The 270,297-nt window shown below is 53.2% G+C and overlaps 77 protein-coding genes across 77 annotated transcripts in view; 44 read left to right on the top strand and 33 right to left on the bottom strand.

Annotated features, from left to right (window-relative positions):
* The window catches only part of CPAR01_10591 (WD repeat domain-containing protein mip1), a gene marked incomplete at both ends in the record, with an annotated part of 4,933 nt that extends 1,572 nt beyond the window's left edge, over nt 1-3,361 (bottom strand). The window contains 2 exons of the mRNA XM_060494851.1: nt 1-2,510; nt 2,807-3,361. The exon at nt 1-2,510 is cut by the window's left edge and continues 1,293 nt beyond it. Of these exons, the coding sequence (XP_060347033.1) occupies nt 1-2,510; nt 2,807-3,361 (3,065 nt within the window). The remainder of the gene's footprint in view (nt 2,511-2,806) is intronic.
* Nucleotides 3,362-9,138: 5,777 nt separating this feature from the next.
* On the top strand, nt 9,139-13,948 carry CPAR01_10590 (kelch domain-containing protein; the record flags this gene model as incomplete). The annotated part of the gene is made up of 4 exons (XM_060494850.1): nt 9,139-9,414; nt 9,479-9,890; nt 9,961-10,243; nt 10,294-13,948. 4 exons carry the CDS (start codon nt 9,139-9,141, stop codon nt 13,946-13,948), a joined length of 4,626 nt encoding a protein of 1,541 aa, XP_060347032.1.
* Nucleotides 13,949-18,029: 4,081 nt separating this feature from the next.
* CPAR01_10589 (GATA zinc finger) lies at nt 18,030-21,398 on the bottom strand (the record flags this gene model as incomplete). Its single annotated transcript, XM_060494849.1, has 3 exons — nt 18,030-20,069; nt 20,299-20,698; nt 20,872-21,398. 3 exons carry the CDS (start codon nt 21,396-21,398, stop codon nt 18,030-18,032), a joined length of 2,967 nt encoding a protein of 988 aa, XP_060347031.1.
* Nucleotides 21,399-21,915: 517 nt separating this feature from the next.
* CPAR01_10588 (uncharacterized protein) lies at nt 21,916-22,477 on the bottom strand (the record flags this gene model as incomplete). The annotated part of the gene is made up of 2 exons (XM_060494848.1): nt 21,916-21,976; nt 22,074-22,477. The coding sequence occupies 2 exons, from the start codon at nt 22,475-22,477 to the stop codon at nt 21,916-21,918; spliced, it is 465 nt and encodes a 154-aa protein (XP_060347030.1).
* A 5,387-nt stretch (nt 22,478-27,864) lies between these two features.
* CPAR01_10587 (uncharacterized protein) lies at nt 27,865-28,540 on the top strand (the record flags this gene model as incomplete). Its single annotated transcript, XM_060494847.1, has 2 exons — nt 27,865-28,191; nt 28,388-28,540. 2 exons carry the CDS (start codon nt 27,865-27,867, stop codon nt 28,538-28,540), a joined length of 480 nt encoding a protein of 159 aa, XP_060347029.1.
* A 35-nt stretch (nt 28,541-28,575) lies between these two features.
* CPAR01_10586 (uncharacterized protein) lies at nt 28,576-28,923 on the top strand (the record flags this gene model as incomplete). Its single annotated transcript, XM_060494846.1, has 1 exon — nt 28,576-28,923. A coding segment is annotated over one exon (348 nt), but the record flags the coding sequence as incomplete, so codon positions are not given.
* A 3,780-nt stretch (nt 28,924-32,703) lies between these two features.
* CPAR01_10585 (uncharacterized protein) lies at nt 32,704-33,122 on the top strand (the record flags this gene model as incomplete). The annotated part of the gene is made up of 2 exons (XM_060494845.1): nt 32,704-32,889; nt 32,949-33,122. The coding sequence occupies 2 exons, from the start codon at nt 32,704-32,706 to the stop codon at nt 33,120-33,122; spliced, it is 360 nt and encodes a 119-aa protein (XP_060347027.1).
* A 2,279-nt stretch (nt 33,123-35,401) lies between these two features.
* On the bottom strand, nt 35,402-38,980 carry CPAR01_10584 (RecF/RecN/SMC N terminal domain-containing protein; the record flags this gene model as incomplete). Its single annotated transcript, XM_060494844.1, has 5 exons — nt 35,402-35,771; nt 35,848-36,583; nt 36,634-36,706; nt 36,756-37,646; nt 37,697-38,980. The coding sequence occupies 5 exons, from the start codon at nt 38,978-38,980 to the stop codon at nt 35,402-35,404; spliced, it is 3,354 nt and encodes a 1,117-aa protein (XP_060347026.1).
* Nucleotides 38,981-40,494: 1,514 nt separating this feature from the next.
* Nucleotides 40,495-44,387, top strand: CPAR01_10583 (uncharacterized protein; the record flags this gene model as incomplete). The annotated part of the gene is made up of 5 exons (XM_060494843.1): nt 40,495-41,165; nt 41,217-41,936; nt 41,988-43,732; nt 43,793-44,101; nt 44,167-44,387. 5 exons carry the CDS (start codon nt 40,495-40,497, stop codon nt 44,385-44,387), a joined length of 3,666 nt encoding a protein of 1,221 aa, XP_060347025.1.
* A 2,389-nt stretch (nt 44,388-46,776) lies between these two features.
* On the top strand, nt 46,777-48,848 carry CPAR01_10582 (malate synthase; the record flags this gene model as incomplete). Its single annotated transcript, XM_060494842.1, has 6 exons — nt 46,777-47,137; nt 47,209-47,786; nt 47,848-48,005; nt 48,065-48,307; nt 48,404-48,634; nt 48,791-48,848. The coding sequence occupies 6 exons, from the start codon at nt 46,777-46,779 to the stop codon at nt 48,846-48,848; spliced, it is 1,629 nt and encodes a 542-aa protein (XP_060347024.1).
* Nucleotides 48,849-59,782: 10,934 nt separating this feature from the next.
* Nucleotides 59,783-60,271, top strand: CPAR01_10581 (uncharacterized protein; the record flags this gene model as incomplete). The annotated part of the gene is made up of 1 exon (XM_060494841.1): nt 59,783-60,271. The coding sequence occupies one exon, from the start codon at nt 59,783-59,785 to the stop codon at nt 60,269-60,271; it is 489 nt and encodes a 162-aa protein (XP_060347023.1).
* A 5,438-nt stretch (nt 60,272-65,709) lies between these two features.
* On the top strand, nt 65,710-67,122 carry CPAR01_10580 (uncharacterized protein; the record flags this gene model as incomplete). Its single annotated transcript, XM_060494840.1, has 2 exons — nt 65,710-66,930; nt 67,006-67,122. 2 exons carry the CDS (start codon nt 65,710-65,712, stop codon nt 67,120-67,122), a joined length of 1,338 nt encoding a protein of 445 aa, XP_060347022.1.
* A 5,823-nt stretch (nt 67,123-72,945) lies between these two features.
* CPAR01_10579 (uncharacterized protein) lies at nt 72,946-73,744 on the bottom strand (the record flags this gene model as incomplete). The annotated part of the gene is made up of 2 exons (XM_060494839.1): nt 72,946-73,149; nt 73,286-73,744. The coding sequence occupies 2 exons, from the start codon at nt 73,742-73,744 to the stop codon at nt 72,946-72,948; spliced, it is 663 nt and encodes a 220-aa protein (XP_060347021.1).
* A 1,171-nt stretch (nt 73,745-74,915) lies between these two features.
* CPAR01_10578 (ctr copper transporter) lies at nt 74,916-75,621 on the top strand (the record flags this gene model as incomplete). The annotated part of the gene is made up of 2 exons (XM_060494838.1): nt 74,916-75,457; nt 75,513-75,621. The coding sequence occupies 2 exons, from the start codon at nt 74,916-74,918 to the stop codon at nt 75,619-75,621; spliced, it is 651 nt and encodes a 216-aa protein (XP_060347020.1).
* Nucleotides 75,622-77,894: 2,273 nt separating this feature from the next.
* CPAR01_10577 (uncharacterized protein) lies at nt 77,895-78,086 on the top strand (the record flags this gene model as incomplete). The annotated part of the gene is made up of 1 exon (XM_060494837.1): nt 77,895-78,086. The coding sequence occupies one exon, from the start codon at nt 77,895-77,897 to the stop codon at nt 78,084-78,086; it is 192 nt and encodes a 63-aa protein (XP_060347019.1).
* Nucleotides 78,087-80,120: 2,034 nt separating this feature from the next.
* Nucleotides 80,121-80,255, bottom strand: CPAR01_10576 (uncharacterized protein; the record flags this gene model as incomplete). The annotated part of the gene is made up of 1 exon (XM_060494836.1): nt 80,121-80,255. One exon carries the CDS (start codon nt 80,253-80,255, stop codon nt 80,121-80,123), a length of 135 nt encoding a protein of 44 aa, XP_060347018.1.
* Nucleotides 80,256-80,947: 692 nt separating this feature from the next.
* Nucleotides 80,948-81,814, bottom strand: CPAR01_10575 (SRF-type transcription factor; the record flags this gene model as incomplete). Its single annotated transcript, XM_060494835.1, has 3 exons — nt 80,948-81,232; nt 81,307-81,441; nt 81,569-81,814. The coding sequence occupies 3 exons, from the start codon at nt 81,812-81,814 to the stop codon at nt 80,948-80,950; spliced, it is 666 nt and encodes a 221-aa protein (XP_060347017.1).
* Nucleotides 81,815-85,460: 3,646 nt separating this feature from the next.
* Nucleotides 85,461-85,887, bottom strand: CPAR01_10574 (uncharacterized protein; the record flags this gene model as incomplete). The annotated part of the gene is made up of 2 exons (XM_060494834.1): nt 85,461-85,749; nt 85,868-85,887. The coding sequence occupies 2 exons, from the start codon at nt 85,885-85,887 to the stop codon at nt 85,461-85,463; spliced, it is 309 nt and encodes a 102-aa protein (XP_060347016.1).
* Nucleotides 85,888-86,845: 958 nt separating this feature from the next.
* Nucleotides 86,846-87,133, top strand: CPAR01_10573 (uncharacterized protein; the record flags this gene model as incomplete). Its single annotated transcript, XM_060494833.1, has 1 exon — nt 86,846-87,133. One exon carries the CDS (start codon nt 86,846-86,848, stop codon nt 87,131-87,133), a length of 288 nt encoding a protein of 95 aa, XP_060347015.1.
* A 2,999-nt stretch (nt 87,134-90,132) lies between these two features.
* On the top strand, nt 90,133-90,759 carry CPAR01_10572 (uncharacterized protein; the record flags this gene model as incomplete). The annotated part of the gene is made up of 1 exon (XM_060494832.1): nt 90,133-90,759. The coding sequence occupies one exon, from the start codon at nt 90,133-90,135 to the stop codon at nt 90,757-90,759; it is 627 nt and encodes a 208-aa protein (XP_060347014.1).
* A 3,689-nt stretch (nt 90,760-94,448) lies between these two features.
* CPAR01_10571 (uncharacterized protein) lies at nt 94,449-95,193 on the bottom strand (the record flags this gene model as incomplete). Its single annotated transcript, XM_060494831.1, has 2 exons — nt 94,449-94,574; nt 94,675-95,193. The coding sequence occupies 2 exons, from the start codon at nt 95,191-95,193 to the stop codon at nt 94,449-94,451; spliced, it is 645 nt and encodes a 214-aa protein (XP_060347013.1).
* A 472-nt stretch (nt 95,194-95,665) lies between these two features.
* On the top strand, nt 95,666-97,130 carry CPAR01_10570 (alpha-galactosidase; the record flags this gene model as incomplete). Its single annotated transcript, XM_060494830.1, has 3 exons — nt 95,666-95,738; nt 95,827-96,073; nt 96,197-97,130. The coding sequence occupies 3 exons, from the start codon at nt 95,666-95,668 to the stop codon at nt 97,128-97,130; spliced, it is 1,254 nt and encodes a 417-aa protein (XP_060347012.1).
* A 1,042-nt stretch (nt 97,131-98,172) lies between these two features.
* Nucleotides 98,173-99,966, top strand: CPAR01_10569 (unsaturated glucuronyl hydrolase; the record flags this gene model as incomplete). The annotated part of the gene is made up of 5 exons (XM_060494829.1): nt 98,173-98,259; nt 98,352-98,522; nt 98,564-98,799; nt 98,857-99,121; nt 99,184-99,966. The coding sequence occupies 5 exons, from the start codon at nt 98,173-98,175 to the stop codon at nt 99,964-99,966; spliced, it is 1,542 nt and encodes a 513-aa protein (XP_060347011.1).
* Nucleotides 99,967-100,115: 149 nt separating this feature from the next.
* Nucleotides 100,116-102,856, bottom strand: CPAR01_10568 (uncharacterized protein; the record flags this gene model as incomplete). Its single annotated transcript, XM_060494828.1, has 7 exons — nt 100,116-101,073; nt 101,125-101,651; nt 101,700-101,729; nt 101,795-102,402; nt 102,459-102,539; nt 102,591-102,661; nt 102,726-102,856. The coding sequence occupies 7 exons, from the start codon at nt 102,854-102,856 to the stop codon at nt 100,116-100,118; spliced, it is 2,406 nt and encodes an 801-aa protein (XP_060347010.1).
* A 1,046-nt stretch (nt 102,857-103,902) lies between these two features.
* Nucleotides 103,903-106,015, top strand: CPAR01_10567 (allantoate permease; the record flags this gene model as incomplete). The annotated part of the gene is made up of 7 exons (XM_060494827.1): nt 103,903-103,998; nt 104,136-104,332; nt 104,407-104,628; nt 104,686-104,698; nt 104,897-105,370; nt 105,432-105,442; nt 105,502-106,015. The coding sequence occupies 7 exons, from the start codon at nt 103,903-103,905 to the stop codon at nt 106,013-106,015; spliced, it is 1,527 nt and encodes a 508-aa protein (XP_060347009.1).
* Nucleotides 106,016-110,065: 4,050 nt separating this feature from the next.
* On the top strand, nt 110,066-110,886 carry CPAR01_10566 (tetraspanin; the record flags this gene model as incomplete). The annotated part of the gene is made up of 3 exons (XM_060494826.1): nt 110,066-110,234; nt 110,322-110,554; nt 110,614-110,886. The coding sequence occupies 3 exons, from the start codon at nt 110,066-110,068 to the stop codon at nt 110,884-110,886; spliced, it is 675 nt and encodes a 224-aa protein (XP_060347008.1).
* Nucleotides 110,887-113,678: 2,792 nt separating this feature from the next.
* Nucleotides 113,679-115,220, bottom strand: CPAR01_10565 (uncharacterized protein; the record flags this gene model as incomplete). The annotated part of the gene is made up of 1 exon (XM_060494825.1): nt 113,679-115,220. The coding sequence occupies one exon, from the start codon at nt 115,218-115,220 to the stop codon at nt 113,679-113,681; it is 1,542 nt and encodes a 513-aa protein (XP_060347007.1).
* Nucleotides 115,221-117,294: 2,074 nt separating this feature from the next.
* On the top strand, nt 117,295-118,044 carry CPAR01_10564 (V-type proton ATPase subunit E; the record flags this gene model as incomplete). The annotated part of the gene is made up of 1 exon (XM_060494824.1): nt 117,295-118,044. The coding sequence occupies one exon, from the start codon at nt 117,295-117,297 to the stop codon at nt 118,042-118,044; it is 750 nt and encodes a 249-aa protein (XP_060347006.1).
* Nucleotides 118,045-118,260: 216 nt separating this feature from the next.
* On the bottom strand, nt 118,261-120,821 carry CPAR01_10563 (uncharacterized protein; the record flags this gene model as incomplete). The annotated part of the gene is made up of 2 exons (XM_060494823.1): nt 118,261-118,923; nt 118,980-120,821. The coding sequence occupies 2 exons, from the start codon at nt 120,819-120,821 to the stop codon at nt 118,261-118,263; spliced, it is 2,505 nt and encodes an 834-aa protein (XP_060347005.1).
* Nucleotides 120,822-127,913: 7,092 nt separating this feature from the next.
* CPAR01_10562 (phospholipid-translocating P-type ATPase) lies at nt 127,914-132,603 on the top strand (the record flags this gene model as incomplete). The annotated part of the gene is made up of 3 exons (XM_060494822.1): nt 127,914-128,375; nt 128,435-131,610; nt 131,661-132,603. The coding sequence occupies 3 exons, from the start codon at nt 127,914-127,916 to the stop codon at nt 132,601-132,603; spliced, it is 4,581 nt and encodes a 1,526-aa protein (XP_060347004.1).
* A 1,022-nt stretch (nt 132,604-133,625) lies between these two features.
* On the top strand, nt 133,626-135,689 carry CPAR01_10561 (aldehyde dehydrogenase; the record flags this gene model as incomplete). Its single annotated transcript, XM_060494821.1, has 3 exons — nt 133,626-133,786; nt 133,839-134,025; nt 134,103-135,689. Coding segments are annotated over 3 exons (1,935 nt in total), but the record flags the coding sequence as incomplete, so codon positions are not given.
* A 546-nt stretch (nt 135,690-136,235) lies between these two features.
* CPAR01_10560 (DEAD/DEAH box helicase) lies at nt 136,236-138,348 on the bottom strand (the record flags this gene model as incomplete). Its single annotated transcript, XM_060494820.1, has 5 exons — nt 136,236-136,645; nt 136,749-137,240; nt 137,297-137,723; nt 137,774-137,981; nt 138,029-138,348. The coding sequence occupies 5 exons, from the start codon at nt 138,346-138,348 to the stop codon at nt 136,236-136,238; spliced, it is 1,857 nt and encodes a 618-aa protein (XP_060347002.1).
* A 1,804-nt stretch (nt 138,349-140,152) lies between these two features.
* Nucleotides 140,153-141,237, bottom strand: CPAR01_10559 (pre-rRNA-processing protein IPI1; the record flags this gene model as incomplete). Its single annotated transcript, XM_060494819.1, has 2 exons — nt 140,153-141,124; nt 141,190-141,237. The coding sequence occupies 2 exons, from the start codon at nt 141,235-141,237 to the stop codon at nt 140,153-140,155; spliced, it is 1,020 nt and encodes a 339-aa protein (XP_060347001.1).
* A 477-nt stretch (nt 141,238-141,714) lies between these two features.
* On the top strand, nt 141,715-142,298 carry CPAR01_10558 (uncharacterized protein; the record flags this gene model as incomplete). Its single annotated transcript, XM_060494818.1, has 3 exons — nt 141,715-141,732; nt 141,805-142,104; nt 142,194-142,298. The coding sequence occupies 3 exons, from the start codon at nt 141,715-141,717 to the stop codon at nt 142,296-142,298; spliced, it is 423 nt and encodes a 140-aa protein (XP_060347000.1).
* Nucleotides 142,299-143,731: 1,433 nt separating this feature from the next.
* Nucleotides 143,732-144,163, top strand: CPAR01_10557 (uncharacterized protein; the record flags this gene model as incomplete). Its single annotated transcript, XM_060494817.1, has 1 exon — nt 143,732-144,163. The coding sequence occupies one exon, from the start codon at nt 143,732-143,734 to the stop codon at nt 144,161-144,163; it is 432 nt and encodes a 143-aa protein (XP_060346999.1).
* A 1,578-nt stretch (nt 144,164-145,741) lies between these two features.
* On the bottom strand, nt 145,742-146,059 carry CPAR01_10556 (uncharacterized protein; the record flags this gene model as incomplete). The annotated part of the gene is made up of 1 exon (XM_060494816.1): nt 145,742-146,059. A coding segment is annotated over one exon (318 nt), but the record flags the coding sequence as incomplete, so codon positions are not given.
* Nucleotides 146,060-146,726: 667 nt separating this feature from the next.
* On the bottom strand, nt 146,727-147,311 carry CPAR01_10555 (uncharacterized protein; the record flags this gene model as incomplete). Its single annotated transcript, XM_060494815.1, has 1 exon — nt 146,727-147,311. The coding sequence occupies one exon, from the start codon at nt 147,309-147,311 to the stop codon at nt 146,727-146,729; it is 585 nt and encodes a 194-aa protein (XP_060346997.1).
* A 648-nt stretch (nt 147,312-147,959) lies between these two features.
* Nucleotides 147,960-148,646, top strand: CPAR01_10554 (uncharacterized protein; the record flags this gene model as incomplete). The annotated part of the gene is made up of 2 exons (XM_060494814.1): nt 147,960-148,283; nt 148,515-148,646. The coding sequence occupies 2 exons, from the start codon at nt 147,960-147,962 to the stop codon at nt 148,644-148,646; spliced, it is 456 nt and encodes a 151-aa protein (XP_060346996.1).
* Nucleotides 148,647-149,974: 1,328 nt separating this feature from the next.
* On the top strand, nt 149,975-152,733 carry CPAR01_10553 (uncharacterized protein; the record flags this gene model as incomplete). Its single annotated transcript, XM_060494813.1, has 3 exons — nt 149,975-151,688; nt 151,743-152,240; nt 152,294-152,733. The coding sequence occupies 3 exons, from the start codon at nt 149,975-149,977 to the stop codon at nt 152,731-152,733; spliced, it is 2,652 nt and encodes an 883-aa protein (XP_060346995.1).
* A 683-nt stretch (nt 152,734-153,416) lies between these two features.
* Nucleotides 153,417-154,253, bottom strand: CPAR01_10552 (uncharacterized protein; the record flags this gene model as incomplete). The annotated part of the gene is made up of 1 exon (XM_060494812.1): nt 153,417-154,253. The coding sequence occupies one exon, from the start codon at nt 154,251-154,253 to the stop codon at nt 153,417-153,419; it is 837 nt and encodes a 278-aa protein (XP_060346994.1).
* A 1,637-nt stretch (nt 154,254-155,890) lies between these two features.
* On the top strand, nt 155,891-157,534 carry CPAR01_10551 (uncharacterized protein; the record flags this gene model as incomplete). The annotated part of the gene is made up of 2 exons (XM_060494811.1): nt 155,891-156,650; nt 156,705-157,534. The coding sequence occupies 2 exons, from the start codon at nt 155,891-155,893 to the stop codon at nt 157,532-157,534; spliced, it is 1,590 nt and encodes a 529-aa protein (XP_060346993.1).
* Nucleotides 157,535-158,195: 661 nt separating this feature from the next.
* On the top strand, nt 158,196-158,723 carry CPAR01_10550 (40S ribosomal protein S30; the record flags this gene model as incomplete). Its single annotated transcript, XM_060494810.1, has 3 exons — nt 158,196-158,248; nt 158,520-158,631; nt 158,700-158,723. 3 exons carry the CDS (start codon nt 158,196-158,198, stop codon nt 158,721-158,723), a joined length of 189 nt encoding a protein of 62 aa, XP_060346992.1.
* Nucleotides 158,724-161,718: 2,995 nt separating this feature from the next.
* Nucleotides 161,719-164,547, bottom strand: CPAR01_10549 (uncharacterized protein; the record flags this gene model as incomplete). The annotated part of the gene is made up of 3 exons (XM_060494809.1): nt 161,719-163,071; nt 163,134-164,063; nt 164,389-164,547. 3 exons carry the CDS (start codon nt 164,545-164,547, stop codon nt 161,719-161,721), a joined length of 2,442 nt encoding a protein of 813 aa, XP_060346991.1.
* A 1,080-nt stretch (nt 164,548-165,627) lies between these two features.
* CPAR01_10548 (uncharacterized protein) lies at nt 165,628-165,804 on the bottom strand (the record flags this gene model as incomplete). Its single annotated transcript, XM_060494808.1, has 1 exon — nt 165,628-165,804. One exon carries the CDS (start codon nt 165,802-165,804, stop codon nt 165,628-165,630), a length of 177 nt encoding a protein of 58 aa, XP_060346990.1.
* A 971-nt stretch (nt 165,805-166,775) lies between these two features.
* CPAR01_10547 (uncharacterized protein) lies at nt 166,776-167,222 on the top strand (the record flags this gene model as incomplete). Its single annotated transcript, XM_060494807.1, has 1 exon — nt 166,776-167,222. One exon carries the CDS (start codon nt 166,776-166,778, stop codon nt 167,220-167,222), a length of 447 nt encoding a protein of 148 aa, XP_060346989.1.
* Nucleotides 167,223-167,251: 29 nt separating this feature from the next.
* On the bottom strand, nt 167,252-167,983 carry CPAR01_10546 (uncharacterized protein; the record flags this gene model as incomplete). Its single annotated transcript, XM_060494806.1, has 1 exon — nt 167,252-167,983. One exon carries the CDS (start codon nt 167,981-167,983, stop codon nt 167,252-167,254), a length of 732 nt encoding a protein of 243 aa, XP_060346988.1.
* Nucleotides 167,984-168,510: 527 nt separating this feature from the next.
* Nucleotides 168,511-168,766, bottom strand: CPAR01_10545 (uncharacterized protein; the record flags this gene model as incomplete). Its single annotated transcript, XM_060494805.1, has 2 exons — nt 168,511-168,615; nt 168,677-168,766. The coding sequence occupies 2 exons, from the start codon at nt 168,764-168,766 to the stop codon at nt 168,511-168,513; spliced, it is 195 nt and encodes a 64-aa protein (XP_060346987.1).
* Nucleotides 168,767-177,752: 8,986 nt separating this feature from the next.
* Nucleotides 177,753-178,817, top strand: CPAR01_10544 (uncharacterized protein; the record flags this gene model as incomplete). Its single annotated transcript, XM_060494804.1, has 1 exon — nt 177,753-178,817. One exon carries the CDS (start codon nt 177,753-177,755, stop codon nt 178,815-178,817), a length of 1,065 nt encoding a protein of 354 aa, XP_060346986.1.
* A 663-nt stretch (nt 178,818-179,480) lies between these two features.
* Nucleotides 179,481-179,696, bottom strand: CPAR01_10543 (uncharacterized protein; the record flags this gene model as incomplete). Its single annotated transcript, XM_060494803.1, has 1 exon — nt 179,481-179,696. The coding sequence occupies one exon, from the start codon at nt 179,694-179,696 to the stop codon at nt 179,481-179,483; it is 216 nt and encodes a 71-aa protein (XP_060346985.1).
* Nucleotides 179,697-179,927: 231 nt separating this feature from the next.
* On the bottom strand, nt 179,928-183,024 carry CPAR01_10542 (phosphatidylinositol-specific phospholipase C; the record flags this gene model as incomplete). The annotated part of the gene is made up of 4 exons (XM_060494802.1): nt 179,928-180,099; nt 180,656-182,166; nt 182,231-182,851; nt 183,013-183,024. 4 exons carry the CDS (start codon nt 183,022-183,024, stop codon nt 179,928-179,930), a joined length of 2,316 nt encoding a protein of 771 aa, XP_060346984.1.
* Nucleotides 183,025-183,186: 162 nt separating this feature from the next.
* On the bottom strand, nt 183,187-183,441 carry CPAR01_10541 (uncharacterized protein; the record flags this gene model as incomplete). Its single annotated transcript, XM_060494801.1, has 1 exon — nt 183,187-183,441. The coding sequence occupies one exon, from the start codon at nt 183,439-183,441 to the stop codon at nt 183,187-183,189; it is 255 nt and encodes an 84-aa protein (XP_060346983.1).
* A 2,189-nt stretch (nt 183,442-185,630) lies between these two features.
* On the top strand, nt 185,631-186,010 carry CPAR01_10540 (uncharacterized protein; the record flags this gene model as incomplete). Its single annotated transcript, XM_060494800.1, has 2 exons — nt 185,631-185,719; nt 185,809-186,010. 2 exons carry the CDS (start codon nt 185,631-185,633, stop codon nt 186,008-186,010), a joined length of 291 nt encoding a protein of 96 aa, XP_060346982.1.
* Nucleotides 186,011-189,973: 3,963 nt separating this feature from the next.
* On the top strand, nt 189,974-190,594 carry CPAR01_10539 (uncharacterized protein; the record flags this gene model as incomplete). The annotated part of the gene is made up of 1 exon (XM_060494799.1): nt 189,974-190,594. The coding sequence occupies one exon, from the start codon at nt 189,974-189,976 to the stop codon at nt 190,592-190,594; it is 621 nt and encodes a 206-aa protein (XP_060346981.1).
* Nucleotides 190,595-190,718: 124 nt separating this feature from the next.
* CPAR01_10538 (uncharacterized protein) lies at nt 190,719-190,919 on the top strand (the record flags this gene model as incomplete). The annotated part of the gene is made up of 1 exon (XM_060494798.1): nt 190,719-190,919. One exon carries the CDS (start codon nt 190,719-190,721, stop codon nt 190,917-190,919), a length of 201 nt encoding a protein of 66 aa, XP_060346980.1.
* A 2,748-nt stretch (nt 190,920-193,667) lies between these two features.
* On the top strand, nt 193,668-197,292 carry CPAR01_10537 (uncharacterized protein; the record flags this gene model as incomplete). The annotated part of the gene is made up of 2 exons (XM_060494797.1): nt 193,668-195,043; nt 195,129-197,292. The coding sequence occupies 2 exons, from the start codon at nt 193,668-193,670 to the stop codon at nt 197,290-197,292; spliced, it is 3,540 nt and encodes a 1,179-aa protein (XP_060346979.1).
* A 1,545-nt stretch (nt 197,293-198,837) lies between these two features.
* CPAR01_10536 (2OG-Fe(II)oxygenase superfamily protein) lies at nt 198,838-202,780 on the top strand (the record flags this gene model as incomplete). The annotated part of the gene is made up of 6 exons (XM_060494796.1): nt 198,838-199,457; nt 199,535-200,396; nt 200,459-200,491; nt 200,546-200,943; nt 201,014-201,244; nt 201,322-202,780. The coding sequence occupies 6 exons, from the start codon at nt 198,838-198,840 to the stop codon at nt 202,778-202,780; spliced, it is 3,603 nt and encodes a 1,200-aa protein (XP_060346978.1).
* A 213-nt stretch (nt 202,781-202,993) lies between these two features.
* CPAR01_10535 (uncharacterized protein) lies at nt 202,994-203,359 on the bottom strand (the record flags this gene model as incomplete). Its single annotated transcript, XM_060494795.1, has 2 exons — nt 202,994-203,134; nt 203,204-203,359. The coding sequence occupies 2 exons, from the start codon at nt 203,357-203,359 to the stop codon at nt 202,994-202,996; spliced, it is 297 nt and encodes a 98-aa protein (XP_060346977.1).
* Nucleotides 203,360-205,425: 2,066 nt separating this feature from the next.
* Nucleotides 205,426-206,445, top strand: CPAR01_10534 (C6 zinc finger protein; the record flags this gene model as incomplete). The annotated part of the gene is made up of 1 exon (XM_060494794.1): nt 205,426-206,445. The coding sequence occupies one exon, from the start codon at nt 205,426-205,428 to the stop codon at nt 206,443-206,445; it is 1,020 nt and encodes a 339-aa protein (XP_060346976.1).
* A 397-nt stretch (nt 206,446-206,842) lies between these two features.
* CPAR01_10533 (uncharacterized protein) lies at nt 206,843-209,085 on the bottom strand (the record flags this gene model as incomplete). The annotated part of the gene is made up of 4 exons (XM_060494793.1): nt 206,843-207,539; nt 207,587-207,741; nt 207,829-208,702; nt 208,973-209,085. The coding sequence occupies 4 exons, from the start codon at nt 209,083-209,085 to the stop codon at nt 206,843-206,845; spliced, it is 1,839 nt and encodes a 612-aa protein (XP_060346975.1).
* Nucleotides 209,086-211,077: 1,992 nt separating this feature from the next.
* Nucleotides 211,078-212,224, top strand: CPAR01_10532 (ABC transporter; the record flags this gene model as incomplete). The annotated part of the gene is made up of 2 exons (XM_060494792.1): nt 211,078-211,676; nt 211,738-212,224. 2 exons carry the CDS (start codon nt 211,078-211,080, stop codon nt 212,222-212,224), a joined length of 1,086 nt encoding a protein of 361 aa, XP_060346974.1.
* Nucleotides 212,225-212,422: 198 nt separating this feature from the next.
* Nucleotides 212,423-215,862, bottom strand: CPAR01_10531 (glycosyl hydrolase family 35; the record flags this gene model as incomplete). The annotated part of the gene is made up of 8 exons (XM_060494791.1): nt 212,423-213,774; nt 213,823-214,414; nt 214,469-214,537; nt 214,591-214,725; nt 214,773-214,868; nt 214,933-214,965; nt 215,017-215,263; nt 215,327-215,862. 8 exons carry the CDS (start codon nt 215,860-215,862, stop codon nt 212,423-212,425), a joined length of 3,060 nt encoding a protein of 1,019 aa, XP_060346973.1.
* A 910-nt stretch (nt 215,863-216,772) lies between these two features.
* Nucleotides 216,773-218,159, bottom strand: CPAR01_10530 (amidohydrolase; the record flags this gene model as incomplete). Its single annotated transcript, XM_060494790.1, has 2 exons — nt 216,773-217,859; nt 217,912-218,159. 2 exons carry the CDS (start codon nt 218,157-218,159, stop codon nt 216,773-216,775), a joined length of 1,335 nt encoding a protein of 444 aa, XP_060346972.1.
* A 745-nt stretch (nt 218,160-218,904) lies between these two features.
* On the bottom strand, nt 218,905-219,573 carry CPAR01_10529 (uncharacterized protein; the record flags this gene model as incomplete). Its single annotated transcript, XM_060494789.1, has 2 exons — nt 218,905-219,072; nt 219,244-219,573. The coding sequence occupies 2 exons, from the start codon at nt 219,571-219,573 to the stop codon at nt 218,905-218,907; spliced, it is 498 nt and encodes a 165-aa protein (XP_060346971.1).
* A 1,911-nt stretch (nt 219,574-221,484) lies between these two features.
* CPAR01_10528 (uncharacterized protein) lies at nt 221,485-222,312 on the top strand (the record flags this gene model as incomplete). The annotated part of the gene is made up of 1 exon (XM_060494788.1): nt 221,485-222,312. The coding sequence occupies one exon, from the start codon at nt 221,485-221,487 to the stop codon at nt 222,310-222,312; it is 828 nt and encodes a 275-aa protein (XP_060346970.1).
* A 754-nt stretch (nt 222,313-223,066) lies between these two features.
* Nucleotides 223,067-223,276, top strand: CPAR01_10527 (uncharacterized protein; the record flags this gene model as incomplete). Its single annotated transcript, XM_060494787.1, has 1 exon — nt 223,067-223,276. One exon carries the CDS (start codon nt 223,067-223,069, stop codon nt 223,274-223,276), a length of 210 nt encoding a protein of 69 aa, XP_060346969.1.
* A 469-nt stretch (nt 223,277-223,745) lies between these two features.
* CPAR01_10526 (uncharacterized protein) lies at nt 223,746-224,576 on the top strand (the record flags this gene model as incomplete). The annotated part of the gene is made up of 4 exons (XM_060494786.1): nt 223,746-223,925; nt 224,125-224,178; nt 224,286-224,400; nt 224,476-224,576. The coding sequence occupies 4 exons, from the start codon at nt 223,746-223,748 to the stop codon at nt 224,574-224,576; spliced, it is 450 nt and encodes a 149-aa protein (XP_060346968.1).
* A 3,043-nt stretch (nt 224,577-227,619) lies between these two features.
* CPAR01_10525 (myosin class II heavy chain) lies at nt 227,620-235,386 on the top strand (the record flags this gene model as incomplete). Its single annotated transcript, XM_060494785.1, has 3 exons — nt 227,620-227,628; nt 228,239-229,481; nt 229,535-235,386. The coding sequence occupies 3 exons, from the start codon at nt 227,620-227,622 to the stop codon at nt 235,384-235,386; spliced, it is 7,104 nt and encodes a 2,367-aa protein (XP_060346967.1).
* Nucleotides 235,387-236,296: 910 nt separating this feature from the next.
* Nucleotides 236,297-238,729, bottom strand: CPAR01_10524 (SRP54-type protein; the record flags this gene model as incomplete). The annotated part of the gene is made up of 4 exons (XM_060494784.1): nt 236,297-236,542; nt 236,612-237,846; nt 237,908-238,193; nt 238,265-238,729. Coding segments are annotated over 4 exons (2,232 nt in total), but the record flags the coding sequence as incomplete, so codon positions are not given.
* An 856-nt stretch (nt 238,730-239,585) lies between these two features.
* On the top strand, nt 239,586-240,706 carry CPAR01_10523 (uncharacterized protein; the record flags this gene model as incomplete). The annotated part of the gene is made up of 3 exons (XM_060494783.1): nt 239,586-239,861; nt 239,961-240,488; nt 240,542-240,706. The coding sequence occupies 3 exons, from the start codon at nt 239,586-239,588 to the stop codon at nt 240,704-240,706; spliced, it is 969 nt and encodes a 322-aa protein (XP_060346965.1).
* Nucleotides 240,707-241,921: 1,215 nt separating this feature from the next.
* CPAR01_10522 (Mpv17/PMP22 family protein) lies at nt 241,922-242,820 on the top strand (the record flags this gene model as incomplete). Its single annotated transcript, XM_060494782.1, has 2 exons — nt 241,922-242,020; nt 242,125-242,820. 2 exons carry the CDS (start codon nt 241,922-241,924, stop codon nt 242,818-242,820), a joined length of 795 nt encoding a protein of 264 aa, XP_060346964.1.
* Nucleotides 242,821-244,910: 2,090 nt separating this feature from the next.
* Nucleotides 244,911-245,428, top strand: CPAR01_10521 (uncharacterized protein; the record flags this gene model as incomplete). Its single annotated transcript, XM_060494781.1, has 2 exons — nt 244,911-245,242; nt 245,308-245,428. Coding segments are annotated over 2 exons (453 nt in total), but the record flags the coding sequence as incomplete, so codon positions are not given.
* Nucleotides 245,429-247,040: 1,612 nt separating this feature from the next.
* On the top strand, nt 247,041-251,120 carry CPAR01_10520 (hsp90-like protein; the record flags this gene model as incomplete). The annotated part of the gene is made up of 1 exon (XM_060494780.1): nt 247,041-251,120. The coding sequence occupies one exon, from the start codon at nt 247,041-247,043 to the stop codon at nt 251,118-251,120; it is 4,080 nt and encodes a 1,359-aa protein (XP_060346962.1).
* Nucleotides 251,121-253,321: 2,201 nt separating this feature from the next.
* Nucleotides 253,322-254,283, top strand: CPAR01_10519 (stress responsive A/B Barrel domain-containing protein; the record flags this gene model as incomplete). Its single annotated transcript, XM_060494779.1, has 2 exons — nt 253,322-253,729; nt 254,053-254,283. 2 exons carry the CDS (start codon nt 253,322-253,324, stop codon nt 254,281-254,283), a joined length of 639 nt encoding a protein of 212 aa, XP_060346961.1.
* Nucleotides 254,284-254,765: 482 nt separating this feature from the next.
* CPAR01_10518 (uncharacterized protein) lies at nt 254,766-255,644 on the bottom strand (the record flags this gene model as incomplete). The annotated part of the gene is made up of 1 exon (XM_060494778.1): nt 254,766-255,644. The coding sequence occupies one exon, from the start codon at nt 255,642-255,644 to the stop codon at nt 254,766-254,768; it is 879 nt and encodes a 292-aa protein (XP_060346960.1).
* A 3,226-nt stretch (nt 255,645-258,870) lies between these two features.
* CPAR01_10517 (major facilitator superfamily transporter) lies at nt 258,871-260,741 on the bottom strand (the record flags this gene model as incomplete). The annotated part of the gene is made up of 2 exons (XM_060494777.1): nt 258,871-260,521; nt 260,566-260,741. The coding sequence occupies 2 exons, from the start codon at nt 260,739-260,741 to the stop codon at nt 258,871-258,873; spliced, it is 1,827 nt and encodes a 608-aa protein (XP_060346959.1).
* A 463-nt stretch (nt 260,742-261,204) lies between these two features.
* CPAR01_10516 (uncharacterized protein) lies at nt 261,205-261,390 on the bottom strand (the record flags this gene model as incomplete). Its single annotated transcript, XM_060494776.1, has 1 exon — nt 261,205-261,390. One exon carries the CDS (start codon nt 261,388-261,390, stop codon nt 261,205-261,207), a length of 186 nt encoding a protein of 61 aa, XP_060346958.1.
* Nucleotides 261,391-265,043: 3,653 nt separating this feature from the next.
* The window catches only part of CPAR01_10515 (beta-ketoacyl synthase domain-containing protein), a gene marked incomplete at both ends in the record, with an annotated part of 7,503 nt that continues 2,249 nt past the window's right edge, over nt 265,044-270,297 (top strand). Inside the window, 9 exons of the mRNA XM_060494775.1 lie at nt 265,044-265,214; nt 265,281-265,337; nt 265,396-265,483; nt 265,533-265,598; nt 265,650-265,852; nt 265,905-266,145; nt 266,202-266,551; nt 266,608-268,106; nt 268,161-270,297. The exon at nt 268,161-270,297 is cut by the window's right edge and continues 766 nt beyond it. Coding sequence (XP_060346957.1) covers nt 265,044-265,214; nt 265,281-265,337; nt 265,396-265,483; nt 265,533-265,598; nt 265,650-265,852; nt 265,905-266,145; nt 266,202-266,551; nt 266,608-268,106; nt 268,161-270,297 — 4,812 coding nt within the window. The remainder of the gene's footprint in view (nt 265,215-265,280; nt 265,338-265,395; nt 265,484-265,532; nt 265,599-265,649; nt 265,853-265,904; nt 266,146-266,201; nt 266,552-266,607; nt 268,107-268,160) is intronic.

The following is a 270,297-nucleotide window of genomic DNA, read 5'->3' as shown; positions in this document are numbered from 1 at the left end:
CTTTGGCTCAAGTGCAAGTGATTCTTTGTCGACGCACGCTTTGCCCTCTTTCGGATGTCATCGATGAGGCTCTGCGCATGCTCACCAACAGCTGAAGCCATCACAGCTTGGTGGACATGGTCCACAATTACTGTAGCGTCACGCTGAACCTCAGGATGAGGATCAACATTGAGCATTAGAGCGTGCTTCCAGCAGGCTGAGAAGACGGTATTGTGAGCAAAACCGTGAACATTGGGCTTGATGGTGCCGTCTGCATTTCTGTTCTCTTTCCGTGCATAATGCAGGCCCATCTTGTGGTCCATGCCATCCTGGCCAGGAGGGAACAGGAGATATTCCCTTTCTTCTTGAAGCTGTTCATAAGCAGCGACAATGAACTTGCTCTCAAAGCGAAGAATAAACCTTGACAGGAAGACAAGGAACTCGCGACGGACCATTGGACTTCCGTCGTTGGCCATGTCTAGAAGTGTCCAAGCGATGGATTCTTCGATCCGAGCGACCTCATCCGTCAGGTCGATGATGCCAAGGAAAGTAGTCATGGAATACACCATGGCAGCTCGGACTTCAGGAACAGGATCCTTTGTCAGAAATGACAACTTGGCTGGCGCATTCTCTCGAATGCCACGCCATTTAGCCTCTGGGAGTTCCTGCCACAGCTGACTGATGCACAGACACGACCACTGACGCAGGAGCGGATTCTCTTGATTCTGCAGGTGCATTAAGCAGTAGGTCATTATGTCGGTTTGGTTGCACACATGCTGCCCTGGCTTATAATCCTTGCAGAGCATCGATAGAATGAAAGCGCACATCGCCTTATGCTCAGCTTCGTTAACGACTGGCAAGCCCTCGGATGGCTTCAATATCTGGGCAAAGTAGTTGTATCCGCTGTCCTTGATAAGGTCTTGCTGGCATGAGATATCCACAGCCAGAATGCGGGTCCAAATGAAGATCATGACCGGCTTCAGCTCTGCGGCAGCGGACTGCAACAACTTGAGGACATATGGGAAGATGCCTATGCTCAGGGCAAGCTGGACTGCCCAGGGGCCTAAGTCGAGGAATCTTCCGAGCAAGATGAGCGCTCTGACTCTGTGCTGTTGGCTCAGCAGAACTTGCAGCACCACTGGAAGCTGCTCAGGGGGCCTCTGAGAAAGTGCATCGCCACGAGTCAGGTAAACGTCGAATGCTGTCAGTTGTTCGGTGAAAAAGGTTGAGTTCTGGTACTCGTACTCGAGACCTTCGTTCTCCTTTCTCTCCAGCATAGGCAGTTGGGCTAGTGCCATATCCACGGCCAAGTCCCAGCTTGCCCACAATGGGTGCTGCCGGGTCTCAGGGAGCTCGGGGAAAGACTGCGGATGGCACCCATAGACAGACATGATTCTTTGGGCTAGGAGAAAGTTGCGAAAGAGAGCGGCCACCATGAGATCCTGCCTGAAAAACTTCCGGAATAGGTGTCGGGGCAGTGTAGTCCAAGCGATAGTATCCGTGATGGCTGTGAAGATCCAGTTCAACTCGCCGAGTGGCGTTCTTCTCTCCTGTAGCCTACCGGGCAGCTTCTTGGCGCGCTCTGGGGTAAGATTCGTCTTGAGGGGGTTTTGAAGAACGAAGAACCAAAGAGCCATTTCGATAGGGGTAGTGAGACATGCCGTGAATAGATCGGCTGGGAGGAGAGGGTTGGTAGGGAGATTCTCCTTGACGCCGCAGGCAGCTAAGTGGATATAGGGCTGAAACACGGTCTTCTCGTAGTTGGGATCTCTCGCGGCAGCTTCGTCCTCTTCTTGTTCGTGCTTCTCGACAAATCTGTGGTAGTTGTTGAGGATGTTGCCGGCTTCGGAACAGTCCCAGACGTAAATCGTAGGGGCGTGAAGCCACTGTTGAAGATCGTATAGCGATACTGGGATGTACTGAGTGTAATTCTTATTAAAAACCCAGATCTCTCCACTGGCAGTGGGCTTCGGCACGCCGTGGCCATTGTAATGAAGAAGAACCCGCTCATCCTTGGCGTTTCTACGCAGGGACTGGCAGAACTTTTTCGTCTCTTCCACCGACGGATCGAGGTACTGCTTATATCTTGTGCGTATAGCCAGTGTCTCGTACTGCGCCTGGAGGGCTTTGCCGATGTTCTCGAGGGCCTTCTGAGGTGGCGGCGTTGTAGGGTCTGTCCATGCTTCCAGTTTGGCGCCCGGGTTCGTCTTAAGCTGGTCGGGAGGCTCGACTGAAATATTAAGGCAGACGGCCAGCGCAGCAGATACTGTCTTAAGTCTATCTCGCATGCGCCAATCCTGCAGCTTGTGTAATGTCGCCTTGGGCTTGCCGGTTGTCTCGTGTCGCTTGTCGGTCCAATACATGTACCAATTCTGGAGAAAGGAGTCAGCACGGCTCAAGATGCGAGTTGAAACCAACGAGTCCCAATGGCGCAAAGAAGCGATGTTGTCGCACTCGGGCTCGTCTGGATCCAAGACTGCCAATACGGTTGTCGGCCCCATCCACCCGGGAGACTGCATCGTCTGAAATGTCTAGATGGGAGTGGAATGTAGATTCGCGCCCTGGATACGGTCATGCCCCGCGTTGCCCCTCGGGACTGGATTCTGGGCAACAGCGTCCCAGCATGTCGTACGAGCAAGCCAAAAGAGCAGAGCACCAAGTCTCCTTTCTTTGCGCGACGCGCGCCGATAGGAGACTATGGTTAGACCAGTCCGGCTGGACAGCGCCGCCACAAGGCCGCCAAGTGGGGAGGCGCAGAGCTTGGGGTGGGAAAAAGGAAGAAGGGCACAAAGTGTAGATGGAGAAGGCGAGAGAAGTTGTAACTCACATTTGCTATTTGGGCCAGGATTTCCGGCGACTCGTGATATTCATCGAAGCCATGTCTGGCGCCCCAATGAGGGATATCTTCTTCAGAGTGATCAACCTCCTCGGGGCGGCTGACTCCAAATTCGCTCTTGGATCGCATAAGCAGCGGTTTCACGGATGGCCGCTTCGGTCGATCCGAATCCGATTGTTCGCCGGTAGAGAAGCCGGCGGCCAGATTCTGTTTGTTACCAGGGGCACTTGAAGGGCGTCTTGCATTGCTATCATCGTGGCTCGTGGATCGTTGAAGTGCTAGAGGGGGAGCAGCACCGCCGAATGGTGAGGGTTGAGTTGTCGCATCGGGGAAGGCGGAGGATCCGTTAGGACCCTGAGTTTGCGGCATGTTGTTGGGACTTCCATTAACTCCGAGCAGCGCAGTGCTGTTTGTCCTCCGCGATATGCTGGCGTAATGTCGGGGTTGAGAAGTTGAGGGTGTGGGTTTGGAGGAGCTCGACTGTCGAAGGTGACTGGCGGGCGAGGGGCGAGAATGGGTCTGATCTTGCGCAGCGGCAGCCGTCATCTTGACGGTGACACTGTCGTCGAAATTCGAATTTGGCGCGCAAACCAGCTATAAATCGATTACCGCGACGACATGTCGGTCGTGAGGTGTCGGGTAGGATGAGGTGGATGAAGATATTGGATAGGCGATTGCGTCGGTGACGCGAATTTGGAGTTTTTGGAGAGGTTGACGGGAGTGACAGGTCAGGTCGGGTCAGGTTGGCAGCGCAGCGCAGCGGCTAACACCCGACTTCAGCTCAGCGTGGCAGGCAGTGGAGGTACCTTACACAAGGTGAGGTGCGGCAGAGGTGCACCAGCCAAAATTTAGGAATGGTACCTTGGGCTGAGGTCAGCTTCGACCGTCAGCCTATCAGGTGCCGGGAACAATCACCTGCCTTCTGCTTCGCTCGCTCCGACAGCTTCTTCCGATGTTCCGATAGAAGTATTCCTAATATTCACCTGTTTCCATCCTTTATGTCTTTTGATATAATCACTTGATGCTTCTAGCCAAGAGACAAGTGATGATGAGCATTTCTTAGGTACTTAGGATCAATGGTTCATCTTATGTCCAAATTGTACTTGGGTCACATGGAGATACCTTAAGGCATGTTACCTTACCTTATGTACTATAAATGTATGGAAATGGCAAAACGAATCAGAAATGATGGACGGGAGGCAATTGATGACCCGACTCTGACCGCCTTTCAGCTCCACATCTCCGCATTTCGTCCAGTCTCCCGCGTCCACTCTGGCGAAGCGCAGAAGACAGGAACAGATCCAAATCGGGGGGAGATGAGGTAAGAAGGCCTCGGCCGGATGCACGGTCCAGGCCCGGCTCAGAGAGCCAAAGGCGCTAGTCCATAATGAGCAACCCGAGTTCCAATTCAATGCACCTTCCTCCGCAGGTTCTTGAATCTTCACATGGCTCTTTCTTGTGGCCTCCCTCGTGCGACCAGCATTTAGCAGGACCAAAGTTCAATCAGTCTCATTCTGTCAAATGCTAGGGTGGCATGAACGAACGCACCGGGCTCCGCGTTTGTCCTGGGAAAGTATTCGTGGGCCGGTCCTTGCTCAAGATTGTACTTGCGAACGCTGAACTGGTTTTAGGCGGCAGGTCTGTTGGATCACCGCAATTGCCCTCTGTAAATGAACACATGGGGATACTTCGTAGGTGGTGGTGGATTCCCAAGGAATGGAAGTGTGCCTGGCAATCAATTGGATGTTATCAATCTTGCGACATACGCTATCTACGCGGCTATACCATATCGCAGGCTTATTCACAGCGCGAGCAAATCGGAGAAAACATTCCTCGCAACATCACTCAAGCACGGTGGGGAATGGGCTGGCGGGAGGCGGGCGTGTCAGAAACAATGTCTTGCCCCAAACGGCCGGCTCGCTCTCTGTTTATCCTTCCTCTCCTTTTTGTTTCCCTTCTTTCCGTATCTTTTGCGGGGGTGTCGTTTTCCTTTTTCTTCCCTTCTTTTTTTTTCTTCCCTCTCTTCTTTTTTTTATGGATCGTCGCATCCCTCTCCGTTGGCCTTGCGCACGTCATACCCGCCGTGGTGCGTATCCATGACCCATTTACCTCTGTCCTGACTCCTGTGTTTCATTGGCCTTGGTAGCTGCCATGATACGAGGTGGGATTCGCTTCAAGTTGCAAGCTGCAAGTGGACTATGGAAATCCATCGCTTGTGTTTCTTCTGAATTGCGGCTTGGCCGTTTCTGCCTTTATGCTGACGACGACGATCACGACGATGAGGGGGGCGCCCGCTGTGCTTGTAGTTCACCGCATGGCCTGCTTCAGGGTCATTCGTTGTTGAGACGGTTTATGCTTGGAGACCTGCCCGATCGCCGAATGCGGCTGCGTTTTTAAGACTCTCGACGTTATAAGATGGACTGGTCGGTTCGTCGTCGGCCGGTGCGTCCATGCGCCATCAGAGGTCATCGCGAGGGTCCATCCTGTTTGCTCACCCAACTCGAACCTGGACCGACCCTGCCCCCAACACGAGCCTCAATTCACATCGCCCTCGCTCACGCCGTCGACGATCAAAGTTGGACGCCAGCCGCCGCCGCCGCCGCCGCGTGGCCAGCTTTCCGTCTCCCGCCTGCTTCAGGCCAACGCTAATGCTCGCTCACCAGAATGAACGTTCACATCTTGCTCTCAGACGCGCCATCTCAGTACAACATTCTTGCGCCGAATTTAGCAGGCAGGCTAAGCCGATAGGTTAATTTCCCAGAATTCCATGCCTTTTTCCATCAAAGTCTATCTCTGCGCCACCACCACCCTTCCATTGCACATGCGCCAGGAGTCTTCAGGCAAGGCTCACGCCCAATATGGCATGGTGAGATGTTTTCAACGTCTGTGGTGTGGAGCACGCTCCCTGTCCTGTCCTGAGCCGTGGTTTGCACAGTGTACCTACTCGGACATGACAGACATCGCGACAAGTGCCGGTATCTATTTACATGCTTTGAAAGGAGACCAACAACGTCCGTTTTCTCCCCCGTCACTCATGGGACCTTCGTCCTCGGAAGTCTTTCCCGTCTCCTTGCTCTTACGCCGTCCAATTCTTTGCGGCCGCTGCCGAATTTCGAAGCTTCAACGAGTCCGTGTGCCATGAGGGCTGCCGAATGGCGTTGAAGCTTTGGGAGACTTGAAACGCACCACCTCATGGCAGATGGACCCCCTGAAGGGAAATTATCCTCAACGTATCAATGGAACCGCCGCCCTCTTTGACTGCTACGGAGGAGATGACCCCCTGAAGCCACGAGTTTTGTGGGCTACCGTTAACCATTAACAGCGTCTGTTATGCCCCAGAGTAGCATGGGAAGAATCTTCTCATTGCCACGAGCCTCATCGTCTTTTCCCTCTTTGGTCGTCTCTGTTCCTTGGCGGCTGGCCCGGGGCCCGGAACGAGGGCGGGAACAAGATGAGGATGTTCATGAATTCCTGTGGCATGGATGCGCCGCCTCGGCCGCTTGTCAGACATGTACGTACGATGAGTACATGCGTCAAGGACATTTGTTTGAACAGGCCGGGATGAGATCCTTTGATACGCTGTTTCTTGCTCAGCATGCCCAGACTGGCGGCAGGGTGTTGGGGGCCGGAATGCCAGTGACTGGACGTCATGTGCTTCCATGTCTCATCCCGAGACCTCATGTTTGTCAAAGAAGAAATACACGATGAATATCCTAAGTGTACTGTACTTGTCGCCCGTCCAGTCCACGGGCATCACATTGACTTTTAGGACCAGCTCGTGCCTCGGGTAGGTGGCACAGAATACGACATTTACGGGTGCGCGGACGTTCAGGCTTCAGCAACAAGAAGGCTGACAATTTTGACTGCAGAAGATGTTCGTACTAGAACGGACGTCGCCCGACTCGAGCCTCAGGATGTGTGCTACCTTTCATAGTATCGTAATGGGGGCAGCAGTTGGAGTAGTTGGAGCCTTTGATGGGGCCCGATGTCACGTTGATGATGTGAGCGGGTTGTTGTTGAGGTTTCCTGTCCTAAATGGGCAAGATTCCACAGTCTCTTGACTGATGGCCATGGGTACGCATACCGGGGCCAAAGACTGGCAGAGAACCCAGAAGGTATGTGTGTCCCTTGAAAGGAGATGGAACAGCTGGCTCTAATTACTCCGTACAACTCGTTTCTGGAGGGTCGGGAAGATCAGCGCCAGGAAGGCTGATTTGACTCTGACTCAAAGTCGCACATGGCACTTGGCGCGCATCAGCTTTTGTCGAGAGTGCAGAGGCAACGAGACGTCGAGGGTGCGAAGCTTTCCACTCGCCTGCCTCGCTTTGGAGTTGAAAGAGGAGGTTGAGAGAGAAGTGTTCGATTAATAGGTGGGCGGAAAAGTGGGAGCTAAGCAACCAAGGTAAGTAAGGTACAGACTCGGTCAGCAGTCAGCAACCAGTCGAAGGGACGGCCGCCTCAGGTCGTGCTGGAGAAGCCCTTGGTAGTAATAATAGAACAGAGAACCTTTAATCCTCATCGAGATGTTTAGATGTTAGTGTAGATACATGGGATACCAAGCCAAGGCAAGCCAAAGTCAAGTACCTGTTTCGCACTTGAGCCAACACCTAGCTAAGCAGCATCGGTCCCCTTTGTCGCTCCGGTGGCAGCCTGTCAGGTAGGTACCTACGTAGTACGCTCTTACGGCATGCTTAATGATACGGTGCAATTCGCAAGGCCTCGTCGTGTCTCCAGCTAAGGTACCTAGCCCGCCCCTTTTGAAGGAAACGGGAAGCAGGCCACCGTGCATAGCGATATACCGAAGAGTGACACAGTTTGAAAGGTCGTGGTCCACGTGGCGTCGAGTACTCTCAATGTCCCGCCTGATGTCCGAGAATCCTAGGTGCCTTCCATTCTCTCCTTTCCCCCACCCACCGTCGCGAAGAAAGCGCCTGCAGCCTCCCCGTGCTCCTCTGAAAAAGTTTCCCCTTCTGCTTGGATGCTGGGCTCTCCCCTACTCAGCCCTTGCACCCCCATCCATAAGCGAGCGGAAACTCAAGCTGCACGACATCCCATTGGCCCAACATCAGCTAAGAACAGGCCCCTAGACGCAAGTGCAGAGTGCAGATGTGCAGGGCAGGTTGCAGGGCGGGCTAAAGCAGTCAAGTTGGTGGGCGGAGAACAGGCCAGCGCAGCGACCCAGCGGAGCCAGTCAGTGCAGGAACAGGAGCCCCCCGAAACGATGGAGAGAGAGACTACGAGTGCCCAGGTAGGCTGTAGCCCAATGACAGAAGGTACTTCGTAGCTAGCACTGGGCTGCAACATTTTTAGGTGCACTTTACCAGGTTCCGCCGTTACTCCTGCATTTTGGAGGTGAATTCCATCAGCCCAGCAGCATTGGTCCAATGTCTTTTTTCCCCTTCCGCCCCCTTCCCCATCGCTTCCCAATCCCAAGAGTGGCATTTCTCCCAAAACCTCCTTTCTACAACGGCGGAGAGAGAGAGGTAACGAAGTGACCGACACACTCTCGGAAAGACCACTCTGGCCAGGCATTCTTTTCTTTCGCTGCATCACCAGCTTCCTGTCCAACTTCGACCCTCCTTCGCTTTGCGATCGCCGTACCTATCAGCAGACACCTGACTGCGTCTTCCTGGCCCGAGAGCCTAAAGTAATAATAAACCGACCACGGACAGAAAAGATACGGCAATCCGAAGGGGAAAACGCCTAAGAAGGACCAAAAAAAAAAAAAAAAGAGTAATCAAACCCCTAAAAATCCGACGAGCCAACCCCCGTCAGCAACAGCTCTGCGTACGCGCGGAGTCAACATCGTCCCGTCTCGCCCAACACCCAGCCTCCTTTCGTTTCTCACCCCTCGCTCCCTTACCACCTTACTCGCTTCACTGCGCCGACGAGGAGGACCGCAATAAAAAAAAAAAAAGACGAGGTCGAACATCGCAGGACGCTCCTCGCCTCAGCAACGCGCGCTACCCCGGGCACACTCCACCGATGCGAACCCAGCCATCCGCACACTCGAGCGTCGACTCCCTTTCCCGTTCCTGCGTATCTGCTGCGTTCCTGCATCCGCTGCATCTCCATCGCGCCTCACCCGACTCGGCTTCACAGCGAACTGGCGATAGCACCCACTACCCGCATCATCGACTCCACGACTAACGTGCGACTTGAGCGACTTTTTCCATTATCCTGACGCCCCTAAACAACTTGTTCAACCAACGACCGAAACGATTTAATTGATACCCTCCAAAATTCCGGGCGCTCTGGATACAACTTACGAGCAAGTCTCTTTGCAACTGCCGCTCAGCGTGCAGGCCTCGATTTGATTCGCCATGGCTTTTCTTTTCAAGTCCAAGAAGAATCAGGATCGAGCTCTTGCAAGCCGCGATGGAAACTCTGGCGGCTCGCAGGGTTCAATCCAGAGTCAGCGAGAGAGAATCGCGAGAGAGGAGAAGAACGGCACTCAGCGCTCAACACCAACCGGTAGTTTGAACTCAATCGATCGCGATGGCAGCGCCGGTGCTGGAAGCCCTGACCAGGGCTACACTCGCCAGCGAGGACCCAGCGTGGACCAAATACCGACACAAGCGCCTTCAAATGATTTGCCTGTAAGTTTCTCCAGCTCACTTTGATGAGCTGGCATTGCTGGGACACTGCTGACCTGTTTCCCAGCTTCGCAACGCTCCGCCCGTATCCTCGCAAAACCAGATGCCTCCCCAACAACAAATGATGAATCCTAATGCGTCACTATACCCCTGGTCGCAACGACGACTGACATATACCTCTTCACACCCGAGCCCTTTTCCCCGTTATGGAGCGGCTGTCAATTCGGTGTCGTCCAAGGAGGGCGACATATACGTGATGGGAGGTTTAATCAATAGCTCTACCGTCAAGGGCGATTTGTGGATGATCGAGGCCGGGCAGAATATGGCCTGCTACCCTCTGGCGACGACAGCCGAGGGACCAGGACCGAGAGTTGGGCACGCAAGTTTGCTCGTTGGCAACGCCTTCATCGTCTACGGCGGTGACACCAAAGTCGATGAGATGGACGTCCTGGACGAGACACTCTATCTTCTCAACACCTGTGAGTTCTATACTAGTCATTCCCCGTGCGCCCCCTTGCGAGAAGTTGGGCAATCGCTAATCAATACCAGCTACGAGACAATGGTCGAGAGCATTGCCCGCTGGCACCAGGCCTTCCGGCCGCTACGGCCACTCTCTCAACATACTTGGATCCAAGATTTACATCTTTGGCGGTCAAATCGAGGGCTATTTCATGAACGATCTCGCTGCTTTTGACCTTAACCAGCTCCAAATGCCCAATAATCGCTGGGAGATGTTGATCCAGAATACTGAGAGTGGCGGACCGCCCGTCGGCAAAATTCCAGCTGCCCGAACCAACCACTCTGTGGTTACTTACAATGACAAGATGTATCTGTATGTAATGCGTCAAGTCTTGCGCTGGTATCACTGCTGACGTACTCTAGTTTCGGTGGTACAAACGGTTATCAATGGTTCAACGATGTTTGGAGCTACGATCCCGCCACGAACGAATGGACGCAACATGACTGCATCGGCTACATCCCAGTCCCTCGAGAGGGTCACGCTGCATCAATTGTCGACGATGTCATGTACATTTTCGGAGGACGAACGGAAGAGGGTGTCGACCTCGGAGATCTCGCCGCCTTCAGAATTACCTCGCGCCGCTGGTACACTTTCCAGAACATGGGCCCTTCACCCTCTCCCCGATCCGGTCACAGCATGACTACCGTTGGCAAGGCCGTGGTTGTTGTCGGAGGCGAACCCTCTTCGTCCCCCGCCAGCGTCGGCGACCTTGGAATAGTCTACATGCTCGATACAACAAAGATCCGATACCCGAACGATGCGGCGGCAGCACAACAACCTAATGGACCGCAGGCGAATGGCCAGCAACGCCCACAACAGGCGAGGCGGCCCAGTGCTGCAGCTGAGACAAGGAATATCTTATCACGAGACGGTTCCCAGGGCCCTCCTGATCAAAAACGACTAGTAGGTGCCCCTGGCGCACCTCGCGATGCCTCCGCCGTCAACAGCCCCACCAACGTCGTGCGAGGATCTCCCAACGGAACGGACGCGAACCCGGCGGCAGTCAACAACATGTCGAAACTCCCCAGATCTGCAGTGACATCGCCCCCGGCTGGGCCCCCGCCCCAGGGACCAACACCTGCAAAGCCTTCAGTTCAGACTGGAAACTTAGGAAGAGTTAGGGGACAGTCATCGGAGAGAGATGGATCTGTTGGTGGCTCACCGCAGATTGCTGCAGGCCAGTCTCCCGTAATACGTGAGGTTAAAGAGCCAGCCGCCAAGGACGCAGAGAGCCCAGTCACCAATGGCCGACGTACCCCTCAACAAGTCACAAGATCTGGCTCCAAGTCTGAATCTGGTCCTTCTGAGCCTTCCAAGACCAGGTCTAGGCAAGGCAGCAGGTCTCAGACCTCCGTGGATAGTACAACTGAGCCAGCTTTGAAGGCAATGCAGATTCAACAGCAAGCTCAAGTTCAACCACCACCTCAGACGCAAGCACCACCGCCTGCTCCAGTTCAACCTCCTTCTCAGGCACAGCCGCCGCCGCCAACCCAGAAGCAGTCGCCGATACAAGTGCAGCAACCTATCCGCCCGGCCTCGCCACCGGCTCCCACCCGTCAAGCCAGCAATCCATTGTCCCGACGATCCTCTGGCCGCACCTCACAGACTGTCGCTATACTGAAGGAGTTGGATACAGCTAGGAACCGCAACGCTTGGTATGCGTCTGAGCTTGAGTTGGCCCGTAAGGCTGGCTATGTTCCCAACGCAAGCCTCAGCCCTGTCCTTGACAGCAGAGCCGCAGAGACTTTTGATGACGAGGACAAACCCCTTATCGAGGCTCTTTTGGCCATGAGAACCGAGCTCGCCAATGTTCAGGCATCCGTTGACAAGCAAGCCATTCTCGCTGCGAAACAAATCGCCGAAGCAGAGAAGCAGCGAGACGCTGCAATTCAAGAGGCGGTATATACTAAGGCAAGACTCGCAGCCCAGATGGGCGGGAGCGTTGCAAGCACTCCCCAGCTGGATGGCGAACGCGACGTAGATGACCGTTCCACCGAGATCAGCCGCAAGTTGGCTTCTGCCCTGAACTATCAAAAGGACCTCCAAGCCCAGCTTGAGATGATGAAATCCGAGCTTGAAGCTGAGAAACGCGCCCGCCTCTTGGCCGACGATACCACCAATGCTTCCCAGAAGCGGATGAGCGAACTCGAGTCTTACAAGACCATGACTTCTACCGAGCTCGAGCAACTCAAGGCCGAGCTGCACATGGTGCAGAAAGAAGCTAGGGAGCAGGCTGTTCAATACACAGAGGCCATGGCTGCGATTCAGCTCATGACCGTAGAGAAGGACGACTTTGAGAAGAAGTACAACGATTCCATCGGCAGCTCCAAGGAGCAGAACGATACCTTCGACTCTCTCCGTACCGCCATGGCTGCTTCCGCAGAGATGAAGGCGCTTTTGGAGGGCAAGCTGGAGGAGGAGCGCTCTCAAAGGGAGCAACTCGAGTCCAAGTTCAACAAGCTCAAGGCTGAACACGAAGCACGCACCACAGAGCTCGTAGCTGCAACTCAGCGACTGCGTGACGCTGAGGAGATCGCCGAGAAGCACGCCAACGAAGCCAAACTCCATCAGCAAGCTGTGCTGGCCGGATTCGACAAAGTCACCGCGAGGAACATCGGAGCTGACGGCAAAGCTGACGAGGGACGCGCCAAGGCATTGCAGGCCCAGCTCGTCGCTGCGAACGCGCTTGTTAAGAAATACCAGCAAGAGGCCGATGCTGCGGCTGATAAGCTTCGCACTGCGGAAGAGCGCATTGCTGGATTGGAGGTCTACCAGGAGCAGTCCAGTCGCGAAGGTGTGGCAATCAGGAGACAGCTCCAAGCGGCTCTCAGGGACACTCAATCTCTGCAGGCTAAGAATTCAGACCTGAAGCACCAACTTCAGAACCAACAGCTGGAGACCAACGCGATGACCGTGCAACACAACACCCTCAAGGACATCCTCGTAGAGCGCGGCATCAGCCCCACGGGCATGTCACGGACCCGGAGCATTGGCAGCCCGCGAGTGAACACTCCCGAGGCGGCCCGCATTCGCGATCTCGAGGATCAGCTCAACGCCGCGTTGACCGCCCACGAAGAGAATGCACAGCGCAGCACAGCTCAGCAGGAGGCCAGCGAAGCTGCGTACCGTGAAAAGCTCAGCCAATTGGAAAACGACTATCAGTCTGCTGTGCACTACGTCAAGGGTACGGAGAAGATGTTGAAGCAACTCAAGGAGCAGCTCGCCAGGTACAAGACCGAGAATGCCAAGCTCAAGAACGAGGTTATCGAGCTTGAGGATCGCGTGGAGGCATCCGCCGGCAACGACGGAAATGCTCCTGCCAGCTGGGAAAGCGAACGCCACATTCTACAGGAGAAGATTGAGGCCCTTGAAGAAGACTTGCAGGCGTCCACGGAGCAGCTTGAATCTCAGCTCACTGCGGTCAGAAAGGAACTGGAAGATAGCAAGAAGCAACGCGAGGGCGCTCTCAAGGACGCTGAAGAAGCTTCCCGCAAACTCGCCGCCAACCGCCGGGACTTGGAGAGCCTCCAGCAGGAGAACCTCCTCCTCGAGCGTCGCGCCCAGGATGCCGAAGGCAAGGTCTCGCTGCTTCTTGACCAGGTCGAGAACTCAGTCGATAGCTACCGCCGGCAAAGTAGGCAGGCACCGAGCATGACCTCCGACCTGACCGAGAGGGGTACCAACGGCAACAGCGTGGGACACCGACGACAGGACAGCTCTGACGCGGACAGCACCTACGGTGCAGTCGCTGGCGGAGTCGACGGACGCAATAGCACTGCGTTGGACAATCTGGCCGATGAGCTCGAGACTCTGCGCACCCACTGGGAAGCCACCAACAAGAACTACCGTCTCAGCAACACTTTTGACTTTGAGGGCGCCGCAACCCCTACTCGTAAGGACGAAGAAGTCGGACTTGGCCTCAGCGAAAGCCTGGCCGACTGGCGCAAGCGACTCGACGTAGACGAACAAGCCGAGAACGACCGAGCGAAGACGAAAAGCCGACCTGACCGGCCTTAGTCTGGCGTTCTGCGACGCATGAATTCTCGCTTCTCTACGTGACAACCTCCGGCGCTCATCACTACACTTTCTGTACATTCTTTGACTGCACACGGTCCGCCGCGGTTTGCAGTCCGCAGTTGGAAGGAGTTTTCGGATTTTGGGGATTTGGTTTCGACGCGTGGGCTCTGTTCTCCGTTTCGCAATGATTCAACGCACTCACGACGAAACAACCTTCGCTTAATTCCCCCGCCCTTTTTTTTCATCGCGTTTCCTTTTCTTTTCTTTCTGAGTTCATGGATTTCTCACTTTTTTGATGATACACTACACACAACCATGACCTCTGCTTGCTTGTTCGCCGTGGACGTACGAGAGCAGGCCAGGCGCATAAGGGTCACTTCTATTCTTTGAGATGGGTGGATGACACTATCAGAAAGATTGAGCACGCGTGCCCAGTTGCCTTTTTTTCTTTTCTTTTACCATAATGTACAATACTGTTGTTTTTTTCCTGAGAAGCCTCATCCTGATGCTGAAGGGTTCCATCCCCTTCACGTCAAGAATATGGGGGAGGCAAAAAAATGAAGAGGAAGCGCGCGCGCAGGACGTTTGATGACTGGTCAACGAGTGGAGCGGGGCTGGCTCAGAGGGGCAAAAGATAACGACAATAAGCGACCGTCGAGGATTCTCCCGTACGGTTTTGATAACAAATTCTTTTTTCCACAATGCGTTCATACATACTGAAGATGGGGCTGGTGATTCCTGATGGCTTGTGATGATGGTTGGGGTTTAGCAGCGTGACGATATCTACCTAGGGCTTGGTCAAACGATGAGACGATTGTTACCAATGGATGCGTCTAATATTGTGATGTGATGTACCCACGTTTGTGTGTATAGGCGTGTGTTTTCCAAACCAAGTCGATGCCCGCATAAGGAGCTTGCTCCCTATTATCGTCAACAGCAGTTCTCACTATTGGGCAGGCGGGTAAGAGCCATTGTTGAGCTCCTCAGGGTGATAGATACTCTAAAGAGATAGTTGAGATTGGTTCTTGGCTAGACGGTCTCCCCTTTTCCATCACAGAGGTCGCGGTACCATGCTCAGCAAAGCACGGATCTGGTTACTGTAGTCTTTTTCTTGACGTACTGTCTGTCTTCTAAAGACGGTTGGTGTTGGGGAGTATATCTCATCGTTACCCGGCGTTTAGGCGTTAAGGCGTCAAGGGGAACGGGGTATATAATGTGCGCCTTGATTTTACTCTTTTGCGGGCAGGCCAATTTTGCGGGAGCCTGTTGGAGCCGTGATGCCAAGTGGACAAAGTTGACTGACGTGACGGGAACTTCCTGACACGTCGAGGTAGGCTTTGATGTTGTAATCCTGTGACTGATCCTCGTACAGGGAGACTTCTTGAGCGTTGAATCTTGCTCGAGCACACTATCCCTTGTGTATTCGCGTTGTTATACTCTCACGAAGCGGCTGGCTACTAGGCGATACGCAGCTTTATTTTTTTCTAGGGTAGACGTTGAAATGAAACAGACTCAGCGAGTTAGCTTTTTGCCAACTCTGTACAGCGTGCCCGGCCCCTCGGGAGGGAGAGGACGCCTTCCTTCTCAGCCTGTCAGCAACAGGACGCTAACATGCTGGTCTCGGTGTCGAATAGACTACACAGCATCTGGAGCTCGAGGTGTACATTATATAGTACTACAACAGATGAGGCTTGCCCCCTGTGGGTTTCCCTTGGATAGCTTAGGTGTACATATAGGATATCCATCCTGATCTTGAGGGTAAAGAGTGCAGAAGAGATCCAAGATTTCGGGCGAGGAAACTTCATTGGTGAATTGCTCCCATGCTTGACGTCGTTCGAAATGTTTCCGTCTTATAGTTCAACATCCAACCCATCAAGGCTAGAGATTTCCTCATCGCAAGGCTGTATCTTCGTATACACATATTCGCGGCGGACCATAATTGAGATAGTAAAGGCTTATCAAGGCTACCTACCTGGGAATGCTCTTTGCTATCTTACCACCTGGAGATCCTGTACATTCAACAGTATCAACGTCAAAGTGCACTCCAACGTAGCGCAGTTGACCTGGACAGGGTCTAGTAGTCATGTACTTCAACCCATATCGGATTGGCGGTGCCCGGGAAGACAAACGTTCCGGAGTCCCTTCCCTCCTTAAATATGATATCCAGCCAAGGGCTGCAGCAGTGTTTCTCGATAGTACTTCCCACTGAAGATGGGATCTCTAGCCCCAGAAAACATGAAGTGGCTTAATCCGAGTGAACACTCCTTTGCATCGACAGATTTGGATACGTCGGCTTCCTCAAACGTAAGAGGCCACAAGGTATAGTGAAAGAGGTAGGTACTTTTCTAGAATAGTAACGCCAGTTTGTCCTCTCTCGAAGCCAACCCAAGATCTCTCTTGATCACCGCGGCAGGGGGGCGGTAATCAGTGTTTGCTCTAGGGTTGCATGGGACACTTTTGATCAGGTTACCCGATCTCCTTTGCGGATCATGTTAAGCTTCCCGGCTATAGCACGAGTTGCGCCGAGGAGAAGCAACTTTAATATACCAATGAGAAAATTCCATCAATATCACAAAACGCCTACAAGACAAGAACACATCTATCCTCATTACTTCACCAGCATCCCTACCTCCGAAAGCGTACACTAGGTTTTACTTTACCTCACTATGACTAAAAGTAATCCTCCCTCTCACCCCACAAACCACACCTCGGAACCTCATTCCACCGCACCACCGAATAAGACCCCTAACGCGGGGGTGGAAAGTGTGACGTGGAGTCACGCGTGGAGTCGGGCGGTTCAAAATCCCATAGCCAGGGTTTTGAAGACATCGGGGTCGGGGGTCCTAGCAGATCAAACAGGGAAGTCGCCCGGAGCAGCGGCGGACGGACTGGGACCCACCTACCCTTTCGGCTCCGCAGCTTCTCCGGCAAGGCGGTTGAGTCGGTACCCCACCCCATGCCACCTCAAGTCAGGTAGTCCGTGCTCTCACCGACGGATAACGGCCTTTTGAGTCTTTGACCCCCCCCCCCCCCTCGTGCCCTTGAATCTCGATGCTTGGATCATTCCAAGGCAGACGCGGCACGAACCCCGCCATCTCGCCCGTTTTCCCCGCACCCCCCCCCCTTTCCCCCCTCTCTGTACTACAGTCTTCTCCTGTCGCTCATTCACTGCCTTTGTGTAGCCTCAGATGGTCAGCTGGAATTAGACAGGCACCTATCACAGCTCACATCACAGCTCGCATCACAGCTCGCATCACAGTACGTCCTAATCAGATGAAATCATGTTCAAGCATAAAAGAGGTATCTCAGTTTATATCATCCGGTTGCAGAGCTCTAGGTATAACAAGATCCAAAGTGATAAACCCTCTGAATTCCCCAGTCCCATGTCCTCCCGCAAAAAGAAATCATGTGTCGCCGGCGCTTGTCCAGGTCTCTCAAAGACGCCCTTCTAGAACGCTTGGAAAATGGAATCCTTATCCCGCCCACAAAGTCTGAAGACGCCCAGATACGTAACCGTACGCTCATTGTAAGCAAGAAAGGTCCCAGTCATGCTCGTAAAATAAGATCCGCCTCTTCGCGTCAAAGCAGCTTCGTGATATCCTTCGACTTTGGTCGGACTCCTTCAAAGTCTCCTTCATTACTCGGCGCATTAGGTCATGTATCCGTACTGACGAGCGCTCTAGTAGTCCTCGGTTCATTCGAGATTCGATTCGAGTGGGAATCCATCTTGGATGCACCGTAGGTATCGCCGGCCTCGCATGCAGGATATCGAGTAAGCAAAGCATACAGCCCAAATTATCTTTCTTCGTGTAGGCGGACCAAAAACAGAAGACCGCCGCGCGGTGACCAGTAATCGTGGCCATGGTGGTATCAAACAAAATTCGTGAAAATAACAGCCAATAAATTCATGATGCGCCGTGACCATATCAAAAGTCAGATAGACCTTGGAACAGAAAATTAGCGTGCCACGACCCCACCGCCCCTATCGGGGAGTAGGTTAGAGAGAGCCTTCGTACAAGAAGCAAATACTGCCACTCGCTACTATCGTCTGGACGTTGCGTGAGGGAGATTCGCATCTCCTTTACAGACTCATCGTAAGCCATTCCCACTCCTGCGGACCGGAAGCAGGGCCTCCTGGGTTCATCATCTGGCCATTCTGGCCCCCAGGCATTCCCATCATGCCAGTCCCCATCATGGGGCGTTGAGTCATTCCGAAGCCATTGGCCAAGCCCAGCGAGCCCGCCGTCGGCATGCTCGCAAGACCAGTGGCGGATCCAAGTGACTTTGCAGCCTCGTTGGGAGATCCGGTCGAGGTCTCGGGGCTGTCCACGTCCATGCCTGCGAGGCCTTCGCTGCCAGCACTCTTGCTGTGACGACGCTGGCGCTTGGACGAGCCTGAAGAAGAGGATGTTCCGGCATTGCGTGACAGGGCTGCAGCACCGGGCCCAGGGGTGTTCTTGGGTGGTGCAGCAGCAATCGGCACGACGCCCTTTCCTCCAGCAGCAGCGCCGGTAGAGGAGCCTGTGCCATAGCTTGTCGGCGTGCTACCCGCCGTGTTTCCGCCCGATGCGGCACCGCTAGCAGGGCTCTCCCCCTCGTTCGCACTACCGGCTCGAGCGGCAGCAGGTGGTGTAGTGACGTTGTTCGCCGGAGTAGAGACCGCAAGCGTTGAGTTCTTGCGGGAGCCCGGGCCCGAGGCGCTCGCTGCGTTCTTCTTCGATCTCGTGCTTGTCCCCCCTACAGGCAAACTGGCTCCAGAACCGCGGTTCCTCTTCTTAATCACGTCCGTCTTCAAACTCAGAGGACGAACAACCCCGTGCAACTTGAGAAACAAACCGCAGGCGTTGCAGAGGGGTTGACCCTCGGGATTGCGTCGCCATAGTGGCGTGGTCTGAGTGAAGCAGTTGGTGCAAGTTGTCGGAGCGTTGCCTTCGCCTTGAGCACCAGCAGCGGCCTGTAGGTTGGTTGTGGAGCCCGACTTAGAACCGGGAGGAGAAGACGGCCGGCTGGGAGCGACGGAGGAGAAGCCAGACACCGTGCCATTATTCTCCGGTGGGGAGTTGGGCGTAGATTGTGCCATGCGGTCAAAGGGGTTTCCGTTGCGGCCGAGATGACCGGCGGGCGTGGACGCCGTGCGCGGGACCTTGCCGCCCCTCCTGTCGGATCCTTGCCTGAAGGACTGCGACTGAGACCTCGGCAGGTTACCGCCTTCCCAATCGTTGTCAACGTAGTCCGTTGTGGTACCGCCGATCGTAACCTGCTTTCGCGGGGGACCGCCGGGATAGCGCGCCGCTTGTGTGCTGTACTGACCGGGCAGAGAAGGATCCCAGCCCAATGAGTTGCTCTCGTCCATCGGTCCCGGGGAGAAGTCCTGAGACGACATGACCAGGTTGCGATCAGCAAAGGCGCCGCCATCCTCCTCGTCCGAGTCGGCGCCAAAGGTGAACATGCCCTCGTTAGGGAGCGACATGCCAGGAGAGCGCACTGGATGGTCAGACTGGAAGACTTGTGTCGGGTCGATGTGCCCAAATGGGCTCGGTGCGCTGCTGGAGGCGAAGACAGACTCCGTGGTAGGCGCGGAGGCAGGGAACATGGGGTTGCCGTTGGTGTTGTTGTTGTACATGAATTGCTGGTTCATTTGGTTTCCCATGCTCTGACCGCCTTGTCGGAATTGTTGTGACCTTTGGCCACGGATATCCATGGAGCCAAAGTAGAAGCCGTCGTTATCAGTCATGGCGTGCGGTGTGGTGACGGTGGAATGATAAGCCGATCCTGGGGGCGAATAGAAATCTGAGGGGTTCAGAGAAGAGGATTGAACCGAAGATCCGTTGTAAACACTGGAAAACGGGCCGTGGGGTATCATGGGTGAGGTGGATGGTGAGAAAGAGAAGTTCTGTTGGAAGGGGCCGGCGGAGGTGATGATAGGGTCATTTTCGATGTTGTAGGTATCTAGTGGGAAAGGAACACCGTTCTGATGCGGTTCCTGCGACATATTGTTCTGGTTGGCGTTATCGAGAGAATATTCGTGAAGTTCTGAATCCGCATCCAAGTCATTGGTTGTTGTCGTGGTGCTGTTGACTGCGGGCACATGGGGAGAGAAATCGGCCGGACGTTTACGGGTCTAAGTGCGAACGGGGTCAGCTCAGCGAAGACGAAAATGGCACTAACATGATATCGGGGGCGTGTCTCAATGTAGCACCCCGAAGGGGGGTGCGCAAGATAGAAAGATAAAAAAGCGCCCAAAACAGTCGAGCAAGCGCCCAGAGGAAAAAAGGGTGCATTCAAACGCATGGTTTACAGCAAGAGGGAAGAAGGGTATTTCCAAGGATGCAATGAAATTTTGGACTTACCCGTCGCTCGTCAATGCTCGTTTTCCGGTGATGGCGAGTAATGTAGTTGAACTCGTCATGGGTCTTTTGGTGGTGAGGCGGGAAGGGGACGGATTGTGGGACAAAGTGCTGCTGGGCAGCCGAATCTTTGCGCGATTTGATGGGGATGGCGGATGCGAAAGAGGGATGCATCTGATTCTTCTCTTCGTGGTGTTTTGTTGTTGGTTGAGGCGAGGGGTTTGTGACTGGCGTTGCGATATTCTCGGAGAAAATGAAGTCATCGAGGTTCATGGGTTCTGGGTGGTTCACGTTCTGTTCTGACGACTTGCGCAACTGGGCGATGCCGCTGGGTGGGTTGACATTGAATGTCGCAGCGGGCGTAGCAGCTGGTGGTGCAGGTGCCGGCGCAGATCGAGCGAGCCTGCATCATCCCACAATGGTTAGCCAGGTCCGTCAGCGGCATGGCCGTCGGTAAAACGACGCCAGAGCCGGGACAAGTGTAACTTTTTTTCTGTGAAATCGACGAGGGTGAAAAAAAGAGAGAAAGAGAGAGAGAAGCAAAACAAGGCTACGGGATTAGAGGTTATTGCTGACCTTGCTCTCTCCTCCTCCTGCTGCTTCTTGCGCAGGTTCAAAGCCATCATCCTCCAAGTCAGATTTTCCATGCGCTGCTGGTTGGGCAACATGTGCTTCGTTTTGCTGAAGAACTTCCACACCTGGGTGGCTAAAGGATCATCCTTTTGCATCTCCTCGGGGCTCTGGCTAGAGTTCATAGTTGCCTTTTGGAAGGGTGGAAATTCTGAGGATTTCAAGAAATCGTCTTGCGCGTTCGGGTAGAGGGCAGCAGAGAGGTCGAGACGTAGGTCCCGAAGACCGGCGGGCAGTTCGCTGGGGCTGGCCTTGGAATGCGCCCGCGTTTGCGTCTGGGTGTGCGCCTGGGCCTGGGCCTGCTGATGTGCGTGGGACTGGGACTGGGAGTGCGACTGCGACTGCGACTGTGAGTTGCTGGCGTAGTGGTCGTCAGGCCTCCGCGGGAAGCGAAAGTCGTGTTCTGTTGTTGTGGGATTCATCGAGGTGAATGGACTTGAAGTCGCAATGGGTGACTGAATGGTGGCAGCCATGTGAAGAGGAGCAACGGGGGTGAAGAGAGAAGTGGTTGAAGAGTGGTAGGTTCAGGAAAAGAGGAAGGAGAAGAAAAAAAAAGGTTCCCAAGGTAGTGTAGAGATGGAAGTCAAGGTTTCGGTTTCGGCGAGTCGAGTCGAGGGTCACAGGAAGGAATTTCCCCACGTTCGCTTGGCTGCAACTCTCTACCTACCTCACTTCGTTTTCTCTGACTGGGTGGCTTGAAGGGCAGCGACAGCAGCAGCAGCAGCAGTTTGTCTCCGACTCGGACAGGCCCAGGTTGGTCGGTACGTAGTAGCGTGGGTATGCGTGCGGTACGAACAGGTAAGGTCGGTAAGGTAGGTAGGTACCTTGTATTCGTAGTACCTAGCGCCGCAACAGGAGAGACAGGCACACACTTTTAGTACCCACGCTTGTGACGAAGGAATCCGTATTCTGAATTCTGGACGTAGTTTGTATGCGCCGGGAGTTGGAGCGGACGGGTGTCTGGAATGTCCAAAGAGGTTTAGAAAGTGTTTAGATGAAGAAGAAAGTTTCGATGGCTGGGCTTTGGACTCGATGTCGCGGCGTCGCTCGCCTGGATTTTCCGGGTACTAGCGCAAGATGTAAAGAAAAAAAAAAGAGGCAGCGTCCGTCCCAAGGCACGGGGAGGGGGGGAGAGAGAACTACCTTACGTAGTAAGGTAGACTAAGGTAGACGAGACGGGTAACAAGTCGTCACGCAGGTTCGGCGGCGGGAAGGGATCTCTTGACGCAGCAGTAGCCGGCGGAACAGTGGGCATTATTGCGTAGGGAATCGACCGGCTGTTGCTGTCGCCCTTAGGCCCAATAGACGTCTGCGCCTCTGGACGACGGCCGTGGACGGACGAGGGAGTACGTAGTTGTGCCGTGCCTTCGTGCAGGGGCAGGCCACGCAGGAGGAAGAGGGGGGGAGCGTGAAGGTGAAGGTGAAGGTGAGGGGGAGGGAGGGGAGACCGTGGGAGGAAGAGGGGACCGTCGACGTGTGGTGGCCCTGGTGGGTGCGTGGGAGTTGGAGTTGGAGTGGGAGTGGAAGTGGGCGGAGGGTGTGGGACATCCATGGATCAGGGACCCGACCTAGTCCCTACGGAGCACTTCTCCTCCTCTTCCTCCTTCTTCGACTAGAGTCTGACCTATTCCTAGACACCTAGACTCGGAGAGAGCTCCTTCATACAATACCTCACCACCATACCCAGTATTGAGTACGGAGTAGGTATTCCTCTCCCACTCTCTTTCACGTCCCAGTCCAAGCAGTCGAAGCCGCGCGCTGTACACATATGAAATGCGGCAGGTGGGTGTAGAGTTTGCCCAGAAACTACGCCGTATCCAGTCCCTTCACTCATCCCGTCACTTTCATGATGATGCTCGTGAGAATCACCACTCATCTTTTTCTTCTCCTGCTAGAGCTCGAGATCCAACCACCAGACCTGACTGCCCAAGTACTCACTGTCACCCTCACTGCCTGGTCATGACCGTAATGTAATCTTCCGTCTCTGGACTGAGATGCACCGAAACTTGTGGCCGATCTGTCCCAGAATTATTAAGTTCCTGGTGCTGCTGTTCTTGCTTCCGCTGCTGCAATTGCTAGTGGGGGGAACAATTTGAACGGGAGAAGATCGGGACACTAACGAGACGCCCTCCCTTCTTCATCCGCCAACATGCACGCAGGAGGCGCGCCTGCTGCTGCTGCTGCTGCTGGGAACCTGGCGCCTCGGCCTGTCTTCGTTCTCTAGAGGCGGGCAACAGGAAGGGCCCCTCTTCAGGGACCACTGGGACCGCTACCTCGCAGGGAAGTGAAAGTCCATCGTCCTTGGAAAGGCCACAGGCCGATCCTAGCCTGCGGTGACAGCAACCGACTGCTCTTCCCGGCACCCAAGGACCAAGGGCCTGTCCACTGCCCAAATGGAAGATTACTTAGCCTCACGAATCGTTGGAGAAACTGGGCCTTCGTCCCCGACTCCCCGTACCATACTGCCGCACTGGCTTGTTCCAAGCTGGGAGTATCCCTCTTTTGACCAAATATCCAATACCGCTTCTTTGTAACCCCGATACCTATCGGGCGGTTCGACCGAGACGAGACGTTGAGTTGAGCCCAGTCATTCGAGTCTCGACTGCTCCAGCTCTCTGCTGCTCTGCGCCGTATCTGTATCTCTGAGTCCCTCGTGAACTTTGTGTGAACCAACGTTGAGGTGGCTATAGAAGCTGATGCTCCGCCTATTCCCCGAGACTACTTCAGCCACAGCGGGTGCGAACCTGTAAGCAACCAGTTCAGGAGACATTTGTCAGGCTGACAATGAGACGGCCGTGGACTGACCAGAACGAACAGGCAAAAAATACCGCTCGACCGTACGATGCCGCACTGCCTTTGCTGTGAAGGTTGCACCGAACCGGACTGGTCTGCGTACCAGCGTGCCGGACAGCGGACGTTGAACTGGATTAGAAGAGGTGGAGGCCACTAAAATCGAGAGGCGGCAAGCCCCCAGACGAATGAGAGCCTCGGTGCCGGGTTTGAATGTACCGTCTAGGCTCCGTTCTGCGCTTCGGATTGTGGCCGGTCGGCATTCCTAGCTTGCCTATACGTTGTGACTTTTCGTTTCCTCTCCCTCTGGTAGGCTGGTCCCCAAGACAGACAAGCGCAGACAAGTGCCTGGCTGCAAAACGCTTGCCCAGGAGCTGAAGAAGCGAAAATAGTAGGTATCGTATGCCTGGCTCTGGTCGGCCCATCCGCCTGCCCCCATCTGTCTCTCGGACTTGGAATGGGAAGGCCTGTTCATGAATATACCGAACTCATGGGATTCCCCGCCCGCTCTGTCATTTCTCTTAGACTTCAGTTCAAAGGCCAATCAACCGTCGACGGCGCCATGATCCAGGAATCCGTAGCTTACACGATCCCGCCGTCATGTTAGATTTCAGGGTCCTGTCGGGAAACATGGGAGGGAACTTGCAACAAGCAAGGCACTGTCAGAAGCCCGCCCGCCCCTTCGAGTCCCATCTCGGCGGAACTCCACCCAAGACGACTTCACCTCGCGCTAAGGAAGCAAGAGAGAGGAGCAAATCGAGGCACCGCTGCACCAGCCGCGCCGGGCGGCGGTCCCTGACCATGCGTACCATGGTAATGGCATGGCAGCGCCAACACGCGTGCCCAACGACGTCGCCTGTGGGACCTTTTTCTGACTCCAGAGCCACAGTGACTCTGCTGCAGCGTCTTGGCCGTCTTTGACTTCCAGAATCCAGTTCCGGGCTTGGATACCTCGGATTGATCATTTGTTAGTTGGGTTATTTGGTGGATAGTGAACGGGATCTCAAGTTGCTCCTGACAATGGAACGCGGCCCCAGCAGCTGAATCCGTCGTCTGTTCATCAGATCTTTCCCCATCCGTTTGCCTCCCCAAACCCCTCCAAATCGTGACCCGCATCCACCATCCACCGCACCACTTTGTTCTCGGGAATACGTTGGCAATTCTTTGGCTTGTGCATGGTGAACACGCATTTCAAAACACTGGGTTAATTTCAGTTCATTACGAATAGAGATCTGCTGTCCTTGAATGATCGCAGGCTGCGGTACCCGCACATGCTAATTGGAACCCCATGGAGACGGAGGAGCCACACATTGGTGATTTGGTCCAGGGTCCAGCGCCTTTGACTGGCGGGATCACTTCCCAGGGACAGCTTGGAGTTTCTTCGGTACGTTTGGTGTTGTTAATTAGAGGCTCAAGTGCTGTCCGATACTTCGTCCTTGTCGCAGTATAATGCGCTTCGGGCTGCCATCGGATCGGAGATGGGTGGCTAATGGTTCTTGAAGGAGTGAGCGTTCGTAGCCAGTTTAGGACAAGCTCATGCTAGGGGGCTGGTGGTGATTAATGATTGGTGCGCTCGCTGCGGCTTAGTGGTGAGGTTGGTATGGCTATAGCGTTATTGAGTGCATTGACAAGCTCGCAAGGAACTGCAAGTTGGAGGCTTCATCCAATGCTCATCACAGATCTGTTGCTTGATTGATCCTTGGGGCACCCACCGAGAAGCGAGCGAGAATTCGGGCGCATTGGACCGTGGCAAGCGTGGCTTGCGACCGGTTCGAACCCCACCAGCTGCCCTTCACCTGCTTTCTTCCCTGCCGATGCGTTTGGATCGATGCCGCCAATGAGAGACGTCGGCATGCAATGGTCTTGAACAGGTCGGGAGTCCAAGGTCTCGTACCGCGGCACTAATTTGCCCACGGCCTCGTTGAAGCTGTCGAACGTCTAGAACCAGGCTTCTAGCCGTCGAAAGGTACCGGTATTGGCGACAAAGGCCCCCCCCCCCCCTTGACACTTCATCCCACGCTGCATGTCTGTGTCTGAGCCAGTCGAACGTGCTCGGCCATTGTATGGAACGATGCCGCCCACCGTGAAATCGCTGCGACTTAGGCAAAACCGACCACCCGTGCCATCTTATTGCGGCAGTAGATGAGGCTGGGTCGTTCTAGTGCATACACCCGCTGGTGGCTGCATCTTCGCCCGTTCCATGACGAAGCTTGAGTGGAGTTCACACGTGCGGTGGACAGACCAAGATGGCAGTGGCCAGCCTCTCGCTGAAGTCCCTTGGCGGCGGATACGTTATTGCGTAGATGCGTGGGTAGTCATCGGTACGGAGTACCCATCCTCGCTTCTTTGTGATGATGGGTCTTGTCAGCCTTAGGCTTGGAGAAGACGGGAATTATTTTAAATGTGCCGCTGGACTCGCTGTGTTCCATGTTGAACATAGGGGATGGGGGCAGGACAACGGTGGCACGGCTGCGACCTGGCCTGTCGACCTGGATTCGCGTCCACCTCTGGTCCCCCACGCGGCAGGCAACGTCTGAGCAATTGATGGTCATCCGATGGCAGGTCGATGGAGATGGAGAGTTTGGAGGGAAGCACGGACTCCAGCAGGGAGTCAACTCTGCTCGAAAGACGTTGTAACTTGCTACCCACAGGGCCGAGCATGACTTTAGGCTAATGAGAGCCGCGTGTTTTGTTCGATATCCGTAGATCGTTCGTCCATGCTAATGGAGGCAATCTCGCGGCAGGCCGCAGGAGTGCAAGGTGGTAGGCCCAGGCCACGAACCAGGATTGGTGGCCATCTCAGAGCAGACTTGACTTGGTGGCCGGTCGAGTTTAATATGATATGCCAGCGACTGTAAGAGGAAACGAGAGGGGAGCAAAAAGGCAACGGAAGAATACCGAGCTCTATTTCGGGGCCATGCCGATTCGGATGCAGAGGGTGAGGAGATGTCGAGGCAGAAGAAAGTGCCTCATAGCTAGTCGTTGTGGTTGATGGATGATGCACTATGGGGGTGGGATACTCGAGACTTGAGAGTCGAGAGTTGCCTTCGCTTGTATTCCGATGCTCCGATGCAAGTGTGCTGCAGCTCGCGAGACTAGGCCGGCATTGAGGGTTTGGGAGAAACAAAGGGCGTCAGCGTGCAGGAGAGGACGGCAGGAGATGCAGGAAGATGATACCTTGGGTAGGGAGAATAGCTAGCAAGCATCGAACCCGGCTGCAGACCCTCTCGGATGGACGTTGAGTATTCGTACGGATAGAGGTAGAGTTGACAGGTGAGGTGAGCGTGGGATCCGCAAGGTGAGGAAGGAAGACGGCTGGAAGGGGATGGGGGACAATGCAACAAACCTCGAGGTGTGATTCTGGATGAATGTACGGGATACCACCTCTTTTGCGGTTGCTGCATGTGCCGGGGAGGTATCCGGGACCGTTGAGGCAAGGACTCTTGAACACTTGCAGAGAAGGTGCAGGGAGGCCATGTTGGAGGACCCCCACATGAGACTGGAAATGGCAGCAACATCCAGTTCTACCCAAGGAACCTTACCTTATGGTCTACCTGAAGAAAGTACGGAGCAACATTGGATAAATCCGGAATCAGGTCATACCTATTGCCTACCTAACTCAAATACAGACCTTTAATTCTCAGTGTGGAACCGTTCCTGCCTCCCCGTCACGGACTGGGAAGGAAGGTACAATGGTAAGGCTGGAATGAGAAGGATATAGAAAGAAGGAAGGAGAGCCTAGAAGCACAAGACGAGGAAGGCGTGAGATGTCCGTATATCCGAGGAAAGAGCCATGGGGCCAAGTTTTACAACCTACCGTAGGTGCCTAGCCCATTCGTAAATACCTACCTAGGTTGAGAGGCAGGTAGGCAGTTGCTCGCTCCTTCATTCCGTACCAGTGTTTCTTCGTAACACTCTACGAGTCTGTGGTCTCTTCTTAACATGGCAAAGTGAAGGGAATAAGAAACGAAGAAAGATGACTCCATCCACAGACGCATTTCCCGCCAGACTTCTCCATTCTCTGCCCCATGTGCTCCATTCCCTGGTCCCATAACTTGTAATATATCCCTACCGAGTACTCGTACTCTGCACGGAACCAATGCTACTGCTACTGCTACCCCTACTGCGACTCCTCACTTCCTCCTTCCCATGCTCCATTCTCACGCGTCCAAAGCGGCCTCCTCAATCCGACCTACAGTCCTCCAACCTGACATCTGGGCTTGTTGCTCCCGCCAGCAACGCTTATTCACGAACCTCCCTGTCTCTCTTACCGAAATCTTTCCTGTCATTCAACATCACTCGTCTCCCCTTGGTCACTTTCGTATCTCGATACTGACTGACTGTCCATGTCATACACGCACCTCGGATAACTCACCTTCAACTTCTGCCTACTCCTCTTCACCCGCTCAAAACCCGCCCGGAGCTGCTCCGCGACTCCTTACCCTCGTTGCCATCGACCTGGATCATCAAGGAGGCGTCTCAAGAATAGCTCCGCTTACAACTCGCCAATCCCTGCTGTAGTCGGTGAGCCAAAGACCCAACCCTCGATATAACATTGCAGAAAACAGATACACGTTACGCATACGCATCGCCCACCCGGCCCTTCTCTGCTCTTACGAGTCATTTTGGAACCACCCATGGCACACTTCACAGACCAACATGGGCCTTATAGACCGAAATCACCCATTACCTCGTGGCAGAAGGGTCCCATACGGGCATCTTCCTGGCCGTCACTTCGAGCCTGGCGGGCGCTCCTCACAAGGGTGCTTCTCGGAGAATTGCCATTGTACGATTCAAGTTACTGGGCAGTTGCGAACCCAAATAAACTCAACATGACAGCATTGTATAGCATTGCAGCAAGCTGCTTGTTTTTCCGGATGCTCTTTGCAGTATTCGTACGGGGACTCCGACCGTACGGCACCGCTGACATTCTTTCTAATACGAACGCGTCCTCGATCCAAGGATGTGCCAACGAAGTTGGCAAGATGTGGAGACATGACGCCCGCAGTGTTATTCGTCTTTCCTCGAGCAGGCCTGCCCGGTTCCGCCAGGCTTATTGTTGCCGTTCAACATGTCCTGCGTAAACTGAAGCTCAACGGCGAAGTCTGCTCCGTACTTGATGACATGGTTTCTTTGGACGCTAAGATGCCAAGAGGATACGGGGGGCAGACTGTCACCAGCAATATCATGGGGGCCGCATCGACTTGAAGCAGACCTCCGTGGTAGGCTCGGATGTCGACAAAACACAACTTCTGATATGCACACTCCTCTGCTCTACCAGCCGCAGAGTGCGTGAAAAACAAAGTCCTTCTAGGACACCTTCTAGGAGAGCTTCTTCAATCGACTGTCACCTTTACGATAGAGATACTGTGGCCTAGCAAAGACATGACGAAATTCTGTTTGTCTATCTGTCAACACTAGATGGTCAACGTCGCTGCCGAGCCATTCAGGGCTCTCGGTTCTATGCAGGGTGCACTATGCAGTCTCGCCCCCAATAGACCGATCTCCTACGACGACAGCGGCGCGCAGGGGTATATGCATCCGACCGCGCAGTTCTATCCTCAACTCGGTTCAACTCGCATCAACTGTGGACCATACGGTCCTATGCAGAGCTGCCGAGGGTCTGCGAATATCAATACACCTCAGTAGCAGCAATAAGATATCCATACGGTGGGTTGAACCGCTGAGATCAAGTTGGTTCCCCATGCCGACTCCCGACTCCTGTTGCGGCTTGCCCCGTCTGCACAGCTGTGGTCCTGTGGATGTTCGAATGTTAAGCCGCAGCGGCCGACGCGTTGCGTTAGTCCTCAGACACCTTAGGGTTCGACGAAAATGGAGCGGAAGGCAATGTGGCTTCCCAGCCTCCATTATCGGAGCATGCAAGACATGCCTCGATGCCCAGCACCAGGCTAGAAATTGTACCTTAATGACTTGCGGAGCTACAAGGCCGTTCCGGAAACACTTCTTGACACACAGAACAGCATCCACATCGGGGCTCTTGCTGGGCCTGACAGATCCAACACACGCTTTGGAAGGGGTCCAGCAAGCTTTGTCCACCGCTAATCTCACTACGTCGCACTTTGACTTCAGTGGGAACCAACTTGACATGTGATCCTATAGAAGGAGGCCCAAGTCTGTGATGGAGGTTTTTGGTATTGTGGCACAGGTTGTCGCAAGTGACGTCGTGTTCTAGAACGTCCAGCGCGTGCGATGATATTGCATGGTGGTATTTGTGCCGCCCGCTGTGTGGCAGAGGAGAAAGTTTGGGACCGATGATGTGCATGAACGATCTTTACGTCTGGGAGCGGACAACAGGCCCGCGATCCCAAGGCATCGCCAGCATCCATACGTTTACCTTGAGACAATAAGCAAGCGGTTTGCTACTGGGAGGCTGAGAGCGATGAGAGTAAGCTTCGTTCCGTGTACGTTGCCTCAATTTTCGCTTGAGTTCTTAGACAATGACACGAACAGGAAACACGCCGAGGGAAGCTCAAAAAGCTCATTGTTATAACCTGGGATGGCCGGTATCGCAAATGTATTTCACCGCACAAGCACCGCGGCGGCGGTTTCAACCTACCAAACAGGTGTGGCAGCCACATAATACGCAGCAGCTCTTTACGCGAGAACGAGTCTTGACAGGCTGACACTGCCCGTCAGCCTTCTCGAAGAATTATCGGACCTGAGCCGATGGCTCTCTGCTAACACCGGCGCGATGTGCTCCGTAGTTTGAAAGTTAATGTGGATGGCGGTGAGTCGGAAGGAGGTGGACCTCAAAGTCCCCGGCAACGCCACCACAAAGTTGCCAAAAGACAACTGGGTCAGCATGGAGAAAGCGGCACGACTCACGAGCCTACTGCATTAGAATGGGCAACGGCTCCCTGACTTGGTTCCCTGCTGGCATGCATCTGCTAATCGACAGAGAAGCGAGCGTTTAGAGCAAGGACCGGTCAGCCATCGCCTATTGGTCTGACTGATGTCTCTTATCGAGTCTACCCCCACATGGATATTTTAGGGCCCGGCAATCTCGGTCAAATTGCGTGCCCCCCACCGTCACCAACCTGCGGGTTTTTGTCGTGTGCCTCTCCTCGCTCGTTGCTGATCAACGAAGCCAACCAAACCACTCTCAATTGTCATCCAGAGGAATCGCAGAGCTCTCGGCCGAGGATCGGTGCCTATGTTCGTCACAAGTTGTGGAACAATCTTGTTGCGTCGCTCCTGGGTGCCGTGCCGGATCCATCGTGGTTCCAAGGGTCCATCGGGCAAAGTCGGCCGACCTGCGAGCTTCAGGCTTCAGTTGATTGCCGGTTCTCAAAAGTGTCGGATATTAACGACCATGGTTTTTCGGAGGAGCGAAGAGCGACAAGCGCATGGTCGATCAAGTCTGAAAAGGGTTGCGTCCGCCGTGAAACCCTCGACTGCACCGGTCAGGCATGAAGGAGCCCCGCGTGGGGGTCTGATTCAATTCCGTCCTCACTCTCGCGACCCAAACAGGGCAGGGAGCATGCCAGCTGCAACCTCGATTCCTGTGGCGTGCGGCGGGTAGGGTGATCAACACCAGATCACCAGTTCGACTTCGCTCTACGGAAACTGAGGCGAAGTCACGGCCTCCATGCTTCAGGGGCGCATGTCCTCCACCATGACGCCTACCACGGTTCCTAGGCGGTAAGAAAGACGGCAGTTGTCTTGTGACGTTCAAACAGGTTCGACTTCGGGCCAATTAACCCTTCTTGGGGTTGTGGTGATTTGATGGTCGAATTCTCTTGTCCTCTCCACTACCTGTCTATCACGGCGAACCTCTCTGAAGCGGTTCCTAGCCCAAGAGATTCGCATAGGTGAAATGAGAGGTTGCGTCGGCTTGGTCGAAGTGGTCGTTGCTGTATACCGGTAGTCGCACGTCTGGTTCGAAAGAAGGATATTGGGGGAATGAAGACGACTTATAAGTTGCCCTCTTATCTGGTGCCAAATCTATCAAGGTGTAGGTTTGGCCAACAACGACCTGCCCCAAATAGGGCAGCTGACTCCTTTGCACCATTTTTCTAACAAATTAGCAATGCGATGCCGCCAGAGATCGGCTCGCGTGCGCAATCGTCTCCCTGTCGCGGTATCACTGACTTATCTGCCTTGTCTATCTCTCCTCTATCTTCTCCTCGGACCTGCCCTATCTGCCAAAAGATCAGGGCGTGCTGTGTAAGAACCAGAAACACTGCCCACGCTTCATTGGCCTCGCCGTCCCTTCAATGTCGAGGCGTATCTGCGAGGCATTCCCCTCTTATCTCCAGACTCTTTGGTTGCTGCTCGCGTGCCCACCCTTGCCGCAGTCTGTTGCCCGTAGCGGGAAGGCATTGGAGATGGCTTCCCCTTTGAAGATTCGCCCTGCAGCGCGCACATGTACGATGTTATGCATGTTTGGCGGCGGGAGGGGAGTGGATGGAGGCATTTTTCTTCTTTTCCAAGTGTGCGCCCTTCGTCGTGTCTGTTCTTTATCTATGCTCTGCGTGGGATTGTTTCAAGCGCACCTTCTTATCTGGAAGATGGGCGGTCTGGGCGGGAACGAGGGGCCCCTTATCTTTTCTCCAGGTTTTCATTTCCCCGGATATCGCTTGCCGGTGGGCTGTGTGTTGTCTTGTTCAGATATAGATGCGAACTGCTGCTGCTTCTGCTGCCACTGCCGACCTGGATTGTTTCCTGGCCTTTTTGGAGCTTGTTTCTCCCGCTAGTTGACGGTTTTTGCCGATCCGACGCTCCTCGAACTGCCTAGTGACCTACGAAACGACTATTTGAAACTTCTTCACACCGAACATGTGAGCACCTTTCCGTATGAGGGTTGGATGGATGATGGTGGTCAATTCGAATGGGACGCGAGGTCGATATACCAGTCAACAACAGCTTGAGTTAGGGGTATCGAACATGGTGGAAGGAATACTCTAGCGGTCTACCGGAATAACACTCTACTATCATGAAGTGGTGCTCCTCAGACGGGAGGTTCCTATGGTTCCTTTCGATGTCGAGGACGACTTCGAATGCGCTGGCTCCATCCTGCTACTACGTGGTCGGCCCGGACAGGCCGAAGGGGTGAAGGTGCTGATAGACGACGACCGGTCCGGCCAGTCTGTCGGGGCGCGGTGTCTGGGATTACAAACATGGGATGATGCTGTTGTCCTCGCACACATCCAGGTTTGCTGTTGCCTCTCTCTCGGGTTGACGAGATCCTGGGCGAACGAAGTATGTCGCAGGTTATTCGGACTGTCCTAGCTGATTACCGCCTTGGAGAGGTCTTGAGGAGTGGTCTCTGTTGTATCGCGACTCGTGGTACACATCGTCACCTTCACTTTGCTATACAATACTCGACGAGCACTACTTACCTAGGAACACACAGTCCCAGAAACGATGTCGACGTGAGGGGATAGAAGAGACAACGCCTCCAACTCGAAATCCCGATCGATGTACGAAGCCCTATATCCCTACCTACGATTCGAGACCGATGCGTCACCGTAAACGAGACACATTTCTTCAATGCCCACAACTCTCCTTCCTGGCTTGGATAAATGTCGACTTCTTGACTAGCGGGTCGTGGGGGGCAGATGCCTTTGTACACGTACCGCCCCTCTCGGACACATGAAGTTGGACTACGGCTCGACAGTCAGCCAGTGGACAGGATGGGCTTGACATCCCGTGTTGAAGCGACAGATCACTGAAGAGAGGAGCAGGCCAGGATCCTCAGGTGCCTGGGAGAAACTAGCACGCGGACAGCAGATCGTTATTCAGTAGACCTGTCGCGACGGGGCATGTGAGGGTATGACCTAGATCTGTGCATATGCCGACACCGAAAGAGGTGAGGGATTGCTGTAGGAGTCTCTAGAGGTAAGAAAGGGTTGACTTGCCCTTGTACTTGTCTATTTATACGAGGCCAAAGAGAATGAGGATAGGAGTCGTAGATAATGATACTATCCTGCCAACTCCATGGCGAATACTGATGCATCATGTGGGCATGTGCAATTGCATCGTGGACGCAAACACCAGTTGCCAGTCTTAGCGTTTGACTTCTCCTTCGCAAATAATGCTCGAGGAGGATGTAACAATGGACGAGAAGGGTTTAATGCTCAGCCAGCCGGAGCAATAGCAGGATTATCACGAGCAGAGCATAAGTTCCATCGCGAGACATCTGTCTCTCGGACCTTCACGGCCATTTTCTCAAATATTGCAAAAACCTTGACGATGGACCGACTAGACAAAAAAGTCTGACACAGAGGGGCCTAAAAGGCATCAGGGTAGCAGAAAGGAGGCCGAGTGAGGCATCACGGTCTTGGGCCTGTAAACATCATTCCAAAGAATTCTTGCAACACTAGATTCAGGTCTTCCAGGTCGCGAACCACAGAATATCTCGAGGATGACACGAATTCGAGTGGCGGTGGCTGCGGAAAACAGCAAGATGGAATACGATACTGGAGTACCTGCGGTGATTATGAACCAGTCCATCCTTTCCCCTTGCCCAGGCGGTCATGATTAAACCAGACAGACTGACTATTTTATTGACATCGTCGATGCGTCGTAAGCCGTGATCAACCTAGGTCCTAGATGTGATTTCAGAGTACTGACAGAAACACTACGCTTTGAGATACTGCTATAGCCGCATCCGTATCTGGATATGTCATAGATGAAACGCAGCGTTGTGGCGTGAATAAGAGCATCGTTGTGTTCACCGTACGGCACTTGTTCCGGGTTGAGTGCGTGGCCCTCTCAGTACTTCCCAATGTAAGCGCCGGAGAGATGCATCATCCCCTACACATAATCCGAGGGGAAACCAGATCAGTCAGATACGAGAAGATATATGTGTGCAGGACGATTTGGTATCAAACCATTGCTACTAAACTCGGAGGGGGAAAAAACCATGTTTCAACCAGCGAGGTATGCTTCGAGCCTTGCGTGTCCAATCTTAACACTTGTAGAAAAAGCTCGGGAACATATTCATCGGGTTTCAACACATGCGTACTGATATCCTGTGCTCTTCCAAGATACCCCAGATTGACGAACGTCCTCGTCTACGTGATACCTAGATTCAGAGGGCGTGGATACCCATGCAGTAACCACTTTACCATGTCTCAGTGATGTGCTTTTATTTCAGATGGTTAGATGCAAGGGGAAATAATCAAAGTCCGCCTCGGGTCGGGCCTGATTCTGACTGCTCAGATCGAGGAGAAGGCGAGTTCTGGTCACAGCCACAGAGACAACCAACCCAGTCGTATTCCGATAGTGCTGTTGTCAATGTTGAAGAGCTCTAAGTTTGTAAACGCCATGAAGCTATCCCGAGGATATCCTTAAGTCGGAGTAATGATAGAGTACTTTGCACCACTGAGCTTGACCATGTCTTCGCTACCCAGTCGAGGCTCCCCACTCGACATGTCTTGCGCTTGTGCAAATGGTGTAGGTTGTCTTCGGTATAGATGCTACCAGAATAACTTCTGTGGGCTCGGAATAAGCCCTGAGCTGTCTGTCTACCAATCCACCCTTCTGGACCCATCCCTGTGCTTCCGAGCTTGGGATCTTCGCGACCCTTTTGTACATGTCAATCCCATCATCTAGATCAATTCGAGGGTATCTTGCTTGACTGATACCTGTCCCCCGAAACGCCGATAACGCCACATAGATACTGACTAAACCCTTTCGTACATTGCCGGCAGTGAACCCCTTATGCGCCAGCCGTGAGTTGCTTATGTCTTTTCAGACAGCGAGCAAAGTCGAGCTTCTTGCCCTCCTTGGGCATGTGAGTGCCGCTCGCAATGCAGAGCACGCGCATTCGAGGGTCATATCGGAGACCCGTGAGGAGCTTGGGCGTAATGAGGAAATACTGCGACGTATGCTCACGGCAGGCAATTTCCACCATACGCTCATGCACCATGCGCTCGTTACGAGGATCCATACCTTGGTTGATCTCATCAACCACCCGGAAGGGCGACTGCGCCATTGATTGTAAAGCCATCAGGTAAAAGATGGTCGAAACAGCACGCTCACCGCCGGACTGGCGATGCTGGTTGAGCTGCTGAAGAGTCTCGTTTTCTCTGTGTCATCGTCAGCAACTGCAATCTTGGCACAAACAAAGACAGCAAGACTCCTCAAGGAGGGATGTATGCGTACCTGAACTTGACCATGATATCCAGGGCCCACTGGTCAAAGTCTTCGTCCTTGTGGACCCGGATCTCGCCAGCGCAATTGATCTGCTCGAAATTGTAGCTGAAGGCGTCATTGATTTTACTAATTAGTTCGTCGAGCTGCGGCTCCCACTTCTCGCGAATCTTTGTGATTTGGCGGTTGAGATGGTCGAGTTTGGCCGTGGTCGCTTCCATTTTGGAGCGCAGCTTCTCGATCTCCCGGGCCCGCGTCTCGAATTCGCGCAGGGCTCCTGGGTTCGCAACATGGATTTGTTCGATCGTGTGCTGCTCGGCTGCGATCTCGTTTTCGACGTCTTCGACGCTCTTGTCCTTGGCTAGAGATTCAAGAAGGTCTTTCCTAGTCTCATCCTGGGCAAAAATCTCAATGACTTTGCCCTGGGCTTCCTCAGCTCGCTGCCTGGTACGCTGAGAGTCCTGGGTCAAGGCAGCAATATTGCGCTTCTCGTCCTCCAACATCTGTACAAGCTCATTGTTCCTAGCTTTGAGACCCTGCACGTCAGACTTAGCCTCGATTTCGCGGATCTGAGCCTCTAGCAGCGCCTCTTGTGCTGCGCGAACCCCCGCAATAGCCGCGTGATGCTGCAAGGTGGTCTTGGCCTTGCGTATCGTGGCTTTGTCAATATCAAAGCCCAACTGTTGAATGGCCGATCGGGCCTCCTCGACCTCCGCCTTCTTCTGGTCCAAAGCTCTCTTCTCACTTTCTGTGTCAAGATTAGCATCTTCGTCGATAGTATTGTGGTAAGTTGCTTACCAAGCTTGACTGGAATCGCTTGATAAGCGTTGTGGGCTCTCTGGAGTTCATTCTTTCTTTCCTTAAGTGTTTTCTGGGACCGGATTAGTATCACGGTCTCGAGTGCTTGTGATGTGACTTACAAGGTCATCAAGGATCTCATTTCTCCTGTCGTTGAAACCAGCTATCTGGCCTCGCACTTCGGTGTTCTGAGCTTTCAAAGCGTCAAACTCTGCCTCAACCTCGCTGATCTTGCGTTTGATTTCGCTCTTTTCCGCTTCATCGACTGGTTGATCGGTCCAGAACATGCCTTGCTGAATGCCCCTGGTCATCGTCGAAACGGCTCCAGGACCAAGATCTTTGCGACGAGACACTCTGTAGAGCTGCCGGCCCGTCGACCAGTTGTTGATCACCTCCCCTTGAACGATTTGATCATATTGGGCGTCGTTGATGTCTTTGAGTGCGATACCCGAAGCATCGATTTTCTTTTCATTGCAAAGCATCGCGAGCACTGGTTCTGGCCCAGTGATCATGTCCAGTGCAAATGCGTCTAGTCCAAGGGCGTTCGCCTCGTCCCGACTCATCTTAGGGCGGAACTCATGCAACGGCTTGAGGATTGACCGAACATTAACAGAAAGACTCATGACCTTGTATAGGTAATGACTGAGCTTCTTATGATCTTCGCGAGTCTGCGCCGTGAAACACAGAAAATCGTCGTTGTGTAGCAGCGCTTGGATCTGATCCGAATACCGTTCGTCCTTGACTGAGCAGCAGAGAGCGGGTGGCCCAAAGACCTCTTTCTCGAACTTGTCCGTGTTCTCCTGAAGCCAAGCATAGCCTTTGGCCACATCGGGCCATTTCTTCTGGATGAAGCTAAGCATCTGACCCTGTTGAGAATGAAGGCCTTCAAGCTCCCGGTTCAGCGCCTGCTTCATATGTGTCTTGGCATGCCCTTGTTCTTTGATATCCCGAAGCTTGCCTTCAGCTTGACGGGATTCGGCCTCAAGCTCTCGAAGTTGATGCTCCTTCTCTCGCTAAGGGCCATGTCAGTTTGCACTGCCAAACATTAGGCTATGTGACCTACAATTTGGGTGTTGTGTTCTGTGGCATTGAATTCTGCCGGCTTGTTCTTTTTTTGATTTTCCAAAAGCCCTATCTTGCTTCGAATCTTGCCTAGCTCTTGCTTTTTGGATTCGAATCCCTTCTTGCTACTCTCGATGTTGCCCTCTATTGTCTTTACCTGTTCGTCAACATCCTCAATCTTGTTGAGCGCTGCATCGGCCGCAGCCTCTGTGCGCCGTATAGCTTCTTTCCGACTGCGAACCACAGCCGACACCTTTTCGTGATACACTTGCTTCTGATTAACAGCTTGCAGGGACGGTGCAGCCTCTTGCTCAAGCTTTCGCAAGTTTTTCTGGGCAAGCTTTTCCTGCTGCCTCTTCTCCTTGTAGAGGGCCTTAGACTCGAGATAATCCGCTACCGCTCTGGCATCGGTGAGGTCCAGAATCTTTTGCAGGGCCTCCTCTCGCTCGCGAAGTCTATCAACATCGTGCTGCATATAGTTCTGTCGATCCTCGAGTTGCTTTAAATGGTCGCTAGCGGAGTCGGTCCCACGCTGAAGCTCCTTTCTGTCCTTATGAAGATCCTGCAGGCTCTTTTGCCAGTCCAGCATCTGCTGCGGCGCTGCAGCACGCAAAGTTTCGTGAAGTAGGTCTATTGGTGTAGCGGAAGCAAACTCAACGACGCGGTCTTGTGGTAAAAACTGGCACAGGTTGTCGACCTGAATCTTCAGATCCCTCATCAACCCTTGTATAGCTTTGTGTGACGAATCCTTTCCATTCAACCACCATTTCTGACTGTTTCTTTCGCGGTCGATTTGAACCCGGATGACGTGATGTGATCTGTCCTCTGGTCGGCGCTGCAGTTCAATCTCGATAATAGCGGAAGGCTTCCCGTGCTTGACAAACTCCTTGACATTGCCTGCGCGCCCTAAATGTTTCGGACTGAAGCCAAGACCGAGGCAGATGGCACAGACGAGCGAACTCTTTCCCGTTCCGTTGGGCCCAATCACCATATTCAGATTGGGACCAGGGAAAAATTCGGCAAGTTCGTATGTGACAAAATTCTCGACTTTCACCCGGCGGATTGCGCCAGGCGAAAAGCCATCTTGGTCGCCTCGGCTCGATGTGCTCTTAGATCCGTTTGTACGAGATCCGTTCGGTAATTCGTCGTCATCGTCGTCCTCGGAGTCATTGGCGTGTCGGCTCAGGCGGGGACGCTTGGTACTTTCAGAGCCATCGGAACGCGGTTCTGAATCGTCGTCCTCGATGTCGCGTCGTCTGCGACGACTTGAGGGATGGGAGGGCATTTCCGGTCGATGTGGTGTTCTAGAAGCAGAGGTGTGTGTGTGTGTGGTAAAAAAAAACCGGTAAAGTCGGTAAAGGGCGATGCCGACCTGAGGGAGGCTACCTTACCTCGTTGGCGTTGGTGGACGTCGAGTGCGACGCGAAGTAATTAATTTAGACGCGTCGGATTTCACCCCGCGCGCCACACTCCCTGTAGGCTCCCTTCATCGTTGAGGAAAGAGCTACCTGAGGAGCGTCCGATTACATAAGAATCGAGGAAGGCGCTTAGCTAAGACTCAGATATGTAGCTGCCCGGCGCAAGGTGGTAACAGTGGTGGGGTTGGCGGGGCTCTCAGCTGCCGTGCGCTCCAGCGTAGGTAGGTCCCGTCCGGTGCATCCCAGTGGGTCTGAGGTCCGCACGGATTCCAGTGCCGCGAGTGGCTGCCAACTTCATCCCTTAACATCAGCCGGCTGTTGATCCGTCGTCCGATGCGGCCAACGTCGTCTATCGCGCCCCGATGGCCCACTTCTCAGGAATGTTCGCTGACACCTGATGAAACCCTTCGTCAGTTTTCTTCGCAAGGTGTGGTGACACCTGTCGAGGATGCTTCGTAAGTGAGGTTATGGGTGTGACTCCACTCATCCATAGGATTGTCCACAATGTGATTGTAGGTACGCCAGAAGAAAGAGGCAGCTGTCACCCACAACAATGGAACGCACGTATGTAAGTACTCTGAATGATGCCTCGATCGCAGACAAAGTAGAGCAAAAATTTCCTTAGCAAGAGCAACGTTCGTAAGCGAGATAGCCACGATAATCAACGATGATAAGAATGACCAGAAACCAAAAATGACGTCCGAGGGAGGCAAGTGTGGTGGGTGACAGACTCAGAAAAGAGCGCCATGAGCGCCTTGAGTTTTTGTTTCCTTCGCTTGGTTTCTTCTCCAACATCAGGTGAGATGTCTGGTGGCCGAATTCTAGAGCTCCGCCTTCATTCCAGTCGCCCTTGGCTACTTCGGAGCGTGAACCCCAGTGAGACCTGACCGCTGCTGTATTCGTCCTTTCAACGGGCCTCGAGGTCGCTCCTTGGAAGGGGGCAACGTCTGTCTGCTGTCTCCCTTCGAACCTTCTATTTTCTGCCGATTGCCTCACCTGCCCCAGCACCCTGGCTCCCACTTGCATTCCCTTCTCCCACCACAACACCTCTGCCTTGACTCTGCGCGTCTTGGGCTTTTCCCCCGTCACCACTCGGATATCCGCGCAGCCTTTCTTTCTAACACCTCCAAACACCATCACACACCACCCTCTCGGTATCGTCTGGCTTTTTTTGGCAATCAGTCTATCAAAAATTCCATCCATTCGTTCAGATCCTGGCCTTCATCACCCTCTCTTCTTTCTCACTCACTTAGTCCATCCAGGATCCTTATCTCCTTTCCCAAACATCTCCCCTTTCAACGCCTTACACACGGTAGACATCACCACTTGCCGTACTCGAAACCGATCATGTTCTGACTGCGACCCCGGAACTACCGCTGCAATGTCCGAGACTGGTCGGACGAGGGCTTCGGCTGCTCAAGCCCGGGCTCCTCTTGCGGATGCGACTCAACGCATCAATAATGCTTCATCCAAAATCCCCATCAAATCATCAAAGTCACGCGACAAGAACACCGGTCATTCCCAAAATGCTGCGGCTTCGGATCGCCAACGCTACACCAGCGACTATGACCCGCCGGTCTCTGGAGCGAGAGCCGCAGCTGCTTCGGCTGGTCCACCTACCGCTCGCAACCCTGCTGTTGCAAGAGCGCGAGCATCCCATGACGTCGATCCGTCGAAGCGCATGTCCCAGGCATCTCAGGCCTCCACGACCACATCGAGCAAGAGAAGCAGCGGCTATGCTTACAAGACACACATTGGTCCCTGGTTGTTGGGCAGAACCCTCGGAAAGGGCTCATCGGCTCGCGTGAGACTCTGCAAGCATCGTTTGTCTGGTGAATTGGCAGCCGTCAAAATTGTGCCCAAGAAGACAGCCTACTTGATCCAAGCCGGCAGTCTCGCTGAACTTCACGACTACGACGACAGTTTGCCCGAGAAGATCAATGGCGAGATGCGTGTGCCTCTTTCGATCGAGCGAGAAGTGGCCATCTTGAAGCTGGTCGATCACCCAAACGTTATGAAGGTGTATGATATTTGGGAGAATCGATCAGAGATGTTGGTTGTCACTATCGCATGGAGACGAGTCCCGAGCTAATTTTCGAACAGTTATCTGGTACTTGAGTATGTTGAACAAGGCGACTTATTCGACTACATCAATACCAACGGTCGGTTCACTGAGGAAGGCGCCATGTTTCTCTTTCGACAGATGATGAGCGCCCTTCAATATTGTCATTCCTTCAACATCTGCCACCGAGACCTCAAGCCCGAAAATATCCTGTTGACGCCCGACAACAAGGTTAAAATTGCCGATTTTGGCATGGCCGCTTTGCATCAATCTTCGGAGCACCGACTTGTCACGGCTTGCGGCAGTCCTCACTACGCTGCCCCTGAGCTCTTGAAGCACAAGCACTATCGAGGAGATAAAGCCGACATATGGTCTTTGGGCGTCATTCTCTATGCCCTTCTAGCCGCGTGCTTGCCCTTCGATGACCCCGACATTGGTGCACTGCTACAGAAAACCAAGAGGGGTATATACGAGATCCCAGATTTCTTGAGCCCTGAAGCCAAAGATCTCATCCGTCGCATGCTTGTGGCCAATCCTGACACAAGAATCAGCATCAAGGAGATGTGGCAGCATCCACTCATTCGGAAGTACGACTATCTCGACGACCTTGGCAACAACCATCAGCTCAACGATCTTCGCAAGGGCTTTCACTACACTCCGCTGAAGCCCCATGAAGTTGACCCTCACCTGGTTAGGCAGCTTCGGTCACTATGGCACATGCTCACCGAACATCAGATCAAGTTGAAGCTCATGGACTCTGCGTATGTAGATTTACTGGCCCGCTGATTTGGCAAAAAGCTGACTTGACCCAGGAAAAACGACCAGAAGCTGTTCTACTGGCTTCTTCACAGCTACCGCCAGAAGCAGCTAGAGAATTTCCTCCCCGAGTTGTCTCAGTCTCCTAGTGACTACCATCATCTCCACGAACCTGTTTGGAAGAAGAGGGTATCCACTGTCGAGTTCAATCAGCCCAGAGCAGACGGAACGGGCAGAAGTGTGTCGCGCTTCACAGTCATCTCCCATGTTGCGGAGACAGATGATGGAACAATTCAGAGCTACGATCCTTACAACTCAAGCCGGCCTATGCGAGGGCATTCTCAGGCAAGCCATGCAAAGATTGTCGTTCATCGCAATCGTCGCGGCTCCCTGAAGCGGGACAATACACAGACATCGCAACTGTCACGCATCAAGACAGGCTCGACGTTGCGTCACTCACGCGTCAACTCTCAGCGAACAACACACTCTGGCCGCTTCCAGTCCCCCCGCAGCTCAATGAATTCGCTCCATAGCAGCAGACCAGGAACCTCTTATAGCAGACCGGCTTCCCGTCACAAGCGAGGTATCGACTTTTCTCACATAAGAAAGAAGTCTACCGATAGCCACGCCGACAAGCGTCGTCGAGGTGCCCCGAGCGTCATTGGAGAGGAAACTTACCTGAAGAGACCGCAATCTCCCACGAGTCCGCCAAAGCGCATTTCTATGATGGACAGACCTAGACCAAAGCTGAAGATTGTGAAGCCTCAGGATCCAGCTGTCATTGTGAACGAGGAAGTTCGGCACTTCAGCAACAGTATCGCAAAGGACTGCGATGAAGCCTTCAACAGCTTCCTATCTGTCGATGAGACAACAGAGCTGGTTTTGGAAGACAAGAGTAGTGGTATCAAGAGAGAGTCTACGGGTCTGTCTTTGGGCCCAGTAACACCCTCTCCCGAGACTTTGACGAATCCTTACCATCCATGGGACACTCGACCCTTGCCGCCTTTACCGCCTCCTAAATCGACGCCATCCTCGATTTCGGAATCTGAGGGGCCTAGCAAGAATTACGACCATCCGAAGAATGCACAGCATTCTGGCCGGGTCGGAAAGTTTGTTGATCAAGTCAATCGTCTAGGCTTTCCTACTCTGCTTCCTAAGCAAGATCGCCGTACTGTATCCGCACCTACACATAGTCAAAGCAAGGTGACCGGTCGCTTGCCGGCAATCAACGAGAACGGGCGAGACTCAGAGTCTTCGTCCCACTGGGGAGATGCTGACCGAAACAGGATTGTATCTGCCCCGCCCAAGACCCCTGGCGGATACGCTGAAAATGATGGTCTTGACTATCTGGTCCAAGCAGGAGATACCATCCGTGTTGTCAACTCCCCCAGTGCAACGAGTCCGATCCCGAAACCTCTGAACGTGCGAAAGAAGACTGCCGAGCGACCAGCTTACGTGGACCAGGTCGAGGAGCGCTACGTCTACATGCATGGTGCGTCGGGTACAGATGAACCATCGACTCCATCTGCTACTACTTATGGAAGTGGCACAACGAAGCAGAAAAAGTCCTCGTGGTTCAAGCGATACTCAAAGGATAGCACTTCTAGAGAGGGTAGTATCAATACCGAGGCAACTCAAGAAACCCAGGCATACAGCATGACAACACAGTCTACAGCCCCAAGCCGCTCGGAGACAAAGATCCACGAGCATCCTCCCCCGGTTGCAACCAAGAAGAAGGGCTTCGGCTTGCTTTTCTGGAAGAGCAGTAAGGCTAAGTCAGAGGGAAAGATGGCGATTGCGGGTGAGCTACGAACTACGAATATTGTACCCATTGAAAATGCCTCACTAAAATGTGTCACAGGTCCAGATTACGATGACTCTTCCTCTCCCGACAACCAAAAAGTTATCGGACATGAAGCGAGCCGGAAATCAGTTAAGAGCTGGAACGGCTCTGAGAAGGGAGCTCGGACAATTGCGGTTCATCAAAACTGGCTGGCTCGCCTGTTCGGGGTCAAGCCCGCGACGAGCTACGTGTGCTTGTTCATGTCACGCAAGCGAGCTCGGCAGGAAATGGTAATCCTCCTCAAAGACTGGCGACGTTATGGTATGAGAGATATCCAGGTCGAGAAGGAGAGAAACATTGTGTTTGCCCGAGTTGGGGCGCAGAATTGTAAGTCATTTTCCACCCTCCCATGGGAAAGCCATATTTTATCTCCCTACTAACTTCCTCCGTAGACTTAGACATGAAGGAAGTTGCATTTGCCGCGGAGATTATGACAGTGATCGAGCACGGGAAGAAGGGTCCCCTCTGCATTGTACGATTTACACAAGAGCGCGGGGCGGCCAGTAGTTTCCACAAGGTTGTGGACACGGTTCGAATGATGCTCGGATTGCGAGGGCTGGTTGTCGCCGACAAGTCCAAGGAGAAGATGATGATCAAAACGCTCAATTCCTGAGGATGGACGAGATTGCATTTGGCGTCAGAACGTGGGCGGCGACATTCTTTTTTGGGGCACCGGCTCGGGAGGTTGCTTGACTGAGGATCGACGGGTTCCCCTACGATTCTGCTTTTTCTTTTCTCACTTTTTCTTGCCAGTCACATACCTGGGATCAAGCATAGGCTGGGCATTTTCATTTCGGAGGATAAGGATGGATTCAATGTGAGCATGGACTGCGGATGCAGCTCGACATCACAGGCCTTGGAGAGCATTGGAGGAACTGGAGGATGGATAATTACTGTGGTTGGATGGCTTTCCCAGCACTACAGCTGAGGTTTATATCCATATCACGGTGGATTGGTGGTTTGGAGATTCCGTCCGATGATTGAGATTATTCTTCAGCCATCAACAGTTTCTTTGTATGGCTGAGAGGCAAGGAGGCTATTGTTCATAGAGTCGAGCTGCATAGGTACCCAAAAAGTTGATTGCTGTTACATTACAAAGGAGGGCTATTATATTCTCAATACCTTACTCAATATGCGTCGTTCTAGGTGACGGCAAGGGCCGGAAACTGTCGGCATGCACGAGGGCGCTGATTGGAGTACGCGGAGCTGGGGTAGCACGCCTGCCAGACCTCGGCAGCTCGGTGAATCGGATCTAGAGGTGAGCTCGAGCCACGGGTAAGGATCCATGTGTCCCGCGTCATAATAGCTCGGCAAGTGGAGAGAGCATTGGTTTTTTAAGCATGTCAAGGTAGAGTCGAGTGCCGATTTGGTGATACCTTCAGGTTGCTTGTTGCTCACTCTCAACCATGCTCCCATTCGAGTCTTGGGGGAGTTGATACGCAACAAATTCACCGTCCCAATTTTGAGAATGCATCCGTATGTGGATCTGCGGCAGACCCTTATTCTTTTCTTACCTACCCCAGAGACGGAGACGAGCTTCAATTGCGGGCCTCGCCCCATCAAGCATGGCTTTCGCCGGCGGCGACAGTGCATTTTTTTCTTATCGCGGACGGATCCGACTTCGGCTTGGGAAACTGGGGTTTTTGGGCGATTACGGTGGGATACGGGGTTGTGAAAGCACGCAAGGCCATGACTTGGGGCAGAAAGAATTTGCATATAGTTGCTCGATTGTATCGAGTAAGAGATTCAATTGAGTGAGTTGGTTGAAGTAGTCTTGTAGTAATCAAGGTCGATGGCAGAGATGGCCATTGTTGCTGCCGATTTTCTCTGCAAGTCTTATCGCATTCTGACCCCACCATGCGATGCCCATGTCACTGTCAGCCCAATAAGACTGGCCAGAGGTATTGCAATGAGGTCACTGCTGCTGGGGCTCACTTCTCACTCGGATCAGAACCCGAGCTCGACTACCATAGAATGAAGCGCATGGAAGGCAAGGGCCATAGTGCGATACATGCCATGAAGCAAGCTGGAGGAGCACATGCAAAGTCACTTTCCTGGCCGTACTGTAGGTAGGTAGACTTGGAGGTTCCCGTCGGCTTCTTTTGGAGGTCTAGTTTCAACTCTTTCCCCACACTTTCACAAGCGTCTAGCGACTGCTTCTCCTTGATGAACCCAAGGAACCTCCCTTTGTAACCCGATCTCCAACATCAACCACAACGCATGGACGCCTCTCTCAAATCTTTTTCTTCCCCTCTTCTCCCCGCGGCCCGGCTGTGAAGCTCTCCATCCACCCGAATCAGCCCGATCACTGCCGACCCAGGTATGGTCACTAGCTGTTTCTGGGTCCCTGACTAAAGTGTCATGATGCTATCCCGGTACAAAAGATGGCCAGCCAGTGGACTTTGCCCTTCGGCTACCATTCCGCCAATTTGCATGTACCTCGGGTGGATCCCGAGAGGTTCCCCAGGTCCCTCTTTTTACCTCTTCCTCTCTTGGTCTACACAATGGAAGTCTGCGCATGCATCATTCCTGCCCTTGTCATGGATGATGGGCGCCGGCCAACCCCTCGCTCGACTCGTCTGTGCCGAGCTTGCGACGGCACTCGCCCAGGTCCAACGCGCCAAACCCCCCGTCGGGAGCTGTCTTCTTCAATAATTACATGGTGCCTTGCATTCTTCGTCCGTTAGCCAGCAAGCCTACTTATTCCGTCTATTTCTTCCAGAACACCCAGCCTCATCTCTCCTTTATATTTCTTCCATCCCAATCCAATTGCTCTTGTTCTCCTTGAAAAACTAAAGATACCCCGTGTACTACGCTTACCATAACCGTCCTGTCTCACGACGAAGCTTGTGCACATTCCTCTTACACGTGAAATCCTTCCTACGACTACCAGCCAGTACAGTCGCCGACCGGGAGATCCTACTATTTTGCGTACTACCCAACACTAAACACCATCACGAAGTGTAGAGACACACATATTCGCACACTCACATACACACACAATGGCTACCACCGAAGCAATCCTTCAAGGCGTCAACGTCTTGGGCAACGTCACGGATGCCCAGCGCAAGATCCTTACCCCCGATGCCCTCGCTTTCCTTGCCCTATTGCACCGCTCTTTCAATGCCACACGCAAGTCACTGCTCGAGCGCCGCAAGCTCCGCCAGGCGGAGCTCGACCGTGGCGTTCTGCCCGACTTCCTCCCCGAGACGAAGCACATCAGAGAGAACTCCACATGGAAGGGTGCTCCGCCGGCTCCCGGCCTGGTCGACCGTAGAGTTGAGATCACCGGCCCCACCGATCGCAAGATGGTCGTCAATGCTCTGAACTCGAATGTTTGGACTTACATGGCTGATTTCGAGGGTGAGTTTGCGCCACACCGGAATACGCACTCGACCTCAATGGTATACTGTACTAACAATCGTCTGCCACAGATTCGAGCGCGCCAACCTGGGATAACATGGTCAACGGCCAAGTGAACCTGTACGATGCCAACCGCCGCAAGGTCGACTTTAAGCAGGGATCCAAGGAATACAAGCTCCGCACCGATCGTACCCTGCCTACTCTGATTGTTCGACCCCGTGGCTGGCACTTGGAGGAGAAGCACGTTACCGTTGACGGCGAGCCCATCTCTGGTTCTCTCTTCGACTTTGGCCTCTACTTCTACCACAATGCCCGTCAGACCATTGATATTGGCATTGGCCCATACTTCTACCTACCCAAGATGGAGTCCCACCTCGAGGCCCGCCTGTGGAACGACGCTTTCAACCTCGCCCAGGACTACGTCGGTGTTCCCCGTGGCACCATTCGTGGAACCGTTCTGATCGAGACTATCCTGGCTGCGTTTGAGATGGATGAGATCATCTACGAGTTGAGAGACCACAGCTCCGGCCTCAACTGCGGTCGCTGGGACTACATTTTCAGCACCATTAAGAAGTTCAGAAACAACTCCAACTTCGTTCTGCCCGACCGCAGCGCCGTCACCATGACGAGCCCGTTCATGGATGCCTATGTGAGTTACCTCGCGCCCTCTCGCATGCCTTATATAGAGGAGATACTAACCCTCGCCGTAGGTCAAACTCCTCATCCAGACCTGCCACAAGAGAGGCGTTCACGCCATGGGCGGCATGGCCGCCCAGATTCCCATCAAGGACGACAAGGCCGCCAACGACAAGGCGATGGAAGGCGTCCGCGCCGATAAGCTGCGCGAGGTGCGCGCTGGTCACGACGGGTGAGTCGGCTGTATTCTTGCCTCATGACACTGAGTTAGCTACTAACATAATATCAAAGCACATGGGTCGCTCACCCTGCTCTGGCTTCGATTGCCTCTGAGATCTTCAACAAGAACATGCCCACGCCCAACCAGCTCTTTGTCCGCCGTGAGGACGTCAAGATTGGCCAGAACGATTTGTTGAACATGAACGTGCCGGGCAAGATCACTGAGGAGGGTATCAAGAAGAACCTCAACATCGGCCTTGGCTACATGGAGGCCTGGATCCGTGGCGTTGGCTGCGTTCCCATTAACTTCCTCATGTAAGTGCCACAAACTGCCTGTCCCCCCCCCCCTCCCTGGCACCCTTCATCAATCACATCATCAAGAGAAAAAAAGCTCACATGTCGCGCGTATAGGGAGGACGCCGCTACCGCCGAGGTCTCTCGCTCTCAGCTCTGGCAATGGGTCAAGCACGGCGTGTCCACCGCCGAGGGCAAGAAGGTCGACAAGGCCTACGCTCTCAAGCTCCTCAAGGAGTCCGCCGACGAGCTCGCCAGCAAGGCGCCCAAGGGTAACAAGTATCACCTCGCCGCGCAGTACTTTGCCGGCCAGGTCACCGGTGAAGATTATGCCGATTTCCTGACCACGTAAGTCTACATCATACCACCTTTCGTTCCCACAATGCTGCCGCCACCACCACCGGCGCTATCTTGTCCTTCTTCGGGGCTTTCTCTTTGCGCTCCGTGGCTTTGACCCGCTTGTGTTGGTTTATCATGGAACAACGTTTCTGACTTGACCAATAGTCTTCTTTACGATGAGATCACCGTCGTCGGTAGCGCACGCCCTGCTTCCAAGTTGTAAACCGGGAGGGCTAGTTGATAGCTCGCTTCCGAAGCGAAGGAGGTCACGCGCGAGATGTCGTGCGTAATCGATCTTCTGGTTGGTGCCTCTTGACGGGATGAATACCAGGGACATTTGAAGTGTTGTTTCACCGAACGGGTTGGGTCTGGGGGCAAAGGCAGGATCTGGGTCGAAAATTCGCCGGCCAGAATTTGGAAATCTGCTTGATGTATTGGGTCTACGAATGTAAGAATGAATGAGATTGAAAATTGATTCTTATTTCATGAGTCACACACCCCCTCCATACCACTAATAGTCACGCCGCGTCGTGGCTTTCGGTTGAGTTTGTCCAGAGGGGGTCCGGAATTCTCCAGAGTCTACACGTCAACGAAGACGATAAGTTGAGGTGTTGGGCTTGGTCATGGATGAGAAGCACTATTCGGTGTGAGTGAACCCGGACCTAGATCCGTGGCTTGACTTGCTCAAGTTGGAGCCAGGTTTGAGGCGAACAGCTGCAGCCGAGATTTTCGAAAGTCATTGGTCCCGGGGTGTGCTTGTGGATCTCATGGTTCATAGCCACTGTCTTCCGTGGTTGAACGTACTCCACGGTTTGGCGAGACACGAGGCTGATAATGGAGTCTGTAGTGGACCCCGCCACTCGGTTTCTTCTTTTGCCTTGGCCCCTTCTCAAGCCGTTGCTCGTCACGTATGAATACTTCCTGATGGATCGACATACCTGGAGAACTGTTGGGCTGTGCGTTTGTGAGGGGCGTGTAAGTTCTGAGTTGTGTGGACGACGGTTCGCTTGTCGAAGATGAGGGAAGAAGAAATACGGTGCACCTATACAGATAATCAGGTGGAGGCGGACCCTTCATGCAGGCTACTTTTGAGACCCCGGTTCGCTTTCAAGGTCCAGTCAGGTGTGAAGGAAGGCCGTATTGTTGTTATCAATGACGTCTTATACATTACAGTTGTTGTTCTTGTGATTGAAGTAATGAGCTAGGGAGTTTGAAATACCCCCCAAACCTCGGTGAGATTGGGGATACTTGACATGTTAACAGAGGTATAGGAAAGGAAAGGTGAAGGGAATAAGAAAGCTTCGAAGAGGCGCGGATGGCCGCCAAGGTTCGAAATCTCCCGAGGAGTTCTCTAGTTGCGGGCCGCGATGGGGCGGCGCTGTGAAGGATGAAGGGATGGGAGAAGGGGGTATAGTGCGGTTGCTGGATGGTTTGAACGCGGCCATGGTATAGGACGCCCCTTTGAAGGCAAGAAGACGGGATTCTCACTAGACTCCGGAGTCCGGCGTCGTCTATCATATCGACATGTCATAATTGGGCGTTTTAGCGGCGTGTAGATGGTCGAGCAGATGTGCTGCCCACAAGTAGATGCCGCGGTGTCGTTGGGGCGGAGCGGGCCGTCTTTGATGAGTGCGTAAACTCAAAGACAACCTCGTCCTATCGCATCGTCAGTTGAGAAATAAAGAGGGGAAGGTAGATAGATCATATTCGACAGGGCGATGGCCTCTATCGCCACCAACAGAGGTCATCGCTACCAGGTCCCGGAGATACGGGTTAGTCGCTACAGCAGGTTCCTTTTCCCAACGCCCGAGATGATTCGGCTGATCCACCTCCGCCATCTTCAATTGCAAAAGAAGTCTGGATCTCGGGGTGGAGGGAGTCTAGGCCAGTTCGGACTGGAGCGGACGCGCGATATCGGATCGCCGGTGTAGGTGTGGCAGTAATGGGCTTCCTGTTGGAAGTCTGCTTTCGCATCATGTACCCGAATTTGGGAATATGGTGAGCTGTTTCTTTGGTTGAAGAGTTTCTTATGCTTGGATCGGCCGCCGAGATTCGGGTGTCTGGGCTCATCGAGAAGATTGTGATCAGTCGTTTTCTTCGATGGTAAGATGACGAACGAGTAGGCTTGTGTAGAGTGATGATTCAACGATGGTTGGTCTCCCTCTGAAACCCGCATCGGACGCTACTTGACGCCTACCTATACGTGATATCCTGCTGGTTCTAGGGAAGGAGAGAATGTGTCTTGAGACATGGTCGTTTGGGCGTTGGTGAGATATGGGAGGTTTCTTTTACCTCGGCAACGCCCCTTCCTCCTTTTGGTCATTTATGATATGGATGAGGGAAGTCACGAGACGGCATAGCGGGAGGGAATGGGACGTCGGCGCCGGGCAACAGGATGATCGGGAAAAAGTTTCACGTTGGCCGATGGGAATCTATCTCCCAGAAAGAAAGCGGACGGTGTCTTGAGCGTACTTCAATCTCACTTTCCTGTCTCGGATCTGAACGCCACGATGTTCGCTAAGCAAGAAGACGGGAGAGGGACGTTGAATGTAGGCCTCCACTGAGATCGACTACAACATACCCACAAGACGATTTACGTCTTTGAGAAGAAACCCTGCAGTTGCTGTCTTGATCTGTTTGCCCCTCGTATGGGAAGATATCCACCTCCGCCACGTTGATTAAATTAATGAGAACAGACATCGAGCGACCAGACAAGTCCCTTTTTTTTTAAGCCTCTTCACTTCCCTGCCCGGGCGACTGCTTGGTGGAAACGTCTTGTCTTTCCTACCGAGGGATATGTTTTACGGCGCGAGGATGATCTAACGCATACTTGTTCTCGATATTCACAATAGGCGATACCTAGGACGTCATGTCGGGAGTAACGGCCGAGACATGTTGAACAAATTTACCGTAAATCGGATGACACCCCCAAAAAAGGGTGTTCATCTTCGTATATGCCGATTGTCTTACAGGACAATTAGTAAGCGGCCGGCGTACATGCAGCAAGGAGATACATCGATGCCAACTTCCTCCGTGATCGCTCGTTGATAGTGACCCTTTGCCTTTACGAGCATGAACAAGTCATCAAACGTCCTTCATTGGCGGCGGTCAGTCTCCTCCTGATCAGCTAGCCAATCCGATCGTTGGAAGACCTTGCAGCCGGTGAGCGGAAGAAGAAATATGGATTCTCAGTCGGTGTCCAGTCAACTGAATCAAACATGCATTGCTTTTCGACGGGAGGCGAAGAATCCGCGAAGCTGGGTAATGCAAGGAACAGGGCCTCAATCGAGAGTTGAAGTGAGACGAAAGGCTGCGCCTCAGAAATCCATGGCTCAAACCACAGATTTAAAGCCGTATCGTGGGTTTCTTCTTATGACTTGCTCAATGTATATTCAGTAGACAGCGGGTCGAAGACCTTCAATTTGAATAATACCTCTCTCTGCCCCCCAATACCTTTGTGTGTTACTGACCGCTACTGACGCGGCCCTTTCTGAGATGTCGAAATATGATAGATTGAGTGGATTTGAGACCAGCAGTCGACCTCTTGCAGTCGATACTGCCGTGTTGGTTTGTCTTTAAGTCTTCCCAAAAGCAATGCTGCGTCTCAGGCATTATCTTGGCCGATGCCGGTATCAAGAGGAGCGTCATGATGCGAGAGTACACATGATGGCACATACGACAACAAACTCGGCACTATTCAATGGAGCACAGTCGTTGAGACATGCAATCCATGTGTTCAAAGGTGTTCGTTGGTACAGTGGATGTGGTTCCTGAGACAGCAGACGTAGTCGTCAACATTCACAGCAAGATGGGTTCTGCCGGTCGACCTCATGGGGTCAGTGGTGCCATGGTATAGTTGTAGCAGAGACATAGGTGGCACCAGAAATCAATACAACAAGTCATCGGTAATGTGAGATGAGAAGCCGAACTTTGTCATTCTGTTCTGGCCTTTGCTCAGCAGGGCATAGTTTCGAAAAACACATAGTTGCGAGTCGACGGATATTCAGGTCTCGATATACAACAAGTAGCTGAAGAAAATTTGTGGCGTTGATAATTGAAATCTCGGGCATTCAAGAAAAGACCAAAGACCAAAGACCAGAGGCTAGAGATCACAGTCCAAAGTATGATTATATAATTAGAGTAAGTATCTGGCTGAGCTGGGGACATGATACAAAGCCTCGAGGCTGTGATGCGCATGCTGTGACAGTAAAGTCAAAAGCCATCTCGTATGGCAGAGGTATCAGAACGCATTAGATAGGAAATGTATGCCGACTTATCGACGATGTAAGCTTCAAATGGGTGAGCTTTCCTGAAATTGGGTCATTTTTGAGAAACTCAAGAAGCTCAGGTGCCTTGGCTTGTTGGGACCCAGGTTTATCTATCACAGAAAGTTATTTCAGCCCAAGTCAAGTAAATCTTTTGGAGGACAATGTGGCCCACTTCTTTCATCTCATTTTGATGATGAGATATCGTGTACGACACAGTAAAGGAGCCAGAGAATTGCGTGTCGAGGATGAAACGCAAGAAGTAATTAGCCAACTTGGTAGAGAATCGAGTTTTCATGGCGAAACTTCTTAACGCCGTTGACTCGTGTCTTTGCGAGTGCGTGGCCCGATGAACATCTATGGACAATGACACTGACAGACCTAAAGAGACATCTCTCCAAGAAGACAGAAATTGGGGGCTTTAAACGAGAACAAGGGTCAGGCCAGAAGAATCGCGTCACAGATGGCAATGTATTCGTTCCTTCAGCTACTTGCAAGGCCATGGATGTAATGAATCATCCTGGATGGAGTCTAGGTAACTGTAGCAGTGTAGGATCCCCAGCCAAGACCGAACGGTTGATATATTTCTTCTCTTTTGACCAGACGATAACAAGCAGAGGGAGCACTTTGACCATTCGGTCATAAAATCATCCTATAGAGTCAATGTGAGAGGCTGCTGCCATGTCACAGACAAAGCACTTCAAGCTCAGTTCTGCTCATTCGCGTCGATCCCGCTACGTGCAAAACTGACGATGCAGCTAGTACGGTGTTCATACTCCTCAGCCCTATTCGCCTCATATCTATTCTGTTGAGTTCATTGCCAAGGACCTCAGCCATGGCTTTTTAATCCAGACAAGTTACCAAACGCAACGACTGCCTCGTTTACTCATAGCGTTACCTTAATGGAACAAGAATGGCTTAAAACCATAGATCTTGTCTCAACTATTATCTATCATCAAAGTTTTTGGGCGCATTAATAGGTAGGTAATCGCCAGATTTGCGGCGCAATAAAGTAGTGGGTTTGAGGTCTGACGGCGGCCACGATTGCGGCGGCAGCGCCGTTGAGTTGGTGGCGCTCATGCGAGCTTGCGGTCTATATTGTCTCTCATTTTCCTGTGTGGATGCAGACCACTTGGGATTCAACAAGGACTTCTCGCTCTCAGAGACCGAGAGGCATGGCATTTAGTATTGTCGACGTATGTGGCAAAGTTGACTATGCCATGGTCAACTGCGTGACTGGCACGAATGGATATGATGGTGTTGGATAGCTTCATGAGAGAGGCGATTGTGATCAGGGCAAGGGGGGAGAGGTGTGAGCAGTTGAAAACCGCATTGGGTAATTCTCCGATAGACAGGCACGGGAAGGTAGAGTGGATGGTCTTTGATGGGACGAACAATCAGGGCAAAGCAAGGGAGGGTAGCTTGTTGGTGCTAAGGGGATTGAATGAGGTCGAAACATGTACGGGCGGCCTGAGTGTGCTGGAATGGGCGATGGCAGACGGGATGGGGTGGATCGAGGCGAAGCTGACCGAGCGGCTTAGGTCGTCTGGTGGAGTGTAAAAGGCAAAAGCCGTTTCTGCGTTGGGCCAAGTTTGATGAAAGCAAACGCTTCACGGATAGTTCCTGTAACCTGCAAGGTAAGGTTGTTTTTACTTGTTAGTCGTTGGTCATGGTAGGCGATTTTGTGATCCATTCATTGCGTGACCTTCAGCCTGAGGCGCCGTGCTCACTCAACCCGACAGCTGGGTCACTAGCGGAGTTGGCCTGGGAAAGGTGCAACCTCAAGATGAGATGGCAGGCGGCCGCCGCAGCACGGGGCGTCAGGAGGCGTCGGATCCTCGAGGGGTCCAATGGCTCGGGTCGAGTGGCTTGCTTCAGCGTCTGCCCTCCGGAAAGTGACAGTCTAATGTCAGAACCAGCTCTTTTCTATCTAAGGCAAGAAGACCCATTTAGTCCGGTCCAACGGTAGCCTCTCTTGGAAAGGTATGGCGAGGAGCGAGAAGCGGGGAGGGGGGGGGGGCGCCTCGGGCAATGAGCTATTCACTCCTGGTGCGGGCGTCTCCTTGGATGGTCAGAAAGGAGAGGATGAAAAAAACGGTACTAGACTATGGATCAGCAGGCAAAACGCAACAAGTACGGGTAGGCATTGGCTGATGTAGGCGTAGGATTCGCGTTGGGCGGGACCGGACCCTGAGATGATGGCGGGCTGGCAGTTTTGCCATGTATCCGTAAAAGGTGTCGATGAGTGGCCGCCCGCAAATGCCAAATTGGCCTGCGTCAGTGCGGCCTACCGGGTCATGGAAGCCGGAGGTTTGTGCAGTGCATTTCAGGAGGTTAGGTTGGGCCTCCTTTCTGGCTCAATGAGACAATTACGGGCGCTTGTGGTCAGTATGAGTGAATTGGGACTGGAAGGGGGGGAGTAAGTGAAAGAGTGAAAGAGGAAACGCAAACAAACGTGATGGAAGCCAAGGTGAAGAGCCATCGATGATTGAGGAGGGTTTTGCCTGCCCCAGACATGGCGCCCAGATGAATGGTCAAAGAAAGGACCTCCTGTCACAGGTGATGCTGGACGGGGAGTGGGCCGGGGTTTCCCATGCTCGGATTTAGAGTTGAAGCCATGACTCCTGGTTCGTCTGGACTGCCCCACAAGCACGCCCTTCCTTGCCTTGGGCAGTGGGCGCTGAGTGGTGCCTTCCGTGCTTGCTTCCATCCGTTGGGTACGAACTTACCTTGAGATACCTGAGGTACGTCCTCCGGATTGCCTTATGTAAGAAGTCGTGATCTGATACGAACCCTTCCAATGGGATGGGTTGAGGATGTTTGAGGGCAATGGAAGGTTCCCGCCTCACGGAGTACCTTACTCAAATGCCTCCTTACCTACCTATGCTGCAGGTGCACGCTTCCATTCCGGGTGCGGCTTGCCTGGGCCACTGAGCCAGTACCTTATTGATCTTCAGGTTGACCTCGACCTTCTTCAAACACTTGCTTGAGGCGCGACCTGTTCTGTTTCTTTTCCACCTCCCTGCCCGTGCCTCATCGGCGGAGAAACCGCCTCTTGGGTTGAACCGCCTCCAACATGATGGCACATTTGCATCGATGGCTTGTTGACCGTTGCAGCCTCGACCAAACTCTCGGATCTCGATTCCATTCGCCTGGATAGTGTACCCTGGCAAGTCTGCCTTTCAATCGCCCCCAACTCAACTCTATCAAGCCTCCGACCACCATTCTTGAGCTTGTTCTGCCCTCCACATTGTGACACGCATCGACTGGCCACCACATCCATGCGACACGACACCCTTCACGGAGTACTGATCAGGAACCTCGTTGTTAAAGATTCCCCTCGTCTACCTGAGGAGACAGCATTACCTAGGTACTCCTGTCCACGCCATGGTTCCCGGGAGGGATTAGTCAGCCCTCTGTTCTGAATGAGCATCAACTCATAGTAGCAGTCAGGTCGTCTGTTAACTTACGCCATGCCAAGATCCCACACGTTCGATATGACAAAATCGTTCCCGATCTCGTCCGTCCCGCGTCTGGTCAAGCGTCACGACTTGCTGTAGCTGAAAGAAGTCTGCCGCCCAACCAGTAATCACCTGCCACTACCCGACGGCCCTGATCTGTCGCACTCGCCGATAACTCGCAGCAAATATTGCAGCTGCTATTCCAAGCTACCAGGTGTACCACGTACGAAGTACACACCACCTTGACACTTAACTATCGTCTTTGCCAGCCCGGTCGAGACCCCCCGGCTTTCCGGTAACGCAGGCTACGTCCTATCACACCTCGCGTGTCGGCCTGGTTTGCATCCTGCTTCCGATACCAACCCACTCGCTTCTGCCATCCGGCCACGGCTTTGCCTTTCCACTGGTCATTATTCAGAGGAATGCCGCTCAGCCAGGGTGTCACGGAGCTAGCCCAGAAGCCATCCCGTTTGACCCCTGGAAAACGCCATCCTTGAGCACGGTCTATCGGGCGTCCTTGGTGGCGTTGATCCTCCACCCGCGAAGCCGAACCGCCTCCCAGGCGCCGCATCTTATTCTGCATCTGTGGCCTGCGACTTTGCAGCCTACATGCTCCGCTATCCAACACTCAGTCTTTGTTGCGGCCGAAAACAGCTTGAACGGCTCTCTGTCATACCAGGAAACATTTCCAGTTGTCGCCAACCGCCTACATCACCCAGCAGTCAGTCTTCTATGCACATCGACACGCAGGGGGCACAAAACGTCCGATACACAGTGTTCGTATGTACAAGGTCAAGAGCAAAACAAGAATGATTCAATGGGTGCCCGAAAGGTCGGGAACCCTCTCATGGCATCCCCTGCCTGTGGCAGCTCGGAACCGCCATACGCCCGTATCCCTGATGGGTGGTTGCCTACAGGTCAATGGCACCTCCCGCCAGGGTCTACCCCTTCAACTGGATACGCCCACGCCCGACTTGAACCGTCTAATTCTCGCCCGCTTGGGTGCCCTCGTTTCTATAATGTAGCATCTGTTGTACAGGCGTCTCTCAGCAGCAGTCGTGAACACACAAAGGATCGAGATCATGAAACTGGTTTCGTAGCCGTCACGAAGTTTACCAATCTTCAGAACATGTGGACCACAGCCTTGGTCTACCTAGAGCTCTGCGCCTTGGACGACCAACAGCCAGCGCCTGAAAGATCCATGGCATATCACAACGCCCGTTCTAGATTAGTCGGATGAGCGACGCGAGTCTCAATCTCCCGCTTCATTCCCCGAATACGCCGTCTGTTCGAGGTTGCCGGCTGACAAGTCGATCCGAGAGACTGGTCCGAGCAATCATCACTCGAATTTTCAGATGCTGTCCCGCAGACCTGCACATCATCCCAAACCACTTTGCCTTCTTTCAGAAAAAGAAGAATTCGACAGCTTCGAAGGCTTCGGGCTGCTCAGTTGCTCTTTCGAAAGCGATTGCCACAAGTCTCACATTTTCTTTTCGCCTCTCAACCTCGGAGCGGTGAAGTTCGCTAGAAGACACTCCCATGCCGCTCTTGGAGGCTCAGCCAAAGTAAACTCTTGCAGGATAAGGGGTTGGCTTCTCGACCCGGTACACTAGGTATTGCTCCAAGCAAGGAAGCAGACCTCTTGGACGTGGCGCCCATCGCGGAGCGGCTGGTGGCGGATGGATTCCGCAGACTAGGACGCCGCGAAAGTGATAGGGATCATTAGCCTCACGCTCATGACGATCAGCTTGGTCTCAGAGTTGGTGTGGCTCTCTTTTGAGAATCGAAACCCTGCCTCTCGAGCCATGACGGCCAGGAAGCTGTCAGTACTGATTTGCAGCCTTGTCGATCTGCATAGAATCCACCAAATGCATTGTTTCAGGCTCAACGCGTTGGCGCCAGATCATGGCACCAGATGATGGAACTCCGCCTTCCGGAGTTCTTGATGCGACAACAGGCATTGCGGGAATCGCAGGTGCAAGCTGGCCAGACAGCAAGTTTCCCTCGTGACTAACCTTCAGCTTTGCACAGAACAGAATTTTGCGGGCTTGAGTGACCTATCGACGATAATGTGCGGAAGATGAAGCGCGGCTTTGACCTCATTCGTCATCTCGCCCGTCCATCCCGTTCAGCATGCTGTCCAACTGGCATCCGAGCCTGGGTTACACAAGACGGGGCACCAGACCAAAGTAACAAGATGGTTTGCTGCTGGTAGGTAGAAGGATTCCCAGGATCAGTCTACATCAGCATTACGCTAAAATTGGAAACAACACCGATATATCGACTGCAATATCGGCTTTGAAGGTGCTATCAAATGAAGCTCAACCAGTGCCGGCTTTTGCGGTGATCTTCGCATGTTCGGATACACAACCTAACATGAGAATGCCTAGCAGGCAATTCTTATGGCTCGTCAAAAATTCCCGAATAAAGTCAAGGCCATAGTCCGGCTCGAGACTAAGTACGATTTGGGACTAGGCTTCGAATACGCGACTTGCAATGGTTGATAATCTACTAGCTTGACGAGACGTGTGGAGTTGAGCATGGAGAGGAGGAAAAAGCGTGAAAAGCACGCGGCGCCGTGGCAGCCCCAGTGCGGAACTGACACCCTGCACATGCAACCCCCGTCTCCCTCCCGTCTGGGAGAGCAGTGCGACTGGGAAGCTGGTCCAGGGATGATGCATGAGCCTGCCTTGCACAACCCACTGGCGCCACGCCGCGCGCGTGAAAAGCTAGGGACGAGTGAGAATCCCGATGACAGTGAGATGTTGACGCCTCCCGCTTTGGATCTGCGGTAACATCGACGAGGTTTTATAGCTTCAAATAGGGCATGCGAGATGATGGCATACAGCGCGCTTGGTGATGCTCAAGCACAAGGAAAGACTTGGAAAGTATTAGCAACGGCGTTTTCGAGTAAATTGTCTCGGAAGAGCGACTTCTGCTTCAGAGAATCACAACGACCTGAGGAGCAACCCCTGCATACTGGGCAACGGGCTGCAGGCATAATCTGAGCCTCGAGTACTGGCTGATGACTGGTCAACTCGCTTTTAGACCGACCACGGCACAGTTAAGGTATGGACTGTCGGTTGGTGCAGGCCCGAAGCATGCATTCAATGGACCGCTTACGCAACCTCCTTTGTTCTCGAGACGCTTCCTGATGGAGGGCGTGATACATCGTAAGTATGTTCCAAACAAGATCATCACACAGGTCCCCCTCGGAACGGAAGCATATCGATAGAATCCCATTCCCGGCTGGCACGACAAGGTGAGGTCTCGCCCTGGCATGCCCTACACAGCAGTCACAGACACGCAGACGCTGTTCCCCCTTCCGCTGGCATCGTGGCACCATGGCTCATCCTTTAAAATGCTAAGCTGTATGCGTTCCCATGCAGCCGGACCATGCAGTAGTGGCGTACTTAGGTATCGGCTAGTGGATGCACCTGGAAGAGAGGCTAGCGGAGCGAGACACGGCTGGACCCAGTGCAAGGAGATCCCTGGACGCTGCCAATGGAGCGCAGCACTCGCATCTTCGAAAGAGTTGCAGTGAAATGGTTGATGGTTCAGCTGAGGGGTATGGCGGTCTGGGACGCAATGGGCGGTCACCCTCTGGCACGGCTGGGCTTCAGAGAAATCGACGAATTGACCTAACCGAGTCGAAAGGAAGAAGAACAAGAAATTCTAACAGACAAGCGACGACCACGTTTTGGGAGGGAAGCTCAATGCAACCCAGGTCCAAGGGCAGAGAGGGAGATAACAGCTTGGCCCAACACAGCACAGCACAGCACATCAAACAATATCCAGCAGATGACATCGGTTGGGTCTGGACGGCAGCAGAACAAGCACGAGCAAGTTTGGCGGCAGGTAACAAATGTCGGGGAGGAAATTCGTCGAGGGCAAATAATAAGGAAGTGGTGAGGTTGTAAGGATTGCAACCGAAAGTCTAGACCGACAATCCCACAGCTCAGTCTTCCTCTAGTATCCGAACTCTTTCTTTTTCCGATTTTGGCAAATGAAGCCAGCGTCTGTGCCAATCGGCAGTCGTTGAAGAGGTGTTTACAGATACCTAGTTGCTCAACTGGGTGCGAATGCAGACACCAAGCAGCACAGGAGAGACTACTGCGTAACTTGGGCCCTATATCACACGCGACGGTGCATGGAGCACATTGCGCGTCGTGCCATTGCGGTGGAAAGAGTGAAAAAGCTGCAGCTCGCAGCAGGTGAACGGGCTTGACAACCTGTCATGGACACATGTACATGGCCACGAGCCATTGCGCGCCCAGATCAGATGGCACCGGACTGGGGGTTCGTAAGAATTGTCCGAGCTCTCGATCAGGAACGGAACTGTGGGCCATCTTCGACCCTTGGGAACGGCGAACTTGGGTCACTGGGGACTGGGTGAGCAACCCATAAGAAACTAAACAGACCAGAGATCCGACTCTAGGTGTTCCTACGCGGCACAACGGATGGGCACTGGGCAGGTAGCATGGGCAAACAAGCCTGGTACCCTGGCGCGAGCGCCCTGGAAGATTCTTAGATGTTTGGTACGCAGCATTCGTACGGATACAGAGCCGGGGGTTCGAGGCAAGGATGCTCTTGCACAATGCACAGGATTGCTGCTAGACCTCGTCCCCGGCACGTTGGCGGGGAATTTGATTAACCACGGCTTCAATGGAGGTACGGATACGGACTCACAGATGCGGAGTCTCTGACAGGACCCGTATCACTTCCGTGCCGGTCTGCTCGGTGCTCGTCAATAGCCAAGTGCGTGAACGGATACACTCTCCCCATTCATTGGTAAGTCAGGTCAGTTAGGCTGGTGCTGGGATTGCCTGCATAGAGATGATGTATGGGGGTTTGTCACACGGCACGAACACATTAGACCAGTCGGAATGTCATGCTACTGACAACTGTGTGCACAAGCTTCCTTCTTCACGAAGACTGGCTCCCAGCAGCGATGAGCCTGTCCGAGATACTCGTTGAAGCCCAGCAGTATACCTACCTAGATCATCAGGTACGACACCCTTCATGCTCTCCTCCCCCCTCACCTCTCTACAGATAGATGAAAGGGAGATTTCCCCCTCACGTCACGCGCCCTGAAAACCTATCATGAACAAGCAAGCCATTGGACTGCGATGTCCAAATTGGAGGGACGCTGGACCACAAGCAAGCAGAGCACATCCGTACACCCATGCACCAGTGTTTGGATGATCATTTTATGTTGGTCCCAGCCGCACGGACGATCTTCAGCGTCACAGACTCCATAGCCGCGTCTCAACGGCGTCCTTCCCCGAGGGCCCTTTCGTGGCCATCTGCAAGAAGCACAGATGGCATTTTGAAGACGTGCCTGGGCGTTCGCCATGCCAAGTGCAGCAAGGTTCATCGTCCGTCGTGTCAATTCATACCGTCTCTTCTGGTGGTGGGGGCTCACGGGGGGCTCGCATATGGGACTGTTGCCCATTGACAAGTACACGAGATCGTGGCGGACAGCATCTAGAGTCTCGACTTGCCGCCAAGATGGCCCTCATCGGGTAGCACGCTACTACGCTCGGAATGTGCACACACACACACACACACACACACACACACACACACAAAGAAAAGCTCATTCACTCAGTCGGGAACCAGTAAGCATTGCATGAATTTCTGGGGGTGGGAGGGGGGGGAAAGCAGTGGGATGCTAACGGGAGAGCAACGCCGCAGTACAGATAGGCATCTGTTGGAGGCAAGCATCAACCACTAATCTCAAGTGGTAGGTATTCTGGTGGAGGGAATAAAAGGGTTGAGCTGATGCAGGACCAGGGTTTGAGCTAGCCCCGAGAAAGATGAGAGCGAGCACACAGTTTCGAGTATTCGATCCACACCCCCCTAGCCATGTCCGAGCTCTTTCATACTGCAGTAGAGAGAGAGAGAGGAAGACAGACGCACGCTATTCGTACACACCCGAACAGACCCAACACTGGGCTGGGCTGACTCTATCCTTGTTCGAAGCAGAAAAGCACATACGTACCGTACTATATGCACTGGCGAACCCGCGCAGACACGACACCACGCTCCTCTTGGATGGTCGCGCGCCCGGAGACAATAGCTCAGGGTGGAGCCCTGCCATACCATGAGCCCAAAGTGCGAATAAGCTGGAGGGGGCCCGCCGGAACAGCAACAACAGGGTTGTGCTGAGTCCTGACCGTAGCTGACGGGGTTTCCCTCCCAGCTCTCGCCAACCCACAGTTCGGCACGAGGGTACAGCTACCGCTCACTTATTGCTTATGCATAAGCTGCGCAAAGGGGACAGCTCACCTAGAAGAGCGAGGGAAGGAAGGTCTCGGCACCGGGATCAAGGAACCCTCTGGCGAGCGACAAAACATTTGGATGAGAATTGCGAGTCCTAACCAAACGAACGCGACGTCGTCGCGATTCTGCGAACCGTGGATCCGTCCCGCAAGGCCGACGTCAGTGCCAATCTCCAGCAGATCATCCCAAGTCTAGCGGTTCCCGGGGGAGAGGGTAAGAACCAGAAAGGTTCGGCTGAAGCACTTCGTCCTGAAAGGATAGGTCCAAGCATTACGTCGCTTGGACAGGAGAGACTAACCTCACTATCCTTAATCTGGCCCGCCGCGGGATGGGGTGTGGGTGAGCAGGACCAGAAGCAGATGGCAGCAGGCAAGCCAAATCTTCCAAGCAAAGCAGGCAGGGCAACGAAAAGCACATGCGACTCGTTGTTGCTCGACTTGGGAAGAAGCCAATCTCAGGGGACAAGGAACACGGGACCCAAGTGTCTGGTGCTGGTGCAAGGATGGAGATGGGATAGGATGGGATGGAGTGCGGTTTGGGGACTCTCACCTGTGCAGCAACGGAGGAAGAACCAGACAGAGAGACGGGCCAGACAGGGTTCCAGCCTCTAGCCAAGTAGCCTCCCCGTTTCTGTATCTCTCATCCTCTTTCAGTTTCTCGCTCTCACAGTTCTCACTCACTTTAGTCTTCCAGTGTCTCTCTGAGTTCTGTCTCTCCGTCTCGGGGCTCTGTCTCTCAATTCACTGCCTCACCCGCCCTGACTACTTGGTACCTGGAACTGTCTCCAAGGCATACCTACCATACCTACATCATCCGTCGTCTCTCTTTCGCCCACGCCACCAATTGCTTCTTTCATCGTTTCTTTTCCGGCTGGCAGGTTGGCCCCTCCTCTCTGTCCTCCTGTCCTTTCCACCCCCTAAGCTGGTTGAAAAATGGCCGACTGAACGATGACAGACCTGGCTGGAACACCAGACGACTTCTCACCCCCAATCGCCATTCCCAATCCAGCTCGGGCTTCTACGCTTATGACCACACCCACGCCCCTGGATCGAGGATTTCTCTGTTTCTCTGCCCACTCATCTTCCCTCACACCCTCACCCCCTTCTTGTCCTCACACCTCCTCGTCTGTGTGTTTCCCCAAAGCAAGGAGCCTCGCGCGCTCCTGATACCTACTTGATCCACGCCGGCAAGAGAGGCTGCTGTCTTCAGTCTGGCTCATCCATCAATGAAGTAGGTATTAACTTTTAATCTCCAGAGAGGAGAGAGCGAGTGAGCCAGCCAGCGGCTACCTTTGAGCACCCGCACCCCCTTCTTCAGGAGCCCCAAGCTCACCCGTCCCGGCAGCCTGCTTGTGTTCCTTGGACCTTTAACGCCCAGACCTCGTTGTCCCAAGCCCCAGGAGGGACAGTCAAAAGACGCCACTGTTGCCTTTCTCCCAGGCAGGGTAAGACCCTAAAGTACATGCTTGGGGTACCTCAACTATCTCACTGCCTTACAGACAAACCAAGTGAGCGAGCGAGCGAGTGACTACTGCTCTCCTCTTCTGCATCTTGACTCTTCTTCCGGCTGGGACTTGACGAAAGTCGGGCGGGTACGGACTGGCACAGAGACAACATAGAGAAGACAGAGACAGGCTCTCAGGAGAGACACTGGAAGCACGAGTTTCTGTCACATCTCCCATCCTGCTTCTTTCTCTCACACTCACACACTATCTCGAGACCGACCGTCTCTACTCCCTTTTGGCTCATCAGACATTCCAAGAGAGTCACTCTTGTTGCAACTAGCAGCATAGCAGAGCAAAGAGGAGCAGCAGACCAGCCAGGACAGGACAGGACGGGGACGGTTCAACCTGAGCATCTATCTGTCCATTCTCGCCGTGTCGTAGGGCAGGCGCTACTCCGTACTTCATAGAACATCTCTTCTCCTGGATTGTCAGACACACAACCCACCCCCGGTACTTGGAGCTGAGGCGCCCAGGGTCCTCCGGTAGCATTTGGTGTTGGACTTTACCCATTCACAAGCCCCCTTCAGCCCTCCCGAGCTAGAGGGCTGGCTGGCCTTGACCTAAGCGCACCTGGTCTAGTGTCCCAAGTCCAAGTCCCGCACCATCAACGAGCTACATATATTCGACAGCCGCCTCTCCACACTGGCAAGGTAGACGGGACTGGACTGGCAACTAAGGCGATCGACGCACGATAACTCCTTTCGACATCTCGCTCGAAGGATAGCTTAAAACCTGCACACAAAGCCTCCTTTCGACCCCGTCCGCCGGGCCTGCCATCTATTTACTCCGAACCCAATCCACCTTTTCCATCAAGCCTTACTCCCAGGGCAGCGTTCCTCTCCTCATCTCAGGGCCCGACAATCCGTACAATACTTGTATACCTGACACTACCTTTCCTGGTTACCTACCTATCCACCTTACCTACCTACCTTGGCTACCTGAGCCGTCCTTCTCACTCTCGTCAGCTTTGTCTAGTCTTGTCTTGTCTTGCCTTCTTCTCTCATTCCTGCCCCCAAGCCCAAGGTCACGACATTCCATCACCCACCAAATTCAGACATCTGATTGCGCCGTGTTGGACTGTCACCGGTCATCATCGTTGTCGAATCCAGTAGCGGCGGAAGCCTCTCATCTGTGGCATTCCTAAACACCGCGTTGAAGTTCCAGCTTTTTTCAGCTCCGACGCCGCATCCCTAGAACGGGACCCGCCAACAGCAGCTGTTTCCGAGCTGTCTTGAGAAGGACAGAAAGAGAGAGAGAAGAGAAAAAGAGACCCGGGTGCCTCACTTTGCTTGACATCCGCCGCGCCCCATTACCGTCAAGGTTGGTAGCTCAGTCACGTCACTTCAGACTCTGTGCTCCCGCTTCTCCTGCTCCTGCCGCTCCTGCTCCACCAATCTTCCGGTCAGGCACAAGTACCGACAGGTCCAGTGTGCCTGCTGGATTAGTCCGCCCGGCAGCAACTATCCAAAAACAACCAGTCAAAAAAGCAAGAGCTCGCCCGTGGCAGGAAAGAACGAGGAGGATTCGAAAAATCACCAAAACCTCAAACACCGCGACCCCCTACCCAAAATGGCAATGGAGACTTCTTCGAGCTTCACGGCTCGAAGACAAGCAACACAGGCTTTGCCCCCATTCCATCTTCCGTCGACAAACCAAGATATACCGAGTATGAGTAGACATTCTCATCAGTACCCTTTCAGTTTTCACAATCAGCCTCTGCAGTCGCCATCATCGTGGCAAGCCCCCGCGATGGCTACGCCGTCGGCACCCTCCTCCTCCTCCGCTGCCTCAAATACTCAACATTCTCCTGTAACCGCCAGCTCTGGTCTAACATCGCCTTCAGGAGTGCCAGGTGAAGGGCTTAGCCCGCTCTCTTCCGGTGTCAACACCACGAGTTCCCAGAGCTCCTACTATCCTGGAGGTAACGGCCACGGATCATGGCCCACGCCCTCGAGTTCCTACCAGCTCAGCTCTGGGACGCCCCAGGGGCTCGTTCAGACCTCTCAGTATGCCTCCCGCGGGAGCACCTACGATCAGCAATCTCCAATGTCCTACTCTCGCACTTCGCAATCACCCGCAACTGGCGAGGGTCTTCCTCCACCGCCCTATGGGCAAACGCACCAGTCCTTCCAGGCTTATTCTCATGGAGGAGCGGGATCTACACCAGTCAGTTTGCCATCTCAGGGCCCACCAACACCTCAGGGTGGTATTCTTGGATCTCATGGTGCTGTCTCGACGCAACCTCCAACGCCTGGCGGTCTACACTCCCATCTTGATTCCTACACCCAGTCACGACCACCAGCGACACCCGGCTACTACTCCACATCATCGGCCCCCCAGCAATCGTTCAACAACTACCAACAATCCCACACATCGCCCACCGCTCCTTCTCCGACGACTTCGGCGGGTCCAGGGAGAGGACTTGCTGCGCTCCAGCACCCTTCCGCGATGGCACCCCCTGGCTCTTACCGCTACCCTGGTTATCATGTTCCATCGATGGGAGGACCGATCATGTCCAACCTTACTTCCCCTGGGCACCAGATGTCACTCGTGACTGGTATGGGTGTCCCCAGCGGTTATGGAGCACACCATCTTGCACCGTCAATGTACGGCCACACCCACGGGGGGCAGCCCAACCCGCAGGCCGAACGGCCGTTCAAGTGTGATCAGTGCCCACAGTCATTCAACCGAAACCACGACCTGAAGAGACATAAGAGAATTCATCTTGCAGTCAAGCCCTTCCCTTGCAACTTCTGCGATAAGAGTTTCTCTCGCAAGGACGCGTTGAAGGTCGGTTCCTAACACCCCGAGACATTTGCACGGCAGATCTTTTAGGAGATGAACAATAGCTGACGAACATCACAGAGGCACCGACTAGTCAAGGGTTGTGGTTCAAAGGAGGGTGATGGCCAGAACGAGAACGGACGACGCTCCTCGCAAGATCACTCTGACGACGGAACTCCTCCACTCAAGCGAGAGTAGATGGTTACAGATTGCCGCTCACGACCTTCAATATTCGACTCGCTTTATCGAATATACGGCTAAGATCATCTGCGGTCTCTTGGACATCCCAAGGGTGGTCATCATCAACTTAGGTAGCCAGGCGTCAACGTGGCTTACGACCGCGATGACCAAACCTCTGTACATGAAACCGTAAAAACCACAACATGGGGGATCCACGGACGTAACGAAAATTCGAAAGACACGGTTGGCATTCGACGAAGAATGCCTAGCAACAGACGATTCGGAGAAAACCTTTCTTGAAAACTTATTTTTAATTCGATCACCGGCCGTACATCGTATCATTTCTTTTCTACACGCACGGTTATACACGAAAACCCCGGCGTTATACTGACACCACGGAACATTAATGGAAAGAGACTACCAGGGTCATAGAGGGGGCCAGTTGGGACTGTGGTCACTTTCGTTCCCAAAGCTTTCTTTCGCTACATGCTTTTTCGGGAAAATCACTCGTGGGCACGAGGACCAGTTGGACAGGGCACACGGGGTCGGGTTTGTTTTTACGGCGAATGGTTGCGGCATCGTCCTCGCTACACACGGATGCGGGATAGGGCGATGCCAAATTGGGTACGGCTCCACGGAACACCTATATATCGGGAAAATGGAAACTGGCGCAGGCACTCACGAATCGGATGGGTCACGATGACGGAGGATGGCCTAAAACGACAGTCAAGGTTGAGTCATTGATTCTGTCAAAGTTTGGACGGGCATCTGGAACGGTCGGGTTTTGTACGCAAGAGGTCGCAGGTTATCAAGGTGGTATAGTGGAGTTGGGCATCAGGGACTGCTTTGGGAGATACCAAGATTATCAAAGAGACAGGTGACTGTACATTATTACAAACGCAAGAGAGCGTTCCCTGGGTAATCGACCCGATATGAAAATTTCGAGAGAAATGAGTAATGCTCTACACATATATCGAAGTCTCGCGAACGGTAATGGGCCCGTTGCTTCACAGAGTGTCATAACGGTACTCCAGAGCTACGAGAGAAGCACAATAATGACAATTGATTGGCATGTGAAGGACAATGAATCTTCGCCCCTATTCTCAAAGATCTAAGCTCGATCGATAATATTGACCGTAGTGGTGATTAGGATGGTTCACGGAGGAACATCCTAGAATATTAGACATCCGCACAGCAAGGCATCTCTACACTCTCGACCGGAGAATTCCAGAGACTGAACCGGCAAGAAACCACCATTTGAGACAGAGCTGTATGAATCCATCGAAACAGAAGTCTATAGATGCTCGAAACTGGTCGAATCACTTTCTCATCCTTTTCCTCCTCCTCATCATCTGAACCAAAGGCAGATTAGAGCCAGAGCCTAGTGATGATTACGTGCAGAGACTAGCGGATAGGAAAGGATGGCGTGAACGGAACGGACAAGGCTGGCGGGCAGGGCGTATGGGGGTGTACATTATAGTTTTTGGCTTTTTTTGGGCTGGTTCTCCTCCTCACCTCTCGTTTTGCTCTTGGGGAGCTTGGGGCTTTGGGCGTAAGGGAACGTGCTGGCGTGCGTGAACGGCCGCATGAGATCAGTGCGAGGGGGGGGGGGGGAAGGATGGGATAGCAGGTGTCCGTCTGTCGGTCTTCTCGCTCTCTGCAGGAAATAAAATAAAAAAAACAGATGAAAAAGAGGCGCTGGGCGCCGCCGCCGCGCGCCATACTCAAAACATCAGATGGCATTGGGGGGAGGAACATAACACGCAGTAAATCAGACTTGCCCACCCTCCCCCCCCCTTCCATGCTATTTTGGGCCAAGTTTGCTCTTCGGGAGTCTCCTCCTTCAAAGGGGATTGAGAAAGATGGGATGCTTCTGACGAAAGAAGGACGTTGCTTGTGTGACCGCGTTGGGGATTCCTTAGTCGATCGCCGGGGAAGCAAACCACATGTTCGTCAGCCAGCTCTCTGCTTCTGTATTAACCTCGTTCCGGCAAGAGAAAAAAAAAACTGTCCGAGGAGAGGCTGTTAAGTTGGAATGGATGGGGGAAACACGGTGCAGTTGTGATACGAGCAGCCTCTGCAACTTTTTTCTTCCTTTCGTATGTCATGTCGCACATGAGTCGCCCACCGTATTCCAAGACTGCAGTCACGAAGCTTAAGTCAGTATCTTGATAACAGTGGGTATAGGTGTACAGTGATCAGAGCGTCGTAGACGATGATCATTTCACTGACCCGATGAGCGGAGAGTCCGTGAGAGTTCGCTACGCGTTATCCCGCTGCTGGATAGCACGCTGGGGATTCGTCAAAGATACGCGAAGTTGATCAAGAAGCGATATGCGATCAATACGGAAGAGTCTAGACTCCCTTGCATGTCGGTTATCTGCGGAGAGTGTGCAGCTTGATGGGCTCGGCCCCATCGCGCAAACGAAGATTCGATGTACCAGAGAGGTCGCCCCAGTCCGGAGCTGGTAAGGTCTTCGTCTGGTCATACACAGCCGTGATGGCCAGTTCGAAATGCTCCGGTCTGATGGAGAACAAAGCCAAGCCAGCGGGGGGGGAGGATAGAGTAGCGGGGCAAGTGAAAGCGATCCGGCTGCGGAGCTGAATCGAGAACCTGACGTGAGCTGAGACACACACACACGCGAGAGGGTGGAATGAGAAGGGGGGGGAGAGGGAAAAGCTAGAGTAAGGTAGGTGGTAGGGCGGAGACCAACCCATGGACAAGCATTCCTGTCACTCCCACGCGATGGGCTGGCGAAGGTGTGCGAGGCGCCCTCTTCCCGGGGAACCTCTAGCCCTTCCCCTTTTCCCCCTTTCTCTCAGAGCCGGCGGCACCACTAGTGTATGGGTCTGAGAAGCCATGCCATTTTGAGCGTGCGGACTCGACAAGAGTTGGTCGTCGAGCTGCAGCTGGGTAACACACCTGAGAGCACTGGTTACCCTCATGGAGTGCACAGATTGTCTGACAATGCCTGGCATCAACGCTACTGAAGATAGACCATCAATTCATTTGACGCTTTGGAGAGGGTGGGAAACACCCCTCAACGGAAACTGTTGGATCGGAAGTGGCAAAGACTCTCGCCGACCAACCGCATTGACTCCTTCTACCTTGTTTTGTCGTACTCACCAAGAAACGTGAGGGTGGGTGTACGGGAAGACATAAGCATCATCTTGCCCAGCTTCCAGTGATCTGACCATATGACTGGCCCAGCTTGTTATCCCATATGTGCATTTTCCTTGGCAATTGAGTCACTTGCTTCATTGCACCAAAGACGCAAGCATCATTCAGCCGTAGATAATTTCTCCACTCGGATAGAGATAGAGGGGAAGAGAGTCGGTAAGTCAAAGCCGTTCAGCATGTCGGTAGGATGGCGCACGTTGATGGCGTAATTTCTTCGTGCTTTCTTCTATCGTTCTTTCGCCCATCAATGTAGAAGAATAAAAGGCTTGTCTTCGTCGGCTGCAACGAAATTCGACACAATGGGATGAACCAGGGCGTTGTCAGCCTTCTTGGTAAAGAGGGCATGTCTAGCCGCGCCACGTAAGCAATGCTCATGTGGTAGGATGTAAATAGGAGGAGGTATCAGCGGGCTGAGGTGTAATCTCGTTTCCAATGGTCCCAAGATGGTTGTTCTTTTGAATGCTCCTGTGCAGATCAGCGCCCGAGTAGGAAGCCTCAAGGCTAGTCCTCCGGTTCCTCTTCGAGCCTAGCGGCAGCCTCGAAGCGGCAGCGGCTGAACGTCTGGACGCAAACTAACGAATCCCACGACGACAATCTTACATACCGGTTTGCAGACACAATATGTCGCTTTCTTAATCTTGCCAATGGTTGGTCAGAAGAAGTTGATCTGGGGTCATTGGAATGATGAGAAAATATCGTTGTGGAGTCTTTTAAACGAGGGTTCGGGGTGAAAAGGTTGTGCAATAAGTCTTGATCTGACACTTCGAGATCGTTTGATGTTGACGTCCCTACCATAAGTGGCATCCATCGTAAAGGCGGAAGGCGACATCTACTGTGCCTCTGGTCCAAAATTCGACTCTTGAACTATGGTTTGACTTGTAGGTTGATCATGCGAAAAACTATACTGAGGTAAAGACCCATATACCTGGGCTCGTGCTGATTCGCGGAAGAGAACGCAGTTGCTGCAAGAACGTTGCCGTTAATGTTACGCGACATTGAGTACATATGTATCATTGCCAGGCCCCTGGATCCAAAAGTAGGATAAAGGCTCGGCGTCTATGCTGCGCAGACAACAGACACAGTGTCGAAGTAGCCTCACTGATCAAAGCTTGCGCCGGTGCTTTTGCCATCGGCAATGGTCAAGGTCGTCTAGAATCTTGTACTAGATGGTCGAGCTCCGTGCGAACTCATGCGACCGAAGGCAACCATGCTCAAGCAGGTGAGCCAGACACAACATGAGCTATATTTGTTCTTCAGTTCAAATATCTCGAATTGCTGCAGGCGCAGGTAGATTAGCGGTTGCCATTGCTGGACGTTTCTGACGTCACCTGTTTTTGCTAAACGTTTCCACGGTGAAGCGTGATTACGAGTGTAGAATGCCGTGGGTCAGAGGTCAGCTCCTGATTGCTAGGTTGCGATTGATAACAAGGCAGACGCGTACTTTGGATGAGTTAGCAAGGGCGTTCGTTGCAAGTCGTCGAATTAGGCTCGGCAAGATGCGAAGTCGCCCCTTGATCCCGGTCCGGCCCCGCGATTTGGGTTGGATGCAGCTTAGGGAATGCCCTGTGTTCTGTCCCGGACCAACCTTGCCATCAACCATTCAATTCCCGTGGATGGTTCTGCGGCTTGTTGCAGATCATTTCCCCTTGGCCAGGGGCAGATAGCCACGGAAGCGCCCAACCGAAGCATACCAGCCAGTCCGCATGTCGGCCAGGCCTCGAAATCAACTTAGGCCGTAAACTTGGCGAGACATATCTCAGCGTTTGCTGAAATCGTCAGACGCTCACGGGCAGCTGCATGCTATCGGGGGACATGAACGCATATCATCGAAGGAGAAATAGGCGCAATTCAAAGTAATCAGTGCTGGCGAGCGAGAACCATGGCAAGACTTCAACTAATCTCAGTGTCGCTAGGGTTGCATCAGACTCGGGTCACTGATCACCGGTGATCCCTGCCTGTGAAGTTGCGGTCTCCACGCGTCCCCGCAGTTCTCATGTTCGGGCAAGCGTTCAAAGAATCAAGGATAGAACTGAGCGAAGCCTCTCTCTCTCTCCGCGATTCTGTCTCCAGGGAGTACAGGCTGGTATTCAGGGCTTGCTCGAAAACTAGCCTGGACCCAAGCGCTCGAAGGCAAGCATGTGCGATTTCTTCTATCATCATCCGAGACTCGGGCTGCGACCATGCCGACATCATCAAATAGACAAGACTTGAGGCGTAAGCAATTGCTCTTGCGCTGGTAGCAAATCAGCTGGACAGAGTGTCTGTATATATCAGAAGCTTCCTTGGTCCAGGGAAAGCAATCTCTGTGGTAAAGTCGAAGCTTCATGAACGTGCTAATTGCCACCATTTGAACTAAAAAAACTCGAACATTTCCGAGAACCTTGGCTGCATTTAAACCCCAATATAGCAGATTGGAACAATGCAGACAGTTGCGTAGTGCGAAAACCTGGCAATTCCCGTTATCACGTAGTGGCGCGGTCTACCTTGAAGTGACAGCGGGAGGCGGTTGAGTTGTGTTCAGACTTTTCACACACCCTCTCCTCTGAGACGCAACTCTCGGATCTCCAGGCTCGAAAGCATTGACATCCTGACAGACGTCGTCCATGCCAAGGATCATTGCAGATCAACCCGTGAGTCGCCGCCTAGATTTGTGCCTGACATCAATGGCAATGTATAGAAGCAGGCTGCCCCCAGGAGAAAGCCTTTGCGGGAAACCGCAATCCCCTAACATCCATTGTGTGCTGGCGATGCCGTGTTTCATGGCGTCGTGAGTTTCTGTTCCGTTTGTCAAACACTCGACGAATCATTTCATTGAGGATGGAATAATCTGTGAACGAACCCTCGGGTTCGTAAGCGTTACTGAGCTGATTCGCCAGTCAATCAAGTTTTCAAAACGTCGGACCATGCTAATTTTTGGCCTCTAGGAATTTCTTGGTTCCTCACAAATCAGTCAATGCAGCATCTACACGGGGGCATCGATGTTTGACGGGGCTGGCTTACTGAAGATGACTCAAGGCTCCTGGAACTCGGCCGAATAGTGGTGGACTCGGAAGAATCGTCGGTCATCGTGCTCAGGGAGCGGCAGGGACATAATCGCACGCGAGAAGTGGGGCGTGACGATGTGTCGGGGCGATGATGCGTAGGTTGAGCGCCAAACGTGCTCGCCCATCGGTGGATCAACCACATTCTAGGAGACGGAAGAGCAGAGATCGAAAGGCTGTGATTGCGATTGGCGGGCTTAGGGCGAGATTGTGGGACGAGCTCCCCTGGTGGTGCTTTGGGATGGCCGAGAATAGGGTGGCCCGAGACTTCGGATGAATGTGATGAAATACCAAACTCTGGGCTCGGCAGCGACATTTGAGACAGCGTATCAGCTCTTGTGAACAACGTAGGCCGTATGAGTCGTTTCGAACAGTCTTGGAGGCGTATGGGGCCGAAGTCTTTTCTACCAAGCACCATAGTTGAAGTGGTCGGCAAGGAGCTCCAGACCGTCGAACCATCAACCCCTGTTCAGGAACTGCGATTGATAGCAGAGCCATGGCTGGCCTGGAACTTTCTCCCTAAGTGGCCCATGCTGCTGTCTCCAAATAATTACAGATATTTTGTCGTAGAGCTATATTTGGAAACAGAGGCGTGAGGCTGTCATAGGATATCGTGCTGGTATGGCTGGAGGTTCGATTGACGGACATAACGTCCAGATAAGGTAGGCGATTGCATTGGGCACAGGGTAGCCAATAAACAACGTTCAACTCAACAACATCATTTCTTCTTTCGTCTCGTGATTCATTCGAAGTTTTGTGGGAGACCGATGAAAAAAAAGGCGAGCAACGGGGGAGAAAATGGCCGATGTCGAGACACGCCGTGAGCAGTTTGTTTGAGAGCAGAATGGATGGAGGTTGAGTTTGGGTGTGACGGTGTCACTAGAGAAAAGAATTGTTAGCAGGAGAAGGTATCGGTACTTCTTGCTCTTTTAGGCTACCGAAGCTAAGAAGGCCCACAAGCCAATGAGAACGAACATAGTGGAGAAGACCCCGCCTTGGCATCGTCGCAAACTCCACCCATGCGCAAGTTGCCGAAGGGGCGTTCCCTGAAATTCCGTATCAGCTCCTTCTCCTGGCCTTAGCAGAATGTCTCGCGTGATACCGCAACCTTCTGCTAACGCAGTCTTAGGCCAGAATGTGGCCGGTTGCCCGTCTCACCAGGGTGTAACCAGGCTTTCAGGCCCTCCGGAAGGCGCAACAAAAAGTCACGGCCGTCCGCCTCCTACATCTTGGCACGAGCCAAGTCTACTTCCCATTCATGCACAACATGCTCTCGTTTCGCCGCAGTATCGCGAAGACTTATTCGTAACACCCTCCCTGCTTGAAGCGTCTGAAGATCCCACGCAAACCTTCTCGCTGCCAGTCTATAACATTGCCCGTGCCGCCTTGATCCCCTCATCTTGGCAAATCCATCTGAAGGACCAGGACGCTCTATCTCTCACTTCCCATCTTAAATAATAACTGACTCCACGGCCGGGACTGGAGCCTGGTAAAACCGTACATAATACACACCGTCACTCTCTTAATATTCGATTGTTTACCAGTTCTCGTACGCCAGCGTCGACCGCTTCGCCACGATATTCGCAAAAATGGACAGCTTTCTCATGGCAAGACACGGTGGCGATGACCACGGAGCGACAGGAACAGCAACTGCTTCGGATGCTATGCCGGGAATGGATATGGGATCCGGCACGATGAACGATACCCACGGCTCGACTGGCTCAAGCATGAGCATGATGATGATGACCATCTTCCAGACCAGTCTGAAGACTCCTCTCTACACCGAGGCCTGGACCCCGAACAGCGTTGGCACTTACGCCGCCACGTGCATCTTCCTCATCTTCTTGGCCTTCGGTCTTCGCAGCATGCTCGCTCTCAAGTCTATTCAGGAGAAGCGATGGTTGGACAAGGACTTCAAGCGCCGCTACGTGAGCGTTAACGGCAAGCTCGGCATGGCAGGAAAGATGTCAACGGACAGCATGGCAAAGCAAATGGTACTTTCCGAGAACGGCCTCGAGGAGAACGTCACTGTCGTTCAGAAGGGACATGGCATTTGGAGGCCCTGGAGATTCTCCGTTGATCCTGTTCGTGCTGTGATTGACACTGCCATTGCCGGAGTTGGGTATCTTCTGTACGTATTCTTCTTCTCGCTGCTTACTTTTGAAACATCTACTAACAATTCATAGGATGTTGGCTGTCATGACAATGAACGTCGGTTACTTGCTGTCAGTTCTCGGCGGCGTCTTCCTGGGCAGTCTCGCTGTTGGCCGTTTTGCCACTATGGGCGAGCACTAGTGAATTATCAGCAGCAGTTATGGAGACAATACCGACTAGAACGATCTCCTCAATTCACTTGCTGTTGTATGATGCGGTGACTCTAGTGATGGACGGATGCTGGATCATGGCAAATAGACACGAGGAATGCGACCACGAAGGAATGGACACCGCGACAATCAACAAACTTTTTTTTTCTGTCCTTTTTTTTTCTTCTTTTTTTGGAACCGCATGCGAAGGAAACTACCAGGCTACTTCCGGCTGGAGATTACGCTCGCTGTGTTGTGTGCTGCACGAAGCAACGTTTGTACACCCAGTGGCAGCCCGCGGTTGTCAAAATTCAAGCAGCTACGATCGAAAGTAGTGAAGCTGTGTGTACAGATTCGGTACTCAATATGGGGTTCCCTCCTTCTCGTCTCTTGTAGTCTTGTGGTGATAGCGCGGCAAGTACATGTACAAGGGTGCCTAGTGCCATTCCTGGCTCGTGCAGAAACCTTCTCAAACTCCCTCAGCCCGTCGCCTCCGTCCCCCGCTTCCTGCGAGGTTCAAGTGAGACAAACCAAGCCACCAAGCAAGTCTTCCTTACCGTCGCTGCCTTCGTTGCTGTGCCACATCACCTAAGCCGTCTACTCGACCTCTTCCCCTTTCGTCCAAGTCAAGCCTTCGAATACCAAATGAGTCGAGCCCAAAAGGAGCCGCATGTCGACCTGTCCGCCACGCTCGGCCAGAGATGCAACTGGAGGTGGCTATAACCTATCAGCCCTCAGATTCTGCCCCTACGAAAGTGTATCACTAAGCAGCCAGACAGGCTCACATGCTGGCAGGGTCCAATTCGAGGGGATGCAACCCAGGACGAACGATAAGATCAGCAACCCGACCATGTTTTCTGGGACTGCACCAATAGTCGACTGTACACCCAATCACATGTTTTGCGAGTACGGATACGTTCTTATTGTTGATCAACAGGCATCCTCCCTTCGCGCCCTGGCGTCTCGAGTCGCGGTGCCAGATGCGACGTCACCCAGCGTGGCATGGCAGCCCTAAGCATGTGGAGTGTTTCCCCCGGTTCCGCACTCTTCGAAGAACCCGTCCTTCCACGAAGCTTGTTTCTGCCCGTTTCATCTGAACAGCTCCCCTCCAGACTGACCTCGAAGTTTCACTGCTCCGATGCTCCGTTCCAGTCAAATTTGGCTCCTGGCCATCTTGCAGAGGGGTACGGCAACTTCCACATGGGACGGACAAAATGAATCGATGCTCTACCTCGACGAACTCTTCTCTACAGCAGAGCTTTGAATGGCCAAGACAATGACGAGGTTGCCGCATGTCTACCGGCGTTACTAGCACCAGTGTCAGAAACCGAGAGACAAGCAAGATATATTTGCACCACCAACTCCGACTGAAGGCTGTGTTTGGATGTCACAACACAAACTTGAATAGTCCGATACAACATAAGTCAGTTGAACCCTGCCATCCGTTGCATCTTAACCACCACGCTCCAATCGGGTCATGATTCACTACAAAGACGACAACAGACGACGGGAGCGCCGTGGCTGTGCGGGGCTTTCGCTTTACCCGGAGTCCACGATATCTGTGCCTGAACCCGGAGATGGGGAATCATTAGCAAGGAGACGCGGCTCAACTCCGAGCACTGTGCAATACAAAGCGACCATCCTCGAGCCTCGGGACTTTGTGGGTGTCACTTCTTTCTGAACGTCTCGAAGAGGAGTAGTTAGGACGATGTAAAGTTCTTGATTGTCCGGACTAACGAGAGCTCAGCCTAGGCTCACTACCAGAGGACGAGTACTATCAAGAACGGGACTCCGAGTAGAGGAGGGCGCGGAGACAATCCTGGACACCATTTTCTCAAACGCCAGCAGAATCAGTCCATCATGTGCAGTGTCCGACGATACCACAGAGCCCTAGACCACCAGGAAACGAACGTGGCGAGTCCATATATCAGCCGGAAGCTTGCCACACCTCTTACTGGCCCAACCGCCGGCGAAGTCTCCCGTAATCCTGGAAATGACCTCGGGACCGGCATCCAGTCCAGTCGAGGTAACGGGCCCTTGGGACTCGGCATTCAACCCTGTATGCAGCGTCCTAGAGGTCGCCGACCCTGTCAATTCAAAATCAATCTCTTCCTCGTCCATCCTTGTCGACGGACTACAGAGACAGAGGGCTGGGCTGATATCCAAGTTTGACCCATGTACAGCCTTATGTGCCGTTGCCGAAATTACGGAGACGATTAAAGCAGTTGCATAGCTGCTCGCCCAAGGTCGGAAGAGCTTCAGAAAATGGTCTACCTAAATCTAGATCCGATCACGTCTGACCACATTGAAACCGCAGCGGACCGGTTCGCCGCAAATCCCGTTAAGGTCGCCAGGCCCAAAAAGGCAACGAGCTGTCCCTGCTCACGTCCAAATCTAGACAGGACCTTCTCCACCAAAAACAACAGAGATACATTTGCCGGAAAACCTCACAGCTAGGTACGCGTCTTTCCAAATATGTCAACTTTACCCCGCTGTAAAAAGGTCAAAAGAAAAGAGTTGAAGCACACAGATGCGCATGTGACACATCAAAGACTTGATCAGTCTCACTCTCCCGGTCAGTCGAATACAACTCCTCCGATCGACCCCGCTAGTTGCACACTGTATCCCCAGAAACGATTCAAGTCAAGTTTGCCAGATGAGAGAGACCGACAACGACGATGAGATAGCTGTGAACCTCATTTTCATCAACAGTCCAGCCAAGAGGGTTGTGCATCGTCCTTCGCGCCAAGTCTACGGGCTGCTCTCCTCTTCGACTCTCCGCTGGACCCCCGCTACTGGCGCTGTCGCCAAAGCCGCGCTGAGGACGTGCACCACCTCATTAGTAACAACGAGCGGAACATGAGGGCGGGCAATGCAGGCAGTATCCGTAGGTCCACAACCACTGTCAGTCCGCGCCCAGCAGTTAGGTTGCGCCGGCCGTGCCACGGGCGGGTCTATCGTTCACCGAATCACAACACGCGAGAAGGCCAAAAGCAGCATACGAATCTCTCACTCTGCCCCTTGCATCCCGAGTTCCCGCCATCCATGAGTCTGCAGTGAGTTTAGTCGCCCGTGAATGGAACCAGAGATCCGCTGTTCGACCTAATCAGGCAAAAGTTGTCGGCGGGCTATTTCAACCGCATACCAATGCGACGACAACATCCACAGTTTTGTAATGACAAGAACAAGAATAAGAGAGTGCATGTCGACAAATTAACCTCTGTCAATCAAGTGCGGTCTGGAACCTACTACCCTAGATCTTCCACCCCTCCCCTCGGACGTCAAACTGTCAACAAGTTTACCAAGCAAGCAAGCAACCGGACGGTAGGGGTTGGCTCGTTCGTACTCGATGCCCGCCCGAGCTTGAATTAATTAGGAAATTCCAAGGAGAAATGACACAACCATTTGTATGGGCAGGACAGAAGCCAAAATCTGTTGCGAAAACCTTGCCCACCGCTTGACAACCAAGCTTCGCGCGACCTTATGCTGTCGGGCAGCTGTCAAAAAACGACCCGGGCTTTCTTCCTTTCTTCCTTCACCCCTCCTCCTCACCACCACCATCGTGGTAGGTAATGTAGCTTGTTTGCCAGCACCTCTTTGTGCCTGTCTTTTTTTTTTTTTTTTTTTTTTTTGTCTTTCCCCTTCTTTCGTGTGTCTCGCATTCCAGCTTTAGAGTTCAGTCACTTGTCATGTCACCATGACGGCACACCACACACTTTTACGTATGCCGCCACGGACAACTGCGCACTGCCGAACCAAACCAAACCAAAGCCGAGTCTAAATTTTTGTTTGCTTGTTCGAGTCCGCAAACGGAATTGTTCGAGGACGGACGGACGGACGCGGGGAACGGAGGAAGGAAAAGTCGAAAGATCTGAAAATGTGTAAGCAACGGACAGAAAAAGTCTCTCCTTGTCTCGACGGAAACAACCCACCACCTTTCACTTCGGATCAATCCTCGCATGATTGGTCAATAGTACGACGACCTATCTGCGCCTTCTCCTTCGACTACCTAGGATTCGATGCTCTAGGAGTATAGTGCATAGATATTGTAGACCTTTCAGACAAGCATCACTTCACAGAACTCGGCGCGTAAATTACAATTCTTCGTATAACGTTTTCACAACATTAACAACTCGTCAGGTCCTGTCTCTCTAGTCGTGGTGATTTCTGGTACGAAGACGGGGGGAAAGGAGGAGGAATAATAATCGCAAAAGGGGGGCGCGCACGCGGATATAACTATCATACAAGGTGTATAGAGACATTCCATCCTCTCCATATTCTTAAAACTCATCTTGCGTTCTTCATCACTTCCTTTTCCCCATGAATCGGTGCATCCCCGGGCTCTCGGTGCCTGCTTATTCCCCTGTATCCCAGACTGAGACCGCGCCTGACAACAACGACAACGATGACAGCGAACAGGAACGGAAAGTGTACGGTGTGAATGTAGCTTTTTGTTGATTTGCCCAGGGCCGGGGGGTATCGTGCCGAGTCCTACGGAGAAACAGAGCCCAAAAGACATTTCCTCGCAGAGCAGCGTAGTGAGAGATTACGGGTTCTGGAGCGGACCGAGTTGGTCGCGCGACGTCTCTCTGTTCCCTCGTTGATCCTCGACTTTAATGAAATCATCACAGTCCATTCCAAAAAAAAGATGTGCCTGCCCCAGCCGTGAGAATGTCGTGCTCTCGTGCTGAAAAAGGACCTTCCCCCTCCCGCGCCGGAAATTCCCCCACCCTGCTTCCGCAAGACATAGCTTTCTCCAACCACACAACTCTCCCCTACCGCCACTGGAGAAGAAGGAAAAAAGAACGAAAACGATAAATGGCCAACGATGCCATACAAACTCGCGTCCACAGACGGCAAGCCGCCTGTCGCGAGGCACAGACGTGCCGCGCTCAATGAGACCGCCGCCGTCGTAATGCCACCCATACCCCATGTCTCCTGATCGCATGCTCCTCAGTGTCTCCATGTCTCTCGTTATGTTCCCCCGTGTTTTCCCCAGCTAGACAGCATTAAAATCCGCTCCGCGATAACGGTATCGCACAATAACTGTTTTCCTTGAAAATTAAATTCCAAGGACGGCCAAGTTGTGAGATGCCGGCGGAGTCGTAATAGCAAAAGGGAAATTGGGATCAAGAGAAATAAAAAGAAAACGTAGTGGAACGAGATGCAGCAATTATTCACACCGAACTGTAACGCCAAACTACCAGAGCCTCATCGCCGGGTGAAGAAATGACGAATGCCGGCGACTGAGGTCTGGGAGATGCAGGATGTGTGTCTGGTATCAACGGGAAATGCAAAAGTCACGATGAACTTGGCGATCATGACTGATGCGACGTGTGCTGGGGAAGACCAGACTGCGGCGGCATAGCGTAGCCACCACCCCGTTGTTGTTGCTGGACGTAACTCTGGTAGGCGAGCGCCTGAGAAGGGTCCATGCCGACGTTGGACATGTAGTTAGGAGGCATGTGAGGTTGAGGCATACCCTGGCGTCCAGCCTGAGGGGGCAGGTGCTGTTGAGGAGGCTCTTCGGGCGAGTCAACCTGGTTCGAGTCGTCGACGCCGTTCTCGCCGCCTTGGGATGGCTCGGGTGCATTCAGGCATGCCTGTATCGAGAGTCAGAATTGTCTTTTTTCTTTTCCTTTGTAATTTTGCGTTGGTTCAAGCAGAAAGCGCATACCTGAATCAAGTTCTTGCCCTCAGCCTTAGTGACAAGAGGTTGCAACTTTGGTGTCGTGAAGGTGTAGACGAGACCTGTCTCGGAAACAACGAGGAGGAGCACTTGGGTGCCAGTGAGGACAGAAAGCTCATAAGCCTAGTGAACATTCTGGTCAGCATTTTGAACAAGTAAGAATCGGGCTGGTGCAGGCAGCAGCAAGTTTCCGTGGAGGATTGCTTCGACTCGGTTGGAGATAGAGGAACGATTGGAATTGTCAACGTACCTTCTTCATGATACCAGCCTTGCGCTTGGAAAATGTAATGTGACGACGAGACTTGTCGTTGATGAACTTAATCTCAATCTTGCGACGCTCGCGGCCGCCCTTCTCGTCATCATCATCGTCGTCGTCGGCGGTGCTGGGACGTTGGCGCTTGACGCCTCTGTTCTCGGCAACGCTGCCGTTGCCAACCTGCGACTCGTCGAGGTCGGTAGGCGAGGTCTGGTCGTGTTGATCGGTGATGTCGGCCATTGTGGACAAGTGCGCGGGTGTTGGATGGTATCACAAGGCAGTAAAAGGTAAAAAACGGTGGAGAAACTGCTTTGAGCGTGGTGCCGATTGATCTATACTTGATCAGGGTGGATGAGCTCTTGCTGTGTGTAGCTTGAATGTTGTCGCAGAAGGAGGCAGGTCGGAACGGGAGGTAACCTGTATTGAGTCTGGTGCGGAGCGGATGCGGTGCCTTGCGTGTGGTGGAGGTGGGAAGGCAGGTAAGGTTGACTGATTGAGAAAGATGGCAGGTAGGAGAGTTGAGTTGGTAGGGTAGGTGGTAGGTAGGTGGGTAGGTTACGCGGGCGACTGATAGCGCGGTTGCGTGTGTAGTAGTACCTTTTTTGTTTTTTTTCCCCTGCCGACCAACGGAAGCGAGGAATTTGCTGATTTAATTTTTTATTTGCTTTGTTTGACTTTTGGAGCTTCCGTGTCTGACATGCACTTGTTGCTTGTCGGTAGCCACAGCGGATAGCGGACAGGCTGGATGAAGATTTGTCCCAAATAGTCAATAGTCGACGGCGACTATTTTTCTGACAGGCGGCGCGGGCGCGGTGGATGGATGGTTTGGTGGTGGAAGGAAGCTGGTCTTTTTTGGAGACAAGCACAAGGTAGCGTAGCGGCAGCAGGTGGGTGGTGGTGGTGGTTGTGGTTTGTTCGCAGCGGAAAGCGGGAAGGCTTGGCCTGGCGAAACGAACTGGCTGCGGTGCGGGTTATGAGCCGAGCGGATTTGTGTAGGTATTTCTGCGGAGATGCGTGGTGCGATGGGGTGGCCGCGCAGAAAAAGGAAAAAACGCGACTCGAGTGAGAAACTTGGGTCGGGGGTAGTGGGAGAAAGAGTCGAGGTCACTCGGCGGTTTTTGGGGGGATCCCTTTTTTGACGGGGGGAGAAGGCCGAGAAGAGAGACTGGGGGTAACCTGAGAGGGGGGGCAGGAGGGAAAGGTAAGGCCGAGAGTCCAGAGCCAGAGAGAGACGTTGGACCAAGGGTCAGTTGTCAGGCAAGACCGGGTCAGGTCAGGTACCGAGTGGATGAGGGTGAGGGTGAAGGGTGAGATGGTTGGGATGTCGTATCTCTCTCGTCCGGATTTCAATGGAATCCACGGAGCCGAAGAACGGGTTCTTGGACGCCCCCCAGAAAAGAACAGAAGAAGAAAAAAAGGGGATAAGAGGAGACGGGTATGGGTATGGATACAGATAGGTTCTCGATGAGGTATCGGGGCTTGACGTACGTCGTTGGTGGTTCAAGCGATTTCCCCTGCTCTCGAAAACAAGCAACAAGTGTCAGTTGGGGAAAAGCAGCTCGATTGAGGATAAGGTGAAAGGGAACTGCGGAGTGAATGAAAAGAGGATAGCGAGGTGGTAGCACGGGCTGCGGCCATAACCAGACAGTTTAAGGAAAAACGAAAGGCGGGGGGTGGCGGTCTTGGGCTGCCTGGGCCCTCTTCTACTCGAGTACATAGTACGGACTTCTCAGAGACGCGACGGGGGCCCTTGGGGGTGCGACCAGGGTGTCAAGTGCTAGCTGGGTTGTAGAGTACAGTGCGCGCTACAAAGATACAAAGATACCTTTCCATCTTTTCTAACCTCGACTTCCATGCCCGGGGCATGCCGCTATGGAGTGAAGGGGGGAGGAAGAGGGAGAAGAAGAAGAAGACGAAGAAGGATGACCGGGGTGTAGAGGTACCTTTGAGGGGGTGTGTGCGTGGTTGGCGGGTGGGAGTGCCAATGTCGCGGTGCGCGTACGGAGTATGGTAGGTACGGATTACCAAAGGTGCCTACGGATACCTCAATTGTTTGGAGCTCTGAAATGTGAGGTGTTCCATGGATGGATGCCGACGGAGACTCCCTCAGGTGGAGCGGAGAGAGAAAGGGCAGATATGTGGGCTATTCTCTTGGGATTCTACTCTGAACGGAACATCAATTGATGATATCTGGTTGTGCGGGTACCTTAGTAAATTAATACGCGCTCTCTTTTTCTCCCTCTCCCAATGGAAGGCAGGATGCAAGTGCTGATGCCTTTCTTACATTTCGATGAGAAAATTTGACCAAGTGGAATAAAGGGTGTGGATGTATGCCAAGGTACTTCATTACATCTTACATAGTATGTGCGTGTGTGTGAGAGAGAGTTGTCGAGAGGAAAGAGCACAAAAGTTAAACGGGCGGGTGAAGAATAGACAGGCAGCGGGAAGACTGGACGGAAACTGTGTTGACGGAAGTCAAGCATGAGGCGACAACCAACGACACCGGTTTGTACCTTAGACGCCTCAGGAAGAGAAGTCCCACCAAGGTACCTTATCTTACATCTCTCGGAAACCCGAGTTACATTGCAAGAACGATGGTCCACGGGGACAGAAAGAAACAATCACACTCCAGAGGAAGTCCATAGGAAGGAACGAGGAACAACGAGGTTAGCAATCACAGGCAGGCACAGGCTTCCGCAACTACCTTGCTCTTTCCATCGGCGGTGTTGATCCACTGACTTCTGGTTTCCTTCCTGCTCAAAATGTGAGCCTGGTGGTGACTGCTAAAGTGAGGTGGTGGGTGGTGCCTGTTCGAAGAGGAGGAAAGTGGAGCCGTCCAAAGTGACTTCCACCCTCTCCTTCTGTTTCCCTTCCTCCTCGTTCTTGGTCCTGCCCCAAAACCTCATTTCTATCTTTCCCTCTCTCTCTTCCTCTCTCCATCTTATTACCTCATGTAACTTACCTGACCTTCCCATTCAATACTCCCAAGGTCACGTAAGCGCAATTGAACCCGGGCAACATGCTCGCCCCTTCCTTCGTTCTTCTCTCTTCTTGCTTCATATCACCCTCCTTCGGAACTTGTACCATGATGCTCGAAAAAGGCGCAGAGTGACGACAATTAGAGGATCCAATCCCCTTTCCATGTACTCCTAGGCCCCCCAGTAGATAACTAAGGCACACGAGATGAGAAAGATATACTAGCACACACCCACCTGCAGCCGACCAGGGAAGAAGGTTTGGCTTCCAGCAGCACAAGCGCAACTACGGATACACTACGACGCTTGCACCATCCTCGACCTCCGCCATACCATTGGGAGATGAGAGGTACATATCCCGATACCTTGCCTACCTTACCTTGAGGTACCCAAGTATTACCGACTGCATCAACCCTCCCCGCCCATCTACTCAATGACCTTGACAGGCTTCCCCCTCTCTCAGCAACATGCCATCGTTCATCGCCATCGTCCACCCTCTAGCTCCTCTATCTGTACATGTGAATAGGAGACTTGGATATCGTCCACTAGGACAATGCTAGCGACAGATATCCTTCTACGCCAAGAGATAGCCCTGCTTGCAAGCCATACTGCTAGGTTGCGTCCCGCCCACAGCCATGGGTCCTGTCGGTCAGGACGCGGCCGACCGGACCAGTCCAGTCCAGTCCAGTCCAGTGAAAACCTGGACTGCCATGCCTCGAGAGCTACAGTATGTGAGCCTGTAAGGTCTGCGGCGGCGCGGCCTGCCAGCTCTTCCAATCCCATGGTTAGTTTCTGCACCTCGTGACTTGACTTTGCCAGTATCTCCATGTCTCTCCTCAAGCCCTCTTCCCTCGGTACGTACACTCGACAAATGTCGGGCTACGGCGGCTTTGCATCGTTGTGATGACTACCTAGCATGCGACACTGCAGAAGTGCAGATTGACATCTCTCTTCTTGGGTCCTGGCTTGCCTGTGTAATAACGGGTAGGCGATCCAGAACCAGGGCCAACATCGACGCCGTTGTCGTAGCCATTGCCGCAATAACCAACCGCCTGGTTCAATTGCTGAACCTGCTGGCGATCCCTTCTCTCTTCAATCTCGCGCCAAAACGTCTGCAGCTCATGTACCTGACTTGTCCGGTTTGGGATACGCTGCTGTTCCCTACCGACGGCTCGTTGGATTGTTCTTTCGAGGGCCGAGCTAACGCATAGCAGAGCCTAGGCGTCGCCGTGGACGTCCTGTCAGAACTTAGAACCTTCGCACCGACGCTGTCAAAGCCTTCTTCGCTGCCTTCGATCGCTTGCGGCTTGGTTCTCACTGCTTTGGAGCTTGAGCCATTGCGTTCCTCCTCCTAATGCCTCGAGAGCACACACTGCTGCCTTCATCTGGCGACTATCAGCCTTTCTGGGCCAGTCCCTGCAGAATGAAGAATCATGTCAGCAAACACCAGCCATTTCTTTGGACCCTCGATTGCTAACGCCTTTCCTTTTCTCACTGCACTGTGCCCCTCAATTTTAGCTCCCTCATCCTAGGTCCGGGCTGCCAGTGGAATCCATGGGAAATAAGCGATCCAGGTATTCCACATTGTAGCACAGTCGGCGGCGCCATGGCTGTCTAAACGGTGGTCAAAGCATCGTGGTTTGCGGCTTTCGGCTGCATTGCGAGATAGGGCGGGAGGAGAAGCAGGGGAAAAGGGGCGAAATGTTGCTTACAACGTGCCAAACGACGGGACTCAGGGAGAGCCTAGGAAAGACCCGCTTTCGAAATGAACTCCCGCCCTCGATTGTCAAGACACGAGAAAGCACCACGCGTGCTGCGTGCAGCGTGCAATATTGAATGAGCGCGCCAACGAAAAATAATTAATGATTCTTGGGTCCTGTGGGGTGGCTCCTGCCTTGATGATTGGGACCCGTGGAGAATTGAGGGATCGGGAAAAGCGCCCAGTGCGACGAGTGTGCAGGGTACAAGATCGAATCCCTGCTGCTTACCGCGACTAGCGGTATCGAGGACCTCGGCTGGTCTTGGTTCTGTCTCCCGTCGCTTTTTGGCATCTTCGATCGGCCCGCCTGTTGTTTAGCTGCGTTCAGCTGGTGAAGATACCTACGGTGCCGGCTCATCGATGAGAATGAATGCCAACGTCGAGTTGTCATGCCCCCAGTCAGCCGGCCTGTCGAACCACAACCTGCGCGTAAGGCTTCCGAGCGGCCCTTGGTGCAGCTGGCAACGACGCTGGAGTCGTTGAAATACGCAGTACACAACGCTTGCGCTGCACTGCACTCGGTTTGCAGGCGGGAGCATGTGGAACATTGCGACGCGGTTCGGCTTAGCGTCTTCCTGCTGCGCTCGGTGTAGGGGTGTTCCTAGATGGCCGCTGGAAGCTGATTTCCTGGTTTGGAGAGCTGCAAGCCTGCGAATCGACCGAGCTCATCTACGCCCATTCTTGAGCAGCGCTCTAGAAGCCTGCCTCAATCAGCACTGGCATGCCGTCCATAAAAGGAAAGTAGCTCATAGTTCTTTGACCTCAAGACAGACCGTCACGCGCGCGCCCGAGAGAGGTTGCTGCTCAGCGGCGACGGCACCGTGAAGCGCAGCATAGTACATTAGCCGAGTGAGAGATGACAACTCAAGCAACCGTGAAGTCTCGCAGGATCTCAATAGACTATTGACATCGATTGCTACCCCCCAAGGCTGGCCTCCTGTGAGTACTGGCCACAAAGACATCCGATGCGCGCCATGAGACGACTTTCATCATCTACCTAAGTTAGCAGTGCAAGGCCAACCTGACCAATCAGTGATTGGCGGAAATTGGCAATGGACTGGTATTGTGTGCGTGTATTACTCGACGGTGGGCTTCCATTCTCCTGGAAATCGATAGTGCTGGCCAGACCCAGCCGCGACTGGGACTTGGGGACTTCGATGTGGTTGTCCTGTCTCTCTTTCTCTCTGGACAGGTGGGTGTTCGTTCGTTCGCTTGCTCGGTCCAGGTGGATGCCCCACGCCGTCGCCGACCGAAATCAAACGACACGACACGGCGCGGGCATGGTAGTTGGGACAAGGGTCTGGTTGGTGGTTTGCTGGGAGGTGGATGGCAAAAAGACGCCGTCGCGCTGCGGCACAGCATACAGTGCTTCAGGCGCAGGCGTTCAATATGGGACGTGCTGTTGAGAACGTGGCCCCAGAGCGGAGACACACAGGGCAAGCTAAGGATGGATAGCGTGTGATTGCAGCGGCCACGGGTACGGAGCAAATGTCGTGAGCGTGGAGTCGAGGGTACTTTGTAGACTGTATCCGTCCATACTGCGGAGGATAGAAAGTACGAGCAGATATGTTACAGTCCCTGTCTGCTTGTTGATGGCTGCAACTCGAGACAAGAAAACACTGGGTCGATGCTGGTAGAGATTTCGGGGCTTCGGAGCGGATCTTGGAGGAGCACATGTTTGATGGGCAGACCGGGTTGTCAGGGCAGGCAAATGACAGGTCGAAGATGCGATTCTTTGCTCTGCTGCCGCGGCTATTGTACGGGTCCAAAGTGTTTCTTTGTACGAAGTCTAGTGGCACTGGAGCTTTGTGCCCGCCTCAAGTTGGAGAGCGGCGATTCCGTTGTGTATGTCTCGGAGTCGGAGAAGAGCGTATTAAGGTATTCGTGAGGTTGCACTGCGTTGCGCTGGGTCACGGACCTGAAGGCGGCAGCCGAGACAGGCGTGAGAACGAAAGCCGCGATTCTTTCCTGGAAGATGGATGGATCAACTGCCGTCGCAGACGTACGAGACAACGCGTGCTTATTCACACGTGGAGAGTATTCGGTAGGCATTCAGCTCGAGTTGGTTGACGACAAAGAGATCTCAAAGCAACGCCCCAAGATGGCCAAGAGTCGAGCGATGGGAAGAAAAGAAACGATGGCAGACAGGTTGAATCTTGATATGCGAGCTTTGACAAGGGCCGTCGTTCACCGGTCTGGCTCCCTGCTTGGGGCCTGGGGCAGGCCGCAGGGTGGTGGGATACGGCTGCTGGACATGGTCTCGTAATACATTGCTGTCCGTCGTCGTTCTTGACGAAAGGCGAAGTACGCGGCCATTGTTGAGTCTAGAATGCCGAGGTGCGAAGTCAAATCTCGGTACTAATCAAGCCTTTTTTCGACGTTGGATTGGAGTTGAAGAGGCTGACACGGGAAAGAAATCCAAGGAGGTCAAGACCAAGAACAAGGTGGGATGTCAGGCCTGACAAGGAAAGGCGTGCTGAAATTGACTTTTGTGCTCCCGAAGGAGAGATCTGGACGTTGCTCGATTCGTCCTGACAGCTTTGATGACAGCCTTTGGAGGACCAAGGACCTGGGGCAGATGGCTGGGCTTGCAAGGCTCGGCGGCGCGTGCTATGCTGGACGCGGCTTGGGCTGGGCTGAGCTGGGTCGGATTTACCGGTTTGCCGGGGGCCCATGACAAATGGAAGGTGATGGGGGATTGGGACGCGGAGGGCCGGTGCGTCGTGGTCGAAGCCGTCCATTCAGATTCAAGCCTGCCACGCTTTGGTCCATGACTTGAGAAGTTGTAACCTTGGACTCTTCGAGTGTCAAGACTCCAAAAGTCGATGTAAAAAAGAGTGCAGCTGCAGGCTGCAGCAGCGGGCGAGCCCCTCCCCTTCCCCTCCGCTCTCCCATGTTCCAATGTGCCCCCATGAAGTGTGGGACTGTGGAACGAAGCGGGGAGCAAGGGGGCCGAGATTGGTCCAAACCCATCCAACAGAGCAGAGAAATCGATACGGACGGGGACATGGAGACACAAGCGTGGTCCGGAACAGGGGATATACGTATCTTTACCTACCTGACTGGGCAGGCAGGAGCTGCGGGTTTGCACGAAGAAAGGCAAGTGTCCACGGGAGGAGCAAGGCAGTGGCAGGGTACGTATCCGCCACCTCGCAGTCAAGGTATGGTTCATCGTGCAACTCCGGGCTCACTCTCACTCATGGCGACATCAGGTCGGATACAAGGTACATTTTAACCCCCATGAGGTCGATGGCGTTTGAACACGCGATGAGAAGCTGGGCAACACGACAATCGGCCATGGGTCTACACTACGGGCTACGGATAATGTGGCTACCCAGTTGGCTGTCATTACCTTTTCCCAGGACTCGACTGATACTACATAGTCAGTAATTGCTCATGAGCATTTGCTGGAGGATCGAGAGTACCTCAGGTAGAGCGAGGCAAGAGTGGACGCTATTCCCTATAAGGAAGTTAACTCTAGATGTCTCCACACAGTGTACAGTGTCTCAGAGGGTACTTCGTCAGCTACCCGTACGGGTACCCGAGCGAGACGAGGAAAAAATGCAGGGTAAATGAGAGAATCAATGTTCAATGTATTGTGTGCCGGGCTGCAGTCTGCATGTAAGGTATCGCTCGCTCTGCCTACAGATGCATGCGGGCTAAGCTACTGGATTGATTCGCCTTTGCGACTTACCATGGAACTTACCGTCATAGCCCATCAGTAAGGTGAGAGCAGAGGCCACCAACATGTTTGGGAAAATGACATTCAAAGGGATGCCTCAAGACATGGCCAGATTATTTCCTTCACTAACAGCAGAGTCTCTATGAACACAATCTGCCAGGATCACGAGCAGGAGCTGCTTGCTCTTCCTGTTGCTTTCTTCTACCCCTGGCACATCACACGCGAGCATGCTGACTTGGTCCACTGGATCGGTTTCTTTGATCAAACGAACTCGGACTCCGGAGCGAGCAACAGAAGATGCGTGTTTGGTGTCAAGTCAGGGGGGACTTGGTCTGCTCCGTGGCCCGTTCATCATCGGGCCCGTTTCTTATCGAAAGTTGTTGTTCTGCAGCATCTCGCGGCAGTACGACTTCACACAAGACAAGCAAGCCCTAGGTACGCTGGGAAGCCACACAAGATGAAGAGGAGCGGTGGTGGCGGCGGCGGCGGCGGCAACACAGCATCGTGCAGAAAACGAATAATGTACTTCTCGGTCGTTGTCAACGATTTCCCTTCTCTTTCACGAAGCATCGCGACAGCAGACACCAGAACATGCGCACGGAGTAGCATGCAGCTTAGATGCCTCACGCCCAGCATCGGCGTCAGTCAGCAATGGAAATGCCAGAGTGAGAGTCAGATCCAGGTCCCGGAGAGAACTGGCGAGCGGTTGCCGATCGAAGAACGCCTCCCCTTACCCTACCGCTCCTTCCCTGCAATTCCCCAGTCATAGTAAGTCTGTGTCTCTATGTCGCACCCAGTTGAGCCCAGTTCAACCGGATCTTTTCCGTGCACGTGACGATCCGATCCTCCACCCCGGTCTAACACTTGTCAGAGAAAACGGTGGCTCTAGCTTCGCCTGATTCACTCACCACTTGCCTGCGGCCTGCCTGCTTTCCAGACTCCAGACTCCAGACTCCAGTATCCTCTTTCCCTTCCTGCACCGTGTATGTTCGTGGTTTCCGAGGCTTCGACCGACCTTGCCTGCTCCACACCACCAAACCGCTCTGCCCGATGCACTCGGGGAGTCGGGGCTGCAACTGACACGGCGTTTCGTTTCGTTCGACAAATTATCTGACCTCAACCGTCTTTCCTACCGACCTGTTGGCGCTTGTCGCTCAAGTCCGGCTCTACCCTCTTCTTTGTACTCTCGCAAGCGGATAACCCGTACGTACTCGTTCGCATCCCGCCAGACTTGTCCGCAGGACGTTAGAGACCGTGCGTGTGTGATGAGTTCGTGGCGCCTCGAACCGCGGTTCACACCCTCAACAACCTGGGGCACATGGGATCACTGCCGCTTTCGGTCTCCGCGCAATACGACGGGATGGTTCGCAAGAGTCGCGTTCAACGGGGCAAGCGATACAGTCCAGCCTTGCGCTCGGTCGATGCTCTGAGCCCAAGTCAAGTTCGTTTCCGAATCCAGTGTACCTAAATGGGCGCGACTTTTATTGGTGTCGCTCGGAAGTCAACGGCTTGACGTAAATTGTATTTTGAGGGGTCGCACTCAAGTCTTTCAAGCCTGTTAGTCTGCGTAGACCAGATCTCGCAGCATTCCTCGGCCAAGGAATGGCTCTTGGTCTCTAGACTATCAAGCGCCAAATTCGGGAGGTAGCAGGCGGCTTCCATGGCGGATTCTCGTTTTCCCGCCTGGCAGTCGATGCAAGAGGAAGTCGTCCAGAAGCAGAAGCTATTCGACGGCATGCCATCTCGCCGGTACCCCGGCCATAGATGGGACGGTAGCTTCGTAACGGCATGCTGACCATGTTGTGCCTAGGCTCCTACGATTCGCCGTTCCATGTACAAAACGGCTTGAGCCAACAGTTCCCGGTTGAAGCAAATGCAATGGGAATTGGATTCCCATGTGATATTTCCAAGCAGTCAAGTGAATTGGAAAATGAAGGGGACTAAACTGATAGCACTGAAGAAAAGTGCCAGTGCAGTTTCCGGAGGCTTCACCGTTGTTGTTTCCCATCTAGAAGGACAACATCCTTTCTACTTCGTTTCCAGAGTATTCCTCCATGATTGCAACGCAAACACGGCTGAGAGCTCCACGGGGGTAGTGAAAACGATAATGCCTATAATGCATATCTTATCCAGCCGCAATACGACATCGTCAGAATTTCATGGGCGTGCTAGACGTGTTGGGCTGCCAAAGCTAGGCGACAAGAGTTTCGAGGGCATTTACTACTAGACCGGATACTAGGCATGGGTTCCGTATTGCTCTCGAATTCGACTCTGGAGCTCGACAAATCCAAGCGGCCGATGAGCCCCGCGAAGCATCGCCATCCACTGACCATTGGATGATTTCTGCCCAGCAATGACGCTCTCGATGTCGTTGATTGCACAGCGTCCAATTCCAAAATGGTTAGTGGCCGATCTCACGAGCCCGGAATTCAGCGTTTATCGGCCGAACCACGTTCTTCGGCTCTAGCAAGTTCAAGCTTGGTATTCTGCCCTGTCCAACGTCTTTTGACTCCAAGGCTAGACGTCTTTGGGAAGTAGAGGGGAAGAGCTAGTAAAGTGTGTGCACTGTCGTCCTCGAGAGCTTGCTACTAGCGAGGATGCCCCAAAATAGGGATGTCAGCAAGGATATGCTATTTTTCTTTCTTTTCAAGAATGCCATGCTGCTTGTAAGGAACAACCGACTCGGACAGTCCTCCTCATTACAGTCCATGGGTATGAACGACTGTTCGGCGAAATTACCGCGGTATCTAGACCAACCTTCGCAGGAACGACGAAGTGGGATTGCAATTCTGGGCATCTAGATCGCTGCCACCATCATACATAGCCCACATCACGAAGCACGTCCTGTCACCCCGGCTGTCTAGGGACGAACAGCGCCCGCTCCACAAAGCTTCCTTCCTGCTCCAGCCTCCGAGCTTCAGCAGCCCCTCTCTCCTCTGAGTTCCCGCCCGCCCCGGTGTGATAAGAGAGATCCTGCTCAAGCTGCACCATATCACAAAGCCTTGGCTCGGCCTTCGCCTTCCGGCTTGCGGAGGTAAAATTGCCGCGAAGAAGTGAAAAGGCCGGCTGGTTCCACGTCCACGTCCATGTTCTACGTGCTGACAAACGTGGTTTTCCTGGTTGGAAGGGGAGCTTTTTTGGCTTTCAGGGGAGAGGGGCCGGCCCACGGTTGGTGCTGGGACTAGAGGAAGACGCGTTTCTTTCGTGAAGTTGCTTAAACGCGCTTCGCGTCGCGCCGGGATTTTTTACAGCAAAGCCCAAGCCGATCTGAGGATAGTCTGTCTGAACGTGGATTATCTACTAGATGAAGCCGTTGTAGAAGTAATGGTAAGAACTTGCGAGGCAGAAGAGGCATTGAATTTGGGGAGTCGCTTTATTGGTCTTGTCTTGCGGCCACTTTGGGGGGAAATATCGAGTCAATCATTTCGGAATTGCCATTTTGCTCAGACACATAAATGCCTTTGAGCTACCCTCTCTTGTTGTCATTACAGTCAGTCACCTTAGCTCTCACCAGTCTTGCCAAACTCATCCTACTTGCAGTGACAGTCTACTTCGGATTCGAGACCAGGCAGACTGTGATGAAGATTTGACTCGGGGCAGCAACACACCCTCCCCTCCCAATTGCCCCAGAATGCTACAATGTCATCGGTGTCTCTCAGAAACCCATGAGAAGTGCGATCCAGACTCCAGGGGGGGCGACATGGTATTCTCGAGCCAGATCTCCCCGGACTGACGCCCCTCGTTCCCGGCGTCGGTCTTTGAGTTTGACCTAGTTCCGCCTCGGATCCAACGTCAAATCCGAGGAACACCGCGGATCGCGTGTGCCGGGGACAGGAGAGACTTCGCCACGCGGTATGCTGTTTGACTTTTCCATGGTGTGATGTCGCTGGATGTATGTTGTCGACTATCATTTTTCTTTGTCTTTGTTGCCCTTTTTCTCTGGTTGAGAGAGGTGCCCTCTGGCGGACTCGATATAGTTCAATCTCGCTCGGGACGAACCGTTCGTACATGTATGCATTCAGCTGTCGGCCTTACACACATCCTTGACTGGAGCCAAGTCGGGTGGGATAACCCGCAGTCTAGGGATTTGAAACAAGTGCGCGTGGGAAGACTTAGTAATACTACGATACGACTTGTGGTATTTGGCGCTCCAATGAGAATTTCCCTTTCATCTACCGGAAGATCCTGAGTTTACATATTCAAGTGGGAATAAAGTCAAATCTCGAACCTTCTTGGTAACCTTATTTGAGTGCCATCGACCTATCCCCCATATGTGGTGCGAAGAACAAGGTAATCCTAAGCGGCGAGTGATTCCGATTACAGCTCATGAGAGTTGAGCATTATGATTTATACGAAAACTGTTTACTCAAAGGCTGTGGGTGATGTGTCGATTTGCTTGGCCAATATTCTGAGGGCTGCCAGCCTTCGGATTCTCTCGTGTACAGTCTCTCGTCGAGTCTAACAGTATGGCAGAGACGTGTCAGAGCAGCTCCCAGCAATGAACTTCTGGTCGACCTTGGGCTTATCTGCTTCAAAGAGTTGCGCCGATGGATCAAGAACACGATTGATGATATGAACGACGCCCTAGGACCCAAACTCCCATTAGCACGATTGGTTCCGAACAGTTCGAATCGACATAAGTTGGAGATCTTGTTTCTTTTTGCAAAAAAAAAACAGAACGCACATTGGTAACCCTCAAATCTCCCTCCGTCACCGCCGCAACATCGTTCAACCACACCTGTCCATCCTTGACCTGCATGCCAACGTACAAGTACGACCCCGTCTGGATCCTAGTCGCAGTCTCGTTGAAGACACTCGTGAGAAGCTGCGAATTGGGCACGTAGTGGTGCTGCACCAGATTGCCGAGCCACCACTTACCCTTTGGCGTCGGCAAAAAGGTGTTGAAATACTGTCCCGTGTTTTTCTCAAAGGCGGCGTTCGAGGGCGCGAAGAAGGTGAAGTTCCAGGTGGGGACGGTGTCGAACGCTTCCGTGAAGCCCGCGGATCCGTCGAGAACCTCGGCGAGCGTTGTCAGGTCGCTCCTAGATTTGACAAAGTCTAGGAGCGTTGTCGTGTCGGAGGTCTTTGGGGGCACGTAGGTACCCGCCGGTTTGGATATGTAAGAGAGCGGTTTCCTCTCTGCGGCGGTCACCGCTGATATCGTTCCGAGAGTGAAGATTCTCAACAAATTGATAAGCTTCATGTTTTATGTGAATAACAAGGTTTGTCAAAGTAGTGTCGGGAGGAAAAGAAGTAAGATTCAACGACATGAGAAGTGGCAGTCTTTTACCGGCAGATTCACATGGACCAATATACCATGCTAAGTGGACCACAACACTCGTTGTATTCAATTCATTCCAAGTTCACCGCGACTAACCAATGGTCACCGGGTCAGTCTCCCGGGCCGGATCCATGCCCCGATAGTTGTCCCGGAATGCGGGGAACACGATGGAAAGATGATCCCCCGCAGATCGGGTCTTTCCCGGACGGGAAAGCTGCAGCGGAAATATCCTCCGGATGAAGTCGTATCTCTCTAGATGACAAGAGTTCATCATTTTCTCGAAAGGCCCCTGAGCTGAGTGTAGACCTTGGTTTAAAAGGGAGACATAGCTTCCATGGCGTCTTGATTCAGTCAACGTGCATGGATCCCATACTTCCCTACGAGAGTCCACACCATGCGATTTTTGACGTTCCTCGCTATCTTTACCGCAGTTCCCTCTACCCTAGGGGCCAGCAAGCCACAAATGGGTGAGAAAATCACCCGTCTCATAGAACTTGCAATCCAAAACTCAAAGTCAATGTCCTACTCACTTACATGTCCTTCGTTCCGAATTAGGTTGGAACTCGTGGAACACGTTCAAGCAGAATATCAACCAAACCCTGATTGAGGACACAGCAACAGCAATGGTAGAAAAGGGCCTAGCAAAGGCGGGATACAGCTACGTCGTCATGGATGAGGGCTGGCAGGCTCTCGAACGAGACGTCGAGGGCCGGCAGCAGCATAATGCTACCCGCTTCCCGTCTGGTATCTCGACACTCGCGGAGCACGTTCATACCCTAGGCCTCAAGATTGGTCTCTACAGGTACTGTTCTTACTTCCATGGATGCTTCTCATTCTGCCTCCCTCTTCTGCTTCTTTCCACTGGAAGAGGTCGAGCTGAAGAGCAGAAGGCGACTCGCGAAAACGAATGCTAACGAAAACCTAGTGACTCGGGAATCTTTGGCTGCGGCTTTACACCCGGCTCCTGGGGCTACGAAGAGCTCGATGCCCAAACCTACGCCGCCTGGGGCATAGACTATCTAAAGTACGACAACTGCGGCGGCTTCCACGCGGGTACGCACACCCAGCAGGAACGCTTCCAGACAATGTCGTCCGCCCTCCAAGCAACCGGTCACAAAATACTCTACAGTCTATGCCAGTGGGGCCACCAGTTCCCCTGGTACTGGGCGGACCAGGTCGGCGCTGCCTCATACCGTATGTCTGGCGACATTCACGCGCGGTTCGCGGAGGACAAGGCCAATATCTGCAAGACGGCGTACTGTCTTAACACCGGGTACGCCGGGGTGAGCGTGCTGACTATGATCCGGAAGATGAGAGAGATCTCGCCGTTCCAGGCAAAGGAGAGGGGTAGTTGGGCGGACATGGATATGTTGGAAGTAGGAGTCGGGTATAATCTCAGCGGAAAGATCGTGTACATGTCCGAGGTGGAGGAGCAGACGCACTTTTCGTTTTGGGCGGCGCTCAAGTCACCTCTCATCATCGGTGCCGACATCACGAAGATTCGGGATTCATCGTTAAGGATTCTACTCAATGAGGACATCATCGCCATCTCTCAGGATGAGAGGGGCGAAGCTGTGAAGTACTTGCCTAGGTTGTCGAGGGAGAACGAGGTGCAGGTATGGGGAGGCGCCATCGAGACGGGAGCGTACCGATACGTTGTCCTCGCCTTGAACTATGGGAGGAACAAGACGAGCATCGAGGTGCCGTGGAAGGAGGTTGAAGGGTTGGAGGAGTGTCCCGGTGGAGGTTTGAAAGTGAAGGATGTATGGGCTGATGGTGATTCGGGGATCGTCAAGGAGAAGATCACTTTGGAAGGGGTGGCGGTTGGGCAGACCAAGGTTCTCTTGCTATCTTGCTAGATATGCAGGAGGGTATCCTGGTAATTACATATCCGGCAGAGCTGCAACCAGTCCAAAATGAGCATCTGTGAGCCAACTCGTAGTTTAAACAATTAGATGGAGGTCTTCGGATGGGGCTTCATAGAAAAGAACAGAGTGTAAGTTTCTCATGTGTGTCTAGCCTTATTGATGCTTGTTTCATCTCTATATCTCGCTTGGACCGGATTGTCTTGAACTTGATAAAATCTAAGGCTTACAAGAAACAAACCAATCTCGAAGGTTGATGGAAAGAGGCGTGATCACAGACGGGTGAAAAAAAATCAGATTGAACTTGGTGACTGTATTAATCTCATGGTAGTAAGTCCCAGCCATGATCTTTGGTCTCCATGGAGAAAGCCTCAGTGATCGGCTTCCAACATGTTTGGGGAGCTAGAGGCCGAGGAAACGGCTATAGGACTGGCATCAGCGGCAAGCCTCAGTGTCTATTTCGTGGAACATTACACTAGTCTTTGTGTAATCCAATAGATTGATCCTTCCAAGCGAGGTCCTCGTTCATCCTTGCATCCCGGGTGGCTCGGCACTCTCAACTCTCCTATACCGGAGTGCGGAGCAAGTTCCGGACAATCCTCCGGCATCATCAACACAACGCAGAACATCCCACCAAGCACAACAAACCGCTTTTCATCAATAGGTTATGCGGCCCGAAAGCTCCACCGGCGGGAGCCGATGGGTGGTCTGTCAACTTGCGAGCCCATATTTCTATTGGGAAGGTTTGTCCGCGGGGACGTATCCCATGACTAAGGCGTTGTGTCTCTTGGCCGTAATTCCCATGGAGCCAGAGGTCTGGGAGGCGAATAGGATGAATAGGAAATTGATTACTTGAATGCGGTGCCCCAAAAGATGAGTTCCTAGTGAGTACGTTCCATCAGTCTCTTATGTCCTTTGAGAAAGCGGGCACTACAACTTGCTATCGATTACTCCAAGCCTGCCCACTTCGAAAGGAATCACAGGACAGAGAAACTTCAACCAAGTCAGAACTAGCAACATGACTCCTGAAGCCATCATGACAGAGAAAGTTCCAGTCACGAACAGCCTCAATAAGAGGTTAGTTGACGATGGCACGGACTTCAAGATGGGCGGCAACGCTTGTGTAAGTAAAATCGTGCTCTTAACGCCCTCATCACTATCGTCACCACCGCGGCCCCTCCATGCTAACGCAAAGTGTTTTCACCTCAACAACAGAAGCGCAGCAAACACGGCCAGGAGAATATAGAAACAGTAGCCGGTCTCACGACTCCTCCGTTCTCTTCAGCAGAGATCATCAAGCAGGGAGAAAAGTCTCTGACGGCCTCGCTCTTCTCCCCCAAGGTCACAGCCAAGATCTGGGGCGTGGCAAAACAAAGCTTCTCATCGGTATGAGCAACTCCCCTATGAGCTGCCGTAAGAATAGAAAGCTCCTTCATCTGCTAACAAATATTTTTTTCGGTGCGAAGTCTTCGCCACCAACCCTTTTCCCAGAGTACACCAAACCAGGCGGCACAAAGTACGTCTACCGCGAACTGGACTTTTGGACCTCGGGCTTCTTCCCCGGGTGTCTCTATCTCCTCCTCGAGCGAAGGCGTAGGCATCCCCATCTCTTGAAACGGCTAGGCTGGTCAGCAGAGGATGAGCCCAACTTACTACATCTCGAGTAACTCCCCCAGATGCCAATATTCCAAAACTTCAATCGACTGACCCGTGCACCAAGGTTCGCCTGTAAGTGGTGGACAGAAACCCTCCACCCCAACGCAGAGCTCAAGACGACGCATGACCTGGGCTTCATGATCTTTCCCTGGGCACGACCCGCGTGGGAGCTTTCGGGTGACCGCAGATCCTTCGAGACGGCTTTAACGGCAGCTAGGTCGCTGTATAGCCGATTTGACGCCACCGTGGGATCCATCCGGTCGTGGGACATCTGTGTAACGAAGCGATACAAGTTCCTGGACCCGAGTAAAGACTTTCTCGTGATCATTGTAAGCACCACCTCGCGACTACAGCCAACACTCTGTGAATTGTATTATTAAACGGAAGCCAGGACAACATGATGAACCTCGATGTGATCTTCTGGGCTGCTTCCCAGCTTGGAGACGATGACATGTGGAACGCGGCTGTCAAGCACGCCGAAACGACGAGGGAGCACCACATTCGCCCGGACTCTTCCACCTTCCACGTTGTCAACTTTGACCAGGCGACCGGCGTGCCAAAGGAAAAGATTACAAATCAGGGACATTCTGACACATCCTCATGGTCGAGGGGACAGGCGTGGGCTGTCGCCGGATTCGCGCAGACTTATGGCTGGACACGGGACAAATCTTTCCTCGATACAGCCATCTCGTGTGCGGACTATTTCCTTGAGCAGCTCCCTTCGAGCGGGATCCCGCCGTGGGACTTTGCTGCGCCCAAAGACATGGCACAACCTCCGGATATCAGTGCCTCCATGATTGCGGCGTATGGCATGTTGCTCATTCACGAGGCTCTGACGGCGCTTGGAAGGCCATCAACGTATCTGAAAAGCGCCATCGGTCTCACTCGCGCTACCTGTAACAACCACATCAATAGTGGCGGATTCTATGTGAAGTCTCAAAGGTCGATCGATACGGTCGAGCACGGCACGGTGGTTGAAGAAGTAGGTTGGGATGTGGAAATGGGGGATGAGCCGGAGACCATATTGAATGGGGCAACCATCAACAACTACGAATTTGCGCCGCGAAGGTGGGCAAACCACGGACTGGTGTATGCTGACTACTTCTTTCTGCTGGTGGGGAACAAGCTTCTGGAAATGGGCGTCCCAGAGTTGTTTGACGAGAACCGGTCTTGAGCATTTGAATGCGGAGAATGACTGAAGTGTATTTAGAGAGTCTTGTCTGATAAATTATTCGTAAATGATGTAAATATGCATCTTTAAGTCTGAGCTTATAGAGCCAATGGATTGTGTTTATCGCCATCATTCGCCTGCAGATGCGTTAACTACTCTTTGTCCGAGAACATACTAATTCGCTGGTTCGGCAAGAAGGAGTAGTCCAAGTAAGCGTTGAGATCCTCAAAATCTCCAACTGGGTGGTGTATGTTGTCATGGTTATTTACAACGCCGACGTCGAAGTGATCGTATTCATTCGCGTGGCTTGGCATTATCGCACCGCCAGGCACTGGTGACGGCATGGCCGTCGGGCCTCTGCTCGCACTTTGCGCATGGAACGCTATCGGAAGCGGAGGAAATGCCAGAGATATACTGTCAGGGGATGCCTCTTGTTCAAAGTCCATGGTAGAAGTTCCAAGGCCGCCGACAAAGGACTCTTGGCCGGTGCCTTGACTCGGCGAGAATGCAATATTTCGATGATTCGATCTAACACGAGACACCCTAGGAGTCCTTGGGTTATCTCTAGTCGGCAGGGAGATTGCGTCTGGACGGGCATCATCCGAGTAGACTGCCTGCCGTATGTCGAGCATTCCCCTGCCCTGATGCCGCGCTTGAACCAGCCGGCCAGCGAATTTGGATGCTAGGTTGTCGGACACATCGCCAAGACCGTTCCATCTTTGAGCTATAACGTTAAGACTGTTTACTAGTGAATCAAAGCCATCCGGAAGAGCAACGTTGTAGTAGGATGAATGGGCCAGAAACATTCGTCCACAGATGAAGAGGCAAAACGCGAATTGTGGGCTGATGACTTGCCGCGAATCTTGTAGAAATTTCTCGGCAATGATAGCCACCTCTGTTGCGGCAGCCATGCACGTTTCGGCACTAGATGCTGAAGGTAGTCGTATTCCAGTAGCTTGCCATTCGGGCAACGGATAGGCGACGCCCTGATGAAGCAGCACTACGCTCGAATTGTGCGTCAGGTGAGCGAGAGTGAGATTGGGGTCCATGATGCCGTCCACGTTGAGAACGCATGCCTCCCGCCACTGTTCGGGAAGGAATATTTTCCACCTGTAGGGTGTCAGTGTCTCTCTCGAAATCAATGATTACTGGAAGACTCACTGTACGAGACGCAAGTCAAGTTGTTTGAACTTCATCAACCAGACTTGTATCTCGTGTGACTTGGAGACATCAATAGCTTGCTGAAGAAAGAAGGACGTCACCAGACTAAGACTCTCGGTGGCTTCGATGCAATACGCAAAACCTCCGAGTGAATCCTGAGCTGCCTCTTCTAAACGCGCGGTAGGAAGGGTTCCACTGGAACCGCTGGACTGATCAGCTACACCGAAATATGGTGTTGGGGTTTGGAGCGGTTCTCCATTCTCCCAAAGCGCCCCTTCGCAGGGTAGACGTCGTTTCACGTCCGCGCTGGTGAGAGAAAAGTTCCAACCTGTTGCGACACTGCAGAACCTGTCCATCAGAAAGATATTCCAGAAAACTCGACGCCTCTCTTCTTGTTCGCTCCAGCTTCGACATAGCGGCAGGAATGCCATACGCTTCACGAGATGATTCGCAGCCGGTGGTTGGTCTTCGTCTTCGACACTGAGCTGTAGCTGCTCAACTGTTCGGGTCATGCTACCAACGATAGACTAGAAACACGTAAGTATGGACCAAATCTGAGGCGACGTGCCACTAACCCAAGCGGATGGACCTCTGCCACTGCCGATCTGTGTTCATTGATCAGCTAAGTTATTTGAACTTAACTTGAATACATATTCGGGACTATACTCACGGTGTCAAAAGCAATTATTGTCAGAGCTTGAAGATTCTCCACTGAGAAGGACTCCATGCTGTTCAGTATCGCAAATTGCCGACATCTTCGTGCCCTGCGTGTCTTTTCCTCATGCAGTCCTAGGCGGGGATCTTGGGAGAACCTTGCGCACAAAGAAACTATGGCATGAAAGATGGTGTTGAGATGGGGACGTTGGGCTGGGTCCTGCATCCTCTCCCGAAATTGGCGCACGTGAAGCATAGGAATCCAGGGGTGAATATTGGAAAAGTAAATATCGACAAGAGCGTCCATGAGGTCCAGCTCTGGCAGTAGGTCTGCTTCGGTCATGGGATCGAAATTGAGACTTGTTCGCGCTGGCTTTTCCGTCGCCTTTCCCGGAGTGGCAGTGTCTTTCGTCGGAATGGTTGCAAGTGTTGTCAACGCAGGCTCTCCACCTTCGGCCAGGGTTGCGAGAGTGTTTTTGAGCGCAGTCGTTCTCTCGTTGAGCGACACATTCGAAGAGTCGTCTTGGCTCGGACTGGGGGCATTACGGCTGGCTGCCGAATTCAAGCAGTTGAAGACCTGTTGCCACAGGACTCCTTGACCTAGGAACATGTTTTCGAGCGTGGCTTTAAGCAGATATCAGCTTCATGATAACATTTTCAAAGACTCGCCAGACGCATACCGACTCTCTGGCTGAGGTTCTCAACGGCACCAGTGCGCAGTCCCGGTTTTGATCTTCTGTCATCGTATACACATTCTACATCTGGATATGGAATTAGGTAAGCTCCTCATTGGCGTCAGAGCAGAGACTGACTGTATCGTACACATGCCGAGCAAGGCTGCCGCCTTGAGCATCTAGCCTTCTTCTTTCGACAGGATTGACAGCTTAAGACGTCGTATCAGCAAGAATTGGTCGATTGCGCCGTGGTCAATTCGGGAAGTATCTCACGCGGGGCCTTCAGTATCCACGCCATTCGCTTGCGCACTTGAGTTTGTCCGCCTCTTCTTGGGTCGGGGCTGGCTGTCTTCCTCGCCGCCTGAGCGACCGGACAGCACCTCGTCGTCGTCTTCGAAGACCATCGCGCATACAGGAACTGCAGAAGGAAAAAAGAGTCAAGAATGAGGAGGGAAATTGAAGGATGCAACGACGGGAATTTCCTTCCCTCACATTCTTTTCCAGATCATGGCAGGAGCTATCTAATTGATTCGTCCATCTCCCGTCACTATCCAAACCAAGCGAAGACGCCGCTGTCGCAAGCCACTTTTGGGGATCATGTCGGGGTAAGACCTGAATGTGGAGAAGGTGCATGCGGGGAAGAACTAGGCATCCCTCACAATAACATGCCACTGGACCGCTAAAAGAAGCCACTATGGAGGGGATCCTTGACTTACGAGCCTGTTGATCGTCGCTGTAACCGTTACTTTTCCTCGTCTGAACGCTTCTGAGACTGTAATACTACAGCCGTAGAGGCCGGATGAACGACTTGACCATGAGCATTTGAGGGTTTGAAAGAGACATCATATCCTTAGATCTTGACTCTAGCTTCACATGGCATGAATTGTCCTTATTCAGATCAAATTTTCTCACTTGATGCTCATGGTAGTAACAGCAATTGGCCGGGAGTTAACATAGGCGCGAGGTACGGAAGATGCCTCCTTAAAAAGACGGATAAGCAAGTAATCTCGACAACCTCGGATAGTCAAAATGACAAGAGGAGGCCGGGGAGCTTAGCGTAACCCCGAATCTTGATCTGTCTAGTCTCAACCAGAGCCTTCTGCCGTTACACTAATGCATAGCAACGCCCCCGGTCTCTGAACTGACGATCTGCCCACCAACCCCAGCTCCGGGCGCGGGCGAGGTCCCGGAGACTGCCCCGAGCAGACATTCCGCCCGCAACATTTGCCCCGGATCACCATCAGTCCACGTTTTTGTTCCCTAGGAGCGTCTCTGACTCCGTCGTTCCGGGCTCGTGAAAGCTGGGGTCCCCAGAGTTTCAATATTGGTTGCATATAGAGGCTTACGATCCAGGGAAATCCGGGGTAAGCCAATATCAAGCAGCCTCAGTTACAATAGGTCTGAAGAAGAACAACTCCATTGCACTGCAGCAACCTGAGCGCCGTACATCATGAAGCAGGGTCATACCGACAAGGAAACTGGCGACAATGCCATCGCGCCGGCACCTTCTCATGTGGCTTATGAGCACCAGGAGGGAGACAAGTCGGTGAGTTTACTCCTTCAGTATCGCAGAACCATGGCTCAGTCGTAGAAGAGGAGGGTTGAAGGTGACGTAGGGGTTGGGGAGCTTTCGACTACCATGCATTTCATATGGAGATAGCATTCGGCTAATACACCCCACAGGCCAACGGATATGCTGATGCTCAAGCGATCTATGTTGACGACAAGACAAGCAAGGAGCTTTTCTGGACAGTTAACAGACGAATCCTGGCTTGTATGCTGGGCACATACTTCTGCCAGTCCCTCGACAAAGGCACCCTTGGCTTTGCCTCCATCATGAACATCAAACAAGATGCCAACCTCGTGGGCCAACAGTTCAGGTAAAACAATACCTTCTATCCGTAACCGGGAAGAGAAGGTTTCGAAGAGCAACAGCTTACTTTCTGTTAACTAGCTGGCTCGGAACCATTCTGTATATGGGTGTTCTCGTTGGAGAGTACCCGACCAATTTGCTTCTGCAGAAACTCCCCGTCGCAAAATATCTCGCCGCCAATGTTTTCTGCTGGGGCATTGTAATTGCATGCTCGGCTGCCGCCAAGAACTTCACAGCCTTGATGATTGTCAGATTCCTGCTCGGAGTATTTGAGTCTTGCGTTCAGCCGGCTTTCATCATCATGTTTGTCAACCCTAGCCGCCTGAATGGTAGACAATCCTGCTGACACAAAACTTATAGGACTTCAATGTGGGTATGTAGTTACCCTGTCTCTAGCTCCAGTATTCCTCCTGTCTTGCTAACAAAGAAACTGCAATTTAGTACACAAAAAGAGAACAGTCAATTCTGACTTCCCTGTGGTACTGTATGAGCGGAGTCCAACTAATGGCACGTCTACATCCTTCCAAAGGCCTGAAGCCTCCACAACACTCGACTAACACAAGCAACGTAGATCGGTGGCATCATCGCCTGGGGGGCCTCTCACTACAATGGTCATGAGATCAAGTCATGGCAGCTTTTGTTCCTCGTTCTTGGCGTGGCGACCTGCGCCTGGGGCCTCTTCATCGGCTGGTGGCTGCCCGACTCGCCCATGGCGGCCAAGTGCTTCAACGAGGACCAGAAGCGCCTCATGGTTGAGCGTGTGCGGGCCAACGAGACGGGCATTCAGAACAAGACGTACAAGCGCTACCAGATGATCGAGACCGTCACCGACCCCGTCGTGTGGTGCTACGTCATGCTTCAGGTCACTTCCACCCTCATCATTGGCGGGCTTGGCGTCTTCTCCAACCTCATCATCTCCTCGTTCGGATTCACGTACCTGCAGACGCAGCTCTTGAACATTGCACAGGGTGCCGTCACCATCATTGTCATGGTTGGCAGCGCGACCTTGGCTACTTGGTCGAGGCAGACTGCCTGGGTCATGCATGTGAGTAAAAGCCAAGAATTGCTCACTGTAAAGAGCCGAAGCTAATCCTTCTCTCATGCAGGGATGCACAATGTTAGTAAACAACCGTTCGAAAGGAAATACGACGCAATATGCTAACATCTAGAATAAAGTCCCGCCATTATCGGCACAGCCATCATCTACAGCATCCCACCCAGCACTAGTAATCGCATCGGTCTCCTCATCGCCTTCTACTGCACCCAATTCTACCTGGCCGAGGGCAACCTCATCTTCTCCCTCATCTCGCGCAACGTCGCGGGCCAGACCAAGAAGTCGACGACGCTGGCCATGACCTTCATCGGCTGGGCCGCGGGTAACATGACGGCGCCCCAAATCTTCCAGGCCGCCGACGCCCCCCGCTACCGCAAGGGCTTCACGGCTCATTTCTGCCTCTACGTCCTCTTCAACCTCTTCCTCGTCCTCCTGCGCTTCCTCCTCGTCCGTCGCAATATGGCCAAGCGCAGGGCCGCTGCTGCCGCGGACCCGGCGAACATGGCGGCCGAGGAAGTTGAACAGGACGTCGGCAAGGCCGGGGCTGTCGGGGCTAATGACGAGAAAATTGAGCACTCGAACGCGTTTGCTGATATGACGGATAAGGAGAACCCTGACTTCAGATATGACTTCTGAGCAGTGTATCTAGGCTTGAGTGATCTGGCCTTACATCGGCCTTATCTCCGGATGGCATGGTGCAGTTGCGGAGAATACCGTAAAGTGCGTGGTTCGAGACGCAAAAGCGTGTGGAGGTGTGGTGGATTGCACAATGATTTGCCATTTAATATATAACTCTCATTTCTACTACTGCTACCATAGCCATGTTGGTTTTCTCATTAGCTTGAGGTATTTCGCTCTCTATCTTTCCTCAAATACCATACTTTGAGAGGTTTTGTGATGGGACAACTGATGTAGTAATTATAAGGACGACGATTGTGTGTTGACCGACAACCTATTCTTCCAGCTTAGCTGGTCAAGATGTATTGACACGGGGCAGACAACGCTGGCATTGCGGACTTGATGCTCAGTGTTCAATGTTAGTCACCCAGTTAGATAAATTACAAAATAGTCATATCTATCTACATCCAATGCAACTCGTAGTTGAAGCGCCACAAGCCGTTGAAATGTCTCACCATCGGTTCCCGCTTTTTGCGCCTCATCACACCCCTGTCTCGTGTCAGTTGCCCTTAGTCGAGAAAATATCGCGGCCCTCCACACCTCATCCACGAACTTGAGCACAATTTGCGCCACCGCTCACATCCAAGGACATCCACTTGGAATACGATCTGCCCTGATGGTCTAGCGGTATGATTCTCCCTTAGGGTCTTCACGACACGTCTGGGAGAGGTCCCAGGTTCGAATCCTGGTTAGGGCCCAATCCTTTTGCCGATTTGAGAACGACACTTTTTGTAGTGACGGAAATCGAAGAGAGGGCATTTGGGACAATTTTGGCAACGTTGTGGTTGTCGGTGTGTGACCGGAAGTGGTACGTGCGCATGCAGTTGTTGACTTTTGAACTCCTTTCCCCCTGGATTTCTTCAGATTATCGGATTACATCTGAGTCTTGTTTGCTTATCATCTAAGCACAACGTATCGAAGTGCCGGGCTGCGCCGCTGAAGAACATGAAGATTTCCCAGTTTCAGGGCGCGGTGATAACCTGAGGTGTTGGTTGTATAGATCGGCATTCTCAGCTCGCTGCACAACTTGCGTCTCATCTATCCATGCTGCCTCAAGCACCACGGGAAATATGATCGCCTGGTAGCGAACCGTGACATCGAAACACTCCGGAACAATCAACAAACAAAGACCACAAACACGAGAATTAGAGGCATTTCAATTGACGAATGCAAGTACCGGCTCAGAAGTTGCCGGATAATGAAAGTGGAAATGGAACTGCACGCTGTTTCCAGGCTCGTCGTGCGCACGTTTCCTGTTGATTGCACCATGAATCGATAATGAAATACCAGACGACGCAAAAACGGAACGGAATGGCATCGCACCGCAGGATGGACGAAACGACAGGCATCGAACATCCACGGTAATGGTTTCCACTCGGATAGCACGCCTTCTCAGTGGGTGGAACTCGGGCTCTTTTGTTGAAAGGCCAACAAGACCAGACTGTCTGAGGTTTGCACTGTCCCTCGTTCAAAGGGTTGGGGAGTTCTCTCTTGACAGGTCTGGGCGTCCAAACCAGCGGGAACTCTGAAGAAGAAAAGTCTGAGAGTTCTTCCATGCAATCCAGAGGTGCATTGCGGGTATATGTTGATATGTTAGGGATGCATATGCAGTCTCTATACTATGTACGCATACAGAAATGCGTAAAGAGACAGAGCCTCATTACGGATGCTCTAGGCAATCGTTCATGTGAAAATGGTAATTCGACACTGATTATGGTTATCAAACTCTGATGAAAGACAGGAAAGAAAATAAAGGGAGGGTCCGAGTCGCTAGCGCCCCAAGATCCCTGGCGTCGTTCCCGAGGAACCACAACTGTCTGTTCACAAGGCATCGGCGACCACCAGTCTTTTTAGTCGCACATCTCCGGATTACCTTATCACGGAAAGCGTTGGTGGGGAAGCGTTGAAGCGCCAGACATGGTTCGGCAGGTGAGCCAAGAGGTTGGAAATTGGGCGGTAATGTGGTGCCACCGTACCACCGCAGTCTTGAGTCTATGAAAAAGGCGAGACCATCGGGCTGAAATCTAACAGGATCGTGCCACGACGAGGGGAGGGGGGGCTCCTGTCAAATTCGAATTTCGCTGGCAGGGAGGGCTCATGGCCTCGGGCGGCGGGCCTGAAAGTGAAGTGTACACGGTAAGGGAAGGATTCTGAATCGGTAGAGTGCTCCGCGGTGCCCGGAGCTTACCTTGAGCAGCACGCTTTCGTACGAGTGCCAAGTGGGAGCCGGCCGACCTATCCTTTGAACAGGACATCTATCCGTAGTATACTCCGTACTCCGAAAGATAATTATCACTACGTAGTAGTAACGACTGTATTCGAACTCTGTACGGAGTAAGTTGTCGGGCTAGCCGGCACAGATTGTGGACACAAGAGGCCGTCGACGCGTGTTATAGTGGTATTCGCTATCGAGGGTTGTGACATGTCTCGCGTTGCCGCGTCCACTTGGTGAGCATTTGAGCCCTTGGGGTGGTTCCTGGATTCGTCCCCTGTTTGATGATGTAAGTCGAGGAGGCTTGAGTGTCTCGAGGTCTTGGGAGGACAAACTGTTCGGCCGCTGAAGTAAGCGTAACAATAAGGTGCTTTTTCCGCGAGGTACCTGGGTGTGGCAGGTATGAGCCATGCTTCACCACGTGAAGATGGAAGGGAAGAAAATGCTACGTAATGTAGCGTTCCAGCGTATGGTTGGTGGGTGGTGACTTCTCTCAGCGTTCCAACCTGCAAGTTCTCTGGGTGTCTGGCAAGGGCCAAGCAAGGGCCAAGCCAGGTACCGAAAAGTGACCAAGCCTCCAAGGAAGGTACGCGCAGCCCTAAGCCATTGGCTCAAACGGACGACCACCCCAATCTGGCGACTCTTGGACGATTCTGGTGATGTGATTGGCCACGATCCCAGTCATCAGCGCCTGCACGGCTTCTCGATTGGTGCGTGCCACAGCCGCCTGCATGAGGACGCCCCTCGATCCTGAAACGCAGTCCGTCAGGGAGTCAGATTCATCGCGACCTCCCTCAGCCCTCTTCTCCCCCCTTCACAGTTTATTCTCTGCTGTTGTCTCGATCTCTTCACACGGCTCCCTCCTGCTGGCTCACTGGGGGCAACAAGGCCCCCAAGGCACAGTGTGGACGAGCAATGGGCTGGTCCCAAGGTGTTTCTGGTGCGTTTCTCATCCTCGCGTCTGCTGTTCGAGCCTTCCAAGACGGACGAGGGGCCCTGACCGCCCGCCAATAAGGTACCTGAGGTAAGACTAATGTACGGATACGTAACCAAGTAACCGCTCTCTCTCGAGTAGTCTCGAGTCTCGATACAGCGCCCCCTCGCCTGACTGATTGAATCTGGCGATTCTCCTCTGGGGTCTCCCTTGCCTGCGCAGGTCTCGTCCGAGACAGTATTGTGGACCCCCCTTACCGGCTGCTCTCCCGCTCCACCGCCCACGTCCCATTCTCCCATGGGCCCAGTGGAGAGAGAGACTCAGACCTCGTCTCTGTTGCACTACGAGGCATCTCTTTTCCTCTCCTCCCACTCCTCCGTGCTATAGTCGGGTTTTTTCATCTGGAGGGTGATTTTCGGTCCATCTTCACGTTCTTCTGTACAATCGTTCACTCCAACCTTATTCCCTTCTTCGCGACGGCTTCGTCGACTTCTCTCTTTTCAAAAACCCTTCCTTCTCGTGTGCTCGTCCCCGCTGGGTGGTGGAGGTTCCGTTACATTTTTGCTGGTCGAAGACAGTCCTTACCCACCGACACCAGCGATACCGACGACACCGACGAACGCATACCCGCCGATTTTTTCCCTATCGATCACCAAATTCTAGACAGAAAGAGACGCCGGACGTCAAAATCAAACATCAATCTCTAAATCGCAAAATCTAAAAACTATTTCCAACAAGGAGGAGGATTCTTCGGAAGAAAAAAGAGGAGGAATTGCAGCACGAAGGAGCAGCCAAGTCTCTCCGAGCGACATCTTGGTTCTCGGGTCTCTAGGCTGCTCGGTTTCATCGAAAAGCTTCAGCCATGGCGAACAAAGTGCTCATGACCTTCGTGGTCGCCGACATCGTCTTCGTCATCACCGGTGCTCTGCTTCTGGGTTTCACCCTCATCAACCAGAACCTCATCAAGGAGGCGCCCACGGAAGGAACCGAGGCTGTTATGCGCTTGCTCACAGCTCAATTCCCACTGACAGGTACGACGACGATCCAAGAGGATGTCACTTACGTGACGGAAGTGAGCAAGGGAACATATCGAACATCGTGACTGACTTGACTTACAGCCGGTATTGCCAATGCCGTTTTCATCTTCGTCACCTTCCTCTCCACCATCCCTGGCATGATCACGCCGACTCGTGGCTGGCTCAAGATCTCGGGCTACCTGACCACCTTCTGCGGTCTCTTCAGTCTGATTCTTGGTGTTTACCTCTGGGTTCTCACTCTCACCACCAAGAACGACTTTGGCAAGACGTGGAACGTCCAGGACCCTCGTGTTCAAGAGCTCATGCAGACTGCTGTAAGTGACCTTTCTTCTACTCTCAAGTATCGTCACCGATGATTGACGCTTGACATCAGTTCAAATGCTGTGGATACTTCAACAGCACTTCGCCCGCCTTCGTCACCGACGCCCAGTGCCCGAGTCCCGCCGCCGCCGCCCTGCAACGCGGCTGCGCAACCCCGATTACGAGTTTCGCCAACATCTTCGTCGACAATATCTTCACTGCCGTCTTCGGTATGGTCGGTATCGACGCCATGCTCATTGTCACTATCGCCATGCTGCTCAAGGATCGCAAGGAGCGCGAACGTTACCGTCACATTGACGAGAAGGCTGGTTACCGCGGTTTCTAAGCCGGCGGCCCAGCTTTGGTTGTTCAGGGCAAAAAAAAAGCCGCTGGCTCGAGTTGGCGCCCATTTTTGTCGTCTCTCTCTCTCGCTCGGGAAGCCAGCCTCTTCTCGAGAACTCCTTTTCTCTTGTGCGTGTGGCAAATCTGGAGCGAGAACTGTTCGTGGTCTCCTTTCTCCTGGACCGGGGAAACGACTGAATCGCCTCACCCCCGCCGCGGCCATTGATTGGTCTTAATCTTGTTCCGATTTTCTTTAGACAAAGTGGACAGGCAGAATCAATAACTTGACCCCCCCCCCCCTTTTTTTTTCTGCGTTCCGCAGAAGCCTCTCGGTCTTCTTCTTCTCTGTTACGAGGAGACACCGGGGTGGTGTACGAATCTTAACGCATGGAAAACGAATTTTCGGACGGAGATAGTCGAAGCGACAGGTCTTTTTTTGTGTGACGGCCAACATCTCTCTTACCTCTCTCTCGCTCAAAGCCTTCCTTGCCGACGAACCCCCTTATTTCTTGTTTGTGCGGACACCATATATAGATTTTTAGTGTTGATTATCTCTGTTCTGTAAAAAAGGGGGGAACTTGCCCTGAAAGCAGTACCTGTTTTTTCAAACTCTCTCTCCTCTCGTTCGATGATTAGTGACTGGTGACTGAACATGTGGATTCGAGTGAAGTCGATGGGAGGGCGTGAGGTGTGTAAGAATGGGGGGAGGCTCAGCTGTGGTTATATTCCAGGACGGAGGGAGATGCGTGTGTGCATATATATAACAAGTTCGGGAGTTCATTCTAGTGTGAGTACGCCACTACGCGCCGGATCTATTTGTGACATGAACGACCTTGTATATTGAGATGGGCCAGGGCCCCAATCTATTTGTTTGCAGCCCCCACGGATTCAAATAAACAAGATTGCCGATCATGGTTGGTGAACCACAGATGGCATGTGCCAGATTGACTAGCCTACGGACAGAGTTTCGTACGGAGACGGGGGATTGGAGGAGCTGGAAATAGAAGAACTCTTGAGATGTATAGTGTAAACACGCCAAGCGAAATCCTGTTGAGAGATGATTGGGAGGCAACCGGAGCTCGTATGGCGGAGGAAGGGAAAGAGGCCGGTTGAAGATTTTCGGGAGGTAGGTTTGAATGGGATTAATCACCTGGCCAAGGTTGACGAACGAGAGACACTATGATGGACGGGAGGGAGGGCAGAGAAGGGCGGACGTAATGCGCTGGGTGACCCCACAATGTAGATGGAACGAGATAAACGAGCTGGATCATCTACCCGGATCAACGGCGGGTAGGGGGGGGGGGGACGACGGCCACGACCTTCAACGACACCAGTTTACAACTCTGACTCAGCATGGAGTACCGCGTCACCCGTCAACATCTATCTCGATGACACGCGGCTTGGGGTGACGTTTTTGTCTGTCTATTGCTGTGAAGCCGAGTATCCGAGTTTTGTATTCGTATGAATGAGAGAATCGGCGCGGCGACTACTTGTGATGCATGATGTCTATGGAAATGTCGTGTCAAGTAGAGCCGATCCGGTCTACTCCTCTTTCTCTCTCTCTCGCGCGCGCTCGCGCTGAGTGAACTCCTCATCTCGTTTGACGCTGGAGCAGCAAGCAGACAGATCGGTCCACGGCGTGGACTTCAACTGTAATTCGCGTACAAGGAAGAATAAAAGAGGTCCCGTTTTTGAATAGGTGTGGCACTTGAACGAAACCTCGCCGGATGCTGGAGACCTACCTCGGTCTTTTTCTTCTTCTTTTTCTTCTTCTTCTTTTTCCTTTTTTTCTTTCTTTACATATGTTCATCGGAATCAAGTAGAGTATTCATCTCAACAACTTTTATTGAATCGCCTCCTGTCGCCTGTTCTCACACAAAGTGGCGACGATAGTTATCTGATATCTCCGTACAGACAGGTTGAGACCCCCCCCCCCCAAATGACGTTAAAAGTCTCCGAGTCAGGATGGGATGGTCCAAGAGTACTATACAACAAGCCGCTAGAAAGAAAAGAAAGTTTACCTGCACCGTCGCTCTCCCGTCAATTAAGTGCGATAAATATAGTGGCTCTCTGACTCGGACAATACATAGACGAGAATGAGCCCATGTTCTGTCTCCGTTCAGACCAGATCGAGAAAGGCCGATGACAGGCTCGCGGATGTTGCGTTATGGCACGTTCGTTAGTCCTGAAATCTATGTGGTGTTGACACGAATGACGCCTACGGCCCACTACCATAATGATCCCATGTCTAACTGTCCAAGAAGAAAGAGAGAACGAACAAAGGTTCAGTTTTGTAACACCACTTACATTGACCGTGCACCTAAAACATGACAGCTGTCTTTTGTTGTCCTTCATCCACTTCTCTACATTCTTAGAGATAATCTCAACACTCTGGACAGGACGCTCATCAGACAAAGACAGAAAGACAAAAGCGAATGGAAAACAATAACCAAAACAAAGTGTCTGCTCGTAGTAGACAGCTGACCTCCAAAAAAAAAAGCATGTTTTGACCAAAGTCGGCTTCGACCATCCGATGAACCTGTCTCTATGACCTCTCTATGACCTCTCTGTGCTGAACGAGGTCATTGATCAAGACACTTTGACGACAGGTGCTCCCGTCAACTATATCAGACAAGCAGATCATTCAAGAATCAGATATAACTCGTACTGCTGGCAATTGTCACATGTCTAAGTAATCGCTATTATGCTCACATAAAGAAGCAACGGGGTCTCTTGATAGAAAAAGTAAAGAAGATGTTTAAAAAGGGAATAATGACGTGGCAAGTGTTCCAATACTCATACAGGCGAATCATCATTCGGCTGCCGGTCCCGCCCCCTATCCTGGGACCCGTCGCGTCCGTCATTGCCTCCACTACCACCAATATCCCTCTCCCCTTCCCCTTGCCCCGTCGTCGGCGGAGGCTCGTCTCGGAATGCAGGCCACACACTGCCGCTCCCGCTGCTACCCGGTGGATTGCTCGCGCCGTCGTCTCCTCTGTCAGGTCGCCACCACTTGAGCTTCCATATGCCGCCCAACGCCTCTTGTAGTGTGGGCTGACTGCTGCTCTGACTCTTGCGCCGACGGCGGGCTGTGAAGCCCGGAAATCCCGTGGATTTACGTCGCCTCCTACCCGGGCCGGGCCGGCGTGACGAAAGGGACTCGGAGCTGGGTCCCGCTTCTGAGGACGAAAAGAGAGGATTACCGCTACCGCTACTTACGCCACGGCGGTGCGGTAATAGAGAGGTAGATTCGGTGAGCTCGCCAGGCATAGTGCTGGAGCGCCGGCGCGAGATGGGCGGGCTGGACGTGTCGCGGTCTTCGAGCTCGCCCCAAATTTCGGCGCGCTCTTGCCATCTCCTGCCCGTCTTCTTCCGCTTCGGTGTCGGTGTCAGCGGCGTTGTCTCGCCACTGGCCACGTTAAATGTTGAGTAGGTTGTAGCTGGTAATGGGTCATCTTCTTCGTGGAGGCTGTAAAGATCATCGCCGCCCAGAAGGGACTCTTCTTCATCTTCTGTGTCCTCCACGAGGCCAAGTCCTGGTGCCAAGGATGACTGGCCCACGCCCGGCGTGTGCTGTTCGTCGCTGAGTCGCCATGACAATGCTAGCACACCGGCAAGTAGGATGACTGTCCCCAGTGCAATGAGACATGCTCGTAAGGGGTTGATCTGGTCCGTCTGCTTAAAGTATATCAAACCGTCCAGGATCGCAATGATGTTGTAGATGCAGAAAACCATGGGGTATAAAACCGAGGTCGAGACGAGCTTCAGGCCACGGTGTAGGTAGTATAATTGACTCAAAGCCAGGGTGACCAGCGCCAGCACGAGGACCCACGCCTGCCAGTGAATAAACTGGTTATTGCCGTCCGCGATCGTCTTAATGATCAGCTCAACAGCCGATTTGGCAACCAACAGCGAATGCGCCGAGAGGATACCACTTATGGCTCCGTAGGCGAGGCCGCGGACGAAGCGGAATCTCGAGTTGAGTGACAGGCTCGTGAAGTGGTCGAGGCAGTCCACACTGATGGCTATTGATAGGACGAGGAAGGCCTGCATGATCATCCATACCACGAAAGGCTTCCGACCGAGGAGCTCGAGCAGCTCCTGGAGGTTGTGTGCAGGCGCGGGAATGGCACCAAAGATGGCGATCAGCACGGCGCCCGTGCAGACGAGCAGTGTGCCCCATAGCGACCACCTCGTGAAGGGTTCGTTAAGTATAAGGGTAGCGCATATCGAGTTGAAGACGAGGCCAGAGGCCTGCAGGGTTGAGAGTACAGGGAGAGGAAGGGTCGAGATCTGGACGGAGCTACCGAGCAGGTTTGCGGCGATGAACATTCCCATCCCCAGCTGCCATTTCCCTCTCCGATACGGTGGCCGACGTATTTCGTGTGGACCCTTTTCGTCTTCGAGAATGTGTGATTTTCGTTGGAGCGTGAGACCCAGGCTCTGGACGCTCGTGGACAAGAGACCAACGATGATTCCTATCTGCGCGAGGGGCAAAATACAACGTTAGCGACGGCTTTTTGGTCGTTCAGCGAGCGACAGAGGCGCAAAAGGGAGGCAGATGCGTACGGCGATTGTCCCCCCAGGGGAGATGCCGCCGAGGGACCCCATTGCACGCGCAAGGAGCTAGCCGTCGGTCATCTGGCGGCGGTCGAAGTTGAAGCAGCGGCGGTCGGTCTCATGGATTTATTGTCGTCCGTTGTTTTCTGTATCCGCGCAGCCGTGTGTGTCGTCCCGCCGGTATCCTAGCGGCACGTTCGTTAGATGCGCAGCGTCTCTTTTCGCAATAAGGACCAGATGAAATCGACTCCGGCGGCGGGACGGAGGGAGGGGGAATCGAACGCTTCGGCAGGATGGAGAGGGCGGGACAGGTACCGGTGCAAACGAGGCGTCTGCGATTTGCTTCAACGTTGAAGATTGGAGATGGTGTGGTTAGGTAAAGTTGTCCGACGGGTTGTGTCTCGCCACGCTTGCGAAAATGGTGACTTTGGTGTCGCTTCCCTCCAATAGCCGCCAAGAGAGAGCTTGCAGATGGGTTTCAAGTTCGGATGCGCGTCTAAATGGAAGCGACAAAGTCGGAACGTCAGAAGGTAGGTGCTCCGTCTTCCAGGCCGGCTATCCTCTCCGAGAAATTGCTGGTTGCGTAAACCTGACCAATACAGCGTTATAAAATACCGAGTTTCCACATGGCCGGAGTCGGTGAACAGGTCTCTGGTGTTAGATGATGGCTCAGCTCGAAACACCAGACAGACGTACGTTCGCTATGCACCGACGCAATGGCCGCTCTCTGTTCCCATCGGTGTAGGAGAGGGTCGGGGTGGTCTGGCCAGGACGGAACTAGGAAGGGGGAGATGCCGACTGCACCAAGCAACCCAATCACCAAGCACAAGGTACGGTCAAGCACAATAGTGCAGCAGCAGCAACCCACATCACACATCCCAGTGATCTCAAGGTAGGTACCTCGCCCGCAGCAACCAAGCAGCAAGGGACTCCCGCCGCTCTCCACCTCTCCAGGTGCCGCCTGCATTGCATTATTCAGTTCAGGTACTCCGCGTCTAGCCCCTTTGCACCTTTGCCATGCGCTATTTTGGTAGGCGGTGAGGTAGCTCAGCTGGGTGCATGACTGTGGTGGGTGAGGCGGCTGTTCCTCGGGCAATCATCACCTGACGTGACCGGATTATCTTATCGCTCCTTTCCCTTCACCTGCCCGATTCCATGGCGGAAGGTGAGGTCTGGTGGGCCTTGGGACTCCTAGGCCTCGCCAGCCTCCGTGATGTCACAGCTTGAGAAGGAAACGTGGCTGGAGGAGTGGACAAATGCCACCAGTACCTTAGCAGCCGCACAGACCAGATGTGGCACAGGTGCAATCTGAGCCCCTTCCCGTATCGCACCCACCCACCCAGCCAAGCAAGCAATCTGTGGCTGATGGGACGAATGGATACCTGCTATGTGGTTCCTGAAGCTGGGGGGCCGAACGCCCAGTGATGCGCTTGCTACGCGGCTCAGAGCACCTTAGGTAGTCGTAGTAGGCCTCGTCAAACAACAGCTTCATTCAACCACCGCAATCCGATCCCGATTCTCCCCCTCCCCCCATCGCGAGACTTCCTCCCGACGGGCTCCCCACCAGCTGCTCTCTACATCCCACGCGATATCATCATCGCCCGTCGTCCTCTCGTCTCCGATAAACCTAATTGATTCAACAAAAGTCGCTCACGCAGCCGCCCCCCCCCAAAACCGCCCATCATGTCTCACCAACCGTTGACGGACGACCAAGTAAGCCCCTTCCCCGTCCACGCCTCACATCGCAAACATCGTAGGGGCTCAAACCGAATATCCCGATGTACACGAACGCACACGAGAATGAGGGGGAGATGGAGATAAAGATGGACAGACGCAGCCCGGCTAACCAGACATGGCGTGCACCAAACAGGTCGGTCAGGAGCTCCGCAAGATGACCGCTTTCATAAAGCAAGAAGCAATGGAAAAGGCCCGCGAGATCGAAATCAAGGCCAACGAAGAGTTCGCAATCGAAAAGTCCAAGCTCGTCCGGCAGGAGACGGACTCCATCGACGGCCAGTACGAGAAGAAGTTCAAGCAGGCACAAATGTCCCAACAAATCACCCGCTCCACCGTCTCCAACAAGACGCGGCTCAAGGTCCTCGGTGCCCGCCAGGAGCTCCTCGACAACATCTTTGAGGACGCCCGCAAGAAGCTCGCCAACGCCACCAAGGACAAGGGCAAGTACCAGGCCACTCTCAAGAACCTGATCCTCGAGGGCCTCTACGCTCTCTCCGAGCCCGAGGTCGTCGTCCGCGCACGGAAAGCCGACTTTGATGCCGTCAAGAAGGCCATCGACGAGGCCACCAAGGAGTACAAGAAGGAGGTTGGCAAGGACACCACGGCCAAGCTCGACGAGTCGGACCCCCTGTCCGCAGAGAGGTACGTGATATTCAAACGAGGATCGGGCAGACATATCACGATGACGTATCATGGTGCTAACAAACGAGGTAGCGCTGGAGGTGTTTTCGTCATCGGTGGAAAGGGCAAGATTGAAATCAACAACACATTCGAGGAGCGTCTAAACCTCCTCCAGGAGACCGGTCTGCCGGCCGTCCGAGAGACTCTGTTTGGCAAGAACCCCAACCGCAGATTCACTGACTAAACCACCACCCTTTTCCCATAAGTGCGCCTTGCAAAAACCCTGTATAGCCCTTTTTATCTCCCTTGGGGCTGGACACACTAAACGCTGCATGAAGGATTCCCCGGCGCCTACCCTGTTTCAAACTCCTTCCTGTGGTGTATCTTAGATGCTGTATGATGGTGGCCAACCCTTGGCGTATTAGGTAGTTATCGTTGCAACTACGAGTTCGTTATCATCTTAACCTATTGCCGTAACGAAAGTCTCATCCTCGCTTGAAGCTGGCTCGACGTTGGTATCTATCTCGGACGGCTTGTTCTTCCGAGAATGCACGAATCTTTGCAGAAACTCTTGTTGGCGCCTCTTCTTGGCCGACGACGGACCCTGATCTCCGAATATGCTCTGTGTCGGCGGGCGTTTGGTTCTGACCGAGTATGTCAGACGCTCTCCAACCCATTCGAGCACGCTCTTGGCCTCTGTGCGGGCCAAGTTCGCAGCTCCTGTGTCGTTGATGCCTCGCCAGATGGCCTTGAGACGTTTCGCCAGATCGTCAATGTTACTGTTGAACTCCTTTTCGTAGTCCGAGTCCTCGTTATCATGCGCGAAAGCCCCATCATCCACTGCCATGTCGAGGAGCTGGACCAGAGCCTTCAAGTTCACATAGTCAGTCTTGTTGTTGATCTTGAAGTCACTGTCCTTGACCCGGGCAATGACGAGGCGAAGGCTAATGACATCGTCGGGGTGCTCATTTGCTAGAGCAGCGTCTCGAAGGAAGAAGGCGACTGCTAGGCGTCTGCGCAGCTCGTGCAGCTTCCGCGAAGTGACAGGCATGCAGATGAGCGGCAACATTCGCAGCGAGGTCTTGTCGAATCCATGATAAAGAGACGAGCAGGTCTCGGCGCACTATGACAGGCCATATTAGCAACAGCATCAACTTGACACCCGGGGGATATACTTACAAACTCATCCCAGGCACTATCCTCGACAGTATCGACCAAGGCTGCCAAGGCATCCTGATGGCGCGTGAGAACATCCACATTCTCGACGATCACCTTGTCAGCTGCCATGCGCAAGAGCATCTTGACAGCGTACGCAACTGTTGCATAACTAAGATGATGTGCCACATAGGAAACCCATTCCAAAAACGACTGAAGAGGTTCCCATTCGTAATCGGCGTAGATATCTCGGCTTTCTCGCACCGGTCGTAGTACCTCGTCTCCTACATGGTCCGCTGCGCCCAATCTCTTCAAGCACTCTTCGAACTTCTGAGACGTGATCAGACGCTTGACCTGTTTGCCATTGGCAGTGACGATCTTGCTGTATTCCTCCCGAAGAACACCAACTCTCTCAACAGCAACCATATCCAAGATCCAGAGATATAATTCGTCCGGAAACCTGACATTAATGGCAAGATTGCTCGGCATCCCCGACATGATGTGTCGGTCTCTGGTACCAGGTTTATCGAGAAAAGACCAGGGACCCTTCGCAAATTTCTTCGGGAACGGAGGAGGTTCATCTAGGCCGTGAATGTCCTTTTTGAAAAAGTACCATCTGGTCCTCGAGGCACCGGCATCCGTTCGTTCCATGGCCCGGAGAGCCTTGTCCGCATCTTCCTCAGTCTTGACACCAGCAATCTCGATCAGCTTCTGGCGAGCTTTGCTGGGACTTTCTTCAACATCCACCATGATCTCATCCTTAGGTGCAGGCTCAGCCGGTCGTCGCGGGCTGTCGAACAGCACATCGTGCCTCCTCGAATGGGCGTCCAGCGTCTTGAAGTCGAATTTGTGCTTCGGCTGGATGGTGAGAGGTGACTTGTGAACCATCCTGGCCCGTCTCTTGGCCTTTGGCGTGCCATCAGGCCTGGGTTTGGTGGGGCCAAGCATGTCGAGATCCGGAAAGGAGTCATCGGACAAAGAACCGTCGTCGTCGTCGTCATCGGACCCTTTGATAACTGCATCCCTCGTGAGAGTCGGACGCTTGTTCGCAGTCGGCGGAGAAGATGGAAGGGCCGGGGAGCTGGGTAGACTTGGAAGTGACGGCAAGCTGTTGGGGGTTCCATCGACTTTCGGATCCCCTGATATATCGCGCTTCGGCGTGCGTTGCAGCTTACCTTTCTGCAATGAGGGTAGCTCGGGCAGATCACCGGCTGGAGGGGAACCTGTTGGGCTCTCGCTGGCTGTCTTCCTGCCTGGACTCTGACCAAAGAGCAGCCTTCGTGGGGTTGTTGGCTCCTCAGGCTCAAGAGAGACCCGAGGAGACGATGGTAGCGATGAGAAGCGGACCTTACGCGGCGAGCCGGTACTTCGACCTGACCGTAGTATTTTGGGAGTTGAAACCCCCTTCGGCGTGCCAGATCGTGACCGCTGTGATCTTTGCCGTAGTGGCGTTAGGCGAATGACACGCCGCATGGCTGGAGACAGAACTGGGGTATCTTGAAGTTCGGATAAGGATGACATGGAGGCATTGAGATCTGATGCCGTGAGGGCAGGCCGTTGGCCGGCTGATGAGTTTGCACCTTTGCCAGGAGAAATTTTGGCGATCTTGAGATTCTTGTTCTCATCGAGGTCTCTGTTTGGCGGGTGATTCTTGCTCATGACCGTTTTCACATCTCGGGCAGGAGCGCGGGTGGGCAGGAGCTCCTGGGTTGCTGCCGAGGATTGAGATGCAGAATTTTGAGAGGCCTGTGAGGAGGAAACGGCAGGTGCGGCCTTCGTAACAGCGCGGCCGGCACCAAAAAAGCTTCTGATATCGCGATTCTTGTTCACATCTGCCTGGGCGGTGTTGGCCGATTTGCGAGCCATGGCGGATGAGAGCAGGCGCCTGCAGCCTTGTGCACAAATCTGACCACGCAAGTGTCTGTTAACCCAGGCTACTAAGAAACCAGCGGGCTAAAGACAAACGTGCCTTTCAGGATGTGTGGAGAGTCGTGATAGAATATTGGTTTACATAATTCACTGAGGTCGGATACAGCTGTAGTTGGGAGGCTCGGGAGTCCGACGCGTGGGTGACGCTTTTCGCGTTGGGCGTGGTTCGAGGAGCATTTAGTGGAGACCACTTTAGGTGTCGTCTTATCTTATCAACCCTTATGTCATCAGAGCACCCCTTTGGAGAGAGGCTCTCTAGAACAATGGAACGTGTGCGGCCATTCTCGACTCGGAACATGGATTTCAGTAGGTACAAAGCATCAGTTTGGTAATGAGAAAGAAACTCGATGATTCATTCCCCCCCCTCATACTCTCGTTAGGACGGGATCATTCCCTTTTAACTACTGCGTTCATACACATGGTAGAGGGGTTGGCGTCTCAAACCGCTCGCACTTGGGCAAGCGATGTATGTAGCTGCGACGTTGCTTGTTGATTTTGGTGAGATATTGAACGAACAGTCAACAGTTGACACCTACCAGCAAGCATCCGGGTACCAAAGTGGCAGTCCACGTTTTATTGCTTCTTTTCTCTGCCAAAGCTCACCTTGGCTGCGGCACATGTGAGGCCCGGCGATGACTCGACTCGGGTTAGTGTCGGACGAACAGAGGTTCGGCAACCGTGGGGCGGCGGAGATGATTGCGACGGCGGAAGCTACGGATAACGGGAGTAAAAGGATTTCGGAGGTGCATCAAAAACGGATTTGATCATTCATCACCGCGCAGGAACGCGGGCAGCGGACTGCTCAGCAGTCCACAACCCCGGGCTGTCAATGAAGAGCGGCCAAGAGGACGACCCCGACGATCCCCAGCGCGAACCGTTGGAGACCGCATCCATCCCTCGAGATTTTTTTCGCGGTTTCAGGGGCCGAAAAGGACTCCGGAATAGGGGCCATTGTGGTCCTGGGATATCGTTGCGGTACATGACTGCTTAGTTTAGGAGTTCCTGGGCGACGTGAACAGGTAGTCGTTTGCCGTGTCCCGTCCCTCATTCCCCCTCTTTTTCTCGCACATCCACGATAGCCAGTAAAGGTCCTGGCCCTGCAGACAGTCCTTGGCCACGCTGCCCAGACGCTTGGAGCACACTCGAAAACTTGCTGAGTTTGTCATCAGACCAAAAGTTGCTCAGGGAACCCATCTGTAAAGGTAGTGGTCCGGGTCAAAGGTGCATCGTTGAACCTGTTCCAGGACCTTGGGCCGCGATCAAAGCGATCATCCTAGAAGGTTAAATCAGCCTGCGTCCCGTGTAAGCCGTCTGGCCTCCGCTTGTACGTTTGAGAAGGGCTTGCATCAGAGGGGGCGTGGGGATTCCAGCGCGAAGCCACATTCTGTCTCCCGCCTCCCATCTACTGTCCTCCGTCCGTTTCCTTGCGGCAAAAGACTGAATCCCAGAGAGGTCCTGGATTGGATGAGAACAACCTTGTGTTAATCGACGTAGGTACGAAATCTGGGTGTTGGCTTCAGCGGGTTCCGCATCTGATTTTGAGTCGCACAGAATTCTCGAGGCAGAATCTGCGCGACAAACGCGGCTTAGAAGAGAAGATCCTCAGTAGCCACAGCTGCTTACAACTGTTCTGCCCTTTGATGCCCAAGCAAAAGCCCACCTATCGAGCTGCTCATGGTGTGGTGCTTGGCGCGTTTTCTTGGGGTACATTGTGATACTTTCTACTCGTGCCATTCAAGGGCGGCGTCCGCTTGTGAGAACGGCGCGCGAGAGTCTCACTCGTCCCACTCTCGTCGTCCTCGGCGTCAAAATGGGCTCCGTCCGCGCCGTGAATGCGTGGCTATTTAGTGCGTCCTGCAAATCCCGCGCCCCCCGGTCCTACCTCCGAATGGACATATCGCAAGCCCCGAAGGCCCGACTCTGCATACGTCCCTCCACTTTCTGATTATATCCCAATTGAGATGTATGCGGTAGTAGTACGCTCATTGCTAGTAAATGCGGCAGTATGCCCCCTTGGAATGAACCCCTTCAAGTGGAGTCTCACTCGGAGATAGAACTGCTTGATGCAAATGGCTGGACTGATCAATGGTGCTGACGAGGAGGAGCCTAGAAGGTGAGGCTAGCTGACTGATGTGACGGCTACCTAATGCTCGCCGGCCTGGGTTTAACGACTCTGTTGGCTTGGAATCAGCGTCGACAACGTCGATGTTCCTTGGTGAGCGCTGAGTAGTTCATTCTAGCATTATCTTCCCTGCATCGCAATAGAAGAACACGGACAGATCTGTGAGCAGAGGCGATCCCAGAAGAGGCTGCCAAGGTCTGGAGCAAAGAAGGTTGCCCCTGCCAAAGGTATCAAAGGGGCGCTGAGTGAATGATTGCGTGCCTTCGCAGCGGCTGTAGATTTGTTTCAAGATGCCATTCCCGTGTGGCTAGGACGGTTTGGTCGAGCGGTGCGATCGAGACGGGATCGCCTCCTCGAGGATCTCCTCTCAATGGGTGTTCAGCCTCATGCTTGCCCCCGAACGGTTGATCTTGATGTGTGTTTGTATGTGACTTTTTGCTTCTTCCATGCCATTGATGTACCGCTGTCTTGCGCCGCTGTAGTGGTGGTCTGCTACGAATCCTGCGCGAAGGAATTGAGCTCGGCTGGCGAGTTGTTTTCTGTAACTTGACACGACATAGGTACTGAAAAAGCTTGGCTCAGGTGAGGAGCACTAGCAGGCCTGCCCGAGCGCGCATCTCAATCCCGCATGCCTAACAGGCCCTAGTGCCACAGGCGCAAAGATTCGCGATCCGTCCGGGCGCCGTGGGTACGATGCAACCCTGAGACCCGTCGACCTCCCACTTCCATCACGGGGGGCCTGGCCGATGGAGTATCGTCGCTTGCTATTTGAGGTGTAAATGAGATGGGATATGGAGCACACGGCGACCCGGAGCCAGTGAGCCCGGGATGGCATCGGTGGCTCGTAAATGAGGCGTCAGTTCTGGTGCTCCGCCAGTCATCAAGACAAGACTTGAACTGCCCCTCTGGGGGCCATCTGCGTGCTCCCCCCTGGCTGGCACATTCTTGGCCAATTTCTCTTTCGGTGGGCAGTTGACAGCCAAGTATGGGTCATTGTCAGAACCAGCATCTCTAATTTCTGGCGAGAAGCGATACCTGCGCCTGGAACGGGTCCATCTTTCAAGTCCCTGTTAATACGCAGGAGAACGGGCAGTGGGTGGGCCAGGGTGACGACGATTGCTTCCCGTAATAAACGCGCCAACTGCTCAGCCTCAGAGCAATTGGAGGTAACAGGGCAATTCTGTGACGCAGCAAATTGGCTTTGGTTGATCCCGGGCCGCTGGCTGGGAAGTGGCCCAGAGGAATCGTCCTGTATGTGTAGGTGACCGCCTCAAGGTCGGGATTGGCCTGGTTGCGAGGAAGGAATGCTGACTGGAGCTCATCCGAGTGAACCAGTAGCCGCCGTGGTTGCTCTTGAGATCTGCCTGTGGTCAGTGTGTAGCGTTGCCAGCACACAGTTGACGGCCGGATCGATGTCAACGAGCAGTAGCAGTGGCTGGGCTGTGCAACAAGACATCCATGCCTTTTCTTCCTTTGGTGCTTCTCTCTTCCCAATTGCCCACCACATATTACCCATGTTCTTCCATCAAATTTCGGCGAAAGCGGTAGACGATAAGGGAGAAGAAGCCTGGCGGGGGAAGAAACGAAAGTTGTGCTATGCAGACACGGGAAGCCGGTAGTCAGTACACGTGAGCGCTAATACGCAGAGCACAGACGGGCGTGACGCATCCGGAAGCAGAATAGACGGCGGATAATGGGTGCTGAGTGTTCCGTGTTAGTTGACGCATGAGAAGAATGGCAAGCAGACTCTGGAGTGCTTGAAGACGAAGTGAATTGGGTTGGGTCGGATCCGGGTCGATTGGACGACTATATGTGGTCGCAAACCTTGAAGGAGAGTGTATTTTGCTTCATTAGGTTGTTGATGCAGCATTGCAGACAGAGAAAGAAGAGACAACCGTTCGCTGGGAAGGGCGAGTACAAGGATGACCATGGCATTCGTTGTCGTTCTTTACCAGATATTGCCGATCAGGTAAGCATCTTCATTCGGCATGATTAGACAGGAAGGAGCTGTGGCTGGCGGGAGGCAGAAATGGCGAGGTACGTATTCCGTATAGGTACCTAGGAACCCGCTAGCTGGAAGCTGCTGACATGATCAACATGAACCATGTTCCTCTCCAGCATATTGACACGGACGGGTACTTCTGGTCCGCGCCCAGGGCTTAGGTATGTATCATCGTGACGAAGGAACTAGAATTACCAGACGGGAATAACCAGACTTGGGCTCACTGGTTTGACAGTAGGGCGTTGCATTACAAGCCCAAGGCCCTATGGCCACGGCCCGTTCTGTGCCCGTTTGGCCTGGTCTCGTTGTGTTCGTGCTTGTTGGTCATGAACCCCAACCATCATCAAATGGCCAATTGATTAAGCTATGCGTACCTAGGTAGACGTAAAATGGGGGGCAATGTGTCGTGACGAGTGAGGTCAGATAGGTATGTAGACACTGCAGTTCTCATCTCCTCACTGGCTGGCTGTGTTTGGACGACGACTATGGAAGCATGGGGTGAAGAGGTCCCGGACGACTGCTTGCTTTCCTTTTTCTCTTTCTCATGCACGTCTCGCAGTTGCAGGCACATCAACTAGGAGTCTTACGACGAAGTTACGAGGTAAGGTACGTTGTACTGCGGTGGTTGTCAAGTTGTCCACATGGCCTTGTATACGTACGGATACTTTGTACGGATACCTGATAGCGGTCGGGTATTATATCAAAAACGGGGTGGGAAAAAGAGGGCGAGGCCTGGCACTCAGTGGGCACATTGCAGGGTAGGTTGCATGGGAAATGGAAATCTCTAGAGCCGATGCTAATGCATAGGAGAAAACATGGACAGAGTGTCAATGTCCATGGCGGGTTCCATGCTTCAAGTCTTCTCGAATCTCCTGTCGCCGTGGTAGCGAGAGTGAGGGAGGCAGGACAGTACTGGGCCATTGGCCAGGCTGGCGGGTGATTACCAATTGCACGCACCCATCAACCTCCATCGTCCGCCGAGCAGCCGACTAGCGTCAAGGTCGCGACTTGTATTTGTAGCCTGTAGGGTATCCATAGGTGGTTCATGATTGCTCATCGACTGTACAAAGTACATGGCCATGCCTACAGAGACAGAAGCGCGGCTTTGATCTGTCGTACAAGGCAGACTAAGCGGGAATCGTCCTCTTCGCCGTGCTTGCTTAAGCACGGAAAGATAGTAATTGTCGCCCTACGCTTCCCTTGAGCAGTTTCTGCTACCAACGTTAGCCCAGTCGTCTGCAGGAGCACTGGAGCAGAGACGGACGTGGAGTCTTGCTAGTCCCCGGGCCATCCGGGCGGGCGGCCACTTGACGCGCCCATCCCTTGGTACTCTGCCATGTACCTGCGGCGCCACAACTCTGTGGGAGGGTGGTGTGCATCGGTGACGCGAGTGACCACTTGACGGGCAGAAAGGGACTTGAGGGACCCGACGGGGCCGTCTGGGTTTTACGGAGGAGTCGTGATCATGGTGGTACATTCTTGCTTGTCGCTTGTTGGTTGTGGTGGTGGTGGTGGTGGTGCCGCCATTCTGAGGTGCATCTACAACACTCCATCTGCGGGAAGGGAAAGAAAAAGAGGTGTGAGTGAAGTGGGGGGGGGGGATGGATGGAAGCTGGGAGCTGGCCCGGCCGACACGGCACCCGCACCACGGGCTCGCGCGTTCGGTTGCTTGGTTGCTGCTTGCTTGGTTGGATGGATTGCTCCTCTCTCCAATTCCTCTCTCTCCTCCGTCTTGCTCTCCTTCCTCTCCGCCCTTTCCCACTGTTCTCGAGCGTCCAACTCCGTCTGTCTCCCTTCCTTTCTCCGCCTTTCCGCTTCTACCTTATTCGTGCATCCCTCTCTGTGCCTTTCTCCCTCCGACTTATCTCCAGTGGTGCAGCGTGCCCTGAGAAATTTGTTAGAAACGTGGAACTCGACCCTTTGCACATATCTGAGCCATCAAGCCTTTTAGGGGGACGGGAGTCAGAAGAAAAAGCACGATACAAGGGCAATTACAGACAGTACCTGTTCTGGTCTGGTCAAGGTCCGTACCTAGTTAGGCTGTTTCTGCTACAGTCCCCCACTCTAACGGTAGGGCGAGATACTTCCACCGCCGTGCTCCCTCCAAGTACCTCCGATACGTACACTTGCTTACCCCTGCGCCATTGCACAGAGTGAGAGTGGGAGTGAGATCCATAAGGTGAGGTGAGGTACTTTATCCAAGCGTGGATAACTTCCATGTCTTGTCTCTCCTCTCCCCCCTCTCAGTCTTCTCCGAGTCCTCCCCCCGTGCCTCACAAACCCGTCCTGGCCGTCTAAATGGCCGAAGCACTGGCCAATTCATCTGCTGCTATGCCGCCTGCATTCTGCACAAACTGACTGCGCGCACCGCTGCTCCCAGACACACTGAAGGGGGTGACTCGAGGTACCTTACCTTCGCCTACCTACCCACCCCCGTCTGCCCCGGTACCCAGCTGCACTCTGCACTCTGCACTCCCCCCCCTTCACAGCGGGTTTATGGACAACGCTGTCATCAAACACCGCGACAGCGCCTCCCGGCCCCTTCAGCCAAAATAATTCTTGCCCCCTTCCGACCACTCCCTTTCAATTCTGCTACTCCCTCGCACGAACCACACATCTCGCCCAAGTTCCAACCAACACCACCACAACACAACCTCGGACGGACATCGACGACAACGACGACGACGTTACGCTGAACACTCACGGTCGCTCGTTTTCCCTCTCACAATTCATTCGACAACAACCTGCTTTATTTCGACTTTCGCAATCGATTACCCCGTCCTGGAATACCACGCAACACATCGTCTCCCTTCCCCGTCTGGGACCAACGTTGCGGCCGGACGTGGCCATACTGGAGGACCACTCGGGTTGATCGGGCTGCTCGCCCGTACACCAAGAGACCACGATGGCGCCCACGAACGAAGAAGGGCCCAACGCGGCCCTTGATCCTGCTAACGATCCCGCCAACGATCCCGAGGGTCCCGCGCTGACAACTTTGAGGACGAGATGGGCTACCCGCAAGATGACGATAAAGAGCAGCAACAAGAAGAGGCTTTCCATCATGCACCGCGCCGGCCACAAGAAACATAACAGCGAGAAGAGTCGTAACTCCGGCGGCACTGAATCTTTACAAACCGAGGCCAACACGGCCACTGATCCCGAGGAAGGAAATGGTGGCAGGAAAATGTTCTTCAACCTCCCTTTGCCCGCGGAGCTTCTAGACGAGGAAGGTCACCCAAGTCAGCATTTTCCGAGAAACAAGATCCGCACAGCAAAGTATACGCCCATAAGTTTCGTTCCCAAGAATTTGTGGTTTCAATTCCAGAATATCGCAAACATCTTTTTCCTTTTCCTCGTCATCCTGGTGGTAAGTCGGACTCGAGGTCTTCCCCAATACATGTTTGAACTAGTTCCAACCCTTTGTAGTTCTTCCCCATTTTCGGCGGTACGAATCCAGGTCTCAACTCGGTACCTTTGATTTTCATCGTCACTGTCACGGCAATCAAGGATGCCATCGAAGATTACCGTCGCACCATTCTGGATATCGAGCTCAACAACGCCCCCGTTCATCGCCTGCGCGGCTGGAACAACGTCAACGTCGAGGATGATAACATTTCTCTGTGGAGGCGCATTAAGAAGGCCAACAGTCGCTTCTTTGGCCTTGTCTGGCACACAATCGAAAGCATTTGGTCCAAGAAGGCTAGGAAGGAATTGGCAGTGCGCAAGAACCCAGAAGCGTACGCCGATGCGCCGCGACCCTCGGTTGAGACCCACATCCCCCGAGACTCTTTCAACCAACCCCGATCCAATCGAGACTCGTTTGTATCCGCCCGAGAGGATATCCAGATGACACCGGTTCCCTCTCCACTTCCCCGTCAGACTCTCGAGGTCCCGCAAGAAGATGACCACAAGCGCGTCAGAGAGTTGATGCAACGAAAGGGAGACGTGGTGAATCGCAGTGTACCGGTCAAAGGTGACGCCCGATTTCACAAGGATCACTGGAAAGACTTGAGAGTTGGCGACTTCGTGCGAATTTACAACGACGACGAACTGCCAGCTGACATCATCGTACTGTCCACGTCTGACCCAGATGGCGCCTGCTACGTCGAAACCAAAAACTTGGACGGCGAGACGAACTTGAAGGTCCGACAAGCACTGAGGTGTGGTAGGTCACTGAAGCATGCCAGGGACTGCGAACGAGCCCAGTTCTGGATCGAGAGTGAACCGCCGCAGCCCAATCTCTACAAGTATAACGGTGCCATTCGTTGGCACCAAACCTTCGAAGACTCATCCGAGCCCGACTTGATGACTGAGCCCATTACGATCGACAACTTGCTTCTCCGTGGTTGCAATCTGAGAAACACGGAATGGGCCCTTGGAGTCGTCGCCTTCACGGGACATGACACCAAAATCATGATCAACTCTGGTATCACGCCCAGTAAGCGTCCCAGAATCGCCAGGGAAATGAACTTCAATGTCATTTACAACTTCGGCATTCTCTTTATTCTCTGCGTCTTGACCGGCATCGTCAACGGTGTCGCATGGGCGAAAACGGACGCATCTTTACACTTCTTTGACTTTGGATCCATCGGAGGAACGGCACCCATGTCCGGCTTCATCACATTCTGGGCCGCTCTTATTGTGTTCCAGAACTTGATTCCCATTGCTCTCTACATCACTCTTGAAATTGTCCGCCTATTGCAGGCAATTTTCATCTACAGCGACGTTGAGATGTACTACGAACCCCTGGACCAACCCTGTATCCCAAAGTCGTGGAATATTTCCGACGACCTTGGCCAGATCGAGTATATCTTCTCCGACAAGACCGGTACATTGACACAAAACGTCATGGAGTTCAAGAAAGCAACTATCAACGGACAGCCGTATGGCGAAGCATACACGGAAGCTCAAGCTGGCATGCAGAAACGCCTCGGTGTCGACGTGGAGAAGGAGGCAGCCGAAGCCAGAGCCGAAATTGCGGATGCCAAAATACGTGCGATCGACGGTCTCAGGAATATTCACGACAACCCTTACTTGCATGACTCCGACCTGACTTTCATTGCGCCTGACTATGTCTCTGACTTGGCGGGTGACTCTGGTGATGAACAGCAAGTGGCGAATGAGCACTTCATGCTCTGCCTCGCCCTGTGCCATACTGTCATCGCCGAGAAGATACCCGGATCACCGCCAAAGATGCTGTTCAAGGCACAATCACCTGACGAGGCGGCTCTTGTCGCAACAGCCCGCGACATGGGTTTCACGGTGCTTGGCAGCTCTCAGGAGGGCATCAACCTGAATGTCATGGGCGAGGATCGATTCTACCCGATATTGAACACAATCGAGTTCAACTCGAGCAGGAAGCGTATGAGCGCAATTGTGCGGATGCCTGACAACCGCATTCTGCTCATCTGCAAGGGAGCGGACAGTATCATCTATTCGCGTCTGAAGCGGGGCGAGCAGCAAGAGCTTCGCAAACTCACGGCCGAGCACTTGGAAATGTTTGCCCGCGAAGGTTTGAGAACGCTCTGTATTGCGCAGCGAGAACTCACCGAGGACCAATACGCCACCTGGCGCAAGGAGTACGACGCGGCTGCAGCGGCTCTTGAACATCGAGAAGAGAAGATGGAGGAGGTCGCAGATCACCTCGAGCGCGAATTGACACTACTTGGAGGCACCGCTATTGAAGACAGACTGCAAGATGGCGTTCCCGATACCATCGCTCTGCTGGGCGACGCTGGCATAAAGCTTTGGGTTCTCACTGGCGACAAGGTCGAGACTGCTATCAACATTGGTTTCTCCTGCAACCTTCTGAACAACGACATGGAGCTTATCCACCTGAAAGTTGACGAAGACGAAACTGGCGAGACACCCGATGAACATTTCCTCAATATCTTGGAGCAGGAGCTTGACAAGTACTTACAGGACTTCGGTCTGAAGGGCGACAACGACGACTTGGCCAAGGCCAGGAAGAACCACGAACCACCTGGCCCAACCCACGGCCTGGTTATTGACGGTTTCTCTCTGAAGTGGGTTCTTCACGATGCGTTGAAGCAGAAGTTCCTGCTTCTCTGCAAGCAGTGCAAGTCGGTTCTTTGCTGCCGAGTCAGTCCTGCTCAGAAGGCCGCCGTAGTCAACATGGTTAAGAACGGTCTGGATGTCATGACTCTCGCCATTGGAGACGGCGCCAACGATGTTGCCATGATTCAAGAGGCAGATGTCGGCGTTGGTATCGCTGGTGAGGAGGGTCGACAGGCGGTCATGTCTTCTGACTACGCGATCGCCCAGTTCCGCTTCCTATCGCGGCTAGTGCTCGTACACGGTCGGTGGTCGTACCGTCGTCTCGCCGAGACGGTGGCCAACTTCTTCTACAAAAACGTTGTATGGGTGTTTGGTATCTTCTGGTACCAAATCTACTGCGACTTCGACGTCACGTATATCTACGAGTACACGTACATCTTGTTGTTCAACCTCCTTTTCACTTCGGTTCCGGTCGTCGTTATGGGTGTTCTTGACCAGGATGTTTCGGACAAGGTCTCTCTGGCTGTACCGCAGCTTTATCGCCGTGGTATCGAACGGTTGGAATGGACACAGACCAAATTCTGGTACGTATGGTCACAGCAGTGGCCCTGATGCGATGCTAACTAGGTTCCAGGCTTTACATGCTTGACGGCGTCTACCAATCGGTCATGGTCTTCTACATTCCGTACTTGGCAGTGAGCAGCACGAGCTTCGTGACGAAGAACGGTCTGAATATCGAAGACCGAACGCGACTTGGCGCTTACATTGCACACCCCGCTGTCTTCGTCATCAACGCGTATATCCTCATCAACACGTACCGATGGGACTGGATCATGATCTTGATTGTAGTCCTCAGCGACCTTATGATTTTCATCGTTACCGGCATCTACACAGCCACCGAAGGGTCAGTGTTTTTCTATCAAGCCGCCCCGCAGGTATACGCCCAAGCATCTTTTTGGGCGGTCTTCTTCATTGTACCGGTCATCAGTCTCTTTCCCCGGTTCGCGATCAAGGCGATTCAGAAGGTCTACTTTCCATACGACGTCGACATCATCCGCGAGCAAGAGCGGCAAGGAAAATTCTCTCGTCTCACGCAGGGCGACGACGCGACGGTTATTGGGGAGCAGACGGCGAGTAAGACCCCGTCGAACTCGTCGGTCAGCTCGCGCAAGGGTAAGCATATACACTATGCCAGTGTGGATGAGGACAGAAGGCCAATCTATCCACCTTCAGTTGCAACACACACGACGCACAACCCGCGCAGCCAAAATGGCAGCGATGGCACCAACTACACGGGCCACCGGCAATCGATGGACATGATGCAAACGCAGTCCCTCGACATGACCCCTCCGATGCGATCCTCCTTCGAACGACCCCGTCCCTCCTACGATCGAGCCCGACCATCCTACGATCGAATGCGAGCTTCGATGGACCGCACACGGGCCAGTTTCGAGGCCAGTAACGACTTTACCTCGGCCGCTCGCCTCTCTCGGATAGAGTCTAGCCAGTCTTACAGCGACCGTTTCCATCCCAGACGACTACGGGGTCTGTCATTGACGAAGAGCGCCAACATGTAGCGGCTGTTCCAGACCCTCGACCGAATCGAATCGAATTCTCCTTGTACTATATCCGGCCTGGCCCTCCCGACGGGGCCTTACTGTTTCTTTTTGCTGTTTTGTTGATATCCCCCGATGCATCACGATCTGCATGAGCGATCTACGACATTCCACCTCTCGCACGCCAGCGACTCGATGCTTTGTCACCCACATACACACACACACACACGCTCCGTCACTACTTTTTTCTGTTTGGTTCCGAATTCATTATGTTATGTTGGTAGTTTTATCGTATAGGGATTCCTACTGCGACGGCGTTTTAGGAGGACAAAGGAATGGAAGTCTCGGAAGGCATTTTTGTGCAAGCTTTGGTGTGCATCCTAGAATTGAGAGGGGGGCGCCAGGAACCAGTCCATGCTGAGGGTGCTGGATGTTCTTCGTCAGACCCTAGGGCGTTGTGAGTCTGGGCGGACCAAACAATGTGATGGCGCACAGCTCTCGCGCTGTTGACGCTTTTTGTACATACGCGCGAGCATGAGAAGGGAAAAGATGCAAAAAAAAACAAAACATAATAGGGGGAAAGCTTGAAGATGAGCCACAGAGACAGAAGCCAAGTGGTATTTGAATTGTTAACAAGACCCATTTTAACTTTGAGTTCCTTGGGTGTTAAACTTATGATTCCCCTTAATCAATTGACAGGATGAAGACGAGAAGATTGCGGTGATAATATTTTTAGATAGTAAAGTTATCAGGCAACACGCCTTGCTCGGGGCCTGACATTGTTCTCCATGAGTCCAGTAGGAACTTGACTGGGACACTGGGAAAGTTCAGGTACCGAATGTGTTGCGCCCTACCTGCTGTGCCTGTCACCCCTGCAGCTACCCCCTGCCCAATGCCAGGTGCAAGTCCCACCACAGCGAGGGCCCTGGCAAGGAACCAGACCGGGGCAAGCTCCCCCGAGCTCTGCTGATTTTTGACCAAGAACATCCGATGCGCCGCGACCTCATAGATGGATCCGCTTGGAGGGGGCTCGGTGTTTGAACATAGCATCTTCATGGTCTCAGTGCCCACGACGGCAATTGCAGAATCTCTCCATAACAAGCACTCTGGAGATACACAATTTGACCCGGGTAAAATTCATCATGGACGCACAGCTCTTGGATGAGGTCGCCGACAAGTTCAACGCGTATCTCGACGCCGTTCCGTAAGCTACTGCCACCCGAAAGTGGCATCACAGTTGTGCTCAAGACCTAAAGACTAACTCGACATGCTCGCAATAGGGCCGGAATCCCTCAGTATGTTCTGGCTGCGGCTGCTATTGTGATCAGTATTTTTATCTTGCGGCTGGCACAGAGCTGTAACGAGGACAAGGCCGTCCCATACACCGTCCCGCCGCCGAAGATTCCCGACGAGCACTCCATTGTCGAAGAGACGAGTGTGAAGGTATGGCATACTACGTTGGCTAGATCTCACCCCTTTCTCAAGCTTGAATCAATGGCTGACTGGGCTGTACAATCCAGATCTCCGGCACAACCGCAGTCCAATGCTACGCCCCGGCCACGGGGCAGTTTCTCGGCTTCATCAACCCCTCCACCCCGGCCTCCATTGACCGCGCCGTCGACGCTGCCCATGCGGCGCAGGCGAAATGGAAGAATACTAGCTTTCGCGATCGCCGTCAAGTGCTTCGAACAATGCTACAACACGTCCTCGATAACCAGGAAGCCATCTGCCGCGCCGCCTGTCTCGACTCGGGCAAGACGATGGTAGACGCACAGCTTGGCGAGATTCTCGTGACCGTCGAAAAGCTCACATGGACGCTGAACCATGGCGAGAAGGCCCTCCGCCCCAGCCCGCGACCTACGAATCTCCTCATGGCATACAAACGAAACGAAGTGCGGTACGAACCACTCGGTGTTGTCGGTGCCCTGGTCAGTTGGAATTACCCGTTCCACAACCTTATCGGACCCATCATTTCGAGTATCTTCGCCGGTAATGGTGTGCTAGTCAAGGTCTCTGAACAGACGGCCTGGAGTTCCCAATACTTTACGAGTATCGCGAGAGGGGCTCTCATCGCCCACGGCTACGATCCCGCCCTGATTCAGACGGTTGTGTGTTGGCCGCAGACGGCGAACCATATCACCTCTCACCCCAAGATCTCCCACTTGACTTTCATTGGCTCGCGCCCTGTATGCCTGAAGGTCGCTGCCTCAGCTGCCAAGTCTCTCACACCTCTGATCGCGGAATTGGGTGGCAAGGATCCCTCTATCGTCCTCGACTCCGCCGCCAGGGATTTGAAGCGCATCGTCGAAATCCTCATGCGAGGTACGTTCCAAGCTTCTGGACAAAATTGCATTGGAATTGAGCGCATCATTGCTACGCCGAAGCTTTACGACCAGCTCGTGGTAACTCTAGCGCCAAAGGTCCAGGGTCTTCGCCTGGGACCGACTGCAGACGTGGGCGCCATGATCTCAGATGCCGCGTTTGACCGTCTTGAATCCCTCGTTGAGAAGGCAGTCAAGCAAGGAGCCCGCTTGTTGGCAGGTGGCAAACGATACATCCACCCAGAGCACCCCAAGGGCCACTACTTCGTCCCGACTCTCCTTGTCGATGTTACCCCTGAAATGGAAATCGCTAACGAAGAGTGCTTCGGCCCCGTCATGACCATCATGCGCGCTCCTGGACCCGACGCAGACTCAGTTCTGTCAGTAGCCAACGCGCCAGAATTCGGACTCGGCGCTTCCATCTTCGGCGGCGACAACGACCCCGTTCTCCGCGCCGTCGTCGATGGCCTCAACACCGGCATGGTAGCCGTCAATGACTTTGGCGCAACCTACGCCGTCCAGCTCCCCTTTGGTGGCGTCGGCGGCTCAGGCTACGGCCGGTTCGCCGGCGAGGAAGGACTCAGGGGTCTCTGTAATATCAAGAGCATCTGCGTCGACCGCTTTGGCTGGTTGGGCGTTCGCACCGCCATCCCCCCGCCCGTAAAATATCCCGTTCCGGATCAGGAGCGGAGCTGGCGGTTTACTAGAGGTGTTGTTGGCGTGGGTTATGCGCAGAGTCTGGCAGGCAAATTCAGGGGCATTCTCGACATAATGAAGAATGCCTAGTTCACCTTTAATAGCCCTTACGAATATAGAAATGAAAATGGAGGAGCTTAATTGCTCTGGCTTGCTAGATCTTGCATCATAGTAATAATGGGAGAGGGAAAAGTGTGAGGTTAGAGGCATATATATCAACTTAATCAAAAGTATCATGAAGTTTTCATTCATGCCCAGCTTCATTCCTATCTATTTTTATCACTCCGTAAGCCTAAATATCTGCTATACATGTGTCACAGAATCAGGGAACCATATGAACAAGGCCGGCTGTCCTGCTTTCTTTCTCCTGATGGATGTTGTCAGCCAAGGACTTGATTCTGGAGCATCGGACACTTCAAAGTCGGACTCCCAAGCGCATTAACAGTCTGGAGGCGCGAGATTTGGTATCAAGAGATAAAATGATTCATTAGCTGCGATCCTATTCCATTCTGGCAAACTCCATCAAAGCATTCCGAATAGACCGCCCCAACTTCTCTCATCTATCCCATCTTATGGTCGACATACCCCGCAAAGAACCCAAACTTTGCCTCTGGAAATGCAGAAGGTATTATCTAATTACCAAGAACCACCACCGCCAGAAGAAGCGCCCCAAGCGGGAGCGGCCTCGGGCTCCTCCTGCTTGGTATCGTTACCAGCAGAATCGCCGCCACCACCCCAGCCAGAATCGCCTCCAGTAGCGCCCCAGGAGCCATCGCCTCCAGCATCGCCACCGCCGCCTTCGTTGGACCAGCCGCCGCCCTCGCCGCCAAGGTGAGCAATGCCGGCCTCCTCGGGGTCGAAGTCGCTCTCAGTCTCGAACTTGAGGTTCTCAAGGCCCTTGCCAGTGGGCTTGAAAGGCTCGAGGAAGTCAGGAATCTTCTGCTTAGTCTCCAAGAGGGTGCGAACGAGAACGCTAGCCATGGGCTCATCGCGGTCAGTGTAGAAAGAAGTCGCAATGCCACGCTGACCCATACGACCGGTGCGGCCTGATAATTAGTTACGTTAGTAACGGTTCAAAATCGCGAGAGAAAAGGCGCAATGCCATTTTTGATGCGTAGATGAAAACATGCAAGAAAGAGCTCTGCTTACCGATTCTATGGGTGTACTCCTCAATGCCACCATGATCCAAGCTAGGCAGGTCGAAGTTGATGACGTGGTTGACATTCTTCACGTCAATGCCGCGAGCGCTGATGCCAGTGGCAATAAGGATGGGAGACTTTCCAGCACGGAAAGCGCGCATAGAAGCCTCACGCTCAAGCTGAGTGCGATCAGCATGCATCGAAGTGCAAGGGAAGCCAAGGTTGAATAAGAAATCGTCCAAGTCATCGCAAGTACGCTTCTGGTTGACGAAGATGATGGTGCGGCAGGCAGGAAGAGAGTTGATCTGATCCTTGAGAGCCTCCTTCTTCTCGAAGGCGTCGAACTTGAAGACGCGCTGGAGAATGTTGGTGTGGGTGCTCCCAATGCGACCGATATTGATGCGGACGCTGGAGGAAGACAGGTTCTCCTTCGCGAGATCGCGGAGCGGCTTGGGGAAGGTAGCCGAGAACAGCATGTACTTGATATTTCCCTCCTGCTGTTCTTGAAAAAGGTTTAGTGGAGGTTCGAGACAAGAACAGTGAACGGATAGAGCTTACCACCGCCAGTCATGATGACATCCATCTCCTCGCGCCAGTCATCATGAAGCATCTCATCGGCCTCGTCGAAGACCATGTATCTCAAGCGCTTGAGCGAGAGAGTGTCTGGCCGCTGGATGAAGTCGACAAGACGACCAGGGGAAGCGATGAGAACATCACAGCCCTTTCCAAGCTGCTGAATCTGGTCCCTCAAGGGACCACCGCCATAGGCGACACACGGGCGAAGCATAGTTCTGTAACAGAACTTGCGGGCCTCATTGAAGATTTGAATAGCCAGCTCGCGAGTTGGACAAACGATGACCACCAGAGGCTCTGCACGAACCCACTGCTGTCCAAGAGCAATCTCGGCAGGGTTGGGGCGAGGTGCAGCGAGCTTCTTGGCCTTGCCCATGAGCTTGTTCAAGATGGGAATAAGGTAAGCCGCGGTCTTGCCGGAACCTTTTTGAATACATTAGAAATAGTAAACAAGATGCAAACAGAGGGAAACTTGCCGGTCTGAGCAATAGCCACAACATCGAGACCCTTGTGAATGGCGGGAAGGGTGTACTTCTGGATGGGTGTCGGGGCCTCATAGCCGCAAAGATCGATGTTCTCCAGCATGACAGGGTGCAAGCCGGCGTCCTTGTAGGAGTGGACAGGCTCAACACGGATCTCACCCTCCTGGGTAACCTCGACAGAAGAGATGCTATAAGCCATCAGTCTTATTCAATTCATTGCCAAAAGGGAACCTACACAGAGAAGTCGAGGCCAGAGTTAGAGGCAATGCGGGAGTTGGAATCACCGAAGAGAGCGAGCTCGAGGTCGGGGAACTTCGGGCCAACGTCGCCAAACTCCTCATCCCACTCGTAAACGGCACCGTTGCCAGCCCACTCAGTCGCAACCTCGGGACCCTGCTGGGCAAGCTCGTCGTAGTTGTAGGGCAGAGGCTCAGCCCATTTTGTACCATCGCTGTTGACAGCAGCGGCAGGGGCCTTCTTGCCATCGGCAGGAAGAGCCGACTGCATATCGGCAGTGTCGAAGGCAGACATCTCGGCGGGAGGAAGTCTGCTCATGTTGATTAGGTTTTGGGTTTTTTGGTTAGTCGGGGTAATGCGGCTCGTGGTACTTACCTTGGTTTGCTTGATCGAAGGATGCTGCGAAAATTGCAAGGAAGACTACACGGGGCGAGAGCCTTGGTGCTGGATAGTTTGTCGATGAGTTAGCACAGCGCAAAAAAAGAAGAAGGAAGCCAGATTTGTGTGAGAGAAAACAATGGAAGCCACTGAAACCCGAAAACGGTTGGTGTGGTTACAACGAGGAAGGAAAGATCGGAAGACTGTCAATTTCCGAGGTGGAAACTGGCAGGAGCCTTGAAGAAGGGATGTTCTCGAGAAACTGCAGTTTCCGATGGAGCAAACAAGTCGGGATCAAGGGCTGGGAAAATCAATGTGAAGTTGATTGCAAAGTGAAAACAATTTGTGAGATTGAAGCCAAGAATTTGGCGCTCGTCAACACCTTCCACGATCGAAGTTGAAGACGGCAGAATCCGTCGATGAATGATGACGGGGATTGATGGAAAAATAAATGTGAATAATGAATTCGCTGATCAAACAATGTGGAAAGTACTTACCTGTCAGACGAAGAATGAAGTCAAAAACTGATCTCCTGCTGGTGATCCTTTCTTGACGATCTGTGATGGGTGGGGAGGAAAAGAGGGAAGAGGAAGAAGTTGGGCAGCAGCAGATGAGATATAAATCTCCGTGGTGAGAGGACTTCGGAAGGCTGGAAGGCGGTAGGTCGGTCCGTAGAGGGCAAAAGGGCTGGAGGCCGAGGGCAGGCACCGCCCTTAGAGGAAGGAAGACACAATGAACGAAGTAGGTGGGTAGGACGACTAAGCGGGCATGAATGTTGAAGTGTGACTGCCTCGTGAGGCATTACAATCGGGCGGGAGAGCACCATCCAGGACTTGACCTTCTGCCTCATTTCTGAAGGCTCCATCGGAACTTGAAAACACTGGACGAAATCACATCGCAGCTTCGGATGAGAGGAAAGGCCAGACGAATTCAAGACCTCTCCTTGGACAGCGCTCATTTGACATGACACTGGCTTCTTGTCTCGACGAGGTCCTTCGACTTAGCTGCCTACAGCAAGGCAGAACATGAAAAGAGAGAGAAGTACCCCGGGTAGAGGTTCAATAATATACGAGTGATCCCGTAAAGACAAAGGCAGCTGAAAGGCCTTGAAGATACAAAGTATTCTGCGTATCTCACCTTTGTGTCTGAAGTTGAGTCAACTTGAATAGTTCCCTATGGAGCATCTGACCAACAAATCAGGCATGTAAGATGCTGCCTGATGGCAGCTTCGTGTCAAGAGTAAAGCTAAAAGAAGACAATTGAGGAGCTTCCAATCTAATCGGCTCACCACATGACACTAAAGGACAGTCATTCACCTGAGAGATGTCTCTTCGTCTCTAATTTCGGAGTAACTACATTTTTTAGACAACAGGAATCTCACCGAGGTGAGATGGGTATCATTGATATATCCATCTATGAATGCTACATGATGAGGTAGCGGATGGCGTCGCTCTTGGGACTTATTGAGCGGCTTGAACAGCACTTCGCCCCGTCCGCCAATTCCAATAAACCAAACGTCTATCGCGATAAAGCCTAGAGTCATTCTATCTCGCAAGAAACCCTCCGGCGCTTTACTTTGCCCCAACAGGCAGGACGTAGCTGCTCGGGCACTGACCTTCAGCGGCAGTGACTGGAACCTCCAATACTGCGGGGGAGAGGTTGATACGAGCAGGAAATCTTGTCGGGCAGGTTCCTGAGACCGCCAAAGATTGTAGATCATTGTAGATTTGCGGGGCCACATACTTCACCACAGATCAAGGAGATCTTGAGGCTCAACAGCAGACGTCGCCTCGTACCCGCTCATACCTTCGGTCAAGGCCTGATCCAATGCAACGGCCGAACGACCGATGGTACCGCCCTCTTTCTTAGACTGCTCCACGCCTCGCTGGAACGAATCCATGAACCTCCTGTGGAAAACCCGTTGCCGTGACTCGCGGTCATTATACATCTCCGCTTCCTCGTCCCGGCGGGTCCCAAAAAGGTTGAGGTACGCAAAAGGATTTGGCGTCCGGGGCACCCGGTACATATTGTCCACATAGGCGTTGGGGTTACTCGGCCCCGCAACCTCGGGCTTGAGTCCGGCCTGCATAAACCTAGCCAGCACGGCGACCTGCCTCGCGTGCGACTGTGCGTCCTTTGTGCGGAGACCCGTCTTGGGGGCGGTCGACCACCCCGAGCTCGTCTTCACGGTCCAGCCCATCAGCGCGCAGAAGCTGTTGAGAGTCTTGACCCAACCGCCGGGGCAGCTGACGGTCTCGTCTTCCGCGACATCCAGAAGCCACTCGAGAACGGATAGCGAGTCGTTGCTGATGTCGGCAGAGAGGTGAGTCATTCCTGCGCGGGTGTACATGATGCACTTTTCGGCGTGATGCTTGACCTCTGCCTCGGGCAGGGCCCGGAACAGCTTCAGCAGCTGGCTGCGAACAGGACCTGAGGCGTCTGAGATCAGGGGCAGGAGTTTGCTTAGCACTGTTGCGGTTCCGACAGGGTTGTTGTCTACCAGCACCTGGCTTGTCAGATGGGCCAGAGATTCTTTGCGCTGCTTATCTGCTCTTGATGTAGAGGCTAATGAGAGGTTGTGCTTGAATTGAGTAGCGTTATCGGGGGCTTCAGTTGAGAGCTTCTGGTGGCCCATAGCAATGGACTTTGCCTTGAAACTTGTGTCTGTGAAGTTGGTAGGCTTGGCCTTGGCCTTTCCGACCTTGAACTTTGGTTTCTGTAGGAGCATGTCAGTATTGATGCGAGGTCTCATGAGAGGCAGCGTCACTGAGATGTTCATACCGCAAAGTCCTTGGCCTTTTCCTTCTTCTTTCTCGTGCTAGAACCCATGATGTCTTATTTATCGGATATTCTCTCCTGAGTTGACTTGGTTTATTTGTGAATCTTATGGCTGTGAGACTGAATTTTTGTAGAATTTTCCGAGTGTTGAGCAATGAAGTCTTGGTCACTTTTCACATGAGATGGCTGGCTCATTGAAGGTTAGGACCCCTGCAAAGTCTGGAGCCAGAACTTTTCGGCGGTCAGGTGCGGCAGAATTTGGTCAAGCTCCTGGTCCCCTCGCAACTCAGCCCCACCACAACGTTGAGACGCTGTTACCCGGTGCATCCTAGCTCCAATTATTGGGCACTTTAGCTTCCAACCCAGCCTTACAGACGAGACCCAACCCAGCTTTCGGGGGCATTCATTTGTTTCCACGATTCAACGACACTCGATTCTTTTGCGAAGTTTCGGTACAATTTGAGACGCTCTCAGAAGCAGCGTCGCCCGTACCTGTCTCTCGTTTGTTCAACTCTCAGTCTATCAAATATGGCCGACGCAACACCCGTGAGCGACCTCGACCCCTCCTGCTCTTCAGCAATGGCGTCATAGCTAAACAAAGAATGTGTCCCCTCGCAGACCAACGGACCAGACGCGCTGGACGAGACCCTCAAGCGCCTCTCGAATAAACCCGGCGTCAAAGCCACCGTCATCCTCGACCGAGTCACCGGCGCGATACTACGAACGAGCGGTCAGCTGTCGTCCTTCAACGCAGCAACGCTACAGACATCCGGAGGAGGCTCCTTCTCGGGCGAGGGCGCCGCGGCGCAGCAGCAGCAGAACGGCGAGGAGCAACCGCAAGGCTTGGAGGACTTTGCCGCAAAGGTTTGGAACTGGGTGAATGCGTCGGGCACCCTGGTGTTGGACCTGGATACCGAGGTAAGAGGAGTGACACGTCTGTCCCTAGAGCGACTGCGGAACGAATCTTCACCCCTGGAGGGAGGGCCGAGGCTAATCATTTGGAACAGGATGAGCTGAAGCTACTGAGGCTACGAACGAAAAAACAGGAGCTGGTCATTGTACCAGATCCGAAGTACCTCCTCATCGTAGTACATGACACACCGCCGGCTTGAAGAGTCTAGAGGCCTGACTCACGATGTTGGCATCGATCGGCGTTTCACGGACTTATCGCTATTGGCTTCACCGAGCGGACGTCCTTCAGGAGGATTTGCGTTCGCCAAGCTGGAAGGGCAAAGGGTCAGGATTGACATGCTCATTGGTCGACTCCAAGACCATCGTATTTACAAATACGCAGGAAAGGGAAACCGGGAAACCCTCCTTCAAGCTGCCAAGCTGCAAGCTCTACGCACATACACACACGTGGAAAACAAACAAGGGGGGAAAGAGAGATAGATAGCTGCTCTCGGCATGGACGGTCGAGGCGGGCGCGATTACGAATGATACCCTGATATTACCATCCGCCACGACCCTCCAGCATATACGTCCGGAATGAAGCCGGGGCGGGTGTTACGCGGGCGATCGCGGCCAGGGCCGCGGCCCTGCCGGATAGCTCGAGATGAATGCAAGAAATGATGGACAAGTGCAAACTCAAAATGATGTTCGAAGCCATCATCGTTTCGTGATATAGGACAAGGCGGACAGCCTAGCCAGCCCAGCCCAGGCCCCCCGCGGAAGCCATACCCGTCAGCTCCGGAAGCTGGGCATTTCCCTGCCTTCCGCGACAACCCGTCCGAGCCGAGACGTCCGCTTCTCCCTTGCCTGGTTTAAAAAAAAAAAAAATAACATTAGCATTCTGACACTTCCAGCTCTGAAGCTAAAATAGCTAGCCTCGCGAACCAGGTGTAGCACCACGGACATGAGCTCTATATCATCCGGGAAGCTCAGTGGCTCGCAAACATATTGGTAAGCTCCCCCCCAGAGCTTGGTTGGGGCTTTGGGTGCGCCTAGAAACGTGGCGCGACACCGAGTGAACGGGAAGTGGGCTGGAACTAGGCCGGGATGAGGCGCCGGTTCGGATTTGGGAAAGTCGAAGTTCAAAACGTTGACGGGCAGAGGTTGCAACCACACACCCCTTGCCCCCCCCCCCCCAAACACCTGGGAATTAAATTAAAGGCCCTTCCCCTTGAGGAAACCACCAGTTTACCACCACCACCCACGTCGCTTTCTCGCTTCAGTGTCGCTTCGGGCTTGTCGACCAGTCGGCGGTCGAGGATTTGCTACGTTGGCGACAATCCCAGTGGATGCCGGCGAGGAATTTGGCCCGGCCATACTCCGAACTTTTTTCTCTCTCTCTTTGCTAGCGCACTTTTATGTATGAGCCTTGCCTGTTGTTTTGGAAATCTTTCCTCCTCTCGTTTCAGTAACTTGTGGCGAGGTCCTGCCGAGACGCCGGGGGGCTTACTAGGCTCGCTTGCTCACGCCCTCGTCCTCTTCCGTTCTGGCCCTTCTCGTGTAAACTTGTCGTAAAGGGGAGATTGGGGCTCCTTTAGAGTTTCCTTTAACCTTTTTCTTGCGTCCTTCTGGACGTTCTCGCTTCTATAGTAGCATGTCAATGTCAATATGTCTACGGCGTACGCAACGCACCAGGGCCAGCTCTGTTGCAACTCGTTGGTGTAACCCGTTCCGTTTGGAAGTCACCTCGGCGGTGGGCTTTTATTTGAACTCTGTTAGGGATGCGAACTGGTGTTATAGTCAGGGTTCAGAATTAGTCCGCGGGACGCAGCTCTCTACTTCCCGAACTTGTCAACTTTGTCAAGAGACCTTTCTGATGATATGCCTTTCTTCCCCTTTCCGGCTTGCTGGAGGAACCGGACCTTCGGCTGAGAATAATACAACCTCCTTTCTTATCCGTTCTCTTCCTCCTGCCTCCTGTCCCCCTTGCTCCAGTGGTACGAGACGAAGATGTTCGAGAACAATGGAGAGAAGCCCAGCACTGCTCCCTTCGTTGTTCACGTCGCGCCCACACTCACCCCCGTGACATGTCGTCTCATGTCCACAGTCCAGGTAGATCCAGGCCCACCAGCTGCCCAGTGCTCATGCTCTCCGGCGGAGACCTTCTCCCAAGCCACGACGACGGAGGCCCCCCTTGTCAAAGAAAGTATGTCCCATGTTCCGTTCGGTCCTGGCGGGAAGGGTAGAGCAGAGCTTGTCGGTTTGCCGCGTGAGGCAAGCTTCCCGTTGTCTTCGTTTCGGAAATCGTGCTTGAAATAGTTCCATGAATGTTCTCAATACTAGACCCTCTCTATCTATGTAGATTTCAGAATGGTCACGAGGGGGAGGCAAATTGGGCTGTAAAGTTCAAGCTAGAGCTTCACAGCCAGAAGTTCAAGGTCATCCTTGCGTTCAGGGACTCGGTTCCAATTAAATCCCACCATTTCATGGTCGGCTCGGCGGCATTCGAAATGCTGGTTCCTTTGCTAGACGTTCGAGAAGAACAGCCGAAGGGAAGATCTTTAATGCCAAGGGGAGGCGGGCGGGAAGAAGTTCAAGGTCTTCAAGGTCTCCAAGCCACACGCAAATAAGACGCGACACGGTACCTCCGTAATACGCTATTTCTCTGCCGTTCGGCCCTAAAACCCATTGGTGGCACAATGCGTGCTTCGGCTTGCAAAGGAAAGTGATGTGCGACGACTGGGCCCGGCAAATGGGTTTTGGTTTACTGACGATGGTGGCGTTCAAGTTCTGCAAGAAATGTCAAATTGCACCATCTTTGCCGCACAAGCGTGGTCCTTGCTAATTCGAACCTGGCCCTGCCTAGAATTCTTTTGCACTGCCTGTACGGAGTACGGAGTACTCGATTTTTGACCTTTTAGCGGCATATACGAATTTCGTGGTATTCTTGCTTTTTGGCCCTTCTCTTTAATGATGCGGTATGTGCATTCTTTTTCTTTTCTTCCGGTATTGCCCAACCGTATCCGGCATGAGTGAGGGTGTTTCGGGGTCAGAATCCCACGATTCCGGTGAGTATTGAAATCAAGGCTTTCCGAGAAGAGCAGACAACGCAACATCAACCAGAGAAGAAGCCCACCGCAGCTGCAACATGAAATCCAATGAGACAGACACCTTGATCCATCGTCAATCCTCCCCTCCTCCCCTCTCTGGTTTCCCACTGCCCAAAGGAGGTGGAGAGGAGCGATGTTGTGTGGGCTTGCGGATCCCCGAAACTACCTAATCAGAGATCTTCCCCAAAAAGACGAACGAGACCCTGTCTCGGAGGGCCGCGAGCTGGCGAGCATCGTAGCGGCTTAAGGCAAGTTGGGTGGATTTCACATGCACTTTTCGATGAGCGAGAAGGCTAGACCTAGGCCAGCTGGTTTTACGGATACCTGCAGTGTAGTGTGATTTTCAGCTTTCTGAATCTGGCCTGTTGCAGATGTTTTTGCGTTTCGTAACTTCCTTCGTCTCTTTTTCCTCATCCCCATTACTTCCCACGAAATGACTTTTCTTCATGATTTCTTATTCTTTCTTCATCACCAAGCCCATCTAGAAGAAACTCCACCTGTTTGTCGATGACGAGAGAGGGGGCCCCTAAAATGGTGTTTTGTTGCGGCCGTGATCATGGATCTCCTTTCCCTTTACCCGCTGCGGCTGTCTGATGTGTGAGAGAGAGAGAGTGTGTGTGTGTCTGCGAATCTTTTTCTCTTGCCTCATGTACCCCTGTCGAGTCCTCAGTGGACATCTCTCGTTGTCGATGGACCTGCCGGAGACAATGCAAGACCGAAAAAGATGAGCGGCGGGCAGAACGCACGCTATCATGCAATCTGACATTAGCACCACTGCAATGACGAGGTGAGGGAGGGTATAATTCGGTTGGCGTTATACGGGATAAGATGAAGAGAAAAAAAGCACAAGCCGCCAATTTCAAAATCTGACATGCCTCTCCTCAGTCCGCGCCGTGCGACATTTTAGAATTGCCATTCGAGCTGGTCGTCATCTTGTTGATCTCTTCTTTTTTTTCTGCCTCGCTGCTTTATCATCATTACACCATGGCAATTCCAAGGCCACGGCAACGCGAGAATGGCGAAGCCGGCCGCCACGCGGGAGTCCGGGTGGAGCCCCTAAGATATCCTAGAGGTTTACATGGAACTGGGCTCCTGGTTTTCTTGCTGGGCTGAGCACTCCCCGATGAAGTCACAACGCAGCAAGTTACACAACGAGGGATGGGAGACAGAAAGAGTGCAAAAACACACACACACACACACACACACATACATAAAGTCCATGCCATGCCTGCCAGACGCGGAACGCCCACTCTGGCACTCACACCCCTCCCCCCCTGGTCCATCTGGATTATGGGGTGGGAGAATGACGAACGAACGGGAAGCTGAAGCTCGCTCTGCTTCCATAGGGCGTTCTTTTTTCGTCTCTTCCCTAATCTTGTAATCTTGCTGATCTCCCTTTCGGTGCTTTTTCCTCTCTGCTCGTCCCTGTCTCTCTACCTTTTTTTCTCACTCGACATGGGAGCATTGAAGATCTGAGACTGCCGTTCGTTCTGCCCACCCTTTTCTTCTCTTAGCCCGGGGTGGGAGGGGGAGGGGGGCTCATCTTCCTCGCTTCCCTCCACCCCCAGAGCTCTCTATCCCAGGGTATGCAGCTATATTCAGATACGTGAAAAGTAATAGGCACGAGGACGCCTTTTCCTCTCTCTGTTTTTCTCGCTGTCCTTGCCGTAGCGGACTAGACAGCCAGATCCCCTCCCCCCGGTGCCTTGTTGCATGTCGCCTGCGGCTAGGACGAGGGGTACACCAACAAAGTGGATATGGCTTCTTCTGCGGCCCCCCTCGTCGTGTCCTAACCCGTGGATGTCTTATCCCGTTACTGTCCACTGGTCCAGTCAGAAGGGGACCCCCTTCGTCGAAAGAGTCGAGCCCAAAGGGCCCCAGGCCCAGCCCAACAAATGGACTGAGTGAGTGGGAGGCAGAGAGCGTGTCCAGCAGCGCAAAGAGGGGAGTGAGGAAAGCAAAAGAAAGAGAGAGAGAGAGAAATAGTGGATGATAACAGATAGAGAGAGATACGGATACAGAAAGTGTTGTTCTTGTTGTCACTCCCCTCCAAGTCCAAGTCCACCCCTGCCTTGGCAGACCATCGGCCGTGTGTGTCTGTCTGTCTCTGTTATTGATTCGCATTCATTTCTTGTTTTAACATCCTGCCGCCTTGCCTCTCATTTGCTGTAAGACTGCATCTCCCACTTCTTTACTTCTGATTCTCATCTTACAAGACTTGCCCCCCATCCCCCTCCTCCTCTACTTCGTCTCGATTTTTTTCCCCCTGTTTATTATTTTACCTGTCTACGGCCTTTCGACGCTTGCCTGCCTATCGTTTACTCGGGCCTGCGTCCACTTACATTGCTTGCAACAAGACTTGGACTCAACACCGCAACTCGGGGTTTCACTGCGACATTTGAAAGGTTACCTTGCAGAAACCTGAACTTGCATCATTCCGGTCGGCGATAAGACGTCGGGGCTTTTCCTCCACCACCATCGCCATCACCACCAGCTCCTCACACGACGCCACTTTGGATCAGCCACCTTGGAGGATCAGGATTACGCGGTTGAAAGCTTGTCGAAAGAGCAGAAGAACTACAAGTTGCAAGAGAGTGGGAAAGATTCTGAGAAAACAAAGACGAGAAAGAGACTGGAGACTTTACTTTACCTTAGGGGAAGAACAGGGACGAAATCGAGACGAATGAGACGAACACGACGGCAAACTTCATCCCAACCCACGACTAACACAATCCGCGACTGGTATCTGTAGCAGAAGCAGCAGCAGCAAATATGCCGTCGTTATCACTCCTCAGACGAGGATCCAAGGCACACGACCAGCGGCCGTTATCCCCTTCGAAGCGCCAGCCACGACAACAACAAGAAGCCCGACCACCGCTTTCGCCGCCACAGGAGAATGGAAGGGAGGCGCCGGCGGGCGGCTTGGGGATCGGAACGGGCGAGGCGGAGCGGGAGCGCAAGTTCTCCAAACGGGATCTTTTTGGAGGGCTGTTGAGTCGCAGCAAAGGCCGGAGTGTCAGCAGCAGCGCATCGACGCCGGCTTCGTCAACAAAGTCTGGACGGGGTCCCGGTGCCGAGTCACCGACGAAGTTGCCCGTAAGTTTGCCTTTCTTCGTATCTATATGCGTTGTTGTCTGTAATTCCTTTCTACACCAAACAGTCGGCTCCCTTCAGAAAGTCTTAGCTTCCCACATTTCGATCGATACTTCGATCTCGTCAGATCGCCAGCGTCTTCGTCGTTCTATTTTCCACCTTTTTTATGGTCCCGTACCCCAGTCTATCTTCTCAGGCAAGGTCCCTGAGATGAGGTGCTTCGAGTCCACCTAGTCCGACGTCCCCGATGTCCCCGGTACCGAAATTTGGAAGATGAGGAAGTTCCTCAGAATAGCAGCAAGGCCGTACCGGGAAGATGCACGCAACGCAGCAATGCTGCTTGGACACAAACTTGCTTGCGCATAGCTTACATGCTTTACCCATATCACACGCACCTTTCCCTCACTACCACCCACCATAATCCCCCCCCCCCTTTCCCTCCGTGCTGTCTCCCCCGCACTCTCAGACCAGGTCCGGTTCCCGCGTCGGTGTCGGTGGGTTTGTCTTGGCCAAGGCTGGACATTCCGTGCGCCGCAGACGGAGATGAAAACACAGACAGTGGAAGAGGAGCATCTGCACAAAAGTGAAAAAGGCAGTGGCAGGTCCCTGCCTGTGCTTCTCGGGTACTCTACTGTGTATACTCGGTAGCTTCCTTAGGTAGTTCCAAGCTCCCTCTCTGTCCCCACCTCACCAGGCTGCGGCTGCATCTTGAGTTCTTAGGTGAGGATACCTTGTTCTAGGTACCTTACGTAAGGCTCGGAAACGGTGGCAGTGACGGTACTGCGTAAGGTGAGGCAGGCGGCGCCACAGTCTGCAGCACGACGCACCACAACTGCACCACGACCTCATTCCCCTCTCCACCGTGTCACTCCCCCGCCATCGTCCTATGCAATCCATCAAATGGGAGCTGCATCAGGCCACTTCTGGTCTGCCCTGTCTTGCAATCTCTGCTTTGCCCATCCATCATCTCATTGCTCATCAGTCTGCTTGCTTGGCCATCAGCTTAGGTTGCTTGCAGTGACGTCCTTCGAGATGTTCATCCGCTGTTCCAGTGTTCCTTTAATTCTTACTTAATACCTTCTTCCCAAGTTTCCAAGCCTCCATACCTACCCCGTTGCTCAGACTCTGACGATCTATACCTCCGTTGCTCCCTTGCATAACCCGTCCCTTCTCTGCCGCGTGATCAGCTTCCGAGACTCCAATTCCTGTCCCCTCTTTACTTTAGTCAATGTTACTTGTATAACACACCCCTTTCTGTCTTTCTCTTCGTCGACAGTCTTTCTTTCTCCAAGTCTACAGTTTCTTTTGCAGTCCATTGCTGCCATCATCAGCCACGTCTTTCCAACGGTTGAAGACAAAGACGTCGTCTCTCGTTTACCCGCAGAGAAAGCAGACCATCATACCAACCCAACCAACCATCTTGTCCTTTCCAGTGTCAAAACCTAACACCAGCTCTTCTGATTACCCCAATTGGGCCGCGTCTCTTTGTTCAATCGTTGTAAAAGCCGTTGTGTCTCACCAGCAAACCCCAGGTTTCCCCTCCGCAAAGCAGTGCCGAGTCCCGTTCCTCTCGATCGCCGCCCCCTCTCAACCCCAATAAGCCACTGCCTTCCCCGCCTCCCTTCGTCTTCGACAGCGCCGACCAGAAAGCCAATGGCCCTTCCGCCAAACCAGTTCTGAAACTGACGAAAATCATGGCAACTCTCAGCGACGACGACGTTGAGAAGCTCTTCTCTGGAGCTCCTCAGTACTTTGCTCGCTCCGAGGGCCATTACACCGGCGCTCCCCACCCATCTGTCGCCTTTCCCTGGGACGAGTCGCTTGAGATCCGCGACCTGACCGACCATGTCCAGATCGAGGACGCCGCCTGGAGCTGCATCACAGCCTGGCCTCATATCACAAGAGACATGAACTCCAATCCTGCTGCTATACGGTGCGCCAAGGAAAGGAAGCGAGCCCATTTCTACCCCCGATGCCGAGAACGGCCTAATATGCTGAGTATGCAAGGCTTGGAGAAGGGCACAATGGGGTACCAGGCGGCTCTGGAGATGCCTGTTGGTGATGCGCTTCAGGAAGAGCAGTTCGGCTTCGACAGCATTGGGTCCAAGGCCAAAGCTATCGTCGAACAGCGCCAGAGAATGTTGGCTTCCAAAGACGGACTTCGCCGTTTGGAGGAATCGTCCATTTTGGATCAGCTCATTAAGAATGGCGCCAGGTACAAGGAGAACAAGGTCCACAGAAAGATCCACAACACCCTGTACAACGAGCTATTCCTGGGCATCCTGCATCCGCCAACCCGCGTCATCGACCACCATGACCCCTACAGCCTGTCTGTACAGATCTCGGCGCTTGTCAAAGTCCTTGCTGCACCCAATGTTTGGATCGACTTCTCCCACGTGGAATGGAGAATCAGACTGGGTCAGATCCTCTGGGGTTCCTTCGAAGGCGACGAGCTCGAAACGGACGTCGAGATCGACGACGCTGACAGCAACGAGGAGCGCAAAGAGGAGAGATACTGGTTGTTGCTTCAGATTCTCCTGGCGTGCGAGCTGCTCATTAGGCTAGATGCCATTACAGAAGGCGAAGAGCTCGGTATCGAGAGCATTAGACCCACCGAGATTAAGCGCTTTGAAAAGGATGCAAACTCAACAGTCAAGTGGTCATTGCACTTGGCACGCGCCTGGCTGGAGAACATTGAAATCATTGAGCGAAAGGTCGATCCAGCGAATACTCAAAAGCGCAACTCTGGCGGATGGCTGGCATCTTTGACTGGGAAGATGAGCCTTCATCCAAATAGCCATGCTCATTCTCACGGCGACGTCTCCGTGTACACCATTCAGGGACGGTACAGCGAGAGACAAGTCAATGGCTTGACGAATTTTGCAAGAAAGCTTCGCTGGCCCGATATCGAATCAGACACATACGCCGAGCAGATTTCCGAGACAGTCAACAAGGTATCAGAAGCAACGCCGATTCACACGCCTGCGGAGACACCAATGAGCATCGACACAAAGAGATCATCTTATTTCGGTGGCGGTCGGACAGAAGCGAGCGTTACTCGACACCCGTCCGGGAAGCACAAGATCTCGGCAGCTTTACACCCGTCGGGATGGTTATCCAAGTCTTACGTGTCCGGCCTCATGCTTCCAGGCGAAGGACTGTACCACTTGATCATGACCACTCTCTTGGAGAACGACAAGGAGGCAATGTCCAAATTAGGCCCGATGGCAAACTTATGCGGTGGTTTCGTGTATCGCGGAAAGAGTTTCTGGAGCACGGCTTGCATCATTGGCCGCGTTCTTGCTGCTGGCGCTGGCTCTGCTCAATGTATGGGATGGATCTCGAGCGATATCACTCCCCAAGGACATGGTGACGGCTGGGTCAATATTGATGTTGCCGAAGTCTGTGGTAAGTGACTCTCTAATCAGCTCTCCATTGACGTAGACTAAACATCGTTGGCAGATGACATGAAAAAGACAGGCAAGCAAGCCCGGTTGTGGGGTAAGACTCACGTCGAGCGCGAGTCTTGTGTTCTGGGTGATGCGGATCCTAGCTCGGTACTCCCCGCGGATTTCATCATCCCTTATGAGAATAACTATTCGGAGCCGCCTCCGAGCCTGAGCATTTCCTTGACATCGCTCAATCTATCTGCGCCCGTGGACTCAACCCGCACCACTCCGACTGAGGAGATGGTGATGACCCCATTCTCGGACGTGACCCGAGCTCACGAACTCTACACATATCCGGCCTCCATCTCCTTTTCTGTCGGTCCCAATGGCGGCGAAGCAAAGGAGCACCAATTTTCACTGATGAAGGACATCCATTTTGTTACGGCTCATCCTTGCCACCCGTCCTCCCACGTCAGGGTCTTAAGGTCCCCTTCAAGCCCCACTATCCAGCAGATCGACGTGGACGGCAGCGGCATCGGCGGTGTGAGCTCAAAGCCGGCCACCATCACGGGTAAGAAGAAGCAACTCCTCCTGAGATAGCCACACAAACTGACCATCATCTAGGACATCCCCTGCACAAATTCTTCACATATACCGTTATCCACCTTTCAGAGCTTCTTGAGAAGCCAGACGCCTCCCTGGATACTTTACTCCTCAACACGTCATCCGTCCGGCGTCCATCTCTCACTCCCACCATGAACACCACACCTCGTGTTCTGGTCATTGACTGTATCACCGGCTTCAAGCGTCAGGCCCCGACGCAAGAGACTCCCACGTCTCCCATTCTCGAACGTACCGCCAACGGTGCCAGCCTTGCGACGACCAATATGCACCTTGAGTCCCGGCGCCGCCAGTTTGGAAGTGACATGGAGGTCCTGGTGAGAGCCTTCTGCGCAGAGAAGGGCTGGAATGCCATCATCTCGAGACGCCGGCGGGGTTGCCTTGCATGCGCCATCAGAGAGGCCGGCGCTCTGGCTTGGAAGGTCATCATCCGCGTTGACTAGACGCTTTTCTTTCTTTCTACTTTGTCTTGAGACCGTATAACCCTTTCTTGTGTGTACATAGTTGTGGACGATCGACGGAGATCAAGTCATCATTTCTGGCGTCGGGGTTATTTTTCGATAAGGAATACCAGGGGTACACACGCACACGTGCACATACGAGAGGCATGCATAGCGTTTGATTTTGTTCGCGGGAACGACTGAAAAGGGGGAAAGGCGAAAGAGATGGACTACCTAGGGTGCCTGCATTATTACGTCTGCGAGCTGTAGTGCTAGATACCCCCAAACCCTGATATAATACGCTGTAATGATGCATCCGCCCCTCCACAGCCCGTTTGCTATTATGTGACTTGGTTCTCAAGGTTCGCAGTCTTTAAGTGCGCACATATAGTGTGCATGCATGATGATTTAGCTTGAGCAGTCTGCGTATCTCGCGTAGCTACCGTAAGTACTTCAAAGAACCAAATTCTCGTCTAAATGACATTGCCGATTTGGGCAAAACTGGCATGTAACTAGTCATCAAGTAACCGACCCGAAAATGCATGACAAACTAGCAAGCCCCTTTGAGGCCTTTGGGGTCTGGCCTTGTAAATGGTATCATACCAAAAGAAAAAGGATTGGATCCCTCCCGTACGCAAAACATCAACTACCTGATGACTGCAGGCGTCATCCTACTCAACACACATTTAAAGGTCCTTGCCGTCAAACCAGCTGTTGACGCTCCATTCCTTCCAGCCGCGCTTCTCACCGGGGAGCTCGATGGACTCGTACTCCTCCTTAGTGACCTTTTGCCACTCCTCGAGGGGGATCCAGCCAATGTAGGCGCGGTCACCGAAGCCGCCGATCCAGTAGACGGACGTGACGACGAAGCGAACCCACTCTGACTCGTGGACGGGGCTGCCGGGAAGCCAGTACTTGGAGTCCGGGTGCTTGTTGACGAAGCAGTGGGCGAGCTTGAGGGACGAGACGGGGTCGGCGGGGATCTTCTCGAGGTAGCCGAGGAGAGAGAAGCGGGGGAGGTTGGCGGCGGAGTAGGGGACCGTGTCGGGGAGGGCGGTGGCCGCGGCGTCGGCGTCGGAGGAGGAGCCAAAGATTCTGTTCTTGAGCGAGGAGAAGAGGGAGATGCGCTTCGCGGGCGGGAAGGGCGGAACCCAGTGCATGGAGAGGGAGATGTTGGAGCCGGCGCGGACGTTCTTGAAGGACGTGGCGATGGTGATGGCCAGGATGGTGGGGTTGCCCTCGTCCTCGCAGTCGGCGACGTAGTCCATGAGACCGATGGGCATGCCGGAGAGGTCACCGCCCGAAGCGGAGTGGGCGCCTGCTGGGAAGACGGTCGCGAGCTCGGCCAGCTTGGTCACGGCGAGAATGCGGCGGCCCATGACTGCGGACTCATATGAGGTCGGAATGCGGTTTGCGTCGGCACCGCCCTCGGGGTTGGAGAGGAGGTGCTGCGGCATGCCTGGCTCGAGGACAGCGGTGGCAGCGGAGGCAGCTAGGCCGGCGAGGATGGCGGATGTCTTCATCTTGTTCTCAAGTTGGACAAGGCCGAGAAGAGGAGATCTGGGACTGGTTTAACGGTAGGCGGGAGAGAGGGTGCAGTAGGAGGAGGATCTGTCGGGAAACGGGCGTGTGCGAGGTTTTGTAGCAAAGTCCTCACTTGAGGTGCGTGTGTGTGTGATCGGTCGGTCGGTCGGTCGGAAAGGGTGGGATGGATCGGATCGTACGAGCTGCTCGTGGTGTGAGGCGGTCTCGGAAGGGTTAGGACGTAGGGCCAAGATATTTGGGAGGGAACTATTGAGCGCGAGTACGGCGGGGACGGTGTCTTCTTTGGGGAGGATTCTTCGGCGTTGGGGGATGGATTGAAGAACAAAGAGGATGGAATGGATCCGCCTGGGCAAACACGAGTACCAACACAACGTTGGTAACAGTCAGAAGAACGAGTCGGGTTTCGTAACGGGCGAGGACGGGGAGGTCGGTCTGCAACGGTGGTGGGCTGGGGTCAGTCAGAAGGTTAGGTTACCTCAAGTTGGGTTTAGCTGGGCAACTCCGCAAGAGAGGAGATGGGCGCATGTGATGTCTGGGATGAGACGCTTGGAAAGTGGCCCGGGGTTAGATCTGATAAGCCAAACGGCGTTTAGCGCGACAACGACCCAAGCCTGACTCTATCCACTCCGAGCCATGCGAGCATGGGGCAGGGCTGCTGGCGGCTGTGCGCAGTACGGATACGCAAGGTGAAATTTCTAGGTCTTTTTCCCGAAATTGTGGGCTGGCGAAAAGCTGTCTTGCCCGTCTGCCTGCAGGTATCTGGGTTGCATGATCATCTCCGGCGTCTAGATGAGCAAATGCTGTTGGTGTACCTTATGTATCTGCAATCCCAAGACCGGGCAGAAGGCGAAGGCACGGGATGAACAGCCGCCAGTGTCTTCGGTTCCATTCGGTCCAGTGTTCCATGGCTATCAGCTTATCAGGAGGAGGGGGAAACAGTGCATAAATTAGTTTTTGAATGATTTAAGCCACCAAATACACACTGTACTGGCTTTTCTGAGGTGGGGGGAAGGAGCGGAGAGCCAGAGGGGTTTTGGGTGAGGAAGGCACTGACGGTACACGATTAGATGGCAGAAGGCGCCCACTTATGCTAGGAATTTTCCAGGAAGGAAGTACTGGTCACTCCAAAAGGGTCTTCTCATTGCCAAGTGCTGATTGGTGCGCGCAACTTGTCCGTTCGCACCTCAAGTCAAGTCTTTTCAGGGAAAGGCGTAGGTCACCTCACAAAGACCACCAAAGACAACAACTGAGGTACCTGACCTACAACACCAGTCAAGAAAGACTCAAGCCCTTCGACTGACAGGTAGCAGCAGAAGAAAAAAAAGAAGGCGCGCCTTTTTGCACACAAATTTAGCACATACTTAGGGCCCTTCACCCAAGACAAGGCATTTCATTTGCCCCTCAGTCACTCGATTATCCAGTGTCGGCTTGAACAAGGGTATATGGTGAGCCCAGTCTCCATTCTTGCCCCGCTGAAAATTCACTCTCAACTTCCTTAGCATTGAGGGACTTGGGCGTCCACAGGTGAGACTGATCAGCTAGGGTCCTTCAACACCAACGTGCTTACAGTACCTGTCTAACGCCGACTTCACACTAGGCCTCACAGCTGATTGCCATGGAAGAGGAGACCAACATGGCAACTTGGAATGGTTTGCCTGTCGAGCTCAAGGGCCTCATTCTCGAGCACCTCGCCTACGGAGCCGTCGCCGAGAGACGCTCAAAAACATCAAAGTCAAAGAGCAAGCGTCATGACATGGGCAGCTATGCAGTCGTCTGTCAACAATGGCAGAGATTCATAGAAAAGATCAACTTCAACAATCTCGAGATCAACTCCGCCAAGGATCTCTCCCGCTTCGACGAGATTCTCCAGGACCCCATCCGTCGCTCTTATCTGCGCCGTATCTCACTTCGCATTGAGCTGCCTCGCTATAACAGCAAGCTGGCCAAGGTTCCCGAGACAGACACTGAGCAGAATGAAAATGAGATCAAATTCACTCAGGGAATCTGGAATCTTTTCGACATCCTCAGTAAATGGACTCCTTCGGGCCAGAGTGTCGAGTTGGAGCTCAGCGCCGCTTCGCCCAGTGATAAAAACAAGCTGTTTGGTGAGCTGGGCTTGGATCAGGACGGCAACTCACGCTTCTTCGACCACGACCTAGACTTCTGCTTCATCACTGCCGGCTGCGAGCAGGTCGGACGACATGGTCTCCCTGAGGTCTCAATCATCAACAGCTGCCAGATTCTTCGACGCAACCATCGCAACATCTCATCTCGAGCATTGCTTAGCATCATCTCGAGTCTGCCTAAGCTCGAGGAAGTCCGATTCGAGCCTTGGCATCAAGTCGACTTGGAAGCACAGCTCGAAGTCGACTCTGGTATGCCCCTTTTGTCTCACCACCCACAGACCTAATACTGACTGACATTCTCAGATTATGCCCGTACTTTCCCTTTCTGGCCTTCCCACATTAAGCGAATTAGCATTTTTGAGCATTTCGATGCTTTCAACGATGGCCCGGAAGCCGAATGGGAGGATGCTGAGTCTGTCGACGACAATGACGCCGACCCAACCGGCGGAGACATCGCTCTCCCCATACCCCCCGACGGTGCGGAAGAAGGAGGCGACGTTGCCCGAACCTCATGTCCCAGCCTTGGTCACAATTTGGGCTTCCTCAGCTTGCAGGCTGAGGAGATGGCCGTCTCGAATGTCTCTGACGCGACCGCCTTCTTTCAAGGCCTCCTCGCACGCAAGCCCGTCTGGAACAACCTCCGTCGACTTGCGCTTACCTCCCACACGATGATTGACGGTATCGACCACGAAACCGTTAATGGCATTCTGCGTTCGATCGCCAGTGCCGCGAAGCACATGCCGGCATTGCAGGTGCTGGAAATTTACAAGACCGACCAATTTGGAGGTGCCGTCTTCCGCTACTCCGTCGAGATATTGTCGACAACGGCATCGTGGGAGAGCACCTGGGACTTTCACATTGGAGCCGATGTGAAGGCTGCGTGGGCTGAGGTCGCTAAGAAGAACACTCCTCACAATATTACCTTCCTTCCCGAGATTCGCCAGAGCGACTACCGAGGCCCCTACGTATTCTTGGACGAGAACCTGAAGACGAAGGATCTGATCATCCACCCGGCATCGTTGGAAGATATGCTGTCCAAGAAGTTGGATAAGTGCTTGGCCTGCAATGGATACTGCGCCGACCCCAAGAGCGAAGAACAGATGTGGGGTTCTTCGGGACTCAACAATGCTTGAGCAATTGAGAAAGATCCGATGTATACACACGAGAACATGTCTAGATACCCTGTAGAGTACGAATGTTGGACGGCTGCGAAGATGGATAACGGAAAAGTTGGCGTAAGGGGAAAGCGAACATCATCAAACATTGGTTGATTAGCACAATAGATCCTTCTATCAGTCATAGCGGAAACACAACTGGCATCCTGAGTCACCGTGGTCAGTCATGTCTCCTAGCTACTCGTGTCCACCAGTGTTACCTACAGGCTACGACGAACGTTGTTCAGCTGGCGTTGCTCGCCGATGATTCATCTCGCCAGCGCCACTGCAAGAGCTCAGACCACCGAGTGCTGAGCGTGGCTCATGTTGTTGTGTTGATAACCCCTAAGGCCGAATTTTCCGCCCGGACCACCTCTTCCGGATTGGGGCGGAGGCAAATGAAGGAAGGTGACTGGCTGAGTACAAAAAAGAAGGCAAGCCCCCTCGCCCGCCCTGTTCCTTCTCCACTCACCACACGTGACGCACAGAATTACGAACCGAACCCCCAAAATTGTCCAGGCCCGCAACCCTCCCACGCAATCCGACGCCCATTGCCCGCGCAGAAGACGACAAGCCCGCTTCTCGATTGCATCGACAACCAACTCACCGAAACACCACAGCAGCAACTCAAACCGCCACAATGGGAAAGGTTCACGGATCGTTGGCGCGTGCCGGAAAGGTCAAGTCTCAGACGTAAGTCTTTTTTCTTATCCGCGAGAACAGAAAATACCCCCCGTGCATCTGGGAATCGAGGGTGGCAAACCGACGAAAACTTTGGTCACCACGGACGACGATGAGGGGGAATGCCGGTCGGGAAAGAGAAGGGACAACAACACTACTCATTCGACGATCTACGACGGGGGGGGGGGGTTTGATCTCCATCGAAACGACGACCGACCGGGAGACAGACTGTGTTATTTTTAATGATGAAATATCGAACCGTGATCGCTGACCACTGCAATAGCCCCAAGGTTGAGCCTCAGGAGAAGAAGAAGACCCCCAAGGGCCGCGCGAAGAAGAGACTCACATACACCCGCCGTTTCGTCAACGTCACCCTCACCGGAGGCAAGCGCAAGGTACGATTTTGATAACGAATCCCATCTCTCTCGATGACCCCAGATGACTAACTATGGCTGCTTTGTAGATGAACCCCAACCCTACCTCCTAAGCGCCTTCCTCTTCCCACATGCATTCGATACGACTCTAGGAACGTCTGGGCCACTGGCATGAGGGTGGAATCGACGGGACAATCAAGTTCAAGGGTGGTTGGCGAAAATGGTGAAATTTGGGACAAAATGCCGTCGTGGTTTCGGAAATCTTATCACGCCTCTCATATCCCTCCGGTTTCCCTCCGCCTGACGACGGCTTGAGGAATCCCCTACCGGTGTGGCTTACTTGAGTCCGTCTGTGTGTAGATTGATCTCTCCCGACCCGACGAAAGCATAAGAGACAAACGAATGCGTATTGCAGAATTCGTAAAAACTATTTGGTTTTTTTCTGGCATTCATATCGGAAATGGGGAATACTCGCTTTATCTTTGAACTTGTCTTTTGTCAAACTTTGATGAGCGCTCGCCCATGCTTGGGGAGAAATACACGGATTTCTTCTGCCAACTCTATGACTTGTGCTCAAGAACTGCTGTGATGACATGCTGCACAACATTTCTCCCCAGCAATTTCCACGAGCGGAATGTTTTGCCCATATGCTGAGAGACAATATAGCACCGGACCGGAGGTATTAGCTTGGCTGCTATCCAAATTTACTGCACTCGATTGGGTTATCTGTATCGCGATATCATCCGCGGCCTATCTGTAGAGGACCTACCTGTCATGATTGACTCGCGCCAGAGGCATGACAGCGTGGTGACCTTCGCCAATTGTATGATATGCCAGGATGGAACGGAGTGCTAGCCATGCATGCATACTTGACGAGGCAAAGCTCGGGGCGCCAACCCGAATTCCAGGTCGCTACAGATTGTCCGTATCACTCATACATGGGAAACATCCGCACCTGAATAGTGCTAGTCCGGCAAGCCCCTCTTGCTGGGCAGATACCTTTACTCAGACCTATCTTTGGAACACGGCATTAGAAGCAGACGAAACCGTAGAGAGCTATGACTATCCGCCAAACTCTGGCTTATAAGAGCCAGACATTCCAGGCTGTTCCGGACAGGGTGACCATGACCTGCTCGGCTTTTGATGGGAAACGGAGGCATTTCTCTTCGCTGTATGGGCCTCAGGACGGTAGTTTTATTGTTTCTACATCATGACGTGCATTGTGTGAGGTCCCCTTGTGTGTCCCCTTCTTGACGGCCGATGGTGGAGAGTGCGGATTCGACTGAGGACTTGGGAGGCACGAGCATCCTGGCGTGTAGGCATGAGAGGATGCCGATAAGCGATGAGTTTGCGTCTCAAGCGGTGTTTGTGAGGTATAGTATAGCATGCCGATGTTGAGTCGGCGAGAGAACCGGGGGTTGGAAGGGGCAGTGCTGAACTTTGATGTATCTATCCCATCTCAGTAAAGCATGACAGTCAAGCCTACGAGATAATCTTCAGCCAAGGACACTTCCATACCGGAACTTCTGTGCAGTGTCCTCATAGAGTTCATCTAACATAAACTCTTTGCGGATTTCCCTTCTTCTGTGCGAGATGACGAGGCGGATTTCGTCGAGCATTTATACGCAGTTCATGCCAGGACTAGGCCAGGGAGGCATGTGTTCAACAGGTGAAAATCAAGCGGGGACGGCACCTCGGGAAATGTTTTCGATGCGTTGGAAATCGAATGATAGACCTTGAGCTTGTTCGTTGCGCAGTCTGGGTCAGTTCGTATGACTTCAGCTTCGATTTTCGGGGATGAAGATACCGTGGCGAGAAGCTAACGAGCGGGACTTGAAGTGTTCGTATCGCATGTCCTGCGAATTGACATAGCCTCAAGACCCTTGGGATATCTGTGACTGTAATACGGAATTCTGAACCTTGTCCTGTGCAAATAAAGTATGGGCTACCCTCGGTGTCAGATGCTGTGATAGATGCCTCCCGCGTTAGTTATGGGAGCGCCAACTTCAAGACTATAGACGTCTTTCAATCCATGTTCATGATAAGTTGTTCCTCATAATGTATTATTTACGGAATCAGGACTGCGTTGTAGCTACCTTCCCACGTTGGCGGTGTCATGTCAAACTTCCGTCCGTCTCTCCAGCATGTGGCTATTCACGAAACTTGACACTCGTCCGGCTTCACTTTTTATGGATACTCAGACCTTCCCGTACCAGGAGAGAAGATATAGTGAGTCTTATTTGAAATAATATTCACTGCCGAATACTACAGATGCCTTGATTGGGCTTGCAGATTACGAAGCTCTCTAAGCAGGACAACCATATCTTCCAGCATCGTGGCTATGAGACAGACTCATTCAGCCGAAAGGTCATTTTACAAGGTGAACACGCCGCCGTTGATTCAATCAACAATGTCCTCGAATCCGTCAATATAGTCACACCAATCCACGTCGTAGTATATCTCGCAACGCTACTCTCTTTGAATAACAGCCGGAAGCCAGCTGATACGTACAATAGGCTAAGACAAGTTACCCCGCGAGCCAAACGATGGAATCTTTGCCACGGAGTAGGTCGAACCATACTCGAGGAACTCGCCCACATTCAGGCCACCAAACTCAGCCAACGTACTTAAACGTTTCCTCCGCCCATCGAGGTGCCCGTTCAAGTGTCGTCAACCCGCCCGGAACGACGCACGTGCCCCCACCCGGCCCCCAAGTCGTCCCCGGGGCCGTGGAATGCGGGGCCACAATAGACGCCTACCGCACCATCACCTGTGAGCCTGGGCGAAGGACACACCCCGAGTTGCTGTAGAGAAAGTACTTCTGTCACTTGTGAGCTCATGAAGTCAGATACATTTTCTAGAGGCACATAGGATGTTTCTCAGATCATTCGTCACATACAATGAGGTTACTATAATCAATCGGTGAAATACATGTGGCTGCTACCGCTATGCCTGCTCCATAAACACCATCCCATGCCATTGATCATCCGTTCGAGTTAAACTTGCGTCACTCACTATTTTAGCAACACCGCCGTGTTGCCAGAAAACTTCCAATATTCCAAAAGATATACAAGCCCAGTAATGTCGAGATAAGTACATTGCAGAAAGTTATGACAAATCCGAGCTCCCAGCCCGCGAAGGTCGCCCTGCTGCCCCCGAGCCAAGGTCATGCAACAGGCTCCGTAAACTCTCGACCAAGGGCGGTAAAGGCTCCGAAACCACAGGGAAATTGTTCCGGAAAATGTCTCTCGCGATAGAGAGAACCACGCTCGGATTTGAAAGCGATTCCACGCCATCGGCAGGGTTTCCGTTGATGGTGATGCCAGGTACTCCGCGGTCAAGCTGGAGAAAAGCTCTGGTGTCCCGGTTTTCGTCCGAATCCATCAGCGTGTATCCCGACGTAGACCTGCTAGTGCTCATGCCGTTGCCAATTTCTTGGTCGGAACCATGTCTAGATGCCGAACATGATAGCAACCCATATGCCCATAGCGTGAGACATGCGTAGTACACGGCGATGGCGTTGAATTCACGTAGCGACGCAGGTGGAAGCTGGCGAGCATGGTGAAAAATCTGACCAGCATGCCATATCGCGTAACGTGCCTCGGACGTCCTTACCCAGCTGTCTTCCAGGCTGGTATACGTCCTACGGGCCTCGTCCTCTCCCGATTTGCCAGCAAACGTCTGCAAGATGTCGGGAGAGACGTGTAGGAGCATCATGAGAAGCTCTGACATGACTGCAAGTTGAGCTGTGGGCCGCTTTGATGTGAGGATCATGGTTGAAAAGTCGTTCAAATCTCGGTAGAGCTCCTGATACTGTGTTTTGAGCCACAGGCGGTGGGTGGCATTCCTCTTGCTCGAGAGACCATCGGCATAGAACTTGATGGCTTCACGATATGCCGCTATTTGACCCCAGTAGCCATGCAGCAAGGCCATGTAACACAATTCTGTATCGACCAGTTGGTCGAATTCGTCCAGAATTTCAGTGCAGTGCATCACTTCTGATACACGTGGGATGATGCGGTCTGGGGCTGCGTTTGTTTTGGCGACATACACGTTCCTCCATTGCTCAGCGGATCGTGCTCTCCATAGATCTCGAGAAGCAGGAAGGCTGAAGTTGAGTTCGGTGTAAGACATTAGTGGGTTTTTGCAGAACCCGATAGAAGTTTGAATATCGTGAAAGAACATATGCAAAACAAGGCGTTTGTAGGATTCACGCTTCGCAAATTTGCGCCACTTCGAGTCCAGGACCTCGGGGGAGTCTGTCATCATCGGGATCATAGCCGAAGAGTCTGGCGGGGCCGAGAAGTTTCCTGCACGTCTGAGCATGGTCATCGGGGGCTGCAGGAAGCTCTCCGCAATTTCCATCTTCCGCTTGAAGCCACTCCAGATGCCAATATCTAGGTTGAGCATGAATGCTTGGAGAGCCGCCAGTTCTCGCGTGAATGAGTTTGAGCTTTCGAACTAGGCAATATTAACAAGATAATTTGCTGCAAGGCGGATGGTCAAAGGGGCTATCGACTTACCAAATCTGCCAGCCCAAGCCGGAGCACTTCATGTAGCGAGAACCCGAACTGCCACACAGCAGGAATGGAAATATATGTAGCACCGCTGGACAGAATACCAGCAAGTAGTTCTGGAATAGCAGCAGCAGCATCAAACGTCGCCAGATGAATCCAACTGTCGCTCTGGTGCTCATCGTGGATGAAATGGGCTTGCACGAGGTAATTCAGGAGATCCAAAGAAGGGAAAGATGGTGTACGTGTGCGACCGCCTTTCGAGACTGTGCTAGCTACCACCATGGCCAGAAGACTGTCTCTTGAGAGGGAGGTCATCTTTAGCTTCGTGCCCGGAGTATTGATGAGCTTATCGAAAGCGGGGGAATTAGCAAAGGTGCCGTTGTCAAGAATGAGCTGCTCCTTGTCCTGCGGTGACGCGTGATGCAGCGCGTAATCCTTTGGCCCCGGCTCCCACAGCCAAGGCGACCGTTTGAAGGCCGCGTGTGCCTTTGACGCATTTCTTGTGTTTGATTTTGACCGGCTGGTTGTAGTGGACTCGGGGGTTTGGTTGATCTCAGGTTGTGGGATGGTTATGGCGTCAAAGTTCAGGTCCCATGAGGAAAAGTCCATGTCCTGGAAGTACGTGTGTACTGGATTGAAGTTGACAATATCGTCCATCACCATGTCCATGACAGGGTTCGAAAAGCCATCGTCCATGTAAGAGGACGCGTCCAGATCATGGCTCATATCGGGGTTTGGTGGCATCATGACCAGTTTGGAGGCCGTATAAACGGAACCTGTGTCCATGCTGCCGTTCATGTCGACGCTCATATGCAGTGTTGATGTCTCGGAAGGGCTGGAGGCGCCATCGATTGACGTCCGGTGAGGATGCGTGCGCTTCGAGGGGACTTCGCATGGTAAATTCTTGGATCGGCAGCGAGAGCATGGCTTGGCATCCTACAAGTGTATCAGCCTACTGGTGCTTTTGGGCAGGACTATAGTTTTTCCCGGAGGAAAGGGGGGGGGGGGTTACCTCGCATTTTGACTTGGAAGCGGCACAATTCAGGCACGCCTCGGCAGCCCGATCGCTCCTCCGTATGAAGGTTCTACCCTTGCCTGTATTATCTCGGTCGTGGGTTGTCTCATGACGGGTGAGGAGGTCGGCTCTATTGAATCGCTTGGGACAGCGGGAGCACTGGTAGGGACGAGCATTCTCATGAGAGCGTAGATGTCTCGTCAGATGATCGGCCCGCTCGTAGACACGCTTGCATATATGACATACATGTGTCGAAGAGGGAGAGGTGTCGGATGTGCTCAGTTTGCGTTTCCCGGGCTGTTGGGGTAAAGGTTGGGCCGATTGTTTCGGCAGTTCCGGCGGGGAATAGAGGGGGTTCAGCATGTCAGAGCCGGCGGCATCGCAAAGGATGTCGATGCCGTTCATGATATGTTTCGCGAACGGTGGGCGGGAGGGAGGAGGAAGATGTAGATGGGGCCGGAGGTTAGATTGAGTTAGGTAGAATTGATGATGAGCTGCAGAGGCTCTTCGCGCAAGTCTTGCGACGGCAGCGGCATCAGGGAATTGGGCACCGGGAAGTGGCGGGGAAGTTTACCTCAGGACGGCAGCAAAGTGGAGCAGTCGAGCTCATATTCTGGGGGAAGGCCCGCGGTGGGCAGGGCAAGAAACACTGAGCGGGCATGGCCGCACTGCGGGCACGGTAATTGGCATGTCACGGCGGCCGGGGAAAGGTAACTCCACGCACATATTTGTATGGAAGGGTACTTTGCCCAATCTCGACGCTCATCTGTACCTTTTTGCGGGGTTTTAGGCCCAAACCTAAGACAGCCTGGATAGTGGAAGGGGGGAAATACATGAATACCCAGCACCAATGGGGACCAAAGCCGTTGGATTTTGCCTTGCCGTGGTTGGCTGCGGAACCGGAGCAGATGGTCAGGCTGGAGGACGACAAGACGGGACGGGAGCGTAATGTCGATGCTCGATTCGCTCACACGTTGTCGAGAGTCTAAATCTGACTGACGGTTCGTTGCAACTCGTTGCACTTGAGGACCTTGCACACCATTTCGTGTCGAGTCGGCCCATGGCTGTTTCTTCCTTGTGGGGTCGACAAGCCTTGTTCATGAATACGAGGCGGTTGAGACAGGAATAAGGAACAATTCGAGAACAAATACCTGGGACTCTCCGAGAATAATGGAACTGAAAGCGCTCCGATTGACGTCTCTGCTGCATTGCTGGGCATCGAAGACTAAATGTCATCATGGCGGACCAAATTCAAGAAGAAACAATTCCTTTGATAGGGACAAACTCAACCAAAACGAGTCGCAATGACAACCTTTAGGGAGCGACGACATCCTGAGCACTAGGATAGGTCAAGTACTAGCTCCACAACGGTCTATTGACGACTCCCATCCTCGCTACACTTTAGTAAGAGTAGACCGGTAGTGATGATGATGACATTTACGTGAGATTGGTGGCCCGGATTGATGACTTGCTCCTGCTGGTCATCTATCCTCTATTGCTTTTCTTCGGGTCAAGAACTTTCCATGACTGAAACCCATTTTGAGTCTTGGGTTCTCCTGTTTGACAGTGAGTGCTAAGATTATCACAGAGAGGACCCATAGATCCACAGGTACTGTCCCGTCCAGAGTGTCCGGTTGCGGACCGGAACGATAAGGTTTGCATATCTGATTAAGATACAGCAGGACCCTGGAGGAGATGCACTCCGTTGCCATAAATAAAGGTGATTTGGGGGGGGGGGGGGTAAATGAGATATTTGTCAGGGTCCTGGGTCCTGGGTCCTGGGTCCTGGGTCACATCTAAGGGCGAATTGTCATTGTTCCTTGAGGTATTCTGACTTCAAATTGTGTCGGGGCTCTCTGTCGTGCGTGATTTCCCCATGGCCCGCTGGCAGGCAATTTGATTCTCAGGTACGGATAGAAGGAGCGGATTCCCGTACTCCGTACTTCGTATCCACCCAGTTTCGACAACTCACGTGAATGAATCCTGCTCACAATTCACAACTCACTTGAAGAATGAATGAAGAAGTTGCGATTGAGAGTGAGGCAGGCAGGTGGGGACCAGTGCTTCAGATCGGAAAGTGAGGGAGGAGCGCATTCGAGACGCGAGCCAATCAGGCAGTTGACACAACAGACAGCAGGTGCCATCGAGGAAGTTGTCAATTCTCAACTTCTCAACCCAACGTAGCCTCAATCCATCCTTGCTTTTTCTTCCCTTTCTTTCACCAGCTCTGGCCGCCATTTCTTCTGTCACTTTTCCACTCCTTCATCCTCTTTGCAATGGAACTTCACAGTGCTGAAGCTTGACGTCCCTCCGAAACTAACGGTGAACACTGCCAAGCATCGTCTCTTCACACCGGTGTAGTAGCTACCCTTCCTTTCCTCCTTTTCCTTGTCCAACTCAGCTTGCCGACCCCTGAACAAATCACCAGCGCTTGCAGACATACCCTGTCTCGTCATATGATGCGTCCAACCAATACCTTACTTTACTCATCGCTGCGATTCAGTATACCGATTCGATCTTCGCACAGCCTGGCGCTATCCAACCTGGAGGGAATCCTCACCGCGCGGCAAATCCATGACATCTGGGCCAGGACCACCCGTGCTGTCACTTATGACGGTTTTGCATGTCTTACGATGAGAGACATGACCGCCCATACAATTCTCATCTTTCCCTTGCCAACCCGGGCACTGGCATCTCCCGCAAGGCGGCTTCTCAGGACCCCGTCACGATCCGTCACGATCTGTCAGAGACCCGGCAACCCACACTCTCTGACTCTTGCCATGTCGCCCAAAGTCATTCCTGAGAGCAAGACGTGCTGGGACGCTACGAAGCTAGGGACATGGACCTGGATCTCAGCTGGAATGCACCTTCCTGGATGCCGGCCCTGCTTTTGGACAGGCCTCTGGACTCCCTGTCGAGTATTGCAGGACGTCCACTCGTGCGTCCTGCACGCCGTTTGGTGTAACGAGTCTGACCCAGCTGGCAACTCCAAGCTACCTTACAGCTGTGTGTGTCAGTGGAACCGTGGGATCGGGACCGATTGGGCTGATAGGGGACCTGATCGCAACACAACCACCTGAACCCACGCAAGCCCGAGGTCCGCCATGCATCACCGCTGTTTCCGTCCTCCACGCCGACCTCCCATCCCCGTTATAGCCCGTCGGTCCGCAGCTACAGACACAGCTACGAAGCCCCGCGCCGCAATCCAGAAACGACTTGTCATCACTCCAAGGCCTGCACAAGATGCAGCTCGCAACCTTATGCTGAATATGGTCATTAGAATCGCCATCACCTGCCAGGTTTCCATCCAACGCGATACTCTCTTCAGAGAGACTGCTACCTTAATCCGCACTTGATATCCAGTGCCAAAGTACCTCTTTGCTTTTCGACTCATCGTCTCTTTCCCCTTTCCAACTGCGATACCACCTCGATCTTGAGCGATACACACATCAGGGGATCGGGTTTTCCCCCATGCAACGACAGGCATTGCTGTGCCCATTCGTCGCAAAAACGGGCTCAGCACCAGCCAATACCACACCCCCGGTGTTATCTCCGAGCAAGCCACAACCCGCGTCCCGTCCGGCACTGTCGCGATCGGGGCCATGCGATGTGCTCCGGTCCATACAGGTGTCGTCTGCCTGCATCTGAATACTCCGTTCTTGGTCCCAAGATCGAGGGTGGAACCTGCACAAAGGTACACACCACACGAGTCCCGTCGCCGTATCCATACCTCTGACATCAATTCCGATTCGAAACACTCAAGGTTCAAACAAGTTGCGAAAACGAATAAAGAACCTGTATGGTGTCTGATTGAAGCAAGTATGCCGAAAGCGGCTACCATTACATTTCCAAACTCCCCCTCCAGGCCCAAGCCCAAGCGCCAGTTGGTTTGCCCATGTTGTTCTTACCCCTCTGCTCACCCATCTCCCGCCCATTCTACCCCTCCGACTGTACATTCCGATCTGAAAATCGGACAGACATGGCTCGTTAACATTACAGGGCCAGTACCCAGATTGGCCCACCCATCGATTTTGATCTGCCCCCTTTTTTCCCATTCCCTCCAATGAACCCAAAAAATGACGGAAGAAAAAAAAGAGGATGAAAAGAATTCCTCGTACTCGAACAAGCACAACCCCCTTTGGTCATCTCATTCTTGCTCGCACACAACCCCTCAATCTATAGCCCTTGTGTGTCGCCGTTCGCCGTTGTCCCGGGGTATCGTAATTGTTTTAGTGGTTCCCAATATCGCATCGCAGTCCCAGCTATATGACTCTTGATCGGGGGATTTCAGCGCTGTACAAGAGTCAGCCTCACCGCCACATCTTTGCAATGACGCGGGAAGAAGTTGGAGAACTCACATGAGCTGTCTTAGCCGCAGGGGGTGCCGCAGTAGCCGCACTCTTTTCCGGGTAGTACCCACACCTCTTTACCTGAGGCATGGCACGTAGGGCAGCGAATGCCTGGGAGAAGGTGCTGAGAAAAGAGAGTTAGTTCGGGCCCTGTGTGGACGTGGGGTGCAGCCATGCACACTCACCTGTTTCGAGCCGCTCTTGGAGGACGACGATGGCTTCTGTTGGTTTCGGAAAGCGGTCTTGTCGACCTGGCAGTGGTTTGAGCAGACCATGTTGGCGAGATGTGATGGCGAACTTGGTTGGTTGACTGTGGTTCTGGTTCGTGGGATTTGGATTCGAAAAGGTGTGGTGGGGGTTTGGTTGGTTGGGGTTGGACTCGAAGTCGATGTGTTGTTGATGGAGGTTGAAGTTTGGCTGCGTCAAGCTGATGTTCCTTTGAACCTGTAAAATGTCCGATGATGGTGATCTGGACAAGGCGAGAGAACTCCAGGCGGCAATCGTCGATACTTATAGTTTGGCAGATTCCTTTGAAATCGCACGACAAGGACAAAGCACTCGCTAGCTGGGCCGTCGAGACGGGCAAGGACCAGGTCGGCACAGCGAGGGAGACTTCGCTCCAGGCGGGAGCGGGTGTTCCAAGTCCCTGTTCTGGTTACTAGTGCAAGAAGAAAATATGGCAGTGCCATCTGATAATAATCAAATCGGCGAGCAACCGGCGGAAGGCCGCCAGCAGAAAAGTAGCAAGCAGCAAAAGAAACCAAACAGGCCGGTAGACCGGTACAGTGCAGAACATGGCACATATCACATTCTGGTGCGGGACTAGCAGAGACCCCCCCAGAGGCGTAGGTATCAGTGGCAGTTCAGCGATGAACGACGGTGGCGCGAACCAGGTTGCCAGGATAGGCATGGGTACAAGGATCTGAACGATGGGGGATGTGGATGGATACCTTGGGATCACTCTACTTTGTTCGAGGGGGGGAGCAAGGTGGGGTGGAACCAGGCCCCATGGTGATGGCTGAAGAATTGTTCATCGGGAACGACCGTAAGGTACGGTACATACACGCTTCGTTCGTTTGTGTGTGTGTGTGTGTGTGTGCGTGCGTGGTGTGCCGTGGGCGTGGGCTGCGTGTGTGAGCGTAGGTAGTTGCGTGTACATGCATCCTGGTGTGTCTCTTGTTTCCTTCTTGCTTTTGGCCTGTCTGTCTGTATGTATGTTTCCTTGGCTTGGCACGACTAGGTCGAGCTAGCTCTTGGGTTTCTTGTCTATGGGGAGGGGTGGAGGGGGTAAGTAGAAGAAGAAGGCGAAGGCGAAGACGAAGAAGAAGATGAAGAAGTGATTGGGAGTTTGTGCGAGGATGGTACTTTGGTCTACGGGAAAACCAAGAAGTCCATTCTTTTACTTGTATTTTCATTCTTTCCTTTGTGGGTATCGTAGACTCGTGGGTAAGACAAGACAGACAGACGCCGAACCAGCTCAAGCCGTGAAAGCCATGAGGTGCCCTCTCTGAGTCTCCAAACGGGAGACACGGCTCGGCTGGCGGCGGCTCCTCTGGGGCCTGGCCTGAGGGATGGACGGAGGTTGGTTGACTGGTTTTTTTTCTCTTGTTTTGTTTTACCGTTTTTTTTTCTTCGTTTTTTTATATCCCCGAATCCTCCTTGTTTGGGATTAGATACCATCATACCAGGGCATCACCACGCGGTAAGAAGTATTAGAAAGCAAAGGTGAGGGCAGAAGCGCTAGCTGCCTAGGTAGTACTCATTATTCTCTACCACACACCTCTCTCTCTCTCTCTCTCTCTCTCTCTCTTTCCCTCATTCTCTTTCTGTCTTTTTTCTTTCTTAAACCATGTAAATCCGGATGCTCCCCCCTTCCCCCCAATCCCAATCCCCCCATGCCCATGCGGCCATGGCCCCCCGGGGTTGCTCATTGGCCCCTGGCGGGCAGTCGATCGCGAGGCTAGTGCAGGCAGGGGTATATTCGAACAGGGAGCGAGCAGAAGAATAACCCAGATGAGTGGATGTTCCAGAGCTCTGTTCGATCTGCCCCGGGATTCCGCGCCGGGGAATTCCTTTCTCTGTGACTGTGTGACTTTGCAGCAAAGAAAAGAGAGGGGGAAGTCCATTACTGTGTATGTAGTTCAAGTACTGCGTAGTCATTGAATCATGGCAAGGTTAAGGTATCTTTCGCGAAAGAACCCCCCCGGTACGCCCCCCTCCCCTCCCCATATCTAGGTATTCTCTCGCTGTTTACTCCGTACTTCTCCCAGTAACGCACGTATGAACGGAGAAAGAAAAGACTTTGGGAAACTCTGTAATAGTGTATCCGTACTACACTTCATACAATGACCCATGTTGTCCCATGTTGTCCCATGGAGCAGACCCTCCCCGTGGATTCCTCTACTCTGAACTGCATGTATCCGGTAGCCAACAGGAAAAACCCTGCAGAATCGTCGCAACCACCCCCCTAGAGCCGACGTGGAGGCTCAAACGGCTCTCTGTCCCCCCCCTCTCTTCCCATGGTTCTTCTTCTTACCCTAGCGCTTCCTTTTTGGGGGGTGGTTTAGAGGGGGGAAGATCGGTTTATAGACTCCACATCGCGGATGGGTATGACGAAACATCAACGAAAGCGACAACACGATACTTTTTGGCTGGCACTAAGATAGCTCGGACAATATTTCAAATTGGCTTATTTTTTCGCCTTTGGTAGAGTAGAGGAAAACATGGCAAGTGTAGGTAAGGGAGGGGGTGGCGGCGGAAAAGGAAAAAAAAAAAAAGGGCTTGTTAAGTGCCTTTGGGTCCATCGCAAATACTATCGCGTGCCCGTTTGCTTTGGTAAACGCCCCTAACGGGGACTAGCTTACTAGAGTGAGAGAGGGAGGAGGGGGAACGGGATGTGGCTGGAATAATTCAACCACGACGAAAGGGGGCCTCGTAATCCTCTGCAACAAGAGCCACGGAAGTTGCAGTCGCAATGCAGATTGCCAACGAAGGCACAATAAAGTTTGAAGAATGTCTGGATTGGACGTTGTTAGGATAATCTGATGGGCATGGCGAAATGCACGTAATAAGTCCAACCTACCTAGTTCCTGTGTTTAGCGGGTGCGAACTACTGCGTAGAGATGAATAAGGTAATGGAGATCCAATAAGAGAGGACATATAGGTAGTTTCTGTTGTTTGCGTGTGTCAGTGAGTGAACGAGTGTGTGCGTGTGTGTGTAAGTAAGCCTGTAAGGCGAAAAAGGCCGAACGGTAGTGTCAAACGTCCACGAGGGAAGATGCTTGCCGGGGAAGGGTTTGTATGGCTACCCGTTCGGAGCACTGACTCCTAAGGACTCCTCTTCATGGGCACCAGGTGATGACAAGCCCGGGAGGAAGCTGTACCGTAAACTCTGTTTGCTCAGGCTTCAGCCTAAAAAAAGAGGTGACGGCAGAAGTGTGTGTGTGTGTGATAGAACCTCGTTCATCTCTCCTCCGAGAACGAGGGGGGCGCGCAAAATGCAAAACGAAAGAGAATTTAGTTGTTGCTTTCCAAGTCCCAACAAAGTCGATTATGTTCCTTTTCTGCAAGCCGGGATATTTGGATTCCTGGGATGGGGTTTGTGAGCAGTCGTAAAAACAAATAATGATTAGTATGGATAGCCTGTCGCAGAATAAAAAAAGATAGCCCAGACATTTACCTACCTACCCTGGAGAGAGGTTCCAAGGTACAGATACTCCGTAGAGACACACAGAGAGTGTGAGAGAGTTTGGGATAGCAGCAAAGCAATGAACGAATGACAGCGACCCTGGTCCTGTCTTGTTCGGATGACCCTATTGGTTTATTCCGGGGGGCTGAGTGGCGCTCCTCTTCCTCTCGTCTCGGGGGCCCGGGTGGGAGATTGTGGGAGGGGAGGGGTTATCGCGGCTGGTGAAGCTCACCTTACCTTGACTGCATACTCCGTACCTACCGTGATTGTGGCCGGCGGTTGTCCGATTGGTGGCTTGCCCATGGGTTTGTGCGTGCGAGCACACATACACACACAGGTTACAAGTTACAACCATTCACACCACCACAATGACACCTTTGGCTGCATCCATGGATCTCACTCAACATCTCCGACATCTCCAACATCTCCTCACATATCGCACTTTGTTCTTTCCAATCATGTACGTTCTGCTTCAGCTGACACGCACGCACACACACACACACATACACACATATATATATGCCGGGATCTTTTTCTATTTGATCCAGGCTGCATGCCGATGGATCTTGCAACCGCTGCGGTTGTCGATGTGCTCCGTAGATAGAGGTTACCTTACCACAGTAGTTGTGCGACCTCGGCACACTCCTGGTGGTCACTCGTCAGGAAGTAGTGGTGATGGTGGAGGCAGAAGCCATTGCCCCTGCTTCCCTAGATGCCAGGGCTAAGATGCTACCAGATCCGATACCCACCTTTTTCTTCGCACTCCGATAATGTACCGCTTTGATCGATGGCCTTCCTTTTTGCCTACGAGGTACCTACCTACCTTACCCTCCGTCACTCTCGCGCAATTCACCTTCTGACTAATAACTGCCCCGAACTTGTAGTTGTTATTTCCCATATTCTTTTTCGGGGATAGCCCTTGATTCGAGCTGAATCTCGAACCTCAGGTCGACCGTATCTCACCAGTGTCCATACCTTAGCCTACTGCGTCTGAATCTCAGCCCAGCCCATTACCCACCCCCAGGTTCGAATTTCCCAGCCCTGTCTAGCCTTTCCTAATTTTGTTGATCATCATTCATTCCCGTCACATGGTGAAATCTGGACCGTCGTCTAAAAGCGCCTGAGGCCCAACTACTAGGCGCCAGGGCTGAAAGCTCCGATGCAGCGCGCAAGCTCTCTCTCTCTCTCTCGTCTCGCTCTGGCTCAGCTCAGCTCCTTCCGATATGAGAACCTGCGAAGTATCCGTACACTAATCAAACTAGGAACGTCGTCGTTGAAGCCCCCCAGTTCCTGCCTAGCCCTGCCCAGAATGCACTCAAGCGGGGCTAACACGTGTGTAACAAAGCGTAAAGGGAGAGGCCACAAGAGAACCCAAGGGACCCCCGTGTCAAATCTCCAAGAAAGCACAGGAGGAGCCTGGAGGGGTTTCTTCTCTGCGCTTCTCACCCCTACGAGGGGAAGGGGGAAGAGAAAGGGAAGGCATACAGATATGCCGAGTCGTTCTCTTGCATGTGGGTACTTACATCCGTCAACCTCGATGGGCACATATCTGTACATGAGATTGAGAAAGAAGGAAAATACGACCTGCCTCTTTTCTGCGTCACAGCATAGAGCTCTTGCCTCCACGTCGCTTCTGTCAAGTATCTTGTATCTCCACTTGCAATGACCAGCTTGGAAGGGAAAGTGTGTACGAGTGTGGGTGTACTATACGTACCGCGAGCGCGAGGTTCAAACTTCCAAGAATGTAAACCACGACCCGGGGTCGATCATCGACATCAAACCTCTTTTTCTTAGTTTTACCGAGATTTCAAAGCGTGGAATGTGGTTCCTTGCGTCAGCTGCTGCTTCTTTTCTTTACCTTGCGCTCCCTCCCCCTTCCCCCCTTCCTCCTATCTCTGATTGCATGCCCTGAGAAAACTGGGCTCGCAAACCACAGTGGAACCAATTACCTACGGCAAGAGAATGAGACTTCCACCTTAGCAAACATCAGGTCCCCATTTCCCCTACACTACATCATTCCTTACCTTTCAATGTCAATGATACCAAGACTTCTTTTGCGTTTGGTTTCTTTCCTTCCCTTACCTTGCTATCCCTTCATTTCTTCTTACCTAGAAACGTACGACCGTGGAAATGCCCTCTGTGGCCCACCCTCCGAGTTTTCCGCAACGTCCACTGCTGCAAACACCCGGCCGCGGCAACGCTTTGCTCTCTTTTCGCCAAATCCCACTTACTTTTCTATTCTCTTTTTCTGATGGAATAATCCGTTCCATTCTTTCTTTTCCCATGGGACCCAAGGTTCACGTTTGGTTCAAATCCCACTCAAATGTCTCCACTCGACGCAAAAGTCCGCTTTCTTCTTTTAGTCCCTGCTCCACGGACTTACGGGCTCCCTTGCCCATAATTGCTTTTCTCTTTCCCTTCTCCTCATCCCAGGCTCCTTAGCGTCCTGTTCTGCAACAACTCGCCTACGCATCGATCGAAAGTGGCCATGGACTCTCTCGTTGGACTGAGAGGTCAACGGTGTCCTCAACGTTCCTTCCGCACCGTGCCCGCACCCACAAACTACCTACCTAGCTATCGCGAGCAGGGGCAAAGAGCAGCTCGGCTCGACGGAAACGACGAGAGTCCCCCAAGTGGAGGTCTGTTGGGAATGTGAACATCTGGCGCCGCCTCTGCTCGTCAAACGGGAGTTTAATTCCAAGTCAGCGGGATCTCGCTCATCGTTCGCGATATCGCTGCTCCAGTGGATGGACTTACACCTCGAAACGTGGACAATCCTAACACACCCTCTCCAAAGTCGACCACAATACCTATCGGCCTGGCGCTGCTGTTTGTTGCACAGCTCACCGACTACTGCAGAAGGTAGGAGCCTAGCCTCATCCCAGCAAGCTGGTTCGCAGGTGGTCGCACCGTAATCGGCCGCGTAGACTTTGACGTTCAGCCGTAGCCGCCATCACATCCCGCGATCTACGGTGCGCACACCCTACTTGTTGTTACCGCGGTGTGACGAGGCCGCAATACGAGGCCGCAAAAAAAAAGTGAATGTGTAATACCACAGCCCGCCCTTGGTCCAAGCGACGCCAACGAGGTTTGACACATGTGCCAAGGTTTGGACACAATGTGGCGTCGTAGTGGCCTTTTCCAACGTCTTTGCATCTCACCCCATAACACCAGCCCTGCCGAAAAACACGAGATCATACGTTTTCGGGCCTCCGGCTGTCGTCCCGGCCGTTCTCGCAGACGTGCCGCCGTGTGTTGGAGGCATTGCCAACAAAACCTCCATCAGACGAGGAAGGTGTGCAACTACTTTGTGCTTGGGGCAAAGTCGTTGTTGATCGGTGAGTATGGTGCCGCGGCTCGCCCTGGCTCAGGTGTAGCTCAATCCACACCGACCCATTCAATGGCAGGCCATCTTCCAAATGCATGTGGGCAGACTCACCGATAATCATCGAAGGGTCTGGATTCAAAAATCCCGATTCCATCGTCACCGAAATGTGAATCGACAATGTTAGCCGGCGCCGACCCAGGAGCCCCATAAGACAATCTCATGTCTCACACATCTTGGTTTCAAATGCCCAACAGGCGAATCGACGTGTCAATTGTTCTCGGCGAAATATCATTATTGTCATTTGTGACCACCACTAGCGGAACACACAACACGCACGCTCTGAGCCTCCAACCAGTGTCAACGACTGGTCAGTAGTCACTACCTCTAGCCGATGTACCAACACACGTCCCTTGGCCTTCATCTAGCAGTCGATGCCTCCAACATTCGACCTGCATACTCTTGCAGACAGCTTTGTGCGTAACACCACTGATATTCAGTGTCAGATTCGGGGGCCATTTGAGAGCCTCAATGCCCACCTCCTGCGCGGGCCTCAAGCATACTAAGAGGCCGATGTGACCTGTCATCTCGTAGACGAGATGCGCGGTCGATCAGTCAGTCTCTCATCGAAAATCGGTACATGCCCGGCATTGTCCCAGCCTCCGCTTCCAATTTCATGGAGGCGCAATCGAACGGAAGAAAGTGATCTGTCACATTGACTACATCTCCGGCTGCAGAGCTTCACTGCCCGCCCATTCAAAGACATTTCCTCCGTCGCGATCACTATTCAACAATTCCACGATCTGGTCGCGCTCGAAATATGGTGGAACCATGGAAAACAGCGACAATATTCTTCTTGCAAGGATGTGGCAGCAACGATGTGCGAAACTCCGAGAGGCTCTGCTGTTGGGAAGTCCGACCAGCATATCGCATTAAACCAATAGTGTCTAGGTCAAGCACAGCTGAGCTACTCAATCTACCGCCCTTGCTTCGGGAAACTTGGCTGCACCAGTATCGCCTGTCAAAACATTCCATTGACTGCTCCGGAGCTGGCCCCAAGCACGAGAACAAACAGGTTTTCAGCAATTATTTCGCGTATTCCATGACTACATATCACCAACAACGAGTCCCTTGCGGTGAGGGTACTTGCATTACATCTGCAAGCAACCGGAGAGACGTGTTGTTTTGGCAGCCTCAGTTTCGATGGACTTACGTCTCATCAAAACGCCAAACGATAGTCGCCAGGATCCTCAACAAGGACTACAACTATTCCGTCTCCTCGTTTTGCTATTTTGATTCATGGCCTAGTTGATGGCTTGCCGCTCCAAGTCTCGAACTCGAGGTTCCTGACACATGGTAATAACCGCTTTTTGGGCAAGGCTAAGAGGTAATGATTGACGCAAGACCAGGATCCAAGTCTCAAGTCAGCCCCATTTTGAAGCTCAATCGGATCTACGAACAATCCCTCCCTCAATCTCCTGATCATCTCCATAGAAAACACCAAAACCTCGGTGACATGCTCATGGACGACAGGCATACCTAGCTAGTCGACCAGACTGTCGGAACCGCCCGCAGCAGCCCGACCAGTGTACCACATGGCCAGTCACAAAACCGAGAGGCAATGGTGGGTTGTTACATCTTCATCACTATTCAATAACCAGAGGCTCAATTCCCAACGGTACTTTTAGATTGAGAGAGATCTCGATGATGCCCCCGCCAAACGACTTTCACAATTGACAGAACAAACGCATGTCTCACTTCCCGAACCCTTGCGCTTTGCATACGTACTTTAGGTACTTTGGACACCTTTGCCATGACCAACTCCTGTTGTTACTCGAGGGCTAGGCGCTTGGTGATAGCCTTGTTACACCGCCCTAGTTCCCGCAACGCCAGGTAACCACCAATCGCCTGTCTCAATATCAAGCCATAGTACCGTCAACTTTAATTTGGCGACATTTGTACTCGTTGCGGACAGGAAGACGGCCAACTTCTGATGGCTACGAGTTGCATAAACTGGCCCTGGCTTCTCCGCGACGGCTCGAGGGGATGGACTGTCGAAATGCCTACTCAAAACCTGCAGCCAAGGCTGCTTATTCCACGACGAACCCCTTGGTCGGATCAGTCGCACCGGCAAATCTATCCCCGGTGATAACTGACAAGTTGCCTACTGTCGGGCCGCGCCAGATACCATCTAGTCCGGCGCTATGATTGCACATGACGGCCATTGTTCCTTTTTTGTCTTACAGACATGCAAGATGAAATGGCTTCATTGGATAACTTTGGAACAATCTTTCTTATTCTACGTTATGACTTGTCTCACGACCAACGGCCACACTGGGAACCTCGCCTTTTGGCTATACCATCACGCCCGCCACAGCGGGTTGAGACTTCCTGGGGATCGACGCACTCCCGCTTAGCTTCATCTGTTCTTTTCGGTGGCTTGCTCTCTTATGCCGAGCCTGCAGCCCACGACTGGTGCCACCGGGTTAGGTATATCCAGGCAGGAAGGGTTGCCAATCGTGCATCTTTCGGTGCCAAGCCGCAAGAGCCGGGCAGGGCTGCAGCGTCGTCTGCTGAGCCCTCACCAGGGTTGAGATTGGTACTGGTGGGGTTCATGAGAGCCTTCATTTGTCGCAGGCAACCATCGCATGATGGCGGACAGAAGCAGTCTAGAACCTTGCCTTTACGAGCAGTAAGTCCAGCTGCAGTCAGTCCTCTTGGCACGGAAACGGGTGGTGGATTCACAACCGGAGTCATTACACGGCGGCTCAACGAGGACCGACTCCCGTCGAAGAAGCGGCAACAGAGCGGCAGGAGGAAGATGTCTTTTTTTTTCTCATCTGTTGTTGACAGCAGGGAATGGAGTCTACCGGTGGCTGTGTATGATTCCCCCGTCAACTCGGAACTCGTGGCCGTCATCAAACATTTTTCAAAGGTTACACAGTCTCGAGAGTCATATCGTTCAACCTCGACGAGAGAATTCCCTTGGTCCGCGAGTCTATTGTCTTCCTTCCCGGCGTCGTACAACCAAGAAGTACGTCTGCCCAGGTGTGACGTGAGGCAGAAAAGAAGAATCCCGTTCGTGGTCCCACGACATGCTACCATGGGAACCGACAGCTACCCTGATGGTCATGACCGTTGCAGAGAGACAATACGCCAGAAAGAGAGAGAGAAAGAAAAAAAAAAGAGGTTGGTATGGGATACGGCCGACATGCCATTGATGAGATTCGTTGTTCGTCCTGCATGTCCCGATACAGGGTTTGGCAGGTATCCGCTTTCCGTCTACATTGCAGTGACAACCCGTCGTATTTGACTGCTACACAGCAATACAGGAGGACATCCTCACAAGTTCGCGTTGGTCAATACTCGAATATGACAGATCTTTCATGGCGGGCGGCGGTCAAGCTTCGGGATGGCCGGCAACAGGGTGCCCCCCCCCCAGATCCGGTCACGTTGGACAACACATGAGACCGTTTAGGGAGGGAGTCGTTGACAGAAGAGACAGGAATGGTCACACGGAAGCAACGACATGTCACGGATTGGGGTCTTGAATGGGCCTCCCAAAAACAGAGTCTACATGTGTAGGTGAATTACCTTGGAATTATTCATTTCCTCTCTCCACTACGTACGGTACGGTATTCGGTTTCCATCCCGCCTCGCGCTTCTCTGCGTCAAGATCGGCGCCCCACAGGTTTGTAGGTTTGTATGTGTGCTGTTCGTCCTTTTGCGCCCTGTCTTGTCTCTCATGTGTGTGTGTTTGTGTGTCTTATCTCAGTGACCTTGAGACAATCCTTTCCCACCAGCGTATAATCCTGTCTCTTGATCTTCTGACCTCGTCAAGAGAAAGGGTTTTCCTTCTCTCAAACCACCACCGCCGCCCACCCCCAAAATAAGGAAATGACCTCTCATGACTCTGAGATGACCTGCTTTGTCTCTCCCGTTGTTTTTCATCCAATTCTCAATTTTCGCCTCTCGATCAAAACAGGAGAAAAACTCCCCGAGACACGCGAAGGAACCTCTCCGAATGTGCCGCGTACAGTGTATGCTCAGAAGAAAAGGAAATTATAGAAGAAAAGAAAAAGGTGGCTGGCTTGATAGGGAATAAAAAACCTGAAACTCTAGGTTGCAGCAGGGGGAAATAGGTATCGCTCGCCTCGAGAAAGGAAAGAAGAAGAATACGAATGAACGCCATGTCAACGCCTAAGTCACCAACTGTGTTATGCGAAAAAAAAAAAAAAAAAGGTATCAGAGCCTCCCATAGGAACCCGCAGAGCCAGAGAAAGAAAAAGGGAACAAAACGAAAAAAAAAGGGCTTTCCCTGCTAGTATGTCTGCCACATCGCGCGTTACAGCATTTTCGCCTCTGCCCCTAGGCCGGGTACGGTATACGATATCACGGACAGACGGACGGGACGCGCGGGTCTCTACCGCACCACCTTATCGATCTTGACGAGCAGCTTACCACCTTCAATCGGCCTGTTCTTGGTGTCCATGAGCTTGATGAAGCGATAACCGGGACGTAGACGGTCGAGGCGGATACATGCCCACGAGAGAAGCTCGTCGCCACCGAGGAGTGGATCATCCTCAATCTTGAATCTGCGCGGTTCAAACACAAGTCAGTAAAAACCATCCTCATTTATTTTTTGGTCGTGGCTATTCGCAGGATGCAGAGAAGCGGGAGAAAAAAGAACAACGTTGCGGTGTGCTGCGGTCCGGGCTGTCAACGCGGCGGCCCGCGTGGCAGGTGAGTATTGACGGATCAACGGTTCGTGGACGGGAAGGGGACGGTGACACGGCATGGAAGGGGGCACAACTCGACGACCGACTTCGTTCCACGAGCGTTCCCGTCTCGTGCCTATGACGTAGAGCGGCAACGGGTCCCGGCATGGCATCCGAGGATGAATCAGGCCATTCCCGGGGGTCGGGGAGCTGTCACCACTTCGGACAACGTTACACCGCCGGAGCTGTTCTGGTCTTACAAGTCGGACACGCCAGCGCGCGGGAGGGTAGGCACGGAGCCGCGCACATCTTTCTCGCCGTCTTCTCGAGTCATATTCTCAAAAGATCGTCAAGGCCCGTAGGCCCAGACATGCCGCTGTCGGAGGAAGAAAGAAAGCAAAAAAAAAAAAAAGGAAACCGTGACTTTTCTTACCTGAGGAAACTCAACTCCTCCACCACCCTCGAGATCTTGGGGAACTTGAGCCGTGCTCCATTCTCCCACTCGGGGTGGTCAGTCTTTCTCGACCCCGTCTTGAGCTTGAAGTCATCTTCGTCCGCAGCCTTTCCGTTCTGCGCTCCAATCTCGACGTGAAGCTCGCACTTGACAAATGGCCGGAGGTGCTTGCCGCGGCTGCTGTCGCTGGCAGAATCGTCGTCGACAAAGATGTGCTGGCCGGCGATGATGGTGACGGTGAGCTCCAGGTCGCCCTGCGGCGCGGCGTCGACCTCTGTCAGCGTGTCCTTGTCAGTGCTGCGGTATCCAATAGGCTTGAGGACCCATCCCAGCTCGTCCGCGAACATGCCCTCGTTGAGCATCATTCCTTCGTCAAGATATTGCCAGTTCAGAGCAACCATTTGCACGCCCTTGCGCCAGAAGAGACTGGGGTCCGGGTTGGAGCTGTCGACACGCGAGCCGTTGGGGAATGCCCGCATGAAGAAGTTTTTATTGTGCGTGAACATCTCGCGGGCCTTGGTCGTGTGCAGTTCTAGGATCCTGTTCTCACTTATCGAAAAGATATGACTCGGCTTCTTAGCCGCCGGTGTCTCAAAGCTCTTAAAGTGCTCGCTATGAGTGTAGATGGCCAGACTGCTGAGTGCCTGGCAAATGGCCACCTTTGTGCTCTTGGCCGGCTCGTTTCCACTATGGACCTTGGCCGGGGCATCGAACTTGGGTGTCATGGGCGGTTTCGGTGTCTCTTGCTTAGGTGCCTCCTTGTTGCGTTCATCGTCGGAACCCGAAGCGTCCTCGTCGTTGGCAAATACTTGAGAGAGGGCTGTCGTGCTGGGAGGCACCTCAATCTTATTAGGCGCCTTCTTAACCTTGACCAGGATCTTGCGCTTGAGCTCCTCGAGCTTGGGGAGGCGGAACCGGGGATCAATGCCCTCCCAAGACTTGTCGATCAATATGCCTTCCCACTCCTCCTTCATGATCCTGACCATGACCTCCTGCTGCTCCTTGTCGGCATGGACCTCAAGACTGACAATCAAGGGCAATTCGTTCGTCTCGAAGGCGGACTCGCGAACGGCCTTGCAGACCTCTCTGAAGCCACAAGGAGTTGTCAAAGTCCAGCCATGTGTGACAATGGGCTCATCCTTGGGATACGGCAGGCGATTCTTCATTGAGGGGGTCGGCGATGAGGGCCGTAGGGTTTTGCCGAGGGAGTCGGTGGACTCGCTCGGTCCCAGTAGAGTGGCACTATCGCGAGGATTCAGAGATTTGCTGGCAGTGCTGGTGTTTCTGTTGTGGCCATTGCCGTTCGTGCTGCGTTCGATCAGGAGATCTTCCACCGTCTCCTTGACGCTTGCAGCCACGTTGGGAAGGGAGGAGCCAGACAGATTCCTCGAGTGATCAGGTTTGGGGGAGCGGCTGCCCTCTTGTGTTGCGATGGGTGTGTCTCCGTTCCAGATATCGATTTCGATACACCGACATCCACGGCGAAGGACCTGCAGTTCATGTGTTAGAAGTTATGTTTCTTTGCTGAGCGAATGCGAGCATTGGACAACATACAGTTTTGTAAGCCTCGGGCGAACTCCTGGAGGCAAGCTGGTTGCCCTCTAAGTATGTGTTGTGGCTGCTGCTGATGAAGTAGTTCGTAATGGGCCGGCTTAAGTCCTTGTCCTCCTCCTTTATTGGGCGGGTGGCATCCCAGCCGTAGTTTCTCCACCACAATTCGAGGAACTCGCCATAGTTGTATCGTTGCTGACCCTCAGGCAATACAGCCTCGACATCGGTCTCGCCTTGAGTATTCTCGAGGAATACGAGTAGTTGGTCGCGGGTCACAAAAGGTTCGCGGGATAGTGAAGAGCGGCGGGAGCGTAGGTCGTTGAATATCTTCTCGAAACGTTCGCGAATGGCCTGGCTGAGCAGGATCTCATCGGGACTGGGCGAAACTACTGCCTCCTTGGGGTCCGTAGCGCCGTCGACGTTTGTGATATTGATGAGGGGCATCGGCCGGGGAGCGGGTGGGAAGTGGAAGCCGTCTCGTGTAGGCGCCAGGATCGTGGTGAGGCCGACCATCTTCTTGAGGGTGTTGGCGGAGGTCTTGTTGGAGGAGGACCATAGCGGCATCGTGAGGGTTCGTTTCTTTTGTGTCTTTTCGTTGCTCGGGGCGGTCTTGCGGCGCCAGAACTGTCAAGATGTGTAAGTCTATGTGCGATGATTGACCACGAGCTCGAGGCCAGTGTCAAAGGCTTTGGGAAAGTGCAGGAGAGGCATCATATGCGGGCGTTGCCAATGCCGGAGCCTTGCATTGAGCGCACAACCCCTACGGGATAGGGTAAGAGACGTACAGAGAGACACATGGCGGGCGAGCTGCAGCGGCTTGATAGCCTGCCTCCGGATCAAGTCCTCTTTTCTTTCCTCTATATGTGTGTGTTGGTTGGCCAAATCGATCGTGCGTATGGCTGACGGATTGTCGTCGCGGGAGGGAGGTAATTCTTTGCTCAGTCAAGCCTACTCTGGTTTTAGGGGTCAGAGGGGTACGGCTTCGGAGAGCGTATGGGTATGATCATTAGCCCATTGGAGGGACAGGATAACAAATGGCAACGGAGACGAAGGAACGGAGTTGTAAGAATACAAGTTGTCGTTGAACGAGAGTTTAGGATTATTTTCGAGAATTCGAAGAAATTCGAGGGACGAAGGCATTCGAGAGACAGTAAAAGGGTAATTTCAACGAGAGTGGGAAGCGTGGATATGCATGTCAGCATAGCTGAGGACATGGGTGGGTAGGGAAGTGCCTACCTTACTGTGGTGTAAAGTCTGATCCAGCGTGATGGGGTTCCCGTTCCGTAGCACTTGGAGCCCTTTGGAGAGCACTTGCAGGGCACTTGGAGGGGGACAGCCTCGTCTGATGGGTGTGCTGAACGATGCAAGTAGCCAATGGGAAGGGGCCAGCACTGCCCCCGATGGTTTGGATCCCTGCTGTAGGTGGTCCCGAGGGCCCTGTCGATGGTGCCCTCTAGCGTGGTGTTCCTTACCTCTACTGCCTGTTGAGATGGAAACTGGAGTGAGACTCTTCTCAATCTCGACCAGAATTGAGACATTGAGGGACGGCCTCCTCGGGATCCACGTCCTTGGTTCTCGAGCTGGCCTCTGCATCTCGACTTGTTTCGTTTTGTTGTTGATCACGTCGGAGCCCGCGTCTCTTCTCCATTCCCCCTCGACTCAGAAATGTCGGCTATTGGACGAGAGTGACGCGTATCGCATAGTTTCTGTCATAACTGTCTGTTTTGAGTATCTGATATGCATGATGATTGTTAGACTGAAGAGTGCCAGGCCCAAAGCACATTTCCCGACGTCCATGATCTTCTTCGAATACTGAAAAAAGAAAAAGAAAAAAAAACTCTAGCAAAAGTAAGTGGTGATGCCTTGTTTTCAGAGGGGCGGAGTCTGCGCGTATGTGTGTGACTCTCTCTGGTCTTTTCCCTGCATCGTGAAGCGGAGCGTCACACTAAATCCATCTGCAGATGGCTAGTCTTGGCCCCCAATCGCAGTCTGCCCTGTCTGTCTTACGGGGTGCCTCTTTCGGAACCATTGGACGTGAGCCTCGATTTACCACTGACAGATTGGTGTCGCTTCGTAGGGCACACTGAGAGGCTCAATGCCCGACGTACTTTGGCTACTACATAGAAGAGTGCTCAGCCCATTTTCGCCTGCTACAGGATGCAGACTACAGCAGCACCTTAGCATACAACTCACCATGCATCGTTTGCTGTGCTGCGCTATGCTGTCCACGCAAGATCGGAAACTTTCATGCTATACCTACTGTCACCGGGCCCGGCAAAACGGCAGTACGGCTGATGCTTCGAGACAGTTGTCGCCTACTAGCTAGCCTCGCCCCTATTCAATATTGACGTCTCGCAGTCCCCCGTTCGAGATGCGCTAAACATAGCATCCGTACGGATACAGCGGGTGGAAACCATCAGTGTACGGATAGGCCCTAGGCAAGCTAGGGTATTTCGTACGGATACCTTATGTCGTAATTAGTGGAGGCGTTGCCGCTTCGTATGGAGGGAGGGATGATCCCCATACAAAGTGATATCATGGGCATGCTAAGGTCGAGGGAGTAGCTCTCTAGGCAGCCATTAAACACGGTGACACGCCAAAAAAATGTGGAATGAGCTGAACAAGAGTGACACAGTATGTGACAGAGTCTCCAGGGCTCAGAAGTCTAGAAACCCAAGCATTCTCAAGTGGTTTCCACTTGGCCTGACAGAGCCTTGGGGCGGTTTTCTTCCGTCGAGCCGTTGTTATGTTCCACTTCAGTGCATAAGTCCAGCTGGGAGGGGCGTCAAGTCTGTCACCCGCACGCCAAGGAATGAGGGAGCGTGGTGGCATGACGGGGCCTTTGCCGGTGCTCCGAGTTTGTCTGCTTGCTGTTGCTGCTGCTGGCCACCAAGCCACGCATTTCCCACCGGCGCCTATGCATCTCTTTTGCTCGGCTGCCGCTGCTGCGCCTCCCGGAAACCACCGTCCTTTCAGTCGCCACACGGCATCGGGGCACTCGGGGCATAAGTGGGGGACGAGCACCCAAAAGTCGGCTTCCCCCACACTGCAGCCGACTCTCGAGACCTGAGTACGCGGACCACCACCACCTCTGCGCACCCGACCCGGCGTTTCTAAACATTGACTCTGGTAATGAACTATCTCAATGAGGTTCCTCTCAACTCGACTCAGCCCAGCCTCCAGAAAAGAACATACCTGTCAGCTGCGGAACCGCCGACGAACAGCTCTCGGACCCGGTCGACTGCACGGAGCTCGACATCGGATCTTCTCTGACGTAATCGCAAGCTGTCTTCAGTCTACCTCCGTCGCCGCCGCCGCCGCCGCGCCACGAGCGAACTTCTCAACTTTGCCTTGCGCACATTACCCCTCAGCTTCAAGCCAGCAATCGCCCAATATTGCAGCCATGCCTTCCAAGCCCAATTCCCAGCGTGATAGCGAGTCCGAGGTTAGATCTTGGGGGTTTCCTCATGTCTTCACTTGGACCGACGGACCGTACGTGATGCCCACTGCCTTTTTGCCTTTCCTTCTGGCCTGGCCCTAAGTGCAAGCCAAGTATGCACGAACTGACGACCAAAGCTCAGAAACGCGCACTACTCCCCGCATTCGCATCGGGGTCTGACGACCCATCTGATCCTGCGTGGGAACCTTACCATCACTTATCCCAAGGACAAGAACCCCGACAAGGTTACTTATGGCGTCGGCGATCGTATCGACGTGGACGCCGGCCGCGTGCATGAAGTATGGATTGGCGATGAGGGTTGTACCTATGTCATTGGAGAATGAGGCGGAAATCTTTGGTGACCGTTTCTTGCTTCTGCAATGTTTCTAGACAATGGCTGTTCTGCGAATTCAACGTGGTGCGTTATAGTCAAACACGACAAGCTCTTCCCTGGCATGCAGAGTCTGAGCAGGCTCACATCCCTCCCCCATTCTCTATTGTTGGAGGGAAAGAGATGGGCCGACGAGGCCGTTGAACTTGTGGTGGGATAGATGGAGCTTCCCACCAAAGTCCAGATACCCAAGTATCGACATCAAACGTAAACTTAGCCGATTTGACTTTGAAAAACCCCTCAGGTGAGATTCATGCCCGACTTGGACCTCCGAACACCCGGTCAGAGCTTTGGTCCCCTTATTTGACGGTCTGGTGCCCTAAGGGACGCCTTCATAGATCTTCTTTTTGGTAATGAAGCAGCAAGGTGCCCTTGGCGTAAGAGATCTCGACTATATCGGCGATGGTCAGCCTTCGTTGTTCAACAGTCAAGTCTGGAAGAAAATGCGTCCTCAAGCGTATACAATGCGCTCCCCAGCCGAATTGCCCGAACCCCATCGAACAGGACCAGAAGGCCAGCTCCGTGAAAGAGCTAACCTCAACCAGCAGTGGAACTGGTGCTTGTGTTTGGGACCAGGCCAGAATAATAGAATTTGTGCTCTCGCCGTGAGGGAAACGACTTTGAAACATGGAGAAATCCTTTGCCCGTGCGCCATGGCCTTGAGGACCGCCCCGACTCGTTCAGGAGTATGGCGATCAAAACGTTCCGGAAGGCCATGGAACCTGCCCAACCACCTTGGCCACGAGGCAGCTTCGTCTGTTCAATGCAACAGCTGACTCGGGTTCTTGGTAGGTATATCTGCATGCTTGTAAAAATGGTTCATACTGTCGAGCTTCAGTATCGGCGTCCTCAATGCGTCCTCCGAAAGAGGCCATGATTTCTGAAGCAAGATACGTGACCAGGGGACTCGGCAATAATACTATCGATTACACGCCGCTTGAGAACACTTGGCTGGTGTCGATGGAAGCGTGCTTGTTCTTTGCTAGATCTCCCGCTTCACTGATAGATGACAAGCTCAAACCAATCGAGGCTATCTCGTAAGTGTGTTCCCGCTTGGATAGTAGGCGAGCGATCAAAGCTCTGCAGCCCAGCAGTCCGCATCTTCAGGCTTTCTGCGAGCGCTTGGCTGCTCGAAATTCGTCCGTCTACCTTCATCTCATGGTCTCCTTCCCGGCGGTTGGCAGCAGTGTTTGCGACAGCAACTGTCTGGCTCCAGGCATGGGTTTGGACGATGGCTCCTGGTCCCAGAGGCCCCCCAAAAGCTTCGAATCATTACCAACCTCCTGCATGGCTTGACTCGAGACCAGACGACCGTGGTGTATTAGTCTGCGAGGTCTTGCTTGAATTCGCTCACTCGCTGGCGGAAGGGGGGAGAACCATGGAAAGGTCCAATCCTTTGGTCATGTCTGGGTCGTGAAGGAGTGCGTGCGATGAGTCGCGTACTCTGTGACGTGGACCACGCTTGTGCAAGTTTCGCATGAAGTTGAGTTTGGTAAAATAGCCATGCTTTCTTTTTTCCCGAGTAGCCGACATATGTCGTGCGTAGGTCAACCTTGAGGTGCCTACTTCGTAAATCAATCTCTTGGAGGGGATAAAGAGGCGCGGGGATCAATCTCGCCCAAACAGCGACGGCTCGCGGCGCGGGCATTTTACAGGTTGCATGATCATCGGGCCTTATTTTATGGAGCTTGCCGTGCCGACATCTGCAGTCTGTTCCGAAGCTGCTCCGAAGAGGAACACACTCCGTCGGTGCTGCTTGATCATCATAGTGGCTCCGACTCCTTGTGATTCGACAGGCAACAATCGAGTGTTTGAAGAAACTGCATTAGTTGGGTCCAACGGGGAGGAGTCCCTAGCGTGAGTGGGCAGTATCAGACGGTGAATGGCATTTGACCATGTACTCCGTGAGCTCGTCCACACGAGAACTCATTCTTACATAACATCCTCCACCAGAAGGAAAAATAGACAGTCCAGAGACAAGGATGTTGCCGATAAACGTCGTCGGGAAGAATCCGTAGTCCAATCTAGAAGTCTCAGTGGTGCTGCGGGCAGGTGGAGTTCGGGTCGATAGCAGACGTGATAAGTTTGAACGGCGGAAACACCGCCCATCGCTTAAGCCAGGTGAGCTGGCGAGGTAGTCGATACTTTGCTGGTGGGCATCGATCGCTCCCTCGCGAACTGGTATGGTCCTTGGAGTGTAAGAGATCCTAGGGAACACCCGTCTGCTGCTTCGGCCGAACGAGAAAGAATCGGTGGCGTGTCTCGGTGAGTATGTGCTGTTGACGTTTGATACCAAATCAACAACGAGTCGAGCGGCACAATTACCGGCCCATGCTGGTACGGACGATGGACTGCGAGCGGGGGAGTTGCAGTGCATAGCAGCAACGTGTGTCTCGTTTCCTTCCATGTCCGAGGCTGGTACGGATACTACTGGCTAAGCAGGCCAGGCATGCTAGGATACAATTACGGCGCCTAGATAGAAAAATAAAAATGCGCGCACTTTTGGCGATTACAACCGTGCAACGCCACTAGGATTTTGTCCGCGAAGACGTGACCCGTCACCCTTGCTGTCAACCCGGCCATTCGGAAAATAGTTGATGGGAGCATTCGTACTCCGAACTCTTGTGCAGCCATTGCAGAACGAGAACGACCAATCTCGATCATGACCGTTTCCCGTGTCAGCTAGCGGGCCGCTTCGCAATTCAGCGTGGGTAGCCGAGCCCGAAAACAGGTCCTCTGTGTCTACATGACGTTCCCAACACGTGGTTTGCAAAATGAGCCGGAGCATCCTTCGTTGACCATCTCCGTATGGTGTGGTGGACCGGTAACACTGGAAACCGGCGAGGCATATTGCAGCTTCGGAAAATGAGCTCTGTATGATGAAAGATTGATGAGTCGTCTTTTCTCTTTTGTCTCTCGGTCTTTGGTGCTCTAAATGAGGAAGCAGCCGGAGTAGGAAGGGCAATTTCGCAGGCCCCTGAACCTTGTTTGTAAGGGCGACAGAGCTAATTCAAAGTGGGGGAGATTGCCCGCCCTTGGTGTCTGGTGAGGCTATCTTGGGCGGGGAGTCAATTGTCCATACCAGAGCATTCGTCCCACGGGCCGTGTGGCAGGGCGACCGATGATGTATCTTATCTCGGTGTTTTGGGAGTTGCCGAAAATGAAAGACAAAGTGCGAATGTCTCGGTCATCTGAGCAGAACAGCAGGATAATGGCGTGCCAAATAGAGTGCTTCGATGCAGGAAACGAATACGCTGCTTGACCCTCGTCTGAATGTCGACACCTAATTCCTCAAGTTTTGAGTGCTATCGCAGCAAGCGACACTAGAGCGAGAGTGACGACTCTGACGAGCCGGTTTCGGGGAGTGGATGGTCTCAGATAGGGTTGTCCGACGTTGAAAGAGTGGCTGTTGGCAGCCGATGATCGACGACGGGCATCCCTTCGCATGCACGAACTGCATCGGGGATGTTGGGGACTGGTGCTGGCCTGACCAAGCATGTTGCCTGAGTTGCGGGCAAGCCGGGGATCATTGATGAGGATATGCTGGTCTTTACAACTTCCGATTGACCCATCAAGTCAAGTGGCACAATCTGAAACGGGCACACTTTCTGAGAAGATCTGAGCCTCAGACGAGGTTTGTGGCACACCGCACGGCGGAGAGGTGACGGAAACTGCCACACTACTGCTTACACTAGTGCTGCGTAAGGAATTCGTCAAGTTTGGTTTGGGCTCGATTGTGGTTGAGAGGGAGATGCATGCCGCGCAACAGAGACAACCTGGACTGCGGCCGAGATGGGACAAGCAGAGATGAACGGTTGACACGTCGTGCTAGTCCACGCGCACGCAAAGGTCGTCAAGAGGAGTAAGTATGTATCCGTAGCAGCGGCTGCGTCTTCCTTTCGGTCTCTGCCTCTCCATGGGAGAGGGGAAACATCCTTGTTGGCACCTGGCCATTGTAAGAGGTTGGCGTCGCAACCCCCGTACCCCGTACGAAAACGAGGCCACGGAGAGATGGCAAGTGACCGGACCAGCCAACGCAAGATCTGGTATTGGTATGCTGGATCAAGGCAGAGAGACCGTGGTGTCCCGATTCAGGCAGTTCTCATGTAATGTGATGATGAAGGACAGAACTTGGAAGCGAGTCGGCATCGGAGGAATAACTGAGGTGCCTCGCCTTACTGAAATACGATGGATGCAATGGATTAAAGTAGGCTGGGCATCATGTTTGGCCTTGGAAGGAGATCGTGAGGGCATGAGGTGCCTGCCTGTCTGGATAAGCGAACCAGAATCAACAGCAATCTGGGCGAGGCAGGGACTTGATGGTAGGCAAGAAAGGAGGAGTAGGAGGTTGAGGTTACGTTCAGAAGCACCTGCCTCAGCAACGTGGACATGGCACGCCGCACGAAGCGCCGGCAAGAGGAAGGCGGCACGCAAAAAACCAGGAACAGGAAGGAGCAGGAACAAGATACCTCACGAGGGAGGCAGGGGCGTCGCAACGTGGTGGCTTGATCTGGAATCTGCGAATCTGCCTATGTGAGCGGGGGAAAGAGCTTCTCTCCGCATTCAACTTGCGTGCTTGCCTGCCTACCAACCCTTTCGACTTTCTTGACTTTCTTGTTCTATTGCTCCATGTCCGTACTTTGCTCTAGGTACTTGCTCAGATGCGTCTTCCTCATGGGAACATTGACCGAAGATTGAAAAGACAAATCCCAGAATGGTGGCATGGCTGCAGGGCCACCCAGTATGGCGGAGGTACATATCCGGCACTTGGGCCTTGTTTTGCGCCCTCTCCAAGTAACAAGGCCCATCTAGAACACCAGCCGGCATATACCTCAGCTCAGATAACGACGCAGATAGCCTAGCTCGCGCCTTCACAGCTTGCCTACTGGACAAAATTAGGACACGGCCACGAGAGATCACCACCTATATTGCTGCCGGCTGGACCGCCACTGCGTGACAAGACGCCCTTCCGGGTCCCTAGCGGGCGGGAATCCACGAGAGACAGCTTTGGAGCCTGAGCGATTGGCTTCCCGCTAAAACAAGTTCAAGACGCCGTTCAGAGCGAGTCTGACGCCCCCAAATTCCCCCATCCAAGCGGATCAAGACCTTGAGATTGGGACACTGAGAGAATGAGAACCTTGGACCTCATGGCGTGCGAAGCGGGCAAGCGGGGTCGACCCGGTTCTGGGATCCCGAGTTGCTTGACGACGCCAAAGACGGGCAAGTGCAAGCCACCATGCATTTCAAGTGCTAGTTTCCTGCCTTCCATCGTCTCAAACGTACAGCTCATCAGCAACCGCCAAGCTGAACTGAAATGATGATGACGACCAAGAGATGCCAACTCCGAAGAATCAGGGTCTCTGCAGCAATGGCTAAAGCTTACGGTGCAAACTACATCACCTCCATTCTAGAGCTCTATTGACGACAACCTTGACGGCTTGGGTACGGAGTACATCACGGATATACGGATAGTCATCGGTGAACCAAGACAGAACCCCGATCCAGGCGTCGCGTCGTCGATTAAACTCCAATCAACTCTGCCGGATGCATCATCCACATGCGTCCGAGCCACAAGTGCCACACTCTCTCTTGCCGTGTTGGTTCTCCGTTTCTCTCTCTCTCCCTCTCCCATCGTCCTCTCTCGGTTCACTTACACTGACACTCCCTCCAGCTGAGCTTTTGCTTCTTGAATTACCTACCCGCCCTAGCGCATCAAAGACATGGAATGACGCCTTGCCAGTCCCCTCGCATCATTCTCACCTCATATCCCGTTTGCACTCTGCCCGTCTGCCCGTCTGCCCGTCCGCCTGCTACATCTCGGACGCTTCTAATCAAACCCCACCCTGGCTTCGCTTGGTCAACCCGATTGTGTCAGATCATTTCAGTAGACCATGATTGCAGCTTTTGTCCGGAGCCGAGGGGCTAGAGAGGGGCAATGAGTGTCCGTAATCCGTATTTGCCAATACTGCGTCTGCGCACAGCCAGCGGCGCAGAAGCCTTTCAGCAGCCACACAAAGACAACATCTCCATGGACCGGACTGGACGGACGGCCGTGGCTGACCCCAGTTAACAGGTACGGAATACGGATACCTTCTGCATTTGAGTCTGCAAGGCGCCGGACTGGTAAACGTTTTGCTGGTTGCACAAACCACCATTCAAAAGATTGGGGGCTTGTGGTTAGAGGCTGGACGCCCGTCGTGGAGTCTTTTCAACCGCAGGACAAGGGCAATCTTTAGTCTCGTCTCCGCCAAGGTTGTAATACCCAGGCCCCGGCCAGACCGCAAAATGGCATCAATCAGACGAAATACCATACCTAATCATCATCCATCCCGTCTGGATGTCCATCCACCATGGGCCATCCACCATCTTGAACCGGGCCGCGCCCACAACAAGAACTGTCGCCGGTACACGGTACCTTTGGACTTGTTTTGCTGGGCTTGTCCTCACCTTAACCTTCACCTTACCTCAGCCATCCAACATCGCCAATCACCGTCTCGTCCTCTTGGTCTCTTGTGTCTCGCCTCCGCCTTTGCTGGGTCCTCGATGCAACTTGATGCCGCTACACCCTTGCGGATAGCCGTCCGACACTACTTGGCACTCTTTCTCCCTCCCTACCCTACCACACCAACGCACCTCTTCATCCACGTTCCGCCGGCCAAGACGCATGCCACTACAGCCCTGCATGGGCCAACAACGAGCCCGTCTTGGAACTTGGAACAGCCCTGCCCATTCGCTGCCGCAGGCGGTACTCTACCCTTTTCCGCCGTGCCCCAACCCACCTTGCGCGTCTCAAACCATGTACGTCGTCACCGTCAGTTCCACCTCCTGGTTTCCTGTCGGTGTCCATGTCCATCTCTCAGATGCCATCTGAGGCCCATTCCTGCTGCACTCGCACCGGCCCTTGACCGTCGCTGTCCGTCCAATACTCCCCAGACAGAGACACCTGTTCCCGCATATGAATGCCTGCCGCTGCTGTATAATCCTGCACAACTCGCCACTGACCCTGGCGACTGACTCTGTTAACAGACCAGGCATTCCCTTATGTGGAGTTGGCAAAATCGATAGACACTTCGCTCGGTCTGGTCCGGTGGTAAATGCTCAGACCCATGCCACCTCTTCTTTAATTGCGCCTATCCCACCTTCTACCACCGCCTTTCTCTCTTCGTGCTGGTCTCCGGCGGTGATCAACTAGACTCCTCGAGCCTCCCTCCCCCTTTCCTTCTTCCTTTCACTGGTTGCGCCTGTCCCCGTTGTCGCCTCACAGTGTATCTACTTGGAAAGGAACACCATTCAGGGCGCAGCTCACAAAGCGTCGACAAATATCAGACCATCTCCCCTTTCTCACTACCGCAGATAGTACTCGAGGGTCGCTCAACCTACAACCCAACACCCACGAAGTAACGTCGATAATTCCACAGCAATTTGAGCGGCATGGCAGTTTCAACAGTGTCATCGTAACCAAATTTTATCGGCTGGCCGTTTTCGAGCACTGCCATCCGCAACCCGTACCACCTCGAGGCGATTTTCTATACTTTTACCAGAGTGCAGACTTTTGTCATCTGGTTGAGGACTAGGGAACCATCTCAAAATTTCTGCTTTTAAACGTCAAGATGGGCAATGCACAGTCTACCGAGACGCTTCATGATTCACATGTGCAAGGTGGAAGCAGCAGCAAAAAGTCACCTCACAAATTATCAAAACCTAGAGTCGGCAATCATGCCTCTCCAGCACCCCAATTACCGGCGGCCAGCCAACTAAGCATACAACGTGCTGCATCCGCCAGTCTGCCACCCTCTCGATCGAATTCGCGACTTCTGCCTGGGCAAAATTCGCCTGCACCGTCACCTATTTCTGCAACCGCCGGATCTCAGCTTGGTGCAGCCGCCCGAGCACCCAGCATCGCTTCTATGGCGGACCCAGAAGTGAAACCTGCGAGGGATTGGAAGCGCAGGGCAAGCTTGTTTAGGTCAAAGAGCTCTCAAGAGCCCAGGAAGCAAAAACGTAGGGAAAGCATGGTGCTGAGCCCGCCTGTTCCAGACAGAATGTCGAGGGCAAATTCAATGACCTGGGAGAGTCAGCAGGAAATGGACATTTCCAGGCAGTTGCAAGTTGAGAGGTGTGTCCGACTCCCCAGCATTTCGTCGCAAATACTGACTACCGGCGGCTTTAGCTGGCATGTTCCCGGGAATCGTCAGTCCATCAACTACAATCTCATGTCATACGAATCGAGAAGGCTCCTGAACCTCAACGAAGATCTCACCGCATGCGAAGAGAACTCGATGGTGTCTGAAAGCAAGTTCGAGGTGTCACCGAATACTTGGAAAAGTTCGCATCCGCACCAGCCAGTCCTTGCACAATCAGTCAGCGCTCAGCTGCCTCTGCCCCGAGCCAACTCAGATTTGGCACTGTATGCACCCGTACGGCGACGTTCCATGATCCAAACTCCAGGTCTTGCGACCCGAATGCCGTCAGAATATGCTTCATCTAGACGGTCGAGTGTGCGACACAGCATGCCCACAACCCCAGCAGGAGGGCGTTCGCGAATGAACTCATTATCGGTTGACTCGAGCGCATATCCGATCCCGACGTTGGAAGAATACGTCGCTGAGCGATTCGCCTCGGAGCCCGAATATCTGTGTGAGCCAGTGGTTGAACCTGTCGAAAGAGCCTTGACCCCTTCTGATATGGATTACCGGCCGCTAGGTGCCATGAAGTTTGGCTCGCTGCGGATCACGAATGGAGAGGCCAGCCCGCTTCCAAGTCCGGACTTTGAGCCAGCAGTTCAGGTCAGCATAGCAGAAAAGTCGCAAATGGTTGCAATTGAGGAATATTTCAGTCACGAGAACGGATCGGGTGGGACGGGCTTTGAGAGCAAGGACATCAAGATCACGGTCTCGACAGTGCAAGCCAGTGCTACTTCGCAGACACTCAGTCCGATCAAGACTTCGGTTTCAAAGGCGGAATCGCAGAGGCGGCGGTCAACTTCGTTAGTAGTCTCCCTTGCCAATTCGTGCAGACGGCGCCATGTTGTGTAAGGCACCATGAGACGGCTCACGCTGACTCAAATATAGGCCACTCAGTCCAGAGTTGAAAATATCATCCAAGCACACAGCAATGGAAGACGACCTTTTTGCGGAAGAAGATGAAGATGTGCAAATGGAGTACTCTGCCGAGGTCCTGACAGTCAGAAATGACCCGAACGCAAAACCAAGTCTTGAGCAACTGAAAGCGGACCAGTCTCAGAAACATTCCCGAGCAATTGCACGCGCCGACAGTGGAGTCGTTGCTAGCCCGACCACCGAGCACCAGCCCAAACCGCTCTCCAAGGCCGATTCCGGCTACAGTTCTAATGTCTCGCTGAGGTCGTTCCATGCCAAGCAACCTTCTGCAGGCAGCCGTCCAGCTGGCCGTGCCGCATCGGAGGATTCGGGCGATGAACTGTCAGACTCAGCCGCATCCCCAACTGTAGCCTTCAGCGGCAACAGGCTGCAAGTTAGTGTTCTTAAGGCCGACATCCGCCCTGCTGATCCTTCACAATCTGGCGCCTCAGTTCCTTCGTCTCTGCCCCCGAAGGACGATTTTCTTGTCTCTCCGACTAACAACACAATGACGGTCACATCGCCCAAGTTCTTCTTCAACCTCAGCGCCGGCCATTCCTTCCGCAAGGACCGAAAATCCCCGGCTCCAGCGTTAATTGACAGCACTCAATCGGCCGAACAAGGCCCCGCTTCTCCGGCCGCCATTCGTTCTCCCGGAGCTGCTTCCGAAAAGTCAAATTCCTCCTTGAGCATTGGCAACGGCTTGCAAAAACCTGGCAAGTTGCAAAGACTTCTCAGTGGCTCTGGAATGCGAGGACCCCCGACCGTTCACGCAACGCATCCGTCTGACGAAGAGATTCCCTCGGTACCCCAGGATGTTCAGTCAAAGCTTGAGGAGCACTCTGGTCGGTTTCCCATCACAACCAAGCGATTGACCCTTCGTGCGCAGGCCAGTAAAGAGACTCTCAAGACCATTTTCAGTGTCGGAAGCTTCGATGCCGGCCACGCCGACGACAAGCGCAGCTCTGCGCTCCTGGTCGATGCGACTCAGGTTGTGAGCGAGGCGATAGCAGAGACGTCTGGACCCTCTGAGAAGCCAAAGTCACCCTTCCGCCGTTCTTTCCAGTCCATGCCAGCCTCGTTCGCTCAAGCTGCCGCTTCTGTCATGCCGCGGCGCTCTATCCACCGCAAGCCAGTGCCTTCTGGTGTTGTGAGCAAGGCCGAGTTTATCGGCGAAGCCAGAGCCGACGAGATTCAGGTCGGCTTCGAGTCAAACATCACGGCCATCGACCATGTCGGCGAGAGCGTCGGCAAGAGTGCTTTCGACCAAGCTTTCATGGCGCTCCCTCGCGAGCAGCCTGTTCAGGCCCAACACAGTCGTACTCTGACAATGCCGGCGCATATGGAACGTGAGATTGGGCTGCGATTTCGTCCTACCGAGCCTCTGCCTCCGACAAGCCGCCACTCCGAATTTGCGTCTCAGAATCTGCAGGTTCCCGAGGCGTCAGTGAAGAGGAAAACTTCTCCGCCCGTCAGTCTGCACACCCGCAGTAGCACTAAGAGTCCCCGAAAGCCAGTGCCAGTGCGCCCTCAGTCATCCTCATCCGACGAGGCGAGTCGAAGACAGACCTTGTCGAGGCAGAACAGCCGCGAGACCATCCACAGCTATCCGTCGGCGTTGATGGGAGCCTCACTCGATGACGCTCTTGCTGTGCCGCCCATTCCGCCAATGAGCCCTCGCAGGGGCATGACGATGCTCGAGAAGCAATACGCCAGGCGTCGCTTGACGACTGAGGACAAGTGGCGCCCTACCAATGGTTCTTTTCCTGAGTTTGGCCAGCCAGTCGCACGCAGCGCCTCCACCAACCCAATGGGACATCAGCAGCAGCAGCAGCGACAACTCCGTCATCGATCAAGCTACGACAGTTACTCGCAGTACAGGGGACCTGTTGCACGCGGACATTCAGTTGCCAACCAGAGCCCGAGCCAAAGCGGCAGCTACTACCAGCAGCAACTCTTAAACATCCAACAGCAGCAATGGGAACAGCAGCAGTACTACTCCCCCGACGCCGTTCAGCCGGGCCTTTCCAGAAGCCGCAGCCGGAGTCGTAGTGTTCACGCAAACGGTGACCAGCCCTACAGAGTCCTACACAGTTACAACTCGCCGGCGTACCGCAACGCACCAATCTGGGGTTGAGTCTTTTTTGGTCGCGTACCAAATGTAGTAGCTAACCCATCATTTCACTTCTCGAGGTGGCCAGTTCCATCATACATAATTGCTCTTTTTGAGCGTCCGATACGACATCAACCGATTCTCACCAACTTGCGCAAGCTGGCGCTGGTTTTGTTTACAAAGTTCTCTATGTACAGTCTTGCAGCATACGCATTCCACGATCAAGCTAGCAACACCGATCCTCTCGGCATGAACTTCGCGATTTACGGATTTTACCAAGATGCGAATTATTCCGGTCGTTTTTCTTTGACACGAACACATACACAACCTCGGATATACCCAGTGGTAAAAAAACAACACGGCCTGATGAAACACGGATAAACCGGCCAATGATATTTCTTATACCCGATATCGAAACAAGAAGGGGGGGTTCTTTTTTTTCGATGCTTTGTTCATTTCCCAATTCTTGGAACGGGCGGTAACACAGTATACGTCATTCTTGGGGAAACATCTGCTTGAAACTTGGTTTTGATTTTGTGCAGAACGGAGTCTGGAATACCCACTTGAAATTGTCCATGATTGGGAATCATTTGGGGAAAGCTGTAGTTCTGGTACACAGCTGAATGGGATAGGATCATCGGGAACAGGAGCGATGCAATAGGTTCATTAGGTTTTTGGTTAGACTAGGTAGGGATAGCAAGCAGAACCTGTCTGAACAGTATCGATGAATACGGACATGTGTGTTTCCAAAAACTGGCCATCGCTCCGTGTTTCAGTGGCGCAGGTCGACCGGACATGAGGTCCATACCACCACCACTGAGTTGAGTAGAAGAAGTCATGTTGCACACGAAAACGACGACGCCGATGTAAACGCATGCGATTGACCAAAAAACAGTGAAATACTTGGAACCCCAGATTCTAGAATGTTCCGCAGCGTATTTTTGGTGAGGCATGTGTACTCCATTCTCTGTCAATGGCGGCTTTAGGGCAGGTTGAAGGGTAGTCATCAAACGTTGGACACCTTCCTGCCACGCCTGCCTCACCGAGAGCTGACGCCACACTTTCACCGAGGGATGTCCCGCACAGACCAAGGGGAACACGAGAAAACGTGGGAGCCGGTCCACTGGGTACATTGGCTGCGGGAAACAGTGGGGATAGGTCGATGCACCGAGAGGAGAGGTAGAAGTATCTCTCTACGACCGTTGGAGATGGCATCCCTCAACAGACAAGTTCGTTTCCCCTTTTTCACAAATATGACAGGATGATGAGATCTTCATTCGACGGATGCATTGATTCATCTCGATAGATACACTTCAATTTCAGATCGATTGATGATCAATTCTCCATTCAGTGACCTAGAAGTCTCCGAGTTGAGACAACTCTGGGAGACTCGACGTTGTACCTACCCCCATCATGTGTACTTGCTCAACAGGGATAGTACAAGGTTTCCCCACTATTTGCGACCTCCCCTTAACGCGTCGCGTCTTGGTGCAATTAAGTGAATGGTATGAAGATTGATGCTGGGAGCCCTTTCTATGTGACGGAACCTTTGCTATATCAGACACTGTGATGGATTCCCGAGCTCCCACGGTTGACTCAGTATCTAAGACTGAAAAGGAACCCGAGGCGAGTGAAGCTATCGCAGCTCAGACGGCTACCACTGAGCCCAACACCAACGACAACGAGGTCCCCGCCGGGCCCAGTCGAACCGGGGACGCCGCAGCCAGCCACGGGCATGATGATGACACAGCATCTGTAGCCAGTAGCGCACTCGCAGAGGACTGGAAGCGCTCCTTTGAAGATGACCTCACCGAGGCGCTTGCCGGCATCCAGACACAGGGCACCTTTGCCTCGTTCCACCCTCTGAAGCACGTAGACCCGGACCTCTCCGTCCGTGATGTCGGACCTGTTGCCCAGCCGCTGCCGGAGCCGACGGTGCGGCAACTGATCGAAAAAGCCACTCGTGCTCCGTTGGGTAAGGGGAGTGAGACCATTGTGGACACTGCTGCGCCCAACACGTGGGAGCTGGACCCCTCGCAATTCGAGCTCCGAAGTCCGCGCTGGCCGGCGGACTTGCAAAAGATATGTGCTGTTGTAGCGAAGGATTTGGGCGTCACGTCGCCTGTGATGGTGGAGCTGTATAAGCTTTTGATTTACGAAAAGGGGGCCGTGTCCAAGGCTTATACCGAGTAAGTCTGTCTTTAGTGTGTTGTCATTTATGGTGCGTGAAGATGGATTAGATGGCTGAGACTACACGGGTCATCAGCACCGAGAAATGCCCCGGCATGTTCGGCACTCTCGTCATCTGCCTTCCCTGCGGCCACAAGGGGGGCGACGTAGTCGTCAAGCACTGCGGCGAGACGAAGATGTTCAAGACTTCAGGGGCAGACCAGTCCTTTGCGTGCTGGTACTCGGACGTCCACCACGAGGTCCTGCCCGTCACGGAGGGCTACCGCGTGGTGCTCACGTACAACCTGACTATCGACCCGACGGCGATGGCGTCACAGCAGCGGCCCTCTGCGACGCTGCGGAGGCAAGAGACCCGCGCGCTGCGGCACACGCTCCGGCGGTGGCTGGAGCGCTCCGAGAACGCCGGGGTCGACCACGTCTACTACGGCCTGGACCACGAGTACGCCGAGGACAACATCTCAAATAAGGCGCTCAAGGGACGCGACGCGGCCGTCGTGCAGACGCTGCAGGAGCTTTCGGCTGGGCTCGAGTTTGATGTTCTTCTAGCGCTGACAGAGAAGATGGAGATGGGGCCGGCAGTGTACGAGGGCAATTCGCGGTATTCAAAAAAGAAACGGAGCCGGCGTGGGGAGCGGAAGCGGCTGATTGATCATTTTGGAGATTTTAATGGAATGGATGGATACGATTCGTGTGGTGTGCCTTATGAGGATTATACAGCCAGCTCGGACGGGGTCGAGGAAGATCCAAATGAGGCGGGCATGTCTCGTGACATTGTGGATATGACGGACGAGTCGTTGTCTGTCAAGGTGCTTGTGGACTTGAGCGGGCGCCCGATACTCCGTGACATCGCGTTGGATTGGAAAAATGTGCTTGATGCTAGCGGGTTCTTTGAAGGCGTTGAACGGAAGGAAGAGTATGAGGGATATCAGGGCAGCTGGGTAGGTTTTCGATCCAAGGGAGTGGCAGGTACGTTCGTCATGTTAACAAAGACGAACTATAGGGACCAACAGCTACCCACCGGTACTGCGTAACAGTGAGCTTTCTGTTCCCCTTTTCCCTCGCGGCTTCTAGCTAATATTGGACTCAGGCCGCGCTCATCATCCGCCGAGACAAGATCCCTTCGTACCTCAAAGCTAGTACGAGGTCGGGATGGGATCACTACCATGACAGCGCTGTACTGGTCGATTACCTCACAGATTCGATCCTCAAGGCCTCGTCGAACAGCAAGTCATCGTTCGAGACACTCAAAGACGTATGGGATACGTCGGTCCCTCGTCCAGGCAGGCGTACCAAAAAGGCTGAAGACGAGATCCTGTGCAAAGTGTTGCGATCTGCTTTGGCTATGAAGGATTGGGACTTTTTCGAGAAGGTCAGCAAGAAAAAAGTCGAAAAGGGGCTGGACGGACCACTGCCCGCGGGCTACTATCAATTACTTTACGCAGAGGTCTCGCAGGGCAAGGCGGACTTTTCTCAGATCAAAAACGGGTGCGTTCTCTCCCCGATATCCAGCCCATTCTTTCAGGTTCGCGTCCTAACCGCGTTATCGATGTTCCAGCTTGACTTCCACAGTATTCAGGGGTCGATATTTCTTCGAGATCTTCGAGGCGGTCAAGGCCTTTGCCCCTACCGATCAGCCCCTGTCTGACGAGATTCGGGAGTGGGCACAAGCAACGCTCACCACAGGCCTCAAGGACATTGCCGATACCGCAATCTTCGTCCGACAAGATGGACTGGCTTTAGTGACGGGCGCTGAGAAGTATGCCGATTTTGGTTGGCTTTCCTCTGTGTAAGTATCTCTCAATAAACCCTAATCACCGCCAGACGTACATGCCAGACGTACATATGACTGACTCTCTTTCCCAGGACGATGCCATTGGTCGAGCAGCTACTTGTACGGACGCCAGCGTTTGCACTGGAGTTCCTGTCAGCGCTGCTCTCATGCGCTAGACGAAAGGCTTTCCCGGTCACTCTGGCCGTCAACTTGTACAAAAAGCTCGCAAAAGACCTCATCTCTATGCTCGATCTCGAAAGGGTTCACGGGCCCAGGGAAGACGACCCAGCCCACAAGGCGGCGAGATTCACATACGGCCAGAAGGCGCCGTCTCCCCCCGACCACCTCCTCGCCTTGAATCACATCGCCCTAGCAGACCTCTTCTCCGGCCTCATCAAGCTCGCATCCTTCCCTCCACAAGAGGACCTAGTCCTGCCACTGGCCCTCAAAATCGTCAGCCACGCCCCAAAAATGCACGCCCTCGACTTCCCCGTCCTCTGGATTCCGCTTCTACGCGAGCTCCTCGCCATCCTCGAAGCCACCAAGACGCCACTCGACACCCCGCGCTACCAGCAACTCTTCGCCGCAGCCCTCGAAGCCTACCGCGATAACTACGTCGGCTCGAGATCCGTCCGTCCGCCGTCTGGCCAGCTGGGGAGCGGCATGTACCTCGTGCAGTTCTGCACCTGCGGCGATTGCAGGAAACTGGACAATTTCCTCGCGGACCCGGCGCAGACGTCACTCCGCCTGATCATTGGCGCCAAGAAGCAGCGACATCACGTGCACAGGGTGATCGAGGAGCACGGCATCCGGGTCACACATGAGACTGAGCGATTTGCGCCTGAAGGGCCCACGATGGTCATTAACAAGGTGGGGCAGACGGATGTTGCGAAGCAGCAGGTGAGGGCCAAGGAGGCAGAGGAAGTCTTCAAGGCTTTTGACCAGACCAAGTTAGGAGTATTGCTGGGTGAGGATTATCCTGCTATTGCGACAGCATTGTGGCAGCGGCCGGTGAATCTGGTGCCAGGGCGGGGTGGTATCACGTACCCGCCGGCACCAATTCCCGCTCCGGCTCCGGCTCCGGCTGCGGCTTATTTTCCCGCTCCTGTTCCTGCTCCAGGACCTGCTGCGGCAGGTTATGCACCGCCCGAGCACACTGTTATGCCAGCAGTCGGGCCTGCGTGGGTTCCACCACCCACGAACAGACATCAGCCGATGACCAGGTCTGCCCGCCGCCCGCCGCCGTCACATTACAACAGGCCAGCAACCGGATCCTCGTCCGCTCCGCGGCCTATGAGCGGTGCTCGATCGATGAATGGCTTAATAAATGGTCTCCAACCGATAAACGGGCCGGCACAAGTCCCTATAGGAATGTCAGCAGGACAAAGAGCTTTCGCGCCGACAACGGGCAATGCGGGATGGCCGTCGCGATCCCCGCCCTCAGGCCTGGACGGTATGGGTGCAGCTGCGACTCTTGGGCCAAGTCGGCCTCCGCCACCTGTTGCTGGGGCGAAACGAAAAGCTGAGCCAGAGATTATTGATTTGACTTAGGTGGCTAGTCACTGGATTGGATCATGCTCTTTCAGCGTGCTGTTGAGGTGTTCTTTCAGAAACTGCACCGCATGCACCTCGGTGAGCCGTCATGGGCTGAACTCGTCGGTCTTCACAACATCACGAATGAGTTGCGAGTCATGGCAACGTAACATGACCAACATCAAGTAGATTTCATCTTCAGTCCTTCTATTCCATTACTTTAAATCGCGACTAGTTCTTGGGACAAACCTTGTCCACCGCGCTGTTCGCACAAGGAAACGTGTCGGGACAAGTGTTGAAGACGTAGAAACCAGTACCACAGCACGTGCTGATGCCACCGCAGGAGTCCGCAGGGATGTTACATATGCCAGACTATTCATCCCCCCCACGTTAGCATTTGCATTCTCAGGTTTGGTTTGTTCCGGTCATTGTAAAACTTACCTCAGAAAAGCGGAAGTCGAACTGCGAGTCGCAGCAGAACCTCGTCTTTCCGATGTCCCCGCCGTCACCTGCTAAGTTTTGGCAGTAGCCCATGGACCTAGCTGCGATAGCTCCAGTCGCGAAGGACGCAGCCGCGAAAACAAGTGTGGCACGCATATTGAGAGAGTTCTATACCGAAAGGATCGTGGGTAGTTGGTGGCAAAGTGTGACGAGAAGGACTGCGGTCAATTCACTTTCTCAGGGACTTGAACCTCATGTTTATATCGGTCCAGCAGACTTTATCCCCGTTAATGAGTAACGAATTCAACGAACTATCCCACGGGCACATAATATGCCTTCGAGTCAGGCAAATCGGTAACGGACAGCTCCGTAGTCCGCCTACTCCGTGCTGTGAACGCGCTGGAAGATCTGCGTTGACGAGAAGAGAGTTTGGGTCAGTGCACTTAGCCAGTCGTGCTTCACTCGGTATGGGTTAATATAAATGAAATTAGCACTATAGCCCTTCACAATAACTTTCTGCTCTTGCCGATCTTTGAAAATATGTTTCTACGGAGTTTTCATACGACTACTTCGGGATTCCTCTGTCTCCCAAACTCCGTCTTTTGTGGACGTACGTGGTGTCGGTGTATGTGGTTTTTGGCAAGTCCGGCCTACAAGCCTAGTGCCTTTAGATAGTCAATATAGTACCTTAATTATCTTCGAGTCAATTGATATATCATGAACTTGCGAACGAGTAACGAATTGCTCTTTCTGGCAGAAACAAAGAAACTACCCATGCACAGCATTCCCTGAAGCTTGGGTCCATGCTACAAAACTTGCGGACTAAGGCAACGGGCCTTCCGTAAGTGCTTAGCTTCTTGAGGCAATTGTCATTTCGAGTCTTATAACGACTATTCTGGAACTAGTAGTAGGACATCTAGGGAATAAGGCTTGCTTTGGCTTTTATGATGCCGTTATCGCATCCTGTGAACCCGCTCTACTTGTAATGTCTGATTCTCAAGACAAGAAACATTAGAATTAGTAAGCGAAGAGATTCCAACTTTGGGAATGATGATGACATGATTAGGGAAGTACGTATGGATGATCAGTCACTTGCCGAACTCTGTTGTAAGTAAGACCGTCCTCTAGGTCACTTATATTTCACTTACCCTGTTACTATTTACAACTTTACTTACCAGAAAACTCGATGATCCGTCCGCTCTCATGTAAATCCCACTGATGGTAAGAGTTTGACCAGCGGCAATGATGACTTGTTGTGAAACACTTTCAGAACGCGTTCACCTCACTTTCATTCCCAAACGCAGTCAGCGAATCAGGCATCGTCAAACTTTTCGGGAGTGTGGGATGAGAACGAGAAGTGGGACTCTCAGCTTGGGCCAAGACAAAATCGTGATGGCCCTCGCTCAGTTGGAAACCTGCAAGTTTCAGCCTAGTCTTCGCATATGTGATCGCCTGCGCGCTCTCAGAGTTATGCTCATCTGCACCCAACTGAAGCTACGAGATCTCAGTTAAAAGCTTTTTGACTGGAATCTTACCAATTGCAACCTAGCAGGCCGCATCGCACCGCGAGCCTGAGTCGCCTACCACGGAAGATGTTGGAGGTGTCGGAAAAGACAGGGGAGGTCCACCCTAAAGCCATCTCAAAGCATCAGCCACAGTATGTTCTCATCTCACCCTCACTATATCCGATGATCGAACTAAGCTATCATGTAGCAAGTAAGCTTATTCCGCTACATTCTCCAATCCTGCAGTGATTGACATCATGGAGATGCTGTGTCGATGGACAGTCAGCTTGTCGAAGACGCAGATGTCTCCAGCTTAGGTTGCGTCGGCAACCATCCGCGATCCCGCCGCCAGTCAACTGGGACATCTCAGGAACACCAACAGAAAGGGCCATGTTCCATCATGTACGCAAATGCACAGTTGCGGGCTTCGGGGCTATCTCTTTCCTAGAGAAGCTATGGCACAGTTACATCATCCCACTAGGATACTATTCCGACTCAGTTAAACACGGCCTGATAGCGTTGGGATGTGCACATCGAGGCTTCATAAGCGACTACAGAGAAGAAGACCAGGCTGCGGGCGCGCAAACATACGATGTGCTAGCAACCCAACAATTCTCTAAGGCCATGAAGTTCACGACTCAGGATATGGAAAGGCTTTCGTCTATCACTCTCAGGACATCGCTCGTTTCTTGTTTGATATTCATCTGCTTTGAAATCATGCAGGGAAGTTACGACAAAGCTCTGCAACACCTTAGATCCGGCTCTAGCATTATGGTTGCCCTGTCCAAAGCGGCAACGGATGCTCAGGCAGGATTACCTCTTTCAGTGCACCAGAGATGCCTGGCTGAGACTGTCAAGGACTATTATGATCAGTTATGCGATCTTGCTGACATGTTCACCTGCTTGGGCTGCGATGCTGCCTACTTACTGGAAGAAGGGGAAGTCATTCCGGACCTGTCTTATTTCTTCCGGGGCAGTAGCAACAAAGATGCTTCCAAGCCGTACTCCTCGACCACCGAGGCTCGGTACGATCTCCACCTTGTAGACCGAGCTTTTGGGAAGGCTTTACGTTACAATGTCCGAGGTAGCATTCCGATGAATCCGATATCTTGGACCTCATTCTTGGATTTGCCAGAGAGCATGTCACCACTAAGAGATGACGACCTGCGGCTCGGGGAATGGCTTACAGCTCGCCATCTCTTTGATGTCTTTAGTAGTCGGCTTGCAACTTATACTGAGCATCTCAAGTCAAGCTCATCAACAACCAGGCAGCAGTTATGGGAGGCGCGGCTAATGTCAGTCATGCAAAAGGACTGGTCGGTCATCATCAAATGCTTGGAGGCCCCGAGCTCACAACCTCTGGATCGACAATTTTTCCAGGATCTTTTAGAAGATGCTGAATCGCTCATATATGCCGAGGCCGAGCCGATGCAGTATCCAGTTTTTACCCTGGGTGCGGATGTGATCCCGCGAATGAGCCTCATTGCCGGGTTCTCTGGTGAGCTAGACCTGCAGCAAAGGGCCATTTCGCTGCTGTATGCCATGCGAAGGAAAGAAGGTATGTGGGATAGTCGGGAGATTGCCAGTTTGCTAGAGTCTATCTTGTTGGCTAGGGAAAGCAGCATCTGGAACATGGAGTATGAGAGGATCTCTCTTCCGCGAATAGCAGGGATGCTGTTATCGCTGAAGCTGTATGATGGTAGCAGTTCGTTACCTCTGGCTACGCTGGTAGACTAATGCTCTAATTCACTGAGACACAATGGTTGTCTTTGTAACGTGGAAGAGCAGCCTGAAACTTTTCGCGAAATTTGCAGATAGCAGAGAACGCTCACTACTATATATAGCATGACCTTGTTTTGCCTGTGTAAACCTATTGAAGCTCAAATGTAGCTTAGTAGCGGCAATAAGGCTAATCTGGCTTCCCGTGCCTCACATTCCCGCGTGTAGCCACCCTTATCCATCAGTGCTGCACGCAGAATTGGTAGGGAACGAGATGGGAACGAAAGGAATATGATTACTGCAGAGCACATCATGACATGCTATAGCTCTCTCCACTAGATTGCTGTTAGAACGATGACTCCCAGGTTCTCCCCGTCCTCTTCTCTAACTCCCACACGCTACGAGAGTGTTATCCCTATTCCCACCACGCTACGTCCGTCTCCCTGAAAGTGTTGCTTCCACAATGCACCTCGCCAAAGGTGTGGTGATGCGACATGAAATCGTCCACAAACCCGACCTCCATGCCAGCCTTTGCATATACCTCCCGGATGGCAAACTCCAAGAGGTCTCGTCCCTCAACCACGGGGCCCCAAGTCTTGGGACTCACGTAGTAGTTGCCCAACACGACGCCGTTGATAGCCGCCGGGCTGAAGCTCACTAACAAATACTCGCCCTCCATTACCGTTTCAGTTAACGAGGAGAGCGAAGACACTTTGGGAGCCTTGAAAAGCGAGGGGATGCGAATCACATGATCCCGAAGAATAGGTATCTCAGCGAGCAGGATTCCCAGATCAGCATCAATATGTCTCTGCGCATAAGCGTTGACCTCGTGAAATGTCTCGTTTGCAAGAAGCTCATCGACTGTCATGGCCAGCTCCTCTTTCGTGATAGAAAAGGAGCCTTCAACAGACCCATTGAAAGAAATCGCCCGCACACCACCATGCGCCGCTGCTGAGGTGTTTCTGAGCAAGTCGAGGGCGGAAGTGGTGTCAGCGATACCAATAGTGAAGCCAAGGCCCGTCTCGTTGGAAGGTAGAAACTGGACGAACTCATCAACGTGACTGATGAGTAGCCATCCAGACTCAAGGAAAGAGGGTTCTGAAGCTCTTGGCCTTCCAAGCAGGCAATCGTGGCTTCCGCTGGCATCTTGTCATATTACTTGCCATGAATAATCCGGCCGGCAGGATATTTGACTCCACTCTTGGACGTGTAAGGTGGGATCGTTTCGAGGTTGCCGTATGCGTTGATTTCTCGGGCGCCATAGCCGCCGCGTCCCCCCTCAGGCTGGAAACCACCAACGCCTTTCCCGCGAAGCTACTCAAAGACCTGTCTTTCAGCAGTACGAACTGACTGTGCCGACCTCAACATAATTCTGAGCGAGATCGGTTGGCCGTTAGGTACAGGCATGCTAGCATATGCTGGTTCAACAAAATCCTGGGCCCAAATATCGTCACTCTGATTGAACAGATATAATGGCTCCTTTATCCCTGCCGCCTTCCGCGCTTCATCAAGTCGGCTGAGAAAATCGAGCTGTACAGGATCAGACTCTTTGCCGCAGTACTGACAAAGGCGCTGACACGTTGGAGATGGTGATGGGTCAGAACTGGAGCCACCTTGAGCCTGAACATCAAAATGCACCCTTACTTTGCCGTCCCATTTTGTCAAATCCTTCACAAACTCACGCCCGTCAATCCCGAGAGTGATACCGGCTTGGACATGGCTTGCATTGAAGGTAAATTCAGGATCCACAAAGCTCCAAGAGGCAGTCTCGTCCGGGTTGGCGGACGAATCATTCAGGTAAAAGAGACGAACCCTTTCAGATGCGGCGTCAGGCGTGGCGTATATGTGGGCAATAGCGTCGTCTGAAACTTCCAATGGGATCGCCTTCAGGGGAGCAACCAGGCTTGGCTCAAGGAGTAGGTGGCCAGAAGCATTGTGGCAAGATGCTAGCTCGTGATTACTGAGAGGGTTGCCCTGAAGATCCTGATTAGGACAGCGTTTGAGAGAGTCGCCGACGTTTGGTAGGAAGATGGCGCCGCAAGAAGGGTTCCAGAATGCTCTGTCCGTGGCGTCGCTGTCATCCACGATACCGTCACGGTTGGTATCTGCGAGAATCATAGGCTTAGGTTGCTGGCCATGAACTGCTCCGAATTGCAGCGTGACCAAGATAATGGCCACAGCCTTGGCTGATAGATACATCTCAAGATAAGTCTGCTTAGGAGAATAGTCGAAGAGCTCATGTAAGAAGACGCCGCTGGTAGTATCATTCCATACACTATCTAGTTGGGTTGTATGATTACTCTTTATATCAAAGAAGGACACGCTCACAATTAATGCGATCATCGAAAAGCATTCGATGGTAATTCCAGCCTTCCTCTCGAGAGTTTCCCTTCAAGATACCGGCATCCAGTATTGAGACCGTAGATAGTAGCAATCACGGTTAAGATAATCATTTCCACAATGAATCGCGTCGCTACGCCGTATCAGGAAAAAATTGCACATGAGATGCGCTCACGATATGTAAAAGTCGGTGCCACTATCTTACGAAGCAACATTGACTAACACATGCAACTGGGGTCGGGGGCCGTGATCACCGGCTCCAGATCCAAGGCCCAAAGGACCATAAACCCTCCCATATGCTGGCGGAGCGTACGTCATGGCATTCACTGCTGCCCCGTTGCCGGCTATACTATACTTGTTGAATTCCCCGAAAGTTTGGCCATGTCCGTAACTGCAACTCTTACCTCTCAAAAAGTTTGTTGCCAAGATCAATTGCCCCGACTTCGAGCCTAATCTCAGGAGAAATTGGACCCTTCCCTTGCATCACACATCAACTGCAGCGGAATAATCGGAACCCGAATACGTATGGAGAATGCGTCAGGTGCCTAGCTCGGTACGTTTTCTTCTGCTATGAATCTTTTGATCTCAACTAGCTACCCAATAGATGTGCAATGAATGAACGTAAGAAAGTAACAGTCGATGTTATGGAAGACAAGAAAACATTGCCCTCATAGACGTAAAGATACATTGATGCCATGGCCGAGGCGGCATGTCTCTAATTACTGCACTTCTAGAAGCATTCGTCCTGTTTGTAGCTATCCTCAATTATCTGATAAACACGCAGCGACCAACAAAGAATAGGCTTGAGCAACAAAGTCGTAGGCAACGGCTATGTTGCGATAGAAGATGAAGTTGCCCAGAAGAAGTCACGGAAGACGCGCGCGTTGCTGACTGTTGACGGACCAGATGTTAACTTTGGATCCTCAACCCCATGCATTCCTCGATCCCGATACTATACCTAACAATACAGGCTCGGCCTTCTTTCATCACTTTCGAGCATCCAACGTCCCCAATTTTGCGTTGCCGCCCTACGGCGCTTGTTTCCGGGATCGACACGTTCTGCCATTGAGCAATGCCATCCCAACTGTCAGATGTGCCGCAGCAGCTCCCGGCGCGGGGTTGCTCATCGAGCTTTCTTACTTGACCTTCCTGAACCTTCATCGTATGACGCAAATAGATGTCTAGAAACTATTGCTGTTCAGCATTTTCGTTCTTTTAGCTTTACAGCGATGATAGGAGACACCGGAGACGTACGTTGAGTATTCTCCGCTTAGCACATATGCGCGGGGTAGATTGATACAGTTACAGTCTGGCCAGGCTAATTGAGCCACGATTTGAGATACCGGACGAGAAGTTGGGAGTTCTAGCATGTTTCGACACTTACCATGTAGCCGAGCTGCCATGAGGTGGCTGGGGTGTTCGCCGCCAAGCCTTCCGTCTACCTCAAGCACAGTCAAGATATTACGACTGTTTTGCTTCGCTGTAACCGTACATATTATAAGTCCGATGTTGGAATCGGTTTCCGTGAGAAAGGTGCTATGCATTCGGCCGAGCCGACCGAGAGGTTCAACGTCCGGTAGATATCATAGCCGTTACCAAACCTTGTTGTAACGACTTGCTCAGTAAGCCGCCTCACAATGTAAGAATGTAGCGAGCATCGTCCTTGGGGAATTAGCCTATTTGAGAATGAATAGACCCTCTCATTGGTCGACGGTATACTAGCCGTGATTAGAGACGCCCGATGACTATGTCAACGGAGGCAGTGCTCAAGGGGCTTGCAAACTCTGATTTACGGCGAGTTGTTACCGTTTTCGGGTTCTATGCAACTGTTCCCAACCTGAGTCAAGACCCGCGCGCCGTTACAGTTGTGAGGGACCAGATGTAGGTATTCTAGTGATTAAGCTTAATTAATCGGATGATCTACTACAGGCGTAGTTGTTTATGCTACAGTCGATTTCCGGCCATAAGCTTAAAACCGTTATTAGTGTCAGCAACTTTATCCGAGTAGTCGAGTAGCCTCTAGCCGATCATGGAAACGTAGAGGAACAAAGTCGACGTCAACCTTGTCAATGGCCTGATGAGATCCAAGGACGAACGACAGCTTCACTATATTTACATTCGCCAAGCCATAGCCTTCGTGTGCTAAGCTCGACCATTACGCATTCGCCAAGTACTCAGCCTTTAGTCCATCATGTGTATTGATAACGATCATCGTCTCGTGAGTATAAGTTTACTGACATCGGACGAACATCAAGTCACAATGCACCATCTCATCAACTGCTCTCACATCAATCACCCCTCCATTTCAAGATGCGTCTTTCACTCCCTTTGCTGTGTGCTCTCCTGGCCCAGCAAGTCTCCGCGGCTGACATCTCTCTCGGCTTCAACACCCCACAAGTCAACGAAAACCGCACCATCGACGAAATCTACCAAGCCGCCCTAGCCGAAGGCGGCATCGTAACATGCTGGCACGGCGGCGACGAAGTCACCCAACAAGACGGCCTCAAGCGCGCCTTCGAGACCCGGTTCCCGGGCATGACGCTTAACATCACGGTTAACCGCTCCAAGTACCACAGCGTCAACGTCGACAGACAGCTCGCCTCGGGCAGGCCGCTCGAGGTGGATACCATCATCCTCCAGGCCCTGCAGGACTACCCCCGTTGGGAGCAGCAGGGATCGCTCCTGCATTATGCTCCGAATAACTATCTCAAGGTGCTGGCGCCGTTTCGTCATGTGCGCGCGGCTTACTACGGCTTTGCGATGAATGCGTGGTCGACTGTCTGGAACACACAGAAGCTTGCGAACCCGCCGCGGGAGTGGCCGGATTTCTTGAAGCCTGAGTATAGGGGCAAGATTGTCCTGACGCACCCCAGTGACGACGATGCCATTGCGTACATCTTTGACCTCGTGTAAGATACTCTCAGACGCTCCTTTTCTTCGAAATGGCAGAGTGCTCACTTCTTCTTCCAGAATGCACCAGTATGGTCCCGAGTGGTTCGACGGCCTACTCGCCAACGAGCCCCGCTGGGTCCGCGGCACGGGATCGCCCCTGGCTGTCCTGCGCCAGCCCAACAGCACACAGTCCGTCACGTTCACCGCCAGCATCGGTCTTCGGTCCTCGGGCAGCCTCAACGCCTCGTTTCCGACGGAGGGGCTCTTTGTCAGCTGGCCGAGGTCTGTCGCTATCTTCAAAGACGCGCCGCACCCCGAGGCTTCGAAGCTGTTTGCCAACTTCCTCCTCGATGATGGGTTCCAGCGCAATTCTTCTCAGTGGAGTGCTCGGAAGGATATCACGGCGCCTGGCGGCTACCCCGGGATCCTTGACATGGATACAACCAACTCTGCCGAGTATCTCCGATTCATGTCGGATCGCGGTAGGGTGGAGGCTCTGAGGATGATGTTTGAGGATAAGATTGGGATGCCGCAGGGACCTAGTCCTCTCGTTGATGACCTCTAAGACGCCAGATGACTGAGAGTGTATTTTCTTTCGTCTTGTATCGAATAGACAGAAATACAGTTCCTGCCGAGAACGCCTACGCACTCTCACGATCATAATAGGAATAGAAGCTTGATCTGCAAACACCTTGATTGCTTAAACCACAGGGCTGTATGTACTGCGAATGTACAAGAAAGAAAAAGTGTCCACCAAATAGTCCTAATATGCACCCGTCCGCTGACTCCAAGCCGGCGCCTCAACAACCTTGACCTCTTCGCGACCAGTCGCCACCACCTCGCCGACATCGAGTCGGAAGTTCTGCACGCGAGCTCCAACGTTGCCGAGTGCCCAGACGGCCAGACCAATGTAGTTGGTCCCCTGGTACCGGAGTATGCCCTCGGGCACGGGGAACCTGGTCTGCGGACCGATGTTGCTCACGTACCGCCCGTACTGGAACCCGTTCACGTACAGAATGGCGCGGTACGCACCCGTTCCGTTTGACGCTGCGATGTCGTCAAAGACGAAGGAGAGGGGCACGTCGAGGTCCGTAGCGGGGATTTGCAGATCCAGTTTCGCGGCGTAGAATGCCACACCGGGCACATCTGTCCCTTTGAATGGCGAGCGTTGTGTGTTGAGCGCCGATTCGGGTGGAGACGGGAGGTGATAGCCCTGGCGCTCAATAAAGAGCCCGCCCTCATTCAACGGGCCGCGAGCCCTATCGGCGTAGCCCTCGCCGCCGAGATTCCCCGTAATTTTCCACGTCGTGACGTTCGTTTGGGCGCCGGATGGGGACGTGATGCTGTAGTCCATGATCCCGCGCGGGGTTTTCATCACGTCCGCAGGGATGACAAAGTTCTCCTCCAGGCCAGTGGTGTCGACGAGGACGGTCAAGACATACGTTGCGCCCGCGGTGAGGTTGGCCAGGGTGTAATTGGAGGCATTATCGCCCGCGGCGTCAGGTCCGTTGGCGAAGGAGCCGATAAAGGTGTCGTTGAGCCAGACGGAGCTCGCAAAGGCGGAGCCGCCCTGGGTTGTGATGTCAAGCTTGTCTTCTGTGCCAGTTGAGGTGAAGTAGCCCCGGAAGACGAGCGTGCCGGCGTGGAAGCCGTAGTCTGAGGCGAAGAGGGAGACGGGGGTTGTGAGGTTGGCGATTGTGTTGTTTGTGGTTTTGTGGTCGGCGAGAGGCCACGCGGAGTCATCGTAGCCTGCGCGAATCTCAGGGAGAGAGTCGATGAAGGTCCAGTTGAGTGATTTGAGGTCCGGTACGGTGGGTGCGGCACCCGCGAAGGCTGGATTCGCGATCCAGTTGGTTAGATTGTTCGTTGTGTGGTCCAGTTGCTTGCCGTTGACTTCCAGCTTGGTGACTTCCGGCTCGACGCCAATGATCTCTATCTCAGTGGTACGGTTGAAATCCGCCTGGACTCTAAGAGTGCCATCCTGTATCGAGATCGATCTTACCAAGTACCCGCCATTGACGATGAGAGAGTCTGGATTCATAATGGACGTGCCGTACGCCGATTGGCTTCCGCTGGGCTTATTTGGCACCCAGTAGTTGTATGCCGAGTTGCGGTCTTCTCTGTGTTAGTCGCAAGGTGGTGCAAAGTAGCTGGTGTACTTACCCAAAATGTATATGACCAGGTTGTCAACCTTCACTACCCGTCGAGTGCTTGATGTTTCCCATGCCAAAAGCAGAGTGTTGTTCACATAATTGTGATCAACGCTGGTGCCCTCAACGAGGACAGGCGTCGTAGTCGATTTGATCGCTATCTCGTGCGTTTCGCCAGGTCCACTGTAAACGACAAGAACCGTCTGGTTCTTGTACTGTTTCCAGGTAAAGATCTCCGCTGTCGAATACAACAGAGTCGTGTTCCCAACCGGGTAATCCGTGACAACGATCTTCGAGTCACGGCGGGTAAGTTGCAGCAGATCGCGGGACTGCGGGATCGTGATGGTTCCTTGCGACGTGGGCAGACGAAGCGTGTAATCGGTCGTTGCAAGACTGTTGTAGTTGCTGTGCCGGACCACGAAGAACGAGCCGTTCCCGTTACCTAGCAGAGGTGTTACCGTGATGTCTGGAGTTGCGCTGTATACACCGACGGTCAAGTTTCCGGGCGTTGCAGTCAGGTATGCGGGCGAAACTTTTAAGAACTGCGCCTCGAGCTTCAGCTCAGAGTACTTTTCCCTCGAGACAGTTCTCTCTTCCGTGATTGCCTTGAAAAGCGTCAGTGAGTCTAACAGAAACAAATCAATCTGCCTTATACTCACGGAGCCGTAATCGTACGACGTGTATCCTCCCGGATGCCCCAAGTTACCCCAATTGGTGCCTCCGAAGATCTAGTTATTCGTCAGTCTCGGTCTCTCATTCCCCCTACCTCGAAGTAACTTACCATATAAATATTATATATAGTGACACCAGCCCCAAAGTTGTTCTTGTAAAATACGCGCTCAAACTCGTGATTAACCAACGCCGCACACTTTTCGAACCCAGGCCCAGCGTAGGGGTCAAAGGAACCTCCTTGAAACTGCAACGAGTAAGCTAAGGTCTCTCTATTGCTCCTTGCATGCCTACCTCTGGAATCGTGAAAGGCGTGCTTGGACTTGTTTGCAAGTGTAGTGCGTGGTAGGTGGTTGGGAGAGCATTATCCGGCCACGTATTCGGGTTTGCCTACACCTCGGCGGTCAGTTACATTTGCTAGACTTTTGAGGAAGGGTTTCAGGATGCTACGCACACAGTTAAATCCAAGCGGGTACGCATCAAAGCCCTTTAGAACGTATTAGTCTTAAGTCTCTGTGACAACTTCAGAGTGACTTACATAAATATCAACGGCGCCTATACCCGTTCCCGGTGCATTGTGGCCCGCTGCTTTGGCGTCGTTGCTGATAAGGGGAACGACAATCCCAGCTTTGCGAGCCTGGTCGATGACATACTGGAAGTACGGCCCATCGGCACTACTGCCGTCTTCGAAGTTGGTGTACTCGTTCTCTGGCTGGAAGAGTATGACTGGGCCACCGTTGGTGATTTGGGCCTTGGCGATGATGCCGCAAATATTTGCCATGTAGCTGGTTACCATCATCAGTTACTGATTTTACCAACGAACTCCTTCAAGTTACAAAAGGACTTACTTGTCCGTAGCAGAAAGGAACTCGGGGTCCGAAGTCCTCAGCTTCGCCTTCAACCTCGCCAACCAACCCGGAAACCCACCGCCAGAGGCCTCTGCGTTGATATACGGGCCGGGCCTCGCAATGAGGTAGATGCCCGCCTTGGTCGCGGCGTCGAAAAAGGGCTGGAGATCAAACACGCCCTCGGCGGTGAAGTCACCGGCCTTGCCCTCGAGCAGCGCCCAGTCGACGTAGAAGGAGACCGTGTTGAGGCCAAGGGCTTTCACCTTTTGAAAGACGTCGAGGTACAGCGACGGGACGGGCAGGCGGAAAGGGTGGATCTCGCCCGAGAAGATCATGACCCGCTCGCCGCGGACGAAGAGCGAGCGCTCGTCCCATGTCACGATGTCCTGGAGCTGGTCTCTCTTTTCGTCCAGGACTCTTACTACGGGAGCGAGGGCGAGAGACGAACGAACTCCTGCGTCGAGGCTGCTCGCCACGGATGCGGCGGAGCATAGCCCGAGGCCTAGCGAGGCGATGGAGAATAGAGACGGCCTCATGTTTGACGGGTTACCCGGGTGGCGGCTGTCAAATGGGGGAGAGAAGGGTGAAAGGACGGGACTTAGAGATCACCCGGGTACCGTCCGTACATGATATAATTGTTAAAGTCACAGCCTCGGACATTTGCAGCTGCGCGAACCCTGAGAGTCATCCGGAGACCAATATCCTTCTAGGTGCTCTAGCGCCGTTCGATCATGCGCAGATGATGCGAATAGTTGAGGTGTGCGTAGTATTGCCCATCGTTCGTCCCTTTCCCCTCTCCTCCATTGCCGGGAACATGCAGTAGCAGCACTGGAAGCATGATATGGGCATATCCGGAAGAACAGGTGTGATTAGCTTCGCATACGAAACGATCGTCCGATGCCCGGTTGCTGAGGAAAGCTTGGTCCACGATATGCAAGCCAATTTCTGCAGCCTCGAAGTACGACGGAACCTGAAAAGAGGTTGGCTGGGGATTAAGCTTCGCCGGCTTAGCCCGCGCGAGCCGTGCGGAGACGTGGTAGCGATCGTTGGAGCATGTGGAGGAAGCGGTTCCAACAACCCCTCCTTTGACGTCCTTGACTTGCTTTACCAGGAATAATCTCGGCCGATTGTGTGCGGAGGCAGATCCGACTGTAAAATGCGACGGAAAATAGGCGTATGAGCCAGTGATGATCGTCTCCGGTGACCTATCTCGAGATCAATTAACGCGATGCCCGTTTATTGTCCGCAGAGCCGGGCTTCCCGATATACCAAGTGCCGAAGGCCGGAATTTATTTGATTACGACTGTCTGGTCGCATTCAAGCTCGTATCCGTCGCCTGTTGGTGATGATCCGGCCAGCGCAATGTAACCTTGCTGCTCATCACGGCCAGTTGGAGCGGGCAAGCGATTGACTAATCGAATTCAATGAAGCTCATATGACGCCATGTCAAACAAAAGTCCAATCCGACTCCTCATCGGTGCTGGGGTTCGAATCAACCGTCTGCTCATCGAAGAAGCCGACTGCTCGCCCGTCCTTCTTCCAGACCTTGCCGTCCTTCATGACAAAGCTGACCTTCCTCAAGGCTCCCTCGTCTTCTCTCGGGTCCGCGTCCAAGGCAATGATATCGGCTCGGTAGCCCTTCTCGATGGAACCAAAGTAGAAACCGCTCTTCTCCTTACCGCAGCTTTCCCACCCTCCCATCACACATGCTTCCAGCACATCCACGACGGGAACCCCGGCCTGGATCATGAGTTCCATTTCAAAAGCACCTTCCCCGTGAGGAAATGTTCCGGTATCGCCCCCGGCAGCAAGACGCACACCGAGGTCGTGTGCCCTTTTGGTCTTCTTCGCGATGCTGCTGAAATCAGGCGAAGTCTTCATGATCCCGAGCGTCGGGACGAAGATGGTACTACGGCGCGCCATTTCTCGAAAGACCTCATCGGTGGCCTCTTGGCAGTGCTCAACGGTGTCGACGCCGGCCTTGATAGCCATGAGTGCGCCCTTGGCTGACCCTGCGTGGCACGCCACGGGTAGCCCGCCTAGCTTGGCTTCCTTGACGATGGCGTCCATCTCCTCTTGATTAAACATCACCACAGTCGGGTTGGGCTCCGAGGGAAGAAACGAGATCGGTTCCTTTGAATTTGGGAATCGCATCACCTTGCGCCGATAGTCCGCGTAGAACTTGATGATGTCCGCCCCATCGGCCGCACGACGCCGGACAGCCTGTGTCACGCCTACCGGACCGTCGCACGGGTCCGAAATGCGCGGTAGTTTCGCCCACGAGTTCTCGTGACGGACCTCGTAGGACCCAGTGCTGGCGAGACACTCGGTGGCCACGAAGAGTCGCGGGCCGGGTACCAGACCTCGGTTAACACAGTCTCTCAGGTTTGCGTCGTATGAGCGCAGCCCTTCGGTGCCCAAATCTCTGTATGTGGTGTAACCGGACAGAAGGGCAACACGGAGATGATTTGTAGCACGAACGATTCTCTCGACGACACTTTCGTCGCGCATCTGGACCGTCGATGAAGCCTCACTAGCCAAGGTTAGATGAATCAAGGACCTTGTGCCACGATGATGAGGCTCACTCGTATGGATGAAGAAACACGTGTGTATGCGCGTCGACAAATCCTGGCATCACAACCTTCCCTCGCAGATCTATATCATGACTTGTCAACTCGACATGTTTGGATCGCTGCCGGTCATACACATCTGCAATGGCGCCGTTCGTTGGATCGATGACAATCGAGATATTCTTGTCAAAGGTCTTTTTCCTTGGATTGAACAGCAATGACGTGTGTATTGTAAATGGTCCATCGCCCTGTCTGCTACACATTTTTGCGGCGTTGCAAGGTCTTTTGATAATACAAGCGAGTTCTGGCTCAGGTAGTGTTTTCGGGTTGCGAGACTCGTCAGTAATATAGCAAAGTCAACAAAGAGTGCTAAAGTAGACTGCAAAATGAAACACCTAAACGATTACCGTCTGATGATGTATTCACCTGCGGGCGAGATCCTAAGCTAGCTGTCATAGGCAGCTCGACTATTATAAACTCCCCGCCGAAACATGCAAAAAGTTCAAGGAGAGACACGCAAAGGGACTTTGGTAAATAAAGCAATCTCGTCTCCAGATATTCACCGCTGTATGGTTGGTTAATCGTATCACTGTATCGAGAGGCGACGCACACTTCTAGTGTACGATTAAGGGTTCAATGCATGGGTTGACACCGGGAGGCTGTAAGCTGGAATGCAATGCTTCACATCACCGTTGCACTATGCGGGTGTCCGTGAGTAGGCGGGTCCTCCGACGCCGAGATCCGCGGAAGGGCAGACCTGGATCCGAAATGATGCTTGCTGCGGACGGATTATCGTTCTACCATCGGTTGCCTCTTGTGCTCTGTATCCGTACGCAAGGGTCTCCAGTCTCCTCCATGGACGGAGTGTAGACACTGTGCCGGGATGTGGGAAGAAGGGGAACCCATGACAAGGGCGCTAGGAAACAGAGCTTCGAATAAAGGGTACCCTGAACTGTATAAGCTAGGCGAAACGCACTCGTTGAGTTCTCAGTTTCCTTCAAACAGCTGCTAGCTGAGTGGTTCATCTGGAGGTTGGCCATTGGGTGGGAAAATGACGCATGACGGGGCATCAGCTGCATGCCAACAAAAGGTTTGAACAGAGCTGTCGCTGACAGTTCGAGATGCTTCGGGCGCAGTCTGAACGGTATTCTTAACATCGTCATCCTGCAGGCCGTACTGTAACAGTAGTCCTGTTGATTGTTGTTGCAGGGGCCCTCGGTGAATTGCGAAGACCCTCGAGCGCGGAAGTGACGTCGGCCGCCGCGGAAGGCAAATCTTATGGCCCAGTGAGGCGATGCCCATCGTCCGAGAAATTCTTGACCCCTTCCCCATTGACCCCTCACATACTCTAGGGTTGTTGTCGGCGTCCATATTAGCATACTGCGTACGGTAGGGCATGCGTGGTGCGACGACGAATGCCGAGTTCTGGAAAAAGTTGTGGAATCCGGATTCTTGGACGGGGCCGGGAAGAATGACGAATGCTGGGAGGGGCCCGGGGGACGGTGGAGACGTGCTTGGAAGACCCTGAAGGAGAATTGGCCGGGTTTGGCACGCCAGGCTGGCAGAAGCGGAGGCGGTTAGAGCAAAGAGCGACGGGTCGATGCTGAAAATAGAGACAAGATCGGCCCTGGGCAGGCATGTTGCATTGCCGTGGATGGGGACAACCAGTGGCTTCATTGCTTCAATATTGCCCTGGTATTTTTTTTTTTTGCCATCGTTCCATTGGTGCCGGCTGGCAATGCATGTGTGCGTTTGTATGCTTTGCTTTTGCTGATGCTTGGTTTTAAGCATCTATGAAGGGTTTGACCCGACGGCACATGCCATATGATTGTCGCTCCTTTCCATCCTGGATTAGACAGACCAGCACAAAGCCTGATGCCTATCCCATCGTCATCGTCATGGTTGTCTGCGACTGCAACGGCAGTTCATGGTGTCCTGCATTATGTCAGTGGTGTATTCAACGGTTCTTTGCTGTCGACAGAAGTTTTTGTTGAACAATAGACAGACGGACCATGGTTATTTTTGGGATGTTCATTGTCTGCTGATGAAAGGAAAAGCGCGCCATGCAAAATCGGATTGCTGCATTCAAACGTTTGGGGCTTGCGGCTTGCAGAGAAAAGCTCCTGATGGCAAACACCTCAGTTCGGCGCCAACCGCTACGAGGAATGCGGCAGAGTCAGCGGTCGCAGCGGGCTGGACCAGTCTCTCAAAGTCTGGAGCCATCTGACGGGCTAGAAGGGGCCGTTCAAGCCGTTTTTCATGGGCACCAACCATTCGGCCGCTAAAGACTGCTGACAGCTGGGCTGCTTCCTTGGGGTGTTCCAACAACTCCCACTGACCTAAGAGGCTCGGCGGTATTCTCGGTTATGCCGTGGACTGTTGGAGGCGGCGAATAGACGATTTGACTGAGCGTTTGAGCAAAGGGTCGTGAGCAGTGAGCTGGAGGCTGAGCCGTGTAAATTTCGAGAGGTGAGGCCGTGAGGGTGAGGGAGACTTCAGGAGGGCAACGAAGGGTCTGAGGGTGAAGCCATTTCTGATTCGCCGAGAGACGAAGGAAACGAGAGAGACGTACTGTGTACGTACCTTTTAGCATTGATCGTCGTGTGCCACAGTGCCCCGTGTCGGGCCCAGGGTTCAAGCCGTCTGGCCAATCAAAAGTTCTCATCGCGCGAGAAGCGGACAAATCTGAGATGGGTAACCTGATGTCTTAGGCCGTCAGACCGCCACCACGTTGTCCCTTGCACCTGAATCTGGCAAGCATCCACAGCCACTCACCCCGGTCGCTACCGGCTCGCCCTCCCACCTCTAAGTTCTGTCCCCCCCTGCGCAACGTTGCTGGGCAGTTTTCTGCTTGGAGACTTGAGGTTCCCTTTTCTGACGCTTGTTAGCCCAGGAAGAAGCCAAGAACAGCCACCACACGGGTCACGGACAGTGCGACGGAGGAAAGAAGAAGTGGCCCGGCCCTGTATCCCTGGTACCTGCCTGGACCCGTGGACCTGTCCCCAGCGCTCTACTGCGTACACAGTAACCCACCAGTGACTGCCCACTTGGCAACCGCACCTGCCTTTTCACACTGACCACCCTCTTACGCCGCTCCAGCTCGAATACGAGTCTTGTTTTTCTGACCTCCCGCTCGTTCCACTCCAACGACCACCCCCCTCAAAACCTATCCCAACTCATCCCTCACTTCATAAAAACCATTCACTCGCTTTTCCCTATCATCACCTTTGATTCCTTCCTCTCGTTTTACTCCGAGTGATTTCCGCGTCACACTCAACACAAAATCGCCTTTTTACCTTTTTTCAACCTACCGGTCGCTTCCGCCCTCCCACCCTGACCCGTGCCGTCCTCCTATTTTCGTACCCACCCGGCACGTAAGAACTTTCCGAGAATTCCAGACGAACCGACTCGACTCATCTCAGAACCTTGTGTCTTTGACACCACCACCAAATTATTTGGTTGTCGGCACACAAACGAATGATTCTTCAATTTATCTGACCGACCGGGAGAACTATTCCTACGGCTGACTTGATCTATCCATTCTTGAAGCACCACCTACCGGGAATCTCGTCATCCACCACAGTCACGATGCATCCCCAACGCGCCATTCAGGTCCTCGCCCTCGCCTCGGTCGCTCAGGCGTCATGGTTCAACTTCAACAAAGCCGAGCCTCGCGATGGCCTCCTTAAGAGACAATCAGGAACAGCCAGCGGTGCCGAGACCACATCGACTGCCGCTGCTCAAACCACCACATCTGCTGCTGCCGTAACTACAACAACGACTGCTGCTCCGGTCACCAGCACCACCGTCGCTGTTGTCACTACCACATCTCCCGCTGCCGACCCGACCACATCCGCCAATGCGCCTGCATCAAGCACAACACCAGGAGCCACGGCTGCTCCTACAACCCTGAAGACCAGCACCACATCTGCTGGCAGCAACAACGACGGGACCACCAGCGCAAGTGCCGCTTCTTCCACCCACTCCACCACTGCCGAGCCCGTTACCTCTACCATCAAGACCGTCATCACCACCACCAACTCCGCTGGTGTCGCAACTTCCTTCACCTCTGAGGCCACCGTCACGAGCACGCCCGGTCTTAATGAGGCAAACTCTGGAGACTCATCCTCTGGCATGTCGTCCGAGACTCGCAAGACCGTCATTGGTGTCGTTGTTGGTGTCGGCGGTGCCATTGTTCTCGGTGCCCTGGGCTTTGTTGCCTGGAGAATTTGGGGCAAGAAGAAGCAGGCTGAGGAGAACGATGGCCTCATGGAGTACAACAACCAGTACGGCAACGAGCCCAAGAACGAGATCGGGAGTGCCCAGGGATCTGGCTCCGGCCGTACTCCCTTCCAGTCGACTCTCGAAAGCTACCACGCGCCGAACCAACAAGTCAATGCATCGTCCAACTTTTGAAGATGTTTGTTGTTGCGACTTCCAATGATTGTTTCTTGCGACAGAAAGCGTTGATTCCCCAGTCCTTTCCACACGGATACCACACTCCTTGATTTCTCTTTTTACTCATTTGTTACGCTGGCCTTTCCACCAGTCACGCGGAGTTTAGGGCCGCCAGATCATCATGGCAGGCACGGTTGCATATCGCAAGGTCTCCGGACTAATGGATAGAAATATGTACACAGAAGGCTGAAAATTACTCTTCTTTGTCGGCTGGGCCTAGGTGATCACTTCTCTGGACTAGTGTGGGGCTTCAAACGAGTCGCGCATCAGGACAGGGCATCGATACCAGCAAAGACACATGGCAGAGACCGCAACAAGCAAGTCTGATGGGCGGCCTTCTAGGCCCGTCGGCTTGTACGTACGTTAAGATACAACTTTAATATCAGGACCACCAACTTTCATACAATTCAAGCAAACATTGAAAGGCAAAGATGAAGCACATACCACATTCAAGAATGACGCAAGTGAAGCCTGTTGGCTGATGTAGCCGGGGGTTGAGGGAGAGAACTAAGTTCAACCGACTGATTGCAGCCCCTCCTCCCTCTGAACTCTATTCCATTCTATCTTTCCCGATATGATCGGCCGTCATCTGAGGGGGCCAACTGCCATCTGATGAACTCCATGTCTCCAAGCCAGCATGATCGTCCTTTTTCGGTTGCCGTCCCGTCTGGGCAATATCACGTGGACACAGCAAAGCTAGGCCATCCGTAATATGATTTCCCCGTCTCAGTGGTGTTTCGGGTGTGCTTTGTGGTGGTGTTGCGGTGGTGTTGCATCCCAGCTTTTTGTGGGCAGCCGTGGTTGGATCTCTTTCCGCGTTTCAGGTTCCCTTTGCTGCTTGCTGCAAGGCCCCAGTTCCAATACCTACCTTCCCCCTCCCGTGCCGTGCATGTGTCGCGGCGCAGCCGCGGGCGCCTGTTAATCGGAAAAAAGTGCTGCTAAGGTTTAAGGGACGGACGTTGGGTTGTTCCTTTTTACTTTTCTACTCCTCCAACGTCTTTTCGGTGTTACGATTTTCTACGTTCGAGCGCTGCGCGTCGCCAATCCACACTACAACTCCTACTGCGCTTCGTTGACGACGCTATATACTACGATTCGACGAGGTTGAGCCTCGGAGTTACCATTACAACGACATATTTCTAATATTTCAATCCGACGAGCTGGTGAAAGGACGGAGCTAGGAGACTTTATCTACGACACGAGAGGGAGAGATATCAATTGGGTTACGATTACAATTACAGAGCAACGATACTCGACGAAAGCAACCAACGCGATCAATTAATCAACCCGAAGGAGAGCAAACCCGATAATCACATCCGATAGGACATCATAAAAGCGAGCGAGAAACGCCAAACTACTGTCGGTCCACGACAAAGATCAGAGAGAAAGCAATGAGAACGTCAACTCTCTTCAACGCCCTATCGGGGGCCGCCGTGGTGGCGGCGGGTGTGCTGGCGATGGACCTCGGCGACGAGATGCGCATGGGATGGAAGTATGGCCTACTGCCGCGGCAGACGACGCAGAACCTGCAGACTTTCGAGGGGAATTTGGGCGGTGTACAAGCGTCAGCGGTATGTGATTACATCTCTATCTCTCGGGATGCTCTTCTCCTCAACACTCGAGCGAGAATCGAGATCCTCAAGGGGGGCGCAAACACTTAGCTCCGGGGAGAGGTTCGGATGGCGTTCAATGGGTGGCGCTGTTTCAGGAGTAGGATGAGGGAATCGTAGGACGGAACGTTGTATGCTGACTATTGTGGCTTGGCTACAGATTACCAAGTCAAATGACCCTAGTAGACCGTTCGAGGTCGACGGTGATACTTTTGTGAGTTTCTTCCGCGTGATCCCCGACGTTCTCTACCGGAGACAGAGGGGAAAAAGGGAGTGCGTTTCCTATGGGAAGCAAGCGTGCTAATGCGTGCTCGGTTATAGCCCGACTTCAACACCGCCGCGGGCCGATCTTGCGACAACCAGAAGAACAAGTGCTCACAAGCAGCCAACAACGGGCCGCAAAAGTTTGAGGTGACCAAGTGTGACGAGCAAGCTGGTGAGTTTATGTTACTCTCTTGGAGTTGAAGGTCCCTTCACACGTGAGGACCACGATACTAACACCAGGCGGCAGAGCAATGCAAAAATACAATCGACACAATCACAAAACAGAGCTTTAGCGACCCCGTGTTTTCGGGTACGGTGGGAGATTTTGACATCTTTTGTGATCCTTGAGAGTCTCATCTGAGTTGGTCGAGCGACATGTTGGTTGTCGGCGGTGGCAGTGACGATGGTATTGCTGTCTTAAGAGGCTATGTGAATGGAGTTACGTCGGCATGTGTATACTGAGAGATGGGTAAAGGGAACGAGCGAATTAGGGAGTGAGGACAGCAAGCCAAAGGGGTTGGCAGAGGTGTTGATGGGGATTTTGAGCTGTACATGTTAAAGATTAGTTTGGTGTTATAGGTTCCTCGAAGCAAAGATCGAGGATGATGTCCGGCGGGCATGACGCTCGGCTGTTGATGAGGTTGTGGAGGTTATTCTTCTTCTTCATATTCCATGAATAATAAATCATGACGAAATTTCAATTGTGCTAAACATCCTAGGATGATATTGAGAAGCGACAATCCAGAATCGTTTGTTGCGAGATGTGATCGTGATTATGATGTCTCGGAATGCCTTCACTTTTGATAGCAAACAATCAAAAGAAAAATAGTTTGGATGCAGCCGTTTCCAAGCCATACCTGCCTTTTGATAATGACTAGGAAGTGGTGCCTCTTCCTGGTGACATCAACCCAGGCTGTAGGTAGGATTCACTTCTTTCTTGGCGTCCCAACTCCTAGTAAACCCAAACCCCCCTCCCCCCAACCTATACGTAGTTCTCCAAATATGGAGAATATCCAAAAGAACGAGGAAAAAGTCGTTTCGATCGAATTCTTCTCCTAAAAAGGTAGCAGCTGTAGGAACAAGTGAGATTCCGACCCGACGGCCGACAGGGGCTCTCTTTCTCGAAATAAACCACATGGGCACTAAGATCCGTTTGTCTAATTAAACACGTCCCCCAGGTTCAACGCTGTTCCGGGGAATTTACCAACCTGCCTTTGTTTTTGCCCCGAGCTTTTTTTCGGTTTTCGCGTTTTGTGGCCAGCTTCCAAGGGAGCAAGACAATATGGAGTATTGTCTTGGGTCAATGAATCGCAACCTCACAATCGAAAAGGCGATTTTCTTGTGCCTGGCTGGGGCGGGGAAGGGGGAGAGTGCAAGAGGTTGAGGCAAAACTAGGCTCATTAGACTATGCAGACCTTTACCTGCCACCTGATGACATGCAGGAGAGCTTCTCACGGATAATCTAGTAGGAAGGGATAGAAACCGAGGATGAGACGAGACGAATTAACTTTCTTCGATAACAAGGTACTTAGAATCGACGACATTCAGCTCCGATGAATGTCTGGAGATCTGTACCTGCATATTTTCGAGTTTGGACCGAAACTGCAGTAGTGTCGTGGGAGAGAAACGTGCGTTCAGGGGGGATAATGGATGATGGACGGACGGATGACAGCAGTAATTTGACAAGTTGGGCCTCCCGTCATGCAGGTTTGCTTTGGTGGTACTTTGATGTTAAGCTGTTGAGTTAGTGGACGCTACTACTAGATAGGACAAGGAATCATAATATGGCTTGTTATACCTTCCACGTTTATTCTAGAAGTTCGAGTCTGCGATATTGGATATTGGCGGCATGGCGTTGTTTGACGAAGTAATAAGTATGCCAACGCCAACTTTGACGCTGAATTTAGTAATGGTAGCTATGTAAACACAGTGTTCCTTTGGATCCAGGAAGCTGCTTGCAGCCGAACAGAATTGTCCTTTCAATGTAGACAGACATAATGTAAGCAATCTGGCAATCTGAGCACGAGCGTGACGGGCCGGACATTCGAGCCATTGGCAAATACGATGTCGTCTAGGAATCCAAGCGGCGGGGCCTCTCATCCGGCGGGAAATCACCCATAGCTCCAGATGCGATGCAGTAGTAGGGGAGGCGATTTCCGGGGGTAATTGGTCGATGATAATAGAGTACATTCCTTCTAGTGTACAATCATGGGGGTGTTGGATGTATTGGAGTATCAGCCAAACAAGGCGAGATTGGGCTGGTCATAGCTCGGTCCCGTGGACTCTCATTAAAACAAAGCTGGGCCGCTGAGTGGCCCATCGTGCCGTCGTCGTTCCTCTTCGCCCCGTGCGTGGTGAGTGGAATCGTGTGGATTGGACAGCCTGTCCCTGGCGACTCGCACTCCCCCGGTCCATCTCATTGGAAAGCGGGCAGGGGAGGCCCCATCTCTTCCAAGCTTGTCACTCTTGTCTGCCCCGTTTTCCCAATGACATTCGTTCATGTGCTCGCAAGTTGGCTGGATCAGTGGAAAAGAAGGGCCCCAAAGTTGAAAGTCAGAGGCAGAAAATGCCAGCTGTCTTTCGTGGAGTGCCCAGTTGAAGCCGGCCAATCTCATCGTGCCACTGGTGACGGACCACCGAACCAAAGTCTCCACGTTTACTCGAACCCGAAAGCCTGAGGCGGAGGTATCCCTTCCTTTCTCTTCTCGAGTCTCCACGAATTCGCGCCGGTGCAGATGAACTATACTGTCGTGGTTGTCACTGTATTGAGGGACCTGACGGTGTCTGTTCAACAAATGTGTCGAACGTTTAGGTAACAGAACCAAGAAAGTCTGCCAAGTTGCCTAAATACCTAGGTAGTACTCCTAAAGGTAAGGTACGGCTATGTACTGTGTAGGTACTAAGTTACCTATGTAGCGAGACTAAGGCAGCATTTTGTGAGCTGTCTTCGGCTGGCGGTCGTGCCTTAGCTCTGCTGTACCTGCTCCTTCCCGTGCGCGTACCTGTACCTTGCCATTCCTGTCAAAACCGCGTTTCCAGTCTTGTGTATGTACATCGAGTCCCTTCATTTTCTTGGCCTTCCAATGAACCGTCCGGAGAGTACACTTAACCTAAGTCTTGACCACCTAACCGGCCGGCTCCATCTCTAACAAGAACTTTGGAAAGAAAACTAGGCAATAACTCTTACCTTAGCTTCCCATGTGTCCTTCCGGGTTGCCTTTAACCTCGCCATCCCGTCCAGTCCTCACTGACTTACCACCTTGCTCCTGACACATCACGTACCTTATCGACATTTCCATCCTCTCCTCTCATCTGTCTCTCCACCAAAACCGGCAGCATCGTGCTATATCGACGGAATCGCCATCACACGTGTAGCTCAACCTGTAATCCGATGCGTCCGGTAACCGCGTGCTGCCACTGTCTGCCTTCTCTTCTCATGTCGCTCCTTAGTCAATAATTTCCCTCTCTCAGTTCCTTTCTGCAACGGCCCCCCCGTCCCTCTAATCCCTGCACTGGGTCACCACCTGCAAAATAATACCTTATTTCTGCTGGCTATCCTTTTTTTGTGTCCAGGCCCCCTTCCCTGTCCGCCTAACAAAAAATACCTGGGCTACCTGCGGATACGCGTCGCGACCAAAAAAACCACCCATCGGCCCCAAATATACTCACTCATCCATCCCCAATCACACGGGCCGCCTCTCCTCCACCCCCTTATTCCTGTCAACAACCTCGACAGCGCCCGTCCGTTCCCTTCGTTTTTTCTCTCGCGGCCTGCTTCGTTGTGTGTGCATGCCGATTTTTGAGGGCTGTTGAAGAAAGGGTCCTCGACGCGAATACACAGAGACTTGGCTGCAGACGATTCCCATCGTCTGCGCTGATCTCACCGTGGTAAGCTACACCTCACCGCATCCTCACCTAACCTTACTTTACATTCCCGGCGTGGTACGGATACCTTGAACGTCCACTCACCACGCCACGTCTTTTCTTGGGCCCATTCCTGATTGAAACAGAGTCCCACGAAGACGTCTTCTTCCCAGCAATCCCATTCTCCTCCTGCTGCATCCGCACAGGACGGCACAGGACCTAATCGTTCATCCTTCAATTCGCCGCCAACGTCTCCCGCCCTCTCATCGACGTCCACAGCTGCCGACGGCGAGGACCTTGGGTCCTCCCCAATTTTGCCTTCGCTACCCGCGCCCAGACTCCCCGACCGAGCTCGGGAAATTCTCAGAAGTCAAAACCAATCCAATCCCGAAGAAGACGAGAGATACGTGACAGCCAGCTGGGGCTCGCCCTACTCAACTGAAGAGACGAACCTCATTCGCCGCGAAAGCATTGGCAGCGATCAATCCGAAGGCTCGCCTATCCATCACATTGCTATCAGCACTCCCTTTCTTCGACCTCCACCAGCGCTTTCGCTCGGACAGGACGAATCGCACGAGCCCTACCTCAGCGCAGCTCAAGTTCTCGCTAATCGCGCTCGGAGACCTGCGCGACGATTGACTGAAGATTGGATTCGCCAGCACACGGCGGGTGATCATACTGAGGGCCGACATTGGTTCAGCGACGGAAGCGAGCACTCTTCACTGAGCGGCTCAGGATCTGGCGACGAAGCTGTTTGGCACGATAAGGAATCTCTGCGAACCCCTAGAGCCCGACCACGCCTAACGCGCGCATCGCTCACGGAACCTCGCTATCCTCGAACCCGATCCAGCGTTGAGACCCTCAAGCAAGAAGACGTGAAGCCTCGAGACGAGACAACCAACGCGAAGATGGAGAGTCCAGATCTCTCCAAGGCTGACTTGGCCCGCGACCTGCCAGAGCTCCCACCAATTCCCACAACCCCCAGACGGAGCGCTAGTGCCGCTGTCGGCAACACGGCGAGGACGCCAACTACACCAATGAGGAGTGCATCGGCCAGAGTGACAATCAAAGAGCCCAGCATGACGCCTCGGGTGAAGAAGAAGATCCCGTGGAAGGGCAAGAATATTATGGTTCTTCTTCCCAAAGACGAGGAACGCGGACGCCCTGGCCATGCGCCCAAGCCGTTGAACCAGAACGAAATCGAGGGCATGTTTAGATCGTGGGAAGAGCTTGGATACGATATCAGTGGCTTCGATTTAGATCTTGCAGAGGGCACGTACCAGGTCCCTACTGGATACTCACAGAGTCGAGACGCTTGGCCTAGCCCCGAGGACCTTGTTCGAGAGCGTGCGCAACATACATACAAAGTCACATTGCCTGATTTGAATGGTAAGTCTACATCGCGCAGAGGGAAGGCAACAGGAATGCTAACTGTTATGCAGCTTGGAGAGACTATGTCAATGAGCTTAACGAAGCCAAGTTGCGAGCTCTTGGAGTGTCATTCGGCGACGACGATCCCCCGGCACCTTCAATATCGCCTGCAGTATCACAGCCCAGCCGACAGGCCTCTGCGCAATATCCGCCTTTACCATTCTCTCCACCATTGCCTACATCCTCAGCGTCGAGCAATCATGTGCAAGGCTATCCGTTCCCCCCACAGTTCATACCCGGTGGGCGTTCTTCTGCAGGCCACAGTCACAGCCCGAGCATGGCTTCGCCCATTGGCTTCGGCAGTCACCCTGCCAAGTACAATAATCGACAGTCAATTTCGGTTCCCATGGGCCACTCGCCTTTCCAGATGCCAGGTCAACCATCGCCTCTAGGCTGGCCAGGTCCGCATAGAACAGAGTCGCCTAATCTGCTGAACGGAATCCTCTCTCCAGTCTCCCCCTTTATGCCCGAAGGATTTGCGCCGACTGGCAGCCCTGCTTTCAATGCGCACCAGCGTCACCAATCTTTGCAGTACCCCATGATGCCTCATCAGCAGTTCATGCAGCATCAGCAGCAACCCGCGCGCGCATCACCTCGTCTGCAAGAGGTGCGAGAAGACGAAGAGGAAGAGGAGGAGGCACACGAGGAGACGTCCATGAAGCCCGCAGAGCCTGCACAAATCAACGACGATGACCTCCAGGCAGAGATTGACGAGGCCGAGTACCACCTCGAGGAGCAGATGCGCAACGAGTTGGAGCACGAGGACTACAGCCCCCATAACGAGGAAGCTGCGGCTGAGCAGCTGGCCAATTTCTCGCAACAGCAGCCTCTTGCGCATGCCAGAGAAGCATCGGTCCAGTTCCAGGCACCCCAGCAGCTTCCCAAGCAGTTCGGTCCTCAAGGCGGCGATGGCCCTGTCCTTCACCACCCGCGCCCTCACAGCCGTGGCCACTCTTTGTCCCAGAACTTCTTCTCTCACCATGACGAGACCCGACCCCGCGGCGACAGTTTGGCCGGATGGCACGAGGTTGACGCACAGCGGATCGATGAGGCGGCGGAGATCGAGACCAACCCTAGCAATCTTGGCACACCCGTACAAGATTTCAGCCTCACGACTCTCTTGCAGCAGCACCAGCGATCGTTCTCGACAACGAGCAATCCTTGGAACGATGTTTCGTCAATGTCAAGCAACTCTGGCATGCCGAGGAGACCCAGCCATGCCAGCAAGCCCTCGCTATCCAAGCTCAACGTCAAGGCACCCGAGTTCAAGTTTAACCCAGGACACGAGTCAAAGACGAGCTTCACTTTTGGTGCTGGTAGCAACAGCTTCCAGCCCTCAGTCTTCCAGGCTGGTGGTGGATCATTCGCTCCGTCAGTCACTTCCCCGTCAGCGGGCTCGTTTGGTGCAGGATCCATGTCGTCCAAGATTAATGCGGCCGCCCCTGTCTTCTCGCCTGGTCAGAGCGACTTTAGCTTTTCTGCCTCTGGTCCCAAGTTTCGACCGGATGCACCCGCCTTCACACCCTTCGGAAATGTTTCGGATTCTGTCACCAGCCCTGTGTCGGGCAGCGAGAGCGCTGGGAACCGCACTAGCTCGATTTTCGGCAACATTGATCTGAACCTTTCTGACATTGTCAAGCCTCCCAAGAAGTCAAAGGCCGTCCCAATTATCCGCCCCAGCAGCAGCGATAACAACCATGATGAATCTCAAGACGATCTTCCGGATGATGCAGATGGTCGCTTGATTGACGAATCTCGCTTCAAGAGGGCAAAGGCGTCAAGAGGAGATGAGGACGATGTTCCTCTGTTCGCTGAGCCATCGCCCGAACCCACGACCTTGCAGTCACTCCAGCCCAGGAAAGAGGAGCAGGATGCCTCTGACGAGCAAGCTTACACGCCCGCCGACACTACCATGTCTTCCACCGTTGCTTCCGAGCACCCCGCCGACTCCAAGGCTGTTACGGCTACTAGCCCCTCGGATACTTCGCCTGACCAGCAGCACCTGAACTGGGCACCCTTCGAATTCGACTCAAACAACGATGTTCAAAGCTTTGCTGAAGCCCGGCCTTTTGGCATTGACACGTACAAGAAGGGCCACAACAAGTCGCTCTCTGCTACTGCGAGAGCTTTCATCCCTGGCGGCGGCTGGGCGCCTACTCCGGCAACCGAAACCGATGAGGACGAAGAGGACGAGCGTGACAGAGAAGACACCGTTGAGCCAATCCTGCCTAGCACCGAGGCACCAGCCCCGGTCTCGCCACCTCGCGAGCCGTCTCCTCGGGTCCCGACACCTCCCAAGTTCGCCGCACCTAAGGGACTGGGCGCTTCTCGCTTCGCAAGCCCGCCTAAGACTAAGGGTCTGTCTGCGTCTCGGTTTGCCGCGTCTCCATCGCCTGCGCGGAATGCTGGAGAGGAGGTTTACGAAGACTCTCTGGAAGAGGGAGAGATCCCCGAGGAGTATGTTGTTTCTGAGGGAGAAGAGTATCTTGATGAGCCCAACGCCCACGAGTTCACCTTCCCGTCAAAGTCCGCGATTGATGCCAGTAACGAGCAACATGAGCCAACTTTCGAGGAGATTGATGATATCATGAACCACCTCAACCAGAATGACCCGACTTTTGGTGTCAACAAGGCCAATGATGAGGCCGCCAGATGGCACCAGCCCAGCCCCAACAGGCAGATCCAGGTCGCTGGTGTTACCAACTTGTCGCCGTACAAGATGCAGGCCGGCAGCCAATACCGCAGCAGAACCTCCAGCCCTGTGCGCCAATACCATGGACTCCCCACCGACAACTCGGCCATGCCGACTACGGAGTTGGAAGATCCTTTCGTCGATCCTCCACTGAGTGCACAGTCATTCGATGCTCCGATTACCCACCTGGTTGGCCAAGAGAGTGCTGCACAGAGCGACTGGGAAGGTGCATTCAGCGACGAAGAACAAGCCAAGTTGGAGCAGCGTGTTCAGTTCTTCGACGGTCGCGTCAACGAAGCCGTCGGCGATCTGCTCTCCGCTCGCTTGGGTCCTCTTGAGAAGACTCTACTGTCCATCAAGCAGTCTCTCCGGGGCGACAGAAGAGCTTCGTCTTCCGTCCGCCGCAGCGTCTCTGCCGATATACAACACAGCGACGCTGATGATGAGGATGAAGAGCCCGTGCCTCGTCGCTCGCTTAGTCCGCGCCGCGACAAGCGCATGGAACAAATCCGTGCTGCTGTACTCGATGCTTTTGCTGTTCAGCAGCGTGGTGCCGCTCCCGTGCCTCAAATTTCAGCCCCCACTGCCGATGAGCCCTCCAGCACTGCTGTTCTAAAGGCTTTGGAGGAGATGAGAGAGCAGTTTGGCGCTTCAATGCGCCTTGATTTCCGTGGCGAGGATCTGCGAAACATTGTCGAGGAAGCTGTCGAGAAGCGCATGCCAACCCCGTCTCAACAGCCGACCGCCGATCGTGATCATGACGAGGCCGTCAACAACAAGTTGAGTGAGCTTCAAGCCAAGGTCATGGATCTCGAAGAGCGCCTTTATGTTGAGCGTAGCAAGACTGAGAAGGAGGTTACCGACCGCCGCGCCGCCGAAGATCTCGCGGCAGAGCTCGACAGGAAGCTTCAGGCCGCCGAAACTCGCGTTGAAGTCGAGATCATGAACAAGAGCATTTTCGACCATCGCGTTAGCGACCTGGAGGATAAGCTCCGACACCAGGAAGAGCGCACTCAAGCAGAGCTCGACGGTTGCCGAACCGCCGAAGATAGACTCTCTGAGGTTCAGCGTCTGCTCCGTATTGCCAGCGAAGAGGAGGTCCGTCTCCGTGAGGAAGTCGAGGAGCGGGACCACAAGCTCAAGGCCTTTGAACAGGCCGCTTCTAAGCAAACAATGCGCATGGCACTCATGGAGGCCTCCCAAACCAACGCTACTCAGGCGCAGACTGAACTTACCAACAAGATCAACGCTATGGAGGACGAGGTCCGAGGCGCCACCCACGAGGCCAACCGCTGGAGATCCGAGACAGAGCGCGTGGTTGAGACTGCCCGCAGACAACAGATCGATCTCACCGAGACACTCCAAGAGAACAAGGCCATGCAGAAGTTCATTGACACCCTTGGAACTCAGCTTCAGGAGAATGAGCGCGTCAGGGAAAGCTGGCGTGCCAAGTTTGTCTCCCTCCAGGAAGACATGGCCAAGGCTGCCCGCGACATCACCGAGGAGAATGCTCGTCGCACCAAGCGGGAGCAGCAACTCGTCGCTCGTCAAGAGGTCTTGGATGCTAAGCTCCAAGCCGAGGCCCGTACGCGCGAACGGATTGAAGCCGAAATGGAGAGACTCGAGAACGGCGAACGCCAAGGCATGCGTGCCGTTAATGAGTGCAAGCGTCTCGAGGGTCTGCTTGGCGAGATGAAAACCGAGAACCACAAGCTTCACCAGTCTGCCATGCGATACCAGAGCGAGTTCAAGGAGGCACGGGAGTCTGGCATTGCCGAGGTTCAGCGAACGCGCGTTTCTATGCAGCGCGAGATTGACGAAGCCAACCACCACGTCAATGCTGTTCGTGAAGAACTCGAGGAGCAGGTCGCTAAGCTCAGAGCAGAAGTTGATCAGGCCAACATGGACGTCGAGACTGCCAAAGCTCAATCTGAGATGATGATGGAGGAGGCTCAGACCAGTAAGACCGATGCCATTGAGGAACTCAAGCGCAAGCACCAGAACGAGCTCGAAGACTTCCAGACCCGCTGGGAGCGCCAGCTGAGCAACGCCGTCGAAGATGGCCAGAAGACTGAGCAGCACCTCCTCGAGCGTCTCAGCCTGTCCACGTCCAAGACGGAACATCTCCAAGACCGTGTCGCACATTTGGAAGAGAAGCTCGAGATCGCTAAGGAAGCCGCTCGCGCTGCCGCTCAAGCTGCCAAGTCCGCAGGTGTCGAGCCAACCGCTCTCCCCACCGCATCTTTCCAGCCCAAGGCCGTGGCACCTGCCGCACCCGTTGTGTCGAAGGCCATGGACCTCCCAGAGAAGATCTCGCCCCAGGCGTTGCGAGAGTCCATCATGGTCTTGCAAGAGCAGTTGCAGGCACGCGAGCAGCGCATCGAAGAGCTCGAGTCTACCGTCGACAAGCTGGACCCCGAAGCTCCTACCAAGATTGCTAAGCGTGACGACGAGATCACTTGGTTGCGCGAGCTTCTTGCCGTGAGACACGGCGATTTGCAAGATATCATCCTTGCCGTCTCTGCCGAAGACTTTGACAGGGAAGCCGTCAAGGATGCGTCCATCCGTCTCAAGGCCAACCTTCAAATGGAGGAACAGGAACGCGAGCGTGCGATGAATGGCGGATCAGCAATCAATCTGCCCAACATTGCACAGTCACTTCGGGAGGCTGCATCGCCTCGTGTTGCTCAAGCTGTAGGACCCCTGGCTGCGGCCTGGGGTAACTGGCGCAAGTCGCAACAGCCCATCTTCGCATCGGGCGGACGAAGCGGTAGGCCCTCTACGGCCCGTCCTGCTGTCAATAGCAACCACACCCCGTCCCGATCTACCACGTCGGCCTCTTTCAGCAACAACCACAACGGACTGATGACCCCGCCGGCTTCTGGTCTCCGTCAGACCCCTACTTCGAACGCTACGCACGCTGAGGAACCTCAACCAACGGCGTTCCAGACCACAGGACGTCGGTACACGGCTCAGCAACTACAGGCCAGGAACCGAGGACCGTCCATCACGGAGGTGCCATCCGAGCCGATGCCCCTCAAGAGCCCGCCCGCTCGCCGTCCGTCGAGCCGTTCTCAACAGCCCATGACTCCTCCGATGATGCGGTCAAGCGGCTACGACTCAGATGCTCATCCAGGCGACTTTGACGACACTGACTTCTTTGAAGACTAAGAAGGAGCAGTGATGAGTGGAAGGAAACGTGGGACCGTGGAGGATTTCCTTTGTCTTTCGCGCCGCAGTCAATCTTTCTCTCTCTCTGTCTCTATCACGCAGCATGCTTTTGAGCCCAAAAGAATGGACACACTAGAATGATGATACCCCCTTTTTCGCAAGACTACTTCTACTACATTACAATCCACTGAGGGTATTGGAGGAGGATTTTCATATACAAACACTCAGAATCGTGGATTTTACCTTCTTGTAATCACACCTCACGGGGGAGGGGGTAATATCTCCTCTCCAATGGGGAATGAGGATGAGAGGGCTAAATTTTAATTTCCTTTGTTTTTTCTGTTTTCGGTCCGATGCATAGCGGGAGAGAAAATGACGATGAAATGGAGAAGGGAGGGTTGAAGGGCTTGAAGTATGGCGTGTTGGCTTGCTGGGTCTATCTATGGGCTTGGCTTGCTTCTACCTCTTACTTGGCCTGGTTATGTTTACTGCAGCCCAACCCCTCTTTACTTACCTATTACACTACACACCGAAGAAGTATATAGTAATAATTCGCACGCCTGATTTGGCTTATCAATCTTGATCATTGGAATATTTTTATTACCGGGACTTGTCGTGATCAAGGGTCAGTATGGCGAAATGCTCGTGGCTAACCACGGACTGCACAAATGTATTTTCATGGGACCTGGGAGATAACTAAGGTAGGCATATCGCATGGAGACTATCAGAACACTTGATTTTTGTCGGGGTATCATTGGTTCTCGCCATGGAAACCCCGATTAAATTTGATTTCATTTCATCTCATTTCATATTAAAAGGTGATTTATACATGTATACACCCAAGAGGCAACTTCCATTCTCTCTCCCTCTATAGCCTTCTTCAACCCCCAAGCACAGAGAAAGCGAAACCTTACGAACTGCTCAGGAGCTTCTCAACCGCCCACTTTACGGAAAAGTTGCGCAGGTCAGAGTAATGCTGACCGACGCCGACAAAGAGCACGGGGACGTTTGTGGCGTGGACGAGACTGACGAGGGTGCCGACCATGTTGCCGACGGTGTCGCACTTGGAAATGATGAAGCCGTCGAGGGTACGGACGGAGCCGAAGGCCGCGTTGAAGTTGCGGGCTTGGGCTACCGAGTCTGTGCCGACGAGGGCCTTGGGGGAGGACGTCAGTTTTTTGTTTGGCTATAGATGTGAGAGGGAGGGGGGGGGGGGGAGTCTTACCTCGCCGACCATGAGAATCTTATCGGGCTGAGCAAACTTGGCAAACTTCTCCAGGGAGGACATGAGACGCTGGTCATTGTGTCTGCGGCCGGCGGTGTCGATGAGGACGACGTCGAAGCCGTCCTGCGCGGCGTGAGCCACGGCGTCGCGAGCGACGGTGGCGGCGTCCTTGCCGTAGCCCTTTTGGTACAGCTCGACGCGGCCGCCCTCACGGACGGTAAGCTCCTTGAGGTTGCGGACGTGTACGGCGAGCTGCTCGACAGCGCCGGAGCGGAAGGTGTCGCCGGCGGCGATGAGGACCTTGTACTTGTTCTGCAGGAGGAAGAAGCAAATCTTGGACAAGTTGGTGGACTTGCCGACGCCGTTGACGCCGACGATGGAGATGACGTAGGGGCGGGCCTTGCGAAGGGAGGTCGAGGGCGGGGCGGTGATGGCGTCGATCTCGCGGAGGAGGTCGAGGGAGGAGGTCGGGGTGAGCATCTTTGTGAGGGAGGCTTCCATGGCGGCTTGGATCTTTGCGTTGATGCTCTCGAAGCTGGCCGTCTTGGCGCCGAGGAGCTCCTTTTCGACGCCCTCGCAGAGCCGTACCGCGGCTTCCCGCGCGACGTTCTTCTTTAGGAGGTGCTCTTCCATACCCTTCATCGCCTTGTCGAGATCCGCCTTGGAGAGCGTTTTGCCGCCGACAACATTGCGGAAGAGGCCTCCGATCGTGCTCAGGCCGGACCCGATAAGCCCGCCCGATGCCTCCGTCTTGTTGGAAGAGTCGTTCTTTGCCTGCGCCGAGGCGAGGATGTTGTGCACCTCGTCGTCTAGGTCCTTCAGCACGAATTGACCCTTTGACGTTTTGGACCCCCATGTCGTGTGATCGACGTGCTCGACGGCGGAGGAGCGGGCGGTCGTCTCGGCTTCCGAGTCGCTCGTCGCCGACTTCGGAGCAGCCGAGTAGTCGAGAACCACGTCGTCCTCCTCGTCGGCCATGCCATCTGCGTCCCATTTGCGACCCTTCTTCGTTGATGATCTCGTCGCGGGCTTGGGTCTTCTGCCGGCGGACTCGTCGCCAGAAGAAAGGGGCGCAGAGTTGCCTGCCTTGCGCGCGCGTCGCGACATCTTGGCGACGGGGCCGGCCTTGCCTACTAATACGCCACCGGTGCCGGGAGTCGAGGGTCGAGAGGTCGTGGGCGTCGCGATGGGGGTCGAGTCGTTGGAGGTTTCGTTTGCGCTATTCAGACCGCGACCTGGGAGGGGGTTTATTAGCTGCTTGCACACTGATACACCTTCACGGCGCATTCGGCTTACCCCTATAGTGCAGACCCGGAGGGAGGGGAGGGTCATCGCCGAGGTTTCCAGACAGTGTCTTCTCCTCCTTTGCGAAGTCGGCTTCTGAGACGTTGGAGTCGCCCTTTGCTCCCGTTGTCTCCAGCTCTCTGACCTGCTGGTCAAAGTACTCGTCGAACTTATGACATTCGACCACTGTCGTGTGCGGCTTCGTCAATTGCTCTCCGTACAGATCTACAAAGATCGTCTTGATGTTGTCGACGAGCTTGTCAATCCATGACAGGTGAAGTAGTGATCTGTAAACAGCCTGTTCGCAAACCTCGTTAGTACCATGGCTTGGAAAGGTGCGGCGCATCAGCTGTTGTTGGGTTTCCATACCACAAAGATGACACCTAGCTCCTTTACAAACGTATACCGTAATGTGTGCTGGTCGCGCTTGTATGGGGGGTTGCTGGCCGCGGACTGGCTGGAGGCAGCGCCGCCCTTCTCCTCGATGAAGACATCGGCAATGAAGTTGTTGATGACGGACGGGTTGACCGGCGCATAGGTTCTGGACCAGAGGACCACCCCTGAGGTGGTTAGAATCTCGAACGTGTCCAACATTGTGTGTGAGATTCCGGCTTCGTGATTTGCGGCGACAGCAAAGATCGTGGAGACTCGGGGACCAGTGGAAGAGGAAAGAGGGTGAGAGTTGAGTTGGAGGCGACTTCCTCGATCCCAAAAGCTGGCCTGTGGCGCAAGACCCGTGGTCAATGAAGTGGGCTGGCCGCTCCTTTGGGCCCTTGGAGTGGGTGAACCCTTGGCCTTGGGGTACCCTTTCTTATCGATAAGCTCTGGGGATGTACCTAGGAAGATCACACTGTATGAGCACTGTATCTTCAATAGTTGAGATGGCGGCCTACACAGTACGGATTGAGAGCTTGCTCCTATTCTATGGTTGAGTTGCTTCCTTGGAGTACACCAATGAAAATTGAAGGTAACTCCAGTTAAGGTATGCGTCTTTGCTTCCTCAGCGAGTCTTGCCTCTAGTCGTAGTCGTTATATCAACTCGTTGTATCAATTCGTCATAGCCTCTCTTTGCACCTGTAAACAGATACCCAATCGACCCTCCAACGGCAGATTTAGCTCAATGGCGTGAACATGGAGATACGATACTTGGTGAAATGAGACTCTCTAAGACGGCTTCCGTACCACGAATAAGAAAACATGTCCTATGAAAGATACTAATTTCCGTACATCCTTACAAGAACATGCCTCGAGAAGCCTAAAAAGCGATGCTAATCAAGGTATTAGTAATATCTCTAAGGTAGGTAAGAAAGGAGAGTCGTTGATCGATATACGCCCATGCGAGCCATCGACAGCTGGTGGCCGGCCGGCACCAGGCCCTCTAGCGGCTCATAAAGGCCCGCGAGAGGGCTCGTGCTGAGCTGGCCAAAAAGAACTCGGAGCTAAGCCCCTTTGGACCACGGCTATCTGTCCTGCTCATCTGGACAATGTGGGACATCTATGGAAGTAAACACCTTTCCGTACCAGCTCCATCACGGCCCGCCAAAGACGACGTGGACTCAGAGAACCTGGAAGGGAGGCATCCCAACACCCACGCCGCCGTCGAATCCAACATAGCTTCGCAATCTTCCGACAAACCCCATCGAACGATATTCACGAACAGAAGACGAAACCACGAACTCATTTGCACATCATGCAGCGGCCACAAACTTACGGGCAGTCGCCCCCCTTGCACCACCCCGTACCCCAGCATGTCTCTACGGTTCCTCAGTTGCGCTCGCCCCCTCCTCCCGTGTCGCAATCGCAATCGCAACAAGGCTACGGTGGCAGTCCCTACCAACAGCAAGGCGGTACGAGTGGGAATGTATTCGGCGCATACGGACAGTTCATGAATGATCCCACGGCGCAAGTGGCAGCGCAGTTTGGCCAGACGGCTTTCAAGCATGGCCAGGAGTACATGGAGCAAAACGTACGTCAAGTCTAGGGACGGGGAGGCAAACCTCTAAGCATCTCACCGGTCAACTGTCGAGATGCATCAAGTTTCTTCTGAAGCTAACCCTGCTTGAAGTTCAACCGATACGTTAACGTCAACGCCCTGAAGCACTACTTCAACGTTTCCAACTCCTACGTCATCAACAAAATAGTCCTCGTCCTCTTCCCTTGGAGGCACAAGCCATGGTCGCGCAAGCAGTCCGTCGGGCCTAGCGGACAGGAAGGATGGTACCTCCCTCCGCGAGACGACATCAATAGTCCCGATATGTACATTCCCGTCATGGCTGTCGTGACGTACATCCTTCTCTCTACGCTCCTTGCTGGTCTCCGCGGCCAGTTCCAGCCAGAACTTCTCGGATACACAGCGTCAACGGCCCTAGTAATAGTCATGGCAGAGATCCTCGGTCTCAAGCTGGGCTGCTACTTGTTGGGCATCTCGAACGATTCGCAGCTTTACGATCTGATCGCATACTCGGGCTACAAGTTTGTCGGCATCATCGTCACCGTAACCGTAGCCGAGATTCTGAACGGTGGCAAGGGTACCGGCGGGTGGATTGGCTGGGGCGTGTTCCTTTACACTTTCCTGGCCAACTCGCTGTTCTTGGTATGTCCTCATACAAGTCGTCGCGTGATATAAGAGATTAACATTTCCGTTAGATGCGTTCGCTCAAGTACGTTCTGCTCCCTGAAAACGCAGCCAACGGTGCCGGCCCTATGCAGACTGGCGATTCCCGAGCCAAGCGAAACCAGAGGACTCAGTTCCTCTTCTTCTACTCCTACATTGTCCAGCTGCTTTTTATGTGGATCCTGTCGAGGCCTTGAACCACCATCACGGCACTTCAAGTTCACGCCAAAGCACCAATCTATAGAAAAGGTCAACATGAAAAAGGAGTTGGAGAGCAGCTGGGGATGCGCTTGCTCGGTGGTCAGACACAAGGAAGGGATGGTCGGTTGAAATCAGTTTTTGTGATGTGCGAATTTATCGGACAGTCATAGATGAATTGTACGATACAATAACGACGCGTCGTCCTAGCCGCTTGCGTTGTTTGTTGTGTAGAGTCCCTACCATGTTGGGGGGCTAGGTATACAGTATCCGAAGATGAAGAAGCTCTATCCCTGTACTATAAGACTGGTCGGAGCTTGTCACAAGGGGCAATTCACGAGCACGAGTTGAGACGATGAAGGGGACGCGAATCAAAACAAACGTTAGAAACCTGTATTGTAGTACCTACCTACCAATGCATTGAATATTACGGCAAAACATCATGCAAGCTCTTTGCTGCCTGTGTGTCATACACCCAATAAGGTTGCGCTAGTAAGCGCGTTGCAGTCCTCTGCAGCGAATCAACTTTGCTGACGTTCATAAAGATGGCAGCCTTTCTAGGCATTTTTCCCCAAATATGGTCGACCTCTTATGAGGTACAATAGCTATGCTCAAGCCCAATGAGACTCGCTTTTGTTGACCTTGGTGCTTGTTGCCTATTGTGCCTGGAACCATGTAAGTGAGCAGCCATGTCGTCTAGCCTATTGGAGCTCTAGCTTGCTTTGAAGGGACAGCTGTCAGGAGACCCACAAATCAGATATGTCATCAGTGATTCGCCGGTCCGAACTTGGACTGTTGGAGACCGGCCACCTCCACAAGCCGGGGTCGCTCCTCCCTCCACAGCCTATGAACCCCCGCCAAACTTTCAACCATCCGGCCCTGCATCCCGTCAAGCCTCAACCTCTGCCGATTACAAATGCTTCTACTCGGAAGGGTAATTGAACAGATTGCAACTCACATTTGACTCGCGTTCCTCACGCAGTGTCGCATATAAGTTTCGACGTCTCTAGGCACCTGTTTCGCATCAAGGACGTCATCCGTTCTTATCTCCATCCTTCTCTGCCTCCCGTCACCTTGGTTTAAAGACATCTCTCAAGAGTGCACTTGCCGTGGTTTACCCGGTACAACGGTCTGCATTGCTCATCTAGACTCATAACTTCATTTCACGTCTTCAGCAAATCAAAGTCAAGCTTGCGTACTTACAAGTCACCATCATGGCGCTGCCTCCCATCGTCACTGCAACTCTGCAGTCAGCTGCCCTCAGTGGCACTTCAAACATACTGGCCCAGGTCCTGACGGCCTACCAGACCGATGTATGAATTTCCGAGGCTCGTGGACTCTGTAATGGGTTTCGCCATCATATATCATGGCGTTGTTTGACCATCACTCGAGACCTTCGTGCTAACATTGTGACCAGAAACAACTCGTCTTCGACTGGGTCCCCGTCTTCCAGTTCATTATCTTCACCCTCCTCAGCACACCGCCAAACTTCTTGTGGTGGGTCTCCCAGCGAGCACTTGTCTTTCACCATCGCGGATCCCTCTTCTACCTGCATGCACGATACGCGTCGTACCCTAGACCGTCGTCACTGACACATACCAGGCAAGGTTTCCTCGAAGAGAGCTTCCCGGCCTACCACGTCTCGCCCACCAAGAAGGCCATCGCCTCGGCCGCGGCCAACGACGACAAAGCGCTCGACCGCGAGGCGCGCGAGGACCAGCTCGTGGAGCCCAAGCTCAACATCCGCAACACGCTCATCAAGCTCGTCCTCGACCAGACCGTCGGCGCCGCGCTCAACACGCTCGCTTTCAGCATGTTCATGCACAGCATCCAGACGGCGATGGTGCGCCCGGAGCACCTCGCGGCCGCGCAGCACTCGGGCACGTTTTTGTTTTCGCGGGGCGCCATCGACTATAGTAATGTTGACTGGCAGTCCGTCGTCCACAAGAGCCAGCTCGAGTTCGTGCCCATCTTCATCGCTGGCCTGAAGTTGTGGCCCATGGTCAGTCTGGTGAACTTCGCCTTCATCAAGAGCATTGAGGGTAGAAACTTGGTTGGTTCTCTTGCGGGTGTCGCTTGGGGTATTTACATGAGTCTGGTTGCTGCGCGATAAAGGGGGCAACAGCGGTGTAAACCCACATCGCGGTAGGACCTCCGTACTTCGGCGATGCGAAGAAACTAATCATTAGACGGGGTTAAGATGGTTGCCCTTGGGCTGATATCACGTTTTCACATTTTGGAGGAAGCGAGCGACTGGGACACAGCAAAGGGCAGTTGGGCAGGGGGAAACAAGGCGCATAGCGAGACAGCGGACGGCTTCCAAGGCTCGCTTAGACGAAGTGGTACGAAAGGGACGAGAGCATCGAGAGGAACGCATCCAGGTTCGCCGTGGTATTATAGTCTTAGACACTTGGAGTGCCAGCAGGAATGAGTTGATTGGACACGCTTGATTTTAGCTACAGATCCTAGCTATTCTATTGGCGGTTGTGATGACAACGACATTGTTCAATCTTTGACCATCCACTAAAGTGACCTCCTTGAATCTAGTTGTAAAGACAATGGGATTTCAAATCTGATGCCGCGCGTGCCTTGTCCACATTCTTGTAGAATGCTCGCCGCCAGGCAGTCTCACCTTCGAAAGATGGGAAGCTTGCAATATAGGTAGGTACGGGCTTCGAGTGACCAGCATCACAAATCTTGAGAATACAGTCTTCAACAAACAGGTCCAGTAAAGGACCGTTAATCTCACCTACATTCTTTTGGAATTTGCTTTTTTGGTGGCTGGCTGAAGGGCCAAAGCGGGGTTGTTATTTGGCTATTACACGGTGAGAAAGCGCCGCATGGCGTAATGACGTTGAAGGTCTCATAAAGTAAGACACTCGGCTGCTATCCGTGCAACATCGTGTTCGCGTAGTGCACTATTACAGACGGATCGCAATGGTTTAACGATGGAAAGCGACGAGGATCTGTGTCTCTCCACCAGTTGGCCTTTTCGGTGAAGTATTCCCACCTTAGCAAAAGCTCGGCTTCCAAACCCCCCAAACTACACAAAGTCAGCTCGGCCGAGGGGGGGTTGTGGAGCGTCTTTAATTTAGGTGCATTGCCGATCGGATTTCTAGGTATGCGACTTTCTGTATCGTGTAGTACAGAGACTCCGTATCCGTACAGCGTACCCATCTCCTGGAATCTGCAAGTCCCAACCGACTGGTCTATGGTCACTGGTATGGTCTTGTCTGGTGATTTTGCTCCGGAGCTTTCTCCTGTGACGACCATTTGAGAGGTTTTCATTGGCTCACTCGTAACGACGTTGGCAAGTGGCCTCTGATTGGCCGAACGGCAAGTAATCCGTGCCTTCCACTCCGGGAACGAGGATGATGCCGTCTGGAAGCGATGTGACGTCAGGGTTAACGCAGAGGTCAACCCCCCCCCCCCCCCAAATCTGCGCTTACATCATGTGCATGTCGGGAGCGCGGGAAGGGACGATCTGGCAACCACCAGCAGCGAGCAGCCGCCAGGGCCGAAAACTCTCTTTCTCTTCAGCCTTCAGGAACAGGATAGATATTTAAAAGGCGTGGTGTTAGGCCAGGAAAAGGGGGGAAAGAAGTAAACAAACAGCTAGGTATGAATCGGATGGAGTCTCGGAAACTAGCGACGTTGGCTTTTTGATGGTTGCAATTGAGGTGGGAAATGTGGCCCGGATGGGGGAAGGAAGGTGGCTGCGTTGGTGGTATTGGGGGTTGAGGACGCTGGTTGTTATTGGCGACTCCACGTGTGAAAGTCGGGATGACGTGGGGCTATAACGTCACTGGCAAATGAGCGAGCTGAACTATCTTTTTGATGCCTATTACCGCTCAATGCGCGCCTTCTCAACAGGTCGGTACCTTAGCTAAGGTATGTCAGAAAATGGAGGGGTCAACCTTCCACCAGAACCTCTAAAGCTCTGTTTATCGAGATGGAAGGTCTCAAGATGCAGACACGGCTGGGGCCAAGTGGAATGGTTGGAAGGCGCCATATCCGTAAAAGAAGACGGAGAAGAAGACGATCCGATTTAGCACGGGTTGACAGGTCTTGTAGCGTCGAATCCAGGTCTCCATCGAAGCTTTTAGTGCAGTACTGAAGAGACGGTCCAGGGAGGCACGATGCAACCCTGGCTGCTCATGATTGGTTGCCGCGTCGTGAATTCCATTTGCGAACCAGGTGGAATCGTGGGGCCTCTTTTTCTCTCTCTTCCTCGGGGAAGGAAGTCGACCTTCGGAGAGTGTTGGGCATTCCCACTTTTTGCCTGCCCCTGCCCGCCCCCCGTTCCATGCTGCCCTGGTTGGTGCCTCTTTTTTTCTCAATTTTCTCATTCTTCTATTGCATTTGCTGCTGCTGCTGCTTCCCTGGCAGATGCAGACGTACGGATACATATGCGGACGACATGGTCTTTTTTGGCCCAATTCAGAACCTTTGCGATCGGATACCACGCTCGAGGTGACACTCTGGGAGTTGATCTCTTCTAAAATTGGTCTTCGGGGGCCGGATGATGGATCCCCCAATCTCACCCAATATCACTAAACCATCGGCATCTTGTCCCATCCATGCATCCTACCTACCGTAAGGTAATTGGTAAAGTAAATTGGCACGCTGGAATACCGGAGCAGATTGGAATATTGGACTACTTCTTGACCGCCTTCACGGGGCTCTCTCCCCACCCCAATCAACATCATGCCGTGCCGTAGCGTAGGAGGGGAGGAGCGACAAGTTGTCCAATACCGTGAGTGCGAGGGCTAAGACGCACAACTCAAAAGGGCATGGGACGGAAGCACTAAGGAATAAGCCATACTAAATCATTCTTTCTTTGCCGCCGCCTACAACCTATTAGTGCACCTTCCACTTCTGCCCCCCTTATCGTCCAGGACTCTCTATTCAGCCATACTCCGTACTTACCTTACATTACTTGCAGGTAGACTCTACGGATACGGATAATAAGTGCACAGTAGACTCGAAAGACTCGCGTGCCGGGGTCACGATACCTTGGCAGGAAGAAGCCTTCGTCATCGGATTCCGTTCCGCGTCCCCCCCGTCCCTTGTCTTTCCGCCTTTCCACCGCCCAGCCCTGGGATGCCGCTCTTCTAAACCTTACCTCCTTGCCAGCGTGACCTTGACTGCCCGGATAGGCACTTTTCGTTTCCTCTCGCTTCCTCTCACAAACCCACCTCCACCATCTGGCATCACCAGCTTGTCAATCTCGCGACAACCAAAAATCACCTACTCTGTCCAGCTCCAGGTCAGCCCGAGGCCACTCCGTGAGGACAAAGGAGAGCCTGACCTGGTGTTGGCACCAAGAACCCAAGTCTGCTATTTTCCGAGAGACCGCCATCTGCATAGCAAGCCACATTGCGACGTCCGTTGTTCAGCCCCCCTCCGACACTAAACCCCGGTCAACAATTGGAAAGGGTCGTCACATCATCCACCAGTGATCATCCTCCTCTCACCATCCGTTCTGACCTGCCAGCGTGCCCGTCTACCCATCCCATCTTGCCTCTCCTTCACCTTGGGACACCTTCTTTCCAAGGTAACTTCTACCGCGCATCTTAGCCTGCACGTCGAATCAAGGCTTCTTCCCTACGCTTGCGGATCCCAGTTTTGGACCAATTCACTGCCAGCGACCCGAAAATCGGCCAAGGTCCGATGCGAGATACCCACCGCTGCAGATTTACACATCCTCCGGGACAACGCATTCACGGCGAACATCCCGCGACCTCCATCTAACAAGCTTGGTTGGAAATTGGGGGTCCTGCTGAATCCCATCAAGACGACTCTACCAGCAACCAACCAATCTTCAACTTGGTGGCCCGCTCACCACGGACTGGGTGTGCCGCCGCGTGCGCTCAACTCCACCCGGCAAGCAGAATCGCAACTTCCGAGCTCAACCACCCTCGCCTGCCTCATCCACTTTGGGCCACGATTGCACACATTACAACCCCGGCTCGCTTCTGCCGCCTTTTCTCTGCTTTCCCACTTGCGCCTGCGCCTTTCTCGCATCTCCTTCTCCTGCATCAAAAACCCGCCCATCAGCCTCACCTCACCTCGCTCAGGGCCACATCGCGCGCGGGCACTTTGCCGATCCAGGCTCTATCTTCACCGGCGGGACCGACGGCATCTTTCACCAACCAGCCGCAAATCAGAGAGGAGGAACAGCGCCAAAAAAGAGTTGAGCATCTGGCCTGGCTGCAAAACCTCTTCTCTTTCTAGGCCAAGATTGGTTGAGAATGAGAGAGAAAGCAGATACTGACAACGAGACCTGCCGATCCCTTGGCTGAGCGGACGACTCATACCCTGCCCGCAGCCATGCATCCTCCCCCGCTCCTCGGTGTGGGCGTTGTTGATCTGCTCGAGTCCGACCCCCGACCGAGCTTCGTTGTTGCGCTACCAACTTCATTCAAGGACCCCGCGCTTGCCGAGGTTGTCTACAGCAATCCGGCTCTGGCGAGCAAGCCTGCCCTTTTCGAGGTCCTAGGATCACTATCAAGCCGCGACCACACGAGATTCTGGGACTGGATCACTGCCCAAGACGCCAACCCACCACAATCCTTTTTGTATAACAACCACTTTTGGACTCGGAACACCTTGCTTTCCAGATGGGTTGTTGTGAGCTCCAACGATTTCCCAATCTCCTCAGAACCTCCGAGAAAGATTCGCCTGGATGGTTCGAGAGGCAGAGAATCTAGCAGCGGTATCTTGCATCCGCATACTTCAACCGTGCCCTCAGTGCCTTCGGTAGAGTCGTCCGCAGAAGACTTGTCCTATCCCCGGATAGTTCGAGCAACCACCGAGCCGCCTATAGTCCTACCGGATTTTATGCCAGACCAAGAGCCTTTTCTCGATATGGTTGATAGCGTTGACTGGAGCGCGACTCCCCTGGGTGCTATGGACCGGTGGCCATCGCTGCTTCACCAGTCTTATAGCCAGATTTTATGCAACTCTCAGCCAACAGCAATCTACTGGGGCAAGAAGCTCACAACAGTCTACAATGAGGCTTATGGAGAGATGATAGGGGCAAGACACCCCAACCTTATGGGCCATTCTGTGACTGAAGTTTTCCCTGAAATCACTGATCAGCTCAGAGATATGATGGAAAATCCCGGACAAAGTCGTCGCGCGAGCAACGAAGAGGCATTCCGCTTTTTCCTCGAAAGACCCGAAGGATCACCCCTCGAGACGTACCTAAAGTGGTCGATCGTACCGGTCATGCAGAACGGCGAATGTCTTGGCTTCATCCACTTGATATCGGACACGACTCTATACCACCTTTTCCGTCGGCGAATTCAGATGCTCGTCAACATGGGCGAGGAGCTCGTCACAGCCAAGGACGTTAAATCCTATTGGAGCAAGCTGATCGAAGAGCTCTCCGAATGCGATCCCGCTTACGATATACCCCTGGCGATGCTCTACTCGATTGAGTGTGATGGTTCGTCACATGCTGGAAGCGAGTCGCGGCACGATTGTAATCATGTTTGTCGTCTCGAGGGCGCGCTAGGTGTCCCAGAAAACCATCCCATCATGCCCGAGACCCTGCGACTGAAAGACACCGATGCTGGTCTGGCGCCACAGTACCGAGCTGCTCTGCGCAGCCACGAGCCGCTGATTATCAGCACATCAGACGGCAGTCTGCCCCAAGAATTACTGACTGGCCTGCAGTGGCGTGGATTTGGCGATCCCTGCGAAGCTGCTATTGTCTTGCCCATTAGACCCACAAAGGAGGAGGAAGTCATGGGACTGCTTGTGCTGGGCCTCAACCCCCGACGACCTTACGACGATGCATATACTCTCTACATCCAGTTGCTAGCCCAGAAGCTTACGACATCTCTGGCTTGCACGGTCTTGTTAGAGGAGGAGCGACGTCGAGGAAGGAATGCTGCCGAGCAGGCTGCATACGATCAGGCCATGCTGAAAGAAAAGCTCGCCTACCAGACTAAGGAAGCCACAGAGTACACACGGCTATTCCAGACAGTTTCGGACTTCATTCCCAACGGATTCTCCCTTGGGGATCATCAAGGGAACATAACATTCGCAAACGGCCTGTGGTACCGCATAACAGGACATCCTGATGAAGGCGGTTCTTTCTCTTGCGTGTTGGAGGCAGACCGAGAAAAGATTCGCGAGGCATACAAAGAACTGCAGACCAAGGATGAAGTCGAATTTGAGTTCCGCGTCAAAGGAACGGAACACACCAACCGCATGCTAGCAAGGAGATCGCCCTTCAAAGCCGACGTATACAGCGATCTTGACGAGGATCTAGAACGTTTTGTAATGGCTCAGGCAAAGGCTGAACGAGCGACTGACGGAACCATCATTCGGACTTTCACTTGCCTGACAGATGTCACCGCACACAAAAGGACGGCCGACGAAGCCACCAGGAGGGCTCAACAGGCAGAGAATCTGAAGAGGATGGCTGAGCTTGCCACAGTTGGTATGTTCGATATGGACACCGGAGGACGTCTGCTCGGGGCAAACAACGTATTTTTCGAGTTATCTGGGATAGAGAAGGTGGACCTTTTGCAACACGAAGTACGGCCATGGGAAGTCTCGGTTGTACAAGACGACATTCAGACTCTGAGCGAGAGCGTTGCGCGACTCGTAGCGACGAAAAAGCCCCAGTCAGCTGAGATACGCCTCAAGACCACATGGACAGCAGAGGATGCTGGAGGGAACCAGATCACAGCGCCCAGATGGGTACACATCACCCTGATGCCAGTATGCAATTCAGATGGCATCGTTCAGTCGTTTACTGGCTGTGTCAGCGACGTCTCATTGCAAAAGTGGCAACTGGAATTGGAAACTCAACGCACCGAGGAGGCAATCGACTCGAAACGGCAACAGGATAACTTCATCGACATGACTTCCCACGAGATGCGAAACCCGCTCAGCGCCATCGTTCACTGTTCAGACGCCATCATTGCCTCCCTTGCGCGATGCGAGGAGCTTGTCGACCGGCCTCCTACTCCGAAGGCAGCTAAATCTGATGAAGAAGGCACTGACAAACACTTTGATATCAAGCAGCTTCTTTCGGACAGTATCGAGAATGCGGAGACGATTGTTGCCTGCGCACAGCATCAGAAGCGGATTGTGGACGACATCTTGACAATGTCCAAGTTGGACTCTAAGCTCCTAGCCGTCACTCCCTGCACGGTCAATCCCGTTCAGATTGGCGAGGAGGCTATCAAGATGTTCGACGTAGAGGCTCGTCGTGTTGATATTGACCTCAAGATGACTGTGGATAAATCGTATCGGGAGCTGGGTCACGTTTATCTTGATCTTGATCCCTCCCGCGTCAAACAGGTCCTCATCAACTTACTTACAAACGCTCTCAAGTTCACAAAGTCTGGATCAATCAGGAATGTGTCCGTCTGCATGAAGGCATCGCGACAACGGCCGACGGACGAGACGGCACCGGTCACCTTCATTCCCCGATCCTGCAAAGAAGAGTCAGAGTACGAGCAGCCTGCTCTCAACAATCGCAGAGACCCAGTCTACATCATGTTCGAAGTCAAGGACACCGGTCAGGGTCTCTCAGAAGATGAAAAGTCAAATCTCTTCAATAGGTTCGTGCAAGCGAGCTCGCGGACTCATGTCAAATACGGTGGAAGCGGATTGGGGCTATTCATCTCGCGGCGCTTGACAGAGTTGCAAAAGGGTGCTATCGGTGTGTCCAGCTTGCCAGGGGTGGGGTCCACGTTTGCATTCTTCATCGAGGCATACGTGCCAACAGAGTCGTCGCGGAGGGAAGCCGAATCTGCGGCTGCGGCTGTGAGAATGACGACTCTGGCTACTGCTGCATCAAGCACGCCATCCACGATGCCGCGGATTAGAGCCCCCACAAACGACCAGAAGGCACCTGGCTCGCGACCGAAACCTAAGAGCTACGACCCCCGGCTGGATGGGATTCTTGTCGTGGAGGACAACCTAATCAATCAGCAAATAACCCGTCGCGGCTTGCAGGATAGGGGGTTCACTGTCGACGTGGCCAATCACGGAATCGAGGCTCTAGAACGACTCATGCAGTCCATGTCCCTGCAGAAGCAAGATGACCCAGAGTACTTTACTCACAGCAACTCGAGTCCTCAGGGGCCTGCCGTATCGATCAACCTTATCCTCATGGACATAGAGATGCCAGTGCAGGACGGGTTGACATGCACGCGGCGAATCCGAGAACTAGAGAAGGAAGGAAGAGTGTTTTGTGCGAGCGGTGGAAGAATCCCCATCATCGCCGTCAGCGCCAATGCAAGGCCGGAGCAGATGCAAGACGCCAAAAGCGCGGGGTGTGACGATGTGCTCGTCAAGCCTTATCGGATGCCGGAGCTAATCGAGAAGATGCAAGTGGTGGTCCGGCGAATGGGGGGTCTTTCACCTGGGTCGCCTTTACGATAATGAAAGCCAGGGCTGCCTATTAGAGAGGCGGAGGAGGGAGCGGCGAACAAGCATTACCGGTCACATGGATAACCAAGGGCTGGTGATCCTGCAGAGACGGGTACGGCGTTTAGGTAAAGGGGAGCCACAGCAGGACTGGGCTCGGGAATGAGGACTGCTTCCGGAGTTTAGTCTGGTCACACTTGGCTGTGTGTCATGTGGTGTATGGACGAACAGAGATACCAAAAATGGCCTTGGATGCTGGGCGACAGGAAGACTCCAGACGTTAGATGTCATACGGGCGAGAGAGACTTGGCATCGGATGGCGTTGATCGGCGGAGGGCCTAGCCATGTCGATGGATTTGGGAAGAAAGACTGGCTTAATTCAGATAGGAGGTAGAAGGGCAATTATGGAATGTGATTCCTTGGCGTCTGTCGCCGAGGTCAATCTAATGGGTATTCGCCAACGTAGACGAACTAGACGGAGAGAAGAAATAATACCTCGGATGTGAACGTTCCAACCCCATTTCGTTATATGGAGCAATGCGGACATCACGCACCTTGCTTCAGACTCGTCGCCGCGGGTAAACCCTTCACAGGCACATACTTGCACCTGAGACTAGGTCATTTGTGCCTCTGCGAGCTTACTGTCCTCCCATGCGGGATTAGCCACCCAGCTTGACTGTTACTGGCCTAGGTCGAAGAGAGTCAATTTTCGTTGTGCTGGGAACATGATCGACACGGTTTAGACACTACATGTTGCTGCTTGAGGACCAAGTAGCCTCGGGCTGCGGAAGATTGCGAAATTTCAGAATTTCAAGTGGCTATCAGGTGAGGTTGTCGGGACGGTCTCCATGTCAAGGTTGCCAAGGAAAGAGTGAAAGGGAAGAAAGAGTATGAGACGAGACGGAGAAATTCGTAATTGGTCGGGATTTTTGGGGGCCGCCCGCCCGCCGCCGGCGATGCACTCCTTGAATGGGTGCAGGGAAGCGGTTTGTGTCACGGCCCCACTACCTTATGGATGCCGCGGGGCTTGGCCGATGGTAAAGTGGTTCATGGAAGAAGATCCGGTTCGATGTAATCTGATGTACGCTTCTCTTTTTTACAAGAATGGGTAACATACCAAGTAGCTAGGTAAGGTAGGAAGGCCGGAGTGATTTGGGGACCTAGGTACGGAGTAAAGTAGGTGCCGTGTTGTGTGAAGATGGCGTTACGCAGGTCGGGTACGGGCAGCAGGGTGTCCGGGCCGACGCGGGCTTTTTGAGGTATGAGAAGATGTTCAAGTGGCCATTATGAACTTTGGAGGCTATCTCATGTGTCCCTTCAGTCTTTTTGCGTTCTACGGGGTAGGTTTTGCCCATCTTTTGGAACATAGCATGAGACTAGATATAGATAGTACTCCGGTTTGACATGTGAGATGACGGGAAGGGTCTTGCAATGCAAATGGGCTTTCGCCGAGATGATGGAGCTGTTTGTGAACTATCTTGCGTACGGGCTTATGCATGTCATCTCAGCACTAATTACTCTGGTCAATGAAGTGCTTGTGTGTAATCAGACGATGGGGTTTTGTTCTTCAGTTCTCGAGGCCCGCTCGCGGCGGAGGTTGCCCGGGGACGGGAGCTATTGCATTTGGCCTGGGGAAGGTCCGTGGCTTGTTATCTGAGGTTCCTGCCCGAGCTTCTTTTTTCTCTTCTTTTTTGGAGAGGCACTCAGGTCGGTGCTCGAGCTACCGCCAGGAAAGAGCAATCGACGAGAAGGCATGACTTGTGTCTCGTCCTCTCCCTTGCTTCCAATTCCCCGAGACATGCTCTTTCTGCAAATCTAAACGGACAATGCCTCAGCCGTACCATCAGAGGTGGATATATGGTAGGTTCGATTTGTAGTGTAAGATTGGGGGAACGAGGGGAAGTACCTTACCCCTCCCCCCACCAGGTCAGGTACCTCCGCCTGCGTCGCGGGCAAAGCTCCTGCATGGCGCTATCCCCCCCACACCCCTCATCCGAGTGTGCAAGAGACGGAGCTCCCACCCGAACCTCACTTTCCCTCTGCTCACTGCACTCACAAACAACCGTCCCTGCGCAACGCCGTCTTCAACCGATTACCTGCATATACCGGACCTGACCTTGCATACAGCTTACCTACTAGTCAACCGGACTACCGAATATAAACTCTCCGCAAAGCCTCCTCCTCCCCCTTCGACGCCTCTCATTCTCTTCCCTCAAATGCCCCCAAACTCCACGCTTCTCCTAAGCTCATTCCAAAAGTTGCCCCGCCTTCGGCTCCGGAACTCCATCCTCAACAGCAGCACCCCGCCATCGTCTTCCCGGTCTTGCGCCTTTGGGTCTTTGTGCTCACCTACTACACCGACGACATCGACGAATACTACCCGCCGAGTAGCCATCTACGACACACGGCGACAACAACCATCCCAAAACCGCCGATTCTTCGCAACCGGCGCCGATCGTCAAGGACGAAACGTAGTACTACTCGGACAAGAAGTGGGCGTCGAGAGAATCACAGACGAAATGGCGGACCGGATTCACCGCGTGACCATGTTCAAGATTGCCGACGAGGGGCAACAGAAGCAGTTGATTGAGCAGTACAAGATTTTGGGGGGCTCGCATAAGAAGGTGTGTTCCATTTTTTTCCACCCATTTCTTTTCCTTCTTGTTATTGCCGTTGGTTTGTTGTGTTCGTGGCTGCGTAACGGGGATGAGGATGGGGAGGGTGAGCTTTTGGTCCATCGGATCCCGGCACCCGTAATTCGGCCCCACCATAGCTTGTCCGCGCCGACGACGGTTTCCTGGGCGGTTTCGAAAGACGGACGAAGAAAGCGCATGTTGGATTTCCACATCTCTACGGCTTTACCATTCGGCTTTTTATGAAATCACACTCCCCCCCCCCCCCAAAAAAAAAAAAAAAAACAGGACTAAAACTGACGAAAATCCACCAGGACGGAAAGCCGTACATCCTCTCCATGGTCGTCGGACCGGCCGTCGACGACCCGCGAGCCCAGGGCTTCACCATTGTCGCAAAGACCGAGTTCGCCTCGCTCGAGGACATGAAGTACTACGACGACGAGTGCGCCGCTCACGGCGTTCTCAAGTCCTTTGTCAAGGGCAACCTCACCGTCGGCGGCGTTATGTCCGTCTACTTCAAGCCTGAGGCCGTCTCCGTCTTGTAGATGTGTTTTTTTGTGGCGGTTGAAGGAGGCTTTGGGTCAATGGGAAACCCAGAGGGTATTCGGGATGGTTACGTGACAAGGGGAATCCATTGAGGGTCGAAAAGAGAAACCTGTGATTTCCCGGTGTCTCTCTGGTGTAGTAGAAAGTTATTCCAGAAGAAAATGTCAAAAACTCCTTGTTGCCGGTTATGGACAGGTATCAAGCTACTTTGCATACATGGAATTCCTCCCCTCCAATCCTGAAACACAATCATCAATTCCTCCCCTCATCTTCAGTTGACCTTTGTTGCCTCGAACCATTGTTTTTTATCCATTTCTTTTTTTTTCTCTCTCCTACAGAGCTGACGATTGACAATCGGCTCTGCAATAAAAACCACTTACAGCCCGGGATATGAGACAAGGAAATAAGCCGCATCACCGACAAAATCGACAAGAGAAAACAGACAAAGACCACAACACGCACACACGCGAAGCTACAACGATCACGAAGCGGCGGCAACAGCAGGAGCGGAAGCCGGAGCAGTCGCGGGCGCCGTAGTCGAGGCCGCAGTCGTGGCAGCCGCGTCGGTAGCGGGAGCAGCAGGGGGCTGCGTCAGGGTCCCCTCGGAGAAGTTCTTGAGCCCCTCCATCCAGGCGGCGAAGCCCGTCTCGAGCTGGCCAACCATGGTGAAGCGGAGGACCTGGGCGAGGGGGCCGTAAAAGGTCTCCCAGCAGCGGTACTCTGTGCCGTTGCCGTCCTCGGTCTCGAGGAACTCCTGGACGCGCTCGGATTTCAGGACAAAGGGGGGCACGAGGCCGCCCGTCTTCCAGCAGACGCGGTAGCCCTTGCGGCCGCGGTGGACGGGCTGGGTCTCGCCGTTCGCGACGGCGGTGGAGGGCGCGGCGTGGGTGTACTCCTCGAGCTTGGTGACGACGAGGGCCTGCTTGGTGGTCGTCTTTGCCGGGTCGAGCGTCATGTGGACCTCAAAGGTGACGTGGGTGCCCTCGAGGAGGAGCTCGCCGGGCTGGTTCTTGGCGGCGGCGGAGTCGGCGAGCATGGGCGGGACGGCGAGGCCGGAGGGGCGGGAGACGGTGGCCTTGGGGACGAAGGTGTTCCAGGCCGGGTAGGTTGCCGGGTTGAGGACGGCGGCGAGGACGGCGGTGGGCTTTGCGGCGATGGGGGTGGCGCAGGCGATGGTGAGGACGGCGCCGACGTCGCCGTGGGACGGGGTCGCGAGGGGAGGGGAGACGGGGGTGGGCGTCAGGGAGGTGGGGATGGAGTCGGTGCCCTTGTCGAGGGCCTTTGGCGATTTGGGCTTGAGCTGGTCGGGGATCTGCTTGATCGAGTCCGGGATGGTGATTCTCTGGCGTATGGCCTCCATTGTTGATGATTACTGTTACTGACGGACTTCTTTTCTTGGGGGTATCTCTGGGTATAATGATGGATGGAGAAAATCAAGCCGGTATCACAAAAAAACTTGGTTCAAAAGAGGAAGAAGTTTTGCCGGATGGGTATTTGATGTAAAAGATGAAAGTAAGGAGAGGAAAGACGGCGAACAGAGAAAGGATGGAACGATGGAGGAGGGGGGAGGGGGTAAGTAAAGGAACTCAAAAGTAGGGCGAGAAGGCAAAGAGAGGGCACACAGGTAATAGAAACGGGGGCGATTCAGGTTAGTTGTATCAAATGGACGGGATTGGGCTTTAGACTTCCTGGTCTCGTGAGGAGATGCGCGTCATGGGATGGGGGGGAGGGATGTATGGATGCCGGCGGAGGAGGAGAGAGACAGCAAGAGGAGGAGGGGCTTGACGGTTGGTTGCTCCAGCTGGATGAGGTGTAGGTAGCCAAGGTGTAAGGTGTAGAGGTGTAGGGGGAGGGCAGCAGAGAGCAGGGGAGGAGGGGAGGAGAGAGGGGCTGTGAATCTGTGATCAAACGATAGTGTCGTGAGCGTGATGTGAAGCTGTGGTATGAGGCTGGCCCGGGCCAACGGTCGGGATATAGGTAGGTAGGTGGGTGTGTATGGATGTGTATGGATGTGTGAGGTGAGGTATGTTTGTGTGATCGCTATGGTGTGTCGATGAGTGAGATTTGATGTGCGGTGATGGTGGTGAAGGTAAGGTACGTAGGCGTAGGTGTGTAGGTTGCCGACAATGATGAGATTGGCGACCGCCGACGGGCGATTTTTAGTGGGAACTTGCGCCAGCGAAAACCGATGGAGAAAGTTGGGGAGTCGAGGACGTACCTAGCTTGACGGCCGCCGCGGTCCGGATCTGTCCATTTTCGGGTCCAGGCCGCCCCCCTTCAGGTCTACCCTCCCCGCTTTGAGTCCGGGGGACAGGGGGTATCGATGACTCCACCACGCAGGGATGAGGCGGGACGAGGCGGGATGGAGGGGTTGTTCTTTTCGGCGACTATCCACGGAGATCCGGATCGGATATGGTATTTACATAGTACTGATTACCCAATTGTCGATTGACGATGAGGAGCGAGTTTCGGCTCATCCTCTTTTCCGACATTTTTTCATCTTCCAACATGCAATCTCTAACACGTATGAATGGATATCCGAAAGGGCAAGCTCAGAGTGACTTGGCGAATGAAATTCAAACGCGAAAGGCGATCTTGTGCCCAACCCGGCAACCTCCATCAGCATGAAAATACCAGTATATGCCCTGCTCGCAACGGGTCTGACACGTGTAAGTGCAATGGAGAACCAAGTCAACTGGCTGAGGTGCAAAAAGCAAACCGACCACCCAACTTCCGCCCAGCTCACCAACGTATACAAGGAAGGAGCCTGTGTACTCTTGCGCATAAATGATCGAAGCAAACCCTTTCCATGACGAGGGAACCGAAGTATCCACCCGTTGGGCGCCGATTATCGTTCGTTGGTCTCTGCCAACGGCTTTCTTGCGCGCAATTCAATGTGGAGGACGAGGGGGGATATAATAAGGCACCACTTAATTCGATGAGGACAATGTGAGAGGAGGAGGAGGGGTCCTAGGGAAGACCAGATGAGACGGGGCTCTTGGGCAAAGCTGGCGAGGCTGAGAGGAAGGGTTCGAGCGCTGGACTTTTGGGGAGTTTCGCCTCGTTTTCGTCCTTGGTCCTTTTGTTGGCTGCGTTGGTTCTCCCATTGAGTTCCAGGGATGGGGGGTGTAAGGTGCCACGGTGCGATCTCTTTACATCAAAGCAAAGCAAAGGTGAAGAAGAAGAAGAAAAAAGTGCCATAGCTCGGAAGATGGAGTAATAACGTACTGCGTACACGGAAAGGTAGGTATTTCCAGAGAGGAGGGGAAAAGTCGCCCCATCTTCAAACCCAATCCCTTTTCCTCTTCTCAAACTACCAAGTTTGACGCCCTTTTCCGGCCGGCCGTTTCGTTGTCGGCCTAGAAAAAGCCATAGCGTTCGAGGTTGGCAGCCTGAGCCGATCATTACAATTCCAGGGAGACTTTTTTTCGAATTCTTCTTAAACGGTACTTTAGTTCTGCAAAAAAGGAAAATTGAAAAAGAGTCAAGCAAATCCAGTCAAGTTTACAACATGAGTAAGGGCAATAAGGGTCGGAAATTTTGAAAATAGTCAGGGTTCGAAATGAACCATTTGTTCGTTCTTCTCATCTCGCAAGCCCTCCGCGACAAAATCCGTGCTCTAGTTACAAGAAATAGGTGTCACACACAGAGACCGCGCGCAGGAACCATTGTCTCGGTTCCAAAATCCCAAATCCCAAATCCCTCCCCTGACCTCCCCTTCTCCTTCTATCCGTACATCCACCAAGTAAGCAACTCACTGAATCAAAGACAACGTCTCAAAACCACTTCTCCTCCCGTCCAGGTCCACGTCCACATCCACGCGCCAAACCACCACACACAATCGCCGTCACACCGTTGACACGAGCCATGTCTTGGTCGCCTGAATGGAAAATCAGAAAAAAAGCACGAGGCAGAAGGCGAGTTGTGCGCTCTTGTCTGAAGATGGAGGCCCCTCAGTGACTCATATCTCTGATCTCGATGGATGTGGGACAAATGCCGGCTGGTCAGGGAGATGAGTATCAAATTCTTCTATTTTGAAAAAGACCTTATGCGGCGGCGCCGTGGAATTAGTCACTTTTCGATGCTAGATTCGCATCGCGAGACGCACATGCCTCAAAATCGGAACCGGTGGGGACAAGCTGCGTATCTCTTTCCATTAGGCGCATCCACCCGAACCCGCTCATGTCAGATCCATGGAAATGCTACTAATATTTGATGGTATCAATGCAATCAACCCGCATGACGTATCACAAGAAGCGCGAAAAGAGTATTGATAGTGAACAGTCTGTCTTTTGTCGAAACTTTGAACCGCCTTGAAGGAGGCGAAAACTACTCTACATACACCAGAAAGTTCCTAAACCATGATGCAGTTGGACGCTTGCGACCAAGCCTGCCCGAAATGCTTACGAGAATAATAGCGCATAGGAGCGCGAAAGAACAATACCTCCCTATTCCTTAGCCGATGCCCCCCCGGTTGACGCCTTATAACTCCCTGAAAGAAGCAGATCCTGGTTTTCCGATTCCCTGAAATTGGATATTCCCATGAAGCTATATGACCGTGTTGGACAATGCGTTGACCATGAAGTCTAGGCTGTGCGACCGTGGACAGTAGCCGAGGCGGCTGAGTGACCAGAGCGAACACTGGCCATGTCGCTCATCTCGGTGCCGTCGTGGTCGTTGCCTTCCTGCTGCAGGCGTGTCTTATTGGCTTGCTGCGCATGACCTGTGAGAAGGGTGATGGATCTAGGTTCCTTCTCCCAAGTAAAGACGGCGGCGACCACCATTATGGCGCAGGCGGCGATCATGAAGATAGTCTGGTCTCTGAAGGAGTCTGCGTAGACATGCTTGACGAGGTTTCTGAGGTGCGAGTTCCACGCGGAAGATTGGGTTGGAGAGTGGGCCAGAGTCTCGCGTTCAGACGGAGAAAGATGATCACTGAGAATTTCCACGCGCGCGTTGAACATAGCAGTGCAGATGGCAACACCAAGACAACCGCCGAGGGCGCGAGCTTGAGCGAGAATTCCTTGGGCGACGGCGTGTTCCTTAGTCGATTCCGCTTCGACGCCAGAGAGAATGGTCGTGGAGCCAAAGTTGAGGCCGACGCCCAGTCCGAAAACGAGCGTGAATCCGTACGCAGGAGCAAAGTCCGCCTGAGCGTCGACGACCATAAGCATAAGACTGATACCGAGGACTTGCGCAATCGACGCGACAGTCATGACGAGAGCCACCTTGTTCGATTTGGAGTTCACCGCTCCAGCAACGAACGATCCAACTGCGCAGGCTCCAAGCATAGGCAACAGGTACATGCCGGACTGGAGAGGGCTCTTCTGCGCAATCACCTGCATGCGTTCCGGGATAATGACGGTGAGGGCGACATAGGGGAGTCCTGTGAGGAAGGTAACGGCCAAGCCGCACATGAAGGGCCGGCGTCGAGCAAGATGTACCGGAAAGACAGGCTCTTGATGCGAGCACCGCAGATGGTCGATTAAGAGGCAGCGATTTCGGTATAGGTAGTTCTCGAAGATGCCAAAGATACCCCAGCAAGCCCCAGAGCACACGAACATGACGATGACGGTCCAGTGGTCCCAACCGTAGTATGTGTATCCACCACGCTCGATAGCGACAACCAGAAAGGCCGAGCCAAAGAAGAGAGTGGTCATACCAACCACGTCAAGCTTCTTGAATGCCGTCCAAGAGTAAATCTTGAAGGCCTGTCGGTCTTTGGGGTAGGACAAGACGAGGCAGGCCACAGCGAACACACCGATGGGAATGTTGAGTCCAAAGATCCAGCGCCAAGTAATCTTGGAGACAATGACACCGCCCAAGATGGGGCCCAGAAGGAAAGCCGCGGCGAGAGTGATTCCGATGATGCCGCCCATCAGAGCTGGGTTGTGGGCAGGACCTTGCTCAAGCAGACAGGTCTGGGCGAGGCTGTACAAGCCTGAGCCTCCGACGCCCTGAAAGGCGCGGCCGATGATCAGGAGCTTCATGCTTTTCGCGCCCGCACACAGAGACGAGAAGATGACGAAGACGGCCCAACTGTAGAAGAGCATGGTTCGGCGACCGTAAATGTCACTGCACTTGGCAATTCCGACAGCGCAGCCCATGTAGGTGAGAAGGTAGGCCAGAAGGACAAAGGAAGCGTGCTGGTGGTCGCCAATCTCCTCAGAGATGGCAATGAGGGAGGTGGCAATGATGGACGTATCGAGAGTAGCGAGGAACAAGCCAACGAGAAGGCTATCTGGTCAGCTGGGTTCGCGAGAACGCTGCAATTCCCTTACCTGAAGACGATCAAGACTCTCTCAATCGTAGGCTGGCGAAGGCTGGCAGCGGGATACTCCGCGCCACGACGGGGAGCAAAATTCGCGACAGCGAAGCCAGCGGTATCGCCCAGAGACGGATTGGGGTAGGAGAGCTGGTCAGCCATCTCGCGACGAGAGGGAGACTGGGCGGCCATTGCTGCGATGATTTTGACAATGGTTGGCGGCGGTTTTATTGTCGTCAGAGCGGAATAGAGTAAGGTTGACGGTTGTCTTATCCTCTCAGGGGCAGAAGATGGAAAGACGCCTTCGAATCTTACCGATGGCAATATTCGAAGCTTGATTTTAGCTTGTCTCGAAGAGATATGGCGATGAGGCAAAGGTTTTCTGAAAAGTAGAGGGGAAAGAGAGGGATTGTGTGGGTGTGATATGGGGAGAGAAGGCGTTTGAGTCAAGGAAATCTGGTTGAGGAAGGTTTCTGAGGATACCTGGCTGCTCTCGCCTCAATGGGTATAGGGGCTAGCTTGTTTTCCCTGATGGATAGGGAAAGAGAACCAGTAACAAGACAGTGATCAGCCTTGTACCTGCCTGTCCTGAGGGCCTTTGCAGAGTTGGTTGAGGAAGGTAGACGTGGGCCTTGGCTGATAATTGAACTGTTGGTTACCTCGACGATGCAACAACAAGGCAGGTGGTGTGAGGAGGAAAGGAACACTTTGAGGGTACGTGTGTGCGTGTGTATGTGTGAACACACATCCCTCTTTGGTGTGAGGACTTGAGCGGCAGCAAGGAACAAACGAGGTCAACAGCTGCCCATCCTCTCCAACTTGGACAGTGGCCGCAACACATAGTTATACTGACCGCAGCTCTTTACCCTCATGTTGACAGTAGAAGAAGAGCACCAGATGCGCCTATCCATGATGCCCGAGACAGTGGTTTTCCTAGAGGCTTGCTCATCCAGCCTAGGCCAGGGTGAAGATGAGATCTTCTCTGACAGTTCCACCTAGGGTAGGCGAAGACACGGACAATGACGGGTGCTGTGCAAGGTAGGACAAACAACTTGAAAGAGTCAAGACTGTGAAGCATAGTTGTGGCAGTTGTTCGCGTGCCCTGTGCCCTGGCCTCGCTCGGCTGTGGTGACGAAAACATCATGTTCCAAGACAAAGGCTTTCTTGCTTGAGAATGGAGGCCGAGGAAAAGCCAGGGGCAAGATGGTGACTGCGCATCCCATCAGAGGGGAGAAGGCAAGCCATTGGTAGGATGTGTCAGGCAAATGTCCCAATTGCTAGTCTCTCAGAAGTAGAAGAGCTGCCACTAGGGTGACAGAAACAGGTCCCGTTGTTGTACAAACCCCAGAACTCTTCAGCATTCGAGGCCGTGGCATTTCGTAAATAAGCCACTCAAGTCCCCGACTGGGGTGGGGGAAATTTATATCAAGCAACACTGTTTGACTCTGAGCCGGTGCAACGGAATATCGGCTGGCTGTCTCCGGTTGATGCCAGAATCCGACAGTACTACCTTGTGTACATTCAGCTCTGTATTTTCAGAGTAACAAGACGAAAAGAGAGAGGAAATCGCAGCAGGAAAACGAAGTGCCTACCGGATCTGTGTATCCCCGACCGACCTCCCGTCTGCACCACTAGCTCTGCACGCCCCATTTGGGACGTTGTGTTCCCAGATGCCTCGTGGTTGAGTCGCCATCGTCCTACCCACTTGGATAGGAACAGATGCACAGAGGGCCACCAGCACCCGACTCTGCATTTTCAAATGTTGTGTTCGATCCATCAGTCGAAAAACGCAATGGAAGAAAGGTCGCTCGTTTGAAAGCTTGAGAGCTGCGAAGTGAGGTCATGGGCCACGCTGCTTAGCCGAACAACTTTTGGTCCGGCCCGTGTGCGACCTCGCCTGGCATTCCCTCAATGGTTGCTGCAGCGCTGGGCGACAACGTTTTCGGCAGCATGTCCTTGTCAAAAACTGGGGGATCTGTAAAGAGAGGCATGTTGAAGCGCTTTGGCCTGCCAAGATGGTGTGTATCACAGATACTAGGGGTCGAGCTCCCCTCGTCTTGATTGATGAGGGTTGTACACCTGCTTGTGGAACATCAAGTCGGTCCCAAAATGGTTCGATTGGCCAGACCGGGCAAAATGGTCTCGTTGTGTCAATTTCACCGTCAACTCAGCTCCATTTTGAACTGTCGTACAGGCTTTGAGTGTTTCGTCAATCGAGATGGTGCGGCCTCTCAATGGACATTCCGCCACATGAGATCACATGAGATCCTATGAGATGGTTGGATGTGTGTAGGCATGATCAACTTCAAAAGGAAATGAAACTAACAATGAGCAGCATGAATGGAGGCGCTCGAGCCATGAAAGATCCCTGACTTCGTGTGTGAAGTCGGAGCGGAAAATATGTTCGGTCCGAGATGCCCTTGGCTGAGCCTCTGAGGTGTGGTATGAATGGGACTGAACTGGACTTCATCCGTGCCTATAGTGGAAACTTGGCAAGCCCATGATACGATAACTGTACCCGGTTGACATTCTTTTCATTAGGCATAATCTCATACTTAATGTTCCATTTACAAGTCTTCTCAGGCCAATTCCCAGGAGGCGATGTTTATCTATATTTCCCTGTCCTCGTGAACGATGTTTTTGGTCTCATTCTCTGCTTTGCTCGATGTTTCCCATTCAACGACGGTGGAAGCCTGGAGCCAACATATCTCAAATGGGTTCCTGCATATGAAAACACGCTACACTTACGACAATGTCGGTCTGACACATTGTAAATATCATCGCCCAGAGATCTGATTTCAACTTCTTCGAGAGGTCGATGAGAGGCCAGTCCGCTCGAGAGACTCTTGGAACGGAGAGCAACACGAACCTAACATCAAGCTGGCGCCAAGTCTCCGGAACATCGGACCTTCATATGTACGGCCGCGTCGGTGAGTACTGCACAATGTCCTTGGGCGAGCTACACTCCTGTCAATGCCACCAACCTTGTTCGACACGTCAACGTCCCCGCCCAACGAAATGATCAGAAATAACCGGTTAGCTGCTCCATCGTGGTTTGTCAAAGCTCCCCGGTCTTCTCATCGTCGGAAATCAGATCGCTCGGCCTCTTCTATCCAGTCTCATCCGCTTCTCTTTTTTGTACTCGCACCGAGACCGCGCGGCTGGCGATCCAGGCCCTCCTGAGGATTGGGCACCACCACGAGGAAACGGGTCAAATTGACTGTGTTATGCATTTTCTCTGCCCGGGTCATACCGTCAAACCTCCGTACAGCCCCTCAGAGCATGGCACCATTGGCAATCAGTAGTCGTGGCAAAACGAGCACGAACATCGTGACAGGTTGGCACTGACTCGGGATCTATCTTCTAGCCAAATCTCTTCCACCGGCTGTCCTACAACCATTAACAACTACTGGAGCACACGCCAGCCTGATACTGTATCGATCCAGGGAAGGAATATGTGCTACTACCGTCATCCCCCCTACAATGGAGTCGTAGCATCGGTGCTCCTCAAAAGTTCTGTTTGCAACATGCGGTAAAGAGATGGCCCATGAGGGCCATACCAGCGTCCAGCGGAAGGATTCCAGGATCGGTGGTTGTTGTTCTCCTACGTACATAACTTTATGCCATGTTGGAGATGTTCTTGCGGCCCCCTAGGGCTGATTGCATGCCAAAGTGGGCTGCGCCCCATCCCTGTTCTATTTCAAGCAACTAGCTCTATCCTCTTCCCGTCTTCATAGCTTCTCTTGATTTGGCCGTCGGTCTAATTGCAAGAAGCCGTTGATATCCGTGGGCTATGCTTCTGAAGAACCACAATCCAAAGAGGGCCGCATGAGGAGGAGCTGTACCGAATGAAGTTGCCCTTATGATTTTGATACGAAGAGCCAATATCTTCTATGTTAGACGGTATTATGGCTACATTCAAAGGGATGGTTGAAGATTCCCTAAGAAACAAAGACCGTTGATCACAGCGAGTGACGTTCATGCAATTACGTTGGAAGTCATATCATACAAAGAGCCATTCCTGCACCAAAGGATTGATGCTGACCGCCAGGTGAAGTTCTAAGCTTCATGCCGTATGCTCCCGCCCCCGCATATGAGTGGAATAAGTGGATGGACTTGGTAGTGCCTCTGGCACCAAAGGCAGCACGATTTCACCTCCAACTCATATTCACATTTGAATATCAAGGCCGGGACCCCCTTGGTCACCCGCCGTCAGCTGTCCGGTGGCAGAAAAGATTTTCAACTACCCAACTTCACCTTCATTCTTCAGAGATTTCTTTCCTTCCCTTTCCATCCTGTTTTCCAGCCGATTGATACCCTTTTCTTCTTCTGTACCCATCGACCCGGTCACAAAGGAGACAGGATCTTGTTGTCTGAGCTGCCCTCGTACAGTCAGATTCTTTTCGCCTTGCGTCTCCCCTCCTACCACCTCGTCTGTCGATACTTCCCATTGAAGACAACACCTTGGTTGCGAAATCCGTCGAGGCGGGCAAGATGGAAGACATCGCCATCGTCGGCATGGCATGCCGCTTCCCAGGCAACGCGACATCTCCGGAGAAGCTTTGGGAGATGTTGATTGCGAAGGAGTCGGCCTGGTCAGAATTCCCCAAGGATCGTCTCAACATCGATGGCTACTATCATCCAAGTGGTGATCGTCAGGGCAGCGTGGGTTTTCATCTCATCTCGTCCAAATCATTTTGTCATATCTTCAGACTGACCTGATTTACCTAGATTTCGTTCCGAGGAGCGCATTTCATCAAGGATGATGTCGCAGCGTTTGATGCGTCGGTGAGTCCCCATCAGAGACCTCCGGATGTGGAATGCCACTTTTTCTGACACTCTATAGTTTTTCTCCATCATGGCAGAGGACGCCAAGGCCATTGATCCTCAACAGCGATTCCTACTAGAGGTTTCCTACGAAGCGCTTGAGAACGGTGCGTTGGCCCTTAATCTTTCGAATAATTCCGTGCTAACCTGATATAGCTGGTCTTCGCATGGAAGACCTGAAAGGCAGTCCGACTGCTGTCTACGTGGGCTCGTTTGTAAAAGGTTCGTTATTACCTCGCTTCTCTCTCACCTTGCCTTACTGATTGGTCCTAGATTATGAACAAATCTGCCTCAGAGATATGGACTGGCAGCCCCAGTATGCCGCCACGGGCACTGGAAATGCCATCATGTCAAACCGCGTGTCCTACACGTACGACTTCAAGGGGCCTAGTATGACGATCGATACTGGCTGTAGTGGAAGTCTTGTTGCAGTTCACCTCGCCGCCCAAGCTCTCCGAGCTGGCGACTGTTCAATGGTATGAATCCTCCATTACCGTCATCTTGGAATTCGCAGGCTAACTTCTCAAGGCCCTCGCTGCCGGTGCTGGTCTTATCTTCACACCCAACACAATGATGCCCATGACTGCACTCAACTTTCTCAGCCCAGATGGAAAATGTTTCGCCTTCGACTCTCGTGCCAATGGTTACGGTCGCGGGGAAGGTATTGGATTCGTTGTCTTGAAGAAGCTCTCGGATGCTGTCCGAGACAATGATACCATTCGAGCTGTCATCCGTGGCACTCACGTAAACCAAGACGGCCTGACCACAGGTGAGTATTCCACGTTGCGAGGGGACTGGGGGACAAAATTCTGACGGTTTTACAAGGCATCACTCTTCCGAGCAAGGAGGCCCAGGTGGTCAACATCCGATCCCTCTACTCCAAGCACGACCTGGACATGAATCAGACGGCTTTTGTCGAGTGTCACGGGACTGGAACCCAGGCTGGCGACTTTCGGGAGCTTAAGGCCATCTCTGAGACTCTGAGTGACGGAAGGTCGATCGAGAATCCAGTGTTTGTAGGCTCTGTGAAGACAAACATTGGTCATCTGGAGGGAGCCGCCGGGGTTGCTGGCCTGATTAAAGGCGTTCTCACTGCCGAAAAGGGCCAGATACCCCCAAACATCAACTTCGAGCAAGGGAACCCCAACATCGATTTTGAGAACTGGAAAGTGAAGGTAAGACTTATCCACTCGTACATTGTGCTTCTAATGTATGCTGATGATTATCGCAGGTTCCCACGGATCTGGTCAAGTGGCCTATCCAAGGTGGTCGAAGAATCAGCGTCAATTGCTTTGGCTTTGGTGGAACCAACGCCCATGCCGTCCTCGATGAGCCAGCCGCGTATTTTGCCTCGCGCGGCATCTCCGCCAACCACAACTCTGTGGTCGACGACAGCCAGTCAAACGAAGACAACGGAAACAATGCGAACCAGGGAGTCTTCTCAACTTCTCAGCTCTTTGTCTTCTCTTCGAACGAGCGTAAGGGCGTATCTCGCTTAATAGACACGCACCTTGACCACATTGAGAAGCTCGCAAATGCTAATCAAAGAGACGCCGATAACTATGCATACACCCTGGGATGTCGCCGCTCGGTGATGGAGTGGAAAGGGTTTGCTGTGGCCAGTTCTTTTGCTAATCTCATCGCGAAGTTGATGGTCAGAGACGAGTGCAGCTTTCTTCGATCTAGCCGTGATTCCAAGCTCAAGATCGGCTTCGTCTTCTGTGGCCAGGGTTCGCAATGGGCTCAGATGGGACGCGAGCTCATGTGCTTTGAAGTTTTCCTACGAAGTCTTGACGCGGCAACCCAGTACCTCAAGACGATAGATAACGACTTCGACCTCACAGAAGAGATCATGCGACCCAAGCCGGAGTCGCGCGTTCAAGAGCCTCAGATTTCGCAGCCGGCAACAACAGCAATTCAGGTGGCGCTGGTCGACCTGCTGCGGTCGTGCAATATCACTCCCAGTAGCGTCGTTGGCCACTCATCAGGAGAAATCGCAGCTGCGTACGCGTGCGATGCCATGACCTGCGAAGCGGCTTGGGCATTGGCATACCACCGTGGCCAGAGCGCTGCACTTCTCAAGACTTATGCACCGTTTCTTCAGGGCGCCATGTGTGCCGTCAAGATGACTCGCTATGAAGCCCAAGCTTACCTCCGGAGTCGGCAGAATCCTGACGATTTGGAGATTGCTTGTATCAACAGTCCAAACTCGATCACAATCTCTGGCGAGCTGGAGGATATTCTACACATGCGAGATGAACTCAAGTCGCGCCGGGTTCTTTGCAAGGTGCTCGACGTGGACATCGCCTACCACTCGAGGCAGATGAACATGGTTCAAGAGGACTATCTGGAGCGCATCAAGTCTATCCGACCCAAAGACACCACTGGCAACATCCCTTTCTTTTCTTCCGTACGAGGTATGGCGTATCCGCATGCTCTCCTCGGGAAATTCTATTGGGTCGAGAACCTGGTTTCGCCGGTGCAATTCGTTTCCGCAGTCAAGGCTATGATGGACTCTCAGAACAGACCGGATCTCTTGATCGAGCTGAGTCCCCACGCGACGCTGACATCGGCACTCTCCGAGATCATGGCCGAGCTCAGCCCTAGCAGCCAGCCGACGTATTTGTCGCTCATGCAGCGCGAGAAGGATTCCGCAACCACAATGCTCCAGGCGGTTGGAGAGCTTTGGGCTCGCGGATACCCCGTTGACATGCTTCAGGTCATCTCTAAGTAAGCAACTTTCTTCTTTGTACTTTGTCTACCTTACTCACGATGGCTTACTAGGTGCTCTGGTAATCCTACGTTCAAGACGCTTGTCGATCTACCATCCTATCCCTGGAACCATTCCAAGACCTTCTGGCACGAGTCACACACTTGTACCGAGCATCGCTTCCGGAACTTTGGCCGCCAAGATCTCATCGGATCTCCTTCTCCAGATGCCACCACCTTCGAGCCGCGCTGGAGAGGTTTCTTCCGCATCTCTGAGAACCCTTGGATCCAGGATCATCGAGTCCAGAAGACAATCGTGTACCCGGCGGCAGGCATGGTCACCATGGCTTTCGAAGCCGCAAGCCAACTTTCTCATAGCATGACGGATGTTTTGGGATTTCACTTGACTGGTCTGACTATCGAGAGAGCTATGATCATTCCTTCTACAGCTTACGGTCTCGAGTACTCGCTCAATCTGAAGCAGTGCTCTGCCAACCTTGAGTCTGAACCGGTGTGGGAGTTTTCCATCTACTCAAAGCAAGAAAATGGCCCATGGATTCGGCATGCGGACGGATGCATCAAGATTCGACAAAAGGCTGGGGGTATTCCGTCATCCACTACCGGGAACGAGGCCATATTCAAGAAGATCCAAGGTCAATGCACCATAACCATGCCTCCGCGACAGCTATACGAGATCCTGGATATCGTCGGTCTCAACTACGGGCCTTGTTTTCAAAACGTGACGTCCATATCAACTCATCAGAACTCATGTATCAGCAAAATTCGCATTCCCGATACGAAGTCAAAGATGCCGGCAAACTTTGAGTATCCTCACATTATTCATCCCGCCACGTTGGATGCTATGTTCCAGACTCTCTTCGCCATCGATAGCAAGCCGATGGTTCCTTCGTCTGTTGAAAGCATCTTCGTCTCTGCAAACACGCCTCATGGCACCGGCTTCGAGTTCACCGGTTTTGCTACGGCCGAGAGACACGGTCTCCGCGACGCCACTGGCTCAATTGTGATGGTGGCTGATGTCAGTGACTGGGAGACACCGTCTATCATTGTTGACGGCTTGCACTTCACTGCCTTGTCGGCACCTTCAATCGAAGATGGTGGCTTCATTCCTAATCATCGCAACCTCTGTTCTAGTATCGTATGGAAAGAGGACTACACCACGACGATGTACGCAGACTTCACCCACATGCTAGAGCTGATGGCGCACAAGTACCCATCTCTGTCTGTTCTTCATTGTGGTGGAGATGAGCAGATGGCTAGACATGTTCTGGAGACGCTCTTGGAAGGCGACAGGCTTCTTTTGTCCCGCCTCACCATCACCGATGCCGCTACGCTGTCTACTACACAGAAGATCTTTGCAGGATCACCGGCTATCAAAGTCTTGGAGCACCGCGATTGGGAAGCTGTCAAGAGACATTCTGCTCGCTATAACCTTATTATCGCAGCCAGGAACTCAAGCATCGATATGATCGAAGCAAGTCAGCTCCTGCTGCACGATGGACTTTTGCTCAATGAGGTCTCGCCTCCAATGACCCCGACCACCACCGACTCCATGTCCGGATTCCAGCAGCTTTCAGATGAGCTTGCCTCGCTTCAGGTCTCTTTCGAGCCCGATTCGGACGATGTCATTCGCTGCGACATGCTAGACCAGCATTTCGAGGTTCGTCTCTTTGCCGACGCGTTGGACCCCGTTTCATCGCCCGAAGTCGTCCTTGTCTTGCCCGACACAGCCGACGCGGCTCTCAATGGCTTTGTCTTGTCTTTCAATAACCTATTGTGCGACAAAGGGTTCAAAGTGAGCGCTGGCCCCTTACATGAAGTCGACTCAGCTGGCAAGATCTGCATCGCGCTTCTCGAAGTGTGCGAGTCTTTTGTATATAACTGGACGACCGAGCAATTCAGTGACTTTCGCAATATTCAAAACACAGCCAAGAGCCTCCTGTGGATCACCCGTGGCGCCAACAGATGTTCTACCATTCCCCAGAACGCTCCTGTCATTGCGCTTGCACGCACGATCTTGTCCGAGGATCCGCAAAAGACGATTGTCACTCTCGACTTGGCCGAGGCTACTCAGCTTACTTCGTCTACCCTCCCAAAGACTGTGTGGTCTGTCCTTGCTTCAATGTTGGCTGGATCAGCGGAGGCTGAGTTCGCGGAAGAAGGAGGCGATCTGTACATCCCCAGATTGATGCCC

This window comes from Colletotrichum paranaense, assembly GCF_030867605.1.
Source record: "Colletotrichum paranaense strain IMI 384185 chromosome Unknown Scaffold_8.1, whole genome shotgun sequence".
NCBI classification, from domain to species: Eukaryota; Fungi; Ascomycota; class Sordariomycetes; order Glomerellales; family Glomerellaceae; genus Colletotrichum; species Colletotrichum paranaense.
The sequence above is the reverse complement of the archived record's forward strand: the minus strand, read 5'-3'. Positions and strand labels throughout refer to the sequence as shown.